Source organism: Rhinoderma darwinii, chromosome 2 (assembly GCF_050947455.1).
Source record: "Rhinoderma darwinii isolate aRhiDar2 chromosome 2, aRhiDar2.hap1, whole genome shotgun sequence".
In the NCBI taxonomy this organism is placed as follows: domain Eukaryota; kingdom Metazoa; phylum Chordata; class Amphibia; order Anura; family Rhinodermatidae; genus Rhinoderma; species Rhinoderma darwinii.
In genome coordinates this window covers 232,114,819-232,376,746 of record NC_134688.1, presented here as the reverse complement: position 1 = coordinate 232,376,746, position 261,928 = coordinate 232,114,819, and the positions used below count along the sequence as shown (strand labels likewise).

The window sequence follows — 261,928 nt, the reverse complement described above, 5'->3', positions numbered from 1 at the left end:
AAGGGATAAAGAGAGAGAGAAGAGAGAGAGAGAGAAGGGAGAGAGAAAGAGAGAAGGGAGAGAGAAGAGAGAGAGAGAAGAGAGAGAGAAGTGAGAGAGAGAGATGGGAGAGAGAGAGAGAAGGGAGAGAGAAAGAGAGAGAAGGGAGAGAGAAGAGAGAGAGAGAGAAGAGAGAGAGAGAAGTGAGAGAGAGAGAGATGGGAGAGAGAGAGAGAAGGGAGAGAGAAAGAGAGAGAAGGGAGAGAGAGAAGGGAGAGAGAGAGAAGGGAGAGAGAGAGAGAAGGGAGAGAGAGAGAGAAGGGAGAGAGAGAGAGAGAAGGGAGAGAGAGAGAGAGAGAGAGAGAAGGGAGAGAGAGAGAGACGGGAGAGGAGGGAGAGAGAGGGGAGAGAGAGAGAGATTTGACAGGTTATGTGTGAGTAGGACTGATTTACCAAACATTCTCAATCAGATTTCGGATGAGAAGTGGTGGTGAACAATGCCTGGTACCCTGTTCTTCATTTCCCACCAGGGGAGAACACTGTTGAAGAATACAGGGCAGAAGAGCAGTTCTTTACGGCACTGCGCCAGTCTTTGTAAATGTGCTACAATATGTAGTAGAGTTGGGAAAGTCCAAGTTGAAAAAATTAGAAATGGATAAAATGAATAAGAAAAATATTTTAGATGGTCATCATGTACTTTATGGGGGTGCCCCATCTGGACATCCAATTTTTGTAAATAAGAACCTGTTGGGGAACAGTTGTTGCATTTCACTTCCTTGCTAAGGCCACGCTCACACATAAGATTTTTGTGGAATTTTTTCAGTGCATATTCTTTTCCTGAAATCCACAACAAAGTACAGTACAATGCAATTGAATGGGGTCTTACAAAACACAATTGACAAGTGGCAGAAAAAAATCTGCACAGGTTTTAGGATTTTTCTATGGATTTGCAAATCTACCACAGGTCCTATTTGTCCCGAATTTCACCCTTTGCAATACAAATGCTGAAAATCACAGCAAGATCCACATGTAACATCTGTAGATCTTGCTGTGGATTTACGACCATATATGCAGTGTAAATTTTGCGCCATGTCTGAACGTACGGTAACAATTTACATTGCTGAATCAGAAAGACTGTATTTTTCTAATTTATTTATTTTCATTTGGATTTAGTTCTATGATTATAGAAGGGGATCAAGGAGGTTGGGGTTTTAGGGTATGTTCACACAGCTTATTTTCAGACGTTTTTGAGTTGCGTGTGAACATGCCCTTATATTTTCTGAAGGAGCATAAAAAAGGATGTTGATTTAAGAAGGTGTTGACCTATTATGGGATAAATATGCTGTTATCCATGGTAATCACGTTTTATAGACTTCTGCAGAAATGACGCTTCTGTCCCCAGTGCTGACATTCCACAACATTGGACCTACACGTCATGCTTGACATGGAAACACATAATCCAGTAGGTAATTTTTCCCGGTGTCATAACACAGAATACAATTTCCTTCACGTAGAGGAGCACTGTGGTCTCGCAGCTTTGGGGTCCTGGGTTCAAATACAGCCAAGGGTGACACCTACATGGACTTTTTTTGTACTCTCCATGGTAGCGTGGGTTTCCTCAAGGTATTTCAGTTTACTCCCACGCCCCAAAAGCAAAATGAGAGGAAGAAATGAGCGAATTGATTCTAAACTAATCAAATTCGGTCCAAATTTCCCAATTCAGGGCACAAATTGGCAAAATGCCAGCCACCGGACACCATTTTACAGATTAGGAAAAGGGGAGAAGAGGAGAGGAAATGCAATACTCACCTGGTCTCCCATAGCTATGCGTTCCTGCAGGCCTTCTGAGATAACATTGTTTTGACCCATGTGACCGCTGCAGCCAATCACAGACTGCAGGGGTCATATGGTACAAAACTACATCATCCCAGGAGGCTGCCAGGGACACATTACAGCAATGGTCACATGGGACAAAATGACGTCATCTCAGGAGAGGGGCGGTGAATATGTTTTTTTGTTTTTTTTTATGGGGTGGAATCGCAGGGGCCCCGATTGCCCTGTTTGACTGTCTGATGTCGTCTAGGACTGTATCAAACTTAGATACAGTCCTAGATGACATCAGACAGTCAAACAGAGCAATCGGGGCACTTGCAATTTGCAACAAATTTATTTGGACCAAATATAATTGTACGGCCAATTCAATAGAATCGGCCCCGAGACGAATTTCTGGAAATTTGCTCATCTCTAATGATAGGTAATCAGGTTTCTATGAAATGGGCTCTTGTGTATGCTTGAGATATGGAAATAAGATTGTGAGCTCCATCGGGGACAGGGACGGATGTGATTGCAATCTGTACAGCGCTGCAGGATATGTTGGAACAGGAAATACATAAATATATAGGGTACATTTCAGACATTTTCCAAGTGGTTATAAACCATTAATATGTTATATGAATATTACTTTCGCGCTTTATTTGTTTTAAACGCTAATGTATTTGTATACAACTACTTAACCTTTGTTAATGGACGACTGCGTTATTTTTACACTTTATCACTTTATCACTTGTTGATCTTTGTTCAGCTAATATTAAGCAACAAAGCTCAGATAGAGGAGTAATGAACCATACTTTCATTTTTCGGACTACAGTATACTGTACATAGTCACAAATACGTTAGCTGACACTAATAACCTTTACACCCCAGAGTATTTGCAGCCAGTACCGCCATGTACGGAGAGGCATTTCCCTTCTCTATATATCAAATGAAAGTTTGTTTTTCTTTTAAATAAATTTCTCTGCCTATCCTGATATAAAACTCAAGTTTACAAGCCTTTATTCAAATCCCCAAAATAAGCGTTTCACAACTTCTCCATTGAGCAGGCATAATTTTACTCATATCACTTATCTGCTAAGGTAATGACAGGTATACAAATAAATCTGCTTACATGTGGATAGTTGACAATATTATATCCTTTAAGTAGCACTTCTGCAAGATTTGTGAACTGCAAATATAAACAGGAATATTTTCATTTACTGACAACAAACAGAGATCTTGAAAAAACTGGAGTGGACTAAAAATATAAATTATACACAAAGACATGACTACCAGTTTCAATATTGATAATATAGTGATCTAAATTACTCTACATTTAAGTTATAACAATTGTCACGTACCAGGGGGCTTGAGGTGGATTCTATCGGTTTGGGTCTCGCTCGACTGGGGTGCGGAGTCTAAGGGATTCCTAGTATTTACAATTAACACCCGCAACAAGGTTTGGTCTTTGCGGTAGGGTAATCCCCAGGTGTAATTGCGGTGCCCAGCAATGACAGGACACAGGAGTGGAATGTAGACTCAGTACTGGAGTGTGGTCAGACGGTGCCAAATGTCAGAGCCAGAAGTCAGGATCAGGAGTACCAGAGGGCAGAGGGCAATGCTGGAAGAAAATAAGGAGAAGGCCAAGGTCAGGATCCAGGATTAGAAAATCCAAAGCGCTAGGCAATTGGCAGATTCCAGGAACTGAGCTCGTTCTTACACAGGCAATCAATATAAAAATGTAAAAAAGGCTAGAGGCAGAATTTCCACCCTCTGGTGACCACATTGGATGGCGCCTGGTCTCCATGTGGTCTAGTGTCCTGTCCTGCTGGTTAACCTAAAGTCCCTGATGATCTAGTGGATAGTTCTTAGGATTCAGTGGTCACTTGCTGTGAGAGCTGTTGTTGGTCTATTGGTCCATTGCAGCTTTGCTCTTTTACTGACAAGAAGCTACAAGCAATTGACCTTTTTCTGTAATTTGACAAAATGGTCAGGGACATGGTCATAACGTCTTCCTGTTAGGGCATTGTTTTGGGGTTGTGAAACTTGTGATTTGGAAGCACTGGATCCAGGCCAGGTCCAAAGTTATCAGGTGTTTTTCTGGATAAACATGGTCATATAAAGCTTATGCTCGTACATGTACTAACTGGTGAGATGATGGGATATCATTTGTGGTGTAATAGGTCTTAAAGGTTTGGCAACTGGTATGTCTAACCAGGCAGGTTTTCCCTGAAATGGTGTGACCTGTTAAACAAGATACATTTCACTACGTCAAGTCCCTAGAGTGCATCCTGTTAAAGATATAATGCGACTGTAATTTCCATCTCTCTTCTATTTATTCAATATGGGATATATTCCAATAGACAGTCCGTTTTTAAGGCTAAAAAAAGTTTGTTCATACTGCTACATGAGGTAACCTAATTTTCTTCTAATGTTGTATGTTTTCATCTTGAAGAGAGATATTGCATATATATATATATATATATATATATATATATACACACCGATGTGATGTTTAAGGAAATAAAATTATTCACCATATAATAATCCCACCAATGGATATAGAGAAAGGGCAAAAAGCCACGGCGCCACTTGGTGTGGATCAAAGAAGGTGTAGGTGAGAAATAGAAATAATAAATGCTCACCGTTAGGTTAGAGGAGTAGAATGGAGAAAACCACGAAATAGCTGCTGCCAGATCCGATGCCGGTTGCCGAGGTAACCGCTTGATTATGATGAGTGCAGAGTGAAATGAAAATAGGATCTATGTTGGCGCTGCTGCGTGGTGTAGACAGGATGAGGTCCAGGAGCCAGGTAAACGTAAAATGATTTATTGCTATGCAACGCGTTTCAACGCCGAACTGGCGTTTTCATCAGGCATGAGGAGCACAAAAGAAATGGCATGTATTTATACAGAAAACAAGTCATCTGATTTGGGCCAGTTCAGACTGGGTAATTAGGTAAAAAAACCGCCAAAAAAACATCAGGGGGGGGGAGGGGGGCAGAGGGAGTGGGTTCAAAGTTCAAAATTACAGTTACTTGTAATGACATTTATTGGTGTTAATTCATAAAAACGTATATACATAATAAAACAATTAAAAGACGAGCTGTCACGGTAAGGGGTTCACTTTGTAGTGTGTCGGTGTAGAAGGACGGCTGAAAAAAGTTTTGTTTGCGGGGGGCGGAAAGAAATTTTTATTAATGAAAAGTTATCGGGAAGGAATAGGTGGTGAGTAGGTAGTGACTCGGATGATGATTGTTCCTTCCCGATAACTTTTCATTAATAAAAATTTCTTTCCGCCCCCCGCAAACAAAACTTTTTTCAGCCGTCCTTCTACACCGACACACTACTAAGTGAACCCCTTACCGTGACAGCTCGTCTTTTTCCCCTGCAGCACCGTCCGGCGATGCTTGGCGTTTTGCGGGTCACCGTGCGTTCCACCCTGCTCTGGACCACGTCGGCCACCGTAATACAAGTGGTCTCCTTGGCAACAGACAACAAATTTCACCCACACACGCAAACACGTATATTGCAGTGACACAACATCTTATGTTTAAAATAAATAAACAAGCAAGCAATCATCATCCGAGTCACTACCTACTCACCACCTATTCCTTCCCGATAACTTTTCATTAATAAAAATTTCTTTCCGCCCCCCGCAAACAAAACTTTTTTCAGCCGTCCTTCTACACCGACACACTACAAAGTGAACCCCTTACCGTGACAGCTCGTCTTTTAATTGTTTTATTATGTATATACGTTTTTATGAATTAACACCAATAAATGTCATTACAAGTAACTGTAATTTTGAACTTTGAACCCACTCCCTCTGCCCCCCTCCCCCCCCCCCCTGATGTTTTTTTGGCGGTTTTTTTACCTAATTACCCAGTCTGAACTGGCCCAAATCAGATGACTTGTTTTCTGTATAAATACATGCCATTTCTTTTGTGCTCCTCATGCCTGATGAAAACGCCAGTTCGGCGTTGAAACGCGTTGCATAGCAATAAATCATTTTACGTTTACCTGGCTCCTGGACCTCATCCTGTCTACACCACGCAGCAGCGCCAACATAGATCCTATTTTCATTTCACTCTGCACTCACCAATGGATATACACATTTTTTCATTATTATATACATTTGAAAACAGTGACTATAAAACACAATACAGCAAAGGAAAACATATATATTCTGTTCTAAAGTCAATCATCCCTCTTTAGTTAGCAACCTGCATTGGTGTTTGATTTACTGGTTTAGAATAAACCAAGCCTTTTTTTTTAAATAAAGCTGTAGAAGCCGGAATGATTACATTTTATATGAACTAAAACCAATGGAGAATTATTACTTCTAGTGAATAAAAAAAAAAAGATATTGAAATATCGAAAATATATTTTACATATAGATATATAATTTTATAGCTGTTGCTATAATAACAATGGAGTGTGAACTGCGTTCGGCTGTATTTACCTGATTTCTAATAATGTCTTTGCTTCTGATGTTCCAGTTCATGCACCTACCGCTCGATGATACCGATTCCTAATGACTTTTCATTATGCTGTGACCCAAATTCCTTGGTTACTCTTAGTCATGAAACAGTTTTCTTTTTATTATACACAATGCTAATAAAAATATAATAAAAAAAATAATTCATGTGCCCATTTTTATAAGGAGCCATCATGCTATTGTTCTCAGTTGTAAGGGTATGTTCACACGCTGAGAGGCAGTTACGTGTGAAAAGACAGACTGTTAACAGCTGCCTCGTTTCACACGTAAAAGCTCCTCCTCGTAATTTACGAGGCGTCTGAGACGCTCGTAAACCTTGAGCCGTGCTTCATTGATTTCAATGAAGAACGGCTCAAATTACGTGGCAAAGAAGTGCCCTGCACTTCTTTGCCGAGGCAGTAAATTTACGCGTCGTCGTTTGACAGCTGTCAAACGACGACGCGTAAATAACAGGTCGTCTGCACAGTACGTCGGCAAACCCATTCAAATGAATGGGCAGATGTTTGCCGACGTATTGCAGCCCTATTTTCAGACGTAAAACGAGGCATAATACGCCTCGTATACGTCTGAAATTTGGCCGTGTGAACATACCCTCAGACGTAAAACGAGGCATAATACGCCTCGTATACGTCTGAAATTTGGCCGTGTGAACATACCCTTAGGGTATGTTCACACGGCGGGGGTCCGTAACGGCTGAAATTACGGGGATGTTTCAGCCTGAAAACATCCCCGTAATTTCAGCCGTACCGGCATGTGCAGGCGCTTGAACGCCGCGTCAATTACGGCCGTAATTAGCGCTGCTATTCATTGGAGTCAATGAATAGCGGCTCCAATTACGGCCAAAGAAGTGACAGGTCACTTCTTTGACGCGGGCGTCTAGTTACGCGCCGTCATTTGACAGCGGCGCGTAAATATACGCCTCGTGTGAACAGACAAACGTCTGCCCATTGCTTTCAATGGGCAGATGTTTGTCAGCGCTATTGAGGCGCTATTTTCAGACGTAATTCGGGGCCAAAACGCCCGAATTACGTCCGTAAATAGGCCGTGTGAACATACCCTTACTCTGCAGACATTGACATTCTCAAAATAATTGACTGAAGCAAAATGTTATATGCTCAGCTCTACTTTTAACTTTTCTTCTTTGTGTCCTTTGTTTTGTTTGAACAATTCTAAATAACTGAATGACATTTACTAGTCACATTGTATTAAATGGTATTTTGCAACTTTCTAAATAAACATGTTCTTTTGTTACATTAAACAAAGCAGCTCACCTTAGTAATGGGTGTAAGTCCCTTCATTTATTTTAGTATAACGGAGACCCTTTATTCTTTGTTACAACAAAACTTTAAGCCAAAAAAAACATTCAACTGAACTGTAACACACAGACACACAAGGCGGCTTGATCTGTCCAGCACAAGTGAACTGAAAATCCTGAGGAGGAAGAAAAAAAGAAATTCTTCTGCAACCAAAATGAAAAGCAGACTGTGGCCCCGGGCGTCTGCGGTCTGAAGTTGTGTTCTGACAGTAACTGCTGATACTTCCTAAAGGAATTTACATTCTTTTAAGAAACACTGACAGGCTGTAAGACTGCACATCCTGAAGACTGAAAACTTGAAGCCGCTCATACATGGGGCTTATGTCAATTCAAGATTTCTGAATCTTTGATCTCATACAATGTCAGAGGTGCCATACTTGCCCGTGGTGCACTAAGAACATTTTCAGAAGTTTCAATTCCTGCAGAAGCCGGACAAAATATATTATGGTTCTTTTTGATCGATAGCCAATAAATAAATAAAACATATATATATTAGATAGATAGATAGATAGATAGATAGATAGATAGATAGATAGATAGATAGATAGATAGATAGATAGATAGATAGATAGATAGATAGATAGATAGATAGATAGATAGATGATAGATAGATAGATAGATACTTGGAAGAGAAATAATATTTTTCAGTCACTCATAGAAAACAATAGAATGTATAATCTAAGTATATGTTATCCCCATGTATGTTTAAAACATTCACCATAAATTATAATGAGAAATCGCTGATCAATCTTTGCTTTCATTTGTAATCTGGGTTTCTATTGATGGGTGCACATCTGTATGTTCCGTTTGGCCCAAACTACTTTCGACGTATTACCAACTACTGCATCTAGAAAATAGAGAAAAATCCAAAACATCAGATTGACATTTTCGTGGTCTTGAAAGTCCCCCATAAAAGACCATCAATAAGTAATCAAAATCTGTCATTTTGGTTGACAAAAATCACTAGTGTATAGCTAGTTTTGCTGATCATGTCTGGGTCCAGTGGTGTCCCTAAATAGCAGCAAGGAAAGAAGTGGCGGTGGTTTTGTTGCTTGATTTTCATTAGGTAGTGACGTACGTAGCAAAGCACAACCCACATTGAAATTATTATTACTATATCAGAAATTATTTCACTGATGTACATTTAGTCTTCGTCCATGTATAGTCAATTATTTGTCCCCTGCCATACGCAGGACTCCAGAATAGTCACCAATGCACCCTAGAATTTGCAAATGGCGATAAGAATTTACAGTCATAGCGCCATGTGTGACTAGAAAAAAAATCCATTCTACCCCCTGCCTATAGCAGACATGCTGCGCACTAGGCGCGTCTGCTAGATCCGCCTCCCAGCGTCGCCCGCCATAGAGGAACAGGAGTCTGGTAAGCCTTGAAAGTCAATATCACAATAGAGACTTTGCACAAAGGAGGAATGTACATACTGGAGACTGGAGAAATTCCGCAATGAGTCCGCAACAAGTCCGCTACACGTCCGCAACAGCCAGTGTATGTGGCGGACACCAAATTTCGCACCGCAGCCTATGGTCCGCAGCAGAGTTTTCCGCCACGTGTGCACGAACCTAACTAAAAAGGTGTGGAAACCAATGGAGAAAATGTCCGCTGCGGATTTCCGCAGCGGACTGACCGCAGCGGAATTCCAGAGCAATTCCGCCACGTCTGGCCTTGCCCTTATAGATGTCAGAGCTTTTCCGGATCTGACAGGTATTTTGGTGCGGACTCCGTGCCGAAATCCATGTCAAATATGGGGACAATCCGCATTCAATGCATGTAAATGCGGTTGGTGAAACCCCATTCACATGCAAAGGAGAAAATATCCATGAGAGTGAAGAGCATGCTGCTTATTCCCGCAGATGCATGAATGTGACTAATACTAATACTCGCGCGGATCCGCGGCACTACAAACTGTATAAAGGAGCTGCCCGCGTGTACCAGTTCTCTTAAAGAGACTCTGTCACCACATTATAAGTGTCCTATCTCCTATATAAGGAGATCGGCGCTGTAATGTAGGTGACAGTAATGCTTTTTTTTTTTAAAAACGATCTATTTTCACAACGTTAGGAGCGATTTAAGTTTATGCTACAGTGTCCTGATAATGAATACACATGACCATCCAGCCTGGACGTCATGTGTACTCAGAATCCTGACACTTCTGAATCTTTTTTGTGAGATTCCGGCAAGTGAAACCAAATCTCGTTTAGCTCCGTAATCTCGCGAGATTTTGTTTCACTTGCCGGAATCTCACAAAAAAAGAGTCAGAAGTGTCAGGATTCTGAGTACACATGACGTCCAGGATTTCATGTGTATTCATTATCAGATTGACTGATCATTAACCTGATTGATTGTTAGTGTCTAATTGTGTATGTAGTGTCCCCCTAAAAAAGATTATTAGTGTCCCAACATTACCAGCAGAGTGGCACCATAGAAGTTGCAGCAGTGCCCCATAAACAATGCCAACATAGTGCCACCATAAACATTACCAGCAGAGGTTGCCCAGTCATCCTGCCCAATATGACAGAGTTTGTCCTGCCCCTGCATTTAGGTGTGATTTCTAATTATATTGTTTAAATTGATTGTCTGATAACATAATATGGGAATTCTCCGAACCCCCATGTTAGATTTGGCCTACTATACATCACTCCTGCAGTGGCCACTGCAGGTGAAATGTAGTAATACATGGTGGCCTTTCAAAGAAATGCTAGTCTAAAAATATCTTGTTAATTTTCTGTTTACATAATGGTTTAGGATTTACTAAAAAATCATCCACTGGTTTCCAAGCAGAGGTAGCTTTAAGCTTATGTAAATCAATACCAACATTTCAGTATTCTGACTTGCGTAATTGCGAGGGAGCTGAACAAAATCAGGGCAACATAGTTAATCCTATGTGTAAAAGCTGTAGAGCACTGACCTGCACCTGTGACTTTCCAGCTCTGGTGAAAATACAACTCCCAGCATGACCTGACAGCCTATAGATCGAATTTTGGGCGGTATGCATCGGAATACCATGTTTTTATATGTATTATATACAAAGCTAGACAGTAAAAAATGTATCTTGCGCAGTACACGTTTCTTTACAATAGGAGGCTATTATCAGGGACGTACCTATGGGGGCTGCAGAGGTAGCAGTCGCACCCAGGCCCTAAAGCCTCTCAGTTGCCCTTGAGTCGCATAAGAAGACACCAGTATTATAAATGATAAATGGTAGGTGAGGGTCCGGTTATAGATTTTCTTTGGGGCCTCCGAGCTTCAAGTTACGCCTCTGCCTATTAGCGATATATCCCATGCTAATACAGTGTGATACGACTCAGCCTTCCATCTGTGAATCTCCCGACATATACCTCCGACATAGAGCTCTGACGTGGTGTGAACAGAGCCTAACATGCTCTCCATTATGGCTGTCTATAAGGAGATAGGAGAGAGGTTAATGCTTCAGTCTCTGCTCAAGATCTCGATGGTAGAAAGAACAGGTTTAGTATACAAATTTGTATTAGAGTATTAGATAATCATAGTTGAGATTTTCCAATAACTTTTGATTTGTTTTAAATCATATAAAGGACCAGCAGTCAGCTGCACTTGAAGGTTATGATATCTGCTATGGCATCAACAGAGATATTACAAAGTGTTTGTCACCATAATGATCATATATAAGAATCTCTCAACAGAAGTGCTCTTAATCCTCTCTTAAGATGGCCATATACATTAGATATTGATCTGCCAACCATCTATAGTGGCTCGACTTTGGATTTAAACCCTTCCAGTCCTTTGTTTTCTCTTAGGGTATGTGCACACACACTAATTACGTCCGTAATTGACGGACGTATTTCGACCGCAAGTACCGGACCGAACACAGTGCAGGGAGCCGGGCTCCTAGCATCATACTTATGTACGATGCTAGGAGTCCCAGCCTCTCTGCAGGACAACTGTCCCGTACTGTAATCGTGTTTTCAGTACGGGACAGTAGTTCCACGGAGAGGCAGGGACTCCTAGCATCGTACATAAGTATGATGCTAGGAGCCCGGCTCCCTGCACTGAGTTCGGTCCACTGCTTGCGCCCGAAATACGTCCGTCAATTACGGATGTAATTAGTGTGTGTGCACATACCCTTAAAATAAGTGCGAAAAAGGTGCCTAGTAGCTGCTTATCTTCCTTCTACTGAAATAACATGCCCATTTTTCCATGCTGAGTCAGCATGTCTATGAAGGAATCTGTTATCTTATGTTTATGGCTGGCAATAAAGGGGCCAGATCTGGGGCATAACTAGGAAAGACTGGGCCCCATAGCAAACTTTTGACTGGGGGCCCCCCTCCCCTGGGTGCCATACAAACCCCCTCTCCTGGGTGCCACACAACCCCCCCTTGTAGAAAGTGCCTCCCTGTAGATAGCACCATACAGCCCCCCTGTAGATAGCGCCATACAGCCCCCTCCCTGTAGATAGCGCCATACAGCCGCCTTGTATAGAGCACCATACAGACTCCTGTATAAAGCACCACACAGCCCCCCCTGTATATAGCACCACACAGCCCCCCTGTATATTGCACCACACAGCCCCCCTGTATATAGCACCATACAGACCCCCTGTATATAGCACCATACAGCCCCCCTGTATATAGCGCCATACAGCCCCAACCCCTCATCCAAAAAAAAAAGGCCTGTAACCTATGGTTTGTCCCACAGGATAGGGGATACATGTGTGATCGCTGGGACCCCAAGCGATAAGGAGAACAGGGGACCGAAAGTCCCCCGAAGTTTTCCATGAGAAACCTCGGACTACTGGGGTCTGCGTCCGGCAGCTCAATAAAAATGAAAGGAGCACTGGTCACGCATGCGCACAAGCATGACCGGTGCTCCATTAATTTCTACAGAGCTGCTGACACAGGTCCCGGAAGTCCGAGGTTTCTCATGGAGAACTTTGGGGGACTTTCGGTCCCCTGTTCTCCTTATCACTGGGGGTCTCACTCCCAGCGATCACACATGTATCCCCTATCCTGTTCATAGGGGATACATGTTTTTTGTAGGAACAACCCCTTTAATGGCAGAGCGGGGAGATACCTCCCTGCTCTGCCATAGTGTTCAGTGGCGTCGCGCTGTAGCAGCCATAGTGGATGCTAGCGGAGCCTCCGGCCATGGGGGGCCTGTGCCGGCGGCGGCCCGTGCCCCCTTATACCACGGGCCCTGTAGCAGCCGCTATGGCTGCTACAGCGGTAGTTACGCCACTGGGCCAGATTATAGGGAGGGCACATGGGGCATGTACCTTGAGGCTTCCACCACCATAAAAATCTAGGGGGCTCAATCACCTAAAAGACGTGGACCATTGAAACAGTATACAAACGCATACCATTTTCTGTTTACGTCTGTGTTTTTTTATAGCGTCTGTGTTTTTAAAGTGAACATTGATAGAAAAAAAAGAAAAAAACTGATAGATTTACTGTATGTAAACGGATATGTTTGCATACGTCGTCCAATGAGATCAATGCTAAAAGAAGTTACGTCGCGTACACGGAGTAGCGTAGCTGTACAGAATAGCAGACTACACTTTTCAGTACTTTTTTTTGTTAATAGTCTTAAACTTTTCAAAAGCTTTTACCACCACTTCCCTCCTGACCCCTTCAACCCTCTTTTCCTCAACTTCTTACCCGTGTGAGGAAATTTTTGGGATTTTCCTTCTTTTCATTCCAAAAGTCATAACAATTTTCTTTTTCTTTTGACATAGCTGTATGAGAGGTTTTTTTCTTTGTGGAACAAGTTGCACTCTATTCATGTGACATTTTTTTGTACATATGCATTAACGTTTAGTTGCTAAAGATTTTTATTTTGGCAAAAATGCAGAAACACAATTCTGCTGAAGTTCTTTTAATTGTTTTTTTTTTACACCATACACTGATCACCATAAATAATGTTATATATTTATTTTACAGATTGTTAAGGTTGTGAAGATACCGAATAAGTATATATTATTTAACTTTTTGGGATTTAATTATTTATTTATTGTAAAAAAGAATGACAGTAATTTTGTTTTGTTTTTTAAATCTTTATGCCAGTACATTAGCCTCTGTGCTGATAGTACACAGGAAGTATATCTAAGTATACTCTAACAACAGGAAATATGGTCAGACAGCTATGGGATTTTTCAATGGACTCCGGGCTTTCTGACCATAAAATGTACTGTCCCAGATCGCATCTCTGGAATTCCCTGTGGCGCAATAAAGTGGGGTACTCACCTCAGTATCTCCCTATATATGCATCGATCAGCTCATTAAGAGTTAAACTATGAAGATCAGAGGTTATTCTAATCTGCACCAGTAGAGCAGGGCTGGGGCTGTGTGTGACAGCCATTGCCCCGCTCATGATTGTGCAGTAACAATGCCCGCGTGATCAGCATCGTAAGTATGCTCGTCATAAGGGTATGTGCACACGATAGCAGGCTTTTACGTCTGAAAAGACAGACTGTTTTCAGGAGAAAACAGCTGCCTCGTTTCAGACGTAAATGCTCCTCCTCGCATTTTGCGAGGCTTCTCTGACAGCCGTAAATTTTGAGCTGTGCTTCATTGAGTTCAATGAAGAACGGCTCAAATTACATCTGAAAGAAGTGTCCTGCACTTCTTTTGACGAGGCTGTATTTTTACGCGTCGTCGTTTGACAGCTGTCAAACGACGATGCGTAAATGACAGGTTGTCTGCACAGTACGTCGGCAAACCCATTCAAATGAATGGGCAGATGTTTGCCGACGTATTGTAGCCCTATTTTCAGACGTAAAACGAGGCATAATACGCCTCGTTTACGTCTGAAAATAAGTCGTGTGAACCCAGCCTAATGCAGCTACTGCCTACCACTCATGATGAGCATACTTGTCAAGGTTTAGCAAGCAGTTCAGTTAAAGAAGTATTCTAGGTTTAGAAAATAAATGTTATTCTTCGTATTTTCGCTCATGGTTAGGCAATGGACACACACGTGCACAGGTTGTTACAGCCGTTATAAGAGTTGTGTCTAGTAACGAGCCATGCACCTATGTGTCCATCACATGACCAGGACACATTTTTATTGACTGTGGACAGATTTATTTCCTGAAAATTCAAATACCCCTTTAACTCACCTCTTTACACTTCATTGGGAGCACATCAAGTCCCTGATCTATAATACTACTTTTTTAGTGTACACAATTGTACTTATCACTGTAGAATCAATCCTTCAAAGAAATAACTGAATTAACCATTGTATAATGAAATGTTCTGCAATTTTCTTATATGATTTGTTTTAAATTCTCACCAATTTTTAGACCTCTGTTGTTAGTAAATATGAGCACTGTCAAAATATTCAAAAGCTAGCGCATAAGCCAAAGGAGGGAAAAAGGTCGTAACCTCAAATAGACAGAGTAAACTAGTCCATTAGAACGTGAAAACCTTCATTATTTTACCTCATTTTTATATAAATCCACAAATTGCCCAAGATGAACTTAGATAACAAAAACCTTTTAAGAAACCGCAGTGGTGTTTTCTGTAAACAAGTGGGAACGGGTGACATCACCATGCACAGGGCGGTTAAGAATCCTCAGCCCGGGTCTAAAACATGCGGCACCAGCCAGAGCACATGGACCAATATCTGGTCAGATTGGTGCTTTTAATTCTCACTGTGGCTGTAAAAGGGCTCATATATAATATATAAATATAATATATATATATATATATATATATATATATATATATATATATGCATGTTCACTTACTACACACTCACCCACGTGTGTACAAGGGCTGGTATAATAGCTGGGTTTCACCTACTTGGTCGCCCACTATTACTACCGCCTTTATAATCAGGGTCACTAGGGTTATGCCTAGTTCCCCTACCTTTTCCTTATACTAACGTCGATCTAATTGCTTTGCTTCTACTCAACGGAATAAGACCGTACAATAAATACAATTGTATAGTAAATAAAGGGTAATATTTATTACTAACAATAATCACACTTACATATAAAATGCACCAAACACAGAACACATTAACCGATCACCGTATAGTATCAGTATATCCCAATACATAGAACACGTTAATATATATTGAGTATACTCACACTATACGTAGTACAGTATAAACACGATATCCTATGTTATGCCTCCACCCACATACCTAAACATACATATGAATACAGTTACGTTACAATCCAATACACGCTCACTATTTCTGTATCACTCCCTCCTAATATAGCTTTCCCTATACTCTAAGGGTTAATAGCAAGGGTTACCAGGGACAGCAGGAGGATAAAGGGTTAACTTAGGAAAGGGTTAAAGTAAGGAGGGGGAGAACATAACGTGTAGCTGCTGCTACACGTGGATACTTAGCAGTCCATGTGGTACAAGTTGGTGTGGTCTCTCAGCAAGGGCCATGAGCAGGCCAGGAGGGAAGAGGAGACCCTTAGTGGAGTTGGGGAGCAGGAACAAGAGAGTGAGCTTTGGGAAAGTTTGTCCTTTTAAACCTCCCCGTGCACACCTGTGTGACCTCACAGGCTCATGCACGTGAAAGTGAGGGGCCTGGGCCACATGGAATACCATTATCTAATAGGGGGATGGGTATACACCTTTCTGGAGGGACAAATCTATATATTTCTACACTCACATGTATATAGATAGAAATATATAAAACACTTCCCTTTACAATCCCCCTGTTGTCGGGAACACGACAATGAAATTTGTGGAAGTGTTTGTTCTGTATTACCCCCTCAACCTTGTTACTGGTAATGGTCGTAGATGGAATGAAGTATACTATTGGACCTAGATACGTGACATCAGCTATCTCCTCAAAGACACTTTCCCGCCAATCCTCCGACTCTGGAGTCTAGTGTCAAAATAAAAGAAACCTCACAGTTCATAGAATGAAGTTGAAATGAAATCTCTTAGTCCATAGAACGAGGTTGAAACAAAACCTTCACAGTCCATAGAACTCAGTCTCAAGGTCGATTGAAACTCCCAGTCTCTATCCTTGATCTTCTTCTTTCTTGGATCTTGATCTTTCTTATAAAGCTTTTCCACTTTAGCGGCGTCAGCAGGTCTCTTAGCAGCCGATCCCATTTGAGCATGCCAACCCGTGTAAGGTTACTTGTGCCCTCACACGGTCAGTCTTGGAATGGCTTAGCCCGCCTTTCGACAACCTTTGTACGCAATCCGTTATCTTTCCAAATCTTTTCAGTATCTTGATTGCAGACAAAACAATCTTTGTGACTTGTGCACTCACACGGTCAGCCTTGGAATGGCTTAGCCCGCCTTCCGACAACCTGTGTACGCAATCCGTTATCTTTCCAAATCTTTTCAGTATCTTGATTGAAGACGAAACAATCTTTGTGGGCCGATATCCATGTCTCTATCATGGCAGGTTAACATCCCCGAGGAGGAGATGATGTCTTAGTACCCAGGAATCTACTGTGGGGTGGAGCATCGCCTTCCATTTCCCCTCTGACATTCAATCCATCATCGTATTGACCATACCAGTTCTCAGGTTGAGGTAGCAAATACCTACCAGGGTGTGTGTGTACCTTACCTGTCCCTAAGGGTTCCTACACACTACCCACTCATACATACAAAATTTAAAATAATCAAACATACAAAAATATTCCGCCCAAACCATAGGTATATGTACATATAGAGATTCATGCTCAACCAGCATCTCTCACTACTCCTCCATAAACACGTGAAAGGTACACATGTAAATGGGGTGACTACAGGCTGTAAATATATATCCACCTACACGTACATACTCACTCGCTGTGGGACGGGCACGTCCTCACTGAGTATACCTATGTTGCGGACACATATCTACACCTAGAATGTCTATATGTACACCTTGAAAGTTTTTGTACGACACATTGATACATATTACATTACACAAATATACATAAACTTCACGATTACGGGTCACAGGACAGTATTGCTGTTAAGTCCTTAGTCCAAGTTCATGCTTTTACGCTTGACCTAATTTACTTGGTCGGCAAGTCCTTTCACCCATCAGTACTATCACAGGGTGGATGAGCAGGTTGAAGAAGAAAATTGCTTTGGGGTTGTAGCCAAACAGGCTCTCCCATCAGGACACCTCTGAGTCTCTTTTCAGGGAATGGGATGGAGGCTCGATTCTCAGACTCTTTAAGCTCCTCCACGATATCCTCTTCCTCACTGAACTCGGGATCATCTGGAGTCTTATAGGAGCATCTGAGCGGATATCGAGCCTCTACTCAGGGGTGACTGGAGTTCTTCTGTTCTGCTACATCGATACCTGTGATAAATCAAAAAGGTACAATGCTCCTTGGAGGAGTATTCCTCTTCCGGTGCAATTAGTCGCACAGATGGTGTGGTAAACATATTGCACTCGGTACCAACCCCAATACCCTTGACCCATGTATCTTAAGCTTGAAGAGGGTATTGGGTTGACCTTCATCTCACAGGTCCCCTTAGTATCTCAACACTGGTGTCTAAGCACCCGGTCCTAACTACCTTGGCAGAGGATCGTATCCTCCTCCTTTCAACATCCATCTGTACAGACAGATATGGATGGCTGCTCTTATAGGTTAGGATATCTGAGGGGAGTTGTAGATGATGTACCATTTTGTGGATCTTCACAATTCTCATGTTTGTGGAACTATATCCCCATCTTACCAAACCCATTATCTTAAAATCAAGATATGGGTGTAATGCCAGGGTAACCTCCCCCTGTCAAACCTAAAGGACCACTCCAGTTAAACACAAAAGAATCAGCCATACTGTTATTCGCTGTTTTTAATTGCACTCACATTAGGCCTCAGATGGAGTTGTGTTACCTGTCTGAACCCCCCAGGTCTAGGTGCACAGAATAACATAAAACACTACACTGTGAATTTATGTTATCTGTTCGCACTGCTCAACCTGAGTTCACAGTATAATAACAACTTCAACGTTATCCTAATAGAGAGCAATTAAAACATTGGGCGATTATAGATGTAAATGTATCATCATAACAAGCAAATACATCACTATTCATTGGCTGGTTCTTCAGTTGTATTTCCTGGAGTGGTTTTCTAATTATGCATTATAAATACAGGCAACACCCATATAGTATAAGTAAATAACTACTGATAACCAGGAATATACCACAATAGAATCTGTGAAGGAGCCACAAAAGAAAACACAATGACAACAAAAGAACTGTGAACAAACAACAGAGCATACAGGAAAAGGGAGACCATAAACACTTAAGTATGGACATGTAAATTATGGCCTACTTAAAATTCACAGTTGAATTCCAAACCAGTTGTGGTTCGTTATTCAGTTCTTTGAACACATTGTTTAGCAAATGTGTGGGGGAGATACTCATGTAGCCATTTTGTCCTTTCCTATAGTCACAATTTGATGTAATGTGGCCATTTTCTATTGTTTCATTACTAGGCTTTCCACGGTTGCTCATACCATGGCAGTTTCTAGCAATATGTCCCATCTGACCACATTTAAAACATTTAACAGGACCACCTTGCTTAGTACCCAAAGACTTGCAGTACTTTGCAATATGGCCTGAGCCGGCACATGCAAAACATTTAACAGTACATGCTCTGCTGGACTTAGGGCAGTCACCAGTGCATGATCTCTTAAAGTTCTGCATGGCTAGGGCCGCACTTCTGACTATCGTACGCTTACATTTGTGTAACACTTTCGTAACAATGTTACCTTTAGGATTCCGGATGGGATCACGATTCGGGACATCTGATCCATCACTCTTTCTACTCCCCCCTTTTTGCCCTGTAGAGGGCAAACTTACAGCAGAATCAGGCCTTGAAAAAGACAAGGCCGGTAACATTTTTGAGAAATCTTTTATGATGTTTTGCATACTGGCAACCAATTGTGACCTAGCAGCAAGCTCATCATTTAACTTGGCAATGATCGCATCCGTAGATGCCGCCTTATCCTTAAACGCATTGATCACAGCATAAGACCCAGTCAGCTGTGCATCAATATCATCACCACGATTTTTCAAAACTATCACCTGCGATTCCAGCATGCAAATTTGCTTATCTCTATCAATGTTACATTGAGAATTCTCTGCCAGTTGTGTCTGCAAAGCACAAACCTGCTTCACATTGTTGACACAACACTGGCAGTGAAGATTTGGGGAATCACTCTTCATTTCTGAGTGATCAGGCTTCCACGTCTCTTCATAAACACATATTAGTTTAGCGAGCATGTGGAGCCTTTTGGAGGTTTTGTTAAAAACACTCCTCTTGCTTATGCACATCTTATCATGCGCATAAGCCTCATCCAGCATAGTGGACCACAGCATTCCTGCTGACTTGTATGTAGAGGGGGTTACTGGGTTGAATGAACTATGTTTAGAAAGTTTTTTAAGTGTGGAGAAATCCATACTTACTCTATCAGAAGTCCTCTTGGTTACTGCATAAGACTCTAATGTATTGCTCGATCGCCCGACGATTTGTCGCCGTAGATCAGCACACCGCAAAGCAAAATAAAAACGTTAATACCTTAGAAAAACAAAACAAAAAACAATAGGTTCGCTGTTCTCAGTTGTATCCTGTATTAAGCCTTAAATAAAATTGTGTTACTCGTCCAAACTTCAAGGTCTGGGCGCACATCATAACATAACACTTCACTGTGTAAGTATGTTATCAGTACACGCCTCTCCGCCTATCTTAGTTCACGTTATAACACAATTTTATTGTACAAAACACAGAAATAAATTGAAAACAGTTCGGGCCTTGGCTCGCCAAATGTAAAAGGGCTCATATATAATATATAAATATAATATATATATATATATATATATATATATATATATGCATGTTCACTTACTTACTACACACTCACCCACGTGTGTACAAGGGCTGGTATAATAGCTGGGTTTCACCTACTTGGTCGCCCACTATTACTACCGCCTTTATAATCAGGGTCACTAGGGTTATGCCTAGTTCCCCTACCTTTTCCTTATACTAACGTCGATCTAATTGCTTTGCTTCTACTCAACGGAATAAGACCGTACAATAAATACAATTGTATAGTAAATAAAGGGTAATATTTATTACTAACAATAATCACACTTACATATAAAATGCACCAAACACAGAACACATTAACCGATCACCGTATAGTATCAGTATATCCCAATACATAGAACACGTTAATATATATTGAGTATACTCACACTATACGTAGTACAGTATAAACACGATATCCTATGTTATGCCTCCACCCACATACCTAAACATACATATGAATACAGTTACGTTACAATCCAATACACGCTCACTATTTCTGTATCACTCCCTCCTAATATAGCTTTCCCTATACTCTAAGGGTTAATAGCAAGGGTTACCAGGGACAGCAGGAGGATAAAGGGTTAACTTAGGAAAGGGTTAAAGTAAGGAGGGGGAGAACATAACGTGTAGCTGCTGCTACACGTGGATACTTAGCAGTCCATGTGGTACAAGTTGGTGTGGTCTCTCAGCAAGGGCCATGAGCAGGCCAGGAGGGAAGAGGAGACCCTTAGTGGAGTTGGGGAGCAGGAACAAGAGAGTGAGCTTTGGGAAAGTTTGTCCTTTTAAACCTCCCCGTGCACACCTGTGTGACCTCACAGGCTCATGCACGTGAAAGTGAGGGGCCTGGGCCACATGGAATACCATTATCTAATAGGGGGATGGGTATACACCTTTCTGGAGGGACAAATCTATATATTTCTACACTCACATGTATATAGATAGAAATATATAAAACACTTCCCTTTACAGTGGCCAATGAGAAACATTAAAGGGGTTGGCCACTACTGAACAACTGATGACCTATCCACCAGATAGGTCATCAGTATATCATCGGTGCGGAGCGGACACCCGGACCCCACACCGATCAGCCGCTCCGGCTGCCTCTGGGCACCGGATGTTATGGCCCATTATGCAATGTACGGAGCCGGAAGCAGTTGGCTCCATACATAGCATAGCGGCTGTGCTGCCGAACTGCAGCTCTGCTCCTATTCACTATCAGGTGGATAGGTCATCAGTTGTCCAGTAGTAGACAACCCCTTAAATGAAAAATTGACCCCTCACATACAAATTTGCTATTCCATTACTGTTCTTTTCATTTGTAAATATTAAAAATGTGCAATGGAAAAAATACCTGGCAATGATACTTTTCTTTTCAGTAAAAACATGCGTCTGATCTAGGCTTTTCTACACGTATTAAAATAGCTGTAATTTGTTTATTTTCAATTTCCTAAACATACGCTGCAGTTTATAAGTCATCATACACCGCTCTAATGACATTTCCTTAGCTGTTTTTGTTGTCTCCCTCTATACGACTTGACAGAGCATTCATTCATACACCAGTGGCGTTTATATAATAGCTCGGCTGTCTGCAGAATTATAGTTGTATAATTGATTCTGAAATGTTTTATTTTCTAAGATTCAGAACTCGTAAATTCAAAGGCTCTTAATTTAGGGGGCGTATGCCAACCTGTTCTGCAATGTTGTCCCGCTGCCCATGATGTATTACTGCACAAGTCAGCAGAAATGTCTATAGAAGAAAAATAAAATCATAAAACAAAGAAAGCCTAGGCTAGATTCACGCATTGCAATTTTCAATAGTTTTTGATTCATCTTTTTTCTTTAGCAAAATCATGTAGGGGATTCCAAAATTAAAAGTACTGTTCGATTCCTGGCTTTGAGTAAATAAAGCATCAATAACTCCCAAAACAGCTGTGTGTGAACCTGAGCCACAAAGGGAACTTTCCGATCAGGTCATTCTCCTTCTTTTTGGCAGCTCCCCTGATGCTTGGTTGACTCCTGTCAATCAGCCGATCTCCACTAAAGAAGCCGCCCGTGCAAAGCTGCAGTGCAATTTTACATGACTCTCAAACAATGGGCATCCATGTCATACATGGTCGTTCCAGGTCTTCCAGAATGTGAGCAGTTCTTTGCATATTTTTATGGGTCACAATTCACAAATATAAAGTTTTTTTTCTAATAGGCAGGATTAAGAAATTCAAATTTCCCACAGTTTTCGGCAATACAGAGGCCATTTTATTTCAGCCAGTGTCCACTGGCAAAATACAGGCTGGATTTTTCTAATAGATTGGCTGGGTAGTGGTGGAAAATTTGAATTCTGTGCAGTTCTCCATGCTCACTAATACAAATAGTTATTAGAATTTCTATTTCTGGAATATCTGACCATAACAATGAAACAGTTGGCTATGTTCACACTTCGCGTATTTGTTGCAGAATTTAGGTTACAGAATCTCAACCAAAATCTGTAACAAAGTACAGTACATTGTAAGTAAATGGGGTTTTAACTCCATAGCGGATTCTAGGCATTCTGCGGATTCAAATCCGCAGCATGTTCTTTCTGGGGCAGAAATGCCACTGATTTTCATTGTGGATTTCATTCATTGCTCTACAAAGAGTGAAATCCACAGCTTTATCCGCACTTAAATCTGCAATGAACTCTGCATGTAAAACATGCAGATTTCATTGTGGATTTTTAGCCCAGTTCTACAGTGTAACTTCCATAAGATCCCTATTTCCTGCAGTAGACCTTAAAGCCAGAATAACTCCACAACACACAGTAAATATAAAGAAAGATCTATATGCTTCAATGCTCAACGTGAACATTGGTGGCAAAGAATAAAAGCATTAGCTCGCAAGAAATATTATATGACACTCTGTATGGCTGGATTCACACGACCATGTTCGGTCCGTAAAGGACGGAACGTATTTCGGCCGCAACTCCCGGACCGAACATGATTACAGTACGGGACAGTTATCCTGCAGCGAGGCAGGGACTCCTAGCGTCGTACATAACTATGATGCTAGGAGCCCGGCTCCCTGCAGTGTGTTCAGTCCGGGACTTGCGGCCGAAATACGTTCTGTCCATTACGGACGTAACATGCTCATGTGAATCCAGCCTATCACTTCAATGTTCCTTTTAAAGAATTTCCCCATTATTCAGGGCCCATGCACACAGCAAAGCCACATGTGTGGCCGCTTTACAGTGACATTATATAGCGGCATCATATGGAGCAGAGGCTCATTAAACAATATCGAACTAACAGGGGAGAATTAAGGATAAGAGCCTTGAAACTAGAATCTGATGGTTGTCACTTAGTGGTCCCCAAGCTTGACTGAGGGGAACCTGCCATTTTCCAAGATTGTTTATTCACCTTTAGACAATTGGATAGATAATAAAGTTGTAGTATTGCTGGAGTAAGTTGCATATTGACGCAGGAAACATGGTCTAGCTATACGGCCAGCAGAACTACAAGAAACAGCTGCTACTACTTACATATTGGCTTCATAACTATCATATTTGCATTGAGTTCTTCACATGAGCTTTTTCAGCTGCTAAGAACTGTTAGATCAATTACTGACTCGTCAGGTCCACCAGGTCAGCCCATCAGCCACCAATGGTGAATATCTAAAAGGTCAAATATCTCACAGGTCATTTTACCTCATACTTCCTCAGTAAAACGGAATGATGGTACTGATAATGGGTGACACTGTTAACAGTAACGAGGGCTCGATAATAAGAACGATATTAATCAGTATTACAAAAGAAAAAAGGGCCAGTGAACCTATGATGTGCAACTTACACGGAAGCATTGCCCAAAATAAAAATGTTGCAATATATTGGGGCATATTTATAATTTCTTAATAAACGTGTGCCACCGACCGGTACGCCAGTATGCTACTTTAGTGTAGCTTGTGCTGTATTCCCCTTACCATGCCTCCCCATTACACATTAAAAATAAAAAAAACTATACTCACCTATTCGGTTTTCTTCTCCCCCCCCCCCCCGCCAGCTCCCTCATCACTCCAGCGTCAGGATGTTGCAACGCAGCACTAATGACGTTGAAGTGCTGCGTCACATGTAAAGCTCTGACGCTGTTCAATGTCAGGGCCTTGTACAGGTGGCGCTGGAGTGATAAGGGAGCCGCAAGGGAGATGTGAAGCGCTGGGGTGAGTATGTGGGTTATTATTTTATGTCCAATAGGGGGGAATGTATATTGCATGGCCGCAGTCGTTGTGCCACAATTGTGGCGCTCGGCCCAGCTGAAGCATGCGACACATTTGTAATAAATGTGGACGCAGTTAACTTTTCTTACTATTAAGACTGGCATATGAAATGCCGGTCTTAATAAATTCCCAGCCCATAGTGTATTTGGAGAATTGTAATAATTTAATATGGTGATAGAAGTAGTCCAATTAGGAAACCTGTTGTTAAAAATGTTAACCCCCATCGCTGGTTTAGCTCACAGTGGATTGCCTGGACTGGATACAATTGTAGCAAATTCTCAGGTATGAGAAGTATTCGGTCTAAAGTAAAAAATGAAATATATAGGAAAGCTTCAGCCAATTGTAATTTAATGTGTATGTTATGTTTTTTACCCAGTTAGATGACAACCGCTGTAATCATTTTCGGGGCTCAGGAACATAGTTAACATTTTTCAAGTCCATTTAATAATGGGTTTGGTAACTAAACGTCATGTCTTTACTCCACTAGTATTAAATGCCAAAATACTGCTACATAAACTGTAGACAAAAATAGTTATGAGAATTTTTTAAGTCTAAGGCCTCATGCACACAATGCTGTATGGCGGCACAAGGAGTCCCCTAAGGGTCCATATCACCGAGACGCAGGTACACTCTGTGCCACTAGATGATACTCCATCAGGTGGCACATGTTGGAGATATTCTCCTCAGAGGCAATGCTTCTATGGGAGAATACTTCCATAATATGGCAAGCTATGGAGCATGCTACGATGTTTTTTTCTGTTGGACTCTCAACAAATCTGACAGAAAAAAATGAATAAATCAAATTAAAAAAGGGAGACACACAAAGGTACAGTATAATCGGTGCAATGGAATAAGAGCCCTATTACAGCTTTGTACCAAATGGAGACTTTATACGTACATGTGCATAAGTAGTCCTAACTGAGGTTGCTCAGGACACGTACAGAAACTGACACACAACTGAACATTACGCAAACCCTGCGATGTTGTCATAGTGATGGCAACATGGATTTCAGTCAGGATGAATCCATGTAGGACTACTGTAATAACCATGAGCAACTCTACCCAAACCATGGCTTTGGTTGGACTTAGTTGACGGATGAACACATGGACAAACTAATAAAAAGTCCACATTGTATTAGTGTGTGAATATTGTAATGCATGTTCCAACTCCTCTGATGATATATCCCAATCTCTCCTCATGCAACATGGCAGGGACAGTATAGTGTTGTCCGAGCTGTGCTGCAGGACGTCGATATTTGCAGGAGGACCAGGAGAGGCTGTGGTTTCCCCCTACAGTGTCTTCCTTCAGCACACTAATGTAAAATAATGCTTTGGCCTCATGCACACAGGCAACTCGAAGGTTGTTTAGAGCTGTAAGTCAGCACTAATAGATTTCTATGGGACACTACTGTAATTTTCGTATGCCTCCGATTTCATACAAAGATGTATAGTTTTTTTATCGTTTGATTCCGCATGAATCAAACAGAAAAAAAGAGTGTGCGGCATTGGATGCTGAATTACACAGGTATTCTCTGCTTGAAGCATTACTCCTAAGGGAGACTTTCTCTATAATGTGATGCCACATGGTGGCATATGGGGTAATAAATGGCATACTGTATGATAAATTTGCCGCATCTTGCTACACATATTAGACACATTTCCTTATACTACAGATGTAGCCATCTTTAACATGATTCTGATAACTTGCTGCAGTGTGACAACAGAAGCCATTGAAAAGTCAATGAAAAAGTCAAGATAAAAGATCTAGCCATTGTTTATTTAATGTGTTAAAAGTCAAGGTAAAGACGGCTACATCTGTAGGTCATGTCTGGCATACTTTACATAGTATTTTATGCCAAAAGAATGGCACACGATACGAAAAGAATGGCCTCCTTAGTATGGAGTCATAGGGACTCCGTGTGCCACTGTACAACCTCCATGTACCCAGTGGCATAACTACCGCTGTAGCAGCCATAGCAGCTGCTACAGGGCCCACAGCATGAGGGGGCCCGTGCCGCAAGACGGCACAGACCACCCCCATGCCCGGAGGCTTCGCTAGCAGCCGCTATGGCTGCTACAGCGGTGGCGACACCACATTCAATAGTGTCTGCGTCCTTCGGATGCAGATACTATTGAACACTATGACAGAGTAGGGAGGTATCTACCTGCTCTGCCATAGGCTACTGACAGTGGTGCAGCTTTTGGGGTTGCAACGGTCGCAATTGCTCCTAAACCTGGTGGGCCCACGCGGCCCCCGTAGCAACTCAGCGCTCACTGCACTGGTGCCGCTTCCTGACAGCTCCGTGCTCCAGCATTCACTCTGCCGTGAGCGGCTTGGCGCAGACAGGCGCAATGTAGTGACGTCATCGCCTGTCTGCGCCGAGTCACTCACAGCACATACTGGAGGAGAAGAATCCTCCACCCGTCATGGGAACAGGGATAGGTTATGTTATTATTTTTCTATGAGGCACTATGGGGCATTATACTGGGTAGGGAAGGGGTGCTGATATGGTGGCTGTTATAGGAGCATTTTACTATTTGGTTCAGCATTATACTGTATGGGGGCATTATACTGTGGGGACAGCTAGACGGGGCATTATACTGTGGGGACGGCTATGGGGGCATTATACTGTGGGGACGGATATGGGGGCATTAAACTGTATGGGGCATTATACTTTGGGAACAGCTATAGGGGCATTATACTGCGGGGACTGCTATGGGGGGCATTATACTGTATGTGGGCATTATACTGTGGGGACAGCTATGGATGGCATTATACTGTGGGTGCAGGTATGAGGGGATTTATATTGTGGGCGCAACTATTGGGGGCATTATACTGTGAGGGGGCAGCTATGGGGGGCATTATACTGTGGGGACAGCTATGGGGGCATTATACTGTGGGGCAGCTATGGGAGGCATTATACTGTGTGGGGGCAGTATGGGGGCATTATACTGTGTGGGGGCAGCTATGTGGGTATTATGCCGCATAGGGGCAGCTATGCGGCATTATGCTGTATGGGGGAATTTGTTTGGGCATTTTACTGCATGGGGGCATCTGTGTGGGCATTATAGTGTATGGGGCATCTGTGTGGGCATTATACTGTATGGGGCATCTGTGTGGGCATTATACTGTATGGGGCATCTGTGTGGGCATTATACTGTATGGGGGCATTATACTGTATGGTGGCAGCTATGGGGGCATTATAGTGTGTGGGCTGAAGGGGGTGTGTATGAGCGAGGATTGGGTGGGATTAGAGGCATGGCTTAAAAGAAAAAAAAATTGCCACTGCGCACCACATCGATTGTCCCTCTTTGTGATACTTGAAAGTATATCACAGTCTACAGGGAGGGCTTTTTCACTTGTTAATGTGAGGCACGAGGCGTTATGAATTTAATACCTCCATGTGCCTCACATTAATAGTAATTAACCCCATCATGTACCTCACACATTAACCCAATGTTGTCCATAATGACTGTGAGAAACGTGATGGGTTTAATTACTATAAGGTTATGTTCACACACACTGTTTTCAGACGTAATTTGGGCATTTTACGCCTCGAATTACGCCTGAAAAAACGCCCCTAATACGCCTACAAACATCTGCACGTTGCTTTCAATGGGAATTACGATGTTCTGTTCCCACAAGCCTTTATTTTACGCGTCGCTGTCAAAATACGGCGCGTAAAATGACGGCTCGTCAAAAGAAGTGCAGGACACTTCTTGGGACGGTTTTGGAGGCGTTTTTCATTGACTCCATTGAAAAACAGCTCCAAAAACGGCCGTGAAAAACGCAAGTTGTTAAAAAAACGTCTGAAAATCAGGAGCTGTTTTCGCCTGAAAACAGCTCCGTATTTTCAGACGTTTTTGGTCACTACATGTGAACATACCCTTAATGTGTGGAGCATCGAGGTTCAAAATTCGTCACACCACGTGCCTCACATCAGAAAATGGAAGACCTTTTTATTTTTAGTATTTTTGGCAAAGTATCTTTTTGGTATAGAGAATCGCAATACTACACAAAGTTGTGGGACAACCCTAATTGTGGGACAGCATAAGGCTGGCAACTGCACCCACAGCTTATTCCGTTTTGTATTTCTATTTTTTTATTTCTCAAGTATAAAGAAAAATTCAAAAGTTGAAAAATTATTCAAAAAACCACAATAAAGAAAAACTACAAAGGTGTTTGTTAAAAAATATATTTCCTTGATTAATGTTTTATTTGACTAATTTATGATACTGCTTTTATTTTATTACCTTTCTAGTGATTTTTTTTACATTGCGCAAATTTATGGTTAGTGTATTGCTTGGATACATTTCTGTTGTCGTCATTTGTCAATGTTGTTTCTAAAAACTTTGATGATTCAGGTTGGTGTTATTTTGCTGATTTAACAGCAGACATTATTATTCCCATTTTGCTCGGAGTCATCCAGCAATTAGGTTAACAGATGATCATTGATGTGATTTACAAGCCCTGAAACCTCTGTTTTACTGCTGTCTGATGAGTGTTGGGAAGGGGGAAGCTGCTGGATAACCATTCATTTGTTATTGGAGAAAGCTTCAGCTATAGTAAAGGCCATTATTATTAGCTTCACAATGCCCACTCCACAGCAGACAATCGTTTCATTGATATTAATCTGTAGTGAACCTCTTGAATTCAAATTTAGAAACCAATAGTTGTTATCTGAGAACCGTGGAAAATCTTCTCCAAATGGTGAACTTTCCTGTAGAGCTTTAACTGCTCGCTGCCTTTGGGAATCGAGCTCCCTCTGGATCTGGATAATTGTTAAGGAGCTACAAGTAACTTCACATAGTTCAAGTTCACTTGCAGCAGTTAAATACATGGATACATTTTTTTAGTCTCAGGGTCAGTTCACATGGAGATTTTTGACACGTTTTTTTGATGCAGAAACTGTGTCTCACAGGAAAAAGAAGCGACATGCCCTATCTTCGGGCGTTTACGTCTCTGACATCCCACTGACATCAATGGGAGGCAGAGAAAGCGTATTTCGCTGCATTTTTGCCCGTGGCGCTCAATGGGCGCGAGTGACAAACGCCTCGAAAAACGCGACAAACGGCGTGCAGACACATCAAAATCTGCCAAAAAATTCCAAACGGAAATTTGAGGCAGAATTTTCTGCCTGCAAAAAACTCTGTGTGAACATACCCTTAGGGTATATTCACACAATTTATTTTCAGACGTTTTGCGTGCCGCAAACAGCCAAAAAACGGCCATAAAATTGGAAGCAGAACGCCTCCAAACATCTGCCCATTGATTTAAATGGGAAAAACGTCGTTCTGTTCCGATAGGCAGTTTTTTTTGTAAAAAAAAACGCCCGTGAGAAAGAAGTGCATGTCACTTCTTGCGCCATTTTTGGAGCCGTTTTTCATTGACTCTATAGAAAAACAGCTCCAAAAACAGCCATAAAAAACGCTGTGAAAAACGCGAGTGACTTAAAAATGCCAATATCTAGTGATATATTCACATTAACAAGCAACAATCCCTCTAATATATCAACATATTATTAGAGTAATTACACGGTTCTCCCATTGTAATAAATGAAACAACTAAAAATCTAAAGGAAAACAGATACGTGTACACGACACTACCAATTTTTCGATTTTATAAAAAAAAGGGGTTCAAACTATTCAATGTCCATATCTCAAGATACAAATAACGCTTCACATATTGATCATCACTTAATAAGTTCATAATGTTCCATTATTTTCACTTACCAAGGAGCGATGTCATCCCAGGACAAGAGGAGAACCCAAATTGTTCGGCTGCGTTCCATAGTCGTCTCCTAGAGTGAGGCCTGGAACGCAAATAAACCAAATAAAACTTTAACCACACAACACAATTACATACTGTCATACCATTTCCTAAAGTCTCTGGAACGCAAACAAACCAACCAAAACTTTAATCACAATGACAACTATACGAGCTAGGAATTTCTCTAAACATCATTACAACATTTAATTATGAAATGAATATATTATTCTAATATCTATAATAAATTAACTATACACACTTATCACAATATTCCTGTGTTATACTTACCAACTACCCACGTATGACAGCAAGATTCTCCTGCCGGATACATGCGTTCCACCATATTACAACCGTGGAACGCAATCACTTCCTCATTGATCAGCTGTTGCTAGTACCATAACCCATATAAGACAGCGCGCTCTTTTTGAAAAAGAACTACAGCCAAGTCTAAGGACGCAGTGACGTCCGAAACGCGTAGGCAAGAGAGGATACCCTCTTCCCACCACATCTACACCCTGGACCTATACCACTGGATTTTCCATTTTAACTCAAGACATTAAACTTGGAAACGCTGTTTCCATTTTATCTACACTACAGCGCTGGATCCTACCTTCTGTCCCCTATTTGACTTAAAAAACATCTGAAAACTTAAATCGGAAGCAGAACGCATCCAAACATCTGCCCATTGATTTCAATGGGAAAAATGGCGCTCTGTTCCGACAGGGCGTTTTTTACGGGGCCGCGTAAAGAAACGGCCCACGAAAAAGAATTGCACGTCACTTTTTCAGCCGTTTTTGGAGCCGTTTTTCATAGACTATATAGAAAAACAGCTCCAAAAACGGCCATTAAAAACGCTGCGAAAAAGGTGACTGATTAAAAAAACATCTGAAAATCAGGAGCTGTTTTCCCTTGAAACCAGCTCCATATTTTCAGACGTTTTTTATTTTGTGTGCACATACCCTTATTCTAAATTCGTCACCTTCATTTTTGTGTCCTGTATATAAAGTCATAAGACACGTGTTGAAGTTATTGACAAAACACTAGGGGATATTTACAAAGCAAAATGCGCCAGAATAATGGTTTAATTTGCACCAACAACCTGGGGTACATGCTGTGCAGCAAATTTATTATGTTCTTTAGACACTTCTTACACCTATCACAACAGTGTAGAAAAGTGTCTAGAAAAAGGGGCGTGACTAAGAGGAGTGATCAAATGCATCAGATTTATTAATATCATGCACCTTTTGCCATAAAATACTCATGTAAAGTATGCCAGACATGACTTAGTATGAGGAAAAGTGTCTAATATGTCTAGCAAGATGTGTCAAATTTACATACAGTATGCGCCAATACGATTAATTTGGCACCTTTTTTACCGGTCTGGTCTAGTTTTATCCTGTCTAATCTCCCCCATTGTATTTATTTCCATTATTTATATAGTGGCAACTGGAAACTGTTTCACTTAATTTGCTAGTGCACAAAAATTCACCAAAATCTTAAACGGTTCTGTGGGGAGCAAAACGTGTCAGCAGTGTACTCACTGCAGTATGCGAGTACATTCTCTAATATACATTGCTGTCCCCATCGCACTGATTCTGAGATTTGAATAGATTTTTATAGTGCTGCCTGGGGGACTGGACTCTTGCACAGTTTTCTTTCATGACGACACGACTCTTCATCATGTGACCGGCCCCGCTGTAATCTATGAACAAGCAGTATCTACTGCTACTGCTTGTACAGTGGGGCCGGCCACATGACGAAGAGTCGTATCGTAGCGTCAGCGCTATAAAAATCGATGAAAATCTCAGAATCAGTGCGACGGGGGACCGCAATGTATATTAGCAAGTGTACTCATGTACTGCAGTGAGTACACTGTTGACACGTTTTGCTCCCCACATAACCCCTTTAATGGCCCATTCACACGTTGCGGTTGAGGTGCGGTTAGATAAAAATGCATCTGAAAACCGCATTCCGTTTTACCACGATTTGGTGCACTTTTTTGATTGGTTGTTTTTATTTTACTGCAACCGCATTAGAAAACACATTGAATCATGGTAAAAACACAAGCGGTATGTGGTTGCGGTTGTAGCTGCATCTAACTGCATCTCAACCACATAGTGTGAATGGACCCTTACACCTCTCGCACACGACCGAGTTCGGCCGTGAAAAACGGTCCGAGTGTCGGCTGGATTTCCCGGCCAAACCACGGTACAGGTGAACATGACTCCTGGCCTCATAGACAGACAAAATGATACAGTACAGAACAGCAGTTCCGTGGGAAGGCAGAGACTCCTAGCATCATAAATGTCTATGATACCAGGAGTCCCGTTCACCTGTACCGTGGTCAGGACGGGAAATCCAGCCGACACACAGACCGTTTTTCACGGCCCGAATGCGGTCGTGTGCAAGAGGTGTAAGGCCTTGTTCACACAGTGCAGATTTGATGAAGATTTCCATGTATTTTTTTAAAGCCAAATCCAGGAACGTAACCTAAACAAAAGAAATATATAAATGTTCCTCTTCTGGATCCAATTCTAATTTTGGCCTTTATAAATGCAAGCAAAATCTGCATCAAATCTGCACTGTGTGAACAAGGCCTAAACCGGTTATATCGATTCAGAAGTGCATCCTAATGGCTTCAAATTGCACTCTCATGAATCAATGACAGGAATACATTCGCTCATCTCCAACAACACCATGATCCACAGCACTGAAAAGATATTGTAATAACACCCATCCGTTCTTCTTGCCAGTGGAGCTTACAATCAATTTTTTTTTTTAATTGAGAATTGCTTTATTAATGATCAGATGTTAAAATAAAAAATGCAGTGTACTGTAATGCAGCGCAGGCTAAGAAACAATTCACAATAATTACTATACTCTTTATACATAGAATGGCAGTATAACATACGGCACAGGTTTTCCTACACTATAAATCACACATGCCACACATTTATGTATACTCAAAACAATAAAGCAATGTAGACAGTGATAAAGGATGGGGAATGGGGGGAGGAAGGGGGGATTACAGGCCCGAAGCTTTATTGAGAGCAAAACAGACAGTACAGAGAGGGGTGTTAATGCTCATCTTCATTGACGTATAGGGGAAAGGGGGGTCACAATCTAATTTTCCTATCACACACACTTACAGTAGGGCCATTTTCATGGGAAAGCAGTTAACGTACATTATCAATTAATTTCTTGCAGTGTTGTTTCATTTTATGTGATTAATGTAATTTATCTAGAATATTTAAAATATCAGGGAATATAAAAAATAATCATGGATGATTACAAGATATGGTAAATAATATATTCTACTCTGTTATGATAATTATACGTATCACATTCAACATATACAGTTGCAAAAAATGACATGGATCACTAATAAAATGTGATTTGATTGTTATCGATCACAATTATAGATAAACACAATGTAACTAAACTAACACACACAGACAGTTGTACTGTTCATGTCTTTTATTGAGCACATTGAGTAACATTCACAGTGCAGGGAGATTATTTCATAATCTGTAGATCCTCTTTAATAGCAATTAACACAACCAGGGCCGCCATCAGAAATTGCTCAGCCCCATACAGCCAATGAGATTGGGCCCCCCCCTCCATTATCGAGGGTGGGCAACGGAAAGTGTGGCGCTCACGTTTGTACGCTATATGCAGTAACTGATTTTGTTACTGATGTCGAGTTACAGTGAACGAAACCATGAAGCAGTCAGTGATGGTTGATACCCTGGATTTTATTGAATTCAGCCAAAACATATGGCATACACTGGGATACGTCGCCTGGGGAATCGTCCTGGGGAAACTCCTGAAGTCACTGTCCATAAATGAATAGAGATGTCAGGAGCTTTACCTGGGCCAAAGTCCACAGGCAGAGTGCTTGTGATGCTCTGCCTGGGGACTCCGACATTGGGAAGCTCCTGACATTAGTGTCTATATAGTGTTGTTAAAAGCATACAGACCCGACGGAGGCCAAAAGGACATAATGGAGCCCTATGAACACATTTATCGTCTATGTCGGGAGCTTTTCCGACGTACAAGATAAATGTAGGGCGATAACACAATGTGGAGGGCTCCTTAAGAGAAGGTGAAGCACTTGTGAGGATGTAAGGTGCACTAAGGCAGGTAAAAAAACAAACAAAAAAAAGCCTATACTTTCCATGCCACGCATCTCTCTGACGTCCTGCAACAGTCACATAAGATGAAACGTCATCCCTGGAGGCAGAAGCACAGAGTTCTGGGTAAGTATAAGCTTTTTTTTTCTGAGTTGCAATTTTTTTGTGGCAGAATCGCAGATTTTACACCGCAAAAATAGCAACATCTGCTATTTGTTGCGGGTTTTACCTCCCCATTGAATTCAATGGAGAAACCCCACAACAGAAAGCAGCAATTCTGCAATATAAATGAACATGCTGCGGATTAAAAAACGGCACACAGGTCAATTTATCAAGTTTTCTAGTGCATTTTTTACGCAGCGTGTGAATGAGATCTGTTCAAATCTCATCCAATCTGCTGCTACTGTATTATGCTGTGGATTTTCCGCAATGAAATTCATTGCGGAAAATCCGTAATGCAACGGAATTCGTTGTGGAAAATCTGCAGCAAATACAGTAGCAGCAAAATGAATGAGATTGAACAAATCTCAACCACACACTGCGTAATCACTGAACGAAAAAAATGCTCAGAAATTGACCTGTGGTGCGGAAGTTCATTCCGCAGCATGTCAATTATCTTTACGTAAACGCTGTTTATATGTTGCAGGATTTCACCATTAAATTCAATGGGTATGTAAATCCCGCATCAAATAGCAGTTGTTCCATTCTTTTGCGGTTGATTCGCAGTGATCCCGCTGCAAAAAAAATGGAACTCAGAAAAAAAAATACAAGAACAAAAAAAAACTTACCTAGGAGTCTGTTTCACCCCCCTGGGATGACGCTTCATCTCATGTGACCGCCTGGCCGGCCTGGATGACATCAGAGGGCCGGCCTCCTGGGATGACACTTCATCCCATGCGACTACTGCTGCAGCCGGCCGGCTTTAGTGCTGAAGTATTTTGCAGCGGACATTCCGGGCGGAAAACTGCAGTGCAGTTTGGTGCGTATTTTTGCAGATGGGGCGGATGCGCTGCATGCTATTACACAGTGTATCCACTACATGTGAACTCAGCCTTACACATTTTGCTAAGGATTTGAAGCAAATTAACCCTTTGCATTGTAAAGTGTGAAATGCGTGGCAATTTTGCAACATAATAAGCATGCTGCTGATTTAACGATCAGATTTTTAAAACCCCATTCACATAAATTGTATTGTAATTTGTAGTGGATTTTCAGTGCGCAATCCGCACCGAAAATAGGAGACAAATCCACCATGTCTGAAGTGGCCTTAAGGGGGTTTTACACTGGGCGATTATCGGGCAAACAAGCGTTCATAAAATGCTCATTGCCAATAATTGCCCTGTGTAAACAGGGCAGCGGACAACAGATGAACAAGCAAACGATCGATTATCTGCTGGTCGTATCGTTTTAAAAAAGTAAAATATTATCGTTGTCGACAGCACATCTCCGTGTGTAAACAGGGAGACGCGCTGCCGACATGATAATAATGTATGGGGATGAGCGATCAGAGTAACGACCGCTCGCCCCATCCATAGCTCCGTGTGACAGGAGCAAACGAGCACCGATCAACGATGTCTTGTTGAACGGCGCTCGCTACACCGGCCGATTATCGACCGGTGTAAAAGTGCCTTTAGGATCTATTCACACAGTGCAGTCAAATCCCATTTTAGGCCACAATTTTTGCCAAATCACAGCAAAAAAAATGATTTGACTACACTGTGAGAATATAAAGCACTGTTTTTTTTCATGTTTTGTGCCATTATTTTTTAATGTCATTTTTGCACGAATAAGGTGGTTTTGCCGCAATTTTAAAAATCGCAGAAAAACCACGTCATTTTTGCCACGATTCTGAAAATCAACGCAATAAAGCACAAGGTAAACGGGAAAAAACAACAACTTTATTTTCTACAAGTGGGGTCAGGGGGATGTAAAGGAGGATGGGGCACTCACCAGTCTTACAGGGTCCTGTCGGCTGTGTCTGGTGGGTGGGATCTCTCCACACGGAGCTGCTTTCATGCTTCTCATGCAGTTGCTTCCCCTACTGTCCTCTCAGGGTCCCAGCGTTAACTTTACTTCGGAGGAAGGAACGGAAGGGTCCTTTCCTTTCTCTAAGTAACTAATGCTGGGGCCCTGATAGAAATGTTTACCTCGAAGCATAGTTTCCACTTACAAATCTATCTTGTAAAGAACAGATTTGCCAGTTGCCAGGCTGATGAATAAGATAAATGGAATGGATTTTAATTTGCAGAAATTTCTGTATCAAAATCTGCCATCTGTGAATTCACCCTTAGGGTATGTGCACACACACTAATTACGTCCGTAATTGACGGACGTATTTCGGCCGTAAGTCCCGGACCGAACACAGTGCAGGGAGCCGGGCTCCTAGCATCATACTTATGTACGACGCTAGGAGTCCCTGCCTTGCTGCAGGACAACTGTCCCGTAGTATAATCATGTTTACAGTACGGGACAGTTGTCCTGCAGCGAGGCAGGGACTTCTAGCATCGTACATAAGTATGATGCTAGGAGCCCGGCTCCCTGCACTGTGTTCGGTCCGGTACTTGCGGCCGAAATACGTCCGTCAATTACGGACGTAATTAGTGTGTGTGCACATACCCTTAAAGTCCTCTACTTTCTGCACTGCTCTCATCTCTATAATCAGTGCAGAACAGGAAGAGGAAACTTAACATGCTCAGTCTCAGAGTTTCAGAGTATTAACTCCTAAACCGGCAGCAATATTAGGAAATTACCACTAAATGACCGAGGAATATGAGAGATTAACCCCCTAGACCACCAGAGATATAAAGTATTAAGCCCTTAGGGTAGGATCACATGACAAACTAAAAACGGCCGTAAAATACGGAGCTATTTTCAAGCCGTTTTTTAAGCATCAAGCGTTTATTCATGCATTTTTTACGGCCATTTTTGGAGCTGTTTTTCTATTGACACAATGAAAAACGGCTCAAAAAATGGCTCAAGAAGTGACATGCACTTTTTTACGGGGCGTTTTTTTACACGCCGTAAAACTGCCACGTAAAAAAAACCCAGTCTGAACGAAACACAGATTTTCCCATTGAAAACAATGGGCAGATATTTGGAGGTCGCAATACATGTTAGGTAGTAATAGCTAAAATCCCTTGTTGGGTTTAAGGCTGGGTTCACACTACCTATTTTCAGACGTAAATGAGGCGTATTATGCCTCGTTTTACGTCTGAAAATAGGGCTACAATACGTCGGCAAACATCTGCCCATTCATTTGAATGGGTTTGCCGACGTACTGTGCAGACGACCTGTGATTTACGCGTCGTCGTTTGACAGCTGTCAAACGACGACGCGTAAATTGACTGCCTTGGCAAAGAAGTGCAGGGCACTTCTTTGCAACGTAATTTGAGCCGTTCTTCATTGAACTCAATGAAGAGCAGCTCAAGATATACGAGCGTCACAGACGCCTCGTATATTACGAGGAGGAGCATTTACGGCTGAAACGACGCAGCTGTTTTCTTCTGAAAACAGGCTGTCATTTCAGCCGTAAATGACAGCTAGCGTGTGAACATACCCTAAGGGTTAACTGCTGAACCACCAACCATATTAGATATTACTCTCTAGACCAAAAGAGAAATAAAGTTTTAACTCTTTAAACCACTATACACTACAAGGAATAATATAGGCTATGTGCACCTTTGAAAAAGTTATTTAAAAAAAAATAAATAATATATATATATATATATATATATATATATGTGTGTATTAGTTTACCCGCTGTCACTGAACCCATCAGTTCCGCTGACCTGACGGATACAGGTTTCAGCGCTAGATACAGCTGCTCTGTTTTATGGATACAAAGCAGCTGGATCTCAAAAAGTTAAAATTATTTTTAATATAAAGTATTAGAAAGTTGCACCAAACACACTTATACACATTTTTATTAAAAAAATAAATATTTTTTTCAAAGGTGACATTTTAATATTTAATATCTCAGGTGGTTTATGGAGTTTAGGGATTAACACCTAACTGCTCTAATAGTCAAGAGTGATTTAGAGAGAGCAGTTTAGCGGTTGTCTCAGGACAATCAATCCCTTACATATGCCCTAAAGGGAATATAGACATTGAGAGAGGTATCCCGCTCAAGATCCCCCTCTATGTGCCAGAACGGAAAGATGCTCTTCCTGGCAGACCAGGCATGTTCATGCATTACATAGACCGCCAGTTCTTTGAAAAGCTGCCATATAATAATACATTTCCATTTTTATCAGTGAAATGTATGCCTAGACACTGCTTCCCCCAGCTTCACTTTGAAAGAGTGAAACAACCCCTTTACCAACTGGACCACCATTAAAACTGAGGACAGCATGATTGTTACTCCTCTGTCTGGGAGGTATAATTTTTACATCAAATACCTCAGGGACAAATTGTGTAGTGTGCATCATACAGAAGCAGGAAATATTTTCAATTCAGATGTGTCCACCCTTACCTTTCTTGAATTTAGTTAAGGACTCCAATTTCTCATGATAGCATTTCAATACAATATAGCGACATGCTATCAAAACCCTTGACAGTCTGCAATACACATCACAACCAGTGGGTGGTCACACACATATACTTACAGCATAGAAATCCTGTGACAGTATCGCAAAATAATGTTGTTTTTTTTTTTTTTTTTTTTTAAAAGCCGGCCATCTTGCGCCGCACATCTCAGAATATGTTATAAGTTGAGATAAGAGGAAAGGCAAGGAACGACACATCTGTAGGGCTTTTAGTTGGTATTTATACTTCTAGTAATTGGCTGGTATTGTCAGTGACCTGATTGTGCACCACACAAATAACATTAGAGTATCGTTCACAAGTTTTCTACCATACAAAAAAAACAACTAAGATAATGTATGTACGTGTTTGTGTATAAGTGTGTCCAGAACAGTAACACATAGCTAACCAATACGGATATTATGAGAAAGAACCTATTCATCCAAACCTCATAAATTCAGGAAGGTGGAAAATATGTGAGGAGAAACTCCCAATTCATGAAAAAGTCAAAACAGAAGACACAGGACTAAATGTCAAGTGGTGATTTGTGTTTAGTCATGAGGAACAAAGAGCTGAGAAAATAAGAAGAAAAGTGCAAGAAAGAAAAAATATAAGATTTTAATTTTCTGTTTTATTTTCCATATTTTATGCTTGTTAATCACATAACTAGACCCCCAGGTTATGCAAACAGTGTGTAGGCTGGGCGTGTAGGCAAGCTAATAAAAAAAAGTGTATGTATTATGAATACATTAAGAAAATTGGCCCGTCATGATGTTTTTGGAATGTCAGCTTCATTTGTATCAACAAACCATGAAAAAAAGAATAATAATGATATGTATTAAGGCTATCTGTCTCAACAACCTGCCAGAAGGTCAAATCTTTCATATGCTTACTCATGCGCAAAATAGGGAAATCTTAAAAACAAGTGTTATGCTGTGTTCATACAGCACGTTTGGCCGGGTATACGTATCCATAGCCTATAATACAAAAAGAACGTCTTTTTGGTAAAGGTTGGCTTTTGGAAGGCATAGTCGACCATACTTTCTGATGTAAGGCTATTCAGCAAAAAACTGTATAACAAATACGTATATACTGTATATCTATAAATTAATATACTAGTAGTCCTATACAGTCGCATACCTCAGGAGATTACAAATGTACAGTGAACAGAGCTTGCTAATAATGTAATGTTTTCAACTGTTTTAGGCATCATTTACACGAGCGTAATATACGCGCGTGCGACGCGCGTGCTTTTCACGCGTGTCGTACGCACCTATATTACTCTATGGGACAGTGCAGACAGTCCGTGATTTTTGCGCTGCGCGAGTGCGTTGCATAAAACTCACGACATGTTCTAAAATCGTGCGTTTTTCGCGCATCACGCACCCATTGAAGTCGATGGGTGCGTGAAAAACACGCATGCCACACGGATGCTCCTGCGTTGCATGCGCGATTTTCACGCATCACTTGTTAAGTCCATGCAAAAGAGTTTATAAAGCTGGACCAAACAAGCATAAACCGGGAAGTGCTTGCGTATCCTCTGCGAGTGGGCCAGTCTGTGGAGAGAAAGTGCCCAACCCAGAGATCTGCAGGCATGCCGCGTGGGCTGGAAGTGGAGCGCCTCATCAGCCTGGTCCAGGCCAAAGCTGCTATATGGGACACCCGTGCGGAGTCGTACCACGACCGCACGGCCAAGGAGGACGCCTGGGAGGAGATAGCCAAGGCTCTTTTTGGGGCTGAATGGGAGAGTGGCCGAACCCGGTACCGCAGTAGGATGGGTGAGTACCATGTGTTTAGAAGCGATGCAATGTCATCCCTATTGAAGTACTGTGGCCCTGTATGTGTCTTCCGCTCAATTGCCAAATGACCTTTTGTGTTGCTGGCGCATCACCATGTAGCATGTCATTAGCAGGGTAGGGCCCCGAGTTGTTAGGGCGTGGTCGCAATGTGTGACCATGTATTTGTTTGTCCTCCAACAGGCCAGGATAAAAAAAACCCGTTGGCGGAGCTGCCGCGACCAGTTCCGTAGAGAAATGGGGGACAAAGGGAGAAGCGGAGATGGTGCCTCGTGTAAATGGCCGTATATCTACCTGAAGCAGCTTATGTTCTTGAAGGACATCATGGAGATGCGGACGTAAGAAATTGTGCTTTTGCATGTGTCTAATGTTTTCTCGCCCAGATCCGGTTTGCCATCGTGTTGTTTTGGCCAATGATCTCTATTGTGTTCTAACGCTGTTTTCCCATTCCAGAACCACCGACAATTTGGAGGACACTGCGGAGGACACCGACTTGCCAGAGTCTGAGCCGCAACCTCCTGCTGGACATGAGCTGCCCCTTAGCCCGGAGCCTACACCCCTGGACCCCGCCCCTGTGGAGTCTGCCCAGGCCGTCGCCTCTCCGGCTGAGGAGCGCCCCCGCGACCAACAACTAGCCGCCACCGTGCTCAACAGCCGGCGTACAAGTGGATACGCGGGTTCTAGAGTACCTGAGGCGAGCCGCGGACGAGGACGGGCAGGACTTTTTTGCCCGGGGCATTGTTCCCCTACTAAGGAGGGTCCCAATGGATCGGATGGCCCGGCTCCATGCCTCCATCATTACTCTCATAGACTCCTCCACACCCCCCCCCACAATCCGCACCACTGCTTCACGGCAATCGAACAGTGGCGCGGATTTGCCATGCCAGTCACCACGCCAAATTTGCCTGCCCCATATCACCCACCCACCCCGATCGCACGGCCTCACCCCTATATGCGACCTATGCCTCCCCCTTTCCCTGCCCCAACTTACCAGGGCCATCATCAGCACCACTATGCTGGCGAGGAACATCCTCCGCAGCTCCATGTCCAGCATAGTGGTGCTGAAATGCCCGCTTACTCGTCCCCGGGCCACCAATACCAACACCTCTGAGCGTGTTGGTGTGCTGCACGTTTACAGCACGAGTTTTGAAGGGCTTGCAACTCGGCCCTCTGTGTTTTTTCCACCATGTTGGTGATTGTTTTTTTATAATGCCTTGTTGTGTTTATGTCCACACCATGTTTATCTACTGTGAAGACCAAACACATAAACATGGATGTTCATTGTTTCTATTGCGTGGTGTTTTTATTTCACGCCCCTCAACACAATGTTTGCCCCACATTTCTTTAGACTATACACTCACACACTGCTGGGCTTTGGCCCAAATGCATGCACACGTGTTATGAGGTATTAGTTCATCTATAAGGGTTTGCCATTGTTGGCAAGAGATGAGAACGTTTGGGTGCTGTCATGTGACTCTAGGCACACTAAGGACAGTCGCAATTTGACTCGCCTAACTTTTGGCCGACCATCATTCTATCTCCTGAAAACATGTTTCCCAATGGCAAATGTCCTGATCAAACCCCCACAGATGTAAGCTTGCAACCCGCGTCAAGGGTCCTCATGTATTGCGAGTCTCTAACCCTACACGAACATAACCTAAAACAACAAACACTGGCCACTTGGGACCTGTGTCCTGAAACATCCAAAAAATAGACAACCCTTCAAATGTCATCACGCCCCCATGGTGCGGCTCCTGATGGGCACTCAAAATATGCCGCCAAAGTATCCCGCACTCAAAGTCCGGATGTGAGAGATCGGCCGAGAGGAATAACCGGGGCATTGTCGCTGGTGCCTGAATGTGTTAGGATATATTCTGCATCAAAGCTTGCATCATTAATGCAGCAGAAGTTATGCAGAACGACACGCGCTTGTATAACACGTGTCACATTCTGCATGGGCAATTGTATTGTCGACAGAAAGACCCGCCACCTGTTCGACATAATGCCAAAGGCACATTCCACACATCTACGAGCTCGGCCTAGGTGGAGATTGAACATGCGGCGACGCTCATCCAAGCCCCTTCTTGCAAAAGGCCGCATGACTTGCCTTGTCAGGGCAAACCCCTCATCCGCCACGATCACATACGGGATTGGGGGTCCGCTGGAGCCAGGGAGGATGGAAGGTTCCGGCACCGCCAGTCGATTATTCAAGAGTCGCTTCCCCATTCTTGATGAACGGAATATGCGGGCATCTGCAGAGCTTCCATACGAGCCGATGTCAACAATCGTGAAACAATAATTTGTGTCCGCCAAGGCCAACAATACCATAGAAAAAAACTGTTTGTAGTTATAGTATCGCGAGCCACTGCGTGGGGGCTTTTTCACCCGAATGTGTTTGCCGTCTAGGGCACCAATGCAGTTAGGAAATTGACTTGCTCTAAGAAATCCCTCCGAAATTCGTAGCCACTGTTCTGTCGTGGGCTGAGGCATGACCGTGGTCTTTAAGCTCTGCCACAACACGACACAGGTGGATGTGACAATGAACGAAATGGTGGTCACTCCCAAAAGAAATTCGAAATGTAACGAATGATAACTATTGCCTGTGGCCAGAAATCTAGAAAGCAAAGCGAAAGAAAAAGAAGCCACAAAACATGTTAGGGGGGGACTGGTAAAACTGACAGCGTCATTGACTAAGTAATTGCAACTGCACACATACCTCAAGGTCACAAGCAGACGTTCCTCAGGGGAAATGCAGCGTCTCATGTTGGTATTCTGGTAGGTGATGCCAGGGCGAATCGGCTCAAGCAGAAGTTAAAATGTGGCCACAGACAAGCGGCAGAACGTTCTAAATTTTTCGGGGTGCCGGCGTAAGTCCTCATACAGAGTATGAAAATGCCCTTTGGAGGTTCGTTGGGCCACAAGTGGATGAACCCAAATGCGACATCTTCCACGCGTCTGGTGCTGCAGCATGGGTCGACGGTCCCAAAAACGACGCGAGATCATACACGCAAGAAGCACACGTGCCAGTGACTGAGAAGGCATAACTGTGCCTTGCAAATCCAAGAACGACTCAAATGGAGAAACACACACTGGGGTTTCTGCAAAGGCTGCAGCAAGCAGGGGTTGGGTCAGCAGGCCTATTTGTAGGCTGGCATCGCATTAACGACCTCTGCGTTTTTTACACGCGTTTTAAACGCTGGTTGTGCGCGCGTTTAAAACGCAACAATGCTGCGTATACGCATTGCAAACGCAATGGCAACGCGCGCAATACGCAGCGTGGTTTTCTCGCTCAAAAAGCACACGCTCGTGTAAATGAGGCCTTAGAATGTGCAGAATATACACTCAGTGGTCACTTTATTAAGTACATACTTCTACTATTAGGTTTTTACGACAACGGTCAAATGTTGTGCATGGGATTTTATTAAATGCCATACACAGTGCGATTGAAAATATTTCAGTTCCATGGCATATGTTTTATTTTAATAATTATTATTATTATTATTATTATTATTAAAGGGTAACTAAACTTTCAGAAAACTTCTGACATGTCATAATGACATGTGAGAAGTTCTGATCGGTGGGTGTCTGAGCACTGAGACCCCCACCGATCGCTAAAATGAAGCGGCAGAAGCACTCGTGTGAGGGCTGAGCTGTGTTGTTTCTGATCGGCTTTTCTCGGAAGGCTGAGAATTTGGTGTATGGGCCCATAGACTTTTTATTGGGCCTGTACACCGTTACATCGGCTTTACGAGAAAAGCCAACCAGAAACAAAGCAGCTCAGCACTCACCCGAGCGCTTCTGCTGCTTTGTTGTAGCGATCGGTGGGGGTCTCAGTGCTTAGACCCCACTGATAACTTCTGACACGTCACTATGACATGTCAGAAGTTTTTTGAAAGTTTAGTTACCCTTTAAACTTCTATATTTATAGATTTCATTGTATCCCCAACAGAGGAAAGCTGCACAAAGCACCAGAGACCAAACAAAAGGCAATATATATATATATATATATATATATATATATATATATATATATATATATATATATATATATTATGGCTGAGCAATACCTAAGCATATCAGGATCCAAGAATTGGGGAGGAATGGGAAGTTGAGAGGACAAGAAGCAAGAGGGGAATGGGGGGGGGGAGGGGGGGGGTAAATAAACTGTAGAATAACGAGTTGATTCTTAAAAGAGATAAAAACGGTAATGGGTGTAATAAGAGAAAACAAAAGGAGCCGATATCCAGAGAGTCCACTTTGGGAGGAGGAGTCCTGCAGTTGTGACCAAATAGCTTTGAGACTTTTTCTTCACAAGTGGCTATAATACATTCAAAACCCTGAATATCTCTAATTTTTAGAACAGTTTTTTGAAAGGGAATTGCAGGAGGCTTCCAACTTATAGCATTAGTCCACCTTGCAGTGGAGAGAAAATGAGTCAACAGTCTATGCTGTTTTTTTTTAGAAATATTCAAAAATTAGGGGTGTTAAGTAACGCCGACAAAGGGGACTACTGGGCAAGTCCACGAGCCAGATGAGATATAATGAGCCCACCAAGCATTAATTAAATTGACACAATGCAAGTAGTGAGAAAAAAGCCGCACTCAACCACCGGTCTGACGTAGAAAATTCTTTAATGCTTGTTAAAAAGGTGTGGGGGGGGGGGGGAGAGACGAAGACAGTGTCCGGCAACAGCCGTTTCGCGTACAACTCTTTCTCAAGCCCTCTAATACTTGAGAAAGCGTTGTACACAAAACGGCTGTTGCCTGACATGGTCTTCGTCTCCCCCCCCCACACCTTTTTTGCAAGCATTAAAGAATTTTCTACGTCAGACTAGTTGAGTGCGGCTTTTTTTCTCTCTTCTTGCATTGTGTTACATATGGTCTTACCTACGAAGCCCAGCACCTCCCTAGACTTATACCGCAGCCCCTGTTGCGCCTCCATGGGCAGTGTACTGCTGAATGTCCAGAAGGACTACTGGGTCCCAGCAGTGCCGACTGATTCTCTTGTACTCAAGCATCAATTAGATTGAGAAGGAAACATTTTTGCCAGTCGGACAAGGGCTAGACACCATCTGGTCAATTGTTTGTAAGACGTTTCCTTGACCCCTTACCGCACCAGGACGCACCGGTACGTCCTGTATTGCAGTGCTTTAAGGCACCGGGACGTACTGGTGCGTTCTGGCTAAAAACGGTCACCCTGTCAAAGGACAGGGTGACAGAACTGTGCCGTCAACTGTTTATGACAGTTGATCGGCACAGTAAGACGGCAGGGGACCAATCACAGAGGTCTCCTGCCGGCGATCAGTGTGATTGGTCAGTCACTGCATCTAAGTGATTAGATCGCACCCTATGGTTGCTAATGGCAACCATCGGCACCCGCGGGGGTTCCGATGGTTGATATGGCAACTGTAGAATAACAATCGCTTCCTAGTATGGAAGGTTATTAGGCCCTGCCGGGAGGCGAAGCCTGATAGGCTTGCTGTTAGTGAGTAGCGGACAGCTCTAATACACAGCACTATGTAGGTAGTGCAGTGTATTAGAATAGCGATCAGGGCTTCATGCCTTCAAGTTCCCTAGTGGGACAAAAAACAAGTTAAAACAAGTTAATAAAAATGTAATAAAGTAAAAAAAATAAAGTTTCATGTTAAAAATACTATAACAGCCTTTTTTCCTATAATAAGTCTTTTATTATAGGAAAAAATGAAAACATTAAAAGTACACATATGTGGTATCCCCGTGTCCGTAACGACCCGAGCTATAAAAATATCATGCTATTATATCTGCACAGTGAACACCGTAAAAAAATTAAATAAAAAACTATTCCAGAATCGCTGTTTGTTAGTCACTACCCCTTGCAAAATAGAATAAAAAAAGGGATCTAAAAGTTGCATGTACCCCAAAATGATACCATTAAAAACTGCAGCCCGTCCCGCAAAAAACAAGCCCTCCCACAGCTTTTTTGACGGAAAAATAAAAAAGTTATGGCTCTCAGAATATGGTGACACAAAAAAAAAAAATTTCAAACAAAAGTGATTTTACTGTGCAGATGCTGAAAACATAATAAAAACGATATACATATGGTATCGCTGTAATCGTACCGACCCGCAGAACAAAGTAAAATTGTTATTCATAGCGCATGGCGAACGCCGTAAAAAAATTATAAAAAACATCAGAATTGCTGGTTTTTGGTCACCTTGCTTGCCAAAAAAAATTAAAAAGTGATCGAAAAAATCGCATGTACGCCAAAATTGTACCAATGAAATCTACAGATTTTCCTGCAACAAATAAGCCCTCACACAGCTCCGGTGGAGAAAAATAAAGAAGTTCTGGCTCTCAGAATATGGCGACGCAAAATGTGCAGAGTATCCAAAAGTGGATAACATCTGGCGCAATTTATCAGTGCGACACCGGCCACATATCTATGAATTATTATTTATTTACCCCATTATTATGCCCTGATGTACTCTGGACAGCTTACATATGCGCCCACATCATAAACTGAAATACCAGCAAAACCCTGAACAAAACTACCACTAAGCAAAATCTGTGCTCCAAAAGCCAAATGGCTCTCCCTCCCTTCTGAGCCTTGCAGCGTGCCCAAACAGCAGTTTACGTCCACATATATGGCATCGCCCAACCCCGGGAGAACCCGCTTAACAGTTTGAGGTATTTGTCTTGAGTGGCACGAACTGGGTACAACATATTGTGCACTAAAATGGCATATACCTGTGGAAATTTGCAATTTTAACTTTGTACCATCCACTGAGCATTCATTTCTAATAGAAAAACAAAACCTATTTGGTCAAAATGCTCACTACACCCCTTAATAAAATGCCTTCAGGGGTGCAGTTTCCAAAATGGGGGTCACTACTTGGGGGTTTGTTTTACTCTTTGACCCCAGAGCCCTGCCATTGTGGGCTAATGGTGCGAAAATCACCAAAATAGGCCTCACATGCACCTTTCACTCCTAAGCCCTGTCATATGTCCAGGCAAATGATAAATGCTTTGAGGGGTGTAGTTTACAAAATGGGGTCACTTCTTAGGGTATTACACTCTACTCTGGTACCTAAGGGAGCTCTGCAAATGCGACATGTTGCCTGTACACCAGTCCAGTAAAATCTGTGCTCTAAAAGACAACTGGCGCTCCTTCCATTTTGAGCTCTGCCATGTGCCCAAACAGCAGTTTAGGGCCAGACATGGGGTGTTGCCATACTTGGGAGAAATTGGGTAACTAATTGTGTGTTGTTTTTTCTACTATTACCTCTTGTGGGAAAAATTGGGTGCAAAACTACATATTTTTGGGGAAACTGCCTCATTCGAATACAATCTATGAAACACCTGTGGGATCAAAATGCTCACCCACACCCCTAGATGATTACCCTGAGGGTATAGTTTCCAAAATGGAGTCACTTCTCAGGGGTTTCTACTGTACTGGTACCTCAAGGGCTCTGCAAATGCGACATGGCACCCAAAAAACAATCAACCAAAATCTACATGCCAAGCAGCACTCCTGCCATTCTGAGCCCTGCTGTGTGTCCAAACAGCAGTTTATGACCACATATGGGGTATTGCCGTACTCGGGAGGAATTGCTTTACAATTGTTGGGGCGCTTTTTCTCCTTTATTTCTTGTGAAAATGAAAAAAATGCAACATTTTTGTGGAAAGAATGTAAATTTTCATTTTCACTGCATAATTGGGGTCAAAATGCTCACTATACCGCTAGATAAATTCCACAAGGGTTGTAGTTTCCCAAATGTGGTCACTTTTGTGGGGTTTGCACTATTTTGGCCCCTCAGTGGCTTTGCAAATGTGACATGGGGCCGCAAACCATTCCAGCAAAACTTGAGCTCAAAAAGTCAAATGGTGCCCCGTCTTGTGTCCACACAGCAGTTTATTACCACATATGGGCTATTGCTGTGCTCAGAAGAGTTTTCTTTACAAATGTTGGGGTGGTTTTTCTCCTTTATCTATTGTAAAAATTTGAGCTAAAACTAAATTTTATTAGAAAAAATGTAGATGTTCAATTTCACGGCATAATTCCCATAAATTCTGCAAAAACCGTGTGGGGTCAAAATGCTAACTATACCCCTACAAAAATTCCTTGAGGGGTGTAGTTTCCAAAATGGGGTCACTTTTGGGGAGTTTCCACTGTTATGATCCCTCCAGGGCTTTGCAAACACGACATGGCACCGAAAACCATTCCAGCAAAATCTGCGCTCCAAAATCCAAATGGCGCTCGTTCCCTTCTGAGCCCTGCCGTGGGTCCAAACAGCAGTTTATTACCACATATGGGGTATTGCCTAACTGGGATACATTGCTTTACAAATGCCGGGGTGCTTTTTCTCATTTATTCCTTGTAAAAACTAAAACGTATGTTTTTTCAGAAAAAAAAGTAGATTTTCATATTCACAGACCAGTTTCAATAAATTTAGCAAAAAAACTGTGGGCTCAAAATGCTAACTATACCCCTAGAAAAATTCCTTGAGGGGTGTAGTTTCCAAAATGGGGTCACTTTTGGGGGGTTTCCACTGTTTTAGCACCACAAGACTTCTTCAAACCTGACATGGTGCCTAAAATATATTCTAATAAAATAGAGGCCCCAAAATCCACTAGGTTCTCCTTTGCTTCTGTGGCCTGTGTTTCAGTCCATTAGCACACTAGGACCACATGTGGGATATTTCTAAAAACTGCAGAATCTGGGCAATAACTATTGAGTTGCGTTTTTCTGGTAAAACCTTCTGTGTTACAGAAAAAACTGTATTACAAATGAATTTCGTAGAAAAAATGAAATTTGTAAATTTCACCTAAATATTGCTTTAGACCCCTTGAGAAAGCCACAGGCGAAACGCGCGTCGGGGCGCTCTCCTATACCGCTGGGTCACATTCAAATCTCCCATACATGGGTAAGTGCACATATTGGACTTAAATTTGGCTTTATGCCATTTCTTTCAAGGCACCAATTACTTTCCAGTCACTATAGACCTTTTTGAGTTAGGCACACTGTTCTTCCTTACATAGTTTACATTTGAAAATTACTCCTGTTTTGATGCACACTATGTTGGAGCTACATTGAGTTACAGTAATTGTGTATACCTTCAGTGTATTAAAAATATATATATATATATATATATATATATATATATATATATACTCAATGTATACATTTGTGATCCTTACAAGGATTTATTTTAGATTCTCTACTTTTGTCATTTAATGTATTTTATGTTATCAATAAAGATGTTTAATTTTTTCATATGTTGATATGTACGGACTCTTTTTTTCTCTTGTTTATCATATATTGTTAGAGTCCTTATCTCTAATTATTCATATGGGTGGTTGAGCGGTGTCTCCCACCTTTATACGTATTTGTCCTGTGAGACATCCTGTCTAATTAAGTTCTAAGCCTTGTAACGTCCTAGAAAAATAAAAGGACGTACAAAAAACGATGCAAACATAAAGTAGACATATGGGAAATGTAAACTAGTAACTGTTTTGTGTGGTATTACTATCTGATTTCCAAGCAGATACAATAAAATTGAGAAAATTTGATGTTTTCTACAAATAAATATTCAATTCAACAACCAAATTTTTTTCAGTATCATAAAGTTCAACATGTCAAGAGAAAACAATCTCAGAATCGCTTGGATAGGTAAAAGCATTCGGGAGTTATTACCACATAAAGTAACACGTCAGATTTGCAAAAATCGGCTGTGTCCACAAGGCCAAAACAGGCTTAGGCCTCATTTACACGAGCGTGTGCATTTTGCGCACGCAAAAAAACGCAGCATTTTGCGTGCGCAAAAGTCATTTGACAGCTCCGTGTGTCATCAGTGTATGATGCGCGGCTGCGTGATTTTCGCGCAGCCGCCATCATAGAGATGAGGCTAGTCGACGTCAGTCACTGTCCAGGGTGCTGAAAGAGTTAACTGATCGGCAGTAACTCTTTCAGCACCCTCGACAGTGAATTCCGATCACAATATACACCAACCTGTCAATAAAAAAAAAAAAGACGTTCATACTTACCAATAACTTCCTGCTTCCTCCAGTCCGGTCTCCCGGCCGTTGCCTTGGTGACGCATCCCTCTCTTGACATCCGGCCCCACCTCCCTGGATGACGCGGCAGTCCATGTGACCGCTGCAGCCTGTGATTGGCTGCAGCCTGTGCTTGGCCTGTGATTGGCTGCAGCTGTCACTTGGACTGAATTGTCATCCCGGGAGGTCAGACTGGAGGAAGAAGCCGGGAGTTATCGGTAAGTCAGAACGTCTTTTTTTTTTTACACTTTCATGTATATTGTGATCGCAAGTCACTGTCCAGGGTGCTGAACCAGTTTAACTCTTTCAGCACCCTGGACAGTGACTGCCTCCTGACGTCGCGTACCGGAATTTTTTTTGCCGGGTTCGGTCAAAACGAGTTCGGCCGAACCCGGTGAAGTTCGGTTCGCTCATCTCGAAGACACTCCGTTTGGATGTTTGTAAACAGAAAAGCACGTGGTGCTTTTCTGTTTACATCCAGAGTTTGACAGCTCTTGCGCGAATCACGCAGTTCGCACGGAAGTGCTTCCGTGCGACCTTCGTGGTTTTCACGCACCCATTGACTTCAATGGGTGCGTGATGCGCGAAAAACGCAGAAATTTAGAACATGTCGTGAGTTTTTTTCAGCGCACTCACGCTGAGCAAAACTCACAGACTGTCGGCATGCCCCCATAGACTTGTATAGGTCCGTGCGACCCGCGTGAAAAGCACGCGCGTCGCACGGACGTATATCACGTTCGTGTAAATGAGGCCTTAGACACTAGGGGGTTAAAGGGGCACTCCACTTTATTCAAATAATATTTTTTTTAAAAGTTATCCAATATAAAATTATACTTCCTGTATTAATTCCTCACAGTTTTCAAGATCTTTTCTTGTTGTTATTCAATAGGCACATTCATTGTTTACTTCCAGCGGATACAATTCTGTCCATGGTCATGTGATGAACACAGGTGCTGGGATCGTTACAGTATGTGTATTAGAGCTGTGTCTTCTAATGATCCCAGCACCTGTGTGTACATCACATGACCATGGACAGAATTGTATCCACTGGAAGTAAACAATGAATGTTCTTATTGCATAACAACAAGCAGAGATCTTGAAGATCGTGAGCAATAAATACAGAAAGTATATTGGAAAGTTTTATAACTTTTCATTATATGAAAAATAACATTAATTTGCTGATACCGGACAACCCCTTTAACATTATATGAGAGGGACAGGTGTCAACATTCTCCCATATCCGCAAGCCAAGTAAAGTCATCAGGGATAGGACCAATTTCCTTTTCCCATGCCGCTACATAGAAGGGGGAATCAGAAGAGCTCAGGTTCCTAAATTGGGAGTTATTCTACAGGTTAATACGATTACGGCAATACCAAAATTATATGTTTTGTGTTCCCATGTTCTCAGACCCATAACTTTTTTATATTTCTGACAATTTAGCGATGTGAGGGCTTAATTTTTTTGGAGAGCTAAGGTCCCCAAAACACAGCAATATATATATATAAATATTTTTTTATATATATATTTATATTTATTTTTTTACGGTGTTCACCGAGCAGGTTAAACAACGCTATATTGTTATAGTTCAGACTTTTACGGAAGCGGCGATACCAGTTGTGTTAACTTTTGAAAATAGGTCGTGTGAACCCAGCCTAAGAATTCATGCAAAGCAGGCGTAAAAAAATATAATTAAGTTTTTTTCACAAATGTGTCAATTTAAAGACAGATTTCTTTTAAAGCGAACATGAGAATGAAGAAACACACCCCAAAATCTATCACCCGGTTTCTCCTGTTTTCAAAAATACCCCCAATGTGGCCCTAATGCGTTGCCTGGACACACGGCAGGGCCCGAAAAGGAAGGTAGCAACCGCAGGCTTTCAGAACTCATATTTTGCTTGAAAATGTTATAGGTCCCACTGTACATTTGGAGAGGCTTTGAGCTGCCAGAACGATAGAAACTCCCTATAGACGACCCAATTTAGAAAACTAGACCACTTAAGGTATTTATCTATGGGTGTAGTGAGTGTTTTGACCCCACAGTTTTTTGCTAAATTTTATTATTATCTAATTGTGCCACAGGCTACAGTTTTTCTGGCCAATAGACATTGGAACAAGGGCACACTTGTCTAAAAATTATCTATATACAAGTGATGACCCATGTCCAACAGCAGGTGAATTAGGTCCAAAACAATTCTGCCACTTACATTAAGCATGGGTGGGCATTCTGGGGGGTTGATCTGGGTGTCTTTTCCCTCGTATACAATAAAACGATGGGTTAAACCAGTGCTGCTCTCCCAAATTTGATATACCCTCATGCCATATTTGGCCCTCTTGATGGCGATGACTGCTGAAATCTTAGCCTCCCTTTAAATAAAACCAGGGATTCATCCACAGCAACATTTTTTATCAGGGGTATATGCCTCTGCAAATTTAAAATTGAAATGCTCTATAAGAGGCCTAATTTTAAATAGCCGATCATGGCTGGGGTCACTTGCTGGGGGGCATTGTGTATTGTCACTGTAATGGATAAATCTCATTATGGCCTCAAAACGCTTGCGCGTCATCACTGTATGATACAGAGGCGTATCGTACAGGACATCTGTCGACTAGTACGATCTTATAGTCAGCTTTTTTACAAGGCCCATGTTCAATAGTAGTCCCCAATATTTAAGCATTTCTGCTTTGTCAACTGGCTTCCAGTTGTTTTCCCTGGCATGAAATGAATCGGGGTGAGTTGAAATAAAATTGTTGTCATATAAATTCGTTTGAATTAGTACTAGATCAATTAAATCTTCTGAAAAGAAGATTTTAAAAAATTCTCCCTCGCTATATCCTGTGGTGTCGATGTTAATTCCTGTGGCTGGTATGAAATCAGGAAGTTGGGGAATAAATGTGGCAGCGGACTGCCAATCAGGGTCACTAGCACTCGGCTGACTTTCACTAGGCCTGCTCCGCTGTTCTTGGGGCTCATTACTGTCGCTACTAGATGAGGATGAGGACAATAAAAACTGCTCTTCACTTTCGCTTGCAGTGTCTGTATCAGAGCACATCATCGCATACGCCTCCTCTGCTGTAAACATCCGACGAGCCATTATTTTAGATCAAAATCTTATATACATTGTGAGGGTTTAGCATCAGGAGAGGTTGGTACAGCGGTTTCTTAGTAGCCAGAGACAGGTACACCGTGCATTAAAGTTCATAACAGGGCTTTGCCTGTGTTATATTCTTGTCAAAGAAACAGCCTCTTGTACAACAGGGCAAAATACAAAATAAATCCTGCTCGTCTGAGCACCAACTAAACAAGATATTATCTAACTATACCAAGTGCCTTCCTACCAGGCACTGGACACAAAGTAACACAGGTCTTTACTCACATAGAATACAGGCTACTCCAGACTTAGTAGTCTCCGGTCTGAGTCAGGGGTGAGACTTTCACACACTGTGTCTGCACCTTTTTTATACACAGGCTGCAGGTGCAGCTAATTGAGCAGCAGCCTTGTCCTACAAACAGAGATGGACTAGGGATTGGGGAACCCGCCCTGCTCTTCCCCAATCCAACTCCAGGCCCTTTTTCCGTCTTTTCCTTAAGCCGAGATTGGAAAGCTAGAGCTTCTATTGTAAACAATACTCATTCCCTGGAGCCTAGGATACATATGACAGGATTCTAGGGGAAATGTACCTTCCCTCAATGACTTTACCTGTCACTGTCTCACAACATATATATATATATATATATATATATATATATATATATACACACACACACACACACACACACACACACACACACACACACACACACACACACACATATATATATATATATATATATATATACACACATATATAGAAAAAAGCAGAGGATTGGAGCAGCACTGTGAACAAATGCCTGACTAGGCTGGTGCAAAGCTTCAAAAATAAAGGAGTGACCTCTCCTTATGTGTTAGATATCCAAAAAAGAGAACGTGAAGCAGCACTCAAATAAAGTGAATTTATTCATCCAACATGGAACCACAACGTGGTGAGGTGAAACGTTGTGGTTCCATGTTGGATGAATAAATTCACTTTATTTGAGTGCTGCTTCACGTTCTCTTTTTTGGATATATACATATATATATATTTATATATAATTTTAACACACACTACGTAATGTGGAACGACAAACTATAAACGATGTACCTTACTAACGCTACACCTATCTAACGCTCATTAACGCCCAATCCCTAACACTACCTATAACACAGAACAATTTTTTTTCATACAAGACCCTAAAACGCACCTAATTAGCCCTACACTTAACGCAAATTAACGCCCAATCCCTAATGCTACCTATAACACGAAAGAATTCTTTTAAAAAAATGTTTGTTTTTTTGGGGTTTTTTTAATAACAAAAAATAAATAAAAGTACGCTAAGTAACGCCCTACACCTGGCGCTACTTAACGCTACCTGAACGATAAATTAGAATTTTTTTACAATTTTTTTTTTTATAAAACAAAAAGAAATATGAAACGGGTGGATAAGGGAAATGGTGGGGTCACAGGGACATTGGGGAGGCAGTGTAGGGGTTAAATTTCTCTGCTTTTTTAACTTTTAGATGATGACCGGAGGATCAAGCAGCGCAGCTCTGATCTCCTCAACACCACTGACAGGACAGAGGAGATCAGAGCTGAACACCGGCTTTTCCTCCTACCCAGAGGCGTAGCAAATTTGTAGGCTGCACATTCAGAGCATCTACTGTTTAACCACATCCCAAAGGTGGAATGACTGTGCAGGCCAACAAAGTTAATGTTCGTGTTATAGTATAGGCGCTTTTCAACATGGCACCTTAAGAAAGCAGCCATTAGAAGATGGGTAATAAAGGGAAGTGTCCAACATCTCTTGCACTGATATAGCTAGATATTTATGTTCACATTAGTAATGGAAGAGTGTTGTACTCAATGGCGTTTCACCATTAGGGCAGATCAGGTGGCCGCCTAGGGCCCAAGGCTTCAAAGGGGCCTATGGGCTCCAGCCGGTTCACCCCGGTTCTGCCGAACCGGTTATTAAAATTACAGCCTGTTCAGATAATCGGGCAGAATCAGGATTCAGAAGCAGTCCCCTGTACTCAATTGTATCCGCGTCCTTAGGCAATTGATTAGTCTAGCGCTGGCAAGGCACGGGAATGATCAGTAATCTGCCCAGCTATTCAGAGCTTTATCAATGATGCAGGCGGTGTGATGAGGTCATCGCACCGCCCGCATCATTCTTCTGGATGAGGTCTGGTCTTTGACAGGGGAGCATGTTTTTTTTTTTTTATCAGTGGGCAGTGTTGGGGGCACTATGCACTGGGAACTCTATTGGAGCACTATCCACAGGGGGCATTGTGATTAAAACTACCTACCGAGGGCACTGTGTGTGGTGCTTTACTTTACAATGTTTGACACAATTTTATTCAGCAGCACAGGTGTACGGTACTATTATATTCAGGGGCACAGTGTATGGTACTATTATATTTTGGGGTATAGTGTGAATTTTATCTTCATTTATAGGTGCGGAAATGTTAGAAAAGGGAGGAGCCGAAGACATCTGATTGTCAAAGTCGGCAGAAATGAGCCGTGGCCGGGAGAAGTCGTCATGAGGTCTGTATGGGATGGAGAAAAAAGGAGAAAAAGAACGACTAGAATCTGAAATGTCACATGTGAGTCACTGGATTTATTGAGAATATGTTAGCTCTCCTGTCATATCGTCTGTTGTAGGGTAAACCTTGTATTCCACAAAAAGTCCTGTTGTGTAGTCCAGGACTAATTGGCAAATGTGTGTTACCATTCTCCTTATCAGGAGGATGTGTCCCTACACAGTGTGAAGGTGTCAGCGATGGTTGGAGACTGTCAGTATGTAGGGACACAACCCTTTGACAAGGGTAATCATAACACCTATTTGTCAATGCTCGCACAGAAAGGTGGTGTTAACTATAAACACGGCGCATCAGGGCAGCGGTGGAGAAGGGGACCCAAGTTTGGGGAATAGCCCAGGGCCTATTGTCTGCTTAATCCATTGTACTCAATGTTAGGCTTCAATGCAAAAAAAAATAATAGGCAAGTTTCGAAAAGTTTCCTCATCAGGCAAGTTACTTAATTTAAGTGTAACTTTTGTTTTTGCCATAAATAAATCGTACTCGCTTTCAAATTATTGATAAAATATGTATTCAGTGAGACAGAGTTGAAGACAGATTATCAACTCACCGAGAGATCAGATTACAGCTGTTGACAATAGAAATCTATGTGGAGGGGAAGGAGGGAGCAACTGCAGAATGAGAGAGACACACACAGATAGAAGCTGCTGCTGTTTCTAGTAAGTGAGTAAGGCTGGGTTCACACAACCTATTTTCAGGCGTAATGGAGGCGTTTTACGCCTCGAATGACGTCTGAAAACCCGGCTCCAATACGTCAGCAAACATCTGCCCATTCATTTCAATGGGTTTGCCGATGTACTGTGCCGACGACCTGCGCCGCTGTCAAAAGACGGCGCGTAAAATAACAGCCTCGTCAAAGAAGTGCAGGACACTTCTTGCGACGTAATTGAAGCCGGTTTTCATTGAATCCAATGAAGAACAGCTCCAAATTACGTCCGTGATTGACGCCTCTCAAAACGCGAGTACGAGCAATTACGTCTGAAATGCAGGAGCTGTTTTCTCCTGAAAACAGCTCCGTAATTTCAGCCGTAATTGACGTTATCGTGTGCACATACCCTTACAATATCACCCGAGGTCAGGATTCACAGCTACACTGCTCATTACTGCTGTATAATCTCCTCCATGCTGCTTTTGAGGATGTGCTACAAAGAGATTGGGGAGCAGGATCTTCTCTATGTGCTGTTTATGGGAGAACATAGCTGCTAATCTCTGCCCCCTCTGGATCGGAGTTCGAGGAAAACTGATAGAGAAAGAGCATACAGAGAGGAAATCTTGTGATAAATGCAGAATACAAATCATTCAATGGTCATGTATAGGGTTATTCCTTATGTACACATACATGACAGCTTACTCTCAAGTTACATGAAATGACAGGTATGCTTTAATTGTGGAACCAAATTCTTCTACTTGAATCAACTTCTTTGATCTTCCTGAATCAAGTGAGCGATACTAGCTCTTGAGCCCTAACGATAAGATGATCTCTTTTGTAGGTGGACAAGTTTCTTTGTGTGATTTTTCCGTTCCAGAAATGCAGGGTACATTTTATTATCTTCCATTCTAAGACCAAGCCAGCTTCGTATAGGGCGGTATGATGCAGTGCCTGATACAAAAGTGTGTGTGTATATGTATGTATATATATATATATATATATATATATATATATATATATATATATATATATATAATTATTTTTTATTTATCTTTTTTTTAAAATAGTGAGTTTAACATGGCAAATGAAGCGTAAAATTATTATAACTACTTTATTCGCCGAAATGAAAATGCACTGGAAATACTCCACATTCAATTTCAATTAAAAAACAATAACATATATCCAGTTTGTGTTAATCCTTTACAGAAAGTAATGAAAAAGGAATATTAGACTGGTCAAAAAAATAGTGCCAGCATTTTTCTTTAAAAACTCTAAACTTGAATGTATAAACTGCAAAAAAAATTCAGATTTCATTTTACTGAAATATTATTTAGTGGCATAACCATTGTTTCTGAGAACTGCTTGACATCTGAAGATTCGACTACATTCCACAGTTCTGCATTTTTGGGTTTTGCCTCATAAACCAAATTTTTTATGTCACCCCACAAGTTCTCTATGGGATTGAGGTCGGGGGATTGGACTGGCCACTTCATTACCTCAATCCTGTTTGTCCGTAACCAAGATGATCTTCGCTTACTGGTGTGTTTTGAGTCCATTGTCGTGTTGAAACACCCATTTCAAGGGCATTTCTTCTTCGGCATAGGGCAACATGGTCTCCTCAAGTGTTCTGATATATTTCATCAATCCACAATATGTTGCGCTATTTCTCTTTGGGCCAACAAAGAGAAATTAGGGTTTATTTTGTATGTTTATTGTTGTAACATTGACTGCTGTGGTGAAGACAAAGCTAGCTGCGGCTGGTTTAAACCTTTTATTCAAGGAGTTGGAGTGAACTTTCTATGTGTGCCAACCATCTCCAGGGTGAGATGGCGATCCTGTGAGCTAAGTGGTCCCCAGGTTGTCACAATATATATATATATATATATATATATATACACACACTATATGGACAACAATATTAGGAAACTCCTAATCATTGAATTCAGGTGTTTTATTCAGTCCCACTGCCACAGGTGTATAATGTCAAGGAGTAGAATAAAACACCTGAATTTAATTACTAGGAAGAGTGTTCCAACCGTCGCCTTTACAAACATTTGTAAAAGAATGGGTGGTTCTAAAGAGCTCACGGAATTTGAGAGGTGACTGTAATAAGGTGCCATCGTTGTAACAAGTCAGTTTGTGAAATTTCTTCCCTCCTAGATATCCCATGATCAACTGTGAGATGTATTAATACAAAGTGGAAGCGTTTAGGAACAGCAGCAACTTGGCCACAAAGTATCAGACTACGTAAAGTTACAAAGCGGGGTCGCCGAGTGCTGAAACGCATGAAAGTCGCCAACCCTCTGCTGACTCAACATTCCAAACCTCCTCTGGCATTAATATCAGCACACAAATGGCTGAACAGCTGCATGCAAGCTTTACATCACCAAGCACAATGCCAAGCATCTGATGGAGTCATGTACAGCATGCCACCCCTGGACTCTGGACCAGTGGAAACGTGTTCTGTGGAGTGATGAATCAACCTTTTCCAGCTCCCAGTCTGATGGACGAATCTGGGTTTGGCGAATGCCAGGAGAACGTTACCTGCCTGACTGCATTGTGCCATCTGTAAAGTTTGGTGGAGGAAGGGTAATGCTATGGTGTTGTTTTTCAGGGGTTAGGCCTAGGTTCTTTAGTTCCAGTGAAGGAAAATCTTAATGCTTCAGCATACCAAGACACTTTGAACACCTGTATGCTTTTAACTTTGTGTGAAATTTTGGGGAAGGCCCTGTTCTATTCCAGCATGACTGTGCCCCAGTGCAGAAAGCAAGGTCCATAAAGGTATGGTTGGGTGAGTTTGGTGTGAAAGAGCTTGACTGGCCCGCTCAGAACCCACAACCTCAACCCCATCGAACACTTTTGGGATGAACTAGAATGGAGATTGTAAGCCAGGCCTTCCTGTCCAACATCAATGTCTGACCTCACAAATGCTCTTCAGGATGAATTCACAAAAACTCCAACAGACACACTCAAATCTTGTAGAAAGCCTTCCTAGAAAAGTGGATGCTGTTTTAACTCCAAAGCGGAACCAACTCCATATTAATGCCTATGGATTTCGAATGTGATGTCATAAAAGCTCCTGTAGGTATAGGTGCCGCAATACTTTTGTCCATATAGTTCGTGTGTGTCCCAATATTTTTGTCCATATAGTGTGTGTGTGTGTGTGTGTGTGTGTGTGTGTGTGTATGTGTATATATATATATATATATACACACACACATACATATATACATACATAAAAAGTAAATGCCTATATTTAGACGCACACATATATATATTATATATCATTCTACACGGAAATTAAAAACACTTAAATGAAAAACTGCAGTAAAACTGCTCTGGCCTAATGGTAATAGTGTGTATTTTTTTTTTAACACTCTTAAGAAATGCTACAAAGAGCGTCTCTCGCTATGGAGGACCGAGAACATCTGTGCATTACATGGACAGCCATTTCTGTCTAGATATATAATAATACCCGCAGTTTGATTAATAGAGCACAAGCAAAAACCAATATAGAATAAGTAAAAAGCATCTACATATTTAAATACTGGTTATATATATACATAACAGGAATAAATATTTGAAAGGACACCTTTATTATAAGTCTATGCTATATACAATTCATTGGTGCATATATGCAATATAGTTGTAAAACCAGTTGAAAGTACATAACCATTATTCATCAGTGACTAATGTACAACAATGAAGTATGTAGTGCACTTTGAGATGCGAAGTTGTAGTTTTGGACAGTTTCTCATGATCTATAGGTAGCATTCATCAGAATCATTGTAATGTATCCTCAATTTTAATTAATATGTTGGACTTCCAAATGAATTGTAAATGTATTTTATGTCTTTAGGTTGACACATACAGTATCATAAGCAGATAACAATTATGTACATAAGCCTATAAATACAGAACTGCTACAAACATGATATATTAGTAATGAGTACTGTGCAGGTTTAGTCCGCTCCTATCAGATATTGGATAATATGGCAAATAAGTTATGCGATACAAAAATTGTCTAACAACGTGAACAATCCAGAGTCCACCAATGGATTCTTAACATTTTTAACTTATCTAGTATCGAATAGACTTTTTTTTCTATCGTAGCTTTTAAAGGGTGAATTCACATTTCAATCTGCATCAATTCAGCTCATTTTGCAATGGATGCACTGCAGACAAATCCATGGTGTAAAATGATGCCATGTGGGAATCCATCCTCTGATTTTCAGCCGTTTTTAAAGCGTCAAACATTTTATGATGCGTTTTTTTTAGCCGTTTTTCTATTAACGCAATGAAAAACGGCTCAAGAAGTGACATGCACCTTTTTACGCGCCTTTTATTACGCGCCGTTTTGTCAAACGGCTGTGTAAAAAAACGCCCCATCGGAAGGAAATGCAGTTTTTACCATTAAAATCAACGAACAGATGTTTGGAGGCGTTCAGCTTCCGATTTTTCAGCCGTTATTCAAGACGGTTGAAAATAAGCCATGTGAACACACCCTCAGACCAAAGTATCCGCAACATAACCAACTAGGAATCAGGATATCAATACGATGATTGGGTATGTATTTGACTGACAATGCACACATCAACAAGTATCCAGAGAGTTATGTCACAGCTGCACGTAATAACTTGTTTTTAAGAGAAGTCATTTTTTTAGTGTTTTTCTCAGCAACCCAGGGGACTAAAGTCAATAAATCATTATTACAAAAGTTTTTTTCCTCACAACCCACCTACATAATTTATTTTTTTTAAATGTTCTAAAATGTCTAAGTTAAAAGGCGTTGGGCTGATTTTAGTCTTCAAACCTGTCAGACTCCTGAAGAACACCTAAACATTGCAGAGCTAATTGATACTGGATATCCCAAAAACAAAATTGTTGTATTTATTATCCAGACGTTTGAAGTTGAAATTTTAATTTTAATAATTTCAGCTTTTCTCCAAAAAAAAATATACACCAAAAGGCACAAACTTACATGTCTGCCACACTAAAGACCCTTTTACCATTACTTACAGTAAACCGTATGAATTTCATTATACACTTAATATTAAATCAGTTTAAAGGGATTGTTCACCTTTAACCACCATTCTACAACGTACATTAATCTGCATAAAAGTGGAGTACCATTGTAAATACATGACATGTTGTACTGATCCCGATTAAAAGTCTGTTTAATACTCCAGAGCTAAATTCATAATTCTGCCGATTTCCAAGCTGTAATCTCACCAAATGTCCTTACTGGCTCAATGCCAGCACAGAGCTTGCTCTGTAGATTTGCTTTCTAGCAACTTTATACAAGGCATTTGGAAACCAGGAAAAATTCTGATGATTTTACACTATGTAGCATTTCATTGAAATATATTAATATTTAAAATTAAATTCTTACATACCCAGGACTAGTCAATAGTTTGTAAATATCTACATTTGAATATTTTGCAGAAAACAGACCATAGCCATATAGTAACAAAGCCCTATACTGAGATACTGTATTATTGTACAACCTAGTTCAAATACACAATAGACGATGATTCGTCAGAGATCACATAGGTAATATAATTAGGTCCAAGCAGTGTATTCAGTTTTACTTTATTATTTTCTAAAGCCATATTTATGGTAATGTTAGATGGCTCATAGAAATGATAATTTTGAAGTACAGCTCCACTTTTGGAGCTCCTTTGGCTAAAAAATATTAATTGCAAATTGGTTAAATAGCAATTTGCTAATACAGTTTAATTTAAAGTGTAACTAAACTGTTAAATACTTTTGACATGTCAAAGTGACGGTGGGGTTCCGAGCACTGAGGCCCCCACCGATCGCTAAAACGAATCAACAGAAGCGATCGGGTCAGTCCTGTGCCTCTCTGCTTCTGATTGGCTTTCCTTGGAGCGGTGTACGGGCTCACTAGAACGTCTATAAGTTCGTACACCCCTCATTTGGCTTTCCGAGGAAAGCTGATCAGAAACTAAGTGGCACAGCGCTCACCCGAGAACTTCTGATGCTTTGTTTTGGGGATCGGTGGGGGTCTCAGTGCTCAGTATGACAAGTCAAAAGTTTTTTTTAAAATATAGCTACACTTTAATGTTTCCCTTGGCTGTGGAAATAATTTGAAGGGACTTGTAAACGGTCAAATTTACTGTGGTTTTATCTCCACCTGACTACAGACCAGACCACAGCACTTTGAAGACGACAGACTGGTGAAAACTGAATTACAGGATAGTGGTCAGAGTAGGGGAACTGTTAGGGATTTTGGTTCTTTCATGCATCAGCAATTCTTTTAACACTGTGCTAATCGTGCCATCGTAGTGAACAGGAATGTTAGAAAACTCACGTTCATGCAATGCGGCTGTAAACCCTGTTGACCTACCCACGTTTGGTCACGGATTTGTTGCGGTTTTCCCCAAACGACTTTACATAGAAACACTTCACTGGAATCTTTCCTAGAACGGCTTCTTGTTGACAGCTGTGATGGACAGAACACTTAGTCGTCCATCAGAAAGCAGCAGAAGATATACAGTATAACAATAATTCTTAGTTAAGGAATAGGAAAAAGAAGACGGTTGACAAAATAATTCTTAGTGATCCAAATAACTGAACATGGTTTCTTCTAGGATAAGGCTGAGCGCACTGCTATACATCTAACACATTTTTTCCAGAACAATCTACAAAACATACTGGATAAAGAAAACATATCTGATCCTGCCATGGTTTAGATTTCTGAAATGACTGCGTAAGGGAGACATAACACACTTATCTGAATAACATATCTACCGTTCACTTGGCGTCTGCTCCTCAGTTTTATTGTACGTGGCACAGGGAAACTAAACATATTCCAAAGCAATCCACCTTAAATTGATTCTTAATAAAGTTACATTGTATTTACGCAGCACATTTACATCTTACATTTATTGGGCAGAATTATTGATGGTTGTAGAAACCTATTTAGTAGAATCTGAGTATAGGAAATGGATCGGTATTACCTGAACAGTCATTCCTGCACGGTTTATAAGTCTGTTATGTGTTTCAGTGGTTTAAGACAGCAGGAACAGAAGTGTCTCCTTAAATAGACTAGACTTAATGCTGACACACAACCCCCCGGCAAAAACCAAATAGAAAACTCGGGGGGAATAATTCTGCGTGACCACATAACTCCCTAACAGTGTTGTAACATGCTTGAGGGACTGGCTCATCTAGATATGTTCTGTCTAGACAGAAAAACTCCTAGCATTCAGTCGGCCCCAATGTGTTCTCGCTGGCTGAAACCCTGTGCAGCTGACACTAAACATTATTAATAAAAGGGGATGTGACAGTATAATAGGGTGGCTGTTCGAGTGCTAGACTACAGCGGCTTGTTAACACTGCTCGCATGCCACTCTTCAGTCCACAGGTCTCTCTTTACAGTCGCTTCTTGATGAGCTTTTCCAGTTTTCGTATCCGTGAGGACTCCTGCTCAGGGGTCGGAGTTTGTAGAGACACAGAGTTGTTTTCGGCACCAGAGGGAGGATTTGGAAGCCTCTGTCGAAACAGCTCAAGCATGTTGCTCTGCTCACTCCTTTTTAGTCCCTGAAGGAAATAAAGACAGCATGAAACAGCAATAGAAAACAGAACAGTAGCACACACATCAGTGATGTTATAATTCAAAGCAAGAACATAAAAAGTAAACCAAAAACTTAGTCTGCCTTATAATCACGTTTATTATCAGAGCTGGAGTCTTCAAGCAGAGCATCAGGTAGTGCTGGGCATGAGAAGCGGTCAGGGGGCTGTTCGGCGACATTTCTCTTTATGCCTATACACTGGGATACATTAAAGGCTTCCATTGGAGGTATATATCGGAGTCTTATAGCTCCAAATATGGGCAATAGTGCCACACGAAGGGGGGCTCATCAGAAACAACTTTGTTTCATAGTTAACACGTAGAACTTTAACTCAGACTAATGCTCTAACTTTAAAATTGGCGCTGTCGAAACAAAACCAGTTTTTAATTTATTAAATCCTTAGAAAAGGTAAAATATTTTCGTAATTACAGCTCCACTTCGTACTTTTAAACGCAACATAGACGTGAAATATGGTATGTATATGTAATATGGTATAGTGAAATATATCCTTATTAATGCATTTCCATGTATATAAAACTATAGGTCTGTACTTTGGCTGGCCTCTGTGCGTCTAATTAATTCTACATTTAACTTTGAAGAAAGTGCTGACCAGCAGAACAAAGCAATCTAACAAAAAACGAGAATTATCAGGAAGCAGATGTTCTCAAAACATGGGCTTCGCCTACCATCAGGAACACATCTGAAAGCTGTAATCAAATGTAGTCTTAGGGAGGCCTTAGACGCAGCGTTTTTAGGAAAGACGCCACTTATTGTGGCATTTTTCCTGGCATTTCTAGAGGAAAAAAAACGCTGCAGCCATGTTAGCATGAAATATAAAACATACTACAAACATGGTGTTTTTTTTTTTAAGTGGCTTGATTTTTTTATTTTAATTGCAGCAAGTCTAGCTTTGGTGGTTTTTTTCAGAATTTAGTGGCATTTTTCTCCCATAGATCTTCATAGGTTTTTGTTTGCCTTTTCCGAAAAACACAGGTGTCAATGTATGTGTCTATGTTTTTTTTTTCCCAGAATAAATCATGTGTTGCTTATAAAGCACATAATTTGCAATTGTGAACGCCATCTAAAAAAAAGCCGCAGGTACTAATACACAGTATTTTAAAAAATGCTACAAAAGCACCCCATAAAAAAAACGCATGTACCATTTGACTAAACTTTTCTTTAGATGCTTTTTTTATTGCTAAAAAAACGCAATACAAAGTGTGTGTAAAGGAAGCCTAAAGAAGTTGTTCTTTCTTCTCCCATTTCTTACAATAAAAGCTGATCCCTAAACAGCGTCTCCAGGGATCTAATAGGTAATAGTAACGTTGATATGGGCCTTCTTGTACTGTAAAATATAGTGAGAAATTACTGCAGATTTCCTTGGCTATGGTGTGCTTTTGGAAAACTAACCCTGTTTATACACTAACCCTAAAACTGTTTATACATGTAGCAGTTTTTATTTTTTATATCAGTCCATATCCCCAAAATTGCAAAATTCCACTGAAATAATAATTTAGTATTTTTAGAACCACATTTGCTGATGTGAGGTCAAACAATTAAAAGTAATGAAATACCTATATTTTAAACACCAATAAATCTAAAATGAGTATATTTTTCCAGACATATTTTAGAGGTTATCTCCAAAGGACATTGAAATTCTTTAAACAATATTCCACTTGAAATCAGATTCCTTCAGCAATGATTTACTTGTGCGTGCGCTGATGCTATAGATATAAGCATACCTTTGATAAGTAAAAGTTGGATGTATGCTGTGCATTTTCTTTGGAAGGTATACCAGTTTTTTGGGGGTTTTCTTTTTACACCGTCTGTTATATTACATTAAATTATAATGCAATGTCATGTTACTATATTACATTACATGATTGCCTGTGTGCAAAAAATGCAGAGTAATCCATTAGAGCATACCGGTTATGCCCCCAATAAGCCATATTACTGAACAGCCCTTGTCTAGGTTGTCCATATAAAACGGTTAGCCGTTTTAATTAAAATGCCATGGCTAGAGAGAAAGTAACAAAGAGGGTCTCCTCCCTCTGACAGCACTGCGATCAGCATGTGGGGATTAAATAGCCAGGATCAGAGTGTAACCCTTTCTGCAACATACATGCAATTGAATGTGTGGCCAAGGGTTAAAGAGAAGGCAAGTCACTAAACTTGTAGCGGGGCACCTTCAGAAGAGAGGTATCATTTAAAGTGGGTCTATAATTAATTTAATCTAATTCCCCCCCAATTAAATAAACTTTTCCTTCATTTTCTGGCGTACAAACGATGCGAATAGCATGAAAGTCGTAATTTGCTGTAAAAAGCGCAACTTTTGTGTTTCCAACACACACCAATTTTCTAAAAAGTTGGCACAGCTAAGCAGGAGGCGGCCACCCACAGCGCGACAAATGTACTATGCTTTACGTCAGAAACTGGCGTCAATTATAGCAAATATTTAGGCCATAGCTGGCGTAGGTTTGACTGTGGCGCATGAATTGCTAGAGATGCACCTAATTTATTAAGAGGCATGCGCCTATTAAGAAATTATAGCCTATATACACCTTTGAAGATAATTTTTTGTTTACATAAATCAATATTTTCTCTTATTTTAACAACTTTTACATTGACTTTTATGAAAAAAATACAGCTTCCATGTATCCTGTATACAAGTATACAACTTGTATACAGGATACATGGAAGCTGTATTTTTTTCCGTCAAAGTCGATTCTGTCAGTTCAGCTGGAATGACGGCTTGGCTGAAAGCTGGTCCTGCGTGTCTCTGACCCACAGGATCCAGCTAATAATGATCACATCTAAGTTCATGAACTTAGTCGTGATCATTATTAGCTGGATCTTAGACACACACAGGACCAGCTTTCGGCCAAGCCGTCAGCTCAGCTGACAGAACGATACAGCTTCTATGTAAAAACCATACAAAAGAAGCTGTATCTTAAAAAGTAAAAACATTTTGTAATAAAAATCAATTTAAAAGCGGTTTAAAATCAGATAAAACATTGATTGAAATAAAAGACATTCTCTTCAAAAGGTATGCAGCTTTTAAGCGAGAAGACCTGCAGCAGAGGAATAACTTTCCATGTCTGCATTCCTCACCTGACTATATACCACACTCTACACTTCTTTTATGTATACTGTACTTACTTTTTGAACTGCTGCCATGTCTGTGCTTTAACAAAGCCTCCAACTTGATTCTTGGATTTCCCCAACTTTCTCTTCTTCTCTGCTTTGCTATCAATCCCATGATGCTTCAGCACAGCATCACATAACCAGCTAAAGACCATAACATTTCTGGATGTTGGGGACATTGTGATTATCATTCTCTCTATAGTCTACTAAATAAGCTGAGAAACTATAAGTATACAGACGGGGAGGCTGCACTTTATTCTTCTACAATATACCTGTGTGACAGAAACCTGTCTAGGTATCAGTGGTAGCTGATGACAGAAGTTTCTGCCCCCCCCTGTGCAAAACTAGTGTGGTAATGGAACTGCTGAAGCCTGTGACGGGTGACACACAGATCTCCATAGACTCAAGTAGAGAAAGTGTGTCACCGAGCCGGATTCACACTGCTGCTAAGCAACCATCCCAGTGTCATATATAGAGATAGAAGCAGCAAGAAAAATTACAGGTGAGAGACTGCCCCATGGAATACCTTAATTAATGGTACACATGGGCGAGTTTAACTTTTAAAGGGGCACCCTGGCCAAAAGTATACCTTCCAATACACTATCTGTAATAATTCCTCACGGTTTTCAAGATCTCTGCTTGTTGTTCTTCAGTAGCAATGTTCATTGTTTACTTCCAGTGGACACATTTCTGTCATTGGTCGTGTGATGATCACAAAGGTGCACGGCTCGTTACAGTTACAGTATGTGTATCAGAGCTGTATCTTCTAACCATACCAGCACCTATGTGTACATCACATGACCACGGACAGAATTGTATCCACTGGAAGTAAATAATGAATGTTCCTGCTAAATAACAACAAGCAGAGATCTAGAAAACCGTGAGGAATTAATCCATAAAGCATATTCAAAAATTGTATAACATTTAATTATACAAAAAATAACATTATATTTGCTAAAACTGGACAACTCATTTAAGACTGGTGCATGAAACACCAGTCTTAATAAATGTCCCCCAATGTGTCCAAAATTCTGTGCTGATTAGGATTTCATAAATATTAGGGTCAAAGTTCGATTTTTTTTTTTATTCAGAGCCCCAAATCCTCTGCTTCCCTTCACACAGTCAGTGTTAAACGATGCAGTTTTGGATGTCTGCCGCCATCTCTAGTGGGATCGTATGAGCTTATTATTGAGATAAATGGAAGCCGTATAAATTTATACACAGTAGACTAACCCTAGTGGGGATTACAGGTAGGCAGGATTTTATGTTTTCACTGTCGCATTCCAACAGTTGTAACTTTTTTTTTTATTCCATCGACATAACCGTATAAGGGCTTTTTTTGCAGGACGAGTTGTATTTTGCAATTGCACCATTTTTAGATGCTTATAACATATCGATTAACTTTTATTAACTATTTTAGGAGAGAATTGAAAATAAGCAGCTATTCCAGCATTGATTTTCACATTATAAATTTACGCCGTTTACTATGCAGCGTAAATAACATGTTAACTTTATTCTATGGGTCGGCACGATTACGGGGATACCAAACATGTAAAGGTTTTATAAGTTTTCCTACGTTTGCACAATAAAAACCCTTTTAGAAAAAATGTACTCGTTTTTGCATCGTCGCATTCCAAGAGCCGTAACTTCTTTATTTTTCCATCAATGTGGCCGTATGTGGGCTTGATTTTTGCGGGGCAAGGTGTAGTTTTCAATAGTACTATTATGGGATACATGGGACTTATTGATTAACTTTTATTTTATTTTTTATGGGGGGGAAATCGGAGAAAAAAATATATTTTGCCATTGTTTTTTTGGACGACGTTCATCTGGCGTTTTAATTAATGTGTTCATTTTATTGTTCGAGTCGTTATGATCGCGGCGATACCATATATGTGTATGTTTTGTTTGTTTTGACACTTACTAACTAAAACCACTTTTCTTGTCCCACTAGGAAACTTTACTATGCGATCTTCTGATCGCTTATTTAATGCTTCGGTATACTTAGTATACCAAAGCATTATTGCCGGTCAGTGTAAAACTGATAGGCAATCTATTAGGCCATGCTCCCTCTGTCAAACACATTAGACACCACTGTCACTATTGACAGCGGCATCTAATGAGTTAATCTGCTGGAATCTGAGCGCGCTTCGATTCCGGCAGTTGGGGCAGGAGCCAGGCTGTGTATAACAGCCGTGCTTCTGCTGCTGATCGCGTGGGTACACTGGCAGTACCCACGCGAGCAGAGGACGGATATATCCGTCCTTAAGCGGGAACTAGCACCTGCTTGTGACAGATATATCCGTCCTTCGTCGTTAAGGTGTTAAAGTCACGGACTCCGATTTCTCCAACGCTCTATACCAGTGGGACAGACCTCTGTTAGGGGAAGAAGGTTATATATAAATAGAAATGGCATAACACTTTCTATCCTTACCACTTCCAGCTGAGCTGGATAGGCTTTCATTTAAACGAACACCTTCCTTTCTAAAGATTCTGGTTATTGCATTGCCTTAAAGAATACACTTTTTAAAAGTAATTAAAAACTTTGAAAAAAATGTGTTATTAGATTAGTGGGACTTAAAATAACTTATATTATATCCCACTGAAAAAAAGGAAAGAAGTGATTACCCTTGAAGGCGAATTCCCAGACAGTGTTCACTGCAAAGTCAAAATATTCCAACTGCCCCCAACGTGTAAGAAGCGGAGGTGCCTTCTGAGTAACAAATACGAGCCGTATATGAGGCAAAGGATCACTCAGATGGAAGGAATGATGTGTCTTGAAATGCCATGCTATTCTTTTACATGACATGACAAAGCTGAGCTAACAAGCAGTATTACTTCTACCCACTTCCTGCGCTTTTACCTTCATCTCCAATATCTTCTGAAAAGTCTCGGTGTTGCAATCCGCAAGCAGTTTGATGTAATTATCCACAAAAACAACAGAGTTTTCATGAGGAGCCATCACCACCTAAAGAGTCAGACAGGGATATATTGTTACACACATTGGCATTCCAAACACTATACTCACGTTTTATTTTATTTTTAAACAAGTCACGGTGAGATAATCTAGATCGTTTTCACACTTGTAGGATATTTTCACAGTCTCAGTATGGTAGAGGATTATTTATAGTTATATATTTATCAGAAAGCATTTCAAGATACAACTTCAGCACGTCACGGATACTCGCGTGTGCATACAGACCGGCCCTGAGCTCTGTGAATAGAAACTCTCGGGCAGGTCCCCATGAACTAAATAATGTGGTAAATGCTCCTAGTTCTAAAGGCTAAAACTTGTATTATAGCAGCTCCTGGTGAGAAATGACATTTGAAACGCGTAGGGTCATGGCTGAGTTACTATTAGGCAGAATAAACAATGGATAGCGCAGTAGCCTGCTCTGCTTTTCACAGCTCCTGTTAAGCGCCTCTACAGGGCAACTTTAGGCTATTTCTAGTATCTGTCCCCTCACTATGAACGAAGCCCTCAGAAGTCTATACAAACACACATACACAGTAAATAAGGCCTCATGCACACAAGGGTTTTACTGTCTGCGAATACGGATCTGATTGCAACGGATACGCAATTGTGGAAGCGCCCATAAACTTCTGTGGACGAGTCCATGCTGCAATTGTGGACAAGAATAGGACATGTTCTGTATTTTGTGTTAAGTTCTACGGGCCGGACACATATCCGTAAACATATGGGAAGGTGTCCATGGCCAAGAGAAATGAATGGGTCTGCAACTTTATCCGTAATTACGAATTCCGTAAATACGAATAAAAATTACGGCAGTGTGCATGAGGCCTTACGTCCTTCAGTTATACAAATGAAAATAGAAAATTTTAGAGCACATCAATAAAAGCCATTACATTTAAAGGGGTTCTCTGCTTGTAAATTCTTTTGATAAGTACAGTAACCTTTTAATATTCAAAGTGAACCATTTAAATCGGAATACTAATGTAATACAGTTTTTCCCTTATATCAGTCAGATACACTGAATCGATTGGGTAACAAGCATAAATCATCTCCAATGCACCTACAAATAATATAGAAATTGGTTTGCTACCAACACAGGACTTCTATCAGAAAGGTATGTGAGCTGCCTAGGATTTCTCTTGTCTCTGTATACCGTTACACACAATGTTCACTATTTAAACAGATCATGTCAGGGTTGCGACAGAATTTTCCAAGGGTACTGAAAATGTAGCAGACGGAATAATCAAAATGCTTATGACCAACTAAACTTCTGGGCTTAAGGCCCAACCTAAACTTGGAATGTGCAGAAGAGGAGCTGCCAGCAGACTGCACAGCTTCCAGAAAACCCCAAAGAGCATTCCAACTCCCTAGGGATATTTTGTGGTTTCTGGAATGACACAAGAACTATACACAGCATTTTTATCTGCCATATTGTAAGATTAAATATATAATAGAATAAAAATACACATCCGTGTGTAAAAAATCAAACACCATTTACACCATAGAACCACTCACAATGCTCTCTCAATCATTATTGCAGACCAAATCATGTACGTCTGTCTTAAGCTCATATACACCAAATGCTGCATTCAATGGCCAGAAGATGCAGCGCACACAATACTCACATGCATCTGCAGAAAAATTATGTGAGCCCTGTCTGAACAAATCCAAAGGGGGCTAATAACTTTATTTTGCTATACTAGTGTATTGCAGTATATTGTTATGCTCAAAGGAAAAGACCTGAAATCAGCGATTTATAATAAGTCGCCTTCCAACTTTATTTCATTTTGTTAAAAAACTAATTCCAGCTTCAAATGTGGTTGGTTGCAAAACAGTTAGCCTACGCGTTTCAGGCGTATTCCACGTCCTTACTCATGGCCTTGAGTAAGTCTGAAACGCATAGGCTAACTGTTTTGCAACCAACTCCATTTGAAGCTGGAATTTTTTTTTTAACGAAATGAAATAAAGTTGGAAGGCGACTTATTTTTATTATAAAGCGCTGGTTCCAGATCTTTTCCTTTTTGCTTCTACCAATACAGGTGCCACCACGAGGATCCGTACGCATCCAACATTGATTCCACTGGACCGGTGAGCTGGAGGATCCCTCCCTCTTTGCTATATCGCTATGTTGACACTCACCTATTAAGCCCTGCCGGAAGCAGGGCTTCATAGGAGTACAAAGATGACAGGCCCCCAGGCTGTCATGCCAATCATTGGCACCCTGCGATCGCGTGGCGGCCGTTGCAACAATATTGGGGGCCGCTCCCCGTTTCTAACCAATTAGATGCTACTGACCGCAGTATCTAAGGCGTTAAACTAGCGGGATCGAGCTAGTTATACTGAAGTTTCCGCTGCAAGATACATCCGACACGCTCGCTCTATGGAGTGGACTCCGCCCGTGAGCCTGTTCCATACTCCCCCAACCGACGTACGCCGAATATATACACGGCGGATGTCGGGAAGGGGTTAAGTCTCAGCAGAAAGCTGATTAAACCAACAAAGCCTGCAAGCCAGGTCAACAAACAGTGCGTGCCAGGAGCGCAAGTAGTAGTACGTAATAATTATTTGTATAGGGATAATGTCATTAGGTCAGCTACAGTAGAGGGAACACTTTTTTTTAGTTTTTTAATTTTTTTTTAGGGGAATCTCTGATAGCCCCGTTAAGGGGTTGTCCCACCATTAGGAGGAGACTCCTTCTCAGCTTGTTGGGATTATAAAGCTCTACATTCCTGACAGCAGAAATTAACCCTTCAGCATTTGTTTTATTTCATAATATTGTCATCGGTTTCTAAGTGAGTGCGTACTGTAGATGTCACACAGTATAGATCTTCACTGCTCTGGATCCCATGTTAACTATCTGCAGGGAAAGTAATAATGGACCACATTGTCGGCTGAGACTGATTCTATTCAAAGTCCCTCCCCAGCAGCACTTTTGAAAACAATTTATGGGATAAACCCTTTAATTTGAAATCCTTCACCGTAGGGCTTGCAAACTTTGCCCCCCCCCCTCCCCCAATAAAGTATTGCTTTTTTCAACTTTATGGACGATTTTCGATTATAATCTTGATTACTTTATTTCTTGCTGAAACATACCAGTCACATGTGGCAGATGTTTTTGCAAAAATTTATGTGACTGAAAATAGGTTTCATTCATCTGAAACTGGCGAATTCTTCAGCAGTTACATAGATTTTTGTAAGTTCTGTTTAGATGAATAAAACTGATTTTCAGTCCCAGAAATTTCTGCGTGTGACCGCACACTAACAGTTAATGCTGCCCTACATAAATGCATGCGCACACGCACTACACACAGGAGTTAACATTTGCTGCATTGTCCTACTTCCTATGTACACACTTTAATATACAGTATGCACTACACATGGGCACTCATTACCGAATGATATGCCCAGATATACCAACAGGACAGATGAACATACACACATGCACCACATACAGTAAAGCAAGCATACATTTGCTCATTTACTACATGCAGGCATGCACGCTTACAACTTGAAGAATACAAATCAGGGGCGTAACTAGGAAAGACTGGGCCCCATAGCAAACTTTTGACTGGGGCCCCACCTCCCCTGGGTGTCACACAACCCCCCCCCCCTTGTAGATAGTGCCTTTTTCACAGCCCCCCTGTAGATAACGCCATACAGCCCCCTCTGTAGATATCTACAAAGGGGGCTGTATGGCGTTATCTACAGGGGGGGCTGTATGGTGCCATCTACAGAGGGGGCTGTATGGCGCTATCTACAGAGGGGGCTGTATGGCGCTATCTACAGAGGGGGCTGTATGGCGCTATCTAAAGAGGGGGCTGTATGGCGCTATCTAAAGAGGGGGCTGTATGGCGCTATCTACAGAGGGGGCTGTATGGCGCTATCTACAGAGGGGGCTGTATGGCGCTATCTACAGAGGGGGCTGTATGGCGCTATCTACAGAGGGGGCTGTATGGCGCTATCTACAGAGGGGGCTGTATGGCGCTATCCACAGGGGGACTGTATGGCGCTATCTACAGGGGGGCTGTATGGCATTATTTACAGAGGGGGCTGTATGGCGCTATCTACAGAGGGGCTGTATGGCGTTATCTACAGAGGGGGCTGTATGGCGTTATCTACAGAGGGGGCTGTATGGCGTTATCTACAGAGGGGGCTGTATGGCGTTATCTACAGGGGGGCTGTATGGCGCTATCCACAGGTGGACTGTATGGCGCTATCTACAGGGAGGCTGTATGGCGTTCCCTACAGGGGGGGCTGTATGGCGTCTACAGGGGGTCTGTAGGGCGTTCTCTACAGGGGGTCTGTATGGCGTTCCCTACAGGGGGGGTCTGTATGGCGTTCCCTACAGGGGGGGTCTGTATGGCGTTCCCTACAGGGGGGGGGTCTGTAGGGAACGCCATACAACCCCCCTCTGAAGGGAACGCCATACAGCCCCCCCTGAAGGGAACGCCATACAGCCCCCCCTGTAGGGAACGCCATACAGCCCCCCCTGTAGGGAACGCCATACAGCCCCCCCCCTGTAGGGAACGCCATACATCCCCCCCCTGTAGGGAACGCCATACAGCCCCCCCTGTAGGGAACGCCATACAGCCCCCCCTGTAGGGAACGCCATACAGCCCCCCCCCTGTAGGGAACGCCATACAGCCCCCCCCCTGTAGGGAACGCCATACAGCCCCCCCCTGGTAGGGAACGCCATACAGCCCCCCCCTGGTAGGGAACGCCATACAGCCCCCATGGTAGGGAACGCCATACAGCCCCCCCTGTAGGGAACGCTATACAGCCCCCCCCTGTAGGGAACGCCATAGAGCCCCCCCTGTAGGGAACGCCATACAGCGTTCCCAACCCCCCAAAAAAATGCGACCTACAGTCTGAAAAGACAAAAGACATGTATCCCCTATCCACAGGATAGGGGATACATGTGTGATCACTGGCAGCGATAAGAAGAATGGGGGACCGAAAGTCCCCCAAGTTCTCCATGACTAACCTCTGACTTCCGGCGTCTGCGCAGCTCAATAAAAATGAAAAGAGCGCTGGTCACGCATGCGCACAAGCGCGACCGGTGCTCCATTCATTTCTACGGAGCTACCGACACAGACCCCGGAAGTCCGAGGTCTGTCATGTAGAACGTCAGGGGACTTTCAGTCCCCCGTTCTCTCTATCAATGGCAGCGATCACACATGTATCCCCTGTCCTGTGGATAGGGGATACATGTCTTTTGTTTAATGGCAGAGCGTGGAGATACATCCCTGCTCTGCCGTAGTGTTCAGTGGCGTCCCGCTGTAGCAGCCATAGCGGCTGCTAGTGGAGCCTCCGGCCATGGTGGGGGCCCGTGCCGGCGGGCGACACGGACCCCCTCATGCCGCGGGCCCCGTAGCAGACGCTACGGCTGCTATAGCGGTAGTTACGCCACTGATACAAATCACTACCTAGAAACAAGAACATTCGCGACTTAGATGTGCACACTCATAACATAGTGTGAAATATCATACCTATGTGCACACTATACATTTACAGAATTTTGCACACATATTTACAGCAGCGCAAACACACCCCTTAATACCAATCCCAGACCAGCCATTTACAAAATGGACCAGACAAACCCCAGAGCAGACCCCCCTCAACAGACCCCACCTCAGAGATCCAATAAGAGACACCCACCCCCTATCAAGACAGACCACTACTTAATACAGACCCCAGACCAGCTGCTCACAAAATGGACTAAAATGACCCCAGAGCAGATCTCCCCCGCAACACAGACCCGCCTCCACACAGACTAAACCCTAGAGAATACTGTCCTTTCAACAAAGACCCCAGACCATACCCTAGAGCAGTGTCCTTCCAATACAAACTTCAGAGCAGACACTCCCTAAGACGGACTCCAGGCCAGCTGTTCAGAAAATGTACTAGAAAGACCCCAGAGAAGATCCCCCCTCAACTCATACCCGCCTCCAACAGACCAAACCCTAGAGCATACTCTCCTTCCAATACACACCCCACTGCTGACACCCCCCTATGAACACAGACCCCCACTCAATACAGACCCCAGACCAGCCGTTCACAAAATGAAGCAGAGGCCCCAAAGTAGACCCCACCTCCAACACAGACCCCAGAGCAGACCCCCTGAAAACACAGACCCCCGATCAAGACAGATCCCCACTCAATACCAACCTGAGAACACCACTTAATACAGACCCCAGACCAGCCGTCGACAAAATGGATTAGAGACCCCAGAGCAGACACCACCCGCTTCAAGACAGACACCAGACCAGCCGTTCACAGTATCTCTTCCACCCCTGCTCTTTGTGGGTTCTGAAAGTAGCATGAAAGCGGTCATGTGAGCGAAGAGATACATGAACGCATGAAATCAACACCTCTAAGGATTGGTGGTGATGGGGCTTAATTGAATTTTACAATAGAAAAAAAAAGGAATTATGGTGCATTGAAAAGGCGAATTAATTGAATTAGATTAGTCGCCCAGCCCTACTTCGCTGTTACAGATGCTTGATGAAGAGACTAGCGGCTGTCATTTAAGAATCCATAAAGTTGTTACTCCTCTATCCACATATCGTACACAGGTGTAATATCGGTTTAATGTGATGTCATGTACTGCAGTCACATGACCACATTGACTGTGCACTGGCAGAGCTGTTGATTGTAGCAGCCGAATTTAAAAAGTGCATCACATTCATTGTACTGTACTTTCAATTCCGAACTCTTTAAAATCTGAAATTCATTTTCCAAGTGTGAACATGGCCTCACAGAACAAATAAAACCTCATCTATTATTTTTGCTGGCCTGTTTTTTCCTCCAGGTGATCTTTCATATCGCAACTTTTAATTTAATAAGATAAAAAGCTAAGAATTCCCTACATTTGCAGTCAAAATCAAACCATTCATAGACCGATATTACTTCTTTAATGAGCAATTGTGGTGAATCACTAAACGGAATAGAGCTGGAATCTGAAATATGCACCAGCAGTTACCAATGAGATGGAATTGTTTGTTAAGCAGCACAAACTGTCCTTTGAAAATGGATAGTACTTTCTATAAACATCCAACACTTGTTCTGGTTAACATGGAAAAAAATTATTTGTAAAATCACTTCCAGATGGTCTTTTCTTCTTAATTGTAACTTAAGCTCTGAAACTGACATCTATATTGCAGTAGGAGCAAAGTGGTGTCCTCCTGCGGACGGGCTTCAGACAGTCGTAAACCTGTCCCAGTGTATATTTACTTTTCTAAACTTACCAATTACTGGATAAGATATATAATGTTCAAGGGTAATCCCAGAGAAGGGAAAAAGCTCAAAATTTAGGAGATTTGTCCAAAATCCACACTGCATCCCATCTCTTCCTAGAACAATGTCCTTGCTTCCACCCTATGATCTACCCAACCTCAAAGCTTTGATTCATGACTTCTTTAGCAGATACATTCTTCACAACGGTTTGCATACATACATTTAGAAGATGAATTGTTTGAGACATAAGATTTATAGGAAAGCAACATTTTTAATTATTTTAATATTCCATTCAGGCAAGAATTCTATTGCTCAGTCTACTCCGCTGCAGCATTATTCATCTCTAGTATCAGTATAATGAAATTACCCCAGTACCTCTATTGTGTACCAAACTACAAAAACTGGCATTAGGTGTTCAGTTAGGTGAATAGTCACTTGAAAGGATTCGGTTATCTCAGGTTTAAACTGGCCATACACCAGATGCGTAAACTTCAATGGTCTTATGTGTATGGGCGCATCTCTATGGCAGATGTTGGAGTAAGAGGGATTGGGCATCTTAGATTTCAACCACTCCGATCCTTTGTTCACATGTCAGGGATTTGTTTATTCCCCTCTCCCTTTTTGAAATAGGCATGCACGCTCAGCCAAGCTTGCATGTTTATGGTGTCAGGAGAAATAACGGTTAGCCAATTTCACCTTTACTAATTTCATAAGTAGATGAGCAATGTTCTCAGCTTTTCAATATGATTTAGTCTAAAAATCAAACAAAATCTATTTAAATGTAATAATTTCCAGGACTAATCACAAAACAAGGGATTTACTTACATTTTTTGTTAGTCGGTAGATCTATGCAAATTATTACTTTTTACCCCTGACTAACTGGGCATCTAAAAACATAGAGCCATTTATTAATTATTCCAACTTGCATACAGATATTTCAGGCTTGTTAGCTTTCATCAGTGCAAGACATGAAACTAAGGTCTTAGAGCAGCAGGACCGTATAACCAGTAAGGCTATGATGAGGAGGGCCAAAATAACTAGCAAGCTGAGGGCCATGTTCACACAGCATATGTACAGGCCAAAAAATTCCAGGCTAATAGAGAAAAACACCCTCTGAAATCCAGGTGTTTTTAGAGCGGATTTTTAAAGCGTTTTTGAAGCATATTTTGAGGTTTATTTTCAAAGCGTTTTTTGAAGTGTCATTGGAAAAATTGGAACAATCAGATTGTAAAACGCTTCAAGAAGTGACATGTCACTTCTTTTACAAAATGTATTTATGCTAGGCAGTTTTTTAATTTCGCATGGAAAAAATACACCTTGTATGAACTACATAGAATATTTCCCTTTCTAATCAGTGTATTTCATAGCATAATACACTCATAAAACACAAGCATTTTACGCTCCAAAATATGCCTGAAAATATGTGAACATAGCCTAAGTATCGGTTCTTTTAAAGCATTTTCATATGATCACTTTAATCCCAAAATAAGGAAAAGAAGTATAACACTATCTTCCTGCGATTCTTCAAAAAGCAAGAAGGAAGATTAAATTGGTCACCTATAAAAGTGGCCAAAGTATGTGAATGTATCGAAAATAACTGATCTCCATTTGTCTGCATAACAACTTTGTAGGTTTTCATTCATCCAGCTCAGTCAGAATTAAGTAAACTTGTTTGGACGTTTTAAAGTCCAGTTTAATAAGGTTGTAAAGGTCCATTTTCGTGGGCCAATAATCGGGTGAACGGGCGTTAATACCCAATTATTGGCCTATGTAAATAGGGCAGTGATCAGCTGACAAATGAGAAAACCCACGTTTGTCAGATGATCGCATCTTTAAGCAGCTTATAAAATCATCGCTGTCAGCAGCACATCTCCCTCCGTAGACAGGGGATGTGTGGCCGACAATATGTAAGCAGATTGTATTATTGACTGTTCGTTCCCTATATAGTTTGTGTCTAAACAAGAAAAGGCTCTTTAAAACGAGCATCGAATCACTTGTTATGAGCCGGAATCTGCCCGTGTATATCAGTTTGAAGAAAGTTTCTGCCACATTTAGACAATCACAAGGGTGACATGACTTGTTGTGTAATATTTAATTGTACATACAAAGCCTGATCAAATTACCAAGCACATAAATATTGAGCTCACCTTCAGGATCATCTCAGCCCGAGTCATGCCTTTCACCACAATTTTTGTGTAACTTGCTGGTGCTTTCCGTACGACTTGAGAACCGATGGATGGTAAGTCGAGGAGGACGGTTTTCAGAGAGTGAGTATCAAGAAGAAGCTGTAAATAAATGAAACATATGTTAAGATGTGTACATACAAGCGGAACTAAAATATTAAAAGGGGTTTTCCCATGGAGAAAATGAAGGCATATAGCTAGCATCGGTGATAGTTCGCCATCCTAAGAATGAGGAGGCCGCAGCGCCGGTCAAAATTTTTCCCAGCACAGCGGCTCTCCTGGTCCACCGGTTGTAAAGGTTGTGCAGCACAGCAAAATTTACTTAACTGGAGCTGTGTTCGAGTTCCCTGCACAGTGGGTGGTCGGGAGCACCGCCGTGAAGGAAAAACCTGTGAAGGGACCGTAGCACTAAAACAGCGCTGCGTCCCCTTCATTCTCATGATCAATGGGGATTCTGGCAGTCGGACGCTCATGGAGAGGGTGATGGTATGTCCTAGAGATATGCTCTCACTTTCTGTGATGGGAAAAACCCTTTAATAAAAGCTTGCAATAAACTATTAAACATGACCGGGTGAACGTAGTCTTACGACATTAACCCTTTCATGACCAGGGTATATCGGGCCTTTTAGAATGCTGCATTCTAAGGCCCTGCTCACACAGAGATTTTTTGGTGCTGATTTTCGACGCAAAAAACGCATCGGAATCAACGGCAAAAAAAAAATCTAAAATCGCCCCCATTGATTTTAATGGGAGGCAGGTGTTTTTTCCCAGGCAGCTTTTAGCAGCTCGCAGGGAAAAAAAAGCGGCATGTCCTTTCTTGCCGCTGTTCCGCATGAAATCAATGGGAGGCAGGTAAAATACTGCGGAGACAGTTTCCGATTGTTTTTTTACGCAGTCCTTGCATTACCTTAAATGGCCGCGAGCGAAAAACTCAGCAAAACAGCGCAGGCAGGTCAAAATCTGCCGCAAAATACCTTAAGGAGTTCGGAGGCAGATTTTTTCCGCCCTGTAAAAAAACAGTGTGCGAACAGGGCCTAAAAGTGACTTATTTATATCTTCGTCTACTCAAATATTTATTTTCCTTTTTTGTGGGACACAGACGGTTCTATTTTTTTTTTTTAAATTGGAGCAGCAAAACAAAAAACCTACTTTTTTCATATTCTGTTCTAAGGTAGTTGGTTCAGTCAATAATATTTACTACAAAAATGAATCTTCTACTACTCCAGTGTAGATGATGCTAAATATGTGTACATCATTTAATGTGTGATTCTGCTATAACTGCTTCTCTCTCTCCTCCGATCGCACTCTAGTAGGACAAGGCAGGAGATAGAGAGGAGGGATTTATGAAGCAGAATACCCTGGTATGCGAGTGTCATAATTGGTTATCATGGTGATCACGTCATTGGGACCTGAACCAATCAGGTTTGGATGATGTGAACAAGACAAGAGGCTGTTAGGCTATGTTCATATTTGCGTTATGGTTTCCGTTTAGAACCGCAACCACAATGCATTGCCAAACCGGTCATATGATGGATACCTCCAGTGCCCAACAGAACCCATTGACAATGGGATCCATCGGGATCGGTCATGGTGTGTCAGAGATGTAATGTAACAGCACTCCATGCAACTGTTTTCTTCTATTCAAATCTACTGAATATACTTTGGTGCCGCACAAAACCTAACAAATGTGGATGTAAATTTACACTGGGCAGTCCTGAAGTGGTTAAAACTGCATTTCCCTATGTACACTGTGTTGGACAACTAGATTTAGAAACGTCATACAAGCTAGTTGCAAAAAGTGTACTCCTTAAAGAAGGAATAGATTATTAGATTACATCATTGAATACAGTGTATTTAACAAGTTCCATTTGGTAAATGGAAAACATCTATTTTCAAGGGGATCCAAAGTAATAGTAGTTGATGGCTTTCCACGAACGCTGGGTTCACATTGTGCATTTCTGATGAGTTTTTAACATGTGTTCTAATGTTTTGGTAGAAAACTCCTAAGTCTCTCAATGAGAGTTCACCATCTTAAGCAAAAAAACAAAAAACAAAAACACACATTGTGAACCCAGCCTAAGAGTCGCCATTAATATGTGATTGGCGCCAGTCTGTTTTTAACAAGCGCAGTGCCAGTTTTGTCCTGGCTCTGTGGCTAGTATTGTAGTGAAGACCCTTTCCGGGGAATAGGGTTGAGCTAAAACAGCGTTGCAACACCAGACAGCAAGGACAACCTATGAAGAACACTCTTGCTTTGCTTACAATGGCACAACAGTCTCCTGTCCTCTCTATTAACAATACAGTGCCATAATGGTGTCTGCATTTTGTTGATGGTGACGTGGAGAGCACACATCGGGAATACAATCCTCCACACGTCCTCAACCCCCCTGTCCAATTTACCAAATTACTCCTGATGGGAAGATTCAGCGAATAGGAATATATTAGGGAAAATGACGTAAATCTTCACTTTAATCATTATACAATGATAGTAATAGTTTGCAGTCTTTATATGCCCATTACTGATAAACCAGAAAAGATGCACAGAAGAAAGAATACTCTTGTACAGGCAATGGTTGAAAGAAGGGAGTAGGTTAATAACCTACCCAAAAAAGTAATCCGTACAACTTCTAAAATCCAAATTTACAAAGCCATAATTGCAAGCAAAAGACAAAAAACAAACAAAAAAAAACACAACATTGAAATCTCAAACATTTGCCGGAAAGTTCTGATTTCAGGGAAACTAAATAGCAAAAGATGACACAGATTTACCATTGTTTCATTTGTCTAGCAGCGAAATGACTTACCACTTACTGTGAAGTGGGACAGCAGGAATAAAAAGAATGGAGCAAGAATAGAAGGGTTCATTCTTTTACCCTGTGACACCAGCAAGCAGTATACGTGGTATAGGTCAGTTCTCCCAGAACATAAATCCTCATTATTGTAATCTACAGACCATAATGAAAGCTTCAGGGCAGCTTAGCTCTGTTCAAAGACAAAAGGAGGAAACCAAATGACCGTTCCACTTAGTTAGGTGGTTCCAACCATAAAAAGACCACCACAGAGTTTGTGTAGGCTTCCCGTAAAAACGGTTAATTAAGATTTGTAATTCTGGGAGGTGTGCAAAGAAGTAAACGGCAAAACTACAATGGAACCACAAAGTGGTAAAATATCACTAAAGACTTGAGTGTTTTAGATTTACAAAAATTCTCTGAAGGAATTACTTTGTTTTTTTTATTTTAGAAGTTTATTCTTTCATCATGTTAAGGCAACAAGTACTGTACACTCATTTTATTAACCCTCAAAATGACTAAAATCTTTTGGGTAAATTTAAAAAAAAATATATTGAGCTGGTGTGTGTAACAATAAAGCGTACAAATGTCCTTATTGATTACATACACCGTTAAGCCATAACATTAAAACCACCTTCCTGATATGTGCAGTGCTGTGAAAAAGTATTTGCCCCTCACCCGATTAGGCTTCGTTCACATCTGCGTCGGCATTGCGTTCATTGGTTCCGTCAGGGGAACACATGAATGGAAACCAAACGGAAACCATAGCTTTCCTTTTGCATTACTATTGATTTCAAAGGTAATGGTTCCTTTGCTAATGGTTTTTCATTCCGTAAGGTTTCCTTTTTTTGGCAGAATCAATAGCGCAGTCAACTACGCTATTGATTCCGCCCAAAAAACGGAAACCTTACGGAACGGAGGCAAACGGAAACCATTAGCAAAGGAAGCATTACCATTGAAATCAATGGTAACGCAAACAGAAAGCTGTGGTTTCCGTTTATGGGTTCCTCTGACGGTAGGATCTGACGGAACCCATAAAAGGAACCCCAATGCAGATGTGAACGAAGCCTTACATCTATTTTTGCTAATTTGTAACATTAAAATGTTTCAGACCATCCAACAAATTAACAAAAGATAAAGACAACACAAGTAAACACAAAATGCAGCTTTTCATGGTTCCATCAATTATGTCAAGTCGTCCAGGTTCTGCTGAAGCAAAGCAGCCCCAGACCATCACACTACCACCACCATATTTGACTGTTGGTAGGATGTTCTTAAGGTGGAATGTGGTGTTCTCTTTACACCAGATGTAACGAGACCCATGTCTTCCAAAAAGTTCCACTTTCGACTCATCAGTCCACAGAATATTATCCAAAAAGCCTTGGGGGGTGTCATTTAGATGTTTTTTTGACAAATACGAGACGAGTCTTTGTAATATTTTTGGTTATCCGTGGCTTGCGTCTTGAAATTCTCTCATGGAAACCATTTTTGCCCAGTGTCTGATCTTAGATGTTCGTCTGGGTTCTTTTGTGACCTCCTGGATGAATCGTCGAATCGCTCTTCGTAGGCCAGCCACTCCTGGGAAATTTCACCACTGCTCCAAGTTTTCTCCATTTGTGGATAATGGCTCTCACTGTTGTTCTCTGGACTTTCAGAGCCTTCGCAATGGCTCTGTAACCCTTTTCAGACTTGAATTTCTTTAGAACTTGGAATCATGTGCTGCTTTATGAGACCTTCTAGCATGCTTCACATTAGATTCAACAGGTCTGGCAGTAATCATACCTAGGTGTGGCTAGCAAAATGGAACCCAATTGTCAATTGAATTAGGTTAACTAATTGATTTAGTAGCTAAAGGGGCAGTTATTTACATAGGGCCAGGTGGGGCGGAACAGCCTTTTTCCTTCAATAAATGAAATAATCCTTTAAAAACAGCATTTTGTTTTTTTGCTTGCGATATCTTTGTCTAATATTAAGGTATTTTGAGTATATGAAGCATTGTAACAAATATTGCAAAATAGAATAAATACTTTTTCACTACACAGTAGGCCTCCTCGTGCTGCCAAAACAGTTAAGGCATGGACTTCACAAGACCTCTGAAGGTGTCTTGTGGTATCTGGAAAGACATTAGTAACAGATCCTTTAAGTCCTGTAGCTTGCAAGGTGGGGCCTCCATGGATCTTTTTATTTTCTAGCACATCCCACAAATGCTTGATCAGGTTGAAATTGTGGAATTTTAACCCATTAGTGACTGCCAATATGCCTTTTCACGGTGGCCACTAATGGGCTTTATTCTGATGCATACGCCTTTTCATGGCGCTGCATCAGAATAAATAGAGCAGGGAGCCGTTAATTCGCCCTGTTCTCAGCTACCAGAGATAACTGGGGGCATCCCTGCTCTAACGGGTGAGATCGATATCAGTATAGATCTCACCCGTTTAACCCCTCAGATGCGGCGCTCAATAGCGAGTGCCGCATCTGATTGCTTTTGGAGAGAGCGAGGGAGCTCCCTCTCATCCCACCGGGACCCGGCGATAAGATCGCCGGGTGTCGGTGTCTTCTATGGCAGCCGGGAGGCCTAATACAGGTCCCCAGGTCTGCCTGTAGTGTATGCCTGCTAGATCATGTCAGAGGCATGGCCTAGCAGATGCCTGTCCGTTTTACACAGGCGGGCACTAATACACAACTAATACAGAAGTATTGCAGTGTATTATAAAAGAGGATCGCATAGTGAAGTCCCCTAGTGTGACCAGTAAAAAAAGTTAAAGTTAATTAAAAAAAACAAAAACAAAAAAAAAAAAGTCAAGAAAAATGAAAAACCCACTTTTTCGCCTTACAAAATGCTTTATTGTTAAATAAAACGAAAAAAATATGTGGTAAAAAGTGATCAAAAAGTCGCATCTACTATAAAATGGTACCAATAAAAACTAGAAGTTGCCTTGCAAAAAAAAAAAAAAAAAGCCCTCATACAACTGCATCGGGGGAAAAATAAAATAAGTAAAACACACAAAATCTATATCAATTTGGTATCATTGCAATCGTAACAACCCGCTGAATAAAGTTATTGTGTTATTTATACCACACAGTAAACGGCGTAAAATTAGGACGCAAAAAAGTCTGGCAAAATTGCTGGTTTTTTTCTATTCCCCCCCCAAATTTTTTTAATAAAAGTTAATCAATAAACTATATGTACCCCAAAATGGGGCTGTTAAAAAATACAACTTCTCCCGCAAAAAACAAGACCTTATACACCTATGTCGACACAAAAATAAAAAAGTTATAGCTCTTTGATTGAGACTATGGAAAAACGTAAAAAATAGCTTGGTCATTAAAGAGGCTCTGTCACCAGATTATCAAATCCCTATCTCCTATTGCATGTGATCGGCACTGCAATGTAGATAACAGTAAAGTTTTTTTTTTCATTTTTAACGTTAATCAAGCGTCCTGATAATGAATACACATGAAATCCAGCCTGGACGTCATGTGTATTCAGAATCCTGACACTTCTGACTCTTTTCTTTGAGATTTCCAGCAAGGGAAACGAAATCTCGTTTACCTCCGTAATCTCGCGAGATTACGCGTGGCTTGCTGGAATCTCACAGAAAAGATTCAGACGTGTCAGGATTCTGAATACACATGACGTCCAGGCTGGATTTCATGTGTATTCATTATCAGGACACTTGATTAACGTTAATCTCTGTGTATGTGGCTGCACATTGCTGCTGTGTAAATCAATGGAGAGGAGTGTATGACGCTGACTGGTCACTGATTGGTCAGCGTCATACACGTAAACACGCCCAGTTAAAAACACAATACATGCCCAGTTGGACATAACAAAAAAAAAAAAAAACGCCCAATTGTCCATTTCAAAGCTCATTTGCATATATATATATAAAATAGCTCATAACTTGGCCAAAAATAAACGTTTTGAAAAAAAATAAAAAAATAAATTGTTATCTACATTGCAGCGCCGATCACATGCAATAGGAGATAGGGATTCGAGAATCTGGTGACAGAGCCTCTTTAAGGCCTAAAATAGGCTGGTCATTAAATGGTTAAAGGCCAAGTCAACACCTTTAACTCTGTCATGTTTTTCACACCATTCTTTTGCAAATGTGTCAGGGTTCATTATTCTGCTCGAAGAGGACACAGTCATTAGGGAATACTGTCGCCATGAATGGGTGTACTTGGTCTGAAACAATGTTTAGGTAGGTGGTACATGTCAAAGTAACATCCACAGAAATGCCAGGACCCAAAATTTCCCCATGTGCAACAGTGAGCCTTGGGTACACATGACCCAGATACCAGATCACCACCAGGTGTGGAAAAACGAAATGTTTTTTTTTTATCCAGTAGAATTCCCTAAAAAAATGCAATATGTATTGCATGGTGCCATTCCCAGAAGGACAAAAGTAACAACAACAAAAAAAAGAAAAGAACAAGGTCTGGAAATATTCAAGGCACTCTTTGGGTATAGAAAAGTTTTTTTATTATATATTTATTTATTCTGAATTAATTTAATTTAGTTTTTTATTTTTTATATAGAAAGAGAGTTTGTAAATAAGAATGAGATGAATTTTGTCCGTGGTCTATACTGTGTGTGAAAAATGGTACCATAAACTGACGCATTTGCTAAAAAAAAAAATGCAAATTTTATTTTGTTCCATCTTATTCAAGAAACTTTCAGAAGAAAACTGGCCTTTCTAAAAATATGATAAACCCCTTGAAAGAAACCTTGTGGGGTCTACTTGTGTGGATGGAGTCATTTATGGGGTGTTTCTAATGTTTCAGCAGCATTAGGCACCCCAGAAAACAGTATGCTGCTATAAAATCAAATGAAGAATTCCTGGACCGAAAAGGCCAAAAAGCCTCCTTTTATGCCAAGCCCTGGCACATGCCCGCACAGTGAATAAGGCACACATATTTGGTATCCCCATGCACGGGAGAAGTGGAAGAATGTGAAAGGAGATTAATTTTGTCTGTGGTCCATACTATGGCTGGGTTCACACGACCTATTTTTAGACGTAAATGAGGCGTATTATGCCTCGTTTTACGTCTGAAAATAAGGCTACAATACGTCGGCAAACATCTGCCCATTCATTTGAATGGGTTTGCCGACGTACTGTGCAGACGACCTGTCATTTACGTGTCGTCGTTTGACAGCTGTCAAACGACGACGCGTAAAAATACAGCCTCGTCAAAAGAAGTGCAGGACACTTCTTTGGACGTTTTTGTAGCTGTTTTCTCATAGACTCCAATGAAAACAGCTCCAAAAACGGACGTAAAAAACGCAGCGAAAACGCCGCGAAAAATGCAGCGAAAAACGCGAGTTTCTCAAAAAACGTCTGAAAAGCAGGGTCTGGTTTCCCTTGAAAACAGCTCTGTATTTTCAGACGTTTTTGGTCACTACGTGTGCACATACCCTATGTGTGAAAAATGCTATCATAAATTGATGCAATTGCTAAATTCTTGCATTTTTTTCCAATTTTGCCTATTTTAGAGAAAAAAATAAAAATGATGTATATCTGTCCTTTAAAAAAAGAGTGTAAACTTCAAAGATGAACTTTATTTACCTGCAGAGTTATAGTCGTCTAAAGAAGCGTATAGCAAAATTGTGAAATTTGCTCTGGTCATTTAGCTGTAAAACAGCCTAGTCCTAAGGCCTCATGCCCACTTCAGTGTTTTTCTTCAGGGTGCTAGCCATTTTTCTGACGGATAGCACCCGGACCCATTCATTTCAATGGGGCCATGCACACTTCAGTTTTTTTGACGGTCCCGTTGCTCCGTTCCGATCCAAAGTAGAGCATGTCCTAATTTGGTCAGAGATTCCGTGACCGTGAGGCCCATGCAAGTCAATGGGGCCGTCAAAAAAACTGAAGGCACACGGAAGGCATCCGTGTGCCGTCCGTGTGTGACGGCCGAGCGGGCAGAAATACATTACAAAAATATGACACTGATCGGCAGCCACTTGTCTCTATCAATCACTGATAGAGAAAAAAGGCTGCTGATTAAAAATAAAATAAAAAGCAGTTCATATGTATCCGGTCGTTGTCTTGGTGACGAGTCCCTCTTCTTCCTCCAGTCCGACCTTCCTTTCTGACGCAGCAGCCTGTAATTGGCTGCAGAGGCCGCTGCAGCCTGTGATTGGCTGCACAGGCGGTCACGTGGGATGAAGTGTCATCCCTGGAGGCCGGCCTTCTGACGTCATCCTGACGTGCGTCACCGCCACTACAGCCTGTGATTGGCTGCAGCGGTGACATGGATGAAACGTCATCGCTAGAGGCTGGACAGGAGGAAAGTAAGTATGAACTTATTTTTTTTATTTAATTAAAATGGTATTTTCCGAGTGCCGAGCATGGTACTGTCCAGGGTGCTGAAAGAGTTACCGCCGATCAGTGCAGCCCATTAACTCTTTCAGCACCCTGGACAGTACCATGCTCGGCAACAGAAACACGGAGTGCACACGGCCGCTAAACCGGGCACATGGATCCGTCAAAAACGGCCGTGAAAACGGTGTCGGAAGTGTGCATGAGGCCTTAACCGGTTAATGTAATGGCTGAACGGTGTATGTGACACTAAACTTAGCAGCTGAAAAATCTGGAATACCAAATGTGTTTAAACTAGGTCCTCATGCTAAAGATGCACCACGCCAGGGGTTTTCCGGAAGCCACGCTGACATGTAAACGGGTGATGTTTTCAAATTGACTGCAGACAAAAGCGCTTTCATTGTTAATGGCCACACAGTAAACGGCAGTTTAGCTGCATAAATGCGCGGTCAGGAACAGTAAAAGTGTTTTTACTTGCAGTCAATTTAAATAGGGGTTAAAAAAAAAATCATAAATGATCACCTTTCCACAGGATAGGTGATAATTTTGTGATCGCTGGAGGCCCCACTGATCTGGAGAACAGGGGTCCTGAAACCCCCAGATCCTCCTCACTGCTCGACCGCAGAGAGTAGGACATTGAATGGCGTGGTGGTCGAGCATGCATGCTGCTGCTCCAATCGTCTGAGATTGTGAGAATGCGTTCGTCATTTATGGTCCGATACCCTTCCCTGCGTCGTCCAGGCATCATATCTAGTTACTGTACATGCGCTGCTATGGTGTCCCATTGTGCGCATGCACCAGAACATGAATGCGCAAGCGCGGGATTTTGTGTGTGCTGGGGGAAGACGAGGAGCTGTCAATCAAAAGTAAGGAGGCGGGGTAAACTCGGAAAGGCTTGAGGAATGAAAATATGACTCTTTTCGAACAAAGATATGACTCTTATGCTCATTAGCATACGGCATGGGAACACTAAAAAACGGAAGCCTACTTCGAATATAATTATAAGTTACATAAAAATTTTATTTTTACCCACTACCACCAGGTATTGCTGGTTTAATAGGTGAAATGCTGGTGACAGCTTCCCTTTAATTGAATTTAAATACATTTTACTTTGTAATATCAGGATGGGGTAGGGGTGGGTTTCTGATACAATGTTAAAATATGGATTGAGTTAAGGAAGTTAGATTGCGAGCCCCATTGGGGACAGGGAGTGATGACAATTTCTGTACAGCACATCAAAATATGTTTTATGCACGTTATGAACTCGAATAACCCTGTTCATGACGTATACCACTAAACCATGGTGACGGATGCCACTGTCAGGCATCCGTCACAACCTACGTCTAATGTACACGTCGGGAGCTTTGCTGGCATACACGTCAAATGTAGTCCAATAAACATGATGTGAAGGGAGCATAAGGAAGATGTACATCAAAAGGATTTATAACGGCTATTTCAAAAAGACATACCCTGCAGTTCAGCATTATGAAGGTCAGAAGACTTCTGGCCGGCTAGGTCCCTGCTTGTAATTTACTGGTGTCTTTATAGTCTCTGATAAATGCTGTAAAGTGTTTGTGTTTGCTTGGCACAAGTATGAAGTACAAAAAAAGGAGGCGAAATAAAAAAGTATAAATAGAACTGCCGGGCAGGAAGCATGGATTAGTATACACAGCTTGTTCCAAAACTTTTGAATGACATGCATTTGGCCGCTTGTACACAAAAAATGAAAAAGCAATAGACAAATAGACAGGGTTTAGGAAAGTAGGATGATTGATGGCGTAAGTGGTGATGGCAATGTGGTTTTGCTTAAATAACTTTATTCTCAGCACAACATATGCTTCAAAATACTTCCTAATGCACGTTAAAATAAACAGCTCAGACAAGAAAGCCTATTTCTAAATTGTTTCCCATTATTAAAAGGTCTAATTTCCCATAGAGGCTCTGTGTAAATATATATATATTCATAGACATACTTTCAGGAGCACAGTTGTGGTGTTCATTCTTCCTATATAATATTATTGTACAATGCCTGGTGTAAAGATGATGCTTTTCACATCACCAGTGCAAGCTTTGTGCTAATAGGCCATCCAGGAATTCTGGGGGATTTCAGCTCTGAAGTCTGCTTATTTGTGGATGCTACTCTGGAATATAATATAGGTTGTAAATGACAACCAGTACAAGCCATGTTTTTGTAACGTTAATAAACTTTTTTATGAAGATTAAGTCTAGAAGTAACTTTTAAAACAGATCAACGGTGAACATAAGGCTGGGTTCACACGACCACATTAACGTCCGTAATGGACGGACGTATTTCGGCCGGAAGTCCCGGACCGAACTCAGTGCAGGGAGCCGGGCTCCTAGCATCATAGTTATGTATGATGCTAGGAGTCCCTGCCTCGCTGCAGGACAACTATCCCGTACTGTAATCATGTTTTCAGTACAGGACAGTAGTTCCACGGAGAGGCAGGGACTCCTAGCGTCGTACATAACTACGATGCTAGGAGCCCGGCTCCCTGCACTGAGTTCGGTCCGGGACTTCCGGCCGAAATACGTCCGTCCATTACGGACGTTAATGTGGTCGTGTGAACCCAGCCTTAGGCTCGGTTTACACTGGCCTAATTTCCATCTTTACAGGTTCTATGACAGATCCATTCTGGTTGGTCATTTTTTTTTAACAGTTTAAAAATGAAATGAAATGAAAATGGAAGAAAAGCAAGGGCAGACACTATACTTCTCCATGATCTTTGCCAAGGCATGGCTATTACTACACATAGTAAGAGAGCGACAATTATTTATTGTCCACTGTTTTACTATATGCTAATTATACAATGTGTTCACTGTTAGGGCCCCTTTACATGGGCAATTTATCAGGAAAGGAATGCTCGTTCCCGATTACTGCACTGTGAAAACAGGGCAACAATCAGCTGATAAACGATCAAACGCTCGTTCCTTCGGCTAATCGTGTCATTTATGCAATAAATATTATCATTGTCAGAAGCACATCTCATTGTGTAAACAGGTAGACGTGCTGCTAAGATGATACAAAAGCATGGGGACAAGCGATAGTAGTGAAAGGAGTACATGAGCGCCAATCAAGTCGCTGTCTCGTTGATCTGCGCTTGTTATTACCGCCAACATTGGCCAGTTTAAAGGGACCCTAACGCTGAAAGATTGGCTTCCCCTTATAATGGTGTTAAAATAATTAGTTTTTAAAGTTAAAAGTTGACGCCAAATTAAATTAAACAACCAAAGAAATGAGGTTACAGATTGAAATTTGAAATCATCAACTAACAAATTCTGAAAGTAGGGTCAACACAGCTACTACAAATAAAACAGACCTATTCTGTTTTGCTAGCATACCAGCAGTTCTTACTATAGGACTTAATACGGTCAGCAAATACTACTTCAGTGTCTCTGTAAACATACACAAGATCTAATTTCTATGAATGACGTCATCATTAAAGAGGATTTTCACCTTAAATGTAAAATATTTACCATACCATTTTTGCAAAGGTGAGAACAGGAAGTGTAGATATATTGGTTGGCACCTTTGAATTGGCTTCAGAAACTGATGACCTTCTATCACTTTGTCAGCAGCATGTTCAAACACCAACAAAGTCACAATTTACCAAAAAGTTCAAAACATTAGTGACAGCCAATGTGGCTGCACTTCCTAAACACACGTTTGCAAAACTGGCACCACAACAAAAATGCCAATCTCTCTGTAAATAAAAGAAACATAATTACCAAACTTTGGTTACTGCTGTAACTTTGTGTGCAACAAAATATGATAATTTTTACATTTTTAGGTGGAAATCCCATTGGGAAATGTAACTAATATTTGGTCTCATCATAAGGCCAGTATAAATACTGGGTAAATGCAGATGTAAAAAGGTAAAAAAAAGATCTACATGCTAATGCTAAAATTAATAGAAAATAAAAGAAAGGATAATATGTAAATTATACAAGGAATACACAATAAGAATTCTATCAGCCAATTAAAGAGACCCTCCAATGAAAAGATGAAAGTGCTCCGGAGTTCAATGGGGATCTTCACATGGGCAGCTCCTTTAACTTAGCTGCTTGTTCAGGTCCAAAGGAGTGGTTGCTATGATCTAGTCCTAAACTTGTACAGGAAATAACTCCTGTACAGGTTCCTGGCCAGCTCATAACCCCAGCTGCTCAGGACCTCAACATGCAGCCATGGTAAAGGAGCCGCCCGTATGAAGACCCCCCCATGAATATCCAGAACTGCGGGGAACAGGCAAGTATAACTTTGGGGTTAGGGTGTGCACCTTAAGAGAATGTCTATCACCAGAAATAGGGTACCTGTTTTATTTGAAAAATAATTTGCCCCTTAAGAATCAAATAAATCTTTCTAAAAAGCCCCTGCGTGTTATAGTCAGAAGTCAAGGGGCCAGGCTGTGCCTGACCCCCTTTCCGCTTCCTTAAGCCCTTCCCGACATGGGATAATGTTTGGAGCAGGCTCACACGCGGAGCCCACTTGATACACTGCAGTCAGCTGTGTTTTACAGCGGACATGCTGCTCTAACGGCAGTTACGGAAACAGCGTAGCTCGCATGCTAAGCTGCTTCTATAACTGCCATTCACTATTAAGGGAGTTACGGAAACAGCATAGCTCAGCGAGTTACGCTGTTTCCGTAACTCCCGACCATGTAATCAGGAAGTGGCCAGGAGTCAGCGTAAGCACAAAAAGCTAGAACGGGATTTAGGGGGCCCTGTTCAAGACATAGGTGCGGGTCCCAGAGGTGGGACCCGCATCTATCTGACATTTATGACATATCCCGTGGATATGTCATAACCTTATCTCATGGAAAAACCCCATGCCATGGTCGAGAGCGACCGTGGCATTTAAACCGTTAGGATGGGGCCAGCCCCGCAATGCGATCGGGAGGCGCCGATGTTTGTCATAGCTGCCGGGGGCATAATGAAGAACCCAGGTCTGCCTCTGCTAAGCCATGCCTCCGGCAGAGCTTAGCAGACGCCTGTAAAAATAACAATATACTGCAATACACTGGTTCAAGTCCCCTAGGGGAACTAATAATGTGTAAAAAATAAATAATAATAAAATATTAAAAGTTTAAAAAAAACACACACAAAAAAAAACAAAAAATACCCTTTTCCCATTTCTCCCTAAGCACAATGTAAAAAATAATAATAATTAAAAAAAAAACTAGTATCGCTGCGTCCGTAAAATTCTGAACTGGTACAATATAACATTATTTAACTCGCTCGGTGAACGGCATAAAAATAAAATGTAACACCAGAATCTTTGTTTTTTTTGGTCACTTTAACTTAAAAAATTAAATAAAAAGTGATCAAAAAATCATATGTACAAAAAAAAAATGCCAATAAAAACGACAGCTCGTCCCGCAAAAAAACAAGCCCTCTAACCCCTCAATCGATGATAAAATATAAAACTTATGGCACTCAATGTGGTGAAACAGAACAATTTTTTTTTTAACAAATAGTTTTTGCTTTGTAAAAGTAGTAAAATATGAAATATTTTTTTCCTATTTTCTGTTGTTTAAAACCTGGGTGTGTTTTATAGTCAAGTGCGTCTTATACGCTAGGTGCGTCTTATAGTCCGAAAAATACGATGTGTTGTAGAGTATTGCCTTTTTCTATGCTCTCCTTCTAAAAGGGTATTCCGAGAATCGTCAATTTTCACCTATCCACAGGATAGGTGATAATTGTCTGATTGTGGGAGCCCCACCACTGCTCCATTCAATGTCTAGGAGACTGACGGAAACAGCCGAGCTCTGTACTTGGCTGTTTCCGTCATTTCAATAGACTTTTGGAGCGGCAGCAGGCTTACTCGACTGCAGCTCCATTCAATGTCCTCCAGTTTTACTGATCAGTGGGGGGTCCTAGTAGTGGGGACCCAGCGATCAGACAATTATCACCTATCTGATTGATAGGTGAGAATTGACAATTCTGGTACAACCCGTTTAAGCCTCTAGCAGGGCTTAATAATCAAAATACATAAGGCTGATCTGAAGGCTTTCGGCTGCCATGGCAACCACTCGAATTCCTGCAATTTCAACGCAGGGGGGGGCGATCTGGGTGAGAGGGAGCCCCCTTGTTTCTTAAAGCTCAGATACCACATGTCGCTATAGACCGCATCATCTGAGGGGTTAAATGGCTGGGATGAGAGTCATCTCCAAAGTCGGGCGTTGCAGGCGGGTGTCAGCTGTATAAAACTGCCAGCACCCGCCACGTATAAAAAATATTGTGCAATGCTATTTTTCTCTATTTTCTATAAAGTTTTTCAATACATTAGATGTACCCCAAAATTATTCCATTAAAAAAATACAACACATCCCACAAAAAAAGCCCTCTTACAACTATGTCGACAGAAAAATAAAAACATTCTGAATCTCGGAGTACAATGATGCAAAATGATGGCCCAAACTAATTTATACGCCCAGCAGTTTTTTGCCAAACATCATCATTTGCTAGACCCCACAGTTGGACCCTGTAGATGCAGCGGAGAAGACAATTTTTTGAGGCCTTGTGGTACTATCCCGATGTGCAGGCCAGACGGGAACATTTCTTTAGGTCATGAACTTAGAAGTGATCGATAACAATTGGATCCTGCGTGTCAGAGACATGCAGGACCCGCTGTCACTGAAGCCGTCAGTCTCGCTGACCTCGCTGATACGGGTTTGAGTGCAAGATACAGCTGCTCTGAATACAGGACACACAGAAACTGTATCTCAAAATGCAAAAACATTTTTTAATAAAAAAAATCCTCTCATACACGGTTTTATTAAAAAAATTTGATCAAAGGTTTACAAAACCTTTAAGTAAAGTAGCACACTAGGGGCACATATGTGATATTTCTGAAAACTGAAGAATAAGGATAATAAGTTGTGTTCCACTGTTAACACTTGCTGTGTTATGGAAAAAAAAATATTAAAATAGAAATTATGCAAAAAAAATGTTTCAATGTTTATATTTCACCTCCACATTGCTTTAATCCCCGTGAAACACCTAAAGGGTAAACAAACTTCCTAAATGCTGTTTTATGCAATTTTTAACACCGTGTGATTTATTGGGCGTACGAATATAAGGTCTCCTCAAAGTCTGAAGTCACAGGGTCATTGGTCGTCATGGCTACCACTAGGATTGAGGTAGCAGCTAAAAGCTGCTACTGGAATCCTATTGAGGAAAGGATGTCAGGGCTGAATATAGCTAATCAGCCCTGACATCATATACAAACTTACTGTCTGACCGGTCAGTCGTTCAAAACATGCAAAAAGCAATAAAAACATGAAAGGGGTAGTAAATACCAGACATGGAATTAAACGCTACATACCTGTTCGGCTCCAACCATACTAATGGGTTTGCATTTAAATAGGTGGTTGATAAACTTTGGAATGAAGGAGCTGCAAAACAACAGAACTCAAAGTAAATGAGTAAATTCAGAAAAACATCTTATCTTATACACATTAGTGATATAATTGGTCATTAAGGGAATGGTCCCACTTAGCGGCGGCCACATGAGGCTAAAACCACGACTGCATGGGGTTGCCAATGACCGCACAATTGAGATCGTAATACTTAACACCGTGATGCTGTTGGCTACTGCAAGTGAGACGGGCTTCCGCCGCCGCCGCTAGGTGGGGCCATATCCTTATACAACGGTTTACTTTATTATTCCAAATGTTTATTAATAGTTAATTACACTCAGGTTTACCAGATCTAAGGCCTCAGGCACACAAACGCCATTTTTATCCGAAATTACAGATCCGTAATTGCGGATAAAATACAGACCCATTCATTTCTATTGGCCACGGACACCTTCCCATATATTTACAGGGGGTGTGTCCGGGGCGAAGAAATGATCAGCAAAAAATAGGACGTCCCATTTTTTGCATCTACGCACTGTGCTCTTATACTTATTACTGTGAGCACCTTCCGCAAATGCGGGTGACACTCCGCGGCCCATCAAGTATTTACCGATTGTAAATACTGCACGGTCGTGTACATGAGGCCTAAGGATGAAGCCACATGTTGCAATTTTTTTTTTTTTGTTACTGGAAACTGCTGTAAAACCCTGTTAGACCTGCTCACCAAATCATTGAACCTATTTAAAATAAAAACAGTGACACTTCTGTCACAAACTGTAAATATGTTGTCTGTGAACGTAAAGTACAAAGAAAATAGTGGATGTTTCACTATTATCTGTAATAACTACTGCATATTATACATCACAGTAGCCTCCAAAGGCCTGTATTTCAGATCGTGTATACAAGAGACATCACATAAGAAACAAAAAAGCAATCAACCCTACATGCCTACGGCAATAGCCATAAATAATGCCTCACATTATATTACCTTGAGAAAATCGCTTAGGCATTATAAACAAAAACTAGAGATCTATTTAGTACTAAACCTTCACAATCCTGCCCAAAAAAATTCTTGCAGTAAAAAGATCCCTTTGACCCAGAATTCCACATGATTCTGATTAACCCCTTCCCGACATTTGACGTACATGTACGTCATGGAAAGTACTGACTTCCCGCATCTTGCCGTACATGTACGTCAAACGTTTGGCACCGGCTCAGAAGCTGAGCCGGTCCCATCATCACCGGATCTCAGCTGTATCTTACAGCTGACATCCGACTGTAACGGCGGGGACCGAAATTAGCTTCGATCCCCGCCATTAACCCCTTAAGTGCAGCGCTCAAACGCGATCGCTGCACTTAAGGTGTTTGCAGCTCATCGGAACCCCAGTAATGAAATTGCCGGGGTTCCGGTGGCTGCAATGGCAACCGGAGGCCTAATACTGGCCTCCCGGTCTGCCTAGCACCGAAGCCGGTCAAGATCCGCCCGGCGTCGGAGCCTGATCGGCTTCCGTAGCTGCCGGCAAGATGGCGCCGGGTCAGGTGCTGATCCGGCGTCATCAGCGGTGGAAGTCAGCTGTACTGTACAGCTGACATCCACCTGTAACGGCAGGAACCGGAGCTAGCTCCGATCCCTGCCATTAACCCCTTCGATGCAGCAATCGAAAGCGATTGCTGCATCGTAGCGGTTACAAGCAGATCGCCAGCCCTGACAGGCAATCGGGACTGGCGACTGCTGTTATGGCAACAGGAGACACAATGGTCTCCTGCTCTGCCATTACGGAAGCCGATTTAGGCCCCGCCGGGAGGCGAAGCCTAAACGGCTTGCTGTCAGTGAATGACTGACAGATCTAATACATTGCACTACATAGGTAGTGCAATGTATTAGAAAAAAAAAAATCTGACCGTTGGACCTTCAAGTCCCCTAGTGGGACTTGAGAAAAAGTGTAAAAAAAGTATAAAAAAGTGTAAAAAAAAGTGCAAAAAATAAAAGTTTGAAAACAATAAAAGTTTCAAGTAATCAAATAACACACAATCCCCCTTTTACTCTTATCAAGTCCTTTATTATTGAAAAATAATAATAAACCATATGTATTTGGTATCGCCACGACCGTAACGACCTGAGGTATCAAAATATTATATTATTTATTGCACGCGGTGAACAGCGTAAAAAAAACCCGTAAAAAACGTTACCAGAGTTTCTGTTTTTTAGTCACTTTGCCCTACAAATATTACAATAAAAAGTGATCAAAAAGTCGCACGTATCCAAAAATGGTACCTATAAAAACTATAGCTCGTCCCGCAAAAAACAAGCCCTCATACAACTCCGTCGACAAAAAAATTAAAACGTTATGGTTCTCACAACTTGGCGACAGAAAAAATACATTCTTTTTACAAAAGTAATTTTATTGTGCAAAAAGTTGTAAAACATAAAAAAGTTCTATAAATGAGGTATCGCCGGAATCGTACTGACCCGCAGAATAAAGGTAACATGTAGTTTATAATGCGTGGTGAACTCTGTATAAAAAAAAACCAAAAAAAGCTGTGCCAGAATTGCGTTTTTTGGTTTACCTGGCATCCCAAAAAATAGGATAAAAGGTGATCAAAAAGTCACATGTACCCCAAAATGGTACCAATAATAACTACAGCTCGTCCCGCAACAAACCAGCCCTCATACCGCTACGTCTATGAAAAATAAAATTAGTTATGGCTCCAATAAGTCAGGAAATAAAAAAATATGCAGTTGTGCCCGAGGAGAACATTTCTTCTGTTTCAAGAGGCGATTTATCAAGGACCTAAAATTAGGGAACCAGGAAGGGAGGGCCCAATCATATCCGATGGAAGCGACGGTGCCCGTATTATACCAGGATAATACTTTCCCAGCAAAATTCCCCAAACTACAAAGGCGCGGAGTGTGGACCAAAAGGGGGATAAGAAATGACACCATTTATCAGTGCGACACCGGCCTGTGCAGAAAGGATTGCTTCACAGCGTAACACACATCTATGGATTATTTTTATTTTTTTATACCACCTGACTATGCCCCTTATATACTCCGCCCCGCTTACATGTACCCCCACATTATAAAACACCAGCAATACTCAAACAAATATAGTACCAAGCAAAATCCGCTCTCCAAAAGCCAAATGGTGCTCCCTCGGCCCTGAACCCTACAGCGTGCCCAAACAGCAGTTTCCTTCAACATATATGGCACCGTCATACCCGTGAGAACCCTTTTAACAATTTTTGTGGTGTGTGTCTCCAGCGTCATAAGCTGGGCATGACATATTTGCCACTGAATGGCATATCTAGGGAAAAATATAAATTTTTAATTTGCACCATCCGCAGCGCATTCATTTATGGAAAAGACCTGTGGGGTGAAAATGCTCACTACACCCCTTAATAAATGCCTTGAGGGGTGCAGTTCCATAATGGGGTCACTTATCAGGGGTTTCTTTTTATTATTTCACATCTGAGCCTCTGCAGTTGTGAACCAATACTTTGTAAATCGCCAAATTAGGCCTCCACTCCGCATGGTACTCTTCACTTCTGAGCCCTGTCATATGTCCAGACAAAAGATTAGGGCCACATGTAGGGTGTTTCTAAAACCGGGAAACACCACATAATAATTAGAGAGCTGTCTTGTTATGGTGGCACAAGCCGGGCACCACATATTGGCATATCTATGGAAAAAAATCCCATTTTCACTCTGCAACATTGAGCGCACACTAATTTCTACAAAACACCTGCAGGGTTAAAATGCTTACTACACCCCTTGGTAAATGCATTGAGGGGTGTAGTTTACAAAATGGGGTCACTTCTGGGGGGTTTCCACTGTTTTGGGCCCACAGGTGCCCAGAAACCAATCCAGCAACATCTGCACTCCAAATGGCGGTCCTTCCCTTCTGAGCCCTGCCGTTTGCCCAAACAGCAGTTTATGACCACATATGGGGTATTGCCGTACTCGGGAGAAATAGCTTTACAAATGTTGGGTTCTTTTTTTCCTTTATTTGTTGAGAAAATGAAAAAATTTGCGCTAAAGCTACGTCTTATTGAAGAAAAAGGACTGTTTTTATTTTCACTGCCTAATTCTAATAAATTCTATGAAACATCTGTGGGGTCAAAATGCTCACTACACCCCTAGATGCATTCTTCAAGAGGTGTAGTTTCCTAAATGGAGTCCCTTTTTGGGCGTTTTCATTGTTTTGTCCCCTCAGGGGCTTTGCAAATGTGACCTGGCCTCCGCAAATCATTCCTGCTAAATGTGATCTCAAAAAGTCAAATAGTGCTCTTTCCCTTCTAAGCCCTGCCGTGTGTCCAAACAGCCGTTTATTACCACATGTGGGGTATTGTTTTACTCGGGAGAAATTGCTTTACAAATTTTGTGGTGCTTTTTCTCCTTTAGTCCTTCTGGAAATGAGAAAAAATTAGCTAAACCTACATTTTCTTTGAAAAAATGTAGATTATTATTTTCAGGGCCTACTTCCAATAATTTCTGCAAAAAAACTGTGGTGTCAAATCGCTCACTATACCCCTAGATAATTTCCTCAATGGGTGTTGTTTCCAAAATGGGGTCACTTGTGGGGGGTTTCCACTGTTTTGTCCCCTCAGGGGCTTTGTAAATGTAACATGGCCTCCGCAAACCATTCCTGCTACATTTGAGTTCCAAAAGCCAAATGGCGCTCTTTCCCTTCTCAGCCTCGCCGTGTGTCCAAACAGCCGTTTATTACCACATGTGGGGTACTGTTTTACTCGGGAGAAATTTCTTTACAAATTTTATGGTGATTTTTCTCCTTTAGTCCTTGTGGAAATGAAAAAAAATTAGCTAAACCTACATTTTATTTGAAAAAATGTAGATTTTCATTTTCACAGCCTACTTGCAAAAATTTCTGCAAAAAACCTGTGGGGTCAAAATGCTCACTATACCCCTAGATAATTTCCTCAAGGGGTATAGTTTCCAAAATGGGGTCACTTGTTTGGGGTTTTCACTGTTTTGTCCCCTCAGGGGCTTTGTAAATGTGACATGGCCTCCGCAAACCATTCCTGCTAAATGTGAACTCCAAAAGCCAAATGGCGCTCTTTCCCTTCTCAGCCCTGCCGTGTGTCCAAACAACCGTTTATTACCACATGTGAGGTATTGTTTTACTCGGGAGAAATAGCTTTACAAATTTTGCGGTGCTTTTTCTCCTTTAGTCCTTGTGGAAATGAGAAAAAAAATCGCTAAACCTACATTTTCTTTGAAGAAATGTTGATTTTAATTTTCACGGCCTACTTCCAATAATTTCTGTAAAAAACCTGTGCGGTGAAAATGCTCACTATACCCCTAGATAATTTCCTTGAGGTGTCTAGTTTCCCAGATGGGGTCACTTTTGGGGGATTTTGACTGTTTTGGCACCGCAAGAGCCCTTCAAACCTGACATGGTGCCTAAAATATATTCTAACAAAAATAAGGCCCCAAAATCCACTAGGTGCTCCTTTGCTTCTGAGGCCGGTGTTTCAGTCCAGTAGCACGCTACGGCCACATGTGGGATATTTCCTAAAACTGCAAAAACTGGGCAACAAATATTGAGTTGCATTTCTCTGGTAAAACCTTCTGTGTTATAAAAAAAATTGTATTAAAAATGTATTTCTGCAGAAAAATATGAAATTTGTAAATTTCACCTCTACTTTGCTTTAATTCCTGTGAAATGTTTAAAGGGTTAAGACATTTTCTAAATGCTGTTTTGAATACTTTGAGGGGTGAAGTTTTTAAAATGGGGTGACTTTTTTGGGGTTTCTAATATATAAGGCCCTCAAAACCACTTCACAACTGAACTGGCCCCTGTAAAAATAGCCTTTTGAAATTTTCTTGAAAATGTGAGAAATTGCTGCTAAAGTTCTAAGCCTTGTGAGGTCATAGAAAAATAAAAGGATGTTCAAAAAACGATGCCAATCTAAAGTAGACATATGGGGGATGTTAATTAGCAACAATTTTGTGTATTATAACTGCCTGTCTTACAAGCAGATACATTTAAATTGAGAAAAATGCTAATTTTTGCAATTTTTCGCTACATTTTGGTGTTTTTCACAATTAAATACTGAACATATCGAGCAAATTTTGCCAGTAACATAAAGTCCAATGTGTCACGAGAAAACAATCTCAGAATCGCTTGGATAGGTGAAAGCATTCCGGAGTTATTACCACATAAAGTGACACATGTCAGATTTGAAAAATGAGGCTCTGTCAGGAAGGTCAAAAGTGGCTAAAGAGGGAAGGGGTTAAAGATTAACCGTAACTTTTCCATGACTTTGGTTACAAAAAGAAATAAATGCTAGAGAAGTATGCACTAGCAATCGTAAAGGGTGCCTATCATCAGAAACATTATTTAATTCAAGTTTTTATCATAAACTCTTTTTGCGTATTTTATTTATTTTTTTAACTATCCGTAGAACCAAAAAACTAAAATATTGTCGTTTTTACACTTACTACTAAAGCAGTCACTATAGGCTGACACGTTCTATTTTCTGCAACTCATTTAATTTTGTGGCATTTCGATGAAAGAAGGGAAGGAGGTCCTGTTGACAATTCTTATGCACAGTGGTGCCTCTGGTCAACCATTGTGCAGGTAGCTGCAACACAACTCCAGACCTCCCAACCATCTAAGATCCAGCCTGGATCGGTCCTGGATTTTGGGAGCTGTCCTGGGATGCCTGCCATACCGCATTTCCTGCTGTCCAACTGTATCTGCGTCCTCAGTCCTTCAGCTCCCTGCTCCACCATTTACTCTCTGACCCCTTCCATCAGTGGTTCGGCGTTGGTCTGGGCAATGATGTCATTGCGTCTGCCTGCATCCAGCACAGGACAGAACAGGCTTTGCTCAATTCGGATCAGCCACGTGCTCCAGGGGAACTTGATTAGGGGAGTATTACATTTTATTATTTTAACTGACAATATTTGTCTGGCACTATTTTTCTGGGGAGGCACCAAAAAGGCATACTTATTGTGTGGGGGCACTAGGTGGGCATGCTGTGTGGTGGGCACTAAGGGGGCATCATTATGGTGTTAGAGGCACTATTAGCATGTGCCACAGAAAGAGGGCACAAAGGGGCACTATTACTGAGTGGGGGCACTAAGAGGGCAATCTTATTGCTTGGGGGCCCCAATGGAGCAACCTTACTGTGTAGGGGGGTACTATGGCGGCATCATCAGTGTGTGTGAGGCACTACTACCGTGTGCCACAATACAAGGGCACTAAGAAAATGTGTGGGGCACAAAGGGACACTAGCACTGTGTCGGGGCACCATTACTGTGTGCTGCTCAAAGGAATACATCGCAAATGGATGCCAACCGGCAAAAAAAACACTACTTCCCAACTACCCTGAATAGGTTAGTTAAATAATAAATCTTTATTAGGCTATGAAAAGCAAGTAGACGAACCACATAAATGAGTTAAAATGAGCCATGCACGCTGCTAGAATAGGATCTGTATAAGACAATGCTAGATATAGAGAATTATGGTGGTAGGCACCTAAGAATAAAAGTGAAATGAAAGCCAGCGGCTGCAGAACGCTGTAGCTACACTAACTGCTAAGTAGGTTGATCTAGCAAGAGCATGGAATTAAAATTCAAAAGAGCCCCCCCCACCTGTTTTGCGACTATGTAGCGTCCTCAGTTGTATGGGGGCTAATGACGGTGCGCCGTGGATTTCCTGTTAAATAGGCTAAATGTGCTAAACAGGTGGGGATTCCATAAGAGGCAGCCAATAAGAGCGGTGCATTCAGTCGAGCCCCCTGCTATGTGACAGACACAGTAGCGGACCAATAGAAGTTTCCATTGAAGTAACCAGTGGCAAGAAGTCCTTAGCGCATGTGCAATGATGAGCGTATAAACGGCATCTAAGTATAGAACTGCCGAGATAGTTCATGATTAAACAAACTGTTATAGCGCATGTGTTGGGACTTAGTGCAGAAAATGTGAAACTGGCCTATTATCAACTGTGCTAGAAAAGAAGATAACGGCTCCAGATGGGAAGCACTAAGATGAATCGAACACGGGTATACAATATACATACATACATATACATCAGTCCATACATTTTTGGGGAGACCATTAGACCATTCGTAATGGGATCACTGCCAAGGGATGAATATTGGAAAAAGGGGGAATAGAAGGAATACAGGAGTTGGCCGTCATAATTATGTAGTTCGACTACAATTGAAGGAAAAAATAATAGAGGAGTATAAAACATCAATCACTTACTGTGGAGTAGTGATGCGCAAAATGACCATCACCATCAGAAGTGGGCAGAGGTAGGTGAAGAAAAGGAGTTATCAGCATAATTATGGTTATAACCACCCAGGTACCTAAACAAGTCATTTGGTGAGTATATACATGAATGAAAATATTAGAAAAGTATATAAATAATATTACAAGGTATTAAAGGATGTGAAGGAGTGTTACAGAACAGTTGCAAAAGTGAAGCCTTTGTTGAGCCCAACAGGGATGAGAGTGCCCAGGCGGTGAATCCACCGTGCCTCTACTTGTAGAAGTTTACGGTCTAGATTACCGGCTCTACGGCCCAACTTAATCTGGGTGACACCCCAGAATTGTAATGACCGAATGTTACCATCATGTATAGATCGAATATGTCTGGATAGAGGTGTATCTTCCTTATTGTTTATAGTACTGAGATGCTTCGAGATTCTTCTCCTTAGTCCCTGAACAGTTTTGCCCACATACAATTTTGGACATGGGCACTTTGCTATGTAAATAACTCCACTGCTTTGGCAATTAATAAATTGTCTGATCTTGTAGATTCTCCCATCTGAGGGATTACAGAAATTCTTGACAGTAGGCGTAAAGGGACAAAAGGAACATCTTCCAAAGGAATGAGAGCGTATAACCGGCGATTTAAGCCAACATTGGGATGCAGTAGATGGTTTAGAATAATGACTATGCAGCAGTTAATCATGCAGGTTTTTTCCTCTTCCATAGGTAATACTGGAGGGGTTGTAGAAATAGCATCAGAGATAGAGTCAGAATGAAGGATAGGCCAATATTTTTGTAAAGTCTTGGTAACCTGATAGGAACAGGCATCAAAGGTGCCAATGCATCTGATGTTGGAGGAGTACCGAGTGAATTTCCGACTATGTCTAATATCGGTGCAGGACTGAGTTGATTTCTGACTATGGTTATATAAGAGGTCCTTTCTGTCTGTCGCCCTGGCATATGCCCTACGTAGACATTTCTTCGGGTAGCCAAGCAAGAGAAATTTAGAAAAATTACCATCAGATTCAGTTTGAAAGGATCACTCATCCGAGCAATTTCTCTTGCCTCTCAAGTATTGTCCTATTGGAATGCCCTTCTTAAGAGCGGGAGCATGGAAACTTCCCCAATGTAAAAAGCTATTTGTGGCTGTAGATTTGCGGGAAATATCAGTCTGGACAGCACCACCAGGGTCCAGAGGGATCTTAAGATCCAGAAAGCTGATTTCTTTGTGAAATATTTCATGGGTGAATTTCATACCAATAGAGTTGTTATTAAGTATAGATTTAAAAATAAGTAAATCCCCATCCCAGAGAATAAGGATATCATCGATATATCTCCCCCAAAAAAGAATGTGACAAGTGAAAAAAAAGTAAATCTTCAGTGAAAACAATAGTGTCTTCCCACCACCCTAAAAATAAATTACCGTATATGTCGGCGTATAAGACGACTGGGCGTATAAGACGACCCCCAACTTTTACCCTTAAAATATAGAATTTAAGATATACTCACCATTTCGTGCAGGAGCGCTTCACTATGGACATCGGCGGCAGGACCCAGGACTCTGTCTCTTTGAACTCGCGCATGCGCAGATAGGCTGCTTCATCGCGCGAGATCTAAGAGGCAGGGAATGAGAGGAAAGGGAGATCTACGGAGGCTTACAGAGATGTTCCCTGGCGGCTAATACCGGCTTCCCTCAGATCCGTGGCGGATTCCGTGCATCTCGGGAGCCTGTGTACCGGACTGCAGGCTCACAAGGTAAGAAACAACCTGTGTACAAGACAATATCCGGCATATAAGACGACCCCACACTTTTGACATTTTTTTAAGGGTGTAAAAAGTCGTCTTGTACGCCGATATATACGGTAGCATAAGTGGGTGCACACACAGTGCCCATGACAGTGGCTTTTAATTGATGCTAAAAGTTATGATTAAAAGTGAAATAATTGTGTGTTAACAGAAATCGAAGAAGTGATAACAAAAATTTGTTGTGTGCGTGAAATGGAGTGCAATATTCCACAGCAGTAAGGCCAAATTCATGCTGAATGTTTGTATACAAAGACTCAACATCGATACTGGCAATCATGGTGGTAGGAGTAACGTGGATCTCCTGGAGATGGTGTCCTTCGTATCCCGCAGAAAAAAGGGTAGAGATGTGACAAAGGACAAGAGCATCTCATCTACATATAGACTAATTCTTTGTGTGAGATTGTCATTCCAAGACACTATGGGCCTGCCAGGGACAGGGTGAAGGGCGTTATGAATTTTAGGTAAGGCATAAAAAGCAGCAAGTGTAGGGCTTGGATTGAACATTCGTTTTAATTCATCCTGCGTAATAATGTTTTGTGTCTTAGCCTCAGTAAGAAGAAGGTGTAGCTCTAATAGAAGGGAATCAGTAGGATTTTTTCCAAGGATGACATATGTGGTACTGTCATCTAATAGTCTGTGGACAATATGAACATCGTCACCATGGTCCATAACCACAATGTTACCACCCTTATCAGACGGTTTCAGGATTATTTGTTCCTTTTGGCAAAGTTCGTCTAACGCTAGTCTCTCTGTCTCAGTAAGGTTACTCAAAGCTCTAACTTTATCGGGTTTAAGTTTTTTCAAATCTGCACTGACCATTTTGTCAAAAATTTCAATATGAGCATATTGTGGGAATGATGGAGTTAGTTTTGAATTCGGTCGTAATGAAGAAAAAGGGCAAAAAGGAAGACACTATTATTGTGTGGGGGGCACAATTACGGCGTGGGGGGACTATTACTGTATAGGTGCCAGTTTTACAGCATGGGGGCACTATTACTATGAATGGTACAATGGCGGGCACTTTTTCTATGTGTAGCATAATGGGGGCACTATTATTGTGTGTGGCACAATAGGGGGCACTCGTACCGTGCTGGCTACTAAGGGCGCACTATTACAATAAACACTATCTGTTTACCACTATTATAAAATAAAAAAAATTCTGCATGCCTTCAATCCTAAAAATGAAGGGGCCAGAGTACCGTTTTAGTGCTGCAGACAATGCCTAACTTGTCCGCCTTTCCAGCCTTTGAAAGTTGGGTGGTGCACAACTCTGTTCAAGTGAATAGGGCTGTGTTGCAGTTCCCTGAAAAGCGGGTGGCTGGGGGAATCACTGTGCAGGGAAAATAATTTACTAGTGCTGCAGCACCTTCATTCTAAGGATCAGTGGAGGTCTAGGCAGTCAGACCCCTAGCGATATGCCATCACTTAGGGTCCTATACACTGGCAGATTTTCTGCCTGTAACAAGTAATCGATCGACACTATAGCAAGTCAATCAGTGCTAGTTTAGCTTTATTTACATACAGTAATCATCAGTAGTAAATGTCAATGAATGATCGTTAAGGCCCTTTTGCACGGGCCAATGATGGGGCATATGAACGCTTGCTTCCAGGGCAAGGATGAGCCGGTAAATGAGCAAACGCTCATTCATCGTATGATCTGCTGGTTTATGCAGCAATAAATATTATCGTTGTCAATAGCACATTTCCCATGCCAGCTGTAACAGTTATCTGTATATTCACGCCCTGGCTGCACGGGGTATGTGCGAAAAGGACGTGAATATACAGATTGTCGGCATGAAAGGGTTAAGGAGCAAACGAGCACCGATCAACGAGGACAGTGTAATAGGACCTTTAGTGCGGTCGTTCGGGTACAAACAGTTTCATTATTGTCAGCAGCACACTCCCTTTTACATGGGGTGATATTCTACAAACAACTGATGATTTAAATGCCCGCATAAAAGATCCGATCAGCTGACAAACGAGTGCTTGCTCGTTTGCCGGCTGATCGCTGTGAATGTTACATAAGCTGATGATCGGGAACAAGCTTTTGTTCACTAGTTCACCCAAACTTCGGCCCATGTAAAAGTGCCTTTACTTTACTGGGCAAAACTCCTTTAACTATATTTATATTATACTGAAAGTCTAGATAAAGGCCCTTTTACATAGATAATCGGCCGATTCAGCGAGCGCCGATCAATGAGACATAGTTGAACGGTGCTCGTTTGTTCCTGTCACACGGAGCTATGCATGGGGATGAGTGGTTTTACACAGGGAGATGTGCTGCCAGCAACAATATTTTACTTTTTTAAAACGATATGATAAGCAGATGAACAGGCGTTTGCTCGTTTATCTGCGGATCGCTGCCCTGTTTACACAGGGCAATTATCGGCAACCAGCGTTCTATGAATGCTTGTCTGTCCGATAATCCCCCAGTGTAAAACCCCATTTAGTCAGGCTACCAACACTATATAATAGCCACACATATAAGACAAGCAATGGTTTCTACTCATATCAGGAGGGGTTATAAGGTCATCGCTAAACAATTTGAAATTCAACACTCTACAGTCAGAATGACGGTTTAGAAATGGTGTTCTCAAGACAGTTGCCGATCTTCCCAGGAGTAGGCATCCCGGCAAATTTCATCCAAGGTCAGACCGTCTAATGATCAGAAATGTAAAGACCAAAGAATTACATCACGTAACCTACAGGCCTAGGTAAGCACATTAAATCTTTATATTCATGACAGCACAATTGGAAGAAGGCTGAACAAGTATGGCTTTCATGGATGAGTGAATAGAAAAAGACCCCCCTCTCCAAAAATATAACGGCAGCACGACTTAGGTTAGGTAAATTGCATTTGAAGAAACCACAGAAGATCTGGAACAACGCTGTAGATGTTTGGTCATCATACACAGTACTATGTGTGACGAAACCCAAACACCGCTTATCACCATAAACACCTCAAGAGACCGATAACCTCCTACAGAAAACATTTGCTTCAAGTTATTGTTGCTAAAGGTGGTTCTACAGGTTACAGAATTATAGGGTGTACTTTTTTTGGAAAGAACGGCTACATATTGAAATCTATGGTGTTTTTTGGGATTGTCACCAGAGGTTATCAGCTTGCTTATAGAAATTGGTGAGGACCAAACATTTGTTATTTAAACCATGATAAATAAAAACAGAGAACATTTTCTAAGCTATCTATCTGCCACCTACTGTATACTACTGTGCTGTAACACCGTGAGCATTTTATAGGTTTTCATTAATATCATGTCTTCGTAGCTCCATGACCTACAATAAATAAGACCGTAATCTCTCACAATACAAATTATAGTTCATATGGGAGATCCAGGAGTTTCTGATTTAATCATGCCTATGAACAAGTAACTATATCATAATAATGTGTAACCCAATATATGGTATATGGGAAATACACCAAATATAAACCAAAAGTATGTACAAATACACTTTAGACTTGTAAATTATAATTTAAAACACTAAAGTATGCTCATCCTGTGTATACAACAAAGAATAGTGTGTTTTAAATAATATAAACAATATAAAAGATCCAAGTAGACTGGCTTAATTATATGAACTTGGTCCCAGGACAAAACATAAATAACTAAAGGAAATGTGAAGCTTGCCCATACTGCTGGAAAAGCTGTACAAACCAGGTGTCTAAATAAGCCCTGAATGGTACCTATAAACCTAGCCAAGAACAGGGGGAGGTTACTCAGCAATCAGTCTGTTAAAGTAGGAGAGAAAACAAAGGGGACCAGCAAATATCAATACAAACACTCACCCAAGGAGGGACAAAGGGAAAATGACTAGAGGCTGGAAAGTATAACACCTTTAGGCACTGTTCACAGTTTTTTTTTTGCAGGCAGAAAAAATCTGCTAAGAATACCTTCAGGTATTTGGAGGCAGATTTTTAACTGCCTGTGCTTTTTTTCCCACTTTGTTTTTTGCCTGTAGCCATTGTATCTAATGCAAGGACCGCGGGCAAAAAAAACCTGCAAAAAATGCTCAGAAATGAGCGCCAGAGTTTTTTGTTCTGCCTCCCATTGATTTCAATGAGAGGTCACAGGTAGAAACCACAGCAAGAAAGAACAAGCCACTTAGAAAAGAAAAAAAAGTCTCTGCCTCCCATTGAAGTCAATGGGAAGCGTTTTCGGACATTTTTTGGCGCTGATTCAGACACGTTTTCCACGTAAAATCAGCACCAAAAAACTGTGTGAACTGAACCTTACAATTAACATCTATGGTAAATGTTGTAAAAACCTAGTTTTTATATTTGTAAACAAAAACATCTACAAGTGTAATGATGGTTACAACCATATACTTTGGAAAGTAACAGCAGATAAAAAATTGCAGAATGGTGTAAGCCGTTTGGGTGTATTCGCCCAAACACGGGGAATACGGTGTTACTGAATATTTCTGAAATTCAGACTAACAGGTAGATTAAATTCTTAAAAAAGCTACTCCCAAAATAGACACTCATCACTTATCCTGTGGATAAGTAAAAAATGTCTAATCGGAAAGTGGCCCTACCGCTAGGACCCCGACAGACCACTAGAACTAGAGCACTCCATTCCTCCTCAATAAAATTCTAGCTGCCTGCAACCACCTTGAATTTAATAATAAATCTGTAAGCAGTAAACTCCGAAGGGTACAACAGGTGGCTGCCAGAATTGTAGTATTTATCAGTTCTAACATTTTTTTATCATGCATATATAGCTGTGAATCAGATTTCAGTCTTTATTTTCATCCAGTAACCACCAGTTTTGTGTTCAAAAAGTCTCTTGTTGATGAGAGATCAGAACCTTGAGGTGGATGGGTAATAGCAGCAGCAGATCTCACCAGGTCCACTCTTGTAAGCCAATAACAGGAAACTAAGGCTACAGCGGCAATTGCTCACCATGACTGGACAAAGGTAAAAAAAAACGAATTGTGTAGTAGGCGAGAATGTTAACAGTGGGCAAAACGTCTAAGGCTCAGTTCACATCTGTGTTGGGGTCCCGTTCTGACATTCCATCTGAGGTTTCCATCAGAACGGGACCCTGAACAGACACGAACGGAAACCAGAGGTTTCCGTTTCCATCACCATTGATTTCAATGGTGATGGATCCAGCGCCCATGGTTTCCGTTTGTATCTGTTGTGCACCGGACCCGTCATTTTGGCGGAAGCAATAGCGTAGTCGACTATACTATTGCTTCCAGCAAAACGACGGATCCGATGCACAACAGAGACAAACAGAAACCATGGGCATCAGAGCCTAAGGAATGTTTACAGTACCTTGATGAATCCGTGGCACAAAATATTGTGGCCACTAAGTGAATATTTGCAGTTCCAAATTAATTTAACACATTAATGGTCCGTTTTGTTCCCCAGAAACCGTGCCACACCTGTCCATGGGTTGTGTGTGGTATTGAAGGCAAACCCTATCCAGATGTTGCACTGTTTCTAGATATAAAGCGGACCATTTTTTCCCTTTCCCTGGACAACCCTTTAATGTACTTTAGATGACACCAAAAAAACAAATCTGAAAGTGGGTTACTCACTTCATATAAGTATGAGGTATCCAGACATTCAGTAACGCAGCCCTATTGCAACAAAACTCAAAACATTAAACTGATATTTCCTAAATTATTATTCTTAGAAGATTGACAAGGAAACAGAGTTTTTCCTTTTCTAGGTCTATCAGAAATTCTGAGACAATTTAGTAAAGTTTCAATATTTTATTGCTGTTACTCAGGAAAAAAAATCTAGTTTACTGCTATAGGTACCAGCTCTTCTGGCTGGTCTTTCCGCACAATGCAAAAATAAATTTTTTTACAAAAATGTAACTTTTCATGACCCTCCTGAACTAATGTAGCAGTATGCAAAATGTATAAAGTTTTTACACTGAGAATCCACCCTTGGAGCCTTTTGGAAGATTACATATGAGGATATTTCATATATACAAATTTCCCAAAAAGCACATCAGCACACCATAACCTACTTATGGGAACCCTTATGAATATGTAGGCTATAGCAAGGCTCATGAGGAGAGCCCGATAGCCAGAGGCCCCATGCACACGACCGTAATTTTCATCCGTAGTTACGGATGAAATTGTGGACCCATTAATCTCTATTGGCCTCGGATACCTTTCCGTATATTTACAGATGTGTGTCTGGGCAGTAGAAATGATCCACAAATTATCGAACATGTTCTATTCTTGTCCACAATTGCGGAACAGAAGTCTATGGGTGCTTTAGTAATTGCGGACAACTACGGATGTGTATCCATAGCAGTCAGATCCGTATTTGCGGACAGTCAAAAACAGAAGTGATTAAACCAATTTTTTCTTTAACAGTATTGCAAGAAAATCAGCAACATATTTTTTAATGTGATTCGAAAGCACACTGCCAGGAAAATCAAATTGTATCAACAAATAAAAACAAAATGGAGAAAAACGAAAACATTTAATTTATATAAAAACTTCTAGCAAAGAAAATATGTAAATATATTTGAAATATCAAATGGGCAACTTTTGAATAATTCTTGATCCACTTAAAGGGGTTGTCCAGGAACACATTTTATTTATATTTTAACTTAATTGGACATATTTAAGTAAATCTCTAATATAATGTCTGTTTACCTGTGGCAGCATTACTCTGTTGTGATCTGCGGGCAAGTGACCGCACCGAGAGCAATTTTTTCATTTCCTGTGACGTTCCGTGTCTTTGCTCAGTCAGCACTTCCGGCTGAGAAAACCACGGCGCGTCATCAACTACATTTACAGGCAGTGGACCGGGTGGATGTTTCATGAGCTCTTCATAGCTCCGCCTCCTCTGTTCCCACAGCCTGGAAACATAGTTGATGACGCGCCGAGTCTCTACACAGCAGGAAGTACTGGCTGAGCAGAGACACGGAACGTCGTGCTTGTACACGCACCCTCCTCCTATCTCAGAGGTCTCGCACTGCCTGCCCGTCTCCTCTAATCTCCCACCCCACCCCCCATGGCCCCCAACCCCCTGCAGCCCCCACCTGCGCTGAGCCCCCCCGACGGCTCCCCCCGATGTTATATACAGTTATTACAGGGGATATAAAAATACAGGAATGATGGGGCCATCATCCCTGAATATAACTCCCATCGTCCCTGTGCATAACCCCCATTATCCCTGTGTATTACCCCCAGCAACACTGTATAACCCCCATCATCCCTGTATATAAACCCCCATCATCCCTGTTTATTACCTCATCATCCCTGTGGATGATTAGGTACTACACAGGGATGATGACGTATTACACGGATGAGGTAATACAAAGGGATGATGGGGGTTACATATAGGTAGTATTCAGGTATGATGGAGTTCTATCATCTGTGTGTATAACCACAACATCCCTGTGTATAACCACAACATCCCTGTGTATAATCCCCATCATCCCTGTATATAACCCCCATCATCCCTGTGTATAACCCCCATCATCCCTGTGTATAACCCCCATCATCCCTGTATATAACCCCCATCATCCCTGTATATAACCCCCATCATCCCTGCATATAACCCCCATCATCCCTGCATATAACCCCCATCATCCCTGCATATAACCCCGTAGGTCCCTCTATATAACCCCCATCGTCCCTCTACATAACCCCCATCGCCCTATGTGATAATCACTGGGTGTGTCTGACTGTGCAGGGAGCTGGGTGACTGTAATTAGAGCAGGGAATGACCTGTGGATAAAGAGGGGTGTGGCAGTATGCAAATAGCTGAGATGCTGTGGAGAGAGGAAGGGGGGATGGTAAGCTGTCTCCTCAGATGCAGCAAGGGAACATGGGTATGGTGGGTTACAAGACAGGAACAGAAGCAAGGGATGTAAACAAACAGAAAGAGCAGCAGTGACGATGGAGATCAAACAGAAACTGGTTAGAAAGTATGTAGGTGGTTTTAGGGAAGGCAAACCATGGTTGGGGGACACTTTTTAGAAAAAAATTTTTTTCCTGGCCAACCCCTTTAACCGCTTCCCGCAATTTCACGTACAGTTACGTGACGGGAGATGGTGTTTTCCCGCAATTCCACGTAACTGTACGTGAAACAGATGGAGCTGAGCCAGCGACATCACCGCCGGGTGACAGCTGTATGTTACAGCTGGCACCCTGAGGTATCGGCCAGGACTGGAGTTGGCTCCGATCCGACCGATTAACCCCTCACATGCTGCGTTCAATAGAGATCGCAGCATGTGAGGAGTTTATAGCCACCGGCACCCCAGCAACGTGATCGCTGGGTTGCCGGTGGCTGCAAAGGCGATCGGAGGGCTAATACTTACCTCCCGGTCAGCCTGTAACGAAATCCTCCTATGTCCCGTCGTCGGCGGGGCCCAGGAGGCTTCCGGTACCATCGGCAAGATGGCGCCGGCCCAGCTTCCGGCTCAGAAGCTAAGCCGGCGTCATCAGCAGTGGGTGTCCGTTGTATGTTACAGCGGACACCCCGATCTATCGCCAGGAACCGGAGCTAGCTCCGATTCCTGGCATTAACCCCTTCGATGCAGCGATCCATTGTGATCGCTGCATCCTAGAGGTTTGTAGCAAATCGGCAGCCTTGCCACGCGATGGCAAGGCTGGCGACTGTTACTATGGCAACAGGAGCCCTAACAATGGACTCCTGTCTGCCATTACGTAAGCTGATTAGGCCCCGCCCAGAGGAGGAGCCTGATCGGCTTGCTGTCAGTGAACAACTGACAGTTACAATACATCGCACTACATAGGTAGTGCAATGTATTAGAACATCAAACAAACGGTTGGACATTCAAGTCCCCTAGTGGGACTAAAGTGTGTAAAAAAAAAAAAAAGTTGTAATAAAATAAAACACAATCGCCCTTTTTCACTTATCAAGTCATTTATTATTGAAAAAAATAATAAAGCCATACATATTTGGTATCGCTGCGACCGTAACGGCCTTAACTATAAAAATATTATGTTATTTATTCCGCACACTGAACGCCGTAAAAAATAAATAAAAAAAACACTGACATAGTTGCTATTTTTTGGTCACTTTGTCTTCCAAAACTTGAAATAAAAAGTGATCAAAAATGGTACCTATAAAAACTATAACTCGTCTCGCTAAAAACAAGCCCTCAGACAGCTCCGTCGACGAAAAAATTAAAACCGTTATGGCTCTCACAACTTGGCGACAGAAAAAATAAATTCTCTTTACAAAAGTAATTTTATTGGGCATCGGACTGACCTGCAGAATAAAGGTAACATGTAATTTATAACGCGTGGTGAACGCTGTATAAAAACAATCAAAAAACAGCAATTCTGGCATATTTTTTTAGTCACCTTGCCTTCCAAAAAAAAAAGGATAACAAGTGATCAAAAAGTCGCATGTACCCCAAAATGGTACCAATAAAAACTACAGCTCGTCCCGCAAAAAAAACAGCCGTCATACCACTACGTCTATGAAAAAATAAAATTAGTTACGGCTCCAATAAGCCAGGAAATAAAAATATGCAGTTGTGCCGGCCCGAGGGGAACGTTTCTTCTGTTTCAAGTGGCGAATTATCAAGCCCCTAAAATTAGGGAACCAGGAAGGGGAGGGCCCAAACATATCTGCTGGAAGCGAAAGGTGCCTGTATTATACCAGGACAACACTTCCCAGCAAAATTCCTCAAACTGCAAAGATCCCGAGTGTGGACCAAAAGGGGAATAAGGACCATTTATTAGTGCGACACCGGACTGTGCAGAAAGAATTGTGTCACAGCGTAACAAATATCTATGGATTATTTTTTTTACCCCATTATTATACCACCCGACTATGCCCCTTATATACTCTGCCCGGCTTACATGTACCCCCACATTATAAACGGAAACACCAGTAAGACTCCAAACAAAACTACTACAAGCAAAATCCACGCTCCAAAAGCCAAATTGCGCTACCTCCCTTCTGAACCCTACAGTGTGCCCAAACAGAAGTTTACTTCCACATATATGGCATCGCCACACCCGGGAGAACCCTTTTAACAATTTTTGGGGTGTGTCTCTCCAGTGGCACAAGCTGGGCGCCACATATTGGCATATCTATGGAAAAAATCCCATTTTCACTCTGCAACATCGAGTGCACACCAATTTCTGCCAATCACCTGTGGGGTTAATATGCTCACTACACCCCTAGGTGAATACCTTGAGGGGTGTGGTTTCCAAAATGGGGTCACTTCTGGGGGGGATCCACTGTTTTGGTCCCTCAGGGACTTTGCAAATGCGACATAGCGACCAGAAACCAATCCAGCAAAATCTGTACTCCAAAAGCCAAATGGCGCTCCTTCCCTTCTGAGCTCTACTCTGTGCCAAAATAGCAGTTTATGACCACATATGTGGTATTGCCGTACACAGGAGAAGTTGCTTTACAAGTGTTGGGGTGCTTTTTTTCATTTATTTGTTGAGAAAATGAAACATTTTCAGCTAAATCTACGTCTTATTGAAGAAAAAGGATTTTTTTTATTTTCACTGCCCAATTCTAATAAAATCTATGAAACACCTGTGGGGTCAAAATGCTCACTACACCCCTAGATGAATTCCTCAAGGGGTGTAGTTTCGTGACTCGATTCACTTTTGGAGAGTTTCCACTGTACTGGTACCTTAGGAGCTTTGCAAATGTGACATGGTGTCAAGAAAAGAATCCAGTAAAATCTGTGCTCCAAAAGCCAAATGGCGCTCCTTCTGTTCTGATCTTTGCCGTGTGCCCAAACAGCAGTTTATGACCACAAATGGGGTATTGTCGTACTCCAGAGAAGTTGCTTTGCAAATATTGGGGTTCTATTAGTCCTTTATTTGTTGAGAAAATGAAATTTTTTTAGCTAAAGCTACGTCTTATTGGAAAAAAATGATTTTTTTTATCTTCACTGCCCAATTCTAATAAAATCTATGAAACCCCTGTGGGTTCAAAATGCTCACTACACCACTGGATGGATTCTTCAAGGGGTGTAGTTTCCTAAATGGAGTCACTTTTTTGGTGTTTTCACTGTTTTGGTCCCTTAGGGGCTTTGCAAACGCGACGTGGTCTCCGCAAACCATTCCTGCTAAATTTGAGCTCCAAAAGCCAAATGGCGCTCTTTCCCTTTTAAGCCCTGCCGTGTGTCCAAACAGCCTTTTATGACCACATGTGGGTTATTGTTTTACTCGGGAGAAATTGCTTTACAAAAGTAGTGGTGCATTTTCTCTTTTTAGTCCTTGTGGAAATTAGAAAAAATTAGCTAAACCTACATTTTCTTTGAAAGAATGTAGATTTTCATTTTCACGGCCTACTTCCAATAATTTCTGCAAAAAACCTGCGGGGTCAAAATGCTCACTATACCCCTAGATAATTTCCTCAAGGGGTATAGTTTCCAAAATGGGGTCACTTTTGGGGGATTTCCACTGTTTTGGCGCCGCAAGAGCCTTTCAGACCCGACATGGTGCCTAAAATATTTTCTAATAAAAAGAAGGCCCCAAAATCCTCTAGGTGCTCCTTTGTTTCTGAGGCCTGTGCTGCAGTCAATAAGTGCACTAGGGCCACATGTGGGGTATTTCTAAAAACTGCAGAATCTGGGCAATAGATATTGAGTTGCATTTCTCTGGTAAAACTTTCTGTGTTACAAAAAAAATAGATAAAAAATTAATTTCTGCAAAAAAAAAAAAAAGACATTTGAAAACTTCACATCTACTTTGCCTTAATTCCTGTGAAACATCGAAAGGGTTAAGAAACTTTCTAAATGCGGTTTTGAATACTTTGAGGGGTAAAGTTTTCAAAATGGGGTGACTTATCGAGGGTTTCTAATATATAAGGCCCTAAAATCCACTTCACAACTGAACTGGTCCCTGTAAAAATAGCCTTTTGACATTTTCTTGAAAATGTGAGAAATTGCTGCTAAAGTTATAAGCCTTGTGATGTCATAGAAAAATAAAGGGATGTTCAAAAAACAATGCCAATCTAAAGTAGACATATGGGGGATGTTAATTAGCAACAATTTTGTGTGGTATTACTGTCTGTCTTACAAGCAGATACATATACATTTTGAAAAATGCTAATTTTGCAATTTTTCGCTAAATTTTGGTGTTTTTCACAATTAAATACTTAATGTATCGAGCAAATTTTGCCAGTAACATAAAGTCCAATGTGTCACGAGAAAACAATCTCAGAATCGCTTGGATAGGTAAAATCATTCCGAAGTTATTACCACATAAAGTGAAACATGTCAGATTTGAAAAAATTGGCTGTGTACTGAAGGCCAAAACAGGCTGTGTCCTTAAGGGGTTAAAGTACTTCATCTATAGATTGTGTTCTAAAGGGCTGGCCTCAGACTTAACTATAGATTTCCCTCTGACAATTCAAGAAAAAAACACAAAGATTGATTCTAGCAATTCTGCTAAACAAAATTACTTGGATCTTGAAAGCTACCAAATGATATATGAAGGACTGTATTCTACGAGTCAATCAAATCTTTAGTAACTTACTTTGCAAACTTGATACAGAACTGAGTGAAGTATTTTCGAGTAGATGCCAAGTTATCTCGTATAATGGGGACGTTCTGCTTCACATGTAGGATAATTGAAGTAACATAGGGACTTTGATCACCAACATGTTCCACATTCTGCCACTGCATCTGTATAGCAAAATTTAACAAAACATCAAAAACAGCAAATATATTTAAAGCTAAATTTAGGAAATTAATGTTAAAGCAACATCACAAATGCTAAACGAAACACTAATTAAAACAGAGAAAAAGAGGGACTAATCAATGAAAAACGTCACCTATAAATACATATATTGATGTTCTATACAGTTTAACCACGCAAGTGTTTTATTTTCAGTTAAAAAATGTATATTAACTGATCCATTGACAGTCCCCTTTGGTTTCAATAGGATTTTAACTTTAAGGCCTCATTCAGAGACGTGTTCAGTCCAGCAAATACTGTAATCATGTTTTCAGTACGGGACAGTATTCCAGCAGGGAGGCTGGTACTCTGCGCATCAGAGATAACAATGATGCTAGGAGCCCGGCTCCCTAAACAGTGTTCAGTCCAGGAAATACTGCCGACATACGGTCTGTATATCACGGACCGAACACAGCCGTCTGAATGAGGCCTTATTAAAAAGCCATTCAGTGTGCATCCAACTATCCCCCTAACTAGTAAATGTGTAGATCCTGAACAGTGATAAAATTTACTGTCGAAGAACAGTTTACATAATAATACTAAAGACTTTAGAAGTTTAGCTGAACTAGTAAACTATTTAATAAGCATACATACAATATGATGCTCCACTTTTACGGTCACCTCCGAAAATTCCCCTAAACTATAGTATTCTGTAAATACCTTGATAGACGCCGATTCTGAATCTGTAATTTTCATCTTTCTACTCACTTGCATTCCCCCGCTGTAAACCCGCAAACGAGTGATGCACTGCATGCTGATCCATAGAGAGGACTCCTAAGCTCAGCAATACAATGGAGAGGACTACTTAGACGCGTCCTCAACATGCAGTGGATGACCCATTTGCGGGCTAACAGCGGGGAAATGCATGTGAGATGTTCTCATATTAGGGGTACCCTACTGGGGACTCTCCTCTATTAGCCACAGTGTAGGGCCATTAGAGTGGAGGGCTGTCGCACCTGCCCATGAATTACATAGTCGGCCAGCATATATCACTACATTTCCCCTGTGGCGGCTACTGCATAGCCAGCTGAAGCTTCCCCCAGTGATAATTTAAGCAAATTGGGTTGCACGTCAATACTAGATAGAGTCAAAGGAAAGTTCGACAACTGTTTTTGAGAAAAAAAGATCCTTTTTTTCTAATCTCATATAACCCCTTTAAGATACACTTGTCTGCAAAATATCACCTAGAGGACATGTGCATTACATACATATGTGCTGTGCAGACTGTCGGTAGGCAAACAGAACCCTGTATTGACTCACTGAATAAAGTTAGAACACAATTGCACGCGGGCGTGGACGGCACACAATTCTATTTATTCACTTTGATTTCGAATAGCGATAGAACACACGCGGGCAGAACTCTGTATTTATTCCCCTTTTTCAATATCTATGTTAAATACATGTGTAGCATCTTACAAGCTTTGATGACATACTAGAACCATGCCAGTAAATAATCTCAAATCTCTGCAGCACAAAGGGATTATTTGTAGTGTCTATGATTACAACACAGATATTTATGTCACTTTCCCCCCCCTATTTTCATAATCCCAAAACATTTTTTTTTTTTTTTACGATCGAAAGTGTTTGGAAAATAGCTGTGAACGGAGATTTCAGTTTATCATCCTTATTCTAGTGCTTAGAGAAGCAGCAGCATGAAAATCCATTAAGGGAAAACTGAACTCTGCTGTGGATGTTTTGCCCCTGTCAGAATAAATTTTCTCATCAGGCCTTAAACGTTTTTCCCCTTGTGTTTTGTTTGGGCCCATTCCAGGTAGTTTTCAACTGCTTCAATCCAACATGTATAACAATAAAAAGTCAGCATCTGCAATTGCTACCTGCGGAGTGCAGTTTGCCTGCACACAGGTGCCTGTCTGCCTGCTTGGACTGATGCTGGGGACTAATGATCTCAAAAGGAAACCCATGCAACAGGATTGGTGATCTAAAATTGTCCTCATGTCCGGCTGTCATTTATTGCAACCCTTTTATTTCCCCGGTTAAATTCAACCCCCTTTCTCTGTACAAAAATGCATTGGAGATTTGTGATCACAAGCTGTAATACAGGCAAAAGCTAAGAAAGGGGCTGGTTACGACTCAAATCTTAAAAGTGTCTAAGAAATTAATTCTGCTTCAATTTATTCTTTTTTTTTTCTAACCAAAAAGATGAATGGATCCCAGGAGCAAGAAGAGGGAAAACATTACTGAAAGTTTCCTTTAGAATCACTTCTCTTGTCTTCTAAAGGGATTCATTCCTGTCCTCTACCTTCAACACATGCGACTACTCCCTCCTGTTACAAATTCTCTCATTAGTAATAGAAGATGAAGAAAAAAAAAAAATGTAAAAAATAACATCTGAATAAAATAAATACATTAATTTTTTAAAAAAAGTGACTTTACATGAGCGGTACATAATGATATCCTACAGTTGTCCTACTTGACAAAGAACAAATCCATATGCGCCACAGTAAAAACTAAGAACCCCTTAAAGCTCTACATCCATAAATTAGTTTATCTGGAAGTTTAGTGAAATTTATCAGTAACTCCAATAAAAAGAGTTATTTGTTTTTTTTTATACTATTCCTAAAATAGCTTCTGTGTTTATTTTATGGTTCATGTAATGTGCTATTTTTTACATCTATACCAGATCTTATATGTAACATGAAATATACAGGAGTCTTAGAAAGATCGCTGTGAAGAAGTAATACGTTTGCGAAGGAGCAGGGAAGAGGACAGACATCTTCTGTAGGATCCTATTTGGCAACTTTATAAAATAAAGTTGGCTTTGTCAAGTTAAAAGAAACCGTAAAGAGAACCTGTCATACACATTATGTTGTCCTGACCGAAATGTCAGCGGTCCGTCCTTTAAAGTGCCTTGCGAAAGCATTAATCCCCTTCGTGTTTTCCCTGTTTTGTTACAACCTTAAAATAAAATGGATTTTATATTGGATTTTATGAAATGGACCTGACAAAATAGTCCAAAATGTTACAGTAAAATAAAAAAATATCCTACTTAAAAAAATAAATACAAACTGTGACATTGTAAGTGCACGTATTTACCCCCTTTGCTATGAAACACATAAATAAGATCTGGTCAAACTCATTAACTTCAGAAGTCACTTCAATTGAATAAGATCCCCCTGTGTGTAATCAAAGTGTCACATGATGTCAGTATAAATACACCTGTTCTGAAAGGCCCCCCCCCCCCCCCCGAGTCTGGAACACTATTAAGAACGCAATATGAAGACCAAGGAGCTCTCCAAACAGGTTAGACACAACATTTTGGAGAAGTATAAATCAGGGTTGGGTTATAAAAAACTATCCCAAACTTTAAATGTCCCACAGAGCACCATTACATCCATTATAACAAAATGAAAAGAATAAGGCACAACTACAAACCAGACAAGAGAAGGCCACCCACCAAACCTCACTGACTGGGAAAGGAGGGCATCAGAGATTCAAAGACACCAACGACAACACTAAAAGAGCTCCAAAGATCCACATTGGAGATGGAAGTATCTGTCCATGGGACCACTATAAGCCGTACACCCCAGAGTAGGGCTTTATGTAGGAGTGGACAGAAAAAAAGCCATTGCTTAATGAAAAACATAAGATAACACGCTTTGAGTTTGCCAAACACCATATCGCAGACTCCCCAAACACATGGAAAAAGGTTCTCCGGTCAGAAGAAACTAAAACTGAGCTTTTTGGCCATCATGGTAAATACTATGTGTGATGAAGATCCAACCCTTTCCATCACCCCAAGAACACCATACCCACAGTTAAGCATGGTGGTGGAAGAATTATTCTGTTGGAATGCTTTTCATTGTCAGAGACTGGAAAACTGTCAGGATTGTAGGAAATGTGGATGGCAGTAATTACAGGACAATTCTTGAGGAAAACCTGTTTCAGACTACCAGAGATTCCAGACTGAGACAGAGGTTCACTTTCTAGCAGTGCAATAACCCTAAATATACCGCTAAAGCTACACTGGAGTGGTTTAAGGTGAAACATTTAGATGCTTTGCAATGGCCTAGGCGAATTGAGAATCTGTGGCATGACTTGAAGACTGCTGTACACCAATGCAACTACCTGACTTGAAGGAGTTGACTCAGTTTTGCCTTAAAGAATGGAAAAAATCCCAGTGTCTAGATGTGTTTTGCTAAAAAAAAACAAAAAAAAAAAAAAACAGGAGGCATACCCCAAGAGACTCATATTTGTAATTGTAGCAAAATGTGGCTCCACAAAGTATTGACTTACTTTTTGTTTTAGTTATTGTTTGTGAAACAGTAAAAAATATTTCACACCTTCAAAGTGGTAGGCATGTTGTGTAACCAAACGGCACAAAACCCCAAAAAAATCCATTTTAATTCAAGGTTGTAACGCAACACAACAGGAAAAATACAACGGGGGTTGAATACTTCTGCAAGGCACTGTATGTGCTAATGTGAACCCTATATTCAGAGCCCAGACAATATACCACTCTCCGCCGATTGACTGATGTCCCCCATAACTTTTCATAGGGAGACATCGGTCAATCAGCATAGAGGTGGCAGAGCTAGTGGCAGTGAATGAATACGCCGATCTTATCTCTGGTGGCACTGCCTGGGCTCTGAATGTAAGTACTCAGAAAAGGGTTGATATTAGCACACAAGTGACATACCACTGAAATCAGAGTGACCACTACATAATGCTGTCCTCAGTGACGATAGCATAAATGTGGATGACATGATCGGTCACTGGATTTACCAAAACAAACTGCATACATAATTAAATAAATCCCTTTCTGTACTTACTTGGAAAATCCGCGCAAGAATGGCTGTATAGTCCCTTCTCAAAGTTTTCCTGTCTGATATTCAAATTAGCATTTTATGAAAACAAGTATATGCATGATGTAATCTCAATCTCCTCCCTCCTAGAGCTGTCAATCTCTTACCAGTGTTTCTCCACCCCTGCACCATGTTGAAATTTCGCACATGCTTAGTACAAGCTGCAGTCTCCCTGGCTTTGCGGTAAAAGAAAGCAGCAGGTGGATTTAGAAGCAGCTTGTACTCAGCATCTGCGAGATTTCAACATGGTACCGGGGAGGAGGAACACTGGTAGGTGATTGTCAGCTATAGGTGGGAGGAGATTGAGATTACATCATGCATATACTTTGTGTCATAAATTGCTCAATTTAAAGGGATTTTCTCAGCGTCTGTTTTTCTGTAACTGCCATTCTCTTCTATGGGAGTTACGGAACAGCGAAGCTCAGCGAGCTACGCTGTTTTCAACTCACATGGTCGGAAATTACAAGTGGAAGCGGGAACACAGAAAGGTAGAACGGGGTTTAGAGGGCCGAGTTCCAGAGATAAGTGCGAGTCCCAGAGGTGGGACCCACATCGATCAGACATTTATGGCATATCCTGTGGATATGACAAATGTCCCCGATGGGAAAACCCTTTTAATATCAGGCAGGAAAACTTTGAGAAAGGATTATACAGCTATTCTGGCATGGCTTTTCATAGTGGGTATATCACTCATCAGGTCTAAGAGATCTATTTAATAATGTATGCAGTTTGTATTGTGATATCTGGTGACAGATCAGTTTTTTTCTTTCCATAAACATTATATTAAAAGCAAACATTACATCGTCAATGGTACAGAGCTAAGCAATACAGTGAGACACATTCGTGACTTCAACATAGTAAAACATATTATTACATACTGTACATGGGGTACGAAACCGATTATACAACATATGTGCCTGTCACCAAATGTTACAGTGTAATAGCTTCAACATTCTCCGATACCCGTCAAGCCCACTTAGGGTGGCTCCCCCCCCTCCTCCCAAACCAAGGCAAATTCCCAGTCAACCCAGAGGGGATATACAATGATAAGTGATATGTGGTGCAGGAGCCTAGGAATGGAGAGATCGCACTGAGAGCCTCCCCTGAGTACCTCTCAAGTTTCCCTTGAGATACCACTGGGTACATTGATAGGACTTCAAAGTTTCTATCGCGACTAATGAGCCACAATAAAATGTTTTTCACTTGTTGAAATAGTTTTTCGTATGGGTTCCCTTAGGTCTCTCAATATCAATTGTCTCCAGGTCCATGAATTTTGTCTAGCTGAGCTATAAGCGCTGAAATCTCAGGTATGCCTGGCGACAACCAATTATTAAGAATGCATCTCTTAGCCACAAAAAAGTACTACGTGTAATAATGGGAGAACCTTCGTGGCCTAAACCTGGACTGCAGATCAGAACCCAAAATAGACTGGAACACCAACAGCAATGGATCTATTACTAATTGGAAAGCCCACTGTGAGCCCACACAGCCAATCACCCTATCCTAAAAACCTTGATATTCGGACACTCCCACATCTCGTTGATGACATTTTGGGCATGCCGTAAGTCTATCAGGCAGAGATACCAATTTCGGAAAGTTAAAGACCGATCCTCTTTAAAGTCTTATATAATGCAGTAAACCGTGAAATGCACTGTTTTTACTTTCCTGGACTGTTTTACAACAAACTTTGTTAATTTAAAAGCTTTACATTTGGTGACTATGTAGATATTTTTCCCCCCTTATATACAGTCTGCGAAGACGGTTGTTTTAGTCACTAAAAATAATCACCCAATTGATCTATAAATGCATTTTAAAATAAGCGTAGGGAATGTAAGATGACCATAAAGTGTGCAACATGACCGCAAAATAGTTCTTTTACAGCTGCAGAGTGACTACTCAAGGGCCACATATGGCCTAGTTTCGACACTTGTTTCCCACTGGTCTATAGCATTAGAACACACAACTTATTTTTCTTGCTGGCTATAGGTTGAAGAGCAGATTAGTCGGACATGTGCATACCTTGCTCATAGCTGTTAGCGCAGGATCACAAGCAGAATCTAGGTCTTGTACAAGAAGCTGAATACTGTTTGATATTACTCTAGAAAGAAAGAAAGAAAAAAACAGTTTAATGTTGGAGCTACAGTACAAAATTACCACAGGTAGATACTTTGCAGAAAAACCCAGGAAACAATGCTATGGCTATACCAGATGGGCTGCTAGGTCTGACTTTGAAATCCTGAATTACACACCACAATGGGCAAGCATTGGTCTAATACATGATGCAAGTCGGCACGATTGAATGGGGAGACAATTAAGTCTGCAAATTTGCTTTTAGCCTTTAGTCATTTTAACATATTTCTCATTTATGTACACATTTATAATTATAAAGAGAAAATACAGTCCTACAATTTTGCTTCAGGATATTTCCTTTCCACTTTTGCATTCACTCAATTATGGTATGTACTTAAGACAACTTTAGCTAAAGGGATAGGGTTGTCTCCCGCTTGGGACCCCCAATACATTATAGACACTGATGGACAACAAGCATAACAACAACAGCACAGCGGGAGAAACCTTGCGGTTGGCTACACAGATTTATTTAATAGGAGGTTGTTCAAAAGCAAAAGACCTAGAAAACGACATAAATCATTCACTGTATGTAGGCTAGGGACATCTTTGAATGTTATTTTTCCAAATTGTACTGATTTTGGGGTAAAAATAATTTCCCTTTATTAAAAATGCTGCAATGCTTTGCTTGTGCAGCCTGCACGTATTTACATAGATTGCAGGCTTCTCTATATAAATTACCATTAAGTGGATTCCAATTCGGCTAAAATGAGCGTTTATAAGCGCTCAGGAGAGGAGACAGAGGGGCTGAAGATTCATCATGCACTAACGGATAGAAATGGTAATGGGACAGAGCAGTGTATAACATATGTGTATTATTTTTACCCCAAAATTAAACAAAAACAAACAACGACATTCAAAAAGTGTGCCTAACCTTTAAGTGTTGATTGTTACTGAGCAAACCCAATGAAGCCATTAAAGAATACTATGGACTGCCTTAATATGCATACTTTTAGGGAAGGTAACGCGTAAATTGTAAGTTGTAGGCATAGTGACGTCAGAAGTTTTGATTGGTGGGTGTCCGAGCACTGAGACCCCCACCAATCGCTAAAATGAAGAATCAAAACTTCTGACATCTCACTATGACATGTCAGAAGTTTGCCGAACGTTTGGTTACCCTTTAATGACCAAACAATGATTTATTTTTCCCATCGTCGTATTTAAGCTTATACCACCAATATGACGGATATAATAGAAGAGGGCATATAAATGACATGTATATGCCATATGTTCAGTAGTGTACAATATACCAACAACAAAAGCAAGCTTACGTGCTGAAAGTATCCATCTCTCCTGTTAGGTTTATCCTTTCTGTGAGTGTCACATCTACTTTTTCTTTCAGCTTCTCTTCAAGCTGTAAACAAAAACAAAAATGCCAAATTTTAAGATCATAGTTCACCATTAGTTTTACGTTATTCATATTTTTAATTATTTCTTTTATTTTGACTACTTTTATTTATTTAATTTCACACACAGTATCCATCAAAAGATCAGAACACACCTTTGGGGACAATATATTTTTGTTTGTTGATTTTGCTTGAGTGTCATAAGATCGCAGTTAGAGGGAAATAGCCCTGATAATATGACCGTAATCATAATCTGGGCTATGCTGGGTCCTGTAAGAAACCAGTAGCTGTGCCCGTAGGGGCAGCCCGGAGATCATAAGCCAGTAGTAGTAGTATTTCTGCTTTATATATTATATATACAGAATGATCATGGAGTGCCATGCACTGGTATCTAATACCAGGAAACCAGGCCGATTGTGTGTGATCATAGTCATCTATATATATACTCAACAAAGATCTTGTGAGTTCTACAAGTCGGTGAGCCCTACAGGTGTGTGTGCGTGTGCGTGTGTGTGTGTGTGTGTGTGTGTGTGTGTGTGCGTGCATGTATGTGTATGTATATATATATATATATATATATATATATATATAATGTTAGATTAATAGGCAGATCACTGTAACAAATACAGTTATATTAAAAGGTATAAATACCACAGTGGCTGTCACAGATATGGTACAGTTTTGAATATGTGCACCTGTTGCGTAGTAGCCAGACAGTACTCCGCTGTACTCAGGATACTGCAGATTAGGCATAGTTCTTCTGTGGTGAACTTGGCAACTTCAGAGCCTTCCTTTTCCTTGAGAAGACTACTGATGGTCAGTCCAGTACTACTGCTGCTGGTTCTAGCAAGGTGAAAGAGATCTATTAATACTTGGGGCAATTGTTTTTCCTGGTAATCATAGCGTTAAAAATACCACAGTCAAACTAATAGAACTAGTACACTTCCTTTCACTGTAAATGGGTTCTACATACACTGGGATAAAAAGTGTGAGAACACCTAAATCTCACACTTTGTGAACTCAACGCAAAAGATAATACACGTATAGTCACGTCAGTGCTCATGGTATAAAGACAAAGCTGCTTAGATGGAAACCTATATAAGTAAGCAGCATGTATAGAGCTATAAGCACAGAAGTGACTACATCCAGTCACTACTCCCAGCGGGAAAAGTGTTCATGTTAATATTGCAAGTGGATGTGCTACATGTACTCACACTATTTAACCCTATAATCGATTGGAGTAGAACCTATTTAAAGGGTAACTATAAGATATCTACAGAAAAGTCATTGAAATACATCAGAAAGATCATTGGAGGTTTCATTGTAAGCCAAGACCCTCTCGAATTAATAAAAAAAAAAAAAAAAGGGTACCGAGTTGCTCTGTAAAATGCTGCCAGGGAATTCCTAAAAGAGGATCTGTCACCAGTCTATTAATTTCCTATCTCCTAACTAATCTAATAGGCGCTATGTTGGTCATAACTACAGCATGATTTTTTTTTTTTTTAAATCGTTTATTATTTGCAAAGTTATGAGTGTTTTTCTAAATATTCTAATGTGGCTCTAATAGCCAAATAGGAGGGGACTCTTTCTTTGCGCTCTGGGCGGTGTTATGTTTTCTGTATGACGCTGTCCAATCAGCTTCTCCCCCTTCCCTGCCCGGCAACACAGCCTGATCATATAGTATACACTCCCAACTGTGTATTCAACTGGCGATATCTTCGGTTGTGTCACAGCTAGAACTGTAAAGATTAGAATCTCCTTTCAAATGCCACTAGGTTCTCGGGTGCTCCACACCCGGAGCTATGGCTGTTTGAAGTGACCCCCCTTCCCTCTCAGTCTCTCACACTGTGTGAAGCAGGTTCATGCTTATATGACAGAGTCCGAGGCTGTGAGGAGGCTCCACCTCAGGAGAATCGCTGCTGTTGTCACCCATTTGTCTAGTATAGCCTCATTTGCATATTTAGAAAAACTTTTTAAATAATAAACGTTTTGGGACACAATTTTCACTAGCATTATAAGTGTCCCAGCGCCTATTAGATTAGATAGGAGATTACTAAACTAGTGACAGATCCTCTTTAACCCAAAAGTTTGTATTCTTTGACACAGTGGCGTTGATTTCAATCAAAATAGAACAGAAGACATCTCATTTTAAAAGCATATCTTCCAAATATTATACCCTTGCCTGATATTCTCATTATTATGGGGGTAAAAGTGGAAGGTAACTGTTGTCAATTATGAAGGTGTTTTCAGTGGTACACATGGTTAGACAGACTGCAGGATGGTCCAGCATTTGTCCAGACAAAAAAAAAAAAAAGGAAAAAAAGAAGTGGGCAAATGTAGGGCTGGACAATTAATCGAAAAATAATGGAAATCGAAATACAGCGCATTTAATCTGTGTCATCTTGCAAATTCTTTTATCCCCGGTTTACACTGTATCTGCATCTTCAGGAGGCAGATAAAGTTGAGTCTAATGGTAGAGCAGTAGACCGCAAGGTCCCTGCTCTACCATTCACTATAGATCGCTGGAAGCGAGGCGGAGAAGTCATCGCGCCTGTGCTGCACAGACCACAGGAGCAGAGGAATGTCCACTCGTTATTGGAGTGGGGTTAGGGGAGTATGTAGAGTATTTTTATCAGGTACTATTGGGGGCACCATACAGTGTGGGGGCAGCTATGGGGGACTTTATACTATGTGGGGTGCATATAAGGGGCAGTTATGGGGGCATTATACTGTGTGAGGGCAGCTGTAGGGACATTATATTGCGTGGAAGTCAGTTATAGGGGCATTATACTATGAAGAGACAGCTATGGGGGCATTATACTATGTGAAGGAGAGTTATGAGGGACATTATACAGTGTGGAGGACAGTTATGAGGGGCATTACACTCTGTGGGGGCAGCTATGGGGCATTACGCTGTGTGGGGGCAGCTATGGGACATTACACTGTGTGGATGGCAGCTATGGGGCATTATACTGTGGGGAGGGTAGCTATGGGGCATTATACTGTGGGGAGGGCAGCTATGGGGCATTATACTGTGGGGAGGGCAGCTATGGAGCATTATACTGTGGGGAGGACAGCTATGGAGCATTATACTGTGGGGAGGACAGCTATGGGGCATTACGCTGTGTGGGGGGCAGCTATGGGACATTACACTGTGTGGAGGGCAGCTATGGGGCATTATACTGTGGGGAGGGCAGCTATGGGGCATTATACTGTGGGGAGGGCAGCTATGGAGCATTATACTGTGGGGAGGACAGCTATGGGGCATTATACTGTGGGGAGGACAGCTATGGGGCATTAAACTGTGGGGAGGACAGCTATGGGGCATTATACTGTGTGGGGGAAATAAACTGTGTGGGGGCAGTGTCAGGGGTATATTAATTGAATGGCATAGCATGCAAATAGGGGGCGTGGTGTGCAAAATGGGTGTGGCCTAAATAATCGTAATCAAGGTTGCATGTTCAATTAATCGTAATTTTGATTTAGCTCATAATTGTCCAGCTGTAGGCCAATGTATACAAAACATAAAAAGGATAGATTACAGTAAAAGGGGTCTTCCAGTTTTATTTAAATTAAGCTATTCATTGTATAATGAAAATGCACACAACTTTCAAATATACTTTTTGTAATAATTTTCCACCAGTAAAGATCTCTGCTTGCCATCAGTTAAAGGGTTATGCCCAACTCTGAGATTTATGTAAAATCCAATAGATAGCAAGCTGGCTCGACTGTTACCGTAATTTCCATAGAAGTGGTTGAGAGAGCATTGCACATGTGCAGCCACCTCTCTATTCATTCTCCTCCCGTATGTGATGGCCAGCGGCCGCATTACCAGATGATACGGGGATCGGATAACACCAGTTCTGGAGAAAGGTGTGGCCCCAGAGCTGGGATCTGCATCTATCAGACATTTATGGCATATCCTATGCATATGCCACAAATGTCTGAGCTGGGAATACCCCATTAATGGAAATATCGTTTATATCAGGAGGCTGAAAACCTTGCTTGACCAACTAAAACAGGGCCCTTTAAGAACATCTGCTTTAATATTTACTGCTTCAGCCATTCTTTCTCTAAAATACAGAGGTACCAATAAGGACATCATCGGTAACATACTGACTGCAGGTGGGAGCTAAGGAACCTAACCAGATCCAGCACAGCTCTAAGTGACTATTGTCACTATATGTGTGCCAATTTCCTCTGTAAATGGGCGGCTATACTAAATATGATATAGTTTAGAAAATAAACAAAAAACACTTATGAACTAATGCTGTAGGGCTAGCCCTGATCAAATTGCCATGTCATAGCTCAATATTAATTGCAAGTAGTATGAGGCAGCACTCCCTTGTATAGTTGGAGTATTATATGGTGGAGGTCCTAATGGGTCCCACTGTCACTGGCCCAAAATGTAATCCAGTGTATATAAAGAAGGGCAGAACTCAATCAGTTTAATGCAATAACTTGGGCAGATTTATTGTGCCTTCAATGATATCAGCAAAGAAATGCAAAAAGTTTTGGACCTATACGGTCAAGCTGTGATACAAAAATAAATAAACAAATGTGAAAATCCGTGGATCGGAGATATAATCCGAACAACAGACATACGGTAAATACAATAATACAGAATAGTACAACAGCAGCGATGGACAATACGGAGTGTGCAAGTGAAGCCAGCCAGTCCCGAAAAGACAGTATAAGGCAATATGGTACCACAGGGGTACAACCTCATGATGAAGCAAAATGCGGGATGTATCGGAAACAAAATATATAGCAAGCCATCATGCACAGTAAGAGAAAGTGTATATAGGGTAGTCTAAATGCAAGATGAGTTGGTGGGTGCCAGACAAGAAATAGTGAGCCAGCAAGAGGCATGGATGAAAGCATAGTAAAATAAGACATGACAAATGAGCATAAGATAATGCGCATCATAAAAAAAAATACATGTGAACCAAGAATATAGTGAACCAGGATCTATGCTGTCAATAATACAATAGTAAGGTATCGCCCAAGAGGGGTGTCTCCAAGTGTCATGGAAAGTTGATATGGTTGTGAACCCAATGGAGAGTAACTTGGAGTAAACCAGCAAACAGAAGTGCGTATAAACCGCAAAGTCTGAATAGCTTCTAGAACACCCGTCATTCAGCAGCCAGCTAAACACCACGCCAGAAATATATTTTGGCGCTGGCTTTAATGGCCGTCCAACATAGATATACAGTGGGCAGGCCTGAACCGGTTGAACTGTGTCTGAAAGCTCAAAATACCTTCGACCTGAACTGGTTAATGAGCTGTGCACCTTTATCAGCTGGAAAGGAGTACAACAGGATTTCAGCTTATGGATGTAAAAAAAATAATGTTTTCATTCACTGACGACAAGCAGAGATTTCGAAAGTGGTCAGAAATTGGAACGCAAAGTTGTATAATGTGTTATTATACAATGATCATAGTGGTTGTCGCACTATAGTCATTGATGTCATATCACAAGGCTATGCCATCAACATCCGATCTGTGGAGATCCAATTGTTGTGACCCTCGCTGGTTGCTGGAACAGAGTACTAGTGATGATAGGAGAACGCCATGCCACATCCGCTCCCTGCATGGATGATAGTATACGAATACATAAACAAAGGAGATAAAAGTAAAACTTAGTAGCCCAGATTACTGCTAACAAAACATTACATGACGTATCCTGGCATCGTAGACCAGCTAACAAAATGTAAAATCCATGGATAAGAATGTATTCAATAAGGCCGTGAAGGCTGAACCGAACAGGTAGATTCTGTACAGTCCGTTTTTTTTTAGGTCATCTTATTTTCCCAGATGACAGAATAGCCTCCTTCCTCTCCGTCTAGGACATGTTTGTTTTGGAAGCCGCAGATGTCATTAAGGCGGCTGAGGAAAGCATAGTCCAGGTATGCCTTATTCAGTCCCCAAGACAAAAAGTATGTTTTTAGGAGTTTCTCAGTGGAAAGGAATCTACTGGTGTCTTGTTTCAAGTAATAAAAAAACAAAAAACAACCATACACCTTTCCAGCTTGCACAATAATCCCCAGATTCCCCCCCTACTAGAAAAGCAGAATAAAGATTTATTGGACTGCAGGACTTACTACTACATTTAGCAACAGACATCATATGTGTGCACAAAAACAGCAATTCATTGGTAGGAAACCGAGCAGACAGGACGACTTCCTTAGCGTGCTGTACATATGTGAGGAATTTACGAGCCATCGGGGCATTGAGACGTTAATAAGCTGACACACAACTCAGACTGGGCTAGTAAAAAGAGACTAACACACCACTGCTAAACTACTGCTTTGTGTCTGTAACACCTTAGGAGCACTCTCTCCGAGAGTGTCAGACACCCTGTACTTGTGAAATGCTAAGCTGCTACCGAGAGAGACTTCTTCCACACTCAACACTGCTGTCGCTACATCTTACCCAACTAAGGTGGAAGGCGAGAAGAGAGAGACTCTCCCAAATTAGAATAGTGTGGGTTATCTTCCACCAGAGCAGCTATCAGGTTTTACCGACAAAGACAGGCTAGGCCTGCTAATCTTATCATAGATGAACCCCCGGAAAAAATGTTTCCATTCCACCAAGAAAACCCCAATACCATCCCTAGCTCAAAGAAGTTACGTGTAGGGATGAGTAAAGCATGCTATAAAATTAGTTTGCCACCCTACTGTAAAAGATCTTACGTCTTTTAAGGGACTCCTGGTAAGGTAAAAAACAGTAGGCTATGTGAAAGTTATAAAATGAATATCCATTATATTCAGGGGCTCTCTGGTATAGCTGCAGAATTATTTTATATAGAACATATAGCATTTCCCAAATCAATAGATATTTCATATCAAAAAGCAATCATATGGGTCAAATTGTGTGGAACAAAAGCTGCCTCAGAGCTTAATAATAAAAAGAGAGAGGGAGTGGGGAAAATATAAAATAATTTTAACACCTCAATAGGACTGTGGATGCACAGTGTTAATGGACTTATGCCACAAAATATGTCCGTAAATAAAATTTTAAATAAAATACAGACATGGATAAAGTGCATAAATTGATAGGAATATATAGTTCATACACACATTTAGCACATGTCTGTAAAATCATTGAGGTGGGGTAAAAAAAATAAAAATCAGATATACAGTACATATTGATCAATTCATATCTGCTATCTTCACCAAAATGAAAGCCTACTTATGTTAAAATTAAAAGTACCCAACAAGCAATTAGCTGACCTCTAATAACTGATAAACACTGCAGTATGCCTGAAAACCAAAAAATAATAAATAAATCAAGAATGTAACGTGTTCATTGAGAAATCTAAATTGGCGAATTCTATGAAACTGGAATGCAGGAATGATTATGAAAACCAGAACTCAAGCACTGTAATTATAAGCAAATCCTTAAAGGGGTAGTCCAAAATTAGTCCAGAAACACTGCCACTCCTCAATAGGTTGTGTGTGGTATTGCAGCTCAGCCCCACTTAATATAATGGAGCAAATCTGCAATACCAGACCTAACCCATGGACAGGTGTGGCATTGCTTCTGGAGGAAAGCAGCCTTATTTTACAATCCTGGACAACCCCTTTAACTCAATGATCTATTGAGTATGTCCAGAACTCAAGACAAGGTTCCGAATAATCACCCTCTATAAGCCAGAGCAAAGTTTTGTTGGAAGTAGCGTCTCCACTCTGGATGACGTGACCGAGTATTACATGGTTGCCCATTCATTCGAATTAAAAAAAAACATTTCCCTTACAGGGAAATGTATGGCTGCCCGCAGCTTTGCCAGGCAATAACAGCTGATTTCTGGGGGTTGCTGGGAATTTTATTGTTTGAACAAAACCACTTTTAATAGCACGTAAACAAAATTGTTTTATTACAGTCTTTTGATCAGATAAAAAAGGAAAGTAAAAATAGACTTTGTATCCCAAGTTTTCCACGCCTAGTGAACGGTATAATCTGCTTTATATTTAGGCTTGCTGTTTTTATCAAGCAACTGTTCAATGTGAGTCCACACCCTTCATTTAAAAGTCTTTTATGAGCAGAACAATAATATCACTTCTCATTATACCAGTAAAAAATGTTACCAAACTAAAAAAAACATTTTATTCTCGAATTAACTTAAAATATATTTCCAAAGATTCAAACAAAATTTGTGCACGGTATGTTTTTCAGAGTGTACACTTCTACATTTGTTTGTTGAAGGGGTTTTCCAGGATAAAGAATGCTGACCTATCCTAAGGATAGGGCATACATTTGTAATTGGTCAAATATTTAAAGTGCCATAAAATCATTCTAGCTAAGGGAACAGGTGCCATTGACACTATTTAAAGAGGCTCTGTCACCACATTATAAGTGCCCTGTCTCCTATATAAGGAGATCGGCGCTATAATGTAGGTGACAGCAGTGCTTTTTATTCAGAAAAACTATCTATTTTTTTTGCCACTTTATGAGCGATTTTTAGCTTTATGCTAATTAGTTTCGTAATGCCCAAGTGGGCGTTTTTACTTTAGACCAAGTGGGCGTTGTACAGAGGAGTGCATGACGCTGACCAATCAGCGTCACACACTTCTCTCCATTCATTTACACTGCACTAGCGATATAGCTATATAGCTTTGTGCAGCCACATACACAAACACTAACATTACTGCAGTGTCCTGATAATGAATATACATCACTACCAGCCTCGACGTCATGTGTACTCAGAATCCTGACACGTCTGAATCTTTTCTGTGAGATTACAGCAAGGCAAACATAACCTCGTTTGAAATGACAGGTTACATCGTAATCTCGCGAGATTACGCTTGCCTTACTGTAAATCTCACAGAGACGCTACAGAAGTGACAGGATTCTGAATACACATCACGTCCTGGTTGGAGGTAATGTATATTCATTATCAGGACACTGCAGTAATGTTATAGTGTGTTTATGTGTCTGAACATAGCGATATAGCTATATCGCTAGTGCTGTGTAAATGAACAGGGAGAAGTGCATGACGCTGATTGGTCACTGATTGGTCGGCGCCATACACTCCTCTGTACAACGCCCACTTGGTCTAAAGTAAAAATACGTCCACTTGGGCATTAAGAAACTAATTAGCATAAAGCTAAAAATCGCTCATAAAGTGGTAAAAATGTATCGTTTTTCTAAATAAAAAGCACTGCAGTCACGTACATTACAGCGCCGATCTCCTTATGTAGGAGATAGGGCACTTATAATGTGGTGACAGAGTCTCTTTAATGACAAAAGATTTAATTGTAACCTTGGCTGAACTTGATGGACATGTATCTTTTTTCAACCGTACTATGTAGCTATGTAACCTCATTTAATCTCTTAAAGTGTACCTCAAGAGTTATGAGCAGCCCGCAGCATAGACCGTTGCTGGCCCGTGCTGCTGTGTAGACACAGAATCTGCTAAGCATGTTATACAGAAAAACAAATCTTTAGCAAAAACCTGCGCTATAATCGTTTTTCTATAGAATAGGAGGGATACCAAATAATAATATAATATAACGCTCGTTGACGATAATTGCCAAGTGTAAAAATGGCAGCGATCAGCAGATGAACGAGCAAACGCTCGATCATCTGCTGGTCGTATCGTTTTAAAAAAAGTAAAAGATTATGCTTGTCGGCAGCACGTCTCCCTATGTAGGGAGACGCACTGCCGACATGATAATAATGTATGGGGACGAGCGATCGGCAGAGTAACGGCCGCTCGTCCCCATCCATAGCTCCGTGTGATAGGAGCAAGCGAGTGCCGATCAACGATGTCTCATTGATAGGCACTCGCTGCACCGGCCGAGTAAAAGGGACTTTAGATACAGATGCTAAGGACTTAATGCAAGTTCTGATTCCCTGTTTCACATACAAAACCATGTTAAAGTTCCTGATGTTTCCATTGTGGAGCTGAAGACATGTGGCAGTGAATACAATCAGATTCCGAGAATGATTGGAAATATTTTTATTTTCAAATATATGTTTTTTCTGTAACATATAATCGATCCTTTTCTTTTAGTGGATTGCAGTGTAAAATTATTTCCATGATGAAGTCTGTGCTCTACTTAATTATATTATGACACATCAATAACTGATCGTTTACTTCTATCCTAAACAAATAAATCATTTTTATCATCTCTAAATTAGTTGGCAAGAACGACATTTGTTAACATCGGTCATCATAGAATGACCAATAGACAATGTCTTAAAGGGGTTGTGCATTTTGATAGAGAAGGGTCCTCTGTTCAGGATTCTCATCTCTTGGCCAGAGTTGAGAGCAGTTTCAAAGAGTGTCTTTCTGGAAAACTTATCCTGCATTACACATACAACCCATTATTTGAATTGGCACTGTGTAATACTTAATTTCTCCTGTGCTGGCGCTGCAGGAAACTGAAACACTTACTTCTAGGATTCCCCAAAGATTACAGCTGATCGCAGGGGATCCCAGCAGGGAGACACTTTGTGATATGCTTATTGTCAAGGGCCCCTTATAAGAAGTAGGCAGAATTAGGCAGAATAGATGCTTCCATGTAGAAAATTTTGAACAGATAAAGGTTTGGCTTTGGTTACAGTCAATACATAGCAACAGTTTTTATATGCCCTACATGCCCTTTTTTATATGCTCCACTATTATCCAGATCATGGACCTGGTAACAAAAAGCATCTCTTACTCTGGCAGTCCAGGCCATGTATTACAAGGTCATGTAATACGGTCTTTCTCCTACTATATTTGCTTTGAAGATTGAACCCCTTTGAAACCTGGAAATAAACTAAATCTGCATACCACAGATAAGAGTTCTGCATCTGTACAGCATTTTTACACTTTTGATACTTGTTAAACTAGAAGGCTTTACGGTTAATTCAACACAGACTGAGGTTTATTAATATTACTCTAAATCAGTAACGGATCAAGAATAGAATTTATTTCAGCATAATACACTTTAGGATTTTGCCTTTTTAAGCACAACAGAAAAGTGTAAATATAATAAAAAAAATATATATATTTTTTAAACAAACTTACTTGGGCAGGTTACCGGACAGAATTTTCCAAGCGTATTCTCTGAGGTACTTCTGGAATATAGTGGTGAGAGCAATCATTGGTTCCCCTGTGCTTAGCTGGGAGCACTGTACCATGCACTTTTTGTAGTAGACAAACAAGTCAGCACAACTTGGAAGAACAGCTCCTGCATCTTCGGAGGTTGATTTTGGTGGACCCTGGGCCTTGAAATCTCCAACAAAACGGTCAATTAATTCTCCTAGGTTCCTATGGGCACAGAAACATCACATGTTGAGAAAAGATGGCCTTAGTTAAAGCACAATATTAAACTCGCTAATACTACTCAATATTCAGACTCCTCAAAATATTCTGAGACTTTCCAGAATGAATATTCCTTAGTTTTCATGTAGGTATTGCTATTAAGACATTGTATTCAAAAGTCCTTAACCTCTTAGTTACCACTAATACGCCTTTTCACGTCGGTCACTAAGGGGCCTTCGGCTAGGCTGCCGCCTTTTCACGGTGGCCCAGTCTAAGTCCTGCACGGGTCTCCCGTGCAGGCTGGAGCCGGGGCTCTGCTGTCTGATGACAGCTGGGCTCCTGCTCCAACACCCGCGATCGAAGTTTACTTTGATCGCGGCCGTTTAACCCGTTAAGTGTCACCGTCCATAGTGACCGCGGCATTTAACTTGATTACAGAGGGAGATGCTCTCCCTCTGTCACCCATCGGTGGCGCGCAAATGCAATCGCGGGTCTCCGATGGGGTGTCATGGCAGCCGGGGGCCTGATAAAAGCCCCCAGGTCTGCCCTGGACATATGCCTGAGGCACGTCCTAATAGATTGCCTGTCAGATTTACACTGACAGGCAATAATGCTCTGGTATACGAAGTATACCAAAGCATTATAGCAGCAATCTGAAGATCGCATGGTAAAATCCCCTAGTGGGACTAATGAAATAAATAATAAATGTGAAATAAAGATTATTAATAAAAATTACAGTAAAAAAAATAAAACCATTTTTTTTTTCCATAAAAAGTGGTTTTATTTAGTAAAAGTGTAAAAAATAGATAAAAGTACATATATATATGGTATCGCCGCGACCGTTAATAAAGTTAATGTAATTTAAACCGCAAGGTGAACACCGTAAAAAAAAACGCAAAAAACAAATAACGAAATTGCAATTTTTTTCCCATTGCCCCCCAAAAAAGTCATAATAAAAATGAATCAATAAGTCCCATGCACCCCAAAATAGTACCAGTCAAAACTACGTCTCATCCCACAAAAAACAAGCCCAAAAAATCACTACATTGATGGAAAAATAAAAAAATTACGGCTCTTGGAAAGAGACGATGCAAAAACAAATAATTTTAGTTCAAAAGTGTTTTTATTGTGCAAAAGTCGTAAAACATAAAAAACCTCTACATATGTGGTATCGCCGTAATCGTACCGACCCATAGAATAAAGGTAATGTGTTATTTATGCCGCACAGTGAACGGCGTCAATTTAAAACGCATAGAACAATGGCGGAATTTCAGTTTTTTTTTTTATAATCCCCCCAAATAAAGTTAATAAAAAATTATATGTACGCTAAAATGATGCTATTAAAAAGTACAACTAATCCCGCAAAAAACAAGTCCTCATACAGCTATGTAGAGGAAAAAATAAAAAAGTTATAGCTCTTTGAATGAGACTATAGAAAAACGAATAAAATAGCTTGGTCATTAGGGCCTAAAATAGGCTGGTCACTAAGGGGTTAAAAATCCCTTATACGGAAAAGAGCAGCAACAGTCAGAGATTTCACCTATTTTATACATAATTTGTATTTTCAAAAAAAATTCATTATCTGAATCCAAACCACATTTGCATCACACATACCTGGCTTCAAAATCTTGTGGTTTGATTTCTACTAAAATGTGCCAGTAGCAAAGGAAATCACATTTTACTGGCTCCCAAATCAAAGGGAAGCGTTTTTCCTGTAAAACTACTGTGTACATCTGTTTTACATATATCATTCATAATGAAAAAGAAAGGTAATACGGCATGACGTGGTTTCTTGTATTTCAGATAAGAAAATGTGCCTTTAGAATGAGCCTTCTGAATATTGCCAGGTGGGGGTTTGTGAAGGCAGTCGACAAATATCAGTTGGGACCCCTCCATAAAGATTTATGTTGAGCTCGGCCAATAGTATACAGTATTCTATTTCAACAGGACAGCGTAGTTAAGCAGCTGTCATACAACTCCGACTCTCTAATCTCCCAGGGAAAACTCAGATCCTGTCCAGCCAATGAATCTGATGGCAGGAATGGAGTCTTCCAGGCCTAAAAGACATTACACTGTGCCGACAGAGTGGTCAATACAGCCCCCCCCCCCATCCCAGTAGTCACAGCAGTGTGCTCCTAGCCTTTGATCAGAAGTCGCAACATCTGCCTTCACCCCTCCCAGTAGTTATAGAGTCGTGTCGACTGGAAATAAGGTTTTGGCATCTTGTTGAATAAACACCATGAAGAGGTGGACAATGAGTTTACATTTTCACACTTGTATATTTAAAGGGGTTTTCTAAGATTTATTGATCGAGACAAAAAACTAAAAAAAAGGTGTACCATAGTTCACTGATGTCGAGAAGCTGCCTCCAATATAAACAATGGTCACACCATGGCATGTTAGTAACACGTATGTACATCCATGAGCCGATGCGGTAAGAAGGGATATTGTAGCCACGTACTCAAGTCATAACATGGACAGGGTATACATCTGAGGCGACATCAACATGGCGGCAGGCAAGGGCGGAAATATCATGAGGTATTGTAAGCTCCTCCTTTTATTATTTTATATTGGTTAAAAAAATAAATAAGTAAAACTGGAAAAACCTGTATTAAATTATTAAAAGAATAGAAGAAAACACGCTGAAGAAGAATTTCGGCGTTTAATACGGTTATTGTACCGACAGTAAAGCACCAGCAAAGAATAATGTACAATGTCTTATTTTTAGTGTCTTGTTAAATAATAATAGTGAACCCTCCTGCTATGAAGAATAAGGACTTGAAAATAATGGGGCCAGTAATTTTCCACACTGCTGAGCAAGCATGAACTTAATGCATTCATTTTCCACAGACCTCGAAAAACAGCTTAACTTGTGTGGAAAGAAATCCATCTCCCCATCTGCATTTAAATAAAAACACACTTCGTTTTAAACGTTTCATATCAGAAGTTCCCAGTCATTGAGGACAACATTTTGTAGCAGACGGTTATAATCGCTATGAAGAAAGGAAATAGGGAAAACAGCCACATAGCTACATACAAAAAATCACTACTTACAATAATTCTAGAAAACAGATAAAGAACCAGGTACGTACATCTCACTCAGTGGTTGTCATCGCCTTTCACTCAGGAAACCTTTTTGTTTTAACACTCCCTAAAGGCCTCATTCACACAGTGCAGATTTGGTCAGTACTTGAAGCCAAAATCAGGAGTGGATGCAAAGAAACGAAGAAGTAAAAATCTTTCGATTATATTTCCTCTGTGTTTAGGATCCAGACCTGGTTTTTGCGTCACAATACTGACTAAATCTGCAATGTGTGAACGAAGACCTAAGGGGGTTGTCAGATTTGGAAAACCTATTTTAAAATATCATATTCGGGAATTGTGAGTTAATAAAGGGGGTTCCCGCATTCCTAAATGCCATCAATTAGCCAGAGTAGAGTGCGACTACAAAAAGCGTCTCTGGAGAAGGGTAAGCAGTCGTCAGGCAGTTCCTAAAATTAGGGCCCTTTTTTTTAGTGCGATTGTAATTATCATTTTACAGGTCACAGGAGAAGCAGTCTGAAAACTAAGCAGAAGACCCTAAACTTGACATGGAGCGGCATATTATGTCCCATTAAAGAGCACATATGGAGGATATATTCACAAACAGTCCCTGTAAGAGGCATAAAACGGGGAAAATAAGTGGCCGCTGCAGGGAAAATGTAGCATTACATGTTTAAATGAATGGTCGTTCATGTAAAGAACAAGCGCACAGGGTCTGCCAGAGTGGGAGCTGCTCTTACAGTGGACCACCAATTTATGATGTCCATATGTCCTAATACGCTATATAGACAGGAGTAGTCGCAGTGTGACAACCTCTTCGATGAAATGTAATGTTGAAGATCCAATGGATGCGGCTACCAATTTAGTGCACTGTCACAATCAGGTGGTCCCACAAGACCACCTCTGCGTTGGTAAAGCAATAAAAAAAAGAAATTGCAAGAATATGGTTTTCAGACATTAAAATTTAATTTATACTAGAAATAAAAAGACATTTATTAAACTTGAAAGACCTACTGCAAAGCTGATAAGGAAAGATATGGGTGTGTGGGCTCATCATTCCTACAAAAATCCCATAAAATATCTGTAATGTTGTAGCGAACTAAAACAATACACAACAGAAAATATCTTGAAGGCACACAGCTGAATATTAAAACACGTGGCTATATTTTTTTTAATGATGTTATTAGTTTTTGCTTGTGCGTTTTTTTTAAATCTATATAGGTTCATTATTCTGTGACCAATTTCAAAATCTTTTTTGGGGGTATTTCTTTTTTTCATATAGGGCTCCTAATCTCGTGCTTTTCTAAACACAACCGTATTGTTAAATGCTAAAATTCTGTTAACCTGCAGCTGCCCCTAGGGGGCGATTACTCAAGACAGATTTAAAAAAATGTGATGTGAAAAAAGCAGTGGATTTGAAGTTCTGTATCAGAAACCTCAAACCTGTAAAGATAAATTATAATATCAAATCAGCACAACATGTTTTAATTATTTAGATAAATACAAAAGAAAATGATAAATACACCGCAAGGATGAGCTTCAGACTATGCAGAACTGTGATATTGAAAGAATTTTCAAAGCCCACCCAACTGATACAACATAAGATGCAATGCCATAGTAGCATAAGCAATTGCACAAAAGAGTTAAAGCAGGTTTTCTAACAATAAAAGAATAAAAAATACATTAAATTGGTCTTCTAACACATTTATTAAACATAGCTAAAACTAAAGGTTAGAAGAAAGAACAAAGAAGAACTCTTAATACAAGTTGCAAAGTCACTCATTTCAGGGCATGCATTGGTTAACAAACTGGGAAATTGAAGGATTTCTTTGCTTAAAAACCTTTAGCTAAGGTTACAAATTCCTTTCAAGTTTAGGGTGCCTGCGAGGGAAACACTAATGGAAAACATTTCTGATTGAGTGGAAAATAAAAATGAATTTCAGTTTAAAGTCAGAACAGGGTGTGGCGGGATTACTGAATGCTGGGATTACATTGGCTGGCAGGCAGTATGACAGACCCCTGGCAGTGTTGGCACCACTAAGTAACTTACTGTAAAACTAGTTCAGTATTAGATTCAATTAGGTACCAGAGAGACTTAGAATAGTAGACCCAGGTACAAAAATAATAGTAATAAAAAAAGTACCCATTCAATGAGCATGTAGACATAACACAACAGAATATTAATAGTACAAAATTATTCAAAGCGGATACAATGCAGTTTTCTAACTAATGTTTAGTCTCGAAATGCAGAAATGTAAAAAGTCAAAAATAAAACCAAAAATTATACTCACTTGTCTTGGGACTCTATGTAGACATAAAGATGGGGCTCAAAACACTTTGAAATTATGCCGTGGAATGGATTTTCTGGTGCTTTGGGTTTCTTTGGCTGTAAAAAATAAAGAAATAAAAAAAAGTCAAATTTAAAGGGGTTTTCCACTCCCTAAAAATTGATGGCCTATCCTCAGGATAGGCCATCAATAGCTGATGAGTCAGTGTACGACTCCCGGGACCCCCGCTGATCAGCTGTTTTGAAGGAGATGCAGCGCTCGTACAAGCTCTACTTCCCCTTCATTTCTACTTGCTCACTGTGAATCGTCAACACATATGTAGCGGCAATTCACAGTATTGCAGCCTTCTCCTACTGAAGTGAATGACAGAAGGCTGTAATACTGTGAATCGCCGCTACATCTTTGTCGATAATTCACAGTGAGCAAGTAGAAATGAAGGGGAAGCAGCGCTCGTACCAGAGCTGCACCCACTTCAAAACAGCTGATTGGCGAAGGTCCCGGGAGTCGGACCCCCGACCGATCAGATATTGATTTCCTATCCGGAGGATAGGCCATCAACCTTTAAGGACTGGAAAACCCCTTAAGACAAAACTATCACTTGTTAATCCTATTGTAATACTGTGCACTAAATAGATATGGGATAAAGGCCAAAAGGACAATGGTACAAGTTGAATGGATTTCTAGGAATTTGAGTTGAGTTTTCTATGTACATTACACTTTTTGGTTTTTTTCTACGGATATCAGATCTGTCTTCATTCTTTATACAGCTAGACACACAGCAGCCCGTCAGTCAGTGGTAATGCCACATCACGTTTGTGCCTTATGTTTATCGTGTATGTGAAGATTTTGACGTACACGATAAACATGTCGATAGTGCCCCATTGGCTCGACAAAGACCAAAAGAATCGTCATTCGGTCTCCGATGGACTGGAATATGTCAGTTCACCTTTTATTTTAACTCTTTTTGAAGGATAGTATAGCATGTTTGGACTGTGATTTCAAGAGCTTCGTCAGGTCCAAAGTACCCGGCTAGATCACTTGCGATGCTCTGGCCAGGAACTACGGCATTGTGGCGCCTGACATCACTGTCCATATATGGACAGTAACATCAGGAGATTCCCTGAGCACAGCTCTTCAGGTAACGTGCTGCCGGGGGGGGGGGGGGGGAGGGGGGGTGAGCTTCGAGCAACATATCATACTGTATGCCAATATAATGGTATACGTTGCAGCCTTCCATCGGAGGTATACGTCGGGAGTCCTCCCAACATATACCTAAGGAGGGCGCCACCACAGGAAAAATTCTGCATTACACAGTGCTCGTTCAAACCCATGAGTGGTCTTGAGTAAGTAACACAGGGCAGGTTCTCCAGAGCAAGAGACACTCTTTGTAACCACTCTTCACTCTGCCCAAGGGATTTGGATCCTGAACAGGGGACCTCGCTCTATTAACTCAGAATTTCCTAGTAGGGTGTATTAAGATGTGTTTTCTAAAATAAACAAACCCTTTAAAATATAAAATGAAAAGCAATTATTTCTTTAAACCAAACAATAGACATATGACATGACTGCAGAGAATGGGCTCGAGGGTGAAATGTGCAATACTCACCTTGTCTAGGTCACCATCTCTCTCCAGCGCAGACTCTTCTGCTAGATTGTCATCATCAAGAAAAGGGTTAGTAGAAACAGGAGGCTGAACTTCAGGCTTTTTCTAGTGGGAAAAAAAAGAAAAAGAAATGCCAAATTAATATTTCCATTAAAATGAAGATCCACTTTTGATTTACTTTGGCACCAGAGTAAGCAAATAAAATCTATTGGAAACACAAAAAAAACTGAATTAAAAAAATAAACTAACTAGACAAAGGATTTTATAAACAAAAAAATGAATAAACAAAAGTAGTGAATACTGAGAAAAGTGAAGGTAATTAACCCCTTAAGGACGCAGCCTAGTTTGGGCCTTAAGGCTCAGAGCCCATTTTTCAAATCTGACATATTTCACTTTATGTGGTAATAACGTCGGAATGCTTAAACCTATCCAAGCGATTCCGAGATTGTTTTCTCGTGACACTTTGGCCTTCATGTTAGTGGTAAAATTTGGTCGATATATTCAGTCTTTATTTGAGAAAAATTGCAAAATTTAGAGAAAATTTAGAAAAAATAGCATTTTTCAGAATTTAAATGCATCTGCTTGAAAAACAGACGGTTATACCACCCACAATAGTCACTAGTTCACATTTCCCATATGTCTACTTTAGATTGGCATCGTTTTTAGAACATTATTTTATTTTTCTTGGACGTTACAAGGCTTAGAACATAAACAGCAATTTCTCATATTTTTAAGAAAATTTCAAAAGCCTTTTTTTTAAGGTACCTGTTCAGTTCTGAAGTGGCTTTGAGGGGCCTATGTATTAGAAACCCCCATAAAGCACCCCATTTTAAAAACTAGACCCCTCAAAGTATTCAAAACAGCATTTAGAAAGTTTTTTAACCCTTCAGGCATTTCACAGGAATTAAAGCAAAGTGGAGGTGAAATTTGCAAATTTCGTTTTTATTTCTGAATTTCAATTTTATTCTATTTTTTTTCTGTAACAAAGAAGGTTTTACCAGAGAAACACTACTAAATATGTATTGTCCAGATTCTTCAGTTTTTAGAAATGTCCCACATGTGGCTCTAGTGTGCTCGTGGAATAAAACACAAGCCCCAGAAGCAAAGAAGCACCTAGTGCATTTTGGTGGTGCTTTTTTATTAGCATATATTTTAGGCAGCATGCCAGGTTTGGAGAGGTGTTGAGGTGCCAAAACAGTAGGAATCCCCCAAAACTGACCCCATTTTGGAAACTACACCCCTCAAGGAATTAATTTATGGTTATTGTTACCATTTTGACCCCGTAGTTTTTTCACAGCGCGTATTTGAATTGGGCTGTGAAATTAAAAGAATGACAATTTTTCCAATAAGATGTCATTTTTGATCAGAATTTCTTATTTTCACAGGGAACAAAATGCCCCATTTTGTTGCCCAATTTGTCCTGAGTGCGGCAATACCCCATTTGTGGTGATAAACTGCTGTTTGGGCCCATGGGAGGCCTCAGAAGGAAAGGAGCGCTATGTGTTTGTTGGAGTCCAGATTTTACTGGATTGGTTTTCGGGTGCCATGTCGCATTTGCAGAGCCTCAGAGGTATCAAAGCAATGGAAACCCACCAAAAGTGACCCCATTTTGGAAACAAAACCCCTCAAGGAATTTATTTATGGGTGTTGTGACCATTTAGACCCCACAGTTTTTTCACAGAACTTATTTGAATTGGGCTGTGAATTTAAAAAGAAAAACTTTTTTCCAATAAGATGTAGTTTTGGCTCAAAATGTCTTATTTTCACAACGAATAAAATACCCCATTTTGTTGCCAAATTTGTCCTGAGTGCGGCAATACCCTATTTGTGGCCATAAACTGCCGTTTGGGCCCATGGGAGGTATTAGAAGGAAAGGAGCGCTATGTGTTCTTTGGAGCACAGATTTTGCTGGATTGGTTTTCGGGTGCCATGTCGCATTTGCAGAGCCCCAAAGGTATCAAAGCAATGGAAGTCACCCCATTTTGGAAACTACACCCCTCAAAGAATTTATTTATGGGTGTTGTGACCATTTAGACCCCACAGTTTTTTCACAGAATTTATTTGAATTGGGCTGTGAATTAAAAAAAAATTTATTTTTTCCAATAAGAGGTAGTTTTGGCTCAAAATTTCTTATTTTCACAAGGAATAAAATACCGCATTTTGTTGCCCAATTTGTCCTGAGTGTGGCAATACCCTATTTGTGGTGATAAACTGCCGTTTGGGCCCATGGGAGGGCTCAGAAGGAAAGGACCACCATGTGGCCTACTGGGAATTTTCTGGTGCTAAGTCGTGTGTGCAGAAGCCCCTGAGGTATCAGTACAGTTGAAACCCCCGAGAAGTGACCCCGTTTTAAAAACGACACCCCTTAAGGAATTCATCTAGAGGTGTAGTGAGCATTTTGACCCCACAGGTATTGTGTAAAAGATAATGTGCAGCAGTTGGTGCAGAGTGAGATTTGCAATTTTCTATATATATGCCATGTCAGTGTCCGATATATTGTGCCCAGCATGTGCCACCGGAGACCTACACCCCATAAACTGTAATGTTGGCTCTCCCGGGTACGGCAATACCCTACATGTGGCTGTTATCAGCTGCCTGGGCACACAGCAGGGCTCAGAGGGGAAAGATGAGGAGGGGTAAGCTGTGCGAAGTGGATCAGAGCGAGTAAAACTGGGGTAAATTAAAAATAAAGGGATGGATGATAAATTTGAAAACACTCTTTCATACAGAGCTCTGGTTTTTCGGGACACGCGTCACATTGATATATTGTGTCCTTCCTTATCCCCCTCTTATAGCAGACTCTGCACCTCTTTTGACTTTTTCCCTTCTTGCCAGTTTGGGGAACTTCTCCTAAAAAGTGTTGCCCTGGTACGATGCCTGTGGCCCCGCTTCCAGAAGTACTGTAAGGCTTCAGGACTTGATCTGACAAGTCCACCCCTCCCATGTACCTATTGTAGTCCAGGATGCAGTCTAGTTTGGGGGTCCCTGTACTGGTACCTCGTACAGGTACATGGGTACTGGTGTGGCATCTCCCTGGTCTTGTACTTGACACACAATATGTTGCTGCTAGATTTTGCCCTGCTCTCACCCCTTCTGAGTGTTTGCCCAAGCAGAGTCGTAGGGAGGCCTCTCAGGTTTCTTCTAGCAGTGCCGCATGCCGCAGGACTTCTGGAAGCGAGGCAGTTGAAGAGTGGGACGCTGGTATAAAAATTATCCAGGTAGAGGTGGTAACCCTGGTCCAGCAGTGGGTGCACCAAATCCCACACAATTTTTGTATTAACTCCCAGTAAGGGGGGGCATTCTGGGGGCTGAGAACTGGTGTCCTTCCCTTCATATATCCTAAATTTGTAGGTATACCCGGATGCACTCTCGCACAGCTTATACATCTTCACGCCATACCTTGCCCTCTTACCCGGCAGGTACTGGCGGAATTGAAGCCTCCCTTTCAATACACTTCTCGGGGGTGAATGCTGGGAAAACCGGGCACTGAAACGGTCTAATAGGGGTCTCCGTTTATACAAACGGTCAAAACTGGGGTCATCTCGGGGTGGGCACGGCTCATTATCAGTATAATGTAAGAAGCGAAGTATTGCCTCATTTTTATTTTATTTTTTAGTTTCCAGCTCAGTTCTGAAGTTGCTTTGAGGGGCCCATATATTAGACACCCTTATCAAACACCCCATTTCAGAAACTAGACCCCTCAAAGTATTCACAACAGCATTTAAAAAGTTTATTAACCCTTTAGGCGTTTCACAGGAATTTAGAGCAAAGTAGAGGTGACATTTAATTAATTTAATTTAATTTATTAGGCACCATATCCGGTTTGAGGAGGTCTTGTGGTGCTAAAACAGTGGAAACCCCCCAAAAGTGACCCCTTTTTGGAAACTAGACCCCTTGAGGAATCCATTGTAGTTTTCTTGGGGTGCATGCGGCTTTTTGATCAGTTTTTATTCTATTTTTAGGTGGCGTGGTGACTAAAAAAACAGCAATTTTACTATTGTTTTTTATTCAATTTTTTTTACAGCGTTCACCGTGCGCTATAAATGACATATTCACTTTATTCTGCGGGGCGATACAATTACGGCGATACCAGATGTTTATAGTTTTATTTTATGTCTTATGGCGTTTGCACAATAAAATACATTTTGTAAAGTATAATTTACTTTTTGTGTTCCCTTATTCTAAGAGCCATAACTGTTTTATTTTTCCATCAGGAAAGCCGTGCGAGGACTTATTTTTTGCGTAACGAACTGTAGTTTCGATCAGTACCATTTTTCGGTACATGCGACTTTTTGATCTCTTTTTATTCCATTTTTTGGGAGGTGAAGTGACCAAACAATTGTGATTGTGGTACGGTTTATTATTATTTTCTCTTACGGCGTTCACCGCGCGGGATAAATAACGACATCGTTTTGTAGTTCAGGTCGTTACGGACGCGGCGATACCAATTATGTATAGTTTATTTGTTTATTTATATATTTTTATTAATAATAAAGAACTGATAAGGGAAAAAGGGGGACTTTTACTTTTATTACTTTTAAATCTTTTATTTTCTTATTTTTACACAACTTTTTTTTACTTTTTTACACTTTTTTTACTTTGTCCCACTAGGGGACATGAGGGCAGGAGGCTCTGATCGCTATTCTAATACACTGCACTACATGCGTAGTGCAGTGTATTAGAGCTGTCAGCTGTTCGCTGACAGCAAGCATAGTGGGTCCTGATTTTGTCGGGACCCACTAGGCTTCCGTCGATGGCGTAGCCAGAGTCCATTGTTAGGATTCTGGTTGCCATAGTAGCCATCACGGCCCGCTATCGTGTAGCAGGCCGGCGATGGCAGCTTAACCCCTAAGAAGCCGCGATCGCTATTGAACGCGGCTTCTAAGGGGTTAATCGGCGGGGACCACCGCGATCGGTCCCTGCACACTAAGCTGTGATAGCCTGCTGTCGGAAACAGCAGGTATCACAGCTCAGACACGCGCCGGGGAAAGATGGCGCCGTGTTTACTCAGGTCAGTAATAGTACTGACCTGAGCGCGAACGTTCTACTTAGCAGGACGTACTATTACTGACCTGAGCGCGAAGGGGTTAAGAGAATTAGAGCTTAGAATAGGCAAGTAACGCTGTCCAGCATCCGCAGAGGGCACTGCGGCAGCATCCGCAGAGGGCACTGCGGCAGCATCCGCAGAGGGCACTGCGGCAGCATCCGCAGAGGGCACTGCGGCAGCATCCGCAGAGGGCACGGCGGCAGCATCCGCAGAGGGCACTGAGGCAGCATCTACAGAGGGCACAGTAGCATGATCTAAAAAGGGGCTGCCCAATCTTGACATGTGTGTCTGCCAAACGCTGCTAACTGAGCCGCCGGACTGCATTTAGCGACACTTAAACTGGAAAGCTGGATTGTTGAAATAAGCATGTGGAGAAATATCTCAAATTTTAAACCTAGCGGTATTATTATAGTAATGTAGTATTATTATAGTACTGTAGTATTATTATTATTATAGTAATGTTGCATTATTATTATAGTAATATAGTATTATAGGAATATAGTGTTATAGTAGTTCAAATAACTAATTGATTAATAATAATTTTGTATTTTATCAAATTTGAAAGTAATGCGGCCCGTCAACTTCCCATTTTTTCTATATGTGGCCCACTTACCCGACCGAGTTTGAGACCCCTGGTATAGATACTTAAAGAGGCTCTGTCACCAGATTTTGCAACCCCTATCTGCTATTGCAGCAGATAGGCGCTGCAATGTAGATTACAGTAACGTTTTTATTTTTAAAAAACGAGCATTTTTGGCCAAGTTATGACCATTTTCGTATTTATGCAAATGAGGCTTGCAAAAGTACAACTGGGCGTGTTGAAAAGTAAAAGTACAACTGGGCGTGTATTATGTGCGTACATCGGGGCGTGTTTACTACTTTTACTAGCTGGGCTTTCTGAAGAGAAGTGTCATCCACTTCTCTTCACAACGCCCAGCTTCTGGCAGTGCAGCACTGTGACGTCACTCACAGGTCCTGCATCGTGTCGGCACCAGAGGCTACAGATGATTCTGCAGCAGCATCGGCGTTTGCAGGTAAGTCGATGTAGCTACTTACCTGCAAACGCTGGTGCTGCTGCAGAATCAAGTGTAGCCTCTGGTGCCGACACGATGCAGGACCTGTGAGTGACGTCACAGTGCTGCACTGCCAGAAGCTGGGCGTTGTGAAGAGAAGTGGATGACACTTCTATACACAACGCCCAGCTAGTAATAGTAGTAAACACGCCCCGATGTACGCACATAATACACGCCCAGTTGTACTTTTACTTTTCAACACGCCCAGTTGTACTTTTGCAAGCCTCATTTGCATAAATACGAAAATGGTCATAACTTGGCCAAAAATGCTCGTTTTTTAAAAATAAAAACGTTACTGTAATTTACATTGCAGCGCCTATCTGCTGCAATAGCAGATAGGGGCTGCAAAATCTGGTGACAGAGCCTCTTTAAGTTACCATTCATACCATTTCACCCACTAGTAACCATTTCAATATATGTAGCAAAGTAACATCATTAGTAGGGTTGAAAGAAGTCATAAGTCCATCTAGATGAACCTATTCTCCTGCAATTTTGTTTAGGGCCCCTCAGAAGACAATTTTCCTCCTCTTAGAGGAAAATTCCTTCTAGACTCCACATATGGCAATCAAAATAAATGCCTGGATCAAAGACCCATCTCCAGTAATCGGGTCCATATAACTTGTAATAGAATTACTTTCAAGAAAGCCATCCAGGCCACTTTTAAACTCTATTAATGAATTAACCATTACATGTCCTCTGGCAAAAAAAATCGATAGTCTCACAGTCTTATATGGACTGAAAGAGCCATATTAAGAGGCCCTTAGTTTAACCCTTTCCTAATATTTGACATAACCGTACGTCATGGGTGGGAAAGGGGAATATGGAGCGGATCCCCGGGCTGAGCATGAGTCATATTCTGCGAGTGTCGGCTGTGTGTTACAGCTGACACTTCACTGTGATGGCCGACATCAGAGACCACTATGATCCTGGCCGTTTAACTACTTAGATGTTGCTGGTAACAGCGACCCCAACATCTAACCTGTTAGAAAGAGGCTGAAAGCCCCTCAGTCATCCCATTGAGTTAACATGTTTTTACCGCACAGTCAACACCGTAAAAACGCGACCCAAAACACATTAGAGAAATCGCTATTTTCTTTTCAGTTCCCAGTACATATTACGGCAGAGTAAATGGAGCCATTAAAAACTACAACTCGTCCTGCAATAAACAAGCCCCTTAATATGGCTATGTCAATGGAAAAAGAAAACAGTTATGGCCTTGGAAGGTGGGGAGGAAAAACTAAAATGAAAAAAATAAATGGATGCGGCGGCAAGGGGTTTTCCCATCTTGGACATTTATGTCATATACACAGGATATGCTATAAATGTCCGATAGTTGTGGGTCCCACCTCTGGGACCCGCACCTCTCTCTAGAACGGGGCCCCCTAAACACCGTTCTACCTTGCTCTACTACTGCTGCTTCCTGATTAGATGGTTGGGAGTTACAGATACAGCCGAGCTCGATGAGCTACGCTGTTTACGTAACTCCCATAGAAGTGAACGGGAGTTATGGACTGCGCACTACGCGGTTTCCGTAGCTACAGAGTTCCAGAAACATGTAGAATGGGGTTTAGGGGGCCCTGTTCTAGAGATTGGAGCGGGTCCCAAAGGTGGGACCTGCATCTATTGGACATTTATGGCAAATTCACAGGAAACCCCTTTAAGGAAGCAAAATTCTGCTCTAAAAGGCTTTTTGGATAGTCCAGAAATACAAGACAATAATAGGTTGTAAGATCGTGCGCATTCAAACTATCACTAGCTTAGGAGAGTTTTCAGTCCAGGCTAGAAGTAGTCCCATTCCTTTTCAATATCAAACGAAGGAAGAGAAGTCGTTGACATGCAGTTATATCTCCTTAAATTATTAATGATTATGGTGTATTCACATAGTGCGGTTTGCTGCGTTCTTGGCCCTGTGACCAAAACCAGCACTGAATAACTCATGCATTTTTGACGCGATTTGCAAAATTGCTGCTAATCGCAGTAAAAAAGCATGCGTTCTTAGATGCGGTTTCTGGCTGTGCGGCAAAAACCGCAGCAAAACCACACAGTGTGAATACACCCTTACAGATCGAATTGCGGTTTATGGCTAATGCACACAACAGTATCACTCATTCATGTTCTAGGAATAGTAGAATTATGCCTTCATGAATATATACATACTATAAAATCAATAGATGTAAAAGCATGCAGTAATAATATTATAAATATAGTAGCCCAGATTCTCTCAATAAAGGAGATCATTTACAATAAAATATCAGACATAAGAAACTCACACAGCCAGCCACATAACAAATAAAAGACTACTTTTACTCCAGGCAGCCACAAGTTTGTGAGTAATTGAGGAAGGAATTTAGATCAAATGCCAAGTCTACAGTGGTCAGGCTGAATCAGAATCAGCCCTTTTTATTGTTTAATAGGAAATGGGGCACTGAAGAATTCACATGAGAAAATGTAAAAGGTACACCTCTAACATTATTTCAATCGTATTTACTTGGTATGATTTCTATGTACTTTTAGTTTTTACTTATAGCGTCCCTCCACTTGTAATCTCTCCCCAAACTATAATGTCTAGAGAAACGCTCCTGCGCGCACGACCTCTGTTCAGGCACGAGAGTACAACTGGAGGTACACTAAGTTTGTGCTAATAAAATAAATTAAATAAAATAAATGGACAGACAGGAAGGTGGTCACAAAACGTCTAAAGGAATGGTCACGTGTATGCATTTCAAATTTTTGCCCTCTCTAGCCTGTACAAACCTAGGGGCTACACAGCAACAGAGGGTCATTCCTGAGTGGCAGTAGAATAAAGCCTTTTATATCCCCCATCGCTCCAGCGCCGATGGCCCCATGGTCCCTCACTGGTCTCAGGTAACTCTGCTGAAGAGTGACGTGCCGTACCAACACGTAAGCGCTGCAGCCAATCACAGACTATTGTGGATATTGACATCACTGCTGTAGCCAGTGATTGGCTGCCGAAGTCCCGTGTTGGAAAAGCACGTCACTAAGAAACCACAGGAACCTCAGCGTGTTCAAATAGCTATTCAGACAGGAAATTCTAGAAATGTCTAAAAAGGTGAGGGTCACATCTCTTAGGACCTCTCTTATCGTGAGAATGTGGGTCCGTCAAAATACAGTTTTGCAATAGGACGGACAAGATGACTGGCAGCTGTTATAAACAGAAGTATTGACGGCTGCAGGATTGACGGCTTCAGTAAACCCTGGTCCTGCGTGTCCAACACGTGTCCGGCTAATAATGATCACATCAAAGTTCATGAACCAGTGCTCAAGGAAGCCGTCAGTCCCGCTGACCTGATGGATTAGGCTTTGAACACAAGTTACAGCTTCTATGTATAACAGGTTTTAGAAATAAAAAAAACAATACTAAAGTTGTTCAAAATGAAATACAACATTGATTAAAACAAAAATAATAATAATAAATGGACTATATATGTCCTTTAGGCCCTGTTCACACAGTGTGTATTTGACGCGTCAAAAAAACTTGGTTTAAGCTTCCCATTGACATCATTGGGAAAGCACGCCGTTAGTGCATACAATGCGTTTTTTTTACGTGCATGCGTTTAAAAGACACGTTGTGTAAAAAAAGATGCGTCAGGTCTATTCTTTGGTACGTAAAACGCGACGAAAACGCACCAGACGCCTTATTCCAATAGTCAATGGGAGTCCTGATTACGCATCAAAAACCGCACCGAAAGCACAATGAAAGCACGTCAAATACGCTTGTCGTTTTAAAAGCTCTTTACAAAAACGCTAGCGTTTTTTTAAGCGCAGTGTGAACAAGGCCTTAAAGAAACCACTCCTCACTTACTCCTAGACTAAATGTCCAACCACTGGCTGCCTTGTATTACAAAACAGGACTTACAAAACCCCAGTTCTGATTAGTGGAAGTCCCATAGGTGGATAAATGTATGTTTATACTTATGCTGTGCAACTTTGTATTCCCTTACATTGGGATATATCTATCTATCTATAAGGGAAAGAAGGAGAACCTTCTCCCATATGCTGGAATCCGTTCCCATTTGTCTTTATAAAGAAAAAAAGGATGAAAATCATAGCTGTCAAAGACTAGAATACATGAGCCCATACATAGGCCCAGTTATACTGTCATAGATTGTAAGCTCCTGCGAGCAGGGCCCCCATCCTCTTGCATGAATTGTTAGTTTTGTCACTATATAACTTCTGATATTGTCTGTACATGTTCGCTCTGAATTGTAAAATGCTGCGCAATATGTTGGCGCTATGTAAAGATTATTATAAAGAAGGCAATGTAGTACAAAACAAAGTATGGTCTTACCACAACGGTGTCAGTCAAGGTGCAGCCAGAGAAACGCTTCGCTAGAAGTCCCTCAAAATTAGTGGTTCTCTGAATAGCAAAGAGCAGTAGCTTCACCTCAATCTCTTTAGCTCTCGTCCTCATTATTTTGGAAAGATCATTTCTACAGGAAAAAAAATAACAAATGATTATTATAACAAGACAAACTCATCATTAAGGGGGTATCCCGATTTTACCAAAAATTATTCTCTGTAGAACTACTGTCCTGGTCATGTGACGATCACACAGGTGCACGGCTCGTTACAGTATGTGTATCAGAGCTGTATCTTCTAACAATCCCAGCACCTGTGTGTCCATCACATGACCACGGACAGAATTTTATACACTGGAAGTAAACAATGAATGTTCCTGCTGACTAACAACAAGCAGAGATCTTAAAAAATGATGAGGAATTGATACAGAAAGTATAATGGAAAAATTGGATAACCTATTTATACACAAAAATAACATTAACTTGCTGAAACCGGGCAACCCCTTTAATATTTTAAAATACGTATCAATAATTCTTAAAATTGTCATGCAACTGATTTTTTTCTAATTGAAAGCCCAAGATTGCGCTCTCATCCAAGTATCATAAAAAAGTTTGAACAAAGAAAAAAAAAAAAAAGTGCACAAGGATGCAGTCCTTCGCAAGCTCCAAAGGGAAAGAGGCCTAGGACCTGCACACGGTTTTAATGTATAAGTTATATACAATACAAGATTAATCAGAACAGAATTTTGGACCTATTTAGATAAAAAAAGAAAAAAGAAAAAAAGGAGTTCATCATGAAATTGACTCAATGGAGGGGATTTATCAAAACCAGTACAAGGGGAAAAGCGAAGCCACTATGTATTACTGACTTTTACGGTTTATAAAAGAAAGAAAACATCCAGTAATGTGCACATTGATGGGGACGCAAAAGATGCTACGAGAGGCAAGTAAATAATACGAACAGCGAGTCATTTTGTGACATAGAAATAGGCTTCTCCATGTAGGGAAAATACAGAAACTTGACTTTTAGGCTTGTCTTTTTACTATTAGTGCTGGGCAAGAAATCTGTTTGTGGAAAGGTGAGGAGTTCAGGGCACAACTCAAGGGGTTTAAGCCAGCGAGTATTAGAACAAAGCTTTGGCAGCCGATGCAGTTCTCATTAAAGTGAGAACAATGACAGGTAGAAAGGATATTATAAAAGCTCTGGTAGCGTAGATACTTTTCATCTCAAGGGGATTTCTTCTTTTTCCTGGAGTAAGTTCAGGACAGAATATACCATTAAATTATTGAACAAAATAGCTGGGCGGCTCAAGGCCTCGCACGGAGTAAGCCTTTCGCTGAGGTAAAAAGGAAGTGCATGATATTTTTAGCTTGTGACCGAGAACTGCCTTACTTCAGCTTCATTATAACAGTCAAAGGTATGTTCACGGGGAACCCAGGCACAATAAACAAGAATAAAATCAATGCCACTACTTTGTAGAATATAAAAAAATAAAATAAAAAAGATGAAGATGATGATAATGATCAACATATTCCATATAGTGCTCTGTAACACAAAATAAAGCTCCACAGGTTCTCTCACAGTAAAAACAACACAGAAGTGGATTCGGTGCAATACGAGTAAAAATGTAAGAAACAATTCAAAACCAAGTATGTTGATGAGAGAGTTCAACTATTAGGCGAGTACATGCAGATAAGTGGAAGACACAGGAATAGAAATGTAAGGTTAAAAGAAGTGGCGCCGTATATTTCTTATTGTCTATTGTAGCCGCTTATTGCTTCAATGATGGCTTTGTGTTGCAATACTAAACTAAATCAATTGGTAGATTTTTTCCCCTTAAAATCATGTACTACAAAGTTATTCAATATGCAAAAAAAATAAATAAAGACTACTATTTCAAGTGAAGCACCTGACATAGCTCTCATGGTATTATACATATAGTACTTTAAAGTGGCGCTCCAATTTGTCTATATACATACACACACACACATTTCATTTTTTATTATTTTTGGATAAATTTTTGGTACATAGATATAAAAAAAATCTGCAACTATGCAACCTTTTCTTATACGTCCGACTGGAGCAGGTAAATAATGGCAAAGGCCAGTTTATGTACCTTAATGCAGATAAAACAAAGTTTTGCCGCTCATTCAGTCAAAGCAGCAGTCAAACATTCATTCAGGAGGTATTTTTGAGCGAGTATTCCAGGTCGAACAAGTGGCAGCTATACGGACATTCTATTCTACCTATTGCATGTTGTTGGGGGAAAAAATACTGCTAGAAAGCATGTTTAAACTGCTGCTTTTTGACTTTATATTTACATTTTTGATACATAAATTTTTTTATAAAAAACTACTAAATGTTAAGTCGAAAGTACAAAAAATTCATTTCTGTCATTGTTTTGTTTTTTTTGTGTAATTATTTTTTCCATAGATCTCCGAAAACCTTAAGTTATGTTTTACATTTCTTGTATAGGTTGTGACAATAAAGGGCACATATAATACATAAAAATAGGTAATATTTTCAATGTTTTATGATATTCAATAAAAAGTTTTGTTTGTTTAAATAATCGTGTTTATTTTTAAGTTGATTGGTTTTGCTAGCGTATTTTTTAAAACAAATTATTTTATTAAACTTTATTTACAGGACAGGTTTTTTTTCGTACCACAAGAGGAGTTTTAGCCTGTGTTCACACAGAGTTTTTTGCAGGAGAAAAATTCCTCCAGCAAAAACTGCTCCAGACGTTTTTTGCACAGTGGTTTGACAAAAACTCGTCAAAACACTCATCGAGGTCTTTTTTTTACCCTTTCTGACTGATTGAAATGGGGTTTTGGAGGCGGAAACCGCCTCAAGATGTCAGTCATGTCGCTTCTTTTTACCGTGACGTGGTTTTTTTGCTCGCGGTAAAAAAAAACTCGTCCAACTCCCATTGAAATCAATGGGAGGCATTTTCGGGCGTTTTTTGATGAGTTTTGCAGAGCGGTTTCCGCGCCAAAAAACTCGTCAAATAACTCCGTGTGAACAGGGCCTTACTGTTCAATTTTATTTTTATATTATAATGCTTTGGAATTAGCAGCAGATCGTTAGACCCGGTGATAGAGATTGCCAGAGATGCCCTAAGTAATCGCTATTGATTGCAGCATCACAGGGATAAAACAGTCCAGATTAAAGTTTTCTCCCAGCCCGGCTCTTGGCGCGGGGTAGTAGCTGTCTATCACAGAATTCTAAAGGTAGCATATAAAAATGTACAAGTACCCAGTGCTGTACATTTACGCACGCTAAGGGATTAAAGGATATATCAAGAACTTGCTTAAAAGACAATTCCTTATTATAAATGATATATGCTAGTACCCATTAGCTATGCTTACCTGCAACTTTAGTGCTTATCTGCTTTTTAGCTCAGCCTCATTAAGGCAAAGCTGTGATCACAGCGAATGTTTCAAAGCCTCCATTGCAGATTCCATCAAATTTGAAGGGTAGAATAAAACTGCATGCGGTGCAATTTTTTTCCATCAAAATGACAGACATCCTGATCGTACCTTGACGGGCGTTGGTAGTATTTGCCACATGACAGATCCTGAACGGCTTCCTAGTTTTCGTCGTAAGGTTCTGTTCACATCTTTGTCCAGGCTTCCGTTCATTACATTTCGAACAACAGATTCCAATGTCATTTAAAAAGACCTATTGACTTATAAAAGGAGGACCATCTTGGTTTCCGTCATTTGAATGCACGAATAGCGTGACTAGAAAGAACAGCATTTAGCAATGAACGTAGCCATAGCTGCAGTGGCTACAGGGATCTGGAGGTAGTCTGAAATCAACCTTCTGCTTCATCATTGGTGCAGGCTGAAGTTCTCCCTCTTCAGATTGGCTGCTATGTATTAAAACTACTACAAGTCCTCCAGCATGTCAGTGCATGGAGAGTTGATTTCTATTATAACAAAGGAAGAAGGACTGAAAAAGTACATACTACTAAAGCAGCAGAGAGATTATTAGGTAATTGCCACAAATATACGGAGGCAAATAAGCCTTAGTAACGGGGAGCCTGGAGAGTCGCGTTAAAATATTTCAGTGGGTTCAGGATGGAGCTATCCTTTAAAGACAACATTTGGCTGGGATGAATACTTGCTCACAATATTATTTGGTTTGCTATGTTTTTCCCATGACAGTCAATATGTAGAGTGTTATTGAGACTGGATTATACAAAGATATATACAAAGTAATAAGGACGTCAACTTCATAAACCATCTAAATATCAAACTGAACTAATATTCCACACAAGTTCTAATCTCTTGTTCATTAATAAAAAATAAAAAAAAATAGAAAAATTGGGAAAAGTCCATTTTGAAAAAAAACAAACCATAAAAAGACCACTTTACATTCTCAATTTACCTGGTTATATGGCAAAATTCTACAGCAATGCGTTCAGTCATGCACCAGTCCCCTGGGAACATGTGACCATACTTTTCTTCATATTCCACCAGCTGACGTTTAATCCAAGCATAGCGTCTATCAATTTTATCAAGCCAAGCAACCTACCATGTAAACAAATGTAAGAAAGTAAAAAGATGGCTACAGAATATGGTTACAATGATGAAATGCACATTAGTGACATTTTCTCTATTAATCGCTGTTCATATGCTACAACTATAGTGATGAACAAACCAAAATTAAGTCAGAAATATTACTAGGTTAGATTATATTTGCAAATGAGTCAATCGTTTTGGCTTTTTGAACCCAGCAATTATTGATATAAAAAGTACAGAATTGACACATGAATTTAAGAGGAATGTGTCATCATAAAATGACCTAAGATTTAGATCAAGTTTTGAAGTTAAATATTTTTTTTTCCCCCATGTCTTTATTGATATTAAAAAGTATATTAAAAAGTAATTAAAAAATCTTGCAGTTTTCCCTCTGCCCACTGAGCCTTACGATAGACTGACCCTTCCCGTTCTGTAGAGATCACTTCTCAGCAGTCATCTCACTATCACAGGCCGGATTACAATGAAAGGTAACACCTCTATATAGATAGCACTGGATCCGCCACTGACAATAGATGATGGACACAGCTCCCCTCCCTGCAAAATGACCTCTGCACGGGTCACAAAGCATGCCTAGAAAACTCTACCATAAAAATCAAGGGATCCTCTCCTGTTCACAGCCTCCTATGTTATATACAGTGGATATAACAAGTCTACACACCCCTGTTAAATGCCAGGTAATTGTCATGTTTCCACCTTTAATGTCACCTATAATCTGTACAATTATATTGAAAAACAAACTGAAATAATTTAGAGGGGAAAAATAAAAACACAAAACTACATAATGTGGTTGCATAAGTGTGAACACCCCCTTATAATTGGGGATGTGGTTGTGTTCAGAATTAGCCAAATCACATTTAAACTCATGTTAAACTCATGTTAAATAGTAGTCAGTACACAGCTGCCATTATTTAAAGTGATTCGGAGTAACCCCATATAAAGTTCAGCTGTTCTATTCGGATTTTCCTGACATTTTCTTTGTTGCATGTGACAGCAAAAGCCATGGTCCGTAAAGAGCTTACAATACATCAAAGGGATCAGATTGTTGAAAGGCATCAGTCAGTAGAATGGTACCAAAGAATTTCCAAGGCATTAGATATACCATGGAACACAGTGAAGATGGTCATCAAGAAGTCGATTACATTTGGCACAACAGTAACATTACAAAGAACTGGACATCCCTCAAAACTTGATGAAAAGACAAGACTAAAATTAGTTTGAGAGGCTACCAAGAGGCCTACAGCAACATTAAACGAGCTGCAGGTTGGGCTCAGGTGAGGTAACTTTCCAAAGCTTTCCACTTCCCAATTTTATACTTTCTTCCCTGTTAAACACCTGATTTCCAGACTTTATAGCTTACTATCCAGTAAGTTCAGAGAATCTCTGCTTGTTCCACTGAAGGGAAAATGGGAAGGTGATGTAGGTCCACTGACTGATGATGAGTGGGCCCTCTCCTCCCCTAAAGCTGTATCTTACAATCACAATGAGCGACTCATACAATTTAATATAATACATAGGGCATATCATACAACCTCCAGACTGCATAAATTCCGTCCCAAACAGCCGGACGAATGCCCTAAATGTGGGCTCACATCAGGCTCTTTTTATCATTTGGTGTGGTCCTGCTCTAATGTAGCCCGGTTCTGGGATCAGGTTGTTAAATTTTTAAATGATGAGATGGGGACGCCTCTCCAACTGTGCCCTAAGTTTTGTCTATTGACTCCTGACCCTGTAGACTGACACTCACGAAATACCCACACTTTTGTTGTGGAGACGTTATACTATGCCAAAAAGCTCTTAGCCAAAACCTGGCTGTCCAGTCATGCCCCCACATTTGCAGAATGGGTATCCATTGTAAGAAGTATGTTGCCTCACAAGAAGTGGTTGTATCAACATAGACATTGCCCGCTCAAGTTCACTAAAATTTGGGACAGGTGTCTGCAGTCCTCTTCCACAGTCCCTTCTTCCGAATATAGACTCTGACTCTCCCCCGAGCCCTTAACCTGTTTACTACAAAAGGGGGTTCTACTTAACCCTTATTCTGTTCACCCTTTTCTCATTCCATGTTTAAATTTACAAATAAACTATATATATTTTCTTCTATAATGCTGTATAGGTTTTGACCCAGACCTTTTGCTGAATATTACCTGTCAGTCTCATTATTCACTTGTACTTGTGGAAACTGTTTGTCTTAGTTAACCAGTGAATTCTTTCATTTTGCCATTTGCCTTAGGCCGAGATCGACTTTACACCCACATCTATAGATATTTGAGGAATGTATAATTACTGAATGCACTTTCTATTATATGAAACTCAGGTTAAAACAGGTTATGGTCTGATGAAACCAAGGTTGAACATTTTGGCCATTATTCCAAAAGGTATTTTTGGCACAAAGGCAACACTGCACATCACCAAAAGAACACCGTACCCACAGTGAAGCATGGTGGAGGCAGCATTATGCTTTGGGGCGGTTTTTCTGCAGCTGGAACTGAAGCTTTAGTCAAGGTGGAGGGAAATATGAACAGTTCCAAGTATCAGGTAATATTGGCACAAGTCCTGTGAGCCACTGCTAAAAAGCTGAAGATGAAGAGAAATTTCATCTTTCAGCACGAAAACGACCCAAAGCATACCTTCAAAGCAACAACAGAATGGCTTCACCAGAAGAAGATCAAAGTTTTGGAATGGCCCAGCCGGAGCCCAGACCATCCCATCCCATTGAAAATCTATGGGGTGACTTGAAGAGGGCTGTATACAGGAGATGCCCTCACAATCTAACAGATTTGGAGCGCTTTTGAAAGGAAGAGTGGGCAACTATTGCCAAGTCAAGATGTGCCATGCTGATAGACTTCTACCCAAAAGACTGAATGCTGTCATAAAGTCAAAGAGTATTAGTTTAAAGGTGTGCATATTTATGCAACCACATTATTTTTGTTCTTTATTTTTTCATCATAAAAAAATTCAGTTTGTTTTTCAATATAATTGTACAAATTATAGGTGACATTAAGGTGGAAAAAGTTCAGAAATTATTAAGCTTGGACTGATTTTGTAATATGACAAAAACCTGTTATTTTAACAGGGGTGTGTAGACCCTTTTATATCCACTGTATGTGGCAGCTTTAAAGCATATCTCTAAATGGTTTTCACAGAGCAGGGCAGCTAAAAATGGTAATTCTGTACAGAAAATAGAATAAAAAAAATATACAATCAGAAAATAAAAAATAGGACTAGAAAAAAAAGGAAAAGGGCAGATTTACTTGGGCAGAATTATGGCTTAAGTTTGCACCAAAAAGAACAGATGTTTGTTACTCATCCAACAAGGGGGTCAACTTAGCTGGAAAATGGGGCGTGGCTTAAGATGCCAACCAAAAGGTGGTATAAAGTTAGACAGAAGTGTCTAAAGGAGCACCAAATGGTCGCCACTGATCTCTGTGAGTTGCTGCCGATGGACCTCCGCATGTAGCTCATTGTGAAGCAAATTAAGTAATATAGGGCGCTGTCACACTTGTGTTCGTTTTTTTCTATCCTGTTTTCGATAATTAGGATAGAGTAAAATGCTGCGCGAGTCTATCCAGTGGAGAAAAAAACAAAAAAAAAAAACTTATCTGACGGAAACCTGACAGTCACAATATAAGTTAATGTGGTTGAAAAACCCGGATCCTATCTGCTCATGACTGATCCGTCAAACAAATTATGATAGATCAGTCATACATCCTGTAAAAATGAAAGCCAAAATGCCAGTGTCCACAGAGCCTAAGCTAATGTTCACAAAGGGGAGATAAGAGTATTTAAAGGAGTTGTTCCACAATTAAATATGACATTTCTGTTAGATCATGCTAAATAATAAAATTAATCATTTTGAATAATTTCCAAAAATGCTTCTGTGTCTAGATATTGTTGATACATACTTTTTATAGCGCCCCCGTGAGAAGAGGCCGCTTCTAGTGCAACAATTCTCATTGGCTGGTCTGCACAATAGCAAGAATCACTCTGAGCATGCATGCCCCCCCCAGCACTGGAAACATTAGCTATACGTTCTGAGAAGGTATTCCAAAAAGAATATGAATATATATATATATATATATATATATATATATATATATATATATATATACACACACAGTGGAATTATTTAAGATTACTCCAATTGAAAAAAAATAATGTTTTGCGTTAACTAACAAAGAAATGTAATATTTAGAATCGATGGACTACCCCTTTAAAGGGGTTTTCCGGAACCAATTAATACAAGCCTGTTAAACTAAACATGTCAAACCTAATCTTTTTGCAATGTACTTGCGTTTGAAAAGATGTTCCTAGCGGCGTATCTCATCTTCTATCATGTGATGCCTCGATAACCCGAAATTCTAACTTCCGCCTCAGCCCCGTCCATGAGCTCTAACTTCCGTTTTCCGGCAGTCTGAGTGTACGGTCACGTCATAAATGACGTAACTGTACACTGTGTTAATGGGTTGTACCATGTTCTCTATACTCCTATTCAGAGCATGTGTGGTTGATACACTCAGTGTCCAACACGAATGCTCTATTCCAGTGTTCAGCAACCTTCGGCACCTGGCACGCTCTCCCTGTATTCAGTGCCATTGTAGGTTACGACGCTGAAGACAGGGAGACTCGGGTGCAGAGCGGGGAGACAAAGGGGCAGAGTGACACAGTGGCAGAGCGGGGAGACACTCTGGCATGCTCTCCCTGTGTTCAAAGCCGTTGTATGCTGCGGCGCTGAACACAGGGAGAGACTCAGGGACAGAGCGGGGAAAGTCAGGTGGAGAGACACACTTGCATGCTCTCCCCATGTTCAGCGCCGCTGTATGCTGCGGCGCTGAAGACAGGGAGAGACAGGGGCAGAGCGGAGAAATAAAGGGGCAGAGCGACACAGTGGCAGAGCGGGAAGACGCTCTGGCATGCTCTCCGTGTGTTCAACGGGGAGACAGGAGGAGAGACACTGGCATGCTCTCCTCATGTTTAGCACCGTTGTATGCTGCGGCGCTGAAGACAGGGAGAGACAGGGGCAGAGCGGGGAGACCTTCACAGAGCGAAGTGACACTTGCATGCTCTCCCCGTTTTCAGCACCGCTGTATGCTGCGGCGCTGAAGACAGGGAGAGTTCCGGGGGCAGAGCGGAGAAACAAAGAGGCAAAGCGACACAGTGGCAGAGCGGGAAGACACTCTAGCATGCTCTCCCTGCGTTCAACGGGGAGACAGGAGGAGAGACACACTGGCATGCTCTCCTCATGTTCAGCAAAGTTGTATGCTGCAGCGCTGAACACAAGGAGAGACGGGCAGAGCGGGGAGACAAAGTGACAGAGCGAAGTGACACTTGCATGCTCTCCCTGTGTTCAGCACCGTTGAATGCTGCGGCGCTGAGCACAGGGGGAGACTCGGGCAGAGCGGGGAGACACAGTGGCAGAGTGGGGAGAGACTGGCGCAGAGCGGAGAGACACACTGGCATGCTCTCCCCGTGTTCAGCGCCGTTGTATACTGCGGCGCTGAATACAGGGGGAGACACAGGATCTTCAGTGGGGAGAAACTACTAGGGGAGGAAACATCGGCGCTTTGATTCATGGGATTTGTAGTCTTTATTCACAACAGGAAACGTCCGGTCACAACAAAATGCGATATAAACAAACTGGAAAATAACTTTAAGGGGGCATAGAATGAAGAAATTGAGCCATAAAAACAGATGGCGAACATAGGTTGAACAGAAGTAACACATATAAATGTTTATTAAATTTAAAAAATGATGTCGGAAAACCCCTTTAATAGTCCTAATGTTAGATGCAAAGTTTTCACATAACTGTAAATCTAGAACATTTAAGTGTCTACTTACATCTTGATTTTCTTGGAAGAGGACTAAGTATTCAGACAGGTGCTGTCTAATAAATTTCTTGATGATTTCTTGTTTAATCCGGACATCCAAAACATTGCCTACTAAGCAGGCATCACGCAGGACGTTACTGGGTCCGCCTGTTCTCTGATTGAAAATGATGTAAGAAGTTACATTTTGGTTCATGTAACTGGTTCTTTGCAAGCACAGGTAGAAATTTTTATCTTTTAAACTTGTTTAAATAGTCAATTATTAATGATAGCGTTTTCTCCCATTTGTGTAAATCCTTAGATTTAAAAATAAATATATATATATATATACATATATATATATATATATATATATATGCACATACATATGTACACACACACACACACACACACACACACACACACACACTCACACACACACACACATCATTCTAGTTTATACATAAGATAAATCTACAGAGATGCCTTCAGAAATTCACAATTTTGTTGGCTTCAGAGCTGAAACCTCCCAGAACTCCTTGTTGGCTACACAGAGCTTGCTCCTTGATTTGCATTCTGGGAAGTATCATATGTACCCCAGGTTAGGTACAGTCATTAGACTTAGGAAATGTTAATCGTCCCACTGTATTATAACTGTTAGCAGGACTGTCAAGAAGTTTGTCAAGTGTGTCTAATAGCAACAAGGAGAATTGTAAATGCAACTCTGGAATCTAATAAACACAAGCTGGAACTCATGACAAGTAAAGCGATGTATTTACAAAGTTACTAAACTTTTTTCTATATAAAAATGTACAATAAATTTCAAAGGTGAACATCATCAATAATTTTTTTAGGCCTCATGATAAAATAAAATAAAAAAGTATCCATAAAGGAATTACCTTAGTGCCCTGTGCTGGAAAGGCTTCCTCAAAATCAGCTAGTATCTGTTGTCCCAGTTCAGTCTGAGCAGCTTTAACCCTGGCAAGAAATACAAAGACAATTTAGGCATAATGCGAATTCTATGTATTAAAGGGTAACAAAACTTTTGACATGTCATAGTCATTTTGATCAGTGGGGGTCCGAGCACGGAGACCATCACCGATCGCTAGAACAAAGCAGCACAACAGTGACCCGCGAGATTCTGCTGCTTTGTTTTAGCGATTGGTGGGGGTCTCGGTGCTCAGATCCCCACTGATCAAAACTTCTGACATGTCACTGTGACACGTTTTATAGTTTTTTTTTTAAAGTTTTGTTACCCTTTAAGTATTCTATGAATTTGTGCTTTATCTATATTTATAGGGCAGAAGAAAAAAGATAGGCCAAGTTCTCTGAAGTTCCTCAAACAGCAGGCTAAGTCTAAAAATTCTAGCAAATATACATAGGTTATGGGCCCTTAGTATGATATGCAAAGAAATCAACAAATACATATAGATTAAAAATAGCATTGATGCCTAAATGGATGGCCAAACAGAGAAGTAATACAATAGACAAATAAGAATATATAGACTCTATAAATTATAAGTAATCATTTTAACAAGTTGTCCAGATATGAATATTATGCTTACATATCTATCATTGTGGAAAACCACTTTTTATCCAATACTAAAATAATTCCGGACTTAAGTGTAGGTCTGTTGCTTTATAACAACCAGAATTTCTGAGAAACCGACTGTCTCGTGTAAAGATGGACTCAACCATGTGATTCCAGCAAACGCCAAGCCCAGCTGTTATCCTTGTACCGAATGTCACTAGAAAAAGAACTTGTATTCTAATGAGGCTTCTTGTTATGATACTAGGACTACATTATATTTAAAGGGAATTGGTCAGCAGTTTTGAGTCCTTTAAAACTGCCGACAGAGCGATAAAGTGGAGGAGAAGGGCAGAGTAAACATAACTTTTGTTTTGGTCCAGCAATTTGCATGACCGAGAAACCAAACATTCCCCAGCAAAGGCGTTGCATGTGCCACGCTCTATTCTGAGTGATGGCTCTAGTGGCCAAACATTTGACTGCTAGGGCTGTTACTCAGAGAAGAGGGGTGGGTATAGCAGCAGGCATCTCGCAGCACCAGCACATCAAGAGCCCACCTTAGGGTAAGGCGACACTGACCCGGCCGCACTACGGCCAACAACTACGCCAGCACCATGTTCAGTGCAGTTGTCAAATAGCCTGTATATGGCCACGTGTTGTTGCGGGTAAAAAAGCATTTTACCTGCAAAAGTGTGTGGCCATTAATTAATAAACCCTTTACGGCTGCACAATTTTGCAGGTATATGGTCGTTTTACCATCAACAGACCACTTGACAGCAACGCTGAACATGAAGTCAACATGGTTGTTGCAGCCAGGACAATGCCGCCGCGTGTGGCCTTACCCAAGGCGGCAATTGCGATGGCGGCACTAGGGAGTTCAAACATGGTTTTCAATACCGTTATACTAATCATTCTGTCAACAGTTTTGAGGCCACTAGCTCAAGAGAGCAAACAATACAGCAAAAGTTTAATGGAGCTAATTCTTCACTTCATCTTTCAAAAACGGTTACACCATACAAATGTAGCAATCTAAGCAAGTAATCTGCGTGATGGAAAATTAACATTAGTTTCATACCATAAATAATCAATTCAAGACTTAGATTAATCCACATTCTACAGCAATTGCGATCAGTCTTCTGGAGTACAGTCAAAAAATGTATTTTGGAAGAAACAAAAATGCACAAATTATACTTCATAATTTTCCTCTCAATATCAGAACAAGTATTTGGACTGAAATGCAATTTAATTTCTTCAAAATTTGAACTCAAGCTCGAGTAAGGTCCTGTGAGAGGACTGAAAAGTAGCTTGATATTGAACATGGAATAATAAACCACATCTTTATTTGAAATCTATTTCTGGAGTGCTGCGATCATAAGATAGTCTGTGTGACAAAAACAACTTGCAAGGGCATACGGTGCTCATGCAATAGTCATTTATGCAGAATGTAGGTTATCCCAAACATACAAAAAACATCCATGATCACCAATGTGTGCCTGGTCAGTCCTGGCCCTATCGCCTATTGTACCTTCAATAAAAATGTCTGTACCTGGATGACTAGAAGCCATGTGCAGAGGCTGTGTATAAAGCTAAGGGTATGTTCACACGCAGTGACTAAAAACGTCTGAAAATACGGAGCGGTTTTCAAGCGAAAACAGCTCCTGATTTTCAGACGTTTTTGTAACAACTCGCGTTTTTCGCGGCGTATTTTACGGCCGTTATTGGAGCTGTTTGCCAATGAAGTCAATCAAAAACGCCTCCAAAAACGTCCCAAGAAGTGACATGCACTTCTTTTTCGCGGGCGTCTGTTTACGCGCCGTATTTTGGCAGCGACGCGTAAAATTAAGCCTCGTCGGAACAGAATACCGTAAAACCCATTGCAAGCAATGGGCAGATGTTTGTAGGCGTAATGGAGCCGTTTTTTCAGGCGTAATTCGAGGCGTAAAATGCCCGAATTATGTCTGAAAACACTGCGTGTGAACATACCCTAAGGGAGGGAGTTACAACTAAAACCGGCTCTTTTTTCTCAATTCTACATCAATGGCACACTGCAAAACAAAGCCATAACAGATGCAATATGGAACAGTAACAAAGTCCTGCAAAAAATGTAAAAAAATAACCCGTTATGAAATGATTTTGCAATCTCTCATATTGGAAAACCGTTGTTTTATTCATAGAATAGTCAACGCTGACAACATATTGTTTTCAGAGTAAAAAGACCTCAAGTAAAAGATCATTTATAACCCAATTTTAGAGGAGTTCGAGGGAACACGAAGTGCACAGGATCATGTCCTCATATCAAAAACAGGCAGTCAGAATGTTAACTTATGAGTATTCCAACCTGGAACCCAATATCTAGACCAAGTAAGAAAAAAATCCTAATTTTTCCTGCCTTTCACATCTTTTTCCCTCAAGCTTTCAAATAGCAGTAAAGAGTTACAAAACCACAAGTTCTTTTTGCTTAGCCTACCAGAAATTTTAGACAGGGACTGGCAGAGAGCAGCATAAAAAAGGGGCTGAGGCAGCCGGTCTTCAGCGACTTGTGGTACAGTTGTTATGTCTCAGTGAAAATACTTTCCAGGCCATTTCAAGTATTAGTTATGCCCATTTAACCTTTTCAGGTTGTATAAAGTGAATTAAAGAACGCATTGCACTTTCTCAATGAGGAACAGGATATTTGTAAATAAATCACGTTAGTAAAGTTGTAGAACCTAATTGTCCCATTACAAAACATGCGTGTAACACAAGTAGAAGAAGTACATTTTATTTAGTATTTAAACTAATATCTAACAAAGCCATGCCTACATGCTACAAACATTACAGGTAGCGTCTAGCAGAAGAAGTAGATTGAGAGACAAAATGTAATGTATGTACTGTATATAGCCAAGGAGATTGAGGAACTGCAAAAATAAACAACTGTTTGAGTAAATGGAACGGTTTGTAGAAAGCTACAGAAATCTAAAACATTCTGTATATTTATAAAAGCAAAACTGAGATATTTTGACACGATATTTAGATATTTTTACATAGATTTTTTTTTAATAAATATTTTCATATGGCAGTGTTAGGCTATGTTCACACGGAGTATTTTGCCGAGTTTTTTTTACACGGTTTTTGACGAGTTTTGCGGCACGGTTTCCACGTCAAAAAAATCAGTGTGAACCCAGCCTTATTTGGGCACTACTGAAGTATGATGGTTTTTGGCCAATACATAATAGAATTATGTGGGCACCTTATGGTACTGTTACTAGAGAGGCACTGTAAGTAATATTTCAATGCCATGCACCCTCAATCGGTTCAATATCGCTAATTCAAATATTTAGATACTAAGCTGTGCGGCTGCACAGCTCAGTATTGTAATACATGAATGTAGTCAGAGCGTGGGTGCGGCCGTGTAATACAGCCATTACTCCACTCCTGACAAGTGTGCGTGCAGTCAGTATTATGCGATGTGGCCGACACTGAAGACAGAACACGGCGGGCACACTACAAAACACCCCCATGTTCTGTCTTCAGTGCCGGCGCCACAGCTCATTAGTGCAGAGCAGGCCGCATCACCTCATGCTCACCATGCACGCACACTTGTCAGGAGTGGGGAAATTACTGTATTACACAACCGCAGCCCTACTCTAACGGCGGAGATCAGAGAAACCTCTCATCTCCCTCGCTATTCCCTTGAATGCTGCGATCAAAGCTGACCACAGCGTTCAAGGGGAAAATGAGAAGGGGGATGCCCTTTGGATCGCGTCACAGGGAATCCCTGTGATGCTATCGAGGGACATACCATATATGGGCAGACAGCCCAGAGTCCATTGAAGGACCCCAGTTCTGTCTGACCATATTTCTTGTTGTTAGGGCATAATTAGGTATGTCCAAACAACTGTCGGTGTACTATCAGTACACAGGCTAATGTACTGGCATATAGATATATGCCAGTACATTAAAGTTTAAAAAAAACAAATTTTTTACAATAAACCTTAAAATCAAAAAAGTCTCCATACATAAAATATATACATTCGGTATCGTCGCGACCGTAATAACAAATTTATAGCGTCATTTATCATGTTCACGCGGTTAAAAAAAATAAAGTAAAAACTGCTTTCTTTCACTTATTAATGTGAGGCACGTCGTATTATGAATTTTGAACCTCCATGTGACTCACATTGATCGTAATTAACCTCATCATGTACCTCACACATTAACCCAATATTGTCCATTATGACTGAGGGACATGATGGGGTGAATTACTATTAATGTGAGGCACATGGAGGTTCAAAATTCATCACACTACGCGCCTCACATGAGAAAATGGAAGAACTTTTATTTTAAATTATTGTTGGCAAATTATCGTTTTGGTATAGAGTATCCAAATTCTGGTATTGTGACAACCCTAGTCACCGTTGTGCAGAAGTTCCGTTGTTTTAAAGAAATGAATAGCGCAGTCGACTACGGTATTGACTCCGTTAAAACTACGGAACCCTTGCACAACAGTGACAAATGGAAATCGGATCTGCACTGGATCCGTCACCATTGAAATCAATGGGGATGCAAACGGAAACCTATAGTTTCCGTTTCTTTCAGTTAGGGTTCCGCTCATGGGTTCCCCTGACGGAAAGCTCTGACGGCACACTTGAACGGAGGAGCCCTCACACAGATGTGAACGAAGCCTAAGATGGGAATACCCCTTTAAGGACCGGGTAGAAAATCTCAATAGTAATCAGTGGATTTAGTATTTAAAAAACCTTTGTGACACAAACACAACTTGAAAGGACATAAGATGCTTATGCAATAATCATTCAAGCAGAATATGTGTTATCCCAAACATACAAAACATATACATTTTCCTTATTTTTGAAAGAAAAGCAGAGTTTTTTCAATGAAGATAACATTAAATTAATCAGAAATACACTCTATACATTGTTAATGTGCTAAATGACTATTCTAGCTGAAAACGTCTGGTTTTTAATGCAATATCTACATAGGTGTATAGAGGCCAATTTCCAGCAACCATCACTCCAGTGTTCTAATGGTACATTGTGTTTGCTGTGTTAGAAGGCTAATGGATGATTAGAAAACACTTGAAAACCCTTGTGCAATTATGTTAGCACCGCTGTAAACAGTTTTGCTGTTTAGAGGAGCTATAAAACGGACCTTCCTTTGAGCTAGTTGAGAATCTGGAGCGTTACATTTGTGGGTTCGATTAAACTCTCAAAATGGCTAGAAAAAGAGAGCTTTCATGTGAAACTCGACAGTCTATTCTTGTTCTTAGAAATGAAGGCTATTCCATGCGAGAAATTGCCAAGAAACTGAAGATTTCCTACAACGGTGTGTACTATTCCCTTCAGAGGACAGAACACACAGGCTCTAACCAGAGTAGAAAGAGAAGTGGGAGGCCCCGCTGCACAACTGAGCAACAAGACAAGTACATTAGTCGCTAGTTTGAGAAATAGACGCCTCACAGGTCCTCAACTGGCAGCTTCATTAAATAGTACCCGCAAAACGCCAGTGTCAACGTCTACAGTGAAGAGGCGACTCCGGGATGCTGGCCTTCATGGCAGAGGGGCAAAGAAAAAGCCATATCTGAGACTGGCTAATAAAAGGAAATGATTAATATTGGCAAAAGCACACAGACATTGGACAGAGGAAGATTGGAAAAAAGTGTTATGGACAGACAAATCGAAGTTTGAGGTGTTTGGATCACACAGAAGAACATTTGTGAGACGCAGAACAACTGAAAAGATGCTGGAAGAGTGCCTGACGCCATCTGTCAAGCATGGTGGAGGTAATGTGATGGTCTGGGGTTGCTTTGGTGCTGGTAAAGTGGGAGATTTGTACAAGGTTAACAGGGATTTTGAATAAGGAAGGCTATCACTCAATTTTGCAACGCCATGCCATACCCTGTGGACAGCGCTTGATCGGAGCCAATTTCATCCTACAACAGGACAATGACCCAAAACACACCTCCAAATTATGCAAGAACTATTTAGGGAAGAAGCAGGCAGCTGGTATTCCATCTGTAATGGAGTGGCCAGTGCAGTCACCAGATCTCAACCCCATAGAGCTGTTGTAGGAGCAGCTTGACCGTATGGTACGCAAGAAGTGCCCATGAAGCCAATCCAACTTGTGGGAGGGCCTTCTGGATGCATGGGTTGAAATTTCTCCCGATTACCTCAGCAAATTAACAGCTAGAATGCCAAAGGTCTGCAATGCTGTAATTGCTGCAAATGGAGCATTCTTTGACGAAAGCAAAGATTGAAGGAGAAAATTATTATTTCATATAAAAATCATTATTTCTAACCTCGTCAATGTCTTGACTATATTTTCTAGTCATTTTGCAACTCATTTGATAAATATAAAAGTGTGAGTTTTCATGGAAAACACAAAATTGTCTGGGTGACCCCAAACTTTTGAACAGTAGTGTACATGGCCATCATTTTTTGTCTTTTCTATCCTGGCCCTGTGTGCCTTCCCTGAAAAATGTCTGCACCTGGATGAATATTAGCCTTCTGCCGAGGCTGTGTATAAAGCAAAGGGAGGGAGATACAACTAAAATAGGGTCTCTCCATTCTAGATCAATGTTATACTACAACACAAAGCTATATTGGATCGAATGGAACAGTAAGAAAGTCTTAGAAAACCTCAATATTAAATCAATAGAATTGTCTCTAAGGCCCTGTTCACACTGAGTTTCTTGCCACGGAAATCGAGGCAAAAACCGCGGCAAAAAATGGCCGAAATTGCCTCCTATTGTTTTCAGTGGGAGGTGGGGGCGTTTTTTTTCCTGCGAGCAAAAAAAAACGCCCGCGGGAAAAAGAAGCAACATGCCCTATCTTTAGGTGTTTTCCGCCTCAAAAAAATCGCTTCAAATCAATGGGAGACGGAAATAAACCCGTTTTTTTTTTGCCTCAATTTTTTACGTTTATCTTACTCGTTTTTCGGCAAAAACGCTCCCGGTTATTCCCTCTGTATGTTGAAGAAATAGCTAAAATAAAACGTGACAAACAACCGCATCAAAAAAACGCGTGTGGTGGAAAACCACTTAAAAAATACGGAGCTGATTTTTCCAGGCAGAATTTTCTGCCTGCAAAAAACTGTGTGTGAACGGGGCCTCTCCCAGCATGAGTCTCAGACAGACAATGAAGGATACTGCTGCAGCTTCCCCGTTCTCCCTGCCTAGAATTTACTGTTTCACACGGCTGTAGATGCATTTTTTGAGGCTGAGGAGTTTTATGTACTCTTCCAGATAGCAGTAATGGAAAGTGTGAAAAAAAAACTAAAAAAAAAACAATAGGTACACTTTAAGATGATCACAATCGAATACATTAATAGCAAACTGAACATAGGAACTGCTATTGTTTTTTGTGTGTGTATTTGCTCTCCTTTGTCTCACTTTACAATATAAAGAATTCTTCTCTATGTGTCTCAGCAGGGACCCCTTCCCCTCACAATCCTGTTTCTGGCTATAAGACAACTGGCTGCAGCAGGAATCCCTCCTCCCATCCTCACTGCCCTGTCTGCAATAGGAGACAAAGAATATTAAGCCATGCCCCCTGCACCACCTTTTAGACAAAATTGGAATAGATCAGAAGTCAATTTTGTGTTTTAGGAGCGTGTAGAAAATACTGCAGGCTGACAAACCGCGTGAGCAAGTAGATTTACTTTTATCACTAGTTTCTAGGCTTAGTGTTCCTTTAAGAAATCCATTTGTCTATCTATACAAATCCGTGTTTTCATTATTAGTTTCCTCTTGTTCAAGCTAGCTCTGTGAAAAAATGTACAAGTGAGATAAAGTTTTTTTTTTAAACATTTTGGAACACTTCCAAATTTCTGGAAAGATGATTGAACCAACTTAAACCACTCAAATTAATTTTAAACACAAAAATAATTCTGATGCGCATGTCCTGACACATTCCATCAAAGTAACTCTTACATGATGCTTAATGATACACCCTGCCCATTAATTTATTTTTTATTTATAGAATTAAATGGAGTCAGTATTCGCCATTGCTCTCAACATTTACTTCTGAAGGGAAAAATGCTTACGTCTGGTTTATATAAAATGCATTTTATACATAGAGCAAATATGGAAAAGCCCAATTTTAGCTGTTGTCACTGAAGGAAATTAGAAGCAACTGCCCACGAGTCTATTTATTCTGGCTTACACAAAATATATTTCCTTATTCTGAACAGTGGAGATGTAAGCTATGTGCAGGGTGTGCCTTTCATTTCCGCACAAATCGCGATTCCTATCACAACCAGATGGAACGGTTATCAAAATGTAAACATCAGGAAGGAGGCTCGGCAAAGATGCAACTAAAAATATCAGAGCTAAACTATCCACCATGTTTCCCATTGACATTTCAAAAGAGAGATGGCATCTAAGGGCTCATCTATCCTGAAGTGATCAATGCCTGAGAAACTTTAAACTGCTCCATGACTCCAAATGTTTCCACTGATAAGAAAAAGACGTAGGATACATGATGGAAATGTGTAATTGATTGTGAACAATGTGGAGGTGGTCTGAAAAGAGATTACATTATGAAACCAGTCTCAAAAAGTATATATTGTGGACAAACAGACTAGGAAAAGCTAATCACAAACTAAATGTGAACTGCATATAAATAACACTGACTATTTCTAGTACTTCTGATTTATTGTTTCTGCATCTGGTGTATTGTTTGCATTTTTTGTTATATTATTGATACTTTTTATGATCTGGACTCTGCTGTATATTTCGTCGTTAAAAATTCATCAAAGGGGTATTCCAGCCTATCTACTGGGTAGGAGATAAATGTTAGATCGGCCGAGGACCAACCGTTACATCCATTTCTGATCAGTGCCACAGATTTTAAATGAAGCGGTAGGTCGTATGCTCGTCCTTGCCGCAGTAATGCTGCTGGGGATATCTGGGTCCCCCATTTTAGCCATAGGTGGGGATCCAGCAGTTAGGTGATTGCTTTTAAAATCTGATGGAGGCAATTAAAGGTGAATTTTAGCCTAAAATATTTAAATGGACACTAACTTTTCAAACAGCGTATACTAATCAAATAGTATACCTGATATAGATCAACTTTGTAATTTACTTACTGTTAAAATGTTGTTTTTATCCATGCAAATTCCGTGTGAAGTCACTGTCCCTAGGGGTGCCCCTTCCTGTAATCTGCTGTCCACCCTATATTGTCAAGCAAAATCCATCCTAATTTACAGCACAGAACTAACGAACTGCAGATAGTGGAGGTGTGTCTCGTCACAGTCTGCCAAAACAAGTCTATGAAGAGGGAAGGGGGCAGGAAGAGGTAGCAGAGCGAGAAAGAGGCACAGACATGCTACCGATAGAAGTCTATGGAGAACTGAGGGGGAGCAGGAGCAGAGCGGAAAAAGACACAGACAGATGCTGCAGCAGTTTCCTGGTAAGTATTACGTCTCACTCCAGTGCTGGATTCTCAGCTACACTGCACATTACTCCTGTATAATCGCTTCCTGCTGCAGTTTCTATATATGTGATAGATAGCACACATAGAAGAGGAGATTCCTGCTCTCCTATCTCTGTGTATAGAAGACATGTTAGCCATTAGGTTCCATCTTCTAGCTCAGAGACAACTGAGAACTAGAGTTAGAGCTTGCTAAAAAATGCAGAATACAAGTAATATAACGGCCAGAAATAGTGTTATTCCTCATGCACATAGATATGACCGTTTAGGTATGCTTTAAGTGTTCAGACATTAGCCGTCATTATGTAAAATTGATTAAAAAAAAACTTTGTAACATATGAGCAGACAATTCCAGCTCTGAGTAGAAATCTAGGAACCATGGTTGTTTTATGGATGTGTGTGTTAACAAAGACAGCCTGATCTCCAGCTGAGGCCTCAAGATCTGAAACAACGGAATCTGATAATTGGCCAGTATAAACAGGCCTTTAGGCAGTAGTTTATTATCACATTCTGTCAAATATCATGTGAAGGAATTTATTATTAAATGGGTTTTTCCATCTCGGACTCTTATGGCATATTCAAATGATATGCCTTAAGTGTCCGATAGATGCGGGTAACAGAGGTTGGACCCGCAACTATCTCTAGAATGGGCCCCCCTGATTCACATCCTACCTTCCGTCCCTGGGCTACCACGGAGTTACAAGGTGGCCGGGTTATCCAGAAACAGTGGAATGCGTTTTGCTACACGGTTTCCAGAACTCCCATAGAAATAAATCAAAGTTACGGAAACAGCGTAGCACAGTGAGCTATGTGGTTTCCAAGACTCGGGAGTTACTGAAACAGTGTAGCTTATGTAGCATTTCATGCAGCATAGCAAAGCGAGCACAGCTAATTCCGGAAAACCCAGCCACCTCTTAACTCAGTGTTCTGAGTTCAGCGACAGAAGGTAAGATGCGGTCAGGGGCCCAGTTTTAGAGAAAGGTGTGAGTACCATAGTTGGGACCCGTATTTATCGGACATTAATGGCATATCCTGTAGATGTGCCATAAATGTCCGAGATAGGAATACCCACTTTAACATACATCACAAATAGGAAAAAACTCAAATACTGGTAGACATTTTAAAAAACCGGTGCAAAAATATATACATATTTGTCCATAGTAACCAATGAGATTTCAGCTCCCATCTTTCTAAAACTCGTAGGAAAATGGAAGCAGCAAGCTGACATGGTCTCCTCCACTTTTTCTTTGAACCAGTTTTGATAAATCCTCCCAACTTTTTTCTAACAATAAACTCACCTTTCTGAGAGTTGTCGAATCTGTGGTATACCCATGTACTTTTGAAAGTGCTCCAGCACATTCACTACCCCTTGGAGAAGGTTGGCAACCTCGCCATACTGCCTTTTTCTAGTCATCGCTCTAAAAAAAATATAATAAAATGTACTTAATCCATCAATACACATCAGCACATTATATATACACCGATCAGCCATAACATTAAAACCACCTGCCAAATATTGTGTAGGTCTACCTACTGCCGCCAAAACAGTTCTGACCCATCGAGGCACGGACTCTACAAGATTATGGAAACTGTAAGTTGCAGGTTTTGGCCACCAAAAAAAAAAGGACTAGTTTTAACAGCACTTCCCACAGATGCTCAAATCAGATTGAGATCTGGGGAATTTGGAAGTCAACACCTTGAACATTTTTGTGAGGTTTCTCAAGCCATTGGTGAACAATTTTTGTAGTGTGGCAGGGTATCCAGATAAATGCCAGGACCCAAGGTTTCCCAGCAGGACATTGCCCAGAGAATCACACTTTCCCCGCCGGCTTGCCTCCTTTGCATAGTGCACCCAGGTGTCATCTCTTCCCCAGGTTAGCAATGCACCTGGCCGTACACATGATATAAATGTAAATGTGATTCATCAGGCCATAACACCACCTTCCATTGCTCCATAGTCCAGTTCTGATGCTCGTGGCCCATTGTAGGCACTTTCAGCAGTGAACAGGGGTTAGCATGGGCATTCTGAGTGGTCTGCGGCCACTTAGCCCCAAACGCAGCAAGCTGCGATGCACTGTGTGTTCGGATACCTTTCTATCATAGGGAGAATAAACTCTTTCAGCAATATGTCCCACGGTAGCTCTTCTGTTGGATCGGACCAGAGGGGCTAGCCGTCACTTATAAATGAGCCTTGGGCGCCCATAACCCTGCTGCCGATGCCCTGGTTATCCTTTCTTGGACCACTTTTAGTAGGTGCTATCCACTCTATACCAGAAACACCCCACAGGACCTGCTATTTTGGAGATGCTCTGACCCAGTCATCTAGCTAAATAGCTCAGTTCTTTACTCTTGCCTATTTCTCCTGCTTCAACATATCAACTTTAAGAACTGACTGTTCACTTGCTGCCTAATGTATGCCACCCCTTGACAGGCACTATTGTAACAAGATAATCCATTTAATTCACTTCACCGGTCAGTGATTTTAATATTATGGTTAAACGGTTTATATATACACTTTGAAATCTAATTAGAAATATAGAATTCTAACATGGAGAACAAAGAGCGAACATGTAACTTAAATTAAACGGATCACAGAAATATCAACGAGGTCAGAACAGCTAACAAACTTACTCCAGTGAGTCAACTCCTCCGGCCAGCATGTGTAGATGGTTCAATGTTGTAATTGATGTGGTCAAATGGCGCTTGGCATGATCCAACTGCTTAATATCCCGTGTGATTTCTTTCACCTTGGAATAGGCATACAATATTGGTTAATGATGGAATTTGTAAAACAATGGAATTGTAAATGATGGTAATTTAGTTCTAATTTTGGTACAATTTCTAAGACATACCCAGGGCTAATAAAGTGCTCCTTAAGTGACACATGGCATGCATGTGTCCCATATTGTACCGAACCTATAACTACAGTGGATATAAAAAGTCTACACCCCTGTTAAAATGCCAGGTTTTTGTCATGTTACAAAATCAGTCCAAGATGAATAATTTAAGAACTTTTTCCACCTTTAATGTCACCTATAATCTGTAAAATTATATTGAAAAACAAACTGAAATCTTCTAGGGTGGAAAAATAAAAATAAAGAACAAAAATAATGTGGTTGCATAAATATGCACACCCTTAAACTAATACTTTGTTGAATTTCCCTTTGACTTTATGACAGCATTCAGTCTTTTTGGGTAGAAGTCTATCAGCATGGCACATCTTGACTTGGCAATTGTTGCCCACACTTCCTTGCAAAAGCACTCCAAATCAGTCAGATTGCGAGGGCATCTCCTGTGTACAGCCCTCTTCAGGTCATCCCATAGATTTTCAATAGGATTCAGGTCTGGGCCCCTAGCTGGGCCATTCCAAAACTTTGATCTTCTTCTGGTGAAGCCATTCTTTTGTTGATTTGGAGCTATGATTTGGGTCGTCGTTGTGATGAATTGTGAAATTCCTCTTCATCATCAGCTTTTTAGCAGAGGCCCGCAGGACTTGTGCCAATATTGCCTGATATTTGGAACGGTTCATAATTTCCTCCATCTTGAAAAACAACCCCAAAGCATAATGCTGCATGCACCAAGCTTCACTGTGTGTACGGTGTTCTTTTCGTGATGTGCAGTATTGGCTTTGCTCCAAACATACCCTTTGGAATTATATCCAAAAAGTTCAACGTTGGTCTCATCAGACCAGAACATGCTTTCCCACATGCTTTTGGCAGACTTGATATAGGTCTTTGCAAAACATAGCCGGGCATGGATGTTTTTATTTGTTAGTGAAGGCTTCCATCTTGCCACCCTACCCCACAGCCCAGACATATGAAGAATACGGGAGATTATTATCACATGCACTACACAACCAGTACCTGCCAGAAAATCCTGCAGCTCCTTCAATGTTGCTGTAGGCCTCTTGGTAGCCTCCAGGACCAATTTTCGTCTTGTCTTTTCATCAAGTTTTAAGGGACGTCCAGTTCTTGGCAATGTCACTGTTGTTCCAAATGTAATCCACTTCTTGATGACAGTCTTCACTGTGTTCCATGGTATATCTAATGCCTTGGAAATTCTTTGGTACGCCTCTCCTGACTGATGCCTTTCAACAGTCAGATCCCTGTGATGTGTTGCAAGCTCTTTACGGACATGACATTTGCGGTCACATGCAACAAAGAAAATGTCAGAAACATCCTAATAGAACAGCTGAACTTTATATGGGATTACTCTGAATCACTTTAAATAATGGCAGCTGTGTACTGACTACTATTTAACGTGAGTTTAAACGTGATTGGCTAATTCTGAACACAACCACATCCCCAATTATAAGAGGGTGTTCACACTTATGCAACCACATTATGTAGCTTTGTTATTTTTATTTTTCCCCTCCAAATTAAAGGTGGAAAAAGTTCTGAAATTATTCATTTTGTACTGATTTTTTTGACATGACAAAAACCTGGCAATTTAATGTGTAGACTTTTTATATCCACTGTATAGCAATATATTTGCCAGGTTACATACTGGAAATGGAGTCACTTCCATTTCACACTTGTGCTTCAAACTGTTCACTAAAGTCAATGATTGGTCCTGTTTTTCACAAAGCAAAGCAAATTCATTCCCCAGTTTTAGAAGGTAATGTTTTAAGCAGAATGAAAAAAAAAACAAAAAAAAAAAAACAACAAAAACCAAACAGCAATTACGCATTATTTGCGGTTAGATTTTTTTTACGCCGTGCGGTAAGTTATCTTTATTCGACAAGTAGTAACGATTGCGGCAGTACCAAATATCTATTTTTTTAATGGTAAACAAATTAAAAAGAGAAAAATTAGTTGTAAAAAAAAAAAATTTTTAACATTTTTATTTTGTTTTCGTTTTACAAAACGTTATCACTATTTAAAATACTTATATTTTTTTTGTCCAACTAGGGGAATTGTAGGAGTGCTCGTTTGATCGTTTGTATGTGGCTTTGGAATACATAGTATTCCAAAGCATTATTGGCAGTCGGTGGTACACTGACAGGCTACCTATTAGGCCACGTCCTCGCCTGCCATGGCAACCCATCGGCGAGGCGCCAATGGGCTGAGACAGGGAACCCCTTCTCACTGTCAAACACCTTGGATGCCACTGTCGCGATTGACCTTGGCAACTAAAGAGGGTAAACTCCCAGGATCAGAGTTCTTTACGATCCCGGCAGTTTCAGCAGGACCAAAACTGTGCATTAGAGCCATGGTCCTGCTGCTAATCTTGTGGGCACAGTGACAGTGCCTACCAGAAAAGAGCGCCATACTCCTGCCATTACATCAACTTTTGAGAAATTTGGGAATATTTTCAAGGCATTGTCCAACAAATCCTTCTTTGTTAGAAGGATCCCTTTATTATGCTGATCTCAGCATAAAAAATGTCCCCCTGCTGGGACCCCCAGTGATCAGCTGTAATCTGCGGGGGAACCACAGGGAAAATTAAGCATTATGCTGTGCCTATTCAAATCAATAGATTGTCTGTGTAATGCAGGACAGGACTTCAAGAGCAAGAGACACTTTGGAACCGCTCTACTCTCTGGCCAGAAAATGAGGATCCGGAACAGAGGAATCTCCCTCTATTAGCTCAGAATTCCCAAATGGGTTACATGAAAATGGGATTTATGAACTAGACCATCTCTTTAAATAAATTTTGATTTTTAATCCCTTAAGGATGCAGCCTAGTTTGGGCCTTAAAGGGAAGGTGTCATGAATTTTTTTTTTTTATCCAATTGCTTTTAGTATGATATTAAAATAAATTTTATTTATTTGTGTTCTTGTGTTCTACTTTTTACTTTTTTCTTACTTTTACCTCTCTATGGGGGCTGCCATTTTTTTTTTCATCTCTGTATGTGTCGATTAACGACACATACAACCCCATAGAGAATGCGAACGGGAGCCGTTCAATTCACTATAGCGTACGCCGTCTGTGTGGGAACGGTGCATGAGCCGCTCCCACACCTCCCTTTTGGTCTGTCTTTCGCAGAGCGAAATCCGGCGCCATTTTCATGTGGACCGGAAGCCGCGGCCGGAAAGTAAGATGACGACTTCTGGCCGCGGCTTCCGGCAATATGTTCAAGGAAGCGAAGGCGCAAGGAATAGGAGCGGAGGCAGCAGGAGCAGGTAATTTATGTTCATGTATGTGATGTGTGTTTTACGTTTGTGCATGTTTGTGTTATACTGTCTGCTGAGCACTGTATCTATTCCTCCTACACTGTGCAGTCGCTCAGAAAATGGCGGCACACAGTGCAGGAGGTTTGACGATTCAAACCCCCTCCTTCTCCTGGCACTAGCCAGAATAAGGGAGGGGAATTGTGTGAGGACACTAGAGAAAGTGTGTCTACCTCAAATTTGCAGCATAAAGCAATGAGGTTGCTTTACCACATTGACCATGCTGCAATTTTGGGAAGTGCTCCCTCTAGTGCCCAGCACATGGAAATGTTATAAATTAGAATCTAAATTATAATATTTCCTGACTTGTGAAAAAATGAAACAATGTGTAATCACTCAAATAATAATTGTTTAACAAAAAAAAAATAATTTCTCGCAACATATTCCCTTTAAGGCTCAGACCCCATTTTTCAAATCTGACAATATTCACTTTATGTGGTAATAACTTTGGAATTTTTTGACCTATCCAAGCGATTTTGAGATGGTTTTCTTGTGACACATTGGGCTTTACGTTAGCGGTAAAATTTGGTCGATACATTGAGTGTTTGTGAAAAATAGCAAAATTTAGTGAAAATGTTGAAAAATTTGCATATTTTTAAATATAAATATATCTGATTGTAAGGCAGACTGTTATACCACACAATATAGTAACCAATTAAAATTTGCCATATGTCAACTTGCCATAATTTTTTGAACATGATTTTATTTTTCTAGGACGTTATAAGGCTTAGAACATAAACAGCAATTTGTCATATTTTCCCAAAAAAAATTTAAAAAGCCTTTTTTTGTAGCTACCAGTTCATTTCTGAAGTGGCTTTCAGGGGCCTATGTATTATAAACCCCCATAAAACACCCCAATTTAAAAACTAGACCCCTCAAGAAATTCATTTATGGGTGTTGTGACCATTTAGACCCCACAGTTTTTTCACAGAACTTATTTAAATTGGGTTGTGAATTAATTTTTTTCTTCATTATTTCCAATAATATGTAATTTGGGAATAAAATACCCCATTTCTCCTGAGTGCGGCAATACCAAATTTGTGGTGATAAACTGCCGTTTGAGCCTATGGGAGGGCTCAGAATGAAAGGAGCGATATGTGTTCTTTGGAGTCCAGATTTTGCTGGATTTGTTTTCGGGTGCCATGTCGCATTTGCAGAGCCCCACAGGTATCAAAGTAATGGAAACCCACCAGAAGTGACCCCATTTTGGAAACTACACCCCTTAAGGCATTCATCTAGAGGTGTAGTGAGCATTTTGATTACACAGGTATTGTGTAAAAGATAATGCGCAGCAGATGGTGCAGAGAGTGAGATTTGCAATTTTCTATACATATATGCCATTTCAGTGTCCAATATATTGTGCCCAGCATGCGCCACCGGAGATTTACACCCCATAAATTGTAATGTGGGTTCTCCAGGGTACGGAAATACCCTACAGGTGGCTGTTACCTGCTGCCTGGGCACACGGCAGGGCTTAGAAGGGAAGGACCACCATTTGTCCTATCGGAGCTTTTCTGGTGCTAAGTCATGAATGCAGAAGCCCCTAAGGTACCAGTACAGTTGAAACCCCCAAGAAGCGACCCATTTTAAAATCTACAACCTTAAGGCATTCATCTAGAGGTGTAGTGAGCATTTTGACCCCACAGGTATGGTCTAAAAGATAATGCGCAGCAGTTGGTGTAGAGTGATATTTGAAAATTTCTATATAAGTATGCCATTTCAGTGTCCAATATATTGTGCCTAGAATGCGCCATCAGAGATATACACCCAATAAATTGTAATGTGTGTTCTCCTGGTTACGGCATTACCCTACATATGGCTGTTATCTGCTGTCTGGGCACATGGCAGGGCTCAGAAGGGAAAGATGAGGGGGATAAGCTGTGCGGAGTGCATCATGGTAAATAAAACTGGGTTAAATTAAAAATTAAGGGATGTATGATAAATTTTAAAACATTTTAATACAGAGCCCTGTCTTTTCGGGACATGTGTCACATTGGTATATTGTGTCCTTCTTTATCCCCCTCTTTGAGCGGACTGTGCACCTCTTGATTGCTTCCCTTCTTGCCAGTTTGGGGAAGGTCTCCTGGAAAGTGTTGCCCTGGTACAATGCGTGTGACCCCCGCTTCCAGAAGTACTGAATACACCCCCCTTCCTCGTCCCTAAAGATTAGGTTTTTGATAACCACCTCTTGGTTAATTCCAGGAAAGTTCCCCTCTGGCCTGCACATTGATGTAGCACGTACGCATTGTACAATGCAATCTGTATGAGGCGCACGGCCAGCTTCTTTTACCACACCCTCGATTTCCTCATGCCACTGTAGGGCTTCAGGACTTGATATGACATGTACCTATTATAGTCCAGGATGCAATCTGGTTTGGGTATCTCTGTACTGGTACATGGGTACTGGTGTGGCCATGTATTGTTGTCAATACAAGGACATCTCTATTGTCCTTGTACTTGACACACAATATGATGCTGCTGGATTGTGCCCTGCTCGCACCCCTTCGTGTTTGCCCAAGCAGAGTCTTAGGGAGGAAGCTCAGTTTTTTTCTAGCAGTGCTACATGCCACAGTACTTCTGGAAGCGAGGCACTTGAAGAGTGGGACGCTGGTATAAAAATTATCCAGATGGAAGTGGTAACCCTGGTCCAGCAGTGGGTGCACCAAATCCACACACAAAGGGGGGCATTCTGGGGGCTGAATACTGGCGACCTTCCCTTCATATACCCTCAATTTGTAAGTATACCCTGATGCACTCTCGCACAGCTTATACATCTTCACGCCATACCCTGCCCTCTTACTCGGCAGGTACTGGCGGAATTGAAGCCTCTCTTTAAAATGTACCAGGGACTCCTCAATAGAAATACACTTCTGAGGGGTGTATGCTTGGGCAAACCGGGCCTCCATTTACACAAACGGTAAAAACTGGGGTCATCTTGGGGTGGGCACTGCTCATTATCAGCATAATGTAAGAGGCTAAGTATTGCCTCATATCATATCCTGGACTTGCCTATGCGGTACATCGGGGTGTGGTATAAGATGTCTGTGGTCCAGTAGGTCCTAATGGATGGCTTTTTCAGAAGCCCCATGTTCAAGTGAAGTCCCCACGACTTGCCCAACACTGCTGCATCTACAGGGGTCCACCTGTGGAATTGGGCATAAAATGATGTGGAGTACTTCGTAATATACTGTTGGGCATATAAATTTGTCTGGGAGACCATAAGCTCTATAAAGTTATCAGTGAAAAAGAACTTGGAAAAAGTCTATCTCACTGAGCCCTGCCGTGTTGAATTTGATCCCCGAAATGCCCGTATACTCGGGAAAATGGGACTCAATTGTCTGGTGTGGGGGTTCATATGGGGTTACTTCGTTCGGGTGTTTCAACTGCGACGGTGTCACTTCTCTCGGGGGTTTCAACTGTGGTGGTGGTCCTGGGACGTCTCCTAGGTGGTCCCTACTCTTCACTAGATGAGGAGGTTGACAAAAAAAAAAAGTCTCACCATCCGACTAGTCTGTGTCGAAGGCAAGAATTTCATAGTCCTCTTTTATTATTTATGTGTGACTTGTGTAAATTGTGTGCTTAGCTTAGACACGTGTATTGTGTATACAGCAAAAAAAAAAAAAAAAACGTTAGAAAACTTGAAAAGAACAAAATAAAACTATAATTGCTAATCAACACTTATTTTTTGGTTTTTATAGAATGAGTGGACTTCCGTACACTAAAAGTAACTAGGGTGAGGGTTCCTAACACGAAAACACAAAACCTAACTAGATTATTCCGAGCTTCCCTGACGCTAAACCTAACTACGGTGACGAGTGCCTGACACTAAACCTAACTAGATTATTCCGAGCTTCCCTGACACTAAACCTAATTACAGTGACGGATTCCGGATGCTAAATTCCCTGACACAAAACCTAACTATGCTTTTTGACGGTTTCCTGACACTAACTAACCTGAATACTAAAACTAGCTAAATGATAACTTTCTAAACTAACTTTTTTTTTAAATTTTAACCCCTTCCCGACATTTGTCGTATGGATACGTCATGGAAAGCTAGTGCTTCCAACATTTTGTGGTATCTTACAGCTGACATCCGGCTGTAATGGCGGGGACCGAAATTAGCTTAGATCCCCGCCATTAACCCCTTAAATGCAGTGCTCAAACGCAATCGCTGCATTTAAGGTGTTTGCAGCTCATCAGAACCCCAGCAATTAAATTGCTGGGGTACCGGTGGCTGCAATGGCAACCGGAGGCCTAATACTGGCCTCCCGTTCTGCCTAGCACGGAAGCCAGTCAGGATCCGCCCGGCGGCGGAGCCTGTTCGGCTTTCATAGCCGCCGGCAAGATGGCGCCATCTCAGGAGCTGATCCGGCGTCATCAGCGGCGGAAGTCAGCTGTTTGTTACAGCTGATATCCATCTGTAATGGCAGGAACAGGAGCTAGCTCCGATCCCTGCCATTTACCCCTTCGATGCAGCGATCGAAAGCGATCGCTGCATCTTAGCAGTTGCTAGCAGCCTCCTGCTCTGCCACTACAGAAGCTGATTAGGCCCCGCCGGGAGGCGAAGCCTAATCGGCTTGCTGTCAGTGAATAACTGACCGATCTAATACATTGCACTACGTAGGTAGCGCAATGTATTAGAAAAAAAAATAATCTGACAGTTGGACCTTCAAGTCCCCTAGTGGGACTTGAAAAAATGTGTAAGAAATGTATAAAAAAGTGTAAAAAAATTTGAAAAAAATAAAAGTTTGAAACCATAATAAGTTTCAAGTAATAAATTAAAACACAATCGCCCTGTTCCCGTATCAAGTCCTTTATTATTGAAAAAATACTAATAAACCATATATATTTGGTAACACCGCGACCTTAACGGCCTGAGCTATAAAAATATTATATTATTTATTGTACGCGGTGAACAGCGTAAAAAAAACGTAAAAAACTATACCAGAGTTTCTGTTTTTTGGTCACTTTGCCCTACAAATATTGGAATAAAAAGTGATCAGAAAGTCGCACGTATCCAAAAATGGTACCTATAAAAACTATAGCTCGTCTTGCAAAAAACAAGCCCTCATACAGCTCCGTCGACAAAAGATAAAAAGCTATGGTTCACCCAACTTGGCGACAGAATAAATACATTCTTTTTACAAAAGAAACTGTGCAAAACGTTGTAAAACATAAAAAAGTGCTATAAAAGATGTATCGACGGAATCAGACTGACCCGCAGAATAAAGGGAACATGTAATTTATAACGCGTGGTGAATGCTGTAAAAAAATTAAAACTAAAAGAACTATGCCAGGATTGCGTTTTTTTGGGTTACCTGGCCTCCCAAAAAAAAGGATAAAAGGTGATCAAATAGTCGTATGTACCCCAAAATGGTACCAATAATAACTACAGCTCGTCCCGCAAAAAAAAGCCCTCATACCACTACGTCTATGAAAAAATTAAATTAGTTAAAGAGGCTCTGTCACCAGATTTTGCAACCCCTATCTGGACTTTTACTTTTAAACACACCCACTTGGACTTTTGCAAGCCTCATTTGCATAACTACAAAAATGGTCATAACTTGGCCAAAAATGCTCGTTTTTTAAAAATAAAAACGTTACTGTAATCTACATTGCAGCGCCTATCTGCTGCAATAGCAGATAGGGGTTGCAAAATCTGGTGACAGAGCCTCTTTAAGACTCCAATAATTCAGGAAATAAAAAATATGCAGTTGTGCAGCCCGTGGGGAACATTTCTTCTGTTTCAAGAGGCGATTTATCAAGGCCCTAAAATTAGGGAACCAGGAAAGGGAGGGCCCAAACATATCCGCTGGAAGCGACAGTGTCCGTATTATACCAGGACAACACTTTCCCAGCAAAATTACCCAAACTGCAAAGGTGCGGAGTGTGGACCAATAGGGGCATAAGAAAAGACGCCATATATCAGTGTGACACCGGCCTGTGCAGAAAGGATTGTGTCACAGCATAACACACATCTATGGATCATTTTGTTTTTTTACCCCATTATTATACCACCTGACTATGCCCCTGATATGCTCTGCCCAGCTTACATGTACCCCCACATTATAAACGGTAAAACCAGCAATACTCAAACAAAACTACTAACAAGCAAAATCCGCCCTCCAGTGGCACAAGCTGGGCACGACATATTTGCCACTGAAATGGCATATCTAGGGAAAAATATTAATTTTTAATTTGCACCATCCGCAGTGCATTCATTTATGGAAAAGACCTGTGGGGTGAAGATGTTCACTACACCCTTATTAAATGCCTTGAGGGGTGCAGTTTCCAAAATGGGGTCACTTCTCAGGGGTTTCTTTTTAATATTTCACATCAGAGCCTCTGCAATTGTGAACCAATACTCTGTAAATTGCCAAATTAGGCCTCAATTTTACATAGTACTCTTTCACTCCTGAGCCTGGTCGAACGTCCAGGCAAAAGATTAGGGTCACATGTAGGGTGTTTCTAAAACCGGTAAACACCGCATAATAATTAGAGAGCTGTCTTGTTATGGTGGCACAAGCTGGGCACCACATATTGGCATATCTATGGAAAAAAAATCCCATTTTCATTCTGCAACATCGAGTGCACACTAATTTCTACAAAACACCTGAGGGGTTAACATGCCCTAGGAAAATGCATTGAGGGGTGTGGTTTCCAAAATGTGGTCACATCTGGTGGGTTTCCACTGTTTTGGTCCCACAGTGGCCCAGAAACCAATCCAGCAAAATCTGCAGTCCAAATGGCGCTCCTTCCCTTCTGAGCCCTGCCGTGTGCCCAAACAGCAGTTTATGACCACATATGGGGTTTTGCCGTACTCGGGAGAAATTGCTTTACAAATGTTGGGGTTCTTTTTGTCTTTTATTTGTTGAATATGAAAAATTTTGAGCTAAAGCTACGTCTTATTGAAGAAAAAGGATTGTTTTTATTTTCACTGTCCAATTGTAATAAATTCTATGAAACACCTGTGGGGTTAAAATGCTCACTACACCCCTAGATGAATTCCTCAAGGGGTGTAGTTTCCTAAATGGAGTAGCTTTTTGGGCGTTTTCATTGTTTTGTCCTCTCAGGGGCTTTGCAAATGCGACATTCCTGCTAAATTTGAGCTCCAAAAGCCAAATGGCGCTCTATCCCTTCTAAGCCCTGCCGTGTCCCTAAACAGCCGTTTATGACCACATGTGGGGTATTGTTTTACTCGGGAGAAATTGCTTTACAAATTTTACAGTGCTTTTTCTCCTTCAGTACTTGTGGAAATGAGAAAAAATTTGCTAAACCTACATTTTCTTTGAAAAAATGTAGATTTTAATTTTTACGGCCTACTTCCAATAATTTCTGAAAAAACCTGTGTCATCAAAATGCTCACTATACCCCTAGAAAATTTCCTTGAGGTGTGTAGTTTCCCAAATGGGACACTTTTGGGGGATTTCCACTGTTTTGGTCCCACAAGACATCTTCAAACCTGACATGGTGCCTAAAATATATTCTAATAAAAATAAGGCCCTAAAATCCACTAGATGCTCCTTTGCTTCTGAGGCCTGTGTTTTAGTCCGTTAGCGCACTAGGGCCACAGATGGGATATTTCTAAAAACTGCAGAATCTGGTAAATACATTTTGAGTTGCATTTTTCTGGTAAATCTTTGTGTTACATAAAAAATTGATTAAAAATGAATTTCTGCCAAAAAAAAAAAAAAAAAATTTGTAAATTTCACCTCTACTTTGCTTTAATTCCAGTGAAACGTCTAAAGGGTTAAGAAACTTTCTAAATGCTGTTTTGAATATTTTGAGGGGTGCCGTTTTTAAAATGGGGGTTTCTAATATATAAGGCCCTCAAAGCCACTTCACAACTGATCTGGCCCCTGTATAAATAGCGTTTTGACATTTTCTTGAAAATGTGAGAAATTGCTGCTAAAGTTCTAAGCCTTGTAACGTCCTAGAAAAATAAAAGGATGTTTAAAAAACAATGCCAAACTAATGTAGACATATGGGGGATGTTAATTATACCACACAAAACTGCCTGTCTTACAAATGTCTTGCAATTTTTTGCAAAATTTTGGTGTTTTTCACAATACTGAACGTATCGAGCAAATTTTGCCAGTAACATAAAGTCCAATGTGTCACGAGAAAACAATTTCAGAATCACTTGGATAGGTAAAAGCATTCTGACGTTATTACCACATAAAGTGAAACATGTCAGATTTGAAAAATGAGGCTCTATCAGGATGGTCAAAAGTGGCTAAAGAGGGAAGGGGTTAATACATTTTTATATTTTTTTTTGTTTTTTGTATTTTAAAGAAAAAAAATAATCCACAAGGACCAAGAAATGTGGCCCTGAAGACTAAGAAGTGGTCAGTGATAGGAACTGACCAAAAACGGGGATGACAAGAGGAACACAAGGAGAAGGAGGATAAGAGTGGGAAGTGGATGAAGCGAGTGGGAAGTGGATGAAGCAGGTGGGAAGCACAAAAAAGTAACTTTTTCAAGCTTTTTTTTTTTAATGTTTTTTTCAGCACAATTCTCTTGACACAACCGCTCTGATCTACTCTCTAGCGCCAACAGAGAAGTTCAGGGCGGGTGCGGGAGGATGTGAGGTCTGGGGCAGGAAATCATGTATGCGATCACTGCTATTGGTTAGTATTCACCGACTAACCAATAGCAGAGCTCGCCGGGGTGGGACCACCGCAATTGGTCCCGGAGTATTGAGCTGTGATAGCCTGCTGGTATCACAGCAGGTATCACAGCTCAAGCATGCACCGGGATTAAATGGCGCGGTGTTTACTCAGTGCAGTACATTTATTGTGCTGAGCGCGAACGATGCACTCAGCTCAACGTAATAGTACTGAGCTGAGCGGGAAGGGGTTAACCTAGTGCAGAGTTGCCGGGGGGAATTCTATTCCCCATTGTTTCCACAAGATTGATCATAACTTGATTTAGGCTAGAATCACACATTCAGATTTCGTGGCAGTTTTTGATGCAGCTTTTTGAGCCAAACACAGGAGTAAATACAAAAAAAGAGGGAACTATCAGTCTTTCCTTTGTACTGTCCATTCTTTTTTGATCCACTCCTGGCTTTGGCACAAGAACTTTGTGTGCGATTCCAGCCTTAGGCCTGGATCACACACAGTTTGGATTTAATGTATGTTGCCGTTTTCTGCGCAGTCTTTTTTGCACCATGTTAGCTTGTGAGAGATACTCAGAAAAACCACATGGAATTTTCTGAGGAAAGCTTTCTTGAGGAAATTATGCAGAATCGAGCATGACTATATTATTTATTATTTACTTTTAGCTTCAAGTACCTATATAACGACATACGATGAGGATCCCAATCTGAATTCCAGAATTCAAGATTACACACACACACTAGGGTCAAGTTTATAGGAAGCCAATTAACCTATCAGCATGTTTTTGGATTGTGGGAGAAAACCCACATAAACCCAGAAGACTATACAAACTAAATGCAGATGGAGCCCTTGGTTAGATTTAAATCCAGCGCTGCAAGACAACAGGTAGAGATTATGATGAATGGATGACTTCCTTCTGACCTCTGAAAGGAGCAGCACGCGCACTATGGCCATGATCTTTTGCAGCTTCCCTTAATTTTTTCTGACGCATATAGGGGAAGACTACCCAGGACAAAAGCAGTATGCAAGTATATAATAAAACAAACGCTTTTTTTAAACTTAACACGTTTAATGGCTAAAACAGCATAATTTCTTTGGGCTATACAAAAATTCATATAAAACCCCATATCCATATATTTTCTGAAAGTAGACATCCGTCAAATGGGTAAAATGTCATTCAGCACTTTACACATACAGACGCCTTCATGCAGTTTGCATCAAAGTGTAATTTTTTTCTTTAAAAATAAAAAATGCATTAAAGTTAATAATTGTGATTAAGGGTTAGTTCACACGTTGCGTATATACAACGGAAATGTTTGCGAAAAATCCGCAGCATAATAAAGTAGCAGCAAAGAGGATGAGATAGAACAAATCTTATCTACGCGCTGCTTAAATACAGAGCGGGAAAAAAACGCTCAGAAATTGACGCGCGGTGCAGAATTTTATTCTGCAGCATGTCAGTTGTATTTGCGTGAACACTGCTTATTTGTTGTGGGTTTTCCCCATTGTATTCAATGGGGAGGTAAAACCCACAACAAATAGCAGTTGTTGCGTTTTTGCGGCGGGTTCGCAGCGATTCTGCTTCAAAAAACCGCAACTCATAAAAAAATCTTATACTTACCCAGAAGTCTGTGTTTCTTCCTCCAGGGTTGGCGTTTCATCCCATGTGACCACTGCAGCCAATCACTGGCTCTAGTGGCAGTCACATGGGATGAAATGTGATCCCAGGAGGCCGGCCTGGATGACATCAGTGGGCCGGCCATGGGATGACACTTCCTCCTATGTGACCGCCGCTGCAGACAATCAAAGGCTGCAGCAGTCTCCGGGGATGAAACGTCATCCCAGGAGGCTGGCCTGCTGCCAAGCCAGCCGGATGCTGCAGTTTCCGCAGCGAACAATCTGGGCGAAAAATTGCACCAGCTTAGTGCGATTTTTCGGATGGAATTTCCTGTGGCGCACAGGGTGGACAGGCTGCGTGCTTTTTACGTAGCGTATTCGCCCCGTGTGAACGCAGCCTAAAAGTTTGACCCAAGCAGAAAAAGAAACCCACAACGCCTCCTAAAATAGATGTTCAAAATGTGCATCGTTCATACACTTCCGTATCTTCACAAAATCACCAGAACTGTTTGCAAGTGGTCTTTAAGGAAGCTTCCATAAAATTTCAATGAACGTGAAATTCACCTATATTACATGTCTGTATGTTTTTAGTCCCTCATATGATATATGTTTAAGGCATATCCACAGGACATGCCATGAACATAATAATTACTCTTACCGGTAATTGGATTTCCCGTTAACCTCAACGGCACTAGCAGGAGGGTTTTCCCGACAACCTAGGGACAGGAACAACATGCATGCAAAAAATAAAGGTCTCCTCCCAGTTACCTTTTACAGGTAGCAACACAGGACATTAAAATGATACAGGAAAAAAAGGAATATAAATTTAACTAGCTGACAAAGACATAGTAAGACAATTGAATTTGGTGGGGAACACTCGGTGTTGTTGTAGAGGTAAATGGAAAATCCAATAACCGGTAAGTGTAATTATCTTTTTCTAACATTTCGATAACAGGAATGACAGAAAAGACAATCCGGGTGGAACTGACGCAGATAGGACCTTGTAGTACTTAAAGGATAAAGGATTAGTCGATGTGGCTGAACAACCACCCAGAAGGTAACAACTTCCCTGGTGGACTTTCAGGCCTTCTGGAGGAGATTTGTCTGAAGCCTGATAGAAGGATGTGATAGTAAGTTTTATCCAGTGAGCAATAGGGGGTTTTATTTGCTCCACATCCACGGTTCTTGCCCTGGTACTGAAGAAAGAGATGGTCCTGTTTCCTGAAATCCGCAGTTCTCAGAAGGTAGTTGAGTTACACACCTATGTACATCATAAATTTTTTTTTAGATGGATTAGCACAGAAGGAAGGTTTTTGAGATGACTTTGAGAGGAAAGGCGGGTTGTTGTTTGACAAAGATCCAATGTTCAAAGATGGTTAGATATGGAGCCCTGAAGGAGATAGCCTGTATCTAGCCCACTCTTCTGTCCTTTGTGACAGCCAACATTAAAGTAGTATTCAATGTTAGGAACCTAAGTGATAGGTTCTAATGCAGGAGCCAAAAGGACGAGTAAAACCAGATTAATTTCCCAACGAGGCACAGAAGAGTGGAATGAAGGGTGAAGTCTGGTCAAGCCCTTAACGAAAAGTTGGATCAAGGTATGCTCAGCCAGTTTAAAGTCTAGAAATAATAACAATTGAAAGGGGATGGAGAATAATTGATACTGCTCTTCCACACAGGCTGAAGCAGGAGCTGCAAATCTCTGCAGCTTTCACTTTAGTCCAGTCTAGCTCAGTCTAGATTGCTGCTCGAGTTTGGGGAAAAAAATCCACACAGGTGTAGTAATGTATCAAAAAAGCATTTGTTCCAAAATGACAAAAATTTAACATTTCAACCCACGCAGGGGTCTTTTTCATGAATCATACAATGTGAACAAACCAATCTATAAAATAGTTTTACAGAACAATGTGTCCACCAACGACAGTAGAATTCCTCCCCTCATTAATAATTTGCAAGATGTATACTTAACCGATTAAGCTTATGTAAGTGAATCCTTTTACAAAGCATATAATATAAAGTGCCAATGTGTGTTTAAATAGATACATGCCGGACTCCGGTTCCCCAACCGGTACTATACGCTGATGGACGTTTCACTGAGCATGTATTTGCATTAGTTTCTTCTATATAATCCCCACAGGGTGATGTTATATGTTATGCACACCCCAAATATAGACTTTAAAAGAGCGCCATGTTGTATCCATCTGGGGGAGCTGAGAGCATCCAATCATTTTATAAATAGCCCTTTACGGATTCACGTAAGATCCAAACCGTGACCACCATTAGAAAACCACTAGGATCCGCAGTAGGCATTATCCCCACTATAAAACAGACATATCAATTTTATATTTAACTTGTTATATCACTCATACCCTCGAGACGGAGAAGCAACAAACTCATCTCCCCTTCAAACAATAATATAAACGGCTATCTGGAGTTATGTGTGAAGTGCAGTACCGGACATGATCCACCATGATGGACAGTCATCAGTACCAGCTCTTTGCATAAACCCAAACTCAGAGTTTGTGTCATTGGAGTCTATACTTTATCCACCCTGTATAAAAGCCACATTATTTGACGCATTTGCCGAGCTTATGTCAATAAATCAGGAGAATAGTCATTCCTGTGCATTATGTTTAATCAAAAATACAGTTCTAATATGCAACACATGAGGTTCCTCCATTAGAGCCCATGCAATCACATAACTCAGCGATTATTCAGCTTTCAGTCCTTGGTTAGTTCCTGGCAAATGTAGGACAATGGTCAGCTTACCGATGTTGCCAGGTATCCTTGAGGCTGGCCGCACGACTGTTTCTCACTTGGGCATGCGCAGTAACAAGCGAAAGATGCCGGTGCATGCTCTGTGAATGATCCATCAGCGTGTAGTACAGGCTGGGGAATCGGAATCTGGTATGTCTCCATCTAAATACACAACTATTTATAGGTTTGCTTGTTCACATTGTAACACATTGTACCACTGCGTGAGTTGAAAGGTTGCATTTTTGTCATGCTGGAATAAATATTTTTTTGATACATTTCTATACCTGGGTGGATGCTGTCGCCTTCTTCCTAAATTCTGATGCGTTTGGTCCTGAAGGGGTTCCTGGACATTGCTACTTTGCAACCTTATTCGCTCCTTGAGAGGGAAAACGCTTATGAGAGGAGCATTCTGTGATCTAGAGCCATTGGTAGCAAGCATGTATCAGATACCTCCTTGGCTACTGAAGTCCTTCCATGCCTGGAAGTATGGGATACGTCCTTGGCAGGGAAAGGGTTAAAACCATCCCGCTGTAGAGTGCTATTAACAACTTAAACCACGTTCTGGTGAATAGTCTACTTACCATTTGCTCAGACTTCTCAGCTTTGTCCTTGATGTCTTTGATCTTGCCGAACAGTTGCTGTATAGCTTTCTGTGCCTCTTCCAAAGCCTGAGAATAAAAAATAAAGATCATCAGCAATTCATCAATTCTATGTAAAGATGACAGTATTTATTATTGAAGATGCAAATGCTGAACAATGTATTCAATCTAGCCGGCCTCCACTTGAATCATGTTACTCATAAAGTATATAAATGTAAATAATGGGTTGTGTATATAACTTTTCCATGAACATTTTATATATACAATATTGTTCACTTCTAAACACTTTCTTAATCTATAATTTATGATAATAAACAAGTTATACGAAGAACAATTTGTTCTTGCCAAGTAAATTCCATGATTTCCCTTTAAATACTATCTATATAAATATGAACATTTTGGCTTCTCGTGTCCAAACAAACCTAACCATCCTTCAAAGGATGAGAACTTTGTATCTTTTTGTTTTATGTGAAAAATATATATATATATTCCAAACATTTACAATCTAGATGTGTTTCTCCTGAATCTTCTTAAATTAATTACAGTGGATTATGCCTTGATCTATTTAGTTTTGGGAATAAGAACAGAGAATCCTTCTGCCCAGGTTAGTATTGGTGGTTCCTGTATCCAGTCATTTAACATTTATAGAGACAAGAGAAACGGCTGCCCATGGTCTCCTATGCTTTATACAATAATGGTAGAGCCGGCAGGGTAAAGGGATTGGGTGCGTCAGGGCTATATAGTAATACTAGCTTTTATACCCGGCGTTGCTCGGGAGGTTGACTTACGGTATAGATAGAGTAAAAGCTCACTATTTAAATACCCAATTATGTGTTGTAAGGCCCCATGCAAACGACCGTAGAATTAGTCCGTAATTACGGACCCATTCACTTCTATTGCCCATGGACACCTTCCTGTATATTCACAGGAAAGTGTCCGTGCCGTAGAAAGGCTCCGCAAAAGATAGGACATGTCCTGTTTTTGCTTTTTACGGACCGTGCTTCCATACTTTATATGGGAGCATGACCCGCATAATAATTAGAGAGTATTAAAAGTTAACTTACCTACTTCTTCCTCCAGTCCGGCCTCCCGGGATGACGTTTCATCCCATGTGACCGCTGCAGCCAATCACAGGCCAATCACAGGCTGCAGCGGTCACATGGACTGCCGCATCATCCAGGGAGGTCGGGCTGGATGTCAAGAGGGACGCGTCACCAAGACAACGGTACGTATGAACTTTTTACTTTAAATCGCTGCGGAAACTCTGCCCGAAAGGGCTGGCCCTTCTCTCTTTCCAGCACTGATAGAGAGAAGGAGCTGCCGATTAGTGCAGAGAAAACGGGTCCGTAAGTACGGGTGGAACACTGGTGACACCGGACTCAATGTTATTGGAAGCACCATTAAATATCTTTAACACTATTATCACATGAACAAAAAAATTGTATTCCCTTTAGGAAATAAAAGTCCTAAGCCAGTGCTCCTAGACTAAACTACGAAGTGGTGGATGAGGGGCGGGGACTTCTCATTCATGCCCATTTGGCATCGATGTTTTATATTCCAGTTATATTGTGTTTTATATTCGTTAAATTATATGTTTTATATTCCAGTTATGTATCGTTATACACCAGTTGCAGGTATTTTATGTATATATTATATACCAGTTATTCTAGATTTCACTTATGTTATATACATCATCACCTTATATATATTTTTTTCATTCTTAATAAAATGAGTTTTTGCAGTCCTGTCACTGTAATTCTGGTCTCTATGGGTGGTGCGGCCACATGCTGGGAGTTGTAGTTTCACACGATACAGACGACGTGTCTATTTAATAGATGAGCAGCTCTGCACCTGAGGAGGTACTACAACCCTCAGCATACCCTCAGTGAGAGGATACATAGAGGACTACTGAACTCGGGGTAACCATTACTCCAGCTAGTAATCCTTTCCTCCGGGATTCACCGTCCAGACCGCGTCCTGCAGTGATATGACATTCACCGGCAGTGGAAGGAGATGCTGAGCCGCCGCTGTACCTCAAACTCCACACATAATGTGACCCCAAAACTGAGGCGGCGGCCGCTCACCCGACTCACCCGCTTCCTGTGAGGACGTGACAGCGTGGGAAACTGCGGACGTCACATGACACATTTTGCGCGCACGAGAAGCGGCTGCAGGACGGAGCTGAGGCGGCCGCACACAATGATGGAGCGCAGAGCCTGGGAACAAAGGTGTCAGGTACAAATTCAATGTTTTTTTTTTTCGTAGCTAAAAATCAGGGTCTCATCTCTGACGGGATTATTCAGACGTAGCGGTCGTGGCGTTTTGCCGCGATTTTGCGACAGCTACAGTTCTGTACATCTGAATAAGAGGTTCTGCGGCAGCTGTGTTTTATAGAAGAACACGTTATACAGATGTCACTGACATCGCTGTGTGATCTGCATGCGGTATTACTGCGGTGCTTGATTATAAATGACCAGTGATGGGGATTAATCATTACTGCAGGTCCCAGAAGTCATCGAATGATGTACGTTGTAGCCAATTATGGGCTGCTACGTCATCAATAAGGGGCGGAGCCCGTCAGTGCAATCCGTTACCTGGGGAACGCGTGTCCAATCAAAAATAGCTATTCCCTGATTTTAAACCAATGAAAAAAATCGGGCTTCAAACAAACTTTCGAAAATATATAGAAGATGCAGATGACAATTTTTTCTTGAAGATACTCAAATCTCAATCCAATATATAAGATATGAATAACTATACATGGGATAACTAATAAATTTGAACAAATAAGAATTGTTACCCTTGAGGTCTAAAGATGATGTTAAATAAAATTAAGTATTTCTCTACTTGCAAATGACTGAGGAGCTGAATTTAACCCCATTGCTATCATATTATAGAAATAAATTTCAAATATCTGGGAAACTTCCGCTGTGATTTATGGATCAAGTGGCATTAATTAAAATTGTGGTTTTGCCAAAAGTTTTAGATTTACCAGTATGGGTTTTGGATAGCTACTTTGGCCTCTTTTATTAATAAGTTAATATGGGCTTACAAGAAAGTACGGCTACGTTCAAGGGTGTTGCGATGCCCAGAGGAACTAGGAGGTCCGGCCCTGCCCAATTTTAAAGGAACAGTGTCATCACAAATATTTTATTTATATGTTAAAGATGTTAGTGCCTTAATATAAACGTTTATTTTCATTTGTGTGTTTGTGTTTTACTGTTTCTTTTTTTCACACTTTTTTTTCCCTATGGGGGCTGCCATTTTTTGTTCCATTTCTGTGTGTGTCGATTAACGACACACACAGACATGGAACACGGCAGCCACAGTCCCATAGGGACTGCGAACGGCTCCCGTCCCATTGACTGCCGTGTACGGCGTCTGTGTGGGAACTGCGCATGCGCCGCTCCCACACAGTCCTATTCGAAATTGGCGCCGTCCGGCGCCATTTTCCTGTGGACCGGAAGTCGCGGCCGGACAGTGATATTACTACTTCCGGTCGCGGCTTCCGGACAAGTGCACATGGGACAGCGGCAGCAAAGGGAGCGGACGGGCCGCGGCGGCAGGAGCAGGTAAGCGATTTCAATGTATGTTAGTGTTTGTGTGTGTTTACTACTGCATGTAAACCTACTACACTGTGAGTTACCTCAAAAAATGGCGACACACAGTGTAGCAGGTTAAACCTTTCAAACCCCTCGTTTATCCCGGCACTAGCCAGGATAAAGGAGGGGGGGATGCTGAGCGCTCACTAGAGCGATAGCTTTTAACCCAATGTTGCAATGCTGCAATTTTGGGAACTAGCTCCAAACAGCTCCATCTAGTGACCAAAAATGGGTAGTATTATAAATTTTGAAAAATTTGAAAAAATTTATAATATTTCCTGACTCGCGAAAAAAATAAAAAAAATTTGAACAATGTTTAATCACCCACACACTAAATGTTTAAATTTAAAAAAAAAAACATGTTTTTGGGGCGACACCATGCCTTTAAGTTTTATTTTGTTTCACCACAATTGCCATATTGGTGTAATTGTCAAGACTTTAAAGTTAATATGTTTTATTTTTTTCTTATTAGAATGAAAATTGATTTTATCTAAAATGTGTTATGTTGCTAAAGGCACACAGAATCATGGCTGACTACTGGATATCACACCTGTTTTAACATAGCCTTTGGAGTTTTGAGTCGTCTCCCTAACCAGGGTTTCTGTAAACCATTTGGCATATAGTATTTAGGATTGCACTAGTTATTGAGAATGGTTCACTTAGAAGCTTTCATGTATTAAAATCACATTATGCAATAGAGAATAAACATAGATGAAGGCTTAGAAGAGGGCCTACATTATTATTTTTATTACTATTTTACCGTTAATGATGGGAATTGTTTTTCTTTTCGTTACCCACCTGCAGGTCTGAGTGGATAATTGTGGGTTGGATAGGGAATGGGGGGGGGGGGGGGGACTTAAATGCTAGGGGAGGGAGTGGGTATAAAATATTGGGAAGAAAAACATTATTTTTTTTATGCTTGATGTTTCGTATTGTCATTTTGATATGCAATAACCAAAAACAAACAAAAAAACTGGTAGCACGCGCTGTATCAGTGTGTTGGGGGGAGCGGTTGTAGGTGTGGTGTATCATTGTAAAGAAATGGCGCACTGTAGGCTAATTTAGTATATTAACCCGTTAGTGACCGGCCCATCGTGTTTCTACGTCGGTCACTAACGGGCCTTATTCCGATGCCATAGACTTTTTACGTCGCGGCATCGGAATAAGTTTACAGAGCAGGGAACTGTCAGATCTCCCTGCTCTCAGCTGCTAGAGGCAGCTGAGGGCTGGGGGCATCCCTGCTCTGCCGTGTGAGATCGATATCAGTATCGATCTCACACGTTTAACCCCTCAGATGCGGTGCTCAATAGCGAGCACCGCATCTGAGTGGTTTTGGAGAGAGGGAGGGAGCTCCCTCTCTCCCCCACCGACACCCGGCGATACGATCGCCGAGTGTCTGTGTCTCTAATGGCAGCCGGGGGTCTAATAAAGGCCCCCAGGCTGCCCGAAGTGAATGCCTGCTAGATCATGCTGCAGGCATGACCTAGCAGATGCCTGTCCGTGTTAAACGGACAGGCAGTAATACACTGCAATACAGAAGTATTGCAGTGTATTATAATAGCGATCGGAGAATCGCATATTATAGTCCCCTAGTGGGACTAGTAAAAAAGTGAAAAAAAAGTTTAACAAAGTTAATTTAAAAAAAAAATGTGAAAAAAATGAAAAACCCAGCTTTTCCCCTTACAAACTGCTTTACTATTAAAAAAACAAAATAAAGTAAAAAAGTTACACATATTTGGTATCGCCGCGTCCGTAACGACCCCGACTATAAATCTATTATATTATTTAACCCGCACGGTGAACGCCGTAAAAAAATAAATAAAAAACTATGGAAAAATTGCTATTTTCTGCGAATACTGACTTTAAAAAAATGTAATAAAAAGTGATCAAAAAGTCGCATCTACTCCAAAATGGTACCAATAAAAACTACAAGTCGTCCCGCAAAAAAAAAGCCCTCATACAACTGCATCGGCGAAAAAATAAAAACGTTACGGCTCTTCAAATATGGAGACACAAAAACAAATAATTTTGAGAAAAAAGCGTTTTTACTGTGTAAAAGTAGTAAAACATACAAAAACTATACAAATTTGGTATCGTTGCAATCGTAACAACCCGCTGAATAAAGTTATTGTGTTATTTATACCACACGGTAAACGGCGTAGATTTAGGACGCAAAAAAGAGTGGCAAAATTTCAGATTTTTTTCTATTTATTAACTTCTATAAAAGTTAATCAATAAATAATATGTACCTAAAAATGGTGTTATTAAAAAATACAACTTGTCCCGCAAAAAACAAGACCTTATACAGCGATGTCGACGCAAAAATAAGAAGGTTATAGCTCTTGGAATGCGATGATTGAAAAACGTAAAAAATAGCTTGGTCATTAAGGTCCAAAATAGGCTGGTCATTAAGGGGTTAATGCTCAACATCCTTGGTCTTAGGCTGGATTCACATGAGCATGTGCTTTTTGCGCTCGCAAAAAACGCGGCGTTTTGCCTGCGCAAAAGGCACTTAACTGCTCCGTGTGGCAGCAGCATATGATGCGCGGCTGCGTGCTTTTCGCGCAGCCGCCATCATTATGACACTCCGTTTGGATGTTTGTAAACAGAAAAGCACGTGGTGCTTTTCTGTTTTAATTCATCCTTTTCACAGCTGTTGTGCGAATCACGCTGGTCGCACGGAAGTGCTTCCATGTGGTTTGCGTGATTTTCACGCACCCATTGACCCATGTCTGCACGGCCCCATAGACTAATATAGGTCCCTGCGACGCGTGTGAAAATCACAAGCACTGCACGGACGTATATCCCATTCGTCTGAATAAGTACTTACAGTGTTTTATTGCTTTACAATTATACCACACCTACAAACGCCCCCCCACCAACACAAAGTAATACAGCCACATGTCGAAATGCATAGAGATCTTACATATTTGTCCATTCAAAACTTATTTACCAGTACTATTACACATCTGAACGGAGTTGATTGCTATGGGTAACTACTCCACTTTATTTCACAAATTTTTGCACCCAGAGATCTAACACAACTGAAATCTCTTCCATAATACGGCCGTTCTTGATTACAAACAGACGGTAATGTGATCACCATATTACCTAGTGATCTGATAGTTAATACCCCTTCGCAGAGCAGCCATTTTTCAGATTTTCATTTTTTCCTCCCCACCTTCCATAAGCTATAACTTAAGAGTCGTATGAGGGCTTTATTTTTGCGGGACAAGTTCTAGTTTTTGATGGCACCACTTTTGTACCATATAATGTACTAGGAAACGGGGAAAATATTTGTGTTGTAGAAAACTAAAAAAAACAAAACAGCGATTCTTCCATTGTAAAATGGAATTGTAAAAGATAAAATTTATATTGTGTCGCCAAATTTTGAGAGCCATAACTTTTTTATTTTTCCATCGATTGAGCGGCATGAGGGCATATTTTTTGCGGGGCAAGCTGTAGTTTTTAATTGTACAATTTTGGGGTACATGCAAGGCTTTGATCACTTTTTAATCCATTTTTTGGTGGGAGATGAGGTGACCAAAAAAACTGATTCTAGCCTTTTACGGCGTACATCATGCGTTTTAAATAATGATATTTTGTAATAGTTCAGACTTTTACGGACACGGCAATACCAATTATGTTAATTGATTGCGTTACAATATTTTAGGGGAAAAGGTTTGTTTTTTTTGAACTTTTGAAATATTTTATTGTACATTAAAAAAAAATTAAAAATACTTTATTTAACTGATTTATACTGTTTTTTTTGTAGTCCCACTAGGGGACTTGAACCAGCAATCGTTGGATGGCTTGCACTATATACTGCAATACTAATGTATTGCAGTATATGGTCTTTCTGACAGGCAGAGGCAGGGCTTAATAGGAGCACAAAGATGGCTGCCATAACAGGCTGCCCCAACAACCATCGTCACACTGCGATCGCAATGCGGGAGGCCGATGGGCTGTTAGAAAGAGGGGGGCTACCCCTTCTAACTATTTAAATGCTGCGGTCGCTATTGACTGCGGAATTCAATGTGTTAAACTAGTGGGATTGCGCTCGAACGCGATCCTGCTTGTTACTGTGAAGTGCCGCCTGTAACATACAGCCGGCACCCGCTTTGTATGGAGTGGGCTTAGCCGCTATCTACGTCATATGTCGGGAAAAGTTAACCCCTTAGTGACCACCAATACGCCTTTTTACGTTGGTCACTAAGGGGCCTTAGGCTAGGCTGACGCCTTTTCACGTTCGCCTAGTCTAAGTCCTGCACGGGTCTCCCGTGCAGGCAGGAGCCGGGGCTCTGCTGTCTGATGACAGCTGAGCTCCTGCTCCAACGCCCGCGATCGAAGTTTACTTAGATCGCGGCCGTTTAACCCGTTAAATGCCGCCGTCAATAGCGACCGCAGCATTTAACTTTGTTTACAGAGGGAGTGCGCTCCCTCTGTCACCCATCGGCAGCCCGCAAATGCAATCGCGGGTCTCCGATGGGGTGTCATGGCAGCCGGGGGACTGATAAAAGCCCAAAGGTCTGCCCTGGACATACGCCTGTTAGGACGCGCCGGAGGCACGTCCTAACAGATTGCCTGTCAGATTTACTCTGACAGGCAATAATGCTCTGATATACGAAGTATACCAAAGCATTATAGCAGCGATCTGAAGATCGCACAGTAAAGTCCCCTAGTGGGACTAATAAAATAAATAATAAATGTGAAATAAAGATTAATAAAAGTTACAGTAAAAAAATAAATATTTTCCATAAAAAGTGGTTTTATTTAGTAAAAGTGTAAAAAAAAAAAAAAAAAGTACACATATATGGTATCGCCGCGACCGTAATGACTCCATTAATAAAGTTAATGTAATTTAAACCGCAAGGTGAACACCGTAAAAAAAAAAACAATGGCGAAATTGCAATTTTTTTCCATTGCCCCCCAAAAAAGTCATAATAAAAATGAATCAATAAGTCCCATGCACCCCAAAACAGTACCATTCAAAACTACGTCTTGTCCCGCAGAAAACAAGCCCAAAAAATCACTACATTGATGGAAAAATAAAAAAGTTACGGCCCTTGGAAAGCGACGATGCAAAAACAAATAATTTTAGTTCAAAAGTGTTTATATTGTGCAAAAGTCGTAAAACATAAAAAACCTCTACATATGTGGTATCGCCGTAATCGTACCGACCCATAGAATAAAGGTAACATGTTATTTACGTCGCATAGTGAACGGCGTCAATTTAAAAACGCATAGAACAATGGCGGAATTTGAGGTTTTTTTTATAATCCCCCCAAAAAAAAGTTAATAAAAGTTGATAAAAAAATTATATGTACCCAAAAATGGTGCTATTAAAAAGTACAACTAATCCCGCAAAAAACAAGTCCTCATACAGCTATGTAGACGAAAAAATAAAAAAGCTATAGCTCTTTGAATGCGACTATAGAAAAACGAATAAAATAGCTTGATCATTAGGGCCTAAAATTGGCTGGTCACTAAGGGGTTAAAGGCTATGTGCACTTTTTTTCCGATGTTTTTGTTTTGTTTGATCACCTGTTTCTACAATAAAAACTAACAATAAAGCAACTTTGCAAAGTCTTTATTTTAGAGCATCAATAACCCAGGAGAAAGCACGTTCAGTCCAACCAGTAAGGATTCTATAGTCAAGCTTTATCTTTACAAAACCAGCAATAGAATTCCCCTGCATTATTTTATATCGAGGCAAGCATGTTTTTCCAGTGTTATATGGAGCTTAAAATTGCCAATGGCCTAGTGAGGATTCTCTTTTGGATTCCAGTATAAGTGGCCTGACCCATCTCTAAATCAATTTAGTTAATCAGGTCGCTACATCAGAGAGACAACCGTAAAATGGATTTTACACATAGTTGGCACCATGTATAGAGCACTAGTTTTCCAAGAGAGCCAAGCATTTCGTGCTATACTAGATTTCCTGAGAACCATTGAAAACTAATCTGATACCGTCCCTCAGTGCTTCTAATGCGGTACCTTCAACACGCTCCAACTTGATAATAGTGCAAAACAGAGCTGGCAATTTAATGTGATACATCTATATAGTACATCTACATTGGTGTTTCTTCGTAGTATCTATTAAAAAAAAAAAACAAGTCCGGCATGTATGCATGAATATTATAAACGCCATACTAAGGCGGGATTCACACGACAGGGTTTCCCGGCCGGGTGCCGGCCGTTCATAAATCGGCCGGCACCCGGCTGCATTAGGAATAATAGACCCCTAATGGGGCTATTCACACGACCGATTTTTTGACCGTCCGTCAAAAAATAGGACATGCTCTATTTTCGGCCGGGTACCCGGCCGCCCGGCTCCCATAGATGTCTATGGGGCCGGGTAATACCCGGCCATCACCGGAATGTGTCCCGAGTGATGGCCGGGTCTACCGTCGCTCGCGCACTCTCTCTCCTCCTCCTCACAGTGCAGAGTGCATGTGAGGAGGAGGAGGAGGGTCTTTTATTGCTCGCTGTAGGAGTCGGAATCCCCTATCCCCGGCCGGGGATTGGGGATTCCGCTACAGGAGAAGTGCGTGCCTACACTGTCCAGATATGGACACAGCGAAGTCACTCACTTCTGCAGCGGAATCCCCGACTCTATGGCCGGGGATGCCGCTACAGGAGAAGTGCGTGACTACACTGTCCATATATGGACACAGCGAAGTCACGCACTTCTGCAGCGGAATCCCCAACTCTATGGCCGGGGATGCCGCTACAGGAGAAGTGCATGACTACACTGTCCATATATGGACACAGCGAAGTCACGCACTTCTGCAGCGGAATCCCCAACTCTATGGCCGGGGATGCCGCTACAGGAGAAGTGCATGACTACACTGTCCATATATGGACAAAGCAAAGTCACGTACTTCTGCAGCGGAATCCCCGACTCTATGGCCGGGGATGCCGCTACAGGAGAAGTGAGTGACTACACTGTCCATATATGGACACAGTGACGTCACTCACTTCTGAAGCGGAATTCCCGACCTGTGGCAGGGAATTCCTCTTCAGGAGAAGTCAGTGACTACACTGTCCATATATGGACATTGAAGTCAGTGACTTCTCCTGGAAGGGGGGGGGATGGGTGTAACCTACAGGGGGCTGTGTGGGATCACCTACAGGGGACTTGGTGGCATCACCTACAGGGGGCTGGGTGGCATCACCTACAGGGGGCAGGGTGGAATCACCTACAGGGGGCAGGGTGGAATCACCTACAGGGGGCAGGGTGGCATCACCTACAGGGGGCAGGGTGGCATCACCTACAGGGGGCAGGGTGGGTGGCATCACCCACAGGGGGCAGGGTGAGTGGCATCACCTACAGGGGGCAGGGTGGCATTACCTACAGGGGGCAGGGTGGCATTACCTACAGGGGACTTGGTGGCATCACCTACAGGGGGCTGGGTGGCATCACCTACAGGGGGCAGGGTGGAATCACCTACAGGGGGCAGGGTGGAATCACCTACAGGGGGCAGGGTGGCATCACCTACAGGGGGCAGGGTGGCATCACCTACAGGGGGCAGGGTGGGTGGCATCACCCACAGGGGGCAGGGTGAGTGGCATCACCTACAGGGGGCAGGGTGGCATTACCTACAGGGGGCTGGGTGGCATTACCTACAGGGGGCTGGGTGGCATTACCTACAGGGGGCTGGGTGGCATTACCTACAGGGGGCTGGGTGGCATTACCTACAGGGGGCTGGGTGGCATTACCTACAGGGGGCTGGGTGGAATCACCTACAGGGGGCAGGGTGGAATCACCTACAGGGGGCAGGGTGGAATCACCTACAGGGGGCAGGGTGGAATCACCTACAGGGGGCAGGGTGGAATCACCTACAGGGGGCAGGGTGGAATCACCTACAGGGGGCAGGGTGGAATCACCTACAGGGGGCAGGGTGGAATCACCTACAGGGGGCAGGGTGGCATCACCTACAGGGGGCTGGGTGGCATCACCTACAGGGGGCTGGGTGGCATCACCTACAGGGGGCTGGGTGGCATCACCTACAGGGGGCTGGGTGGCATCACCTACAGGGGCTGGGTGGCATTACCTACAGGGGGCTGGGTGGCATTACCTACAGGGGGCTGGGTGGCATTACCTACAGGGGGCTGGGTGGCATCACCTACAGGGGGCAGGGTGGCATCACCTACAGGGGGCAGGGTGGCATCACCTACAGGGGGCAGGGTGGCATCACCTACAGGGGGCAGGGTGGGTGTCATCACCTACAGGGGGCTGGTGGGTGGCATTACCTACAGGGGGCTGGTGGGTGGCATTACCTACAGGGGGCTGGGTGGCATTACCTACAGGGGGCTGTGTGGCATCACCTACAGGGGGCTGGGTGGCATCACCTACAGGGGGCTGGGTGGCATCACCTACAGGGGGCTGGGTGGCATCACCTACAGGGGGCTGGGTGGCATCACCTACAGGGGGCTGGGTGGCATCACCTACAGGGGGCTGGGTGGCATCACCTACAGGGGGCTGGGTGGCATCACCTACAGGGGGCTGGGTGGCATTACCTACAGGGGGCTGTGTGGCATCACCAACAGGGGGCTGGGTGGCATTACCTACCAGGGGGGCTTTGGCATTATCTACAAAGGGCTGTGTGTGGCAACAAATTTAAATGAAATTCATCCGATTTTAAAACGGACAGGGAAAAAAACGGATGCAAATCGGGTCCAAATCGGCCGGTAAAAACGGCAACTCGGCCCGGAACGGAATCGGAACGGATGCAAATCGGATGCAAACCGGCCGGGAAAATCGGCCAAAAACGGCCGATTTTCCCGGCCGGCACTCGGACCCTGTCGTGTGAATGAGGCCTAATGCGTGTAAAGTTTTGTGCTTAGAACAGTCTGAGGTGTGACAATCGATTCAAAATATACCTAAATTCATCTAGAACAGACAAGCCTACACAAAAAAACTTTAAAAGATGAAATTACATTGAAAAAAAAAAAAGTTATGTCAAAATGCAATTCCACCTACATGCTTCAGTCATAGTGGAGAACTGCTGCAAAAAGCAACCATTGCTCTGGTGGACTCTTTTGGATGCCCTGTAGTAACACGGGCGTCAGCAGCTCACCCCTGTAATATTAGCCAAAAAGTGTAGTCTGCAGCACTTTTTCTTCCGTGAAAAAAACCTGAAATCTGGCGGAATGAAGGCAAAATGAATCCAACTGAAACAAAAGAATTACCATTGAAATCAATTGTAATTCAAATGGAAGCGATGCTTTGCGGTTGGATTTTCGGACATCTCTTCCTCTAACGGAAGAGACCTAAACGGGAGACAACGCTAATGTGAACTTAGCCTTACAGTGAAACAACATTCTCTGCAGAACCACGCTTTTACTAGGGAACACAATTCATCTGAAATCACCTTGGTGCCTCAATGTCAGGATCCTGAAACTGACAGCATAGCTCAGAGTTTCTTGGACCCTGTTGGTATGAACGGCTTCAATTTTCATATATTGGGCAATTACCAGCATTGGTACCTGCACCTTTGCTGAGAACACCCTCAAAAACGGTTTGTCATGCTTTGTTACTTTTTTTAAATATGCCATTTGAACAGACAACAAAAATATATTGTTTGTTAAAGGGAACGTGTCATTATAAAATTACCTATTGTTTAAATCAAATTTTTATGTTAAACATTTTTTTAAGACGTTTGGTGATATTTTTTCTTATTTTCGATTTAATTATCTATATTAAAAAATAATCTAAAATCTTGCAGTTTTCACTCTGGCCACTGAGCCTCATAATAGACTGACACTTCCTGTTCTATAGAGATCACTTCTCAGCAGTCATTATCACAGGAAGGATTACAATGGAAGGCAACACCTATATATGGAGAACACCGGATCCACCATTGATAATAGAGATAGGACACAGCTCCCCTCCTATTCCTTCCTGCACAATGACCTCTGCACAGATCACAGAGCCTAGAAAACTCAACCATAGTAGTCAATAGGTTACCTTCTGTTCCCAGGTTCCTATGGTCCACGTTGCTGCTGTAAAGCATCTCTCTAAATGCTGCTACTAGCAGCTCAGGCAAGATGGCTGTCCGCATATTGAAGTACAAAAAGTAGTTTAAGCTGTTTGTTTAGTTTTATTTTAGATTTATTTTATTCTATCAAGATTTAATTAGCAAAAAAATATATAGGTGACACTTGCCCATTAAAGTGCAGTAGGTGTGTTGTAATGAAGCGAAGTATAATATAATAAAGTGATCTCTATTAATTTCAAGTTTAACCAGTTAGTGACCGCCCCATAGTGTTTTTACGGCGACCACTAACAGGCTTTATTCCGATGCAGTAGACTTTTTACGTCGCTGCATCGGAATAAGTAAACAGAGCAGGGAGCCGTTAAATCTCCCTGCTCTGAGCTACCAGAGGTAGCTGAGGGCTTGGGGCATCCCTGCTGTAACGGGTGAGATTGACATCAGTATCACCCGCTTAACCCCTCAGATGCAGCGCTCAATAGCGAGCACCGCATCTGAGTGGTTTTGGAGAGAGGGAGGGAGCTCCCTCTCATCCCACCGGCACCCAGCGATAAGATCGCCGAGTGTCTGTGTCTCCAATGGCAGCCGGGGACCTAATAAAGGCCCCCATGTCTGCCTCGAGCGAATGCCTGCTAGGTCATGCCAGGGGCATGGCCTAGCAGATGCCTGTTCGTTTTACACGGACAGGCATAATACACTGCAATACAGAAGTATTGCAGTATATTATAAATGCGATCATAGGTTTGCATGGTGAAGTCCCCTAGTTGGGCTACTAAAAAAAGAAACTTTTTTTTAAATAAAAAGAGTGAAAAAAATAAACACGTGAATAAAATATGAAAAACCCACTTTTTCCCCTTACAAACGGCTTTATTATTAAAAAAACAAAATAAAGTTAAAAAGTTACACATATTTGGTATCGCCACGTCCGTCACGACCCCAACTATAAACTTATTACATTATTTAACCCGCACGGTGAACGTCATAAAAAATAAAATAAAAAACCATGCAAAAATTGCTGTTTCCTTTGAACCCTGCCTTAAAAAAATGTGATCAAAAAAGTGATCAAAAGGTTGCATTTACTCCAAAATGGTACTGATAAAAACCACAAAAAAAAAGCCCTCATTCAACTGCATCGGCGACAAAATAAATAAGTTACGGCTCTTCAAATATGGAGACACAAAAATAAATAAATTTAAAAAAAAACTGGTTTCAGTGTGTAAAAGTAATAAAACATACAAAATCCATACAAATTTGGTATCATTGCAATCGCAACAACCCGCTGAATAAAGTTATTGTGTTATTTATACCACACAGTAAACGGCGTAAATTTAGGACGCAAAGAAAGTGTGGCGAAGTTGCAGGTTTTTTTCTATCCCCCTCCCAAAAAAAATGTAATAAAAAAGTTAATCAATAAATTCTACGTACCCCAAAATTGTGCTATTAAAAATTACAACTTGTCCCGCAAAAAACAAGACCTTATACAGCTATGTCGATGCAAAAATAAAAAAGTTATAGCTCTTGGAATGAGACGATGGAAAAACTTTAAAAATGGCTTGGTCATTAAGGTCTAAAATAGGCTGGTCATTAAGGGGTTAAGAAAGGGAGACAGACATAAAATGCCCACATCCCCACACATTTTTCCATTCCAGCCAATAATGAGCATTTTGCCAATAATCTGTTTCTAGACAATAGTGTTCAACATTCTTCTCTGCTAAACTGTTCAAGACTGAACTCTGAGATCCCCTCTCCAGTACAATAAAGGTGGCCATATACTTTCAAAAGCGGACGGCCAACGCTCGTTCGGTCAACAGTTATTCCTAATAAACTCCCCAGATACACACAGCAAACCTGATCCACCGCAGAGTGGCCTGAAATCCGAAGCAAAATCCATGTTTTACATGCAAAATTTGGCTAAAATTTCAGAAATAGATGAAAACCACAGCAAAATCTGTAACAGTTAAAAAAAACCTGCAGATTAAAATATCTGCAGCATGCCCGAAAACGACCTTGAATTTTTGTGTTAAACTCCATTCACAAGCCCTGTACTGAACTTTAGTTGCTAGTTTTTACGCTATTTCGGTGTAGTTTAGGTTTTACTTCTTCTAGAGCTTCATGTTATTGCTGCACTACCCCATAGCTTCATGTAATACTGAAAAGTTTTCTATACAAGCAGGTTTTATTCGCAAAAAGAGACAGGGATTCACACTGGACCACATTGGCAAATACTGCTGCCCACGTCCGCACAGGAGCAGATTACAATATGCATTTGTTTTCTATACATTTTCGGTGCGCTTGCCAGTTGACTTATACAGACTGTACAGCCTTCTATAAAGACCATAGGGATCAGTGAACCAATTTACAGACCTCAGTTTTGTCCTCCTATAACCAGCAGTCCAAAAATTTCTATACACAACACTGCAGATAATGTAATAAACCATAACGCAGTAAAACATTCCACACTCCTGTCTTTATCCTGCCACGACAAGTGACTTTTCCTACAGATCAAGTCAGAACTATAAAATCCGTATCTGCGCTAAACTATATACAATAAAGTCCTATTGAGGTAGAACTGAAGTTATGGATTCCACAATGCATAGACTATACCAATAAATTAATAGACAGTAAAAAAGTAAGTAGCCCGCTTTAGATACTGCAGTCCCTTTAACCTACTAAGATGCCCACTGTGCTCTTATTGTTTATCCACTTAGGCTATGTTCACACTACCATCAGAGGCAAATATCCTGGAAGAATAGTGCTCTAAGAAGTGCCATTCTACCCATCAAAATGATGGAAACCAGGCGGGACGTCAATGGGGTCGGTCAGCCATCGGGGGTATCCATAATATGATACCGCAGAGCAATCTGACTTCCGTTATGATCTGTATCTCCAGAAAGACGGATGTCTTCATGGGTTAGTAACTGAACACCGCTCTGGCAGCGTGCCTTCTGAGATTTCTCCCATGGGGTCCTGTGATTTCTATTCATGCTCCTTGTAATATACAGTTTAATATGTGAACCTAAGCCCTAGAAATCCAAGTAGCCAAGCAAACATTTCAGCTATTGTCATAAAAACACCAAACAAAAAAAAAACGGTGAAAAAAGGTTATCAGTAATCAATCAGGGCATAGCACTTACAGCATTTTATATAGTAAAACATATTGCGGTAATGTTTTATTTAGATTTTATTAATCATTTTTCTATGGTTGTAGTTCAATAAACAAAAAAAGCATAGCCTTGACTGCCTTCAATAGAGATTCTGTCCTTGGGTGTTTGAGCAGCCCCCTGGAACGCTGGCAGCTGTTACCATCTGACTTTGGCATTTCACAGCTTTACAAGGTTAAGGACCTCCTTGAAAGTGAAGTTTCGACAATTCGGAACTATGTTTCCTTTGATGAGTTATTCCATTTGCAGCCGGCTGCTGTCGTTGTGTGAAAACACAGACCAGGCAGATTCCAAATTTCTCTTCCTCTAATGGCGACATTTCAGTCAACATATAAAAAAATATTCTACTAGCGCTATTATACCGCAAAAGCGATCCAAGGGAATTTATGTTCCATCCTGTAGTAAAAACGAACGCTAACTATAAAAAGATGTGCACACAGTTCCTATAGCCCAATAAACACCAAGATTGATCTGCACATCTTAAAAGGTATACAACTAATGACCATGGGACACCGGGGTACTGCGCTGTCAGGTCTACCACAGTGGTCATAAAGCCATCTTCTCCAATTTCATTGCGGACTAAACAAGGTACCCACTAGGGGCTTGTTGTTGAGACACATAGTTCTACACAGGCAGCTCCGTGTGAAGATCGCAAACTTTGCGCATTGGTACTTAATAGCAGAAAGTCAGATCTTACACAATAGTGATATTCACGTTGTAGCAGAAGCTACGTGCATGTTAAAGCAAAGCCAAATACACGGACAGATTCATTTTAAAGCTTGGTTATTGATCAATTTTCATTTAATTAATAAATTATAAATACATCCTTAGTAACTACTTGAAAGGGATTGTAGATTACTATGTGACACCATCGGTGACTGCTGTACAAGGGGTTCCCAGGAAGAATTAAAGGAATTGTCTGGTTTCAGCAAATTAGTCATTTAAAAGTTAGACATTTTTCCAATATAATTTCTGTATTAATCCCTCGCGGTTTTCAAGATCTCTGCTTGTTGACATTCAGTAGAAACATTCATTTTTACTTCCAGCCAATAGTTTTCACGGACCGATTCACTGTAGCGGGTGAATCGGGTCCATGAAAACTGACCCAATTCGATGATCCATGGAAAGATAGGACATGTCCTATCTTTCCACAGCTCACTGACGTGACCCGGCCGCCGCACACTGTTGTGTGCATGAGACATAACTAACAATCCCAGCACCTGCGTGTCCATCACGACTATGGAAATAATTTTATCCACTGGAAGTAAACAATGTTCTTACTGAATAACAGCAAGCAGAGATCTTGAAGACCGTGAGGAATTAATACAGAAAGTAAATTGGAAAATTGTATAACTTAATTATACCAAAAAAAATAACCTTAATTTCCTGAAATCAAACAACCCCTTCTTAAATAAAGTTTATACGAAGGAGCATAGACCATGCTGAAACGTCTATCTCTTGTAACTTACTGTAAATGAGGTGCATAACATGTTACCACGTTCAAACGCATCTGGCTCTCCTACTAATAAACTTAGAGATTGTCCGGTTTAGAAAATATGAACATTTTGAAATCCCCTATTAGGGTAAGTTCACACTGAGTTTTTTGTCAGGCAGAAAAAAAAAGTCTCTCTCAAAATCTCTTCAGAGTTTTTGAGCCAGATTTTGAAATGCCAGCGTTTGATGCTTTTTTTGCCACTGTTTTTTTTGGGAGCGTTTTGTTAAATGAATCCAATGAAATAACCACAGATGGTTGCTGGTCAGAAACTGCGGCAAAAAAAACCCGCTTTAATCGAGCGATGCAGGTTTTTTTCTGCCTCCCATTGATTTCATTAGAGGTTGAGAGGGGGAAACTACTCCAAGAAAGGGCATGGCGCTTTTATTTTCACAAGCGGTCAAAAGCCATCTGGGAAAAATTCGCCTCTGCCTCCCATTGAAATTAGCGCCAGAAAACTGTGTGAACTGGCCCTTAGAGCGCTCATCATTCAAGATCTCCATCAATTAGCTGAGCGAAGAGTTACTACAAAGGACATCTCTTTCTCTGGAGGACTCAGCCTGTCCATGCTTGGCATAGACAATCCTTTGATTTCAATGGACACCATTGGATTCTAAGGCCACTTTCACACGGCAGTATTATGGTCAGTAATTTGCTTCAGTCTTTGTAAGCCAAAACTATGAGTGGATGTAAAACACGGACAAGTTAAATGTCTTTCCATTATAATTTTTCTCTGTCAATTCCACTCATTTTTTAGCTTACAAATATGCAGCCGAAAACCGTGCTGGCATACTGTTAGTTGTGGGCGTCACATTGCTTGTTAACGGCTGTATGATTTTGCTAGTAAAACCGCTGGTTACCTGAAAAATTGTGCAGCCGTAAGTGTCTATTCATTAATGGCTGCACAATTTTGCAAGCAAACAGCAGTTTTAACCGCAGCACTACACAGCCTTTAAAGAGGCTCTGTCACCACATTATAAGTGCCCGATTTCCTACATAAGGAGATCGGCGCTATAATGTAGGTGACAGCAGTGCTTTTTATTTAGAAAAACGATCTATTTTAAACCACTTTATTAGCGATTTTTAGCTTTATGCTAATGAGTTTCTTAATGCCCAAGTGGGCGTGCTTTTACTTTCGAGTGGGCGTTGTACAGAGGAGTGTATGACGCTGACCAATCAGTGACCAGTCAGCGTCATACACTCCTCTCCATTCATTTACACAGCAGCATCGCGTTCTTACTAGAACACAATGTGCAGCCACATACACAGACATTAACGTTAATCAAGTGTCCTGATAATTAATATACATTACCTCCAGCCTGGACGTCATGTGTATTCAGAATCCTGACACTTCTCAATCTTTTCTGTGAGATTCCAGCAAGCCACGCATAATCTCGCGAGATTACGATGTAAACGAGATTTCGTTTCCCTTGCTGGAAATCTCACAGAAAAGATTCAGAAGTGTCAGGATTCTGAATACACATGACGTCCAGACTGGTAGTGATGTATATCGCTGGTAATCGCTGTTTTTTGGTCACCTTAGCTCTAAAAAAAGATGTAATAAAAAGTTATCAGGAAGATGTATGTACCATAAAATGGTACAAATAAAAGCTACAGCTCGTCCCGCCAAAAATAAGCCCTCACACCGCTCAATCGACCAAAAAATACAAAAGTTCTGGATGTCAGAATGTGATGATACAAAACAATAAAAAAATGTTAACAAATAGTCTTTTCTTTGTAAAAGTAGTGAAATATAAAAAAAAACTATATAAATTTGGTATCACCGTAATCGTATTGAGACGCAGAATAAAACTAAACAAAAACAAATGGAGGAATCAGTTTTTTCCAATTTCAGCCCGTAAATTATTTTTTTTCAGTTTCCCAGGACATTTTATGGTACTTTAAATGGTGTTAATAGAAACGACAACTCTTCCCACAAAAAATAAGCCCTCACACCGCTCTATTGATGGAAAAATAAAAAAAATTATGCCATTTGGAATGTGGGGAGTGAAAAACGAAAATGAAAAAGCAAAAAAGGAACAGTCCTGAAAGGGTTAATTAATTTCTAATAAAAAATTATTTATGACCACATGTTGGGAATTGCCGTAATCGGGAGAAATTGCTTTACAAATGCTGGGGTGCTTTTCCTCTTTTATTCCTTGTGAAAATTAAAAAATTCAACATTAAAAAAATCATCTGTGTCCACGAGGCCAAAACAGGCTGTGTCCTGAAGGGGTTAAGCTATTCATCAGCATACACGTTTTCCTCCAATAAGAAAAAAGTTTTTTTTTTAATCAAACTGCTTGTTGGGAAATGGGCATCTACTAAAAGATATTTAGTACAATACAAATAATGGTTTTGTACTAATAATGTCCGAATACTAGTTTTCATGGAAAACAGCTCTATCGTGGGAAATACGACCATGCTTTTTCATGGTCTCAAATGTATTCTTTCTCAAACTATATAAAACAACAAGATCATAGAATATATAAAGCATGTTCTGTGTAAGCATTGAGACAGGTTTTGCAGATTTCTAGAGATTGACAACTGTCTGTGGTACTAAAATTGATCAGTTTCTAAAATTTTTATTGTTTTATACAGTGAAAAAAGTGAACAATGGGTTGCAGAATGGAAAAAAGGTGACTCCCACAGGTAATGCGTAACCCAACAATATTCAACAGCTGGCGAGCAAGTCAAGCACACAACATCAAAACAAAACAAAAAGGGTCTTAAATTACCAGGATACCCAACTTTGGCACATCATTATTGGAAAACCCAGTTGAAAAAATAAGTGATTGCAAAAAAATAAAATAAAAAAAAAACGCAGGAAAATAGAGAGAAGATAAAAAAAAAAAAAAATTAAAAAAATGTACCACCGCTCTTAAATCAGCTGGAAAAACCAGAATGTCAAGAGGGAAGGACAAAAATAAAAGAAGCCCAAGAAGAGAAAAATCGAGGTGTGTCCATTACTCATGGGGACAAAATCTTGTTTAATATGTCCATCTTATCGCTAAGGAGGGCCGCAAGGCATTCATTGGTTATCATTAATGAGAGTTTAAGTTTACCAAGGTCAAAGCTAGTTATATGTTGTTTCCAGGATTTGGCTTATACGTGCTGCCAAGAACATGAAGGAAATTATTTGATGTGTTGGTTTGGGGACATCGTGAATGGATCTATTCTACCAATTTTCAGAAGGGGATTTCTAAAGATTCAGGTAAATTAGCGAGCGCAGGCCAGAACAAATTTTTGTCCAAAACCTTGAGATCTTCGGGAAGTCCCGCCAGACTTGGAGGAGAATACCTTCCATGTCATAGCCCACGGCTAGATGCAGGGAAGCCTAATTGGCGTGAGATACCACCTTCAGCAGAGACCGATTGATGGGCAGTTTAGTGGTACTCTCGCCAATGATCTGCCAAACTCGAAGATCTCTCTCCCCCCCAAGTCCCACTCCAACTGGAATATAAGACAGTTTAGAATGGAAGACTCCAGAGTATGAATTAGATCTTTTTGCCTACCTACCAGGGATCAACCCTACCTTGTCAGAGAGATAACAAGAAATAAGGGATTTGAGGCAATGGATAGGATCTTGGCCAGCAATCTAAGATAATTATTAATGAGGGAGACTGGATAGTAGTTTTCCTTCTCAGGCACGTTCTTATTGGGCTTTTAGAGAATATTAATATTAGTCAAATTAGAAAGCCGGTAACTTCTTATAATATAAGCCTACCAGGATCTGGGGACTTAGAAGGTTTTAAAGTCTTAATAGCAGCTGCTACCTCTTCCTGCATTATGTCACGGTCAAGGAGGTTGTGCCTCGGCTAGGGATGGAAGAATCTAGGGACCTAGCAATTGATTAGCGAGATGTGCCGCGAAGGGCCTGGGAGAGGAGTAAGAGGAGTTCAGCTTAAAAATTAGAAAACGTTGCCAGGATATCTGCAGGGTTTTGAAAAAGGGAACCCCCACACAATTTGGGTAAAGCAGTAAGGTTCTGTCGAGTAGTCAGACAACGTGTCCGTTCTGTAGATAGACTTAGAACCTGGACCAACACAGGCACCTCTTCGTCCTTGTGGTGAGCTGCATATTAAAAAGGTCTTTGCGGGCAGCATAAATGTCGGAACAAAGGTCTAGGTAACCAAGAGGGCTTTCAATTAGGGCTATAGAATAATGGTAGAAATAAGAATTGTGCTTTCATTAATCATTTGGTCAAATAAAATGGCGATAATCTAAAAATAAACAAGCACAATGCACTAATGTACATTTCCATGATGTCTTCTGACAGGGGGTATCACCCAGCCTTTAGTGTAGTTACGCTGCAATGCTACATGGGGAGATGTATCATAACATAGTTAACCAAGGGTGCCATTGGGGGGCCTGGAAAACCTGGGTGTTCTCCCCTGGAAAGCTGTAATGGTGACCCAGCCTGGTCTTCACCGAGCTTTACCAGGAGGAGATATACATAAAAAACAGCTGAAAGGAAGGTTGAACAATTAGGCAAGAATGACTTATATTTACTGATATTCCTGGGTGGTCATGTCTGGTCATTTTCATAATAGATAAATAAAAGCTTAGAAAAAATACAACCTTCCCCACAACTACAAGATGTGCACAAATGAATACATTTCCTTCCTAAAGTCAATTATCTGGAGAATAAACCACATCTGCCCAAATTATTAGCTCTGGAATGTGATCTCCAGCTCGGAAGAATGCATTATACTATTATATCGTACAGTATATCTGCATGGCATTTCATTATATTTTGCTGTTTGTCGGAGGTATTTATTATACCTCAATTCAAACTACACAATGTACATATCATAGCTATATGTTTACAAGTACCAACCTTTCAGTAAACACTACAGTGAGTTTCTAGAACGCCCTTAAATTGAGACAACTTCATAATAAATCTTTTCTTACTGGTGGTTTAACCATTGGCATTTTATTCAAAGCTTTGCATTCTTGTTGTAATGGAAACCAGCTCTCCGTGCACGAACTTCCCATAAGAGTTTACGTGGCTTCATCTTATACAAAGCTGCCAGTCTGAAGAGGCAGAGCTGTAGTATAAAGCATGGGGACAGAGCAACAGCATCTGAATACCTCATATCCTATCAGACAATATATATAAGCTTCAGTCACAATAGCAATATGTTAAAACACAACAGATCCATTACAGAAATTTCTGTGACTGAAAAAGTCTGTTCCATACATCTGAATGGGGTTGCTTTTGCAGAGAGTGTTTTTTACAGACCCTATTCTGATATATGGGACAGATTGTTTTTTATTGCAGAAACTTCTGCAACAAATCTGCCATGTGTGGACATACCATAATGAGACAAATTAGCAATCAACTGAAGAATAAATATAAGCAGGTATAATCCAAAGTCACTGACTAGCATATGATTTTTAAGGTCACAACGGACATCTGCTGTAGGAAATTTCACACTAAATACTTAATTTTCCCATTGAATTTTGCGAGAATTTGGACTTCGATACCAATACTTCGTGTAGTGTTGCGATTTTCAAAAACAAAACTTTACTTTGCCAACAATAAAAAAAAAAAAATTAAAAGTCCTTCCATTTTCTGATGACATGAGGTGTTATGAATTTTGAACCTCCATGCGCTTCACATTAATAGTAATTAACCCCATCATGTACCTGTAACATTGGATTAATGTGTGAGGTACATGATGGGGTTAATTACTATTAATGTTAGGAATATGGAGGTTTAAAATTCATAACACCTCGTGCCTCACATTAATAAGTGACCCCATTATTTCTCTCACATAATGGCAACATTGGGGCTAACCCCTTAGAGACATGGCCAATTTTGGCCTTGAGGACACAATTTAAAAATTTTTCCTCTTTGCATCCCACGCTCATAACTATTTTTTTGCTTGACGTAGCTGTATGAGACTTGTTTTATTGTACATTTACATTATTGTTTAATTTATATAAATTTTTATATTGGCAAAAATGCAGAAAAAAAATAGTTTTTATTTTCTTTTACAGCATACACCAATCATAAATGACGTTATAAATTTGTTTTGCAGGTTAGAACGGTCGTGACATTACCAAATATGTATATTCTTTTATGTATTAGGACTTATTTTAATAATGTTTTTTGAAAAAAACATGCATTTGTGTATTTTTTTATTAATATTTTTTATTTTGATTTATAAAACCTTAATGTACTGGCATACATCTATATGCCGGTACCTTAGCCTGTGTACTGATCGTACACAGGCAGTAGTTAGGGCATACCCAAGTATGCCCTAACAACAGGAAATATGGTCAGACAGTCTTGGGGTCCTTCAATGGACCCTGGGCTGTCTGACCATATGTGGTATGTCTGTCCATATATGGTATGTCCCTCAATCGCGTCACATAGATTCCCTCTGAAAAGGAAAATGAGCAGGGGGACTCCTCTTTAATGCCGCGGTCAGCTTTGATCGTGGCATTCAAGGGGATAACGGTGGAGATTAAGTCTGTCTAATCTTCGCTGTTAGAGCGGGGCTGCGGCTGTGTAACAGAGCTATATGCCCCGGTCCTGATTGTGCGAGCACATTTGTTGTGCCCACGCCATCAGAATGATGTGATGCGGACGGCACTGAAGAGAGAAATCACGGAAGGTGCTGTGCAGTGCGCCCGCCATGTTCTCTGTCTTCAAGTCTGGTGCCGCCACCTATTAGTGCAGCGTCTGCCGCATCACATCATGCCAGTGACTACATTCATGTGTTACAATATAAGCTGTGCAGCCGCACAGCATAGTATGGAAATACATGAACCAATGGTATTGAACCATTTGGTGGTGCACAGCATCTAAATAGTATCGATATTTCAATTAATCGTGTAGTAGTAGTAGTAGTAGTAGTAGTAGTAGTGTTGTTTATTAGAAGGAGCAATGCTTTTGATCACCCAAGTGCTGCCAAAAAAAAGTGCACAAGAATGTGGTCCATTCCAAGTCCTATCGAAAAGGAGAAAGCCCACTGACCTGTTCCACAACTCTCCAAGCCAAAGGCCCTAACAGAGACAAGAGGCCTTCCTCACCCAACCATCTCCACAGCTCAATGTTTAGGATTGGCTCCCAGATGGGGAGGGCTGGAATGCAAAGGAAGATGGGGAACCCCCTAGACTTACAGGAGAGTAATCCTATAGGGGCACCACATCCTGAGAGATCCTAGAGACTAACAACATGTAAAAAGAGACACACCATGAATCAAAAAAACAAAAAGGTGCTGAAACAGAGGCAGGTGCTCAAAAGAAGTGCTGTGAAATTGCACCCTCCTCATTAGGTGCGTATCCCATCCCTAAATGATTCTGGCATGCCAATCAGTTCACCACGCCACCAAGGGCACTGTGGATCTTGATAACTGCACTGTACCCCACTTGTGAAATTCACTTTGTTGTCATTTAAAACGTCTTCGGATTACTTCCAGAATAGTTCAGCAAAAAATTGTTGGCAAATCTAGAAATATAAAACATGCAGTTTCTTTTTCTGCATTCTTCAAAATCTAATTTTTTTTTTGACAATTTTGATTAAAAACATACCTGTCTCCCATCCTGGCCAACGTTTGTTTGACCTCGTACCACAGTTCTTATACCGTCATCCAGACGTCTGGAAATAAACAACACATATTTGTCTTACTGCCATAATATAGTCAGATTCTATTCTTCTCTAAAACCTTATTGTGATATTAAAAGCTCCACTTAAAACACTAAATTGTAAGATATACTACAGAGATTATAGGCTGCAAAAGACAAAGTAGCACTCCAGACAAAACGGATAGGAATTCGTGAGGGGGCGGTGCATGACACAGGGGAGTCAAAGAACACCAAAGATTGGCCATGATGCAGAAATGTTATTTTTGGTGTTCATCCATTTCCTGGCCCCTTCATTCCATGCACAGTGTTCTTTGAACTCCTTCCCGCCAGTGTCATTTTTTTTTTCCTTTTGCGTTTTTTCACCCTGCGAAACTCTGTGTCCCAATTTTTTTTCTGTGTACCCATATTCCATGACGCATAACTTTTATTTTTCGGTCGATGGAGTGCTGTGAGGGCTAGTTTTTTACAGGGGTGAGCTGTAGTTTTTATTAGTAACATTTTGGGGTATGTGCAACTTTTTGATCACTTTTTATTCCATTTTTTTGGGAAGCAAGTTGACCAAAAAAACAGCAATGATTGTTATGTGAGGTTTTTCTTTCATATGGCGCTCAGCTGGCGGGTTTCATAACTGCATCTTTTAATAGTTCGACTTTTGCAAACGGGGTGATACCAATTATATTTAATTAGTTTTTTATTGCATACATAATTTTGTGTGATAAATGGGAAAAGGGTTTTATTTTTTTACTTTTAGTTATTATTTTGTTTATGTACAGCTTTGAGGGCATTTTTTAAAATAAATAGGTCAGTGTGTTTAGTGTCACTTTATAATTAGTCTTATTATATTAGTATTAAAAAATAGTTTGACTTTTGGAGATACAGCTATTCTGTATGGTCTATACAGAGCAGATGTATCACTCGTTTTACACTGAATCCGTCAGTCCTGTGGACCGGACGGGTTCAGTGTGGGCGGGTCCTGCGTGTCTATGACATGCATGATCCACCTGTAATCGATCACATCTAAGTTATGAACTTAGAAGTGATCGATTACAGGTGGATCCTGCATGTCGCAGGACCCACCGACACAGAACCTGAATTCAGGGACACGGATTCAGTGTAAAACTAATGATAGAGCTGCTTTGTATAGACAATAAAGAACAGCTGTATCTCCAAAAGTAAAAACTATTTTTTAGTAAAGACTAATTACAAAGTTACACTAAACTCACTGACTAATCTATTAAAAAAATAATAATATTGCCCTCAAAAAGCTGTCCATAGCCTTTTAGGGGGTAAAAAAAAAAAAAAAAACATACCTGAAAACAAACTTTATTGTTATTGCCAGTAAAACCACATTAGCTACAACTAGGGACTTACTTATCCACTTAGTGCTGTTGCCCGTGGAGGATACCCCACAAATGGCATTAAATTATAAGTGCCCTATCTCCTACATAATGTGACCGGCGCTGTAATGTAGATAACAGTGGTTTTTATTTTGAAAAACGATCATTTTTGAGCAAGTTATGAGCTAGTTTAGATTTATGCTAATGAGATCTCAATGGACAACTGGGCGTGTTTTTACTTTTTACCAACTGGGTGTTGTACAGAGGAGTGTTTGAGGCTGACCAATCAGTGACTAATCAGTGTCCTACACTTCTCATTGTTCCAGCCCAGCATGATCCACAGCACAGTGTGATTCTGCAGTGAAAGAAGCTGGGCTGGAACAATGAGAAGTGTATGAAGCTGATTAGTCACTGATTGGTCACTAATTGGTCTCTGATTGGTCAGCGTCATACACTCCTCTGTAAAACACCCAGTTGGTAAAAAGTAAAAACACGCCCAGTTGTCCATTGAGATCTCATTAGCATAAATCTAACCTAGCTCATAACTACAATGATTGTTTTTCAAAATAAAAACCACTGCTGTTATCTACATTACAGCGCCAATCAGATTATGTAGGAGATAGGGCACTTATAATCTGGTGACAGAGACTCCTTAAAGAGAATAGACATAAGCCATTCGTCAAGATTAATTGTATACTGGAATGAAACTTTCTGTATAGTATTTACCTTATTTTCAAACGAATTTTATTCACAACATCATCAATGTTTGATAAGGACTGCAAAGAAGAAGAAATGTGTTACCATCAGACCCAGAAATGGCTTTTCTACATACAGGTGAATGGTTTATTAGATTATTTGTGGCCTTTCAGCTAGAATTTCTCAGACCGGTTTATGAAATAACCATTTAAAGCGGTCAATAGATATTCGATATGTTCACTGAATCCTAATGGCTATTACAGCTGCCAAAGTTCATGTGGCACCCTCCTTAGATGTTAGGGGACACAAGTGTTAGAGATGAGTCAGTTGGATCTTACTTTTCCATAGCTATTGTCCCTCCAAAATGAACAAAGCTTCATAGGTAGTTTTACATGTGCAGAAATTCACCTGTGTTTGTCGCCTTTAATCGAATGACGATCGACAACACCGCTTCTCGACTGGCGCTCGAGTATGGGGGCAAATGATTGTTAATACGATTGTTTGTCCCCATGCATTTGCATCTTGTCGGCATACTGTATACTGTGGTTGATTGTAACACTCCCTTGAGCAGGCCCTTGTTTTCCAAATGGCAATTCATCAGCTAATCGCATCTTTTATGCGGCCGAAAAAATGGTCGCTTATCGGCGGCCGACCACTCGGTGTAAAAAGGAGATGTGTTGCCGATAAGCGACCATAATTTTTGGCCGCATAAAAGATGCGATCAGTTGATGAATTGCCATTTGGAAAACAAGGGCCTGCTCAAGGGAGTGTTACATTCAACCACAGTATACAGTATGGCTCCAGTCTTAAAAAGGGTTGTCCGATTTATTTATAAATAAACATGTTCAATTACCCCCATTGAGGAATGCACAGTTGATAGAGGGGGCCCCCAGCTCAGGACCATCAGAATTTAGCTGAAGCGAAGCTACAAAAAGCATCTCTCACTCTGGAGGACCCAACGTGTCCATACATCAGACCGGTGTTCAGGAAGCTATATGGCGGCATATGTACTTTCCCCTGCAACTATACGCGAAGCCGTACAATGCTCCATCAGGTGGCGGTAGTTGGGGATTCTCCATTAGAAGCAATTGCTCTATAAGAACATATGAAACAGACCTATAATATGGGAATGCTTCACTTCCCCCGCATTGGCACTGTATGAAAATGTGACACTTCACAGATTACAGCTGATCGGTGACCCTATGATCGGCTTATCACAGGGGGACACTAACAAAAAAAAATTTACATTTAAAAAAAAAAAAAAAGATTTTGTCTGCTGTACAATTATGGGGTAAAAGAAAAAATATTCTCATCTAATCACCAGTTAAAGAGCTGCCATTTATGGTACAATAATGAGGGAAAAATACCACTTCAGTGTGCCATTGTGCCATTGTGATGTAAAACCACCACCACCTTGGGCAGTTGCCTGCCAGAGGTTAGAATTGGTGAGGCTGGCAATCTCTACTCTTAAGCTAAATGCACATTATGTGTATTACGTGCAGATTTCCCGTGTGTCTTTTCCTGCGGCAAATCTGCACGTAATACAGTACCAGCATACACATTGCGGTTTTTTTCTGTACGTAAATTGACCTGCGGTGTGTATTTTAAATTTTGCAGCATGTCAATTTATCTTGCATTTCCGCTTGCGAATTGTATCTGACTAGTTTAAAAAAAAAAAAAAACGCAACAAAATCTACAGCATAAAAACGCACTATTAGGCGAAATTCACACGAACGTGTGCATTTTGCGCGCAAAAAACACTGCGTTTCTTGTGCATTGCAGTTGCGTGTGTCATCAGTATGTGGTGCGTGGTTGCGTGATTTTCGCGCATATGGCATCGTTATGACACTCAGTTTTTATGTTAATAAACAGAAATGAAGGAGGTGGTTTTATTTATTCCTTCATTTCTTTATCCACTGTTGTGCGAATCACGCGCACTACACGGAAGTGCGTCCGTGTGCCGCGCGTGATTTTCACGCACCCATTGACTTCATTGGGTGCGTGATGCGCGAAAAACGCCCAAGTATAGGACATGTCGTGAGTTTTACGCAGCGGACACACACTGCGTGAAAATTACGGACTGTCTGAACGGCCCCATTGAGTTACATAGGTCCGTGCAACACGCATGATTTTCACGTGCGTATCAGGGCCGTGAACTACCTTTGTGTGAATAAGGCCTTAGGTGCGGATTTTACCTGCGTTTACCTGCAGTTTTCCCATTTCCGCAATGTGTGCTTTACGGTCTTTTATAATAGAAAGAAAGTCCACACCATAGTTAGCTGTAATGCACTTGAGGATCTATTCATGTATAACAGCCTAAGGGTATATTCACACAGGGCGGATATGCTGCCTAAAAGCAGCCAGCGCATCCGCCCTCTGCGCTGCAGGGAATTCCAGCCCAAAAACTTCACAAAACTGTGGTGCAGTTTTTCGACCGGAATGTCTCGCTGTGGAAAACTGCACTTAAAAAAAAAAAAAAAAAAGGAGGAACATTTATACGTGCATAGTCATGGTGATGCGTCCCTCCACCGTCCTGCAGGCTGACCTCCTCGAATGACGTTTCATCCCATGTGACCGCTGCAGCCTGTGATTGGTTGCAGCGGTCACATGGGATGAAACGTCATCCCAGGGGGCCAGCCTGGACGAAGAAACACAGAATTCTGGGGTTTTCTGTGTTGTGTTTTCTTGCAGCGGAATCGCTGCTTTTCTGCCACAAAAAACATATCTGCTATTTGTTGTGGGTTTTACCTCCCCATTGAATTTTTTTTCTGCTCATCATTTACGCAGCGTCTGGATGAGATTTGTTCAAATCTCATCCACTTTGCTGCTAATGTATTATGCTGCGGCTTTTCCGCTACAAATGCTGTTGCGGAAAATCTGCAGTATTTACGCTACGTGTGAACGTACCCTAACGGATCGAACTTCACTTACCCATATGATCAAAAATATAGTGGGGCAGATATATCAATCTTTAAAAGAAGGTTTCTGGTGTAAATACATTTAAAAAAATAAATAAATTATATTAGGCTGGGGACAGCTTCTCTTTATAGTATACTAGAATACGGTTAGTTTCTCTCTATCATTTAAGACTGTTAACTACATAATACACAAATCAAACTCATTGGGAGATTATTAGGTGAGCTGGGACTGACTGGTGTCCTTGGGCTGGCTTCACATGGGTCATAAACCAAGTGTACACAAAGGAGAACAGTGCCCTCTAGTGGATATACCTATCTTGCATTCTCAGCAGCTTCTTCGTAACAATATATTTCGTTGGATACCCCACTATTTTACAACACACAGTGAGTGAGTGTGTGAGTTTGTGTAAGCGTGGTGCCTATTTATGCTAATTTGCCACATTTAAAGGTTTCAGATCATCCAACTAATTTTAATATAAAGATAACACGAGTAAACACAAAATGCAGCATTTATATTATCATTCCATTCATTATTGAAAACCCATATCACCCACGTGAACAAGTAATAGCCCCCTACACCTAATAACTGGTCGTGCCACCCTTGGCAGTAAGACGTGCAATGAAACATCTGCGATAACTTGAGATGAGGGTTTACATCGCTGGGGAGGAATTTTGGCGCACTCTTCTTTGCAGAATTGTTTGACTTCAGCTGCATTGGGGGTTTTCCAGCATGAACGGTCCATTTAATGTCTCACCACAGCATCCCGATGGGATTTAAGTCAGGGCTCTGACATGGTCACTCCAAAACCTTAAAAAGGACCGGTCACGTCCTCTGACATAAACCCAGTAGCAGAGCTTACAAGCCGCTGAAGCATTGAGTGCTGCGCTGGTTTTCTTCTCCTGCTTTCTGCCTACGTTCCCCTGCAATCGGTGCCATTCGTTTCGGTGCCCTGTAAGACAAGTCAGTCAAGTGGGCGGTCCCCAGCTCTTAGTATGTATGTCATAGGGCCTGTTCACATCAGCGTTGCCCTTCCGTTGAGGAGTTCCGTCAGGTTAATCCCTCAATGGAAAGGCAAACGGAAACCTTAGCTTCCGTTTCCCTCACCATTGAACTCAATGGTGACGCAAAGGTTGCTAATGGTTTCCGTTGGTCACCGTTGTGACAGGGTTCCGTTGTTTTGACGGAACCAATAGCGTAGGGCAAAGCGGATGTGAACAGACCCATAGGACGTGACAAGTCCTTTCTTTTTTAATTTAGTTTCTTTTGAGCCAGAGGTGAACCTGCTTGTGTGCTTCTGAACATTGTCCTGCTGCATAACCCAACTGCACTTGAGCTTTAGGTCATGAACTGACGGGCGGACATTCTCCTTCAGGATTTTCTGATAGAGAGTAGAATTTATGGTTCCATTAATTATGACAATTATCCAGGTCGTGCAGAAGCAAAGCAGCCGTAGACCATCACATTATTACCACCATGTTTGACTGTTGGTGTGATGCAGCGCTGTTAGCTTTATATCAGATGTAACGAGACCCATGCCATCTATTTTTCACATATTGTAAATAAATAGGCTCCAAGCGCATTATAATTATAGGCTGGGTGAAGTATGAGACACCAACTTCCCCCCATAATTAGCATATAGACTGCTCCATAACAATAGAACCATACCGAAAAATTAGAGCTCGTAGTCAAAATATATATGAAAATACAATAATTTTATTACACAAATATAACATACATTTAAAAACCAACTAGGTTTTAGGACTCTAGTAATAACACTGCGGTATTTTAGAGCACAACAAGGAAAGTACTGAATAAACAGAAATAATGGATCGATTACAAACCACACAGACTGCCTATCAAGAATATGTGAGATTTCTCAGCCACACTGGGTTCAAAACTGAAACACCCTAATGTCCTCCAATAACCCCTATATGTAAACATCTAATGAAGGTGGGGGGGAGGCAGAGGGAGCAATCAGTATCAATCATAGGCTGTCAAGCATGTAGTCTTAGGCTGGGTTCACACGACCTATTTTCAGGCGTAAATGAGGCGTATTATGCCTTGCTTTACGTCTGAAAATAAGGCTACAATACGTCGGCAAACATCTGCCCATTCATTTGAATGGGTGAATGGGTTTGCCGACGTATTGTGCAGACGACCTGTAATTTACGTGTCGTCGTTTGACAGCTGTCAAAGGACGACGCGTAAAAATACAGCCTCGTCAAACACTTCTTTGGACGTTTTTGGAGCCGTTTTCTGATAGACTCCAATGAAAACAGCTCCAAAAACGGACGTAAAAAACGCCGCGAAATACGCGAGTTGCTCAAAAAACGTCTGAAAATCAGGGGCTGTTTTCCCTTGAAAACAGCTCCGTATTTTCAGACGTTTTTGGTCACTGCGTGTGCACATACCCTAACCCATTATATGTAAGGAAAGTGTTTGCAGATCCATGTTGGCTCAACCACAGGGACCCCTGCCTCCCCCCTCACCTTCATTAGATGTTTACATATAGGGGTTATTGGAGGACATTAGGGTGTTTCAGTTTTGAACCCAGTGTGGCTGAGAAATCTCACATATTCTTGATAGGCAGTCTGTGTGGTTTGTAATCGATCCATTATTTCTGTTTATTCAGTACTTTCCTTGTTGTGCTCTAAAATACCATATCTGACATATATAGAGTCCTAAAACCTAGTTGCGTTTTTAAATGTATGTTATATTTGTGTAATAAAATTATTATATTTTCATATATATTTTGACTAAGAGCTCTGATTTTTCGGTATGGTTCTATTTTTCACATATGTAGCTTGGAGAGCTGCTTTTGTTGTATTCGTACAGAACTAAACAACCTATTTTCAATATCTTAAAAAACAGAATAAGAATAACAAAAATGAATGGAAACATAGCTGTCCCTCTAGTGGTAAAAACGCAAACTGACAGATGTCGTCAAGAGGAGTTTGCCAGCTGCAGCAGCGCCAAGTTTGTCATGTGGCACAACTCAGTGAGATATTACAATGTGATTTATGTGGTTTCCCATAGAACTACAGGTAAATGTATTGAGTCCACAGTAGAAAGAATTCATCTGTGTGACACCTGTACTTAATGTAGATAATAAAATGAAACGCAAAGCTTTATTTGTTCTACATTATCAGAATTACTAACAGATACCTTTCCTGCCCAAGGCTTTCACAATGTGGTAAATATCCTAAAATAAGGAACCATATTTTCGTTCCACTATCACAGGTAAGACAATTATTTTAATAAATAATGTTGAAATAATGACTAATCTCCATTCTGAAAGAACAGCTTGTTAGACGATAGCAACGGTCTATAAAGAGCCAAATATTGTACACCTCCGTATAGAGCAGCCCCTATAGAGCTGAACAGGGGCTGCAGGCATATCGGCCCTCTAGTGGTGACAGCTAAGATTACTACAAGTACTTGTATGTCACATCACTAGAACATGGTGCACTCAGCTGCACATGTCTGGGGTAGTGAAATGCTCTCTTTATTGAGTAGGAAGAGTTGTTGAGTCAGCAGGTGGAGGGGGAAACCATGTACACGCCTTGTAAATAATTATTTTTTATAATAGAAAAAGAGCGAAGGATGAGATCTACACGTTACTGTTTAGTCTGGGATTTGTCATCTAGAAGCCATTTTCAATGTGTTTAAAATACCAGGGTGACCACAAGGCTCCTATCGATATTCACACACAGCATACAGCAATAACAGAGCACATCTGCTCCGGTACAACTGGTGGATAATGGGTACACCGCCTGCATCCCCCCTCTTTACACAACCAGACTCACCTGTTCAGTTGGAAATAGAGTGTTTATATATTCTACCGCATTGAAGTCTGCTCGGTCCAACGGGTCCTGGCTCGGGAACACCTACAAATGAAAATGAGAATACTTATAAACTGTGGGAGAAAAAGGCTTCATAGAGTAACCTAGTGTCTGCACAACTATGCCAAAGATCTCCAAGTCAAGCAGGTCAGCAAGCCAGACAGAGAAAGGGTAGGGGAGTTATGAAAAAAAAATAGGAAATCACAGAAACTGAGATAATCTTAGGTTCAACATACAAGGTGCTCAGTAATATCATCATTTATAAAGATATTATCGGTTATTTAAAAAGTCAGGGCCAGACAAATCATTGGGACAACCCCTGTCCATATGCTCTACTTGGGAGCCGGACTCTCAGATTAAAGGGGTAGTCTGTGATTAGAAAACCCCTTTAAGGAATAAAGTGTAACGAGGGGATAGGTTGACTGGAAACCAGGTGTAAAGAGAGGGAGAAGCGATAATTACATCCATATATGCTCATTTCTGTCTTCTAATGAATAATGGAAGTCATAATCCCCCCTCCAGCGCTGCATCCTGCGGGGCAGGGTCCTTACTAGCTGCCAGTAGCAGACATCCTGGTATTTCATAGGAATACGTGTTCCCAGCACTTGTCTTCTATGAGAGAAACAATGCTGGATCTCCACAGGAGTGTGGCACACAGTACAGGAGAAGAAATGCCCAGGCCTGGTGTCACATTGTTTCACATTATTTACTGACCAGACAGTGACTAGTGGGGGGAATGTATCAACAGGTCTACATTCATTTTCTGTCATAAGAAAGTCGCAAATTTTAGCATATGCTAAAATTTGCGACTTTTTACTTTTCTTGGCACTTTTGGAAAATGGTAAGAAAAGGGGACGGGGGTTATCATAATTTACACCAGACACCGACATAAATTATAGTGCAAATGTACACTCATAGCAGACACATTTTCCGCCAATGTAAATTAGTTTAAATCTGGCGTTTGACATGCCAGTCTTAATATATTTCCCCCAGTGTGCCCACATTCGCACAGTTTTTGCCCTGCAGTAATTTATAACAGAGGAGAGATGTGCATCTTAGTGGATGGCAATTTATCTCTAAAGTTCATTCTGTTCCCACAATCTGGGGCTACACTTACTTCTATGGGGTACCAAGTAAATACAGTATCTCTCAGCATAGTAAGAATACCCCCCTCTGCATTTTTAAAGGGGTATTTCCAACTGAAGCAGACTGAAAAATGTCTGTTAGATGAGGGTCTGGGACCCACCCCTATCTTCAGAATGGGGGTCACCAAACAAATGGGCTCTGCTGTTTCCGTAACTCCCATAGGAACGGATAAAGAGAGCCTCTGTTTTCGCAGACACGGCGGCCGCCTCACCAGGCGCATCGAGGGTTGGGTGCCCCCATTCTGGAGATCCTTGAATATACAATAAAGGTTTCAGTTTGGAAAATACTTTTAACCCCTTAACACAGAATGACGTACATGGAAGTCATTCCAATCGAGCTGTGCACACGATATCACTGCGTAAGCCCAGCTGGAGGGGGCTCCGTCTGTCACCCATTGTTGGCCCTCTAAGACGATCATGGGCCGCAGATGGGTTGCCATGGCAGCCGGGGGTCTAAACAGAGGTACGGACTAATAGGTTCCCTTGACAGACAATAATGCTTTGGTATACTAAATATAACAAATACATCCAACCCTCGTTGCGCCAGGTGAGGCGGCCACCATGTCTGTGAAAAGAGAGGCTCTCTTAATTTGTTCCTATGGGAGTTACGGAAACAGCAGAGCCTACTTGTCGGGTAACCCCAATTCTGAAGATACGGGTGGGTTCCAGACCCTCATCTAACAGACATTTTTAAATTATCAAACTAAATTCAATAAAATAGAATTTATTAAAAATAAAAATAAAAGTGTTCACATAAGTAATAGGGTTTTTTGTTGAAAAGTAATTGTGGTAATTCAATTTAACAGTACGTGGGTGTATGTGATGATCAAAACTCATGCAGGGAAGTATTGCTAGAACTTATTTCAATGCTCCCATGTAGACAAAACCTGCCTACTTAGGCCTCATGCACACAACCGTGTTTTTCCGCAGCGTGCTATCCACATTTTTTTTTTGCAGATAGCACACGGACCCATTTCTTTTCTATGGGGCCATGCACACATCAGTGTTTTATGCAGACCCATTGTTCCGTTCTGCAAATGTTTTATACCGGTCCCTTTTTGCAGACTAGTGCAGCCATTCAAGTCTATGGGTCCGTAAAAATAACGGACAGAACATGGCAGCCATCCATGTGCTGTCCGGATTTTGCGGATACGTTGCTAGGAACCGCTTGGGAAATCCGATCACATGACCATCCTAAGGGTGCGGATCGCAAAATACAGATGACACACTGAAACAACACGGCCGTAATATACGGACATGCGGAACGGTTGCGAAAGCAACTCGTAGGGACTACAAACCTAAATACAGACACTAGTTTCTGTAGTTTGCGGCCTCATCAACGGCAACAGTGGTGTGCATGAGGCCATGATCCACAAAATAAAGTGAGGTACAGAAACCCCAACCTATCAGACATTTACGTCGTCGCTTACAGATACACCATAAATGTCTTTAGATGGATGCCCCTTTAACTATAACTTGTCTCTAAACCAAATTAGTATGATCACTCCGTAAAGGGCTATTCATATGTTGCGATTTTCACAAATGGTGGTAAAAACCACAACACGTGAACAGACTCATATCCTTATGAAGAGACTGCAAACTCTCCAGAGCCGAATTTCTAGTGGTTAGAACTAGGAGCGGTTCACCTGCGACTCTCACACGTCACTCACAGCTCAGCAAACAAAGCACTAGTAGAATGGATGCGGACATGACAACACCGCAACGCATAGCACTATAGGCCCCTTGTGCTGTGACATCATATTACCCCAAATAAGCACATCAAAACCTCTGAACCTCGCTCTAAACCGCACATTCACCACTTACAACACTGGTCTGCCCATAAAAGCAGCACATGAAAACACTCCACCTGTCGAATCCCTATTAAAAAGATCACTCCCATCAATTGATCCACTGATGTCAGGGGGTCCTTACAGAGAGTAGTAGTTACCCTAGTACTGTAACAGCTCTCATGGGCACCAGGACTGCAATAAACGTCACCAGCACGTCCACTTAATTGCTAAGTGCAGGGTCACTATTAGGGCAGTACGGCTGGTACTCCTGTAAGGGGCACTGGCCACAAAAATAAGTATAAAAAAAGGCCGGCCACCCTGCTGCCCACATAAAATTATTCCCAGCTGTAAGGAGAAAGGAACATCCTGACACATTGTATGCACCGCCGTACCCAACATCCTGACAACCCAACATCAGGACCTCATGAAGCAGGACTCTAGCATCAGCATCGTGACGTGCCAGAAGTGAAGAGGCACCTGGACGAAAGTGGAGGCAAAAGGACCCGGGAGTTGGAAGTACATAGGGGGTTTTGTCTGGGGGTCTGGACTGAGGTATTACCTAGTTTAGGCGTCTGATCTGGGGTCTAAATTAATTAAGGGGTCTGGTCGGGATTGTGAAATAATTTAGGGGTCTGGTTGGAAGTCTGAATTAATTAAGGGGTTTGGTCTGGGGTCTGAATATTTTAGGGGTCTGTTTGGGGTCCAAATTAATATAGGGGTCTGAATTAATATAAGGATCTGGTCGGGGGTCTGAATGAATTTAAGGATCTGGTCGGGGGTCTGAATGAATTTAAGGATCTGGTCGGGGGTCTGAATGAATTTAAGGATCTGGTCGGGGGTCTGAATGAATTTAAGGATCTGGTCGGGGGTCTGAATGAATTGAAGGATCTGGTCGGGGTCTGAGTTAATTGAAGGATCTGGTCGGCGGCCTGAGTTAATTGAAGGATCTGGTCGGCGGCCTGAGTTAATTGAAGGATCTGGTCGGGGGTCTGAATTAATTGAAGGATCTGGTTGGGGGTCTGAATTAATTGAAGGATCTGGTCGGGGGTCTGGATTTTGTCACCTGGCCAGGGGTCTGGATTAATTTGGTCATCTGGTCTGGTGTTTAAGCTGGTGACGTGGATGCTGTTTGTGAGGTGGAAGATCTAAGAGTCAGCAGGAGCCAGAAGCAGGTGCAACCTGGTGAGTGACTGTGCTATGTGGAAGCAGCAGCTTCAAAACAGTTTTTATGTTGCTCCTCCTGAGCACCTAGTGTCTCCCCCTTGGCCTGCCCACCTGTCTTCCCACGGCCCCTGCACAGAGCCTCTGTCAGGGTGCGTATGCCCCCTGGCCCCACTCTCGTATAAACATATTGTATCACAAAGACAACCACTTTAAAATGAAAGCTGATCGTGATAGGTCCATCTGGCTATACATTTCCCCTGTAATGGTCAACGGGAAAAATGAAGCATTACATGGCAGACATTGAAATTAATGGCTGACCATGTAATAAATAGACCGGTCTGGTCCGCCAGAGCGGCTCTCCATTTTGACACAGAGATAGGACAAATAGATAGAGGTTCTTGTCTAAACCTTTAATACTGGCTATTAATTTAGTGATGAAACACAAATTTACCACGGTCCTGCCATAATGAACAAAAAATATAGGATTGCTTATTGTTTAAAGGGAACCTGTCACCAGCATTTCACCTATTAAACCACTAATACCCGGTGGAAGTGGATGAAAAATCATTTTTATGTAACCTATAATTATCTTCTAAATCTGCTCTGTACCTTTAGTATTCCGGTTTTTAGGGTTCCTGCACTGTATGCTAATGAGCATAAAATTCATATCTTCGTTTCCGAGTTGACCCCGCCTCCTTACTTTTGTTTGACAGCTTCTCGCCTCCCCCCAGCACACACAAAATCCCGCGCTTGCGCATCGATGTCCTCTACTGGGGTGTGCGCACAAAGGGACACCAGATTATTACCATAAACGGCGCGAAATGTTTGCAGACCGTTATTTACAGTCGGAGGAAGAGTTTAGGAGAGGGGATAACGGCAATGAATGAGCAAGGGATAAGTAAAGTTCAATAGGTGAAATGCTGGTGACAGGTTCCCTTTAAGATCAGTTAAAAATAGGGCACATGTACACCATTGACAGGAGACCAAAGAGCCAGTGGGGCAAAGCAAAATGTGTAACAGGGCCCTCAATGATCACGTCATTACAAAATCAGTCTCCTCATGTGGTAAAGAAGGCCCCTCGTGCTTCTGGGCAGGGCACTACCACAACTTTTGCAGCCATTATAGTTACACCACTGCGGCTCTTGCACTGGAAGTCTTGGCATGACAAAGTATTACACGGTCTTCCCTTGACTTCAATGTGCACTGTTTAACAGGGACATAACTATAGGAGGTTCAGAGGTTGAGGTCACCCTTGGAGTCTGCAGGGGCCCAAAAGGTCCCTCTGCCCAATATGAGACCAGTATTATAAACTGTGTGATCATTGGGGGTTCTGCTAAAGATTTTGCATGGTGGCCCAAACGCTTCAAGTTGTCTCTGCTGTAGAAGCATGGAAATGTATAGGTGCCCCCATCTTCCACCAAGTAATGAGTGATTTCAGGGGGATTTAGCAGCTGGACCTCCAATGATTACTTCCACATTAGGCAGAGAAATGAATAACCCCTTTAAGGGTGGAATGCTCGGCATTGGTTGCTACGGGGCCAGAAGCACGAGGGGGCCCGTGCCGTCCGCCGACACGCCCCCCCCCCCCATAAGCCCGGTGGCTGCTACAGCGGAAGCAACGCTACTGCGGGGCCCGCGCCGCCGAGCCTCTAACATTTATGGTCCGGGCGGCGTCGATAGCACTGGAGGGGCCCCGGTGCTAGCGACAGCCAGCCCCTCGTAATTGTACCTGCCTCTATAGAACTAAATACAATTACATGCATTAGCGCTGAATGGCCGGGGACGTTCCGTGCCCGATCATTTAGCGCCTAACAATGACGCTGATTGGCGGGGCAAAATGACAGGGGCTTCTATGTAGGGTACTATCTACCAAGGCTCTATGGGGGTCACTATCTACAGGGGGGCTATGGGGGCACTATCTACAGGGGGCACAATGTGTGTGGGACACAGTGTTTGGTACTATTATAATCAGGGACAGTGTATGGCGCTATTATATTTAGCGGTGTTGAGAATTTTATCTTCGTTTAAAGGTGTAGAAATGTTTTAAAAGTGAGAAGCTGAAGACATCTGAGCGGAAAACCGCAGAAATGGGTAGTGGCCGGGAGAAATCCATCATAGAGGTCTGGACTGGAGGGTGAAGGAAAGACCTAGAATCTGAGACATCACCGGTGAGTCACTTAATGTAAATGTTTATTCTGCCTCTAATCAGTACTATAGTATGATCTGCAACGAGATGATGGGTGGTATGATTTTTTTTTGTGAAACAGCATCTCCCAGCATATCCTTACCATTGTTCAGGCCATGCTGGGAGCTGTAGGTTTACGCCGTACAAGCCTATACAGCAGGGGTTGCACTATATTGAGCTGTATTTGTACTGGTGTTGTATATATGTACTGAACTTGGTTCTGGGGCTGTATATATGTACTGAGCTTTGTTCTGGTGCTGTATATATGTACTGAGCTTTGTTCTGGTGCTGTATATATGTACTGAGCTTTGTTCTGGTGCTGTATATATGTATTGAGCTTTGTTCTGGTGCTGTATATATGTACTGAGCTTTGTTCTGGTGCTGTATATATGTACTGAGCTTTGTTCTGGTGCTGTATATATGTACTGAGCTTTGTTCTGGTGCTGTATATATGTACCGATCTTGGTTCTGGTGCTGTATTTATGTACCGAGCTTGGTTCTGGGGCTGTATTTATGTATTGAGCTTTGTTCTGGTGCTGTATTTATGTATTGAGCTTGGTTCTGGTGCCGTATTTATGTACTGAGCTTTGTTCTGGTGCCGTATTTATGTACTGAGCTTAGTTCTGGTGCCGTATATATGTACGGGGCTTGGTTCTGAGGATGAATATATGTACTGAGCTTGGTTCTGGGGATGTATATATGTACTGATCTTGGTTCTGGTATTGTATATATGTACTAACTTTGACTCTGGTGCTGTATATATGTCACACCTTGGTTCTAGTGCTGTATTTATGTACTGAGGTTGATTCTGGCATTGTATATATGTCAGATATGGTTCTAGTGCTGTATTTATGCACGGAGGTTGGTTCTGGTGTTGTATATATGTATTGAGCTTTGCTCTCGTGCCGTATATATGTATGAGCTTGGTTCTAGTGCTGTATTTATGTACTGAGCTTGGTTGTGGTACTATATATGTCAGAGCTTTGTTCTGGTGCTGTATATATGTGCTGAGCTTTGTTCTGGTGCTGTATATATGTACTGAGCTTGGTACTAGTGCTGTATATATGTACTGAGCTTGGTTCTAGTGTTGTATTTTTTCAGATGCAACAAAATCTATAAAATTAACTTTTAAAACGGCGCACACTATATGCTAATTACTCATTAAAGGGTCATGGGGCGGTGCCGCTATCATGAAGAGTCATATAGTCCAAGTCCTGCCTCCAAACCCACCTTTCCATGTTTGATTGACATCCCCCTGGCTAATGCAACTTTCATGGATGTGCCATTCCCTTGTACTACTTGGGGGGCTGTGTGACACTATACACAAGGGAGCGCTGTGTGGCACCACTAAGGGGGGGGGCTGTGTGGCACTATTTACAAGGGGGAGGGCTGTGGCTCTATCTACAGGGGTCTGTGTGTGTCACTATCTACTAAGGGGGGCTGTGCGGCACTATATACAAGAGAGGGGGCTGTGCGGCACTATATACAAGAGAGGGGGCTGTGCGGCACTATATACGGGGGAGCTGTGCGGCAAAATCTACAGGGGGGCTGTGCGGCAAAATCTACAGGGGGGCAGTGCGGCACAATCTCCAGGGGGGCTGCGCGGCACAATCTCCAGGGGGGCTGTGCGGCACAATCTCCAGGGGGGCTGCGCGGCACTATCTACAGGGGGGCTGCGCGGCACTATCTACAGGGGGGCTGCACGGCACTATCTACAGGGGGGCTGCACGGCACTATCTACAGGGGGCTGCACGGCACTATCTACAGGGGGGCTGCAAGGCACTATCTACAGGGGGCTGCAAGGCACTATCTACAGGGGGGCTGTACGGCACTATCTACAGGGGGGCTGTACGGCACTATCTACAGGGGGGCTGTACGGCACTATCTACAGGGGGGCTGTACGGCACTATCTACAGGGGGGCTGTACGGCACTATCTACAGGGGGCTGTACGGCACTATCTACAGGGGGCTGTACGGCACTATCTACAGGGGGGCTGTACGGCACTATCTACAGGGGGGCTGTACGGCACTATCTACAGGGGGCTGTACGGCACTATCTACAGGGGGGCTGTACGGCACTATCTACAGGGGGAGGTGGGGGCACTATCTACAAGTGGGGTGTGAGTCTACAGGGGGCACTATCTATAATAGGGGCTGCGTGTGGCACATGGAGGGGGGCAGTCAAGAGTTTGTTTTTGTTGCCCAGCCTTTCCTAGTTACTCCCCTGGAAGAATGGCATGTACTGTATATTGTATACCCCACAATGTGTAGAACAAGATATTATATGGTGACTTTCTCCTTTGTATAGAACGCTCTGCACTGACACTACATAGTAACGGGGGCTCCCATAGACATGCCCGTCTCCTCTCACCTGCTCTATGGCGTGCTGCACCTCGGGTGCCAGGTGTAACACAGCCTCCAATTCTTCCACCACTTCCAGGTCCTCTTCCTCCATCCCGTCCAGCTACTTCTCTCTGCTTAGACAGTTCGGGCCGCTTCCTGGAACACGGTGCACCCTGGGAGGAAGTGATGTTACCATAGAGATGTAACTAACACCCAGGCAGCCATGTTTAGTGAGGGCGAGGAAGGCACTGCCGTACAGGTAGCCGTTCAATTGGCGTGGTTTTGCGATGCGGTTCTAGGCCTCGCGTCAAGTATAGGTGAAGCGCATAAAAACCATGTACAGGCGCCTGAAATGTCAAGCAGGCACTGCCTGTAATATCGACTTAAATGTAATTAAGCTACAGGCAAAACATTCCTCGGAGAACGGTAAACGCAATGTAGTACCGAACATCACAGACACCTTGCAAGGCAATCTGAAGAAATTAGTGCCTGCAGTACGTTCCAGCGCCACCTATTGGTTTTGGACATGCAACTGGGTACGCAAGGATTACTCAAACTACCTAGCGCCATCTATTGGTTTTGCGGGTTGAGCAACATACGCTTACATTAGCTTTGTTCGAGGCAACACCTAGCGCCATCTATTGGACTTGCGCGATAGGATGCAATGTAATTAAGCTACAGGCAAAACGTTCCTCGGAGAACGGTAAACGCAATCTACCGAACGTCACAGAAACCTTGCAAGGCAATCTGAAGAAATTAGTGCCTGCAGTACGTTCCAGCGCCACCTATTGGCTTTGGACATGCAACTGGGTACGCAAGGATTACTCAAACTACCTAGCGCCATCTATTGGTTTTGCGGGTTGAGCAACATACGCTTACATTAGCTTTGTTCGAGGCAACACCTAGCGCCATCTATTGGACTTGCGCGATAGGATGCAATGTAATTAAGCTACAGGCAAAACGTTCCTCGGAGAACGGTAAACGCAATCTACCGAACGTCACAGAAACCTTGCAAGGCAATCTGAAGAAATTTGTGCCTGCAGTACGTTCCAGCGCCACCTATTGGTTTTGTACATGCAACTGGGTACGCAAGGATTACTCAAACTACCTAGCGCCATCTATTGGCTTTGCGGGTTCTGCAACATACGCTTACATTAGCCTTGTTCGAGGCAACACTGTTAACTGTGATCTCTAACACCTAGCGCCATCTATTGGACTTGCGCGATAAGCAACATAAGCTTACATCAGTCTGCTTCGAGGCAACACTGTCTGTTGTCCACCATAACTTCAAACACCTAGCGCCATCTATTGGGTTTGTAAATGTCTTGAACAAGAAACACACAGCTCCGTATAGATTAAATGTAGCGCCCCTGCGTGGATATCTGTATCTAGCAGATGAACCGGAATATTACTAACAAAACATTAAATCTTTCATTTATACTGAACAAAAAAATAGCAACCACTCAGTTTGTGATCTCTCCCTCCACCCTCTCTGTGATAGAGAGGGAGAACGGTCATCAACAGCAATCAGAACCTACAATGAAGTAGATCTGAGAGCTCACTTCACGCTCAGGAGAGATCACTACAAGTCTTCCTCGTGGTTGGTGCGTTTAGACACTTTAGAGCACATTTCCACAATTAGAAACTATAGAAATGATCCCTGAAAGTATAGTCTTAACCTTTCATTCGCTACAATGACAATCCGGGCTATATATGATTCTCTTTTACATCACGGCGATGTTGCATACTCTGTGTAACTTCCATGTTATTCACAATATAACCCTTCACATCATTGGCAATGTAATAGAACTACCTTCCAATCCTTTGTAATGAGTAAATATATGTCACTTTTGTACACTCAGGAGCATATTTGCATACTCTTCACTTGATAACCAATGGCAGAGCAGATTCGAGCCAGCTAGGGGAGGGGCAAGGTCTGAGGCGGCAGTCCTGAGTACAGGGATTAATGGTGTAGGAAGCTCTATACTATCAGACACTTTATACAGAACTATTTCACGCCGTCTACGTCTCGCAGACATGATGTTATATCACATGTAGCAGCACTGTGACCTGTGTACGTCTCTGTACTTGTAGCTTATCTAATTCATACGCCTGTAGCTGTAAACCATGTGACTGTAGCTACGGTCGGTGTTCCGAATATCTATGTAAATGTCAGGTTTGTGCCTCATGCCTCTGAAGTGAAAAATTGTGTTTTAATGTTTTTACAGTAATACGGAAAAAAGGCGTAATCCCAAACAAGCTGTGATTCTTCGATCACATCTGTGTCAGGGTTCCGTTCATGACTTCTGTTCCGGGAACCCATGAACGGAATTTGTAGCTTTTCATTTGCATTACCATTGATTTCAATGGTAACGCTTCAGTTAGGCTTCGTTAACATCTGCGCTATGGTTCCGTCTGAGCTTTCCGTAGGAAGCGAGCCCTAACTGACACAAACGGAAACCATGGGTTTCCGTATCCATCACCATTGGTTTCAATGGCGACGGATCCGGTGCCAATGGTTTCAGTTTGTCTCCGGTGTGCCAGGGTTCCATCGTTTTGAAGGAATCAGTAGCGTAGTCGACTGCGGTATGGATTCCATCAAAATGATGGAAACCTTTGGCACCGGATTCGTCACCATTGAAATCAAAACCTATGGCTTCCGTTTGTGTCTGTCGGCTCCATTCCGATGGTAACATCGTAACGAAGCCCTAGCGCAGATGTGATGGAAGCCTTAGTCGACTGCTCTATTGGTTCAGTCAAAACAACGGAACCCTGTGACAACGGAGACAAACTGAAACCATTGAGATCAATGGTGAGGGATACGGAAGCTGAGGTTTCCGTTTGCCTTTCCATTGAGGGGTTAACCCGACGGAAACCTCAGACAGAACCCCTCAACGGAAGGGCAACGCTGATGTGAACAGGCCCTAAATGGTTTGTAACGGAAGCATTATCATTGAAATCAATGGTAATGCAAATGGAAAGCTATGGTTTCCAAGGTCTGACGTAACCCATGAACGGAACCCTGACACAGATGTGATCGAAGCCTTACCTTGTACTGAATGCCCATGTGACATTATCACAAAGTATGCCGATCACTACACTCCAGATATTAAAGTTATTCTTCCGTATTTAGGACACACAAATAATTGTCTTATCATTGTAGCTAAAGAGATAAAACAATCCAGTGCAGGAACTACTTTACATCCCAGCTGACAGTGATGGGCAGGGCTGCCAACCGTCCGTAAATTTACGGACAGTCCGTTTTTTTCTGCCGTCCGTAGTGTCCGACAGAGAAAAAAAACAGTGAAAGTTTTTTCCGAAAGTTTGAACTGCGCATGCACTAAATTGATATGCGCAGTGTAAACAAAACAAGTGGCGGCACGCAGAGGGGGCAGGGTCATGGCCATGACTCACAGGGACCAGTCACATGAGACGTCACGGACTCCACCCCCACCACTGTTAAGACCACTCTCTGCCCTCTAGTGTAGTGGAGTTACGTGCGGACAGGCGGGTGGAGAAGCATATTTTCAGATTCCGCTGGTCCATGGACCATCCTATCAGTCCACGGTTTCCTCAATACCCGCTCAACTTACTCTTTATTTCTGACTCAATGTTGGCCCCATTTACTCCCTGTTTAGCCTCAATGCCCGTGCGCCACGGCGTATGGACAGTGCCAGCCCCAATGGTATATACATGGTGTCACGGACGTGTGCGTAGGTCCTGCATCTCTGTCTGAATCTTCTGTACTGGGGTCTTGGGCTGGCCAGCGGGTTCCATGGCCTGAGCGTACTGTCATGGACACAGGGTTTGTGGACCCACTAGGCCGCTCCGCCGTAGCGGGTAGGCAGCTGACCAGGTCACAGTCTAAGCGGAAGTAAATGGCAGACAGTAATGCTTGGGTACCTGAAATAGTCCGGGCGGTGGCTGTGGCTTCAGCACAGATGGAGGCAGGTGCGGCAAGTGGCGCCAGACGTGGCGGGCAGTATCCGATGAAGCGGTAGACACTTGACGTGGCAGATGGCACTTGGCGTGGCAGATGGCACTTGGCGTGGCAGATGGCACTTGACGTGGCAGAAGACACTTGACGTGGCAGATGGCACTTGACGTGGCAGATGGCACTTGACGTGGCAGAAGACACTTGAACGCAGGTAGGCACAGGAACAATACTGAATACAGGAACGGTAACAGGGCACGGGTAACAGCTGGAACGGGAGACACTAAGGGACCATTTGCGAGACAGACTGGGAAAGACTAACAACGCTCAGGCAAGGATTAGAAGGCATGGGCCTTCTTATAGACCAGGAAATCGTGGCAGTTGATGGTGATGGCGATTTCCTAATTGCGCGCGCTGGCCCTTTAAGGCCAGGCGCGAGCGTGCGCGTGCACCCTACGGGACCCAGCCGAACGGAGCGGAAGTGAGCACTGGCATCTCCTAGGAGGGAGACGGAGGCCAGCGCTCACAGATCCATGTCTGCGGGCGTCGGGAGGTGAGTAAACCCGATGGCCCGCGGCCATGGACGCTACACATGGATGATAGGGGTTATATACAGAGATGATGGGGGGTCAAATACAGTGTTGATAGGGTAATATACAGGGATCATGGGGGTTATATACGGGGATTATGGCCGGTATATACAGGGATGATCATCCCTGTATATAACCCCCATGATTCCTGTATATAACCACCATCATCCCTGTGTATACCAGCCATCATCCCCATATATATAACCCCCATCATCCCTGTATATACCGGCCATTCCCAGATATAATCCCCATCATCCCTGTATATTATCCCATCAACACTGTGGGCACTGTCTATTCGCAGTGGCGCGCGAGCATGGAGTCTAAACAAGGAGTAAATGGGGCGGGTATTGAGGCAGAAATAAAGAGTGAATGGGACGGGCAGTGAGGACATTCTGGAACAAAAGGATGCCTGAAACGGGGTATATGCAGAAGTCTAGCGGAATCTGAAAATATGCAGTGGAGAGTACTTGAGTGACTCAGTCTCTGAGTCAGACAGTCAGACTCACCAATCAAAGCCCTGCTTGTAGGTTTCAGGCGCTAGCTACCTTAATGTGGGAAAGCTACAAGGGGGGCTGTGATTGGTGACTCCCAGGCACAGACAGGCAGGCTCCCAGCAGCAGCAGCAGACCAGTATTCACTCAGTGAGTCATTCGAATACTATAGCACATCCGGTTTATCACTGAGGGTATGTTCACACGGCAGCCTCCGTTACGGCTGAAATTATGGAGCTGTTTTCAGGAGAAAACAGCTCCTGAATTTCAGACGTAGTGGCATGTGCAGGCGTTTTTCGCAGCGTCCATTACGGACATAATTGGAGCTGTTTTTCTATGCAGTCAATGAAAAACGGCTCCAATTAAGTCTCAAGAAGTGACAGGCACTTCTTTGACGCGGGCGTCTTTTTTACGCGCCGTCTTTTGACAGCAACGCGTAAAAAAAATGACCGTCGGCACAGTACATCGTAAAACCCATTCAAATGAATGGGCAGATGTTTGCCGACGCTTTGGAGCCGTATTTTCGGGCGTAATTCGAGGCTAAAACGCCCGAATTATGTCCGTAAATAGGGCGTGTGAACCCAGCCTAACTCTTGATTTTGTAAAGTGTCCGTAAAAATGTTGTTCTGTCCGTGATTTTTAGCTCAACCATCCAGAAATGATTGAAGTGGAGGTTGGCAACCCTGGCGATGGAATCTGTACTTTAATCTCAAACATAGGGAATAGGGAGCCGGGACTTGATAAAATATACAAGCCTCTTGCACATTTTGCTATGGAAAAGCAGCAAGGGGAACAGACTATATATGTGCTTTGTATTTGAGTATTCCCATCTTCAACATTTATGGCTTATCCACTTTTGCGCGGCCACCTCTCTATTCATTATAGAGAGGTGGCCGTGCCTATCAGTCATTCACCATAAACATTGAAAATTAGAATACACCCTTAAAGGGAATGTGTCGCTAGAAATTTTTTTAAATTTTTTTTTTTTTAGTTAAACAGTTAGTGTATAAATGATTAGACATTGTTATAATTTTTTTACATTTTTTCACAAGTCAGGAAATATTATAAATTAGATTCTAATTTCTAACATTTCCCTGTGCTGGTCACTAGATGGAGCAATTCCCAAAATTGCAGCATTGGCATGTGGTAAAGCAACCACATTGCTTTATGCTGCAAATTTGGTGTAAACACACACGCTCTAGTGAGCTCACAGAATCCCCCCCCCCTCCCTTGTCCTGGCTAGTGCCAAGAGAAAGGAGGGGATTGCATGTTCAAACCTCCTCCTACACTGTGTGCCGCCATTTTTTGAGCGAATGCACAGTGTCGTAGGCTTACATACAGTGGTAATCACACACTAAAACACGAACATACACAGACATAACTTACCTGCTCCTGCCGCCGCTCCCTCCGGTCCGTACGCTCCGTCTGCTCCCTCCGCTCCTAGTGCTTGCTTCTAATCACATGTCCGGAAGCCGCGACCGGAAGTAGTAATCTTACTGTCCGGCCGCGGCTTCCGGTCCACAAAAAAATGGCGCCGGATGTAGCTCGGTCAAAGACCTTCCATTTGGACTGTGTGGGAGCGGTGCATGCGCCACTCCCACACAGACGGCGTACAGCATAGTGAATGGAACGGCTCCCGTTCGCATTCACTATGGGGCTGTATGTGCCGTATTCCATGTCTGTATGTGTCGTTAATCGATGAAAAAAAAATGGCAGCCCCCATAGAGAAGAAAACGTTTTTTTAAAAAAAAGTAAAACACAAACACACAAATAAATAAAAATTGTTTTAATAAAACACTAAAAGGAAATTGATCTAAAAAATTATTTTTTTCGCGACACCCTTCCTTTAACCAATGAGAGCACATATTACTTTATATTGTGAAAATGGTTATCATAGGAATGCTCACATATACCAGAAGTGGTGTGCCAGAAAGTGCCACCACACTGTAAAATTGGTGCTAAAAAGATGAACTCAAATCTGAAACAAAACTGCCGATGATAGAGCATGCTGTGAAAAATATGTGGTTTTCAACCGCAATCTATGATTGTATCCTAAAGCTGATTCGCCAGGTTTTCCATTCTGCTCTTTGTAAGGCTTTATTCAGACGAACGTAAAATACGCGCGTGCAACGCGCGTGATTTTCACGCGCGTTGCCCGGACCTATATTAGTTTATGGGGCTGTGCAGACATGTGCGTGGTTTTTGCGCAGCGTTGCTCCGTTGCCAAAAAGGCACGACATGTCCGTTGATTCAGCGTTTTCAACGCATCACGCACCCATTAAAGTCAATGGGTGCGTGAAAACAACGCAGGGCACACGGAAGCACCTCCGTACGCACAGCGTTTTTCACGCAACACTTGTTAAGTCTATGTAAATGAGTTGAGCAGACTAGACAAAACAACTACAAACCAGGAAGTGGCTTTTCACTTTCTGAGCACATGCGCACAGTTTAAACTGACATCTGCAGCAATAGTAGTTTTTTACCTGTAAAACCACGCAAAAACAACAAACACGGGCCAAAGTGTGACGTAACGTGAAATCTTGATGCGAACATGTGCTCACAGCAAGCAGGTGTTGGAGAAGGTGTCTTTTTGTAGGCTGCCCTCTCCATTACTCCACCCTCCTTTGTTTTGACGCGCGTAAAAAATGCATGCCATACGCGCGTTAAATACGCTATCACGCTGCCCAAACGGATGCCACACGCAACTCCAACGCAACTGAAACGGCGCGTTTTTCACACGCGCAAAAACGCAACGTTCGTGTGAATCCAGCCTAAGGCCTGATTTACACAAGCGTGTGCGTTTTGCGCGTGCAAAAAACGCTGCGTTTTGCCCGCGTTTGTCCTGCGTATGCACTGTGTATACGCAGCGTTGGTGCGTTTTAAACGCGCGCACGCCTAGCGTTTGTATCGCGCGTAAAAAACGCAGAGGGGATTAATGGGACGGCCGCCTACAAATAGGCCAGCTGGCCCAACCCCTGCTTGCTGGTAGAAGTCTGTTTAGAACCTTATTTCCGCCTCTGCAGAAACCACAGTGTGTGTTTTTCCCTTCACGTTGGAATCGCCTTGACACCCAAATATTATGGCTTCGCCAGCGCTGGCGCGTGTGCTTCTTCTCTGGATGATCTCACGTCGGTTTGGCGAGCGCCGACACATGCTGCAGCACCAGACGCCTGGAAGAAGTCGCATTTGGGTTCATCCACTTGTGGCCCAACGTACAATAAAAGGCCATTTCCATACGCTGTATGAGGACTTACGCCGGCATCCAGACAAATTTCGAGCCTTCTGCCGCATGTCTGTGGCCACATTTGACCTTCTGCTTGAGCAAACTCGCTCTGGTCTCACCTACCAGAATACCAACATGAGACGCTGCATTTCGGCCGAGGAACGGCTGCTTGTGACCTTGAGGTATGTGTGAAGCTGCTAGAACTTAGTCCATGCCGCTGTCTGCTTCACCAGCCCCCCACTAACATGTGTTCTGCCTTTCTTTTTCTTTCTCGTTCTTTTCTAGATTTCTGGCCACAGGCAATAGTTATCGTTGCATTTTGAATTTCTTTTGGGAGTCACCACCATTTCCTTAATTGTCATATCCACCTGTGTCGTGTTGTGGCAGAGGTTAAAGAGCACGATCATGCCTCAGCCCACGACAGAACAGTGGCTAAGTATTTCAGAGGGATTTCTTAGAGCTACTGAATTTCCAAATTGCATTGGTGCCCTTGACGGCAAACACATTCCTGTGAGAAAGCCCCCACGCAGTGGCTCGCAATTCTATAACTACAAGCAGTATTTTTCTATGGTATTGTTAGCCTTGGCGGACACTAATTATTGTTTCACTATTGTTGACATTGGCTCGTATGGAAGCTCGGCAGATGCACGCATATTCCGTACATCAAGAATGGGGAAGCGACTCGTGAAGAGGCGACTGGCGGTGCCGGAACCCTCCATCCTCCCGGGCTCCAGCGGGCCCCCAATCCCGTATGTAATCGTGGCGGATGAGGTGTTTGCACTCACAAGGCAAGTCATGCGTCCCTTTGCAAGAAGGGGCTTGGATGACCGTCGGCGCATGTTCAATCTCCGCCTGGGCCGAGCTTGGCGATGTGTGGAATGTGCCTTTGGCATTATGTCGAACAGGTGGCGTGTCTTTCTGTCAACAATGCAATTGTCCATGCAGAATGTCACACGTGTTATACAAGCGGGTGTAGTTCTGCATAACTTCTACCGCATTAATGATGCTAACTTTGATGCAGAATATATCCTAACACATGCAGGCACCACTGACAATGTCCCGGTGATTCCTCTCGGCCGATCTGTCTCCTCCGGCCTTCGAGTGCGTGATACTTTGGCGGCATATTTTGAGTGCCCATCTGGACCAGCACCGTGGGGGGCTGATGACCTTTGAAGGGGTGTATGTTGTTTGGCGGCTTCCCTACCCACATCACATGTGACCATTTTTTAATTTTGTGTTTTTTTGGGGCTGGTGTTGGGTTAGGGACTCGCAAAACATGAGGACCCTTGACGCGGGTTGCGAGCTTACATCTCTCGGGGGTTTGAGCAGGACTTTAGACAGTTGCCGACTTACTTTCCCCAGATATCCTGTTGTGCCGACTACAGTTAGGAAAGTCCAATTGCAAGTGTACTTAGTTTGCTTCGGGGCCCATGGCAGGACCTAAACTTTGCCATCGCTTGCAAGCCATGTCAAACCCAGAGAGATTAACTAAAACCTCATATCACGTGGGCATGCATTGGCCCAAAAGGCCAGAAGTGTGTGAGAGTGTAGGCAAAGGAAATGTGTTGCAAACCTTGTGTTGTGTGGTATAAATGAATAACAACACGAATTCAAACCATTAACCATGAAACAGTTTATTTATGTCTTAGGACCAAACACAAACTTTTAGTAGCAAAGCATAGACACCAACATGGTGTAAAGTAATCCAAATCAAAAACATGAGCCCACAACAAACGTGGCCAGGCCTGCACCACACATAACTGTGGCGTCCAAATCTATTGGCACCAACACACTCAGAGGTGTTGATATTGTTGTCCTGGGGAGGCATACGCCTGCATTTCAGCACCACTATGATGGAGCTGGGTAGGTTGTTCCTCGCCAGCATAGTGGTGCTGATGTTGTGGGTGCAATGTTGGCCCTGCGAAGTGGGGAGCCATAGGGCGCATGTACGGATGCAGCCGGCCCATCTGGGGGACAGGGCGGAATTGGGCAGGCACCTGGGGCATGGATGGCGGCATGTATGCACTGCGCCATTGCTCTATCACCGTGAAACAGATGTTTGGATTGTGGGGCGGTCTGCAAGCGTCGATCAATGTGACTATCGACGCCTGCAGACGGCCCATACGATCCATGGGCACCAGGCGTAGGAGGGGGACTATGCTGCGGCCGAAGGCATCATTCCCGTCCTCTTCTGCGGCTCGCCTAAGATAGTCGAGGACCCGAGTATCGACCTGGGCAGCTGTGGAGGGCTGTGGTGCACGAACACGGCGACTGCGGGCACGCACGGGGCGCTCCTGTGTAGGAGAGGCGACGGGCCCTGCAGACTGGCCAGGTGCGGGCTCCTGGGGTGTTGGCTCGGGGCTGGGCGGCAGGACATTGGGAGCAGGAGGTTCGCGCAGAGACTCCCCCACGTCAGTCTCCCCTGCGGTGTCCTCCAAATTGTCGGTGGTTCTACAATGAGAAAAAAACGTAAGAATACAATATAGAACATTGCCCACACCAACACGTTGGCAAACAGGAAATTGCCAAACACACATTAGACACATGCAAAGGCATAAACGTGCGCATATCCATGATGTCCTTCAAGAACATGAGCTGCTTGGTGTAAATGTATGGGTGTTTGCGAGATGCCCCATCTCCGCTGCGACCCTTGTCACCCATCTCTCGCCTAAATTGATCACGGCAGCTCCGCCACCGTGTCTTGATATCTTGGACTGTTGGATGTAACAAAAACATAACACGCCATCAGAACTATCACCTCTCACTTCTAAATTAAGGGCCCTGCAGTGGCAATGACGTGGGACACGGGGATGCACCTGCTCCACCTAAGTTTCGCGTGCTAATGAGCGGACTACACATACAGGGCCCCAAGTCTTCTATAGGGATGACAGGCATTGACAGAAAATGCGTGGTACTCACCCAACCGAGTGCGGTCCCGGGTTCGGCCAGTCTCCCACTCTTGCTTAAACAGGTTCTGGGCGACCAACTCCCATGCGTACTCCTCTGATCGGGTGTCCCATATTGCAGGATGGTCCTGGACAAACAGGATGAGGCGCTCGACATCCATCCCGCGCGGCATGGCAGTAGAATCGATGACACGCTGAAAGCAACCTTGACACAGTCTCCAGGCACTGGCTAGGCTTGCCCCCTCGCACTGGAAACGCAGGCACTTCCTGGTTTGGGTTTGCTTTGTCTAGCTTTATAGACTCTTTTGCATGGACATAACAGCTCTTGCGTGATTTTCGCGCATGCAACGCAGGGGCGTCCGTGTGTCATGCGTTGTTTTCACGCACCCATTGCCTTCAATGGGTGCGTGTTGCGTGAAAAACGCACGATTATAGAACATGTCGTGAGTTTTACACAACGCACTCACGCTGCGCAGAATTCACGCATCGTCTAAACTGCCCCATAGAGTAATATAGGTGCGTACGACACGCGTGAAAAGCACGCGCGTCGCACGCGAGTATATTACGCTCGTGTAAATGAGGCCTAAGGGCAACAGAGGATGGAACGGATCTCAGCTCATGGATATATGGTTTAGGCTGGGTTCACACGACCTATTTTCAGACGTAAACGAGGTGTATTACGCCTCGTTTTACGTCTGAAAATAGGGCTGAAATACGTCGGCAAACATCTGCCCATTCATTTGAATGGGTTTGCCGACGTACTGTGCAGACCTGTAATTTACGTGTCGTCGTTTGACAGCTGTCAAACGACGACGCGTAAATGGACTGCCTCGGCAAAGAAGTGCAGGACACTTCTTTGCCACGTAATTTGAGCCGTTCTTCATTGAACTCAATGAAGCACAGCTCAAGATTTACGAGCGTCTCAGACGCCTCGCAAAATGTGAGGAGGAGCATTTACGTGTGAAACGAGGCAGCTGTTTTCTCTTGAAAACAGTCTGTCATTTCACACGTAAATGACAGCTAGCGTGTGCACATGCCCTTAAAGTGTTTTTTTTTTCATCATACTATGCTGACCTGCTGTTTGGCTAATAGAGCCTAAGGGTCCTTTTACACTAATATGGGCCATAAAAACGAGCACCAATCAATAAGTCAGCTTGTTGATCGGCACTTGTTTGCTCTTTTCACAAGGAGCTATGATCAGTAACGTATGGGGACGAGTGATTGTTACTATGATCACTCATCCCCATACATTTCCATCATGTCTGCAGCACATCTAACTGCCGACAACGATAATATTTTGCGCTGCATAAACGATACGATCAGCCGATGAACAAGCGTTTACTCGTTCATCGGCTGATCGTTGCCCTGTTTACATATAAACACGCATTTGCCCGATCATTGCCGTGTAAAAGGGCCCTAACATAGAACACAGCAGACTCATACTGATGAGTTCACTGTATTCTTGAGGAGAGTGCTCCCTCCAGCTCTCTCACCAGTGACTGACAACTACCATGTGTCTGCATGCATTCACCGCAGCCCCTCAGTCAATGTATGTGGATGGTGCTTTAAAAGCTTCATCCACATGAAGTGAAATTTTCACAAAATCTGTGCAGAATTCAGGGCATGCTGCGGATTTTCAAATTTTTCCACGCTGTAAGCTACAACTGCTTTTCTTAGACTATGGGTGGGTAAGCTTTCTTTTCTGCCAGTGTCTAACTTTGAGCTGTAATATAACATGAACAGGATCTCTTCACTCACAGACATCATAGTACTCTCTCTTGGACAAGTAAAGATCAGCTTACTTAGTATAGTGCAGACTCTAGATACACTAAATGGCAAGGACAGACAGGCACAGTAACAAAAGAGGAAAAGTTCCTAAAAATATTTTATTTATTTATTAGCATATGTTAACATTACACAGCTTCTTAACCCCTTTCCAACATCCGCTGTATATACACGGCGCTGTCGGGCAGGGGTTCCCACAAACCGCAGTACAGTTACATTACGGCGATAGTGCGGGCTCAGGAGTTGAGCCCGCACCATCACCGCCGGGTGCCAGCTGTATGTTACAGATGAAACCCTGCTGTAACGGCTAGGACCGGAGCAAGCCTCCGATCCGGCCGATTACCCCCTCAGATGCTGCGTTCAATAGAGATCGCAGCATCTGAGGGGTTTTTAAGCCTCCGTCACCCCAGCAACGCGATCGTGGGGTTTCAGGTGGCTGCCATAGCAACCGAAGGCCTAATACTGGCCTCCAGTCTGCCAGCTACGGAAGCCTTCTATGCCCCATTCAATTTTTTCGGGTGTTTTTCGGCCATTTACGGCCCGAAAAACGTCCGAAAATAAGCCGTGTGAACATACCCTTACTCTCTGCCACACTGCACACCCATCACACTGTCCGATTGTAAATCGTGCCCAACCTGTCAGTTAACTATTCCTGTAGCCCATTTTAGGAGCCCCTTAGTTCCCCTACCTATAATTGAGGTCCCGTTTGAACGAATCGCAATGGACCTAGTGGGACCATTGGTTAAGTCTGCCCGAGGCCACCAGTATATTCTGGTGGTGTTGGACTATGTCACCAGATACCTCGAGGCTATCACCCTGCGAAACACCTCCTCTAAATGTATTGGCAGGGAGTTGGTTCACATATTTTTTAGGACTGGCCTGCCAAAGTAAATACTGACAGATCAGCGAACCACTTTTATGTCTAAAATCATGAAAGAGAATGTAGGATCTTGAAGATCAAACAAATAAGAACCTCTGTCTATCATCCACAGACCAATGGGCTGGTAGAGAGGTTCAACGAGACCCTGAAGAGGATGTTAAAAAGGGTTGTGGAGGAGGATGGTCGGGACTGGGATTGTTTATTGCCCTATTTCTTATTTTCTATCAGAAAGGTCCCTCAGGCCTCCACTGGGTTTTCTCCATTTGGGTTACTGATCGGCAGGTACCCCTGTGGTCTAATTGATATTATAAAAAGAAACGTGGGAGAGTGAGGCGACACCTTATAGGAGCATAATAGAACATGTTGCACAAATGCAAGATCGGATAGCCAGGGTCATGCCCATAGTAAAAGGACCACCTACAGAGAGCTCAGGAGGCACAGAGCCGGATATATAACAGGGCGGCCAGAGTAAGGCAGTGTAACCCGGGTGTAAGGTCCGTGGCTGCGGGCTGTCAGCTCCAATCCCCTCCTGACAGCCGCAGCCACGAGACGGCAAACGCTGGCCCCAGCCTCCTCCTCAGGAATCCAGCGCTCGCGTCCACTCACCTCAGCCGGATCCTGTAGGGTGCGCGCGCACGCTCTTAAAGGGGCAGCGCATGCACCGGACATTTTGATGAACTATGACCTGTGAGTACCCTGGACTATAAGAGGGGTCCAGCCCCTGCTTCTATGCCTGAGCGTTGTTGATGTTTCCTAGTTTGTCTATGTGATGGCCTCCTAGTGTGTTTCCTGCTCCTGTACCTGTTCCAATTCCTGTTCCTGTACCTGTTCCAGTTCCTGTTCCTTGCATTCCATACCATCCTGGTCGAGCACTGTGCTGTGCCAAAGTCGTGTCGTGCTGTATCCACGTCTGACCTGCTTCACCTCGTCTGACGTCTACCTGCTGCCTAGTCCCAGCCGAGCCTGCCCTGTAATTGTGTGAGCTGCCACAGGTACCTGTACGAACTATAGACTTTCACCTGCTCACTGTTGGCCAGCTGCCTTACCGCCAAGGCGGTACGGCCCAGTGGGTCCACAGACCCTTCGTGACAGTATGCTCAGGCCATGGACCCCGCTGGTCGATTCAAGACGATGACGACGTCACAGGAGATTCGAGCGGATATGCTGGACCTCCGGTCTCGACAGGACCAACTCCTCCAGGCGTTGAACATCCTTGCATGTCGGCAGGAGGCACAAGCTGCTGTTCCTCCTTCTACACCTCTTGGCAGCATGTTTATTTGCCACTTCCTGACCACTATGATAGAGAAGCAAGTAACATAAACCTATTGGTACATGCAGGAAAAGGGTCTAATAAGTATGCATATAAATATACACTATACTACTGCCTATACATAAAGGCTAGACCACAGTGCGCCAAGTAACCCTTGGTGTGTTGCCCTAAACAACTAATATAAACCTATAGAATATAGGGCACAACTAACACAAGTAAATTGAAAGATGTATAAATTTTATTAGATATTACAACATTAAAAAATGACAACATTAAAAAATGAGTCATACTGAGCATGAAACACAAGAGACGTCTGACACATGCAGAGAACATACGAAAAAACTATATTAAATGACACTGTCACGGGTGACGGTATATATCTCTATCCATAGGTGATGTAAGCCTTGTACCAGATAGTTAAAGCTTCTGTGTGTTTAACATCTACTTAGACCAAGTGGACACATTTATGTATGCAGTTGAAAGGAGCTAGAGTATGAAACATATGTGCCCAGTGCACAGATATGTCAGCAAAAACTGCAAGCTTTAAGCTATGGTCTGGTAAGAGTAACACCTGTCAAATCGTGCCCAACCTGTCAGTTAACTATTCCTGTAGCCCATTTTAGGAGCCCCTTAGTTCCCCTACCTATAATTGAGGTCCCGTTTGAACGAATCGCAATGGACCTAGTGGGACCATTGGTTAAGTCTGCCCGAGGCCACCAGTATATTCTGGTGGTGTTGGACTATGTCACCAGATACCTCGAGGCTATCACCCTGCGAAACACCTCCTCTAAATGTATTGCCAGGGACTTGGTTCACATATTTTTTAGGACTGGCCTGCCAAAGTAAATACTGACAGATCAGCGAACCACTTTTATGTCTAAAATCATGAAAGAGAATGTAGGATCTTGAAGATCAAACAAATAAGAACCTCTGTCTATCATCCACAGACCAATGGGCTGGTAGAGAGGTTCAACGAGACCCTGAAGGGGATGTTAAAAAGGGTTGTGGAGGAGGATGGTCGGGACTGGGATTGTTTATTGCCCTATTTCTTATTTTCTATCAGAAAGGTCCCTCAGGCCTCCACTGGGTTTTCTCCATTTGGGTTACTGATCGGCAGGTACCCCTGTGGTCTAATTGATATTATAAAAAGAAACGTGGGAGAGTGAGGCGACACCTTATAGGAGCATAATAGAACATGTTGCACAAATGCAAGATCGGATAGCCAGGGTCATGCCCATAGTAAAAGGACCACCTACAGAGAGCTCAGGAGGCACAGAGCCGGATATATAACAGGGCGGCCAGAGTAAGGCAGTGTAACCCGGGTGTAAGGTCCGTGGCTGCGGGCTGTCAGCTCCAATCCCCTCCTGACAGCCGCAGCCACGAGACGGCAAACGCTGGCCCCAGCCTCCTCCTCAGGAGATGCCAGCGCTCGCGTCCACTCACCTCAGCCGGATCCTGTAGGGTGCGCGCGCACGCTCGCGCACGCTCTTAAAGGGGCAGCGCATGCACCGGACATTTTGATGAACTATGACCTGTGAGTACCCTGGACTATAAGAGGGGTCCAGCCCCTGCTTCTATGCCTGAGCGTTGTTGATGTTTCCTAGTTTGTCTATGTGATGGCCTCCTAGTGTGTTTCCTGCTCCTGTACCTGTTCCAATTCCTGTTCCTGTACCTGTTCCAGTTCCTGTTCCTTGCATTCCATACCATCCTGGTCGAGCACTGTGCTGTGCCAAAGTCATGTCGTGCTGTATCCACGTCTGACCTGCTTCACCTCGTCTGACGTCTACCTGCTGCCTAGTCCCAGCCGAGCCTGCCCTGTAATTGTGTGAGCTGCCACAGGTACCTGTACGAACTATAGACTTTCACCTGCTCCCTGTTGGCCAGCTGCCTTACCGCCAAGGCGGTACGGCCCAGTGGGTCCACAGACCCTTCGTGACAGTATGCTCAGGCCATGGACCCCGCTGGTCGATTCAAGACGATGACGACGTCACAGGAGATGCGAGCGGATATGCTGGACCTCCGGTCTCGACAGGACCAACTCCTCCAGGCGTTGAACATCCTTGCATGTCGGCAGGAGGCACAAGCTGCTGTTCCTCCTACTACACCTCTTGGCAGCATGTTTATTTGCCACTTCCTGACCACTATGATAGAGAAGCAAGTAACATAAACCTATTGGTACATGCAGGAAAAGGGTCTAATAAGTATGCATATAAATATACACTATACTACTGCCTATACATAAAGGCTAGACCACAGTGCGCCAAGTAACCCTTGGTGTGTTGCCCTAAACAACTAATATAAACCTATAGAATATAGGGCACAACTAACACAAGTAAATTGAAAGATGTATAAATTTTATTAGATATTACAACATTAAAAAATTACAACATTAAAAAATGAGTCATACTGAGCATGAAACACAAGAGACGTCTGACACATGCAGAGAACATACGAAAAAACTATATTAAATGACACTGTCACGGGTGACGGTACATATCTCTATCCATAGGTGATGTAAGCCTTGTACCAGATAGTTAAAGCTTCTGTGTGTTTAACATCTACTTAGACCAAGTGGACACATTTATGTATGCAGTTGAAAGGAGCTAGAGTATGAAACATATGTGCCCAGTGCACAGATATGTCAGCAAAAACTGCAAGCTTTAAGCTATGGTCTGGTAAGAGTAACACAGCATGTCTGCAATGGTGGTAAAGGTAGTTAAATTAACCAGATGGGGGGGAGAGAAGATATATAACATACCCATTTGTAGTCCTCTGCATGGAGAGAACGTCAGTCCCGACGCGCGTTTCGGCGGAATGCCTTCGTCCGGGGGTGCCGTCTCTCCAGCAGGAACCTCCCTCTTTAAAAACATATGGCCGTCCAATCATGTCAGCAGTTGAGGATCACATGGGGCAGTGAAAGTGTATACACTGGCGTCATGCATCGGGAGCAGGAAGACTCGTAGCAATCCCCCGAACGCGCGTCATCAAGGGGGAGATCACCTTGTCCGCAGTCATTACCAACTAAATAGGCAAAGATTTTCCTTTGGGACTAAAGGCCCTAAATGGGGCTGTAAGACATGCGGACATTGTGTAGCGTGTCCTAATATTGAAAAGGCGACAACGTTTGTCGATTCAACGGGCAAACATACATTCACTATCACCCATTCTATTACCTGTTCAACCAAGGCAGTGGTCTATTATGCCACCTGCCCCTACCCTAAGACATATGTTGGACTTACTACACGTGAATTGAAAATTCGAGTTAGGGAACACATCCGTGATATCACGTTGGCTGAAATGTCTGAGAACCCTGAAACCTTGAAACCTGTCGCCCGACATTTCAAGGCACATCATGCATGCGATTCGACAAAACTGAGAGTGAGAGGAATCAACTGCATTGAAAAACATATTAGAGGGGGTGATATATCCAAAAGATTGGCAAGGTGTGAATCTAAGTGGATCTGGACTCTGAGGACTATGTCTCCTTTTGGGCTCAATGAGAACCTCAATTTCACCCCATTCCTTTGACCATTGACCTTCAGTGGGTTATTTTAAAATATGTTTCAGTTTTTATGTGTCTAATTACTTCCCCTTTCATTATAGAACCTACTATGACCTGTTATAATTTGAAGAATGAGAGGTCATGAATACAGTGCGATGAATATCCATTTATACCAACAAAGAACGCTAGTCATTTTTCCTGCCCAATGATTGCTACTACGACCCTTTTGTAGTCCAATATATATATATATTTACATATGTATTATTTATTATCATACATATTTTGCATATTTACTTATTTATTATTCATTATTTATCACCATTATTCATCTTTTTATTTTATATTTACTGTGTCCACTTCGTTTATAAATATTTACAATATACACATTTTGTCATTTTTTTCTTTTCTTTGTTTTATTATTTTTCACACTATATTCATTGGGTTACTTGTGTTTGATGTACATGGAATTAATACATATTCATATATATTCCTATACACAATATTATATTCATATTTATACACATCTTCTACACCACTTACCTATTATCCATCAATCAGTAATTATTAAATTACATTTATTTAGATCTCTTTACTATTATACCTATATATGTATTACATATATATATATTTTTTTTCTACCATTTACTACCACGGTTTATATCTATTATTTTTATTTTTACATTTATTATTTTTATGTATTATGTGTAATTGTTTATCTACATTCACACGCATGCACTTTCTCACTTAGTTTCGTTCACATATAAAAATCCTAACATCGTGCTTTATAACACCTAGTACGTTTTTTTCCCTATATAGCATTATACGTAATTTACTATTACCCTTATAAATATAGACTATATACACACGCAACATATTTGTTTTATATTACACACATTGTATTGTTCCATCACTTTTATTATTGGTTTGGTTCACAATTATTAAATTGATGTATTTCACATTATATATTTGTTATGTATATAATTTTTTATTACATATATGTGTATATATAATCTTCACCATTATTTTTTACTATTATGCATTATTTATTATTTATCATTTTTTCATTATGCTTTACATGCATTATCAAATTCTATTTTACACAGATATTGTATCTATATATATATATTTTTTTCAATATGATATTTATATGTATTATATATATTTTTGTTTTAATATGTGTTTTTTTGTCTTATATATATATAAAGACCACTGTATATGCAGTTTTATCCATTTATAATTGTTTGGATGTACTGTCATACAAGTTTGACTCATGGATACTGCTGTTATTTGTATTATAATGGTTATGTTTGAGATACATGTTTTATTTCCAACATTTTATATTTGTCTTTTTATGCGTGGTGCAATTTGACATATTTCTAGTAACATCTTTAAGTGTGTCGTTGGGTCCTATGTACATTGTTCCTGATTGGATTTCATGCTGTTCTGCAGTTTGTCAAATATGCTTATAGCTGCTGCACCTGATGGAATATATGGTCATTATCGTTTAACACTGTATTTTTATGCCCTTCAAACTTCAAATTTGCTGTCCGATCCTGCACTGCGTATATCTCATGGGAGACATTCTTTTACAGCAGTAGGTGCTTGTGCGCTTGCGCCGGGAGGGTTTTCTCGGCTTCCCTCTGACTCGGGCGTCTGCATCTGGGTGGGCGTGTATCTGCGGCGTCAGTCGCCGTTGATCCACGCCCCCTTGATGACGCGCGTTCGGGGGATTGCTACGAGTCTTCCTGCTCCTGATGCATGACGCCAGTGTATACACTTTCACTGCCCCATGTGATCCTCAACTGCTGACATGATTGGACGGCCATATGTTTTTAAAGAGGGAGGTTCCTGCTGGAGAGACGGCACCCCCGGACGAAGGCATTCCGCCGAAACGCGCGTCGGGACTGACGTTCTCTCCATGCAGAGGACTACAAATGGGTATGTTATATATCTTCTCTCCCCCCCATCTGGTTAATTTAACTACCTTTACCACCATTGCAGACATGCTGTGTTACTCTTACCAGACCATAGCTTAAAGCTTGCAGTTTTTGCTGACATATCTGTGCACTGGGCACATATGTTTCATACTCTAGCTCCTTTCAACTGCATACATAAATGTGTCCACTTGGTCTAAGTAGATGTTAAACACACAGAAGCTTTAACTATCTGGTACAAGGCTTACATCACCTATGGATAGAGATATATACCGTCACCCGTGACAGTGTCATTTAATATAGTTTTTTCGTATGTTCTCTGCATGTGTCAGACGTCTCTTGTGTTTCATGCTCAGTATGACTCATTTTTTAATGTTGTCATTTTTTAATGTTGTAATATCTAATAAAATTTATACATCTTTCAATTTACTTGTGTTAGTTGTGCCCTATATTCTATAGGTTTATGATAGAGAAGCAAGTACCGGTCGTGGATTTCTTAATCAATGCCAGATCCACTTCACCCAGTATAGTAGGAAATTTTCCTCTGATGGTGCAAGGGTCGCTTTCATTATTTCTC

General features: G+C 41.7%; 1 protein-coding gene and 1 non-coding gene across 2 annotated transcripts; both read right to left on the bottom strand.

The window, feature by feature from the left end:
• Positions 1-60,788: 60,788 nt before the first annotated feature.
• On the bottom strand, positions 60,789-241,021 carry VPS53 (VPS53 subunit of GARP complex). Its single transcript, XM_075852929.1, has 22 exons — positions 240,865-241,021; positions 232,174-232,254; positions 225,479-225,528; positions 223,362-223,428; positions 197,546-197,632; positions 180,428-180,543; positions 179,095-179,214; positions 167,740-167,818; positions 166,875-167,018; positions 160,885-161,027; positions 156,482-156,623; positions 146,056-146,157; positions 144,453-144,547; positions 138,883-139,125; positions 128,558-128,705; positions 127,788-127,870; positions 126,409-126,487; positions 119,366-119,514; positions 96,801-96,870; positions 80,311-80,448; positions 70,817-70,921; positions 60,789-64,777 (listed from the first exon to the last, which is right to left on the bottom strand). The coding sequence occupies exons 1-22, from the start codon at positions 240,946-240,948 to the stop codon at positions 64,610-64,612; spliced, it is 2,493 nt and encodes an 830-aa protein (XP_075709044.1). The 5' UTR covers positions 240,949-241,021; the 3' UTR covers positions 60,789-64,609.
• Positions 241,022-242,294: 1,273 nt separating this feature from the next.
• LOC142747584 (small nucleolar RNA U3) lies at positions 242,295-242,512 on the bottom strand. The gene has a single exon (XR_012881862.1). It is a non-coding gene; the product is annotated as a small nucleolar RNA U3 (small nucleolar RNA).
• Between the last annotated feature and the right edge of the window lie 19,416 nt (positions 242,513-261,928).

What these genes read in the sequence shown, in the direction of transcription:
- VPS53 (XM_075852929.1), bottom strand. Translation starts at nt 240,948, where the DNA reads ATGGAGGAAGAGGACCTGGAAGTGGTGGAAGAATTGGAGGCTGTGTTA. An exon ending in TTGGCCAGGATGGGAGACAG is followed by an intron (nt 197,633 to 223,361) that starts GTATGTTTTTAA and finishes TTTTATTCTCAG; the next exon opens with GCTTTGGAAGAGGCACAGAA. An exon ending in TTCTGTATCAAGTTTGCAAA is followed by an intron (nt 96,871 to 119,365) that starts GTAAGTTACTAA and finishes GTTGTTTTGCAG; the next exon opens with CTCCTTCATTCCAAAGTTTA.